The sequence below is a fragment of the Urocitellus parryii genome, chromosome 2 (assembly GCF_045843805.1).
Source record: "Urocitellus parryii isolate mUroPar1 chromosome 2, mUroPar1.hap1, whole genome shotgun sequence".
NCBI classification, from domain to species: Eukaryota; Metazoa; Chordata; class Mammalia; order Rodentia; family Sciuridae; genus Urocitellus; species Urocitellus parryii.
In genome coordinates this window covers 202,962,534-203,250,891 of record NC_135532.1, presented here as the reverse complement: position 1 = coordinate 203,250,891, position 288,358 = coordinate 202,962,534, and the positions used below count along the sequence as shown (strand labels likewise).

Here is a 288,358-nt window from a genome sequence, read left to right as displayed (position 1 = left end):
TCTGTGGAAATCACCACCAGATCAGAAACAACACCACCAGATCAGATTTATTGTATAAAAGTTATATGTTCATAGTGACTCTGAGGTAGCTGTATCCCATGTATGAGTTTATTTTGGACTCAATCTGATAGAGCAGCTTCTAGTTAGAACTTGCCACTCATCATGAATGAAGAGAAAGAAAAAAAAAGTATTAGACAATGCACTGTTCACAAAGCTTTTCTGCTGATGTGACCTATAGTACTCTTGCTCTCTACTCATTGCTCCAGAAAGTTCTAGAGCAAGTCTGATATCAGTGTACCTAAGGAGGGAAAATGCACTTCAGGATGGGGTAGCAGGAATTCTTAAATGTTAAAACAGTCTTCTATAGTTGACCCTTCTTGTAATAAATCCTTCTGAATTACTTCTTCTTCATGGAAGTACCCTCAAACAATGCTACGATTTGCATGTGGTATTAAGAGTGCCAGGTTTTCACATACTGGAATGATGATATGAAGAGTGATGGAAATTCTAAGTGGTAGGACTTAGTGTAAGATCATTGGGTCATGGAGAAACTGCCCTTGGAATGGATTAATGTAAGTTTTATGAGACCCTGCTTCATTCTCAAGAGAAATGTTTGTTTTAAAAGAGAGACTAATTATCCTGAATCCCTTTCTGACTCCTTGTCTATGAAATTCTGTACTGTATTTTTATTGGAGGACAATTTTCCATGGATCTTGATTTTCTTTTTTTTCCTTTTTGACACCTCTTGCAAGTAAAACACTGATTGTTTTTGACTTCTTACTTTTCAAGAATATTCATATAATTAATGTTTGCATGCTTACTTTCCATGAAAATGAAGATAAATTCCTCATCTAGAGCAAAGGGCAAATGTATTTACTCCCTTCTGTACAATATTAGCATTTCCTAAGCTTAGAGTTTCTCTATTGTAATGCAATGCAATGCATGCACAGATGCCATCTGGCCCTCTTCACTCTGATAATCATTGCAAAAAAGAATGGCACAAAATGCTGGCACTTTGGCTACTAATATTTCTATCACTGTGTCTCTGATCCAGAAGTCTCATGTGTTTTGCCAGTACCCACTCATGAAATTGTGTTGGGATAATTAGCTTGCAAGTAGTAAACAATCTCAGATCCATCAGAGTTTTCAGCATATGACTATTTCCGCAATGCAAAATGGCCATATCTTGAATGAATTTCTCTTTCATCAATGCTCTTCCATGATGGAGCTGAGAAAAACTTGGCACTTCACTAATTTTCATTTTTCAATTTCTTAGCCTAAAGATCACCCAGTATATTACTTTCCTTTTAAGTTATCGCTAATGTTCTGTCAAGTGAATCACATGGGATTATGTACGTTTTTTGTCAAATAAATTCCTCATTACATTCTGTCTGACCACATAAGGAATGTTACACTTATTTTTTTTTCTTTTTACATTAGAAGCTCATCCCCAGTACAGTTTGCCTGATCTACTGAGTTAATTTCCACTTCATCTTTCACTACTTCCTCCAGAAAATCTTAAAATATAATTCTAACAATCTATTATTGTGTTTATACCCTACTGAAATATTATTTTCATGGATTTTAATGGGGAATGTTAATTAACACCTATTTTTTGGTAAAGCTTTGTCTTGATTTATTAGTCTATTAAATATTTCTCTCTTTTTCTATTACAAAAAAATTCAAGTACAAGATCTTTGCCCTTGTTAGCACAGCTGAGTAGAAAATAGGATATATGTCTAATGTACACAAATTATTATATTTTGATGGTATTTTCCAGGAGAAGTTTGAAATTAAACTCTAATTATAGATAGAACCAAGCTTTTAAAAAAAAACTATGTCAAAAAATTTTAGTAGCAAATAATCTTTGGTGCTTCCATGGTACAATACTCACCTCTCATGGTTACTTGTATTTGTATGTTTATAATTGGTGCTTCATTTTTTTTTCATTTTCCATTTAGCTTTACTTATTTCATTTATTTAAAGTTTGCATTTCACAATTATTTATGAATTCCAACCTTATGCTGAATGAGGCAATTAAATAAAGGATGTATAATATTTCAACCACTTATAAATATAAATGCATGAAAAAAAGAACTAAGCAAAAGTTTTTATTAGTAAACGTGAAACTGTAAGAAACTTAGACTCCCTTATTCTGATTTATTGGAAACTCATTCCCAGGTTGTGTCAATCAGGATGAGTCTTACCAGCATCAACACCAGAAACAAAATGTTCTTCTTGTTGACTTTTTCAAATTTTGTGCAGGAAGCAGGTGGGGAAAAGTCTCTTTCAAATCTTAGGCTAGAGAAACACGAATTTCCTAAACTTCTGTGAACTTGGTATTGGCTTTTTCAATTCCATCAACCAAAAGATGACCGGACTGGGGTTAGAAGTTTTGACATCTGATCCTGACCTGGAAAGGAAGTTTACACTGAGGTAGAATAATACTGATAAATATAGCAATGAGGGATTGATAATCAATCATTAAGTACTATATATACCTGTGGATATATATACACATATATACACATATATATTTACTATTGTGTAAAACTGTGCTCATTTTGTAAACAACTAAATTATTATAATACATATATCTTATGTTGCTTAATTGTTTTAGTTCATCAATTGGATTCTTTCAAAATTAAGGAATGATCATTAGAAATTTCCATTCAACTTCAGTGGCAGAATATGGCCTGGTTAAATTGCATTATATTAATAATTATTAAAAATATAGAAATAGTATGTAAAATTCACATTCACTTTAAAATTAAAGTTGAAATACATATAAGATATATTTTAAACTAGCTGTCCTTGAATAATATATAATTTTCTAAAAATGGTATACTGATTTGCAAATTTTTCATTATGAGCTTGGTAATGAAAGAAGTATTTCCATGTTCTTTGTACATATATTATCTTCCATTGTTTGTTATCATCACCACTTAATGATTCCACTTTCACAAAAACTTCAAGCTGTTTTTCCTTACAAAGAAAAGCAGCTTTCTAAACATCTTTTGAATCTATGTCAAGCTTAGCATTGTATAATACATAATTTCCTTTTCATCACTATAAAATCTTAGATTCTTATAGCTAAAAGTAAACTTTTAATAATATCTGGGTAGCCCTCCCTTTATAATTCTTTCTAGTATGGCAAAATTATGAAAAATATTTCCCAATTAAAGTGATAGTGCTTTCCACACTCTTACAAGTTCTTCGTCAACTGACAAATTGGCTCTGGAATATTGTGCTTTTTTTTATTCATTATTTAAAACTAAGCATATCAGAGCAGCAACTTGCAGAGTGTAAAACACACGGCATCTCACAATCTGACTCTGGTAATTGCTCCTCATAAATAAGATTACTGTTCTCTACCAATTTTATCAAAGACTTCCTTTACTCAGGCTTCCTTCCAGGCCTACCTCTAAAACTGAGGAGCAGGAAAAAAAGGAGATAAAAAGTCCACTCAAAGGTCCACCTCTCAGAGATATTTCATTTCTGAGAATCCTGTGCACAGAGCACTGAGATAGAATCTGCCTTTTCTTACTCCAGAGCTCCCACTGTGTGTACAATTTGTAACAATTTGCACATCTATAACAAATATTTTTACATTTAACATTTATTAAATGTTCAAGGTAAAGGTTTTCACTGTGACATCTCTATATTGCACATATAGTACCTTGAGCATGTCCACCCTCCCTTTTTACCCTCTTTTGCCATCTCCTCTCTCTCCCATTCCCCCCAATCCCCTTCTCATGCCATAATAATGCCCTCTTCTACATTCAGATTATTATTTTTTTCAGTTTCCATATATGAGCTAAAATATATAACACTTGCTTATCTGTGTCTGGTTTATTTTGCTTAACATGATGTTCTCTAGTTCTATCCATTAACTGGAAATGATATGATTTTTTTTCTTTTTCATGGCTGAATAATATCACATTATATATATATATATATATCATATTTTCTTAATTCATTCATTTGTTGATTGGGACCTGTTTCCATATCTTAGGTGTAATAAACATGAGCCTGCACTATTTCTTTTGTATGCTGTCTTGAGATACATTTCTTTTAGATACATACCCAGGAGTGGGATAGCTGGATTATATTTATGTTATGTATATATACCCCAGACAGGATAGATGGAGTGTAATGAAATCTCAAAGAGGTTTTTACATTTTTCTTGATGGCTAAATATATGGGGAAATATTGATACATGTATTTGCCATTTGCATTTCTTCTTCTGAGAAGTGTCTTTGCAGATCATTTCCTCAGTTTTGCTTTTGGCGACATCATTTTTGTTTTTCCAATATATTCTGTATATTAAACTTGTCTCAGATGAACAACTAGCAAAGACTGTCTCCCATTTTGTAGGCTTATGCTTCATTCTGTTGATTGCTTCCTTTGCTGTGCAGAAGCTTTTTAATTGGCTGTAAAACCACTTGTCAGTTCCTGCTTTTGTTTCCATTGCTTTCAGAGCTTTATCCAGGAAACTGTTGTCTGTACCAATATCTTAGAGTGTTTCCCCTACGTTTTCTTCTTGTAGTTTCAATGTTTCAGATCCTGCATTCATATATTTCAATAATACTATACTACAAGTCTATTGTTTATTTGATTTTTTTTTGTCTGGGTAATGTACCTGTTGATGAGAGTGGGGTGTTGAAGTCACTCACTATTTTCATATTGGGCCCTATCACTCACTCTATATCTGCTACTGTTGCTCTTATATATTTGAGTACATTTGTAATTACTATAACTTCTTGATGAACTATTACCTTGAGCAATATGTATTGAAATTCTTTGTTTTTTTTTTCTAAATGATTTTGGCTTAAAATCTACTTGTCACATATAAGTATAGCTACTCTTCCTTATTTTAGATTCCATTTTCTGGGAATATCATTGTTCATCCTTTCAATTTCAGTCTGTACATGTCATTGTAGGTGAGGAGAGTTTCTTGCAAGAAGCACATTTTGGGGTCTTGTTTCTTAATTCAATCAGTCAGTAAGCACCTTTTAATTGGTGAATCAAGACCATTTACATTCAGGGTTATTATCAAAAAGTATGTAGTTGTTCCTGTCACTTTGCTGATTTTCTGTTGGTTGTTTTGAATAGTCTATGTTCATCTCTATTTGAAGAGAATATATGCTACTAGTAATTATAAAATTCAAGAAAAAGAAAAACATTCTACATAGGCAAATAAAAAGATATGCTTTTCCTAAATTGAACTGTAAATAATTATTAAGGAAAAAATAGCCTTTTGCCACCAGTTCAAATGAAAATTTCCCTAATTGGGTTATCTTATTTGAGTTTTTTATTTATTCCAAATGCCCAGGAACATTGTGAATTCCATGAACATCTCATTATCTTCATATCTCTTTTGACAGTATCAGGCACATATTTTATAAAGGCAACTGGCACATGTATTTATGCAGTCCTAGTGTTTCTTCTGATGATAGACTCAACCCTACATTTATTTGGAATAATTCATATTACCCAAAGTAAGAGAAATGACACAACCTAAAAACAAGTTTAAGTGAATTAAGTTGATATTCATAGAATCACAATGTAATTTAAATAGTTTTAAATGTTATTCATCCATTCAATAAATATCATTGTGCATACTATGTTCCAGATTCTGTGGTAGGTGCTAGGGATATGAAGAAAAATTAAATTAGTTTCATGGAGAATGGAGGGTCTAGTACACAAAATAAATCAGAAATATAATATGAACTGAGATGGTTAATGTTATAAAAAAGAGTTGTATAAGTGCATTTAAAGAACAATGACATGTGGAGAAATCATGGAAACAGATATGTTGAATTTGCCATTTCATTACACTTTTCTGCACAGGTTCTATAATATTCATATATTAATTTAATTCTTTATAAACATTATTATCATCTCCTAGGTGAAGAGGAGGCTACTGCATACAGCAGGAGCTTTATCTCAGTTTTGTTTAACTGAAATTGGTAAACTCCTGCACTTTTAACCATCTGAATTAATCACTTTCTAAAAGTAGAACACACAAATTCTGTTTTGATTCTTCTTGCCATGAAAATAAATATTAATAAGCTTTTATTTTGTTTCCTATGACCTTCATATTTCTAGTTTAGACTTACTTTTGCTCTTCTTATATATCATGTTTTCAGTCATTGCACACACACACACAAAAAAAAAAACCCTCCTTTGTGGATACAAGACCTTATTATATGCCATCATCATGAATAAGGTGTAGACCTTCTATCATTATTTTGAGTCTTCATTTCTACTAACCAGTGTCAAATTAAGTACTCAGACCAGAGATACTGAATGGATCTCATTTACAAGTTCACACTTGCACTATGCATGAGTATGTTTGCAACGTTTGTGAAATATTTAACTCCTTTGCCTGCAATCATTTAAGAATCCCAAGATCAGGGTCATGCATTTTCTCTGTACATTGTCCTTGATGCATTTCTACATTTCCTGTACCTAAAGTATTGCTAAGAACCATAAACACTGAGTGATACATATTCAATGATGGCTGTGACAGCAAAGTACCAAATGTCCTAAGTAGGCACTTGAACTTCCTAAAGTTACTCTCTTACTGAATCTGGACACATAGAAAGTGTTTTTAAATAGTTCTAAGTTTATGCATTAATATTAGGGTATCATAGAGCTTAGGATCAGGAAATTCTGTACATTTATGGGACTCTTTGTTTGTTTTGCTTATCACTCCAATAGTCACTGAATTTCATCTATCATATATATATTGATTCACAGGTAAATTTCTTGTAAACCATGTCATATGTTTTCAGGAATATAAGAAAAAGACATGCAGTAGATGAATCAAATTCCTCAAAAAGTTTGCTGCACTTTTAAAGAAATCCAAATCTACTTTGCCAGTTATAAATTGAGCATTAATATTGTTTGTTTCCTGAGCACATAATAATAAATTATTGGAGCAGGAGTATTTTTTTCAAGCATGTATAATAGTTGTGATAATAGTTGTGATAATTGTGGCTGCAGGAAGTAACCTGTATGATTATATATATACAATGTATATACACACTTAGACACACGATTCATAATAGTGTGCTTACCAAATTTTTACAAATACATATCTTCCAAGTAATATTTTTGTTTTTTCTCAGAAATTCTTTGAATTATTTCTAGAGGCAGCATCTCAGATTTCTAGTGATTAAAAAAGTGGAAACTAACAATAACTAGAGATAATTTGGTGGTTATCATTTGATTAGCAATTTTGTAAGAAATAAGTAACATAACAAAAAAATCTTCAATTCATTCAATTTGTTGAATTTCTCTCAGGATTTACTTTTCTGAGAAAATACTCAAAGAATAAATGTTGGAAATGAGGCTCTTTGTTACCTAATAAGTAATATAAATTTTTAAAAAGAAATAAAAATATTCTGGGAAAAAACTTGTTTAAAAGTATGAGCTAAAGTATAAGAATATTAAAATAGTAAAGTAAATGTATTTTGATATCATATATTTTAACTATTATTAATTTCCTCAGTATCTTCTTTATAATATCATAAGTTGTACACAGAATCCTAAACTCAGAATTTTATTTACATATCTGGAATCCATAAAGCAACAAAATACACAGTATTTAAGTATATTTGTTTCTAATATAATTAAGATTTTAAATACTTTCATTTTAATTTTATAAGAGATGAAATCTTAATTGGAAGACCCATGATTAGGGTGCCCACATGCATTGTTTCATGATGCAGTGGGTGTAGGTCTTAAAAACATTCAACCAACAGATGGCCAGCCCTCTGAATAACTATTCATGTTAAGCAAAATGACTTTCTGACAGTCATTATGTAGCACCCCCTTTGGTGTTGTTCTTCTAAGGGAAGAGGAAAAATGGGAATGGGTGAGTTTGTCAACTGCACTGTAAGGCTGACAGTCTTATAACAAAGGCAATTGCTGATAGTAGCAACTCTTCACTTTATAATGCTTATCATAAAAAATGAATAAAATTTAATTTGTCAAATTGTGCATATATGCTTGTTTATATCAATGAATACAAAGAATTTGTGTATATATTGGTAAATATAAGGGAATATTTTCCCCAGTGTACTAAACAGGCAAATAGAATAAATTACTAGTGATATTTTAAGTGGAAAAAATACGATGATGCATATTACTAATTACTAATTATATATTTATTATTAATTTTCCAATATTATTTCAAATATCTCTTATCATAATACTTTACAACCTACACTGGATGAGTTTTTTATACTGCCTGATTTTGAGTCAAAATTTCTCCAAAATATATTTTAGATTAAATTACTTTTCCATCTGCTTCTTAGATAACTCCATTTCTTACGCATCCTTTCAATTAACAATAAACTTCTCCAAAGAAGTATAAACCTGCTTCCTAAGAATTTATTATCAGGAGTCATGAAATATAGTTACTGTATCCATGGTTCACTTCTTGTCACTAATTGGTGCATATTCTACTATCATATTTTCACAGTTAAATTTCTCCAATTCTCTATTCATTGCCAGTCTGTTCTTTGGTCTGTTTCTGACCACTCCTTACTATTTCTCATATATATGGATGTATCATTATCACCAATAACACATATGAAAGAAGAATCAGACACAAGAATTTCTCCAACAAAGACTAACTCTAAAAAGTATTCAATTTGGTTTGACTATGAAGTGTGCCCCCCAAAGTCCTGTGTTAATGCAGGGGATGAAATAATCAGATTATGGGTGTTATAATGTGATTAGTGGATTACTCTATTTGATAAATTAATAATCTACATGGATTACTGTGTGGCTAGAGGAAGTGGGTCACCAAGATAATTCTTTGGGGATCATTTATTTTTTCCTTGGCTTCTTGAGATATGTCTGTTTTCTGGTTGCTATGAGCTAAGCAACTTTTCTCCACCATGCCCTTTTGTCATGATGCTCTGCCTCACCTCAGGCCTAGAACAATAAAGCCCCAGCAGATCATGGACTGAATTTTTGAAACCATGAGTCCAAAATAAACTTTTTCTCTTCTAACTTGTTTTTTTCATGTATCTCAGTCACAGCAATGAAAAGCTGACTGACACAGATGTTGAATTTGTATTTAATACTCCTGCTTACTTCATTAAACCAAAGGTCATCAATAGCACAAATAAATTATATATTTGCTATACTTGATAATTAATGCAAAGTTTACTTCCTGGTATCTTTCCAGACATAAATAAATTCACTGAGTTTAAAAAGGTATTTTATCATATGAACGCTTATAGTTTTTAGCTATAATTCATAGGAATATTTTTAACTAAATTTAATATTTCACATATATAATACTAAAATTATTTTAAAATAATTTTATGTATTAAATATGTACAATATTAAAAGGAGAAATGAACTTTCATAAAAGTAGAAATTGCCCACATCAATACTACTTAGACATTCTTTAAACTTAATGTCTAATTAAGCTAAACAAAGAAAAACCTTAATTATATATTGGGTTTACCATAGTGGACACACACTAGTTTACTCTCACATTCTGAAAACCTAAGAAAGTAGAGAGTGAGTCATCCATAACTGAGCCAAGCAGATGGTCGGCATGTATGTGATTGAATGAAAGATTTTTCTCATCAATCTTACTGCTTCTAAGTTTTTACTGTTTGGAAAGATTCTCAACCCATTTCCATACTCACTGGAATTGTTTCCACCTTTGCATTACTCATTAATGTGTTTTATTAGTAGCAGTGCTGCTAAATTAATCTTAACCTTTGCCTTCTCTCAGAGACCAAGCCTACTCATGTAAGTAAAGCTGCTGACTTTCCATATATCACTTGCCACTTTTCAAGTCGTTAAGCTCAGAGTTGAGAATATTCCAAGTTTGGGTTGGTTTATATCTCCTTTGATTTTTTTTTAATTATTAGCTTATTTGAGATGTCAAATAATCTCAGATCTAAAGCTACCAAAAATAATCTTTATCAGATAGAAGACTTGGACATTATCTTTATCTAAATTTATGGGCTGCATATTAATTTTTTTTCAAGCTTTGATTTTTTTTTTCAGTCAGCTTGATGCCAAAACAAAATAACATATAATGGGTAGTTTAAACGAAGGAGATTTATTTTCTCACATTTCTGGAAATTGGAAATCTGAGATTAGAGTGCCATTATGGTTGGGTTCTTGTGGGGACTGTCTTCCTGGCTTACAATTGCCTTCTCACTGTGTCCTTTTATTAAAGACAGCTGTGGTATCTCTTCTTCACTTTTATAAGGGCACTCATCCCTTATAACCATGGCCTCATCTAAATCTAATATTTTCCCAACATCATCATGTGCAAATACCATCCCATTGGGGATTAGAGCTTCAACATATGAATTTTAGGGGGAAAGAATTCATTCTACAGCAATAATCATGCAAAGAAAAATTTAGAAAAAAGTATAAAATACTTTCTCAATGTACAAATATGTGACAATTGCTTTATTTTTTTCCTTCAGTATTTTTTAAATACATAAACCTTCCAAATTAATCTGTAATGGTTATTTATTACATTGGTATTTATACTAATATGTTATTACTATTTGAACATTCATTTTAATATATGCATAATTTTCTAATAAGAGGAAGAACTTACACAAATATGTTTTTGCTATTATTTTCCCTAATCTATCTGTTTATAATTCTTTCACTATTTTGTCATTGATTCTTCATATCTCTGGAAGGGATTAAGATGGCTCATCTCTTAATTATTGGATTAGTCAGCTATCATATTTCAAATTTCAAATAATAAGAATTATTACTCCATTTGCTTAAAATCAAGAATGTTTAATGCTCAAAACTGAATTAAAATCAAATTTTAATATATCTATACAAGTTAGAATAAGGGTCTCCCACATATTCCCCCAACAAATTTTCTTTCCCATAGGTACTATATTCTTTTCAACTTTCTATATGTCTGCTGTTTCAGCCATAGTCCAGATCATGATCACATTTTCTTCCCCTAACACACAGAAGTTAATCCTGAGCAGTTAAAATTTTGTTACTTCTTTATTCCAATTATTTTTTTTCAAATAACATTCAAAATGAGCAAACAAAATAAAGCAAAAAGAAAAAACATGGGTTGAATCAGGTCAATGACCTGCTAAAACTGCTTTCATGATTTTCCTTTCACTCTATTAAGTACATCCCTGGGACCTCACCTTGAGCTACTCTTGCCCACCCCAGTTGTTACTGCACACCAGCTCTGTTCCAAGCAACTGTGATTATGCATGTTTTTTCTTCTTTTTGCAGGATACTGGACAGATTCTTAGTATTTTTTTGTGCCTTACTTACATGGTGTTGTCTGTAGTCAATTTGACCAGTGGTATACTATTGTGGTTGAAGTGTGAAGACTGAAGACAGACCACCTACACTCTAACCCCATCTGAAATTTTCAGTACCCAGGTGGTCTTAGGCAAGTTACCCCAGCTTTGAACTGCATTCTTTTCACCTATAAAATGAAACTTCCTTTTTCTACTTCAAAGAATTAAGTAAGTTAATATATGGAAGACATATAAACAAGTGTCTAATGTGTTTGAAATCCTCAATAAAGGCTTTTCTGTCTATGAAATGTCCTTGTTAATATATTAGTAATTATTATAATAAGAACACCATATAGCTAACACTTCAATAGCTCTTAATAAGTTTCAGGGATTATTCTAATTATATTTTTTTTTCTCTGAGAATGTATCATACAATTCTGATTGGTACCTTTTTTATCATATTAAGATCCTAGTTGCATATATATTTATCTATGTATATCTATAAAATCTATGGAATTTACTAATATATATTGTCCAGGCAAGTAAATACTACATCTCTTTTGTTGTTATAACATCTTAACTGACTAAAGAATAGATCCATGACTATTTTTAATGAATGAACATAATTGCTAGAAGTGAATTTCATTAAGCAACTCAGTGGAGCAAGGATAAAACTTAATAAATAATGTAGATATCTGATCATTTGAGTTCTTTGGTACTGTGTTAGGTTTATCACTCACAAGAGGGAATGAGGCACCAGGAAACAGTAGGAATAAGTATATGAGGTGAATATTTTGTCTTAAAAGGTGAAATAAAAGCCCACAGCCCTAAATATATTGTGATGGTGACTTAATGCTGACTAACACGATGAAAAGACTATGATTCCTTAAATAGGAAATTGGAAAAAATTACCTTTAATTTTCTTATATCCTCAATGAGAGATATTTAAATTTTTAAAAATAAACTATGCTAGACACACTGAAAAGCAAATTAGACAAACTTTCTTTTTGAAATGAGTGAAGTTACGTTAATGTGTATTTTGCATGATGATTTCACTGTGTTTCACTTTGTCTTTGATTTTCCCACTTCACTTAAATGATTGTAGCAATTTTTCTTTGCTCTGCCAAACAGCTGATCTTATTTGAATTAAAAATGCAGCTGCCTTCATCAATCTTTCATGTTATATATGGATTTAAAAAATAAATTTTCAAGTACAAAAACTCATGACATTATTCAGCTCATGAGCTAATTCAAGATGTTTGTCATGATGTAGCTGTTTCCATTACTATGCAAATTCTGCTTCCTTCTTAATATTGACATTTTCCTCTTTTTCACAGCTGGCAGAATTAAAAAATAAGACTAAACATTACAAGTAAACTCCCATTATATTAATGCAAAAGCTCAAATTATCCTAATTACAACCATTAATAAAATTAATCCACAAACAAATGCTAATGTCTTTGCTAGTTTATGTGGCATGTTGATCAATTCAATTTATATATCTTCCTTTTTATCTTAGATTGCAGATTTCTGAAATGAGAAAGGTAATGCATAAATATTCCAAAGCTTCTGTGAATAAAGTTCTAAAGATATGATTTAAAATAATTAAGCTAATACTTAACATTAATTCCTTGATGCATTAAACAGTGATTTAGGAAGATATTGGAAGAAGATTTTGGAACCTATCCTATGCTTTTGTTTAAAATAAAATGTTTATTCTGTTTCTACTATAGCTAGCTATATAGTGGGGGGAAATAAAAATTATTTTGTAGTGTCAGGTAATTATATTTTATATGACTGAAAAGCTGTCAAAATAATGCATTTCTAAGTGGAAAATAATTATAATACCCATTTTCAATTTGCCAGTGCTACTGGATCTGTGAAGAAAACCATTCTTGAGACATGTTCTTATTTTCAAACTTTTAAACAAATTAGAATATGTCACTTTATAATCTCACAGCTGTTTCATCTCTTGCACTCAATCATAGCATTAGTGCATATGAAATTAGTATTAACCTTGTCCCTACCATATATAATTTTTGAAGAATGATATTCCTACATATCAACTAATTATATCAATAGACTTCAGCAATGTAAAATAATTAATAGACTATTATATTTACAAAGGTGACACACTTCTCAATTGTTTTGAACTCTTGACTTAGAATTTGAAAAGGAGAATAAATTACTGATACCAGGATTTTAATCTAGAGTAGTATCTTGTTGACAGTTAACTGAAATAGCTTTTTTTTCCCCTCAACAGCAATAAAACAGAAAGGAATAATTGCCCCTTTTTATAGGTGCAATTGGAACTTAAAACTCCAGAGACAGTGTGAGCTGTAAACCACTGTTAGAGTCTATTACACCATCTGCACCTTAAAATTCCAAAAACCAAATCAACAAACACAAGAATCAGTCCTGCAAAGTATCTTGTTCTAAGATTTCTAATTATTTATTAATATTCTCTAGTGAGTCTGAGTAGTTGAAATAAATTTTTATTTAAAAATAATCAGAATTTCAAATAATTTGTACCTTTAGATAACTGGAGCTTTGTAAACTAAATGCCAAAGGAATTCATAAGTATGTTTTAGAATTTTAAAGAATATTTTTTTTTGTCTTTCATTGCCTATTCTAAGAATATTAACTTATATTTTCCAAAATCTGATGTCTAGAATATTTCTTAAGTAATTATGATGCAGGGCCCTCTTCAAAATATTGGCCAAACACAATGGTCAAAAGTGCACTTTGCTGGTGACATTCTCACTGTTTCAAAGATATTCATCCACACCAGAATAAATTTCAAGAAATGCATTTTTACATGAAACAATTGCTATAGAAAAAAGTGTAGAAACCATAGATTTGGGATAAAAAGACACATGTAATTGTGTTGTTTGAAATAAAAGTAAATATATGCATGCATGATATAGATTTTCAAAACTGGCAAATTGTACAATGCAATGTTCTATGTAATGATTACATATATTATATATAAAATCACATTCAATATGAAGTCCAACAGGTTTTCAAAATCTAACCTTTGAACACACTAAGTTGAGTTTAAGATACAGTTGTTGTTGTTTTCCTACTTAACAGAATCTAAAATCTAAGCATAAAGATAGGTTCTGGGAGACTAAACAAACATCTTAAATAGTTCATTTTAAATTTCAAATAAATGTGATATGCTTTTCAAATTTTTAATGAAAATGTCCTTTTAAATTCTGAAGCTACTATTCCCTAGAACCTTTTCATAATTTTGAAAATTACCATAACTTAACCATTTAAAAAGTTAACCATACTATAAAATTCCCAGAAAGTTCCTTTTCTGAATCCTGTTGAATACAAAAATTCATTCATTATTCAGAGGCAATACAATGACCTATATTTTACTCATGTGAAATTAGATGCAAGTCATTTATTGAAGGTAATATTATCAGTGTGCTATGCATATTATAATAATTACCACCTTGGAGGTTGGGGTTGTAGCTTAGTGGTAGAGAGCTTTCCTAGAACATGTAAGGCATTGGGTTCGATCCTCAGAACCACATAAAAATAAATAAAATAAAGTCATTGTGTCCATCTATAACTAAAAAACAATTTTTAAATTACCACCTTATGTAAGTGCTATATTCTCTCTGAGTGAATGTATGGCCTGTCTTTCTTCAAATCACACCATCCTATGAGCAAAGGACAAAGTCAAAATGTTACTTAAGGTGTCTCTGATATGCTGAGGACTTAATTAAGATAATCTGGGCTTCCCATTTGACCAAGTTTTCCATTAAGAATTGTTTTTTCTCATCTCACTGAAAAGAAATTAAATGCTCTATTTATGCTTTGGTGCCCATTAAATATTAGAGATATGATATGATGTAATGTTCAGAAGGTGTAGGAAATAGAAAAGAAGTAAAAAGAAGGATGAGGAGTCTAAAGAGAAGATGTAAGCCTTGACTCTATCTCAGAAATATAAACCAGATCACATTTTACACTGCATTGAAAGATAATATATGGACCTAAACTGAGGGTGCATTTGCATTAATCAGGAATGAAATTATTTTCAAAGAATATTATGAAAAGAGCACATAACCATTTGAAGTTTTGTTGGTTGGTTTGTTGCTTGGTTACCCTGTGGATTACTTTTTAAGAACATACTATTTTGAGAGCAGGTGAGGGTTTTTGCAACCTCCAACATATTTGAATGTCTTCAGATGTTTTTGTGCTTGCCTAGCAATCTCTAAAAACTGTCATAATAACTAAGCTTTTAAAAGTTTTTTTTTGCAAGCCATATTTTAATATTTGGAAGAAACATAGAAGTAAGTGTGCCAAAACATGAATCTAGAGTGTGTTTCCAATTTTTAAATGCAGAAACCAAAACCTCACTAATTACCTCATTTACTGGTCACTCATATTTGAACTCCAGAATACAACATGAATGTTTATTCAGGTACTCCAAAAAGGCTTTATTTGTGGTCCTACCACATATTTTCCTTTCTTGGTATAAAACATCTCAATAATTTGTAAAACATTTTATTGCATTAAAAAATTTTATGCCAAATTATATATATATAATCTATTGATTAAATTCCTTCTGTTAAAAATGTCTTGTGGCTTATAGTAATTTACTCTTTACCTGACTACTCAAAACTCAGTACCATGTAACCAGTATGAGTTTTTAAAGCAATGCTAGAAATTAGAAGAGAGTAAGATAATCGCTTTTAAACTAGTTTTGATCTAGAGAAGTTTAAACATCCAATATATTAAGTCAGAAATAGTCTGAATATTTTCAGACATATGAGTCCTGAAAATATTAACCTTCCAAGCAATCTTTTTCAAGAAGCTTCAGAAGGCTATACTCCAACAAGTAAAGGAGAAAAATCAAGAAAAATTAAATATATGATAGTCACTGGTGGTGATCCAACACAACAAAGATGCCAAAGAAATTTTCAAGTACGTAGTGAAGAAAATTTCCAGAGTAATAGCAGCAAGACCAACCTAGATTTTAGCCAGCTCAGTCTGGGACATGGTGCTGATCAATTTCAGAAGGAAAGTCCTCAAGGAGAGAAGACAATGGGAACCTTGAGACTTTATAGATGTATGTACTGTTTGAAGAGATTTAAAGTTCCATTTAAAAGTTTGAAGGTGATTTAGTGATAAGAAAATAAAATCAGTAAATGAGAATGAAAGAACCCTAGTGATTTGGTCACAGAAATTTTTAGGTAGTCAACATTATTAAACAATAAGCATTGGCCAACATAGTTTATGTATCAGCTGAAGATGTTAGAATCTTTCAGTTTCTCTTGGAAATCTTGAATGAATTCCCTTGTTGCCAGACTCAGATAAATAAGATTCATGTTTACCTTCTGTTGCTACCTTCTCCAGAGCTTGAGATACCTATTTTTTTAAATTAACAAACTATTTAATCATTTCATTTAAAAGAGCAGAGACTTTCAAATTAAGTTAAAAAATTATCATTTGTCTGAGAAAAGGCGGCTGGGAAGAGGCATGCACAATTTTTCTTTTATATAAACTTTACCCTAATTGAAATTCCCTTTCTCACATCCTGAGCTCATCCTCTGTTATAGAACAGCCAGACAGTTCTACTCACAAAGTCTCTAAGTGTTTGAGGAGTATATTCTGTGGGTCTCATAATAGTCCCTTCCTCAGATACTTAGATTTTAACTATTCCTTCTGTTAAATGTTTCATCTTACAAAACTACATTATTTTACCTCTCTTCTCCATTTTTCTTTTCTTTTTTTTTTTTGGATCAGATGTTTTTAAAAATGTATTTATAATCATTATTGTAGAGTCCAGTAAAGTATGTAGATAAACAGACAAGCAATTTAATAATACATTCTTACAAATTAACATATCCCCTTTGGAAAAGATTCATGGGACCATATTTTTGGCTTGACTCAACTTATAAAAATCATCTTCCTCCTGGATATATTTTACGTCTAGAAAATTGAATTAACATCAAGTGACTTTTTATAGAAATGAAACTACATAATTAAACCATATCAGCATTTGATATAGTGAAATTGATAGGTCTCACAATATTTGGGTCAAAGGATCTTAGAAATTATCTACTAAATTTCATGTTTAGGCCCTCCCTCTGTAACTTTCTTTCAGTACTTGTGCTAAGTTTTCTTTTATAAACTAAAGAATTTAAAACTTTTTTGCTATATCATATTTTGTTTTCATATACTCCAAATTCTGAGATATATCTTTTTCTTATGGGTTGGAATTTTCTTCTTTTCTGTTTGTTATTTAAATGTATCATTTTAGTCTTAATACAATTAAAATTTAACAAATGTTATTATAATTTCCCATGTTGTCTTTATTGTTTATTTTGGAATATGCCCATGAAGTTCATACTTTACCCCATAATTCTTCAAAATAACCAGCCTTAATTTCAACTGTTGGTACTAAACATGAAAGATTTCCTATGAATTCATGAATTAGCCTGTCGTTCTCTAGATGGGCTATAGTTTGGAGCCTACTGTTGAATTTATGTTCTGATTCTGACATTAGTCTAGGCATCAAACTTTTATTAATACTACTGAATACCAATTTAGAATTTCTAGTAGCATTATCATATTGCTGAACAAGGGGAGCTTAACTTTATTCAAAATAAATTAATACATTTTTACATATTCTGCTGTTTAGATGTATTTTCCCCTACTCATTACTTGTCTTTGGTATTTTTTAATCTTAATTAAAGTATTTGCAATTATTTTTGCTAGATTTTAATGAAATGTTCAGTATACTAACATTTTTTTTTCCAAATTACTTATTTTGCCAATTTATTTTTCTATTCTTCCCACCCATTCTTCTCACATTGTTGTTTTGTTTGATTTTAACAAGCATGTTACCAACACCTTCTTTTAAATTATTAATTTTAAAATGTTCAGAATAACAAAGTTGGGGTGAAACCTTATAATATGAGGTTGAAAACTATCAAAAGATTAAGATCATTAACTGGCTGTTTACTAATTGCTACAGAAACAGTGAGATATTGATATCTCTGATTTTAATCATCTCTTATTTTCCTCTTGCAATAAAAAAATGACAAATTTGATGAAATGCTTTTGTTGAGACACAATTTTATGCCATTCTATCAGTTTTGTACATCATATGCTTTATTGGCACCCAATAAACTGCCCCATAGTTAGTTTCATTTTTGGTTAAAACGAGAGAAACCTAACTAAAACTTAATTGAAACTAAATAGATTTATTAAGAGGGTAGTAGAACTTTTTTATGCAATACCACTAGGGACCTCAGGAATAAAACTGGAGACCTAGGTCTTGAAGGGAGACTAGGAGGAGGTCATTATCTTTCTCATTTTGGGGCGGGGGTGGTTACCAGGGATTAAACCTAGAGGTGCTTAACAGCTGAGCTACATCCCAGCCTGTTTTGTTTTGTTTTGAGATAAGTTCTCATTAAGTTAATGAGACTGGTTTGGAACTTGCAGTCCTTCTGCCTCAGCCTCCCAAGCTGTTGGAATTACAGGCATATGTCAGTCCACCAGGCAAAAGAGTTTATCTTTTTCCTTTGTTAACTTGTTTCTGCATATTGGTTCCATTCCTCTCAACCTGGACCTCTTTCTAGATGCTGAAAAGGGGCAGCCCAAAGCACAGAAAAGTATAGATGTTTCAGCTGTTATCTCCCTAAATAATTTTCTCTTACTAATTCCAAGTTTTAAATTAGCAGGAAAGTATCTCTAAGTTAGGATGGGAGCCAATCATTAAGATATCATCATTGATTAGAGGAATAGACTTTCCAAATGGAAAAATGATTAGCTAAAATTAATGCAGTCTCTCTCCCTAAATCAGTCAGAAAAAAAGTGTACAAGTACTACCTCTCACAGCATCAAACTCAAAATGGCAGAAACTCTAAAAATTAGGGACAGATACATTTTCCAAAAATGTAAGATAAGCAGTTGGGGGGGGGGAAAGGTTAAATAAAGTCAGTCATTTAGTGTTCATGTAGATACTTATTTCTGGTAGTAAAATAGCCAAATATTGTCATATGTTAAAATCCAACTATTCAGTATGTAACTGCAAATCCTGCAGAATCACAATTCTTGACTGGGTGTAGCAGCAAGAGACAATGTCATGTATCTGTCACTTCAGCTTGCTGAGAAAATGTCCATTTCTCCTGTATTTCACCTTTATATCTGTATTAGTCACAACTCCTTCTTCAGTAAGTGACAGAAACCTAACTCAAACTTGAAACCAGTTGGCACAAATAAATGAAAATTCTAGGAAGAATGACTTAGAAAGAGCTAAAACTAGTTTCTCAAACAATGTCCTCAGTAGTGTGTTTTTCATTACTCTTTAAGATTTACTGATTTGATTAGAAGATGATTTTTCACATGCAATAGTAAAATGTAGCCACCAGAAAACCCCCAGTTATATTCTACTACCTTGTCATCTTTAGAAGAAAAGTAGTCTTCTCTTTAGAAAATAACAGCCAAAATTATGATATTGATTTTTTTGGCCTGTCATAAATCATACAATTTCCTTTGATTGTGTCTCCAACTAGCACAACCCAGAAAATATGGGCTGACATCAAGGACTTGAAGAACACCAAAAGGAATAGTTGTTTTCAGTACCAGAAGAAATGACAGTTGAACTAAAAGTATAGATTCATCCCCCTCTAACCACAAAGTCTGTCATGCTTCTGTGGAAGAGAAAAACCATAGTTATATCCTTTTGATACATCTAGTAGTAATATCTGGGCCTCTAGGCCAAGTCTTTCTGGTTAATATTCAAACCTCTTTTAAATTGAGAGTAATGCATCATAGCATGCACTATATGATCAACTTAAATATGTCCAAAGAACCTAAAAGGGAAATCTCAAAGTAACATAAATTTCTCATCAGTCTATGACTAAACTTATTAGACCCAGTGTTAATAGTGGGAATCAATTGGTTACTTTCTTTCTTACAAGAAAGTTAATTTTAATTGGTTACTTTTTTTTCTCTTACTTAGAAAGAAGCATAAGTATTAGAATGTCCCATTGGGTATATATTTCCTTGGAAATGAAAATGGTGAGAAAGAGAGGTAGGTAGAAAGGAGGTAGAGGGGAGAAAGAAAGAATATGTTTCAAGGACACTGTCCATGAGAAAAATGGGGAAAAAAAAGGATTTAGTCTCAAATAGAGGAAGTGTTGATCTTATATAAGCTAAATTATTTTATCAGGGGGAATTCAGAGTATGGAAGAATATAATACAAAATAGTTGTTTGTTTGTTTGTTTGTTTTGAGTAGATGTGTTATAGTCAGCTTTTGTGGCACTAGGACCAAAAGAACTAACAAGAACAACAGAGAGAAGTAAAAGTTTACTTTGGCTCATGGTTTCAGAGGTAGACTGCAGTCAGCCAACTTCATTGCCTAAGTGAAGCAGAATATCATGGAAGAAGGGTGTGTTGGAGGAAAGTAGCTCAGAAAATCACAACACAGGCAAAATATGAACCCCAAAGGTATCTTCCAGTGGTCTCCTTCTTCCACTACATCCCACCTGCCTACAGTTACCACCCAATTAATACATATCAGTGGATGAATCTGGTGAACAACTCATGTATAAAAAATAACAATGTGGAGGTGGACATTTATGAAAGTAAGCCATATTTTTCTTACCTCAGTGTAAAAGGAAGCAATAGCACTAGACATGAGAAGTTTGAGTAGGGTTGTGAAGCCAGATTTAAAGATAGGTAGTTAGTGTATCTGGTCTAATGGAGAAAATGGAGTTGGATTTGAGTCCAGGATATTGGAAACAGCCCCTGGGAGAAAGGAATGCTCAGGTCCCCAAAGATCTTTCATATTCCTCCTCCTAAAAAGCTTGTTAATGAAGCAACTTCTAAGTAGACCAGAAGCTGCTTATCAAGGCCCCCTGGGCTGCCACTCCCTTCCTGTCTACCACTCCACCTAGGCCCTTCTAGCCCACCTGCTCACCCCCTGGCCATTCCCCACACATCCCCCAGTCACTATGAAGGATGGGGGGAAATGAACAAGATAAGGGAGAAGAATGCAGGAGAACAAGGGAAACTTTACGTATATAAAAGGGACAGGACTTCCTCATCCCATGGATCCTGCTTTGGGTCCCCTTCTTACACCTGTTTTACTATCCTTTAATAAAGCTTCTTACTTTCTACTCTTATGCTTTCCTCAGTGTGCTTCTCTGGTGTTATACTTCAACATTTGAGGAAGCAGGACTCATCAAGGTAACCAGTAACCAGTGGTATCCTTTGGAGGTTGGAAAATAATGAGCAAAAAAATGAAGAAGATGGTTAAGAGAACAAAGAATTACTGGGTCAATGAAATGCAGGACTGTAGCCAGGAGTCACTGTGTGCTTCTTGATGAAAGTAAACTAAGTCCAGACTGCTTTGCTTAGTGTTCTTCCCAGCCACACAGAAAAATGAAGTAGTTGATTTTTATGCAACAAGTGAAATAAAAGGAATAATAGGAATTCAGTAAAATGTTCCACTTAGGAAGTTGAAGAATAAACTATAGGGTTTAACATATGTGAGAGAACGTTGGGGTGGGAGAAGTCTCAATGAAAATATAGCAAGATCATTGAATTGTAGGTGCTAGTGATGTCTGCAAAACTGGATATTATAGAAAATTTCTGGAACACTAAAAGCTGGCATTCAGAGTATAAGTAAATAATTTATTCTGAAGTGGATAAAGAATTGTAGTTATTGTTGATAACAACACCTAGGTCAGTGCAAGAAATGAGGATAGATTGATAGACTGGTTCACTAAAGGTGAAAAAAAAGTCAATACACCTCCACTTGATTCGGAGGATCATGAATATTGATAATAAGACCAGTATTGTAAGAGCAGTGGTATTGACATGACAGTGATTTGGGAACAAAAATCTTCACAAAAGTCAAGGTTTATGTTTGTCAGTAAAGGAAAGGTAGTGACCAGGCAGTGGATAGTACCTGGAAAAAGGAGGGTATTATCTGGAATAGTCAGATGTCCTGAAATTCAAAGCAATCAGAAACAAGAAAGGTCAGAATATATAAGAAAGGACAATAAGAAATGCTTCTTCTGCAGGATCCATGGAATTAAGTATAAAATGCTGGGTGGACGAATTTAAAAAAGAGCTTAAAGAGAACCAGTATCCACTTAGAACAAAATAATCTAAGTGCATATAATGCAAGTACATTATATAACATATGTGCAATTATCATTTATTTCTTTTGAAACACTAAGCTTTGAAAATGATATTTTCATTTGAGCTGGCTTGGGTACATTTTATAAAGAAAGAAAAACTATTTTAACAGAGTAGATGCCAAGTTTATCAGAAAGGGAAATGTAGGCGCCTGTATCTAAGCTTAAAAAACATCTCTTTGCAATGATGTGTTTTGACATTTTTGAAATATAAATTGCTTATGAGTCATTAATCAACTATTCTTTAATTAAGAAATTTAAAAAGGAACTGAACAGCAAGAAAGAACGGAAATGAGACTCCACATAGATATATCCACAGTCACTTATGGGTAGTAAGGATAGAACTAAAATTCAAATGTTTATGATATGTTGCGTCTGGATGTGAACTTAGGATAAACTTTTATGCTGGGGGATTCAAAATTTACCTTAATTCTTCCATTGTTCCCTTTTGATTTCACCACTAAATGAAGCTTCCGGAAAATTTATGGTAATCACCATTATTTTCCTTTTTGTCTATTTTTAAATGTATACATTCACTTTCATAAAATGAGTGTCTCTATATCCTCTTCATCACATTGACAAATGGTGCTAAATGAAAAAATAATATAGTTAGTAAATACTAATGTTCAGTGAAATAGATTCTTTAATAAATTATTTTTAATAAAATCATTTTAGCTGTCTTAAATTTTTCTAAGAAAACAAAAATAAATAGTATTCAGTGATACATTTACATTTAATTCATTATTTTCCTGTTTTGATTGTTGAACCACACTTGTATTTGCTTCTTCTAAAACGAGATTTCTTTTTCAGGTTAAATAAGATAATGCTGCAGGACGTTGACACACAGTTCTTTTTCCTTTAGACTAAGCACTTAGTGACTCATATAACCATCTCAAAATTTCTTAAACAACTTGCTATAACAAATAGATAAATAATGAACTTGTGCATTAGCCTTGCAACAGGGTGATGTTAGAGATGAAGCAAATTAGAATTGGAGAAATACAGATCATAATAGCTTCTGCCTGCTGTAAATGGAGGGCAGTACCCACCTGTCTAGGAAGCTGAACCAATCAATCTGAGAGTCTTTGAAATTATGAATGTTATTTTTTTTCAGCATGCACCTCAGCACATTTTCAGCTTTTAGCACTGACATTTCTGCCTCAGAGTTTTTTACCTATAATTCTTATTCTCAGTAATAAATAAACCCCTGGGATAAAATGACTCCCTGGGCATTCAAATTAATTTGTAGTTATTCTAAATCATTGTGCAAGGGAGACTCTGTTAAATGTTTCTTGTGGATTTTTTTTTCAGAAAAATCCAACATGGGATCAATTCAGCAATTACACACCAAGTGTCAGTTTTGTTCAAGTCAGTGGATACAGCAGGGCAGCAAAAATTCTATAAAAACATATGCATACCTTAAAGGAACTGAAAATCTCTTTTTGGAGACAGGAAACACAGTTTCTGTCTCTGATTCCCCATGTTACTTATCTGTGTATGTGCTAATCAGTTGGTGTCTTTTATAAATATATTTAACTAATCTTTTACCTCAGATCCTTTATTAGTTATAATTTCTATTTCTTCTTCTGTTTTCCTTTTTTTCCCCAAACACATTTAAAACTATGCATTGCACATAAAGAAGTTAATATTTGCATTACAAATAGTTCCATACTTTAAAGAAAAAAATGAATGACAACACAGTTCATATTCCCCAAGAAGCCCATTAAAAGGTAAAGAAAACACATAGAGGATTTTTTTTAGGATTGACACCTGTGGAAGAAAGGGGAGGAAGGCTGGGGAAGATCTCTTCTGTGATATAGTTTCTTTGATGGACTGAGAAGCTGGTCTATGAAGATCTTTTAACCTCTGATGACTTTATTTGTCTTCATTTGAAGTAAACTGTTTGGGTGTTCATGTGTTCAAGTTGACCAGTCATGGGAACAGGCAGCCCCAAATGGGCCATGCCACTGAGCTAAGCTCCAGTTTCAAATGAAGCAATTCTTAAAGAGCCTTCTGGAGTCTCATTCCCAATAGCTAAAACCTTAAAAGAAAGAATCTGTTATTTATCCCTGACTGGGACTCCCATAGCATCTACATCAGTGAGTAAAATATGGTTCCTCTTTTCTTTGGCTTTCTCTTTGGGAAAGATCTCCTTCCAGTGTATGAGAACTGACTGCAAATTTGGAAGATATCACAAGACTGAACAAAGAGGGAGATAAATCCAGGACAGTACAAATTGCAAATTATTTGGGTTTATATACATAAACATGTCTTGGGCAGTAGTGGTAAAACCGTAGATTCCCACACCTGTAGCAGAAAAATGGTGCTAGTGTGCTAAGTTAGAAAAAGGATGGCCACGAGCAACCAGAATGTACCTATCATTTTCAAGAACTGTTCACTTGCTCAAGTTCAGATAAGAAATAGTCTAAATGTCAGTGGCAGGCACAACACATTTGACTGATTATCTGAAGGACTTTGGAATGCATGCCAGGGTCACTAGTCAGGTAAAATGACAATTATAACCAAGATGGCTATGGTCACATCAAATTGAATCCCTACACGTAATAACAGATATGCATACAGTTATGCAGAGTCAAATTAGAGAAAAAATATGTGGATGGAAAAAAGAAGAAATTTCAGGTAGCCATATTATGTTTCAGATGGCTATTGAATTATAGGAATGATTATAATGGGTGCATACCACAAAGAGAATTATGATTAAGTAAACAGCATGAGCCAAAGCACAAAAGTTAAAATAAGCAAGAAAATTGAGAAGATAAAAAGCAGTTTGCTTTAGCAGATGTAGGAAAAATGTTTTATGTGAAAAATTATTAATTATAGTTATTTTGTGTGATAACTGTGAATTACAAATCTATTCACTTTCTTTTCCTTTTTTATTATTTTAATGGATAATTGTTATATTATATCTTCACAAATGTTGAGATATAAGTAATAATTCAATAAATTCACTTTAATGAGAATGATGATAATTGGAATAAAAGGAAATAGAAGGGAAATGAGACATTGCAGGGGTGAAACATCTGTTTTAATTATATGTACATATACAAAGCAAGGGTGCATTCAAACAAAGTTTCTAATTTGGGAACTAGAGAACATTGTCATCATTAGGAAAACAGTAATATCAGAACCCAAGTCCCAGGCTCAATTTCCAGAGGTCACATTCTTACCTGAGGCTGTAACTGCTTCCAACTCTAATGGGAATCTTGGGAATTGATGGGTCAATTGGGACCCCTCTTGGACCAGAATTTCATTAGTAGCATAATTGCCTAGGTAAAGCCTGACTGCCAAGTGGGCTTGACTTCTAAACCTCAGAATTTAAAAAATTGCTAAGTCTCAGTGTGCCTCCCCTCCGTGTTCTGTTTTGTTCCTGTCCATGGCTAAAAGATTTTTCTCAGTTTTCATTTCCATTCTGTATTACCTTTGCAGATTTTTTATATCTTAAATCATTATTGTTTTAGAAGATTCATATGATTTGGTACTCTCTTCTCAGCTGTGATAGAACCTGATCTCAGTATCTAAAAATCTTCTTCAGCAACCCAGGAGGCTGAGTCAGGAGGATCACAATTTTGAGACTAGCCTCAGCAACTTAGGAATACCCTGCCTCAAAATTTTCAAAATTTTTTAAAAGGCCAAGGAAGAGGCTCAATGGTTAAGTGCCGCTGGGTTCAATTCCTGGTTAATAATAATAATAACAATAAAAATATAACTTCTTGTTAAAACAACAAGGTAAGCAGGGGAATCTATACCCAAAGGACTTGAAGACAGCATACTACAGGGACAAAGCCACATCAATGTTTACAGCACCACAATTCACAACAGCTAAACTATGGAACCAACCTAAATGCCCTTCAGTAGATGAATGGATAAAGAAAACATAGTATATATACACAGTGGAATATTATTCAGCATTAAAAGAGAATAAAATCATGACATTTGCAGGTAAATGGGTGGAGCTGGAGAATATAATGCTAAGTGAAATTAGCCAATCCCCAAAAAACAGATGCCAAATGATTTTTCTGATTTAAGGATGCTGATTCATAATATACTGCCTGGGAGTGGGGAGAGGTGATGGGAAGATAAATGAACTCTAGATAGGAAAAAGGGGAGTGAGGGGAAGGGGATGGGCATAAGGGTAGGAAAGATGATGGTCATCATTACCCAAAATACATGTATGAAGATACAAAGGCTATAACTCTACTTTGTGAACAACCAGAGATATAAAAACTTGTGCTGTCTATGTGTAATATGAACTGCGATGCATTCTGTTGTCATATATAACAAATTAAAATTTAAAAAAATACCCAAGGATCTTGCAGTTTAGGAAACCCCTTTTGAAGAGATTTCGTATAATTTTACTAGTATGACCTCATGATTTTCCAAATGCATCATGCTTTGTCTCATCTGGACTTTTTTTATGAGATATTTTCACCTCCAAAAACTATTCATATTTTCATATTCTGGCTTCTCCCATATCATTTAATTAACTCTTTCATTGCCTTATTCACATTTCAAATTTAATGAAAATTCCTTTTAAGTATTTTTCTTCTCTTACGATTAGGTTTCCTTTCTTTCTTATTTTTTTAAAGAGAGAGGGAGAGAGAGAGAAAAAGAGAGAGAGAGAGAATTTTTAAATATTTATTTTTCAGTTTTCGGCAGACACAACATCTTTGTTTGTATGTGGTGTTGAGGATTGAACCCGGGCTGCACCCATATCAGGTGAGCGCGCTACCACTTGAGCCACATCCCTAGCCCTAGGTTTCCTTTCTTTATGGTTGAGAACACTACTCAGAAAACCACTGTTCCTGTCTTTTCTGAGTTAATTTTTGCTAATAATGTTTAAAAGTACTTTGAAGGAGGAAGACAACCTCTAATAAACACATTTCTATACCAATATAAACAAAAGCATCTTGATTTTCTGAGGGTCACATACAATATGTGAATTATAAGTATTGTTCTGAATGGAATTCACATTTTAACTCTGGCTCGTACCATGGAATCCCAGCCAGCTATTCACCTAACCCTGCACCCCTATGCTAGAGGGGTGTCGAGGTTTCCATTGTTATAGGAGGCATATGGAGAAACCATACAGGAGGTTTGCATCCTCCTCAAGCTCTATTTTATGGCAAATTTGGCTTCTATGTTTGTGTCAAGGAACTTCCACAAAACTATCCAATGGCTATATCATGGTGTAGTTTTCCAAAGAACATTCATATGTGATGAGGTGATTGGTTATGAAGCACAGATTCATTGCTAACTGATGAGATGTTTTCTGCACCTCTAATTCCCTGAGCATAGTGGCAAAGGAAGGAAAAGCTGCCCCCAGAAGAGATCATTATTCAGTTTGTAATAAGGTCCTAGATGCCCTTCTGAGACAGAATGTGAAGGAAAGGCCTGTGTTCAGCTGATAGCCTAGAATTAAATTTGTTCAATCACCAGATCTGGCCTCCTGGCATGACTATCATATTCTAATCACACCTTTGCTCAGAGATCAAGTCTCCAGTGTTCTTTTTGGGGTCCAAACAGAACACACATGTAGAAATTTTAATTCTAGGAAGTTAGGAGGGATAGAAACTGGCCAGGACCAGACTGGGTAGGGTTATACAGCAGCTGACTATGTTGGCAAGGAATTAGGGGAAAGAGAGTTGTCTAACAAAGGCTTAAAGTTTAGATAAGTCCAGTTTGTAAGACCCAGATGAGTCAAGGATATCTCAAATCTTTCAGGGTAGATATTCGACCTTCTAAAACATGGCCCTATTAAGTCAGCCTCTCCTTGAGTGTTCTAGGCTACCTAGACCACTATCAAAGAGCAAAACTTGCATCTGGATTATGACTCACTAGATAGGCCTTGGAAACGACTTTTATAGACCCTGTAAAAGGATCATAGAGGGTTTAATGTAAAGAGAAAAATCTAAAAATAAACAAACAAAAGTTGCAAATTAAAGTTCAAGCTGGGTGTGGTGGCATGCACTTGTAATCCCAGTAGCTAAGGAGGCTGAGAGAGGAGGATCACAAGTTCAAAGCCAGCCTCAGCAACAGCAAGATGCCAAGCAACTCAGTGAGACCTTGTCTCTAAATAAAACACAAAATATGGCTGAGGATATAGTTCAGTGTTTGAGTGCCCCTGAGTTCAATCCCAGTACCAAAAAAAAAAAAAATAAATAAGTTCAAATAACTCCATTCTGCAAACAGCCACTTCTGCCTGTTTGGGCACTGACTACTTTACATGCTCCCAGCAGCACTCATGAGACCAGACCAAGAAATGGCTCAGAAATCCAGAACTCACAGGTTAATCCATTGGCCAACAAATAACATCAGTCTGTTTATGTAAACTCCAAATCTCATTTGAAACTAAAATGTGAAATTCTGACTCTGTTTTGGTTTTGAGCCAGCACATTTCTGACATGAATTAGAATTTTATGGATTCTCAAATCAAACATTTTGGTTTTTGAATTCTAGATGAGAAGCTTCCTGGCTATGAGACCACTGCAAAATTTTTTGTAGTGCCTATATTTCAATTTAATTGTCTACAAAATGGGACTAACAGGAAGATTTGAATGATGGCATGGGGTGAGCATGAGATGAAACCCTTAATAGCAAGCATTTAGAATAAGAATTGTCCAATTCTAAATGTTCAAGATATATTAGTAAATATTCGCTCTCAGAAAGCAGAAGGTTGCTCAGAAGCATTTTTTTTTTCTTTTCAAAAACACAACTCGGAGGAACTGGCTATGGCATGGTAGATGAGACCAGGAAAGGTTACATAAATCATGGGGCATAGTAAAAATGAGAATGTAGTATCCTGGCCAGAGATGGGAAAGTTAATCTCCACTTCCCACAGGTCCTCTTCACCAAAGGACAAAGTGGGGATAAATGACTAGTGAAACACAGTGAGAACACAGTAGGAGAGTCTAGGATCAACTGTATGTTCAGGCCTTTATCATGGGTTTAGTTTCAGGTAAATATCACTATATTTTTCTTTTTTCTTGCACTGCTCTCTTGACTTTTAAGGCATGATTCATTTCTTCTTGTTTAAATGGTTACCATCATAGGTATTTATATGTATTTACCATCAGATGTATTGATATTGTATTTATATTTATCAGTATCATTTCCTCTCATTCTAGAATGCTAAAACAAAAAGAGAAATGTCTTTAAACTGTATGACTGGAATTAGATCAAGAGAGGAAGAAGCAAGTTAAGAGAGAAAAAAAAAACAGAGTGGACAGATACCATGGGAACATCAGTGAATGGGTACTGAGAGGAGAGCATAGGACTTTAACTGAGGAGTCATTAGTAAGTAAGAGAGCAGCTTACTGCACTGGTTGGAGGTGGGTCACAGCAATGAGGCAGGGTTAAGCTATTCTTGGACGAAAGACTTGCAACAACTGTGCTTTTGTACTGACCATTCTGTCAACTGAATTAAGGTTTTCTAAATTTGTCCAGGCTCGAAGCATGTTTGATCCTGAACAGTGGGCAGAACTGAGCCTGTGGACAAGGGTCAAGCAACAAAAGCGGACGTACCAGGAGCTAAAGCCAAATCATTTAATTTACAGTCCTGATCTTCCTGGGATTCAGTTTTCCTTTCTATGCATAGAAAACTGACTGCTGCCTCCCCTCTAAGAGAGCTATCTTCATACACAATGTAAATGCGATAAATCCATTGAAAATATAACTCAAAGAACGGGTTCTCTTGATGTAGAGTTGGCTATGTGACCTCAAAGCCCTGTCAATATTCTTACAGAAAACCATATTATGGAAAGCTGATATTTCTGTATTCATTTAAAATGCTCGTCTTCCTTATTACGATTCCTATTTTTATCAGTTCATGACCTTAATGGTTTTACCTCTTTCATGAATCTGGCTTTGATGATCATTTTGTAGTCATGCATGAGTGTTTTTTTCTTCCTTTCTTTCTTTATTGAGTATTATCTTTAATTCTGGATTTTTTTTCTTATAGAGAATATAATTTATTCAACCAAACATATTTCTATTATTTGGACTCTGTTAGAAAACTAGTCCAGTAATAAATTATGAGATAACGGTGTCTTAAATAGTGTTCCCCCAAAAGGAGTTTCTAAAACAAATGATTTTTCTTTTTTCTTTTGCTAATAGTTCACTAGGAAGTAATCTGGAAGCATAGTAGGAGTAGAAAAGTGAGACAGTAATGGAGGATAAGCAATAAAGGGTACATTAAAGAGCCAGTGACCACTGCAGGTAACCAGGGTTCAATCCCAGTGAGTGATAACTGTGCTTAAAATATCTCAAAATTTTGTCCCTGAGGAATGAGTTGGTTATTCTCTAATATTCATCTCCATTGGTTGAGGGTCGCTACTACTGTCATTAACCCCTTGACACTTCTGAACTGTCCCGTGGGCACATTGATCTTGCTCATATATCCAGACAGAGCCATTACACTGAGAGATATAAGTGCATAGTGTAGAATACCATTGACATATAGGAAAATCCCAGCAAACTTTCAGTTATCTTCTGGAATGGGCTAAGGAGATTTTTATGGAACACTGACTACATCACCTTGCAGCATTGAGATCTCATGGATAGAATTAAATCAGCACTGCTCTTCACTGATTCTTCAAGGTAATGGATTCTTCATGGTAATGGATTCTTCATGGTAATGGATTCTTAATGGTAATGGATGCCTAAAATTAAAAAAAAGAAGAAGAAGAAGAATTATAGCATAACAATAATCAGGGATTGAACCTAGGAGCACTCAACCACTGAGCACACCCCAGCCCATTTTTGTTTTGTTTGTTTTTATTATTATTATTATTATTAGTAGTAGTAGTAGTAGTATTTTAGTTTGAGACAGAGTTTCACCAAGTTTCTTAGGTCTCACTAAGCTTCTAAGGCTGGTTTCAAATTGTGATCCCCCTGCCTCAGCCTCCCAAACCATTGGAATTAAAGTCATGTGACATCCTGTCTGGCTCAAAGAAATCAAATTTTAAGTGAATAATGATATTCATTTCCTCTTTCTTTTAGCACTACTTTCAGTGTCCCTTCACATTCACCCAATGGCTTGCACTGATCTAGATTAGTTCCCTAGAGAGCTGATTTTCAAAATAGGATGAAGTTGAAAGGCCTGAGTCCTACTCTATATAACCTCGCCTTTATTAGGCTGTGGTTCCAGTAATCTCCTGTCTATTGTTTCCCTTTGCATAGAAATATCACACAGTATCCTAGGGAAAGCCTTAAGTTGCAGACATACTATTTTGTATTCTCATTGCACCTCTAGTTCTCCATAATAATCAGCATGAAAATCCTATGCATGCTAGTAGTAGCTATCATGTAAACCATTTACATAAAACTCCAGTTTGTAAACATACAAAGTACAAAATGACCAGGTGGCAGGCATCAATTTTTATTTTAATGGAAATATTGCTGTATTCATTCATAGAAGCACCATGTTCTTTCAAGAAGCAGGGGCTCAAATGCAAATGTACCTCCAGTTGCAGACTGGCACATCCAAATTCATCAAGTGACTCTTTCAGAGGGATGGTGCAATGGGCTATTTTTTTTAAACTCAATATTTCCATAAGACTTCTATTCTAGATTTTGGAGACAAATAACCATATAATGACTATAGATTTTTTGTACATACTAAATTATGAGGGATAACACAAAAAGTCTCACAAGATCTCTTCTCTAAGCTCTGTCTTTGGGAAGTTTTTACAACTTTCTATTTGTCTAGTGGCTTCTGGGTGACAATTTATAATGACTCATCAACTTTATGAACAGGCACTCATTTTTACTTCCTTGGCCCTCAAATGTGTCCCTTGATCCAAGGCTATATAATGTAGGGCCTTTCAAGGGAAAATCAGACTCTCTGAGCCTGCAGAGTATGAACAAAAGCACAGAGGTTAGGAAAAAATATACATACCATTATCCATTCCAGTAAGAATGAGTTGCTTTCATGGTAGACATCCCTGCACAACACAGCTATTTGTTCTTGTTAAGGGAAGGTAAATTGTTGAAGTGTACATATCAGAAATTTTCTCAACTGCTGAAATTTTAATTATTATTTCCTGGAAAAAGTTAAATTAATCTGTAGAAGGAGCTTATCAAAAGCTTCCATTCATGCCACCATGACTGTTCACTAGTGGCTTCAGTATAAAAGTACTGGGATGAGCCCTTATAACTCTCTGGTTTGCAGTTTTTTTCCACAATTGAAGGTTAACGTGAATCACAAATATCTACACATTTTGTGACCTATCTCAATGTCCATCTATAGGCTTCTTGGCCCTAGTTCTAATTTTTTTTTCTTCCACCCCTCTAGATTTCCAGCCAAAAGAGACGTGTAACTTTCCATGCATCATCCATATTTCTATATCATTAAAAATGTGCTATTCCAATCACTTGCTGCTTGGAGAATTTTACCTCATCTCTTATTAATTTTGAACAATGAATAATTCTGATGCACACATCATGACTTCCCTACCAAATCCCGAAGCAAATTTTCCCATTGAGGATTGCCAGCGATTCTGTGTTGCATTTATATCTATAACAAACAAGAACACATGGAATTAAAGCCATAATTTTCCTGAATCTCCTGGAGTGCCTCTCCTGCTCGAAGTTCTTACTCAAAGGGTGGCCTTCCAAGTAAACCAATAAATGAGTTGTGGTCATTCAATAAACATATTATGAAATCTTTCAGAAACTTATTCCGAGAGTTTAATTTCTAGGGTTAGTACCAAATCTCCTAGCAGAGTTTTTCCCCAATTCACAAGAGTACTAGTGAATTAAATGGGAAATGATAATAACAACTATCCTGCACCCTTTAAATCTTTGAAATAGTTTTAGAGGTAATCCCAGGAAGAATATCAAACCAGTGGGGGTAATATGCTGCAGAAAGATATCCAGTAATTAATTAATTAAAAATTAATAGGAAATAGAGCTTAACCTCATCAGAGACCCTCTAAAAGACTATGTAGAACACATGTCAGATTTGTCACTCTGAAAGTTCAGCAGGTAAAATATAATTTGCCATAAACCTTCATTGGCACATTAACTTCTTACTTCTCCTCTGTACTGTGAACAATTAATAATGCTCTTGGCACAAGAGAAAGGGCAGGTAGATATATTTTCAGGAAGGAAGAAATCATTGACATGTATAGTAACTGTTCTCCCCAAGCTGCAGGGAACCTCTGTTGGGACCAAAGGTACACAGAAGATCACCAATTACAACAGATCTATAGCTTAACTATTAAGAGTAGACCTGACGTACAAGTTTTATGTTTCTCCTGAAGATAAAGTATCTTATGTTATTATGAGGGATCACTACAGCACTTTAAAAATGGTAATCAGCTATACAAGGAGAATAGTAAACCAAGCTGGGATGTCCAGTAACCAGAACTTTATGGATCTCAGGGTAGAGAGAAGGAGCACTAGGGAGGCAATCAATAGAGGTCTGAAAGGAGAGAGCATTGGTGCTAGGAGAGTATTCCTTTCTATCCCTGAGTCCAGACAAGCTGCAAGTTGTAAATTGCAGATTGCCTTGTGAGGCAAGGATGCTTGTGGAGAGGCTTTAGTGAAAGAAGTTTTTGTTACACCTTGAGGACATGATTAGAAAGAAGTCCTTCTTTAGGATTTGATTCTAGGTCAATGCTTTGGTGCAGGGAATTTAAACAGTTTCTAATGAACTTGACTCTTCATCACTTTCTCTTCTTCATCTCGCAAAGTGGCTAAAGTTCATTTGTAAATATTCTATGATCCTGGATAACAATATTCCTAACAATTTCCAACATTTGAATTCCCTTCATATGCCCAGACAAATTGCACTTTTAGAAAGAAAAAGAAATATTAAATTTTCTCTTGAGTAGCCTAGTAGAAACTTATTTCTCAATGTTAATTATCCAGTCTCTTTTACACTTGGGATGTGTGAAATTCTTTTTCTACATTTAACTTGAACATTATCATTATCAGATATTAAGCTTGATAAAGAAAACTAAATTCTAATTATTCAAATCCATTATTCATTGGAAACGTTTAACAAGAGGTGAAAGCAAAGTTTATATTTATGTGTAAGAATAGACTAAGGGATTACATTTTCATGATTGTCACTTTCTATAATATCTTTTCCCATATACATCCAGCAGAATCATGGTGCTTTTCCTCCTCTATTGCTTCTTGTCCTTTCCTCCCATCCCTTCTTACCACCTCCTTCTCCTCATCATCTTCCTCCTCCTCCTTTGCTCCTTCTGTTCCTCCTTCTTGGTGCTACGTAAGTATCCCACTCTGTCCCTGTGTTCAGACATGCTGCAACTGGTTACAGATTTCACTGTGAGGAATCCCATCTCCCTTTTCCTCCCTTTACATTCTTCTCTCTTCGTCTTTCTCCTCCTCCTCCCTCTCTCAGCTCTTTATTTGTGTCTTCAACTTTGGACCTATAACTTCCTACATTTCTTCTAATCCCATAATAGTAGTCTAGTTTAAATTCATGGTTTCAGGGTGACAGATAAAATTAGAGGGAAATATGCGTCTTTTAATACTTTAACTATTAGATGAAGACGTCTGTATTCAGTAGGTAGAAATATAACAACAAATTGTCCATCATCCTAACACATTTAAAAAATTCTTAGTAATAGACAGACACAATACTTTTATTTTGTTTATTAATTTTTATGTGGTGCTGAGGTTTGAACCCAGTGTCTCACATGTGCAAGGCAAGTGCTCTACCACTAAGCTACAACCCCAGCCCCCCATAAAGCATTATTTTAACCATTTGTTGTGAATTATAGTGATTTAGTCACACGGGGAGTAATTCATTCTAACATACATATTTTCTGAAGCTTTTGAATGTAATTACAAGAAATTAATTTTTTTAAATCTCTGGTGATTGCAATTATATTTTTATATTTGTAATTCTTACTTCATGTTATCTCTTTACTAGGAAATACATGATTTGAATTTTCCAGTAGTAGATTAAAAAAAATGTGCTCTTGAGGTTGCTATCAACACAACAATTAATAAACAATTCAATATTCTAAGAAAGTTATCTTTATTTATTTTATTACTCAGTGCAGTTTAATTATCATCTAATCTACATTTTGAGATATTACAGATGATATCTTTCTGTGCTCCTTCTTAAAATTCTGTCTATATATTTTTAAAAAACAATTATGCATTCATTCTCTCTCTAAATAATTATATTTGTTATTATTGCAATTATTTTATGATTTTTCAGATTGCTAACCTTATTGCATTGTGTGTATGGACATTTATTGCCTTATCTTAAATTTGCTTATAAAATTTGTAGTGTTTATAATGATCTGCACATTATCAGTCTAAGAAAATTCTCAACATTCCTTTGAGACCTATCTAGTTTAAATGGCAATGATTGAACTATCCATCCCTAATTATGAAGCAGAACTAAGACACTGAGATCCATAATATAAGGAAAGATTAACCATAAAAATTGAAGTCTAAAAATCTTGGTTCAACTCTTAGGTCTTCCATTAGCCTCATCATGGTGAAAATTTGATAAAATGAAAAAGAAAATGTAAAACGCCTGGCAGGATGCAATTTTACTTTAGCAATCCCATCAATGTACTTATACATATAATTTTATGTATCTGTTCATTTCATAAATACAATTGCCTACCTTTCTGTTAACAAAATTTTTCAAACCTTTAAGATTAACATTCAGGAAGGGTGGGAGGAAGGAGAGGATGATATACAGGAAGGAAAAAATGGTTAAAGACAGGAAAAAAGGAAGAAAGAAATGAAGGAAGGAAAGTAGGAAAAAACTTGTTAGGAAAAAAAAGGAAGAAACTATACAAGGAGATGGGAAGTGGCCATTTATTAAACTATTTTGTCTGGCTTCTCATCTGCTCTGCTTTGTGATGCTGACTGGAACCTGACAAAACTTACTTCCTACTCTGCCAAAAGGCAGAGGCACTTGGTGACTAGGAGGCTGTAGGAGGAAACGACACTCTCTTTCCTGTGTACCTCTTGTGGGCTTCCTTTCCCCCATAGCCTCCTTGAGTTTGGTCCTCACAGGGCTTCTTCACCACAGCAGCAGCAGTTCTTCCCTGGATAAATGCTGAATCCAGTTTGTGTTTTTTCTAGCATTTGCAGAACCAGCGTCCTCATGCATCTCTGCTACACTAGCCCTTTTCTTTTGTTCTTCTAGACATAGGATGGTGGTGGATTCCTGTAGTTGATGCCTCTTTGATACTCTTATAGTTTTACTTTAGACTTCTTGTAACCTGGTTATCAAGTTTGTACATGACTAACAATTGCTTACATTAAAGCATATGGTTAAAATAACCAGTGTGGGTTTCGTGTCCTGATTTGACTATGATACAGAGAGGAATAAAGAGAAGATGATATTTACCTAGGGCCTACTATATATCAAGCTTATTGAAAAATAGTTCAGATGTATATCTTATATCAAACCACCTATGACTTACATAAAAAAAATAATACATTAATAATAGCAGTAGAATAACTTGCCACTTCATACAGCCCGTGAGTAGGAAATCATCACTTCTTTTAAAATAAAATGTCCATTTTTTCACTCAATATAACTTTATTATCTTAAAATTGATGTGCAAATAATGCATGTTCAATAAACACTTGTTAATACTAGTATACCAGAAATTGAGTGTTTGAAATTGCTTGACATCCATTCTTAATGCTTTATACATATAAATTCATTTACTTCTCACAATAACTCCATTAGGTTACAACTTTAATGGATCTTGATTGATGACACATTTTTTTGTTTTCATTTATATTTATAGTTATTTCTTGCATAGTAAAGACTTTGATATCTGCAATGGGAAAGGTTCTAATGAAAAATGGTAAACAAATTTTTGACTTGGAAATGGTGGAAATGGTTTGAGATGTAGCTCGGTGGTAGAGTGCTTGCTTAGAGTGTGTATGATTCTGGGTTTGATTGCCAGCACCACTAAAAAATGTAGTCAAAAACTGGTAATTTATCAAATGTAAGTGATCATTTTATGAAGAAGTGTGAGGCTATACATTGGAGATATTTTGAAAAAGGTATGATCAAAAAATCTGAACAAGGTGATAGTTTAAAATGTATTTTATTTTTATGTTTTTGTTATTGCATTATAGTTATACATAATAGTGTGGTTCATTTTGACATAATCACAGATGAACATAATTTGGCTGATTTCAATCCCCAGTAAATTTCCTTTCCCTCTCCTCATCCCACCCCTGACCCTGAACTCTAATGATCTTGCTTGCATTTACTTATTATTTTTAATTGGTGCATTATAATTAGACATAAAATCCATTGTAATATATTCATATAAGCACATAGCATAGTTTGATCCATTTTGTTCTGAAGTTCCTCCCTTTTAACATAACACATTCCTCACCCTGAATCCCTTTAGTCTGCTCAACTGTTCTCCCCTCTGTTATCTTGAGGTCCTGCTTTAAAAATTTCCATTTCTCTCCAGCTTCTATATATGAAAGAAAACATTCTACCTTTGTCTTTCTGAGTCTGGTTTATTTCATTTAGAATGATGTTCTCCAGTTCCACCCATCTACCAGCAAATGCCATCATTTTTGCACACACACACACACACACACACACACACACATATAGATAGATAGATAGATAGATAGATATAGATATCACATTTTCTTTATCTATTCATCTGTTGATGGGCATCTAGGCTGTTGCCATAATTTGGCTATTGTGAATTGAGCTGCTATGAACATTGGTGTGCATGTATCTATAGTATACTGATTTTAGATTTTGTGGATAAATACCAATGAGTAGGATACATGGGTCATATGGTGGCTCCATTCCTAGACTTTTGAGAAATCTTCATGCTGCCTTTCAAAGTAGTTGCACCACTTTGCAATACTACCAATAATTTATAAGTACACATTTTTTTCCAACATCCTTACCAGCAATCATTGCTCTTTGTATTCTTGATGACTGCCATTCTAACAGGAGTGAGATGAAATCTCAGTGTAGTTTTCATTTGCATTTCCCCAATAAAGATGTTAAAATTCTTTTCATGTATTTTTGGTTGTTTTTTTTCTTTTGGGGACATTTTATATCATTTTCCCATTTATTAATTAGGTTGGCATTATGGTGCTAATTTTAATGAATTCTTTATATTAACTAGATATTAATCTCCTCTGAGAAGAATAGCTGGCAAAGATTTTTCTCTCATTCCAGTGGCTCTGTCTTTATACTCTTAATTGAAATGCATTTCATTCTTTGTTCATATTATTTCTGTTCAGTGGGGTCAGATGTGTCATGACCTAAAATCAGTCCTGAAGATTTGTTCTATGGTAGGTTGAATGACCAACCCCCGTTCTTCACCTTCCCTATAGCCTTGCTCTTTTCCATATGATTTTATAATTTCTCTTAGAAAGAAGTACATTCCCATGACTTTTGAGTTTGAACTTCGTAATTTAGTCTGTCTGGTGGAATGTTAATAGATAAGGAACAATCAAGACTTAGTGAATCAGGATTTTTTCCTTTGGACAAACACTTGATGAAAAATCAACTTGCAAAGCTTAGACTAGATCAGTCAACAGGTAGACGATTATGACAACCCAGATGAGGTCAGAAGAGCTGCCTTAGTCATTCGCAGATGTTTGAAGGGGAAAATGTGTATTTATATATGCCACTGAGATTTTGTAGCTTTTTGTCATATAACAACAGCTGACTTATGCAGATGCATAAAATACAGTTTATGCCCTCCAGTGAATAAAGTTGAAGTGGTTACAATTACATAAATATAATACTATTTGATTATGACACTAAGACAGATGTTTTAAAAGTACTGTTGGAGCACAATGTGGAAATGCAAACGGACTGACTCAAGCTTTGCAACTGCATACTTTCACATTTATAAATTTGAGGATGATTGATCCTAACTGATAATTTCCCATTTCAGTACAGAGATGTAATCTAAAAATTCAGTGTGAACTAATAGTCATGCAGAGCTTGCTAGTTGTTTTACCCAGAATTCATTTAATCTCCTCTCCTCATCTATAGGCTTTTATCTGGGAATTTGAGCTAATTGATATCATTCACTAATCTTGCCCTTTGATATGACCATATAACATAGCTTCTGAATAATAAAATGTAAAGTGGAAGGCCATATTTGATTTTCAAAAAGGCTACATAAATCCTCCTTAAGTTGAGTATATGGTTATTTTGCCTTTTCCTAACATGTGACTTTAAGCAGACATGACACCCTAGTACCCACCTTTGAGCATGACTTGATTCAATGGTATATATGGAAACTGAGGATGCTGGGGTAAAAATAGAATATTAAATCATTCCAGAGGCAAGGATCGCTATAACTTCTATCTCTGGATTTTCAACTTATGTGTGTTTAAATCATTATTCTTTTGATATTTTAAAAATATTTTCTGAGTAGTCATAGGGGTATAACCTATAAAAATAATAATACAAAAAATTATTCCTAAGAATAAGTGTAAAGAAGAAAAATAAGTTTTACTTCTTATTTTAACTCACAGGGCTTACAAACATTCTTTACTAATGTATAGTTAGAACAAGAAATTCCCCAGATTCCTTCCCTCTCTATACCTTCCATAGCACTTTCTATATGCTAAAATTAATCTTCCATTTCCATTCTTCTTGTTAATACTGTTTGCTAAGAGTAACCAAAAGTGTTCTTCAATACATGGCATACTTGTTATTAACCAAATATTTCAGTTCTATATTATCTGGACAAAATTAAAACCATGATGAATATTAAGCTTAAAACTTTCAAATGATCAGCTGGATGTTCAGACTATCATTCTATCTAAAACTTTGACATCTTCTGCCAAGATGTTTCATCTTTATTACTACTATTATCTACTTTTAAGAAATAACCATTTATTAAAGATAAAATCTATGTCATTGACTTGATAGGTAAAATTTGTTTTGATAAGGGTCAAGACTGGACAAAATCCCTCAACTCTATCACTTTTAAAGTCAATCCTATATATTTATGTGATCATCAAAACAGAATAACTATTATTTAGGTTTGGTTGAAAATCTATCCTCTTTAGGAACAAGTGGGGTGATCTTGGTCATTTACTAATACCTAATCTGTTTATCCATTGGCATTTTTGCTTACCTCATATTCTCCCTCATTGATTGTGAGCTGTGGGCCTCAGCTTAGAAATAAATCTTAGTTCTATTTAGTGCCTGCCTTACTTACTGTTGTTGAAGAGATGAACACATCTTATAATTTCATTCCATATAGAAAACTCACTCTCTCTCTGTCTCTCTGTCTCTCTGTCTCTCTCTCTCTCTCTCTCTCTCTCTCTATATATATATATATATATATGTGTGTGTGTGTGTGTGTGTGAGTGTGTGTGTGTATGTGTGTACACACACTTCTGGGTTTTCTATTATTTTACATTTATCTATTTGCTATTTTAACACAAAAGAGTCTTGATTATTGTGTCTTTATCATATGTCTTCAAATTAGGTAATTGTTACTCTTCTAACTTATTTATTTTTTTTCAATAGTACTCTGACTCCTGTTATTATTTTGCATTTTAATATTGATTTTAGAATCAATTTGTTAATAATACTAGATAAAATCTTGATGGAATTTTGATTGGGATTTCATTCGATCTATACAACAAATTAGGATAAATTAATATCTCACAAAATATTTACTGTTTTTACCCATCTATCCTCCCTCTAACCCTTGTCTTCTCCACTGATGTTTTGGTTTAGATGTGAGGTAGCCAAAAAAAAAAAAAAAAAAAAAAACTCATGCTTGAGACAATAAAAGAAAGTTGAGAAGTGGGATGATTGCATTATAAGACTCTTAACCTAATCAGTACAGCAATTCCCTGATAGGGATTAATTTGGTGTGACCGGAGGAGGTGATCATTGAGAATATGTTTTGGGGGTATATATTTTGTTCTTGGTAAGCAGAACCCCCTCTCTCTGCTTCCTGGTGCCATGTACCTAGCTGTTTCCCTCTACCACAAAATTCTGCCATGATGTTCAGCCTCACCTCAGGCCATGAAGAATGGAGTTGCTGTCTATGGAATAAGAATTCTAAAAACTTAAGCCCCCAATTTTTCTTCCCCTAATTTTTTTGTCAGGTGATTTTGTCATGACAATAAAAAGCTGACTAAAACAACTGATCTCCCATCCACTTTCATGGGATTCTCCAACCATTTTCTCCCACTATTTTGGTCTAACTTTCACATATGAGGGAAAACATTTGAACCTTGACTTCCTGAGTTTGACTTATTTCAATTAGCATGATGTTCTCCAGTTCCATTCATTTGTCTGCAAAAGCCATAATTTCATTCTTCTTTAAGGCTTCGTAAAAATTCATTGTGTATGTATGCCACATATTCTTTATGCAGTCATCTGTTGATGGACACCTAAGTTGGTTCCATAATCTGACTACTGCAAGTTTATACTGCTATGAACATTGATGTGCCTGTATTACTGAAGAGAAAAGTGGAATGAAATTGGCAAAACTATGTTATCCATATATATGAATATACCACAGTGAATTTCACCTTTATGTGTATCTATAAAGCATGAATTAAACTATAAATAAGTAGACCAGTTGAGTAAAGGAAGATAAACAATCGGAGAGAGATGGGGAGAGAAAGGGGGAGTAATGGGAACTGAAATAAGAGCAAATTATATCCCATGCTTGTATTAGTATGTCAAATATTATGAATAAATATAATGCATGAATAAAAGCATTTTAAAAAGAAAACATAAAAATTGATCCTCCAGAATCATGGACATGCTTTATGTTTTCATTTATTTTAGTCTTCTTTAATTTGTCTTGGCAATATTATGAAGTTCTCAGGATGCAAAATATAGACAGTTCACATGTTTTATGAGATTCCTAAACATTTCATAGCATTATACTTTTAGAAACAACATTTTTGAATTTCCAAAATATTGCTAGTATATAGACCTTTATTTACTAAACTCATTATTAGTTTTAGTAGTTTTTCTTTATGTCTGGTATTGGCTATAAACTTTTCAACGTGCTTTATCAGGTTGAGGAAATTACTTCTTCTTGCTTTGCTGAATTTTGCTTAGCAAAAAGGGATGTTGGTTTTTTTCAATTAAAAATAAGAAAATAATAATAATAACTTTACTAAAATATAAATGGAATTAGATTTTTAATTAATTATGTATTTTATAGTACAATGCATTTTGACATATAGTACACAAATGGAGGACAACTTCTCATTCTTCTGGCTGTTCATGTTTTAGAGTCACTCCAATAGTATAATCATACATATAGTATAATAATGTCTATCTCTTTCTACCATCTATCTGTCATATCTTCAGAATGGACAGAAATAAAGATCTGTTGCTAAAGTCACCCAGTGTATGGTAATGTGGTATAGCAGACCAAGATAGGTATAAACAATCATTCACAAATTCTATTAAAAATTATTTGCTTGTTATCTACATTTTTATGATTTATTTAAAGTTTGTCTTAAATAAACTGTCATTATTCTATATAATAAATATGACAATCCTTTAAGACCAATTCAAGTAATTGTGTGATTTATAATTTTTGAAATACATTTTAATATATAGTATTTATAACAACACTATAAAACATTATATACTGGTTTTAAAAGAATGGCAAATGAATATTAATCATGTGCTGGTAATTGAGAGTAGCATGAAGATATTTCTTATACTGTATAGTGTACTGTTCGGTTAGAAATATTTATTGTTCCTGTTAAAGCCAGCCTTACCCACCACCTTACCCACCACCCAGCAAGTGTGTTCCCCTCCAGACATATAGACAAGAAATATTTGTTGACCTTCTCATTTTTCTTTATTGAAAATTTACAAAATATTGTTTAAAACACCAGATAAAGCTATATCAAAATAGAAACTTGGTCAATAAACCTATGTCAGCTATAAGATATCTCATTATTAGTATCTGACGGTGTCACTCAACCTTTTTGTCCCTGTGACTAAAATACCTGTCAAGAACAACTTACAGGAGGAAATATTTACTTTGACTCATAGTTTCATAGGTTCAGTGTATGGTCATCTAATTCCATTGCTCTGGGCGTGAAATGAAGTAGAACATCATATTGGTAGGACATGGAAGAAGAAAGTTTCTCAGCTCATGGCAGCAGGAAGCAGAGAAGAAGAGGCTAAGGACAGATATAGCCTAAGGCCATACTCCAGTGACCCACTTCCTCTAGCCATACCCCACCTACTTGCAGTTAGCACCAAATTCAGGTAATAGATTGATGCAGCAAATAGATGAATTACCTAAAAGTTCTACCTCTGATCCTTGTTGAATTGGGGCTCATGCTTTCAACACATGAGTTTATGGGAGATCATATCCAAACCAAAACCCAGTAAAATATATATGTAGGTGGAAAATGTAGAGGATGCTACTGAGTTCATTTTGTTCATTTGGGAATATAATTGAGTTAATTAAACACATCAGAGACTTATTGTTGATCTCTAAATACAAAAAGGGAAATTATTTGGGGGGCTCCTGACTGCTCCAAACACATGCATCTGATTAAATGCACTTTCCTTTATGTTTTTCCTTAACTTCTATCTTAAAAGGGACTACAAATCAAAGGAGTGAAGTCTTTAAATATGGAGAAACAAATATGTAATGTGTTATGGTAACTTTGTATCAACTTGACTCACTGCTTGCTTAAACTTTGGATCATATAGTATTTTGGCTGTGTGGATTAGGATGTTTCTGGATAAAATTAAAATGTGAATTGATAAATTGTATAAAGTTATTGCCCTCCCCAATGTGGGTGAGACTCACATAATCAGTTGAATGTCAGAATAGAGCTAAAACTATGCTGTTGGCTCCTCTGGTTTTTAGGCCTTTGAACTTGGACTGAAACTACATCAGCTCTCTTGAGTTTCCAGGTTGCTAGCTGTAGATCTTGGCTCTTTTCAGCCTCTAAAACTGTATGAATCAATTTGTTATGATAAAATCTATTAATTCTGAGTGCTTTGCTATTGGTTCTTTTTCTTTGGAGAACCATGACTAATACAGAAGAACTAAGAGTTAACATTTTAAAAGTGTTTTTCTTGATTTTTTTTTCTGTTTTTTCCACCAATGTCTATGAACTTCAGGCAAGAACTACAAATTCTCAACAAGCAGAGATATCAATCAGGATCCAAAAGCTATCATACAAATATTTCAAAATATAGTGATTTCTAAACTATGGAAGTCTCATATACATCCTTGTGAATAATGTTAGTTAATTTTGCAAAGACAAGAAATTACTTCACCAGAAATGTGAATTGTGAAAGTGACTACTGGAATAAATCCTTCAAAGTATTTTTGGTCTCAGAAATCTTTAAGCCTCACAGGGATTTATTGAGCAGGAACCAAGGCCTTGCCAAGGTTTGTAAGTACAAATGTGTCAAGCTAGCCTCGTAGCAAGGCTGTCTCACATACAACTATTTCTTTTGTCCAGCCCCCGTTACTCTGTCCTTTTTCTGAATAATGCACAGTTACATTCAGTCTCTTTATTGTCCCGGTCCATGCATTAAGTAACTCCTAGAAAGAACTCATTTGGTCTAAGTGCTGCTGTGATTGGTATTATATAAGTACTTGTGGGAATGGAACATTATCTCTGATATTGTGAAGCTTTGCCATCCTTCACCCTATTAACTGTTGTAAAGGTCTGATAAAATTCTGAGCATATTATCACTAAAAAATGTCTCCTAGCTTTCAGATTCCTTTCTATGCATTTCCTAGGTGATGTATAGGTTTAAATGACTCTATTTCCTATTCATCACATTTTTTTTTAAGAACTGAAAATGTAACCCAGTTGACTGGGGGTGGAAATAAGAAAGAACAATTTTAAGAGGACATTTTTTTTCACTTTTACTTCAAATTATGTGATTATACTACAGTGCTTTAAAAAGGAAAGTAAAGCTGCAAGTATAAATTTGGTTAAAAGAAAAGTTTAAGCAGAAAATATATTCTCAATAAAGTGTTTCTTAAAGAAGCAAAGGTTTAAAAATCTGTTGCTTTCTTTTATACATTCCTTCATGACCAGGTCCACCAAGAATTTTAAAAAGGTGAAGTTTCATGTGAATATGATTTTTATATGTATATATGTGTTTTGGAAACCTTAAAGCATTAATAAAAATAGATGTTTTGAAACTACTTTTATAAATTCACTGAAATGTAGAGTGCTCAAATAAGCCTTATTTTAAGGTAATGCTATGATAAATCTTTGACAAAATCAGTTATCAATTATAGTTTGTTTAATACATTCCAGTTGACCTAGTATTTTTAATTTATATGATAAAATGTGTCAATGACCTTGCAATTATGTGAGGATATTGTTGTGTTTGTTTTCACTAGGTATTTCTCATCAGTCCCGATATGTTTAGAAGATAGGAACCATGTCATCCTGTTTGAAATATAGCACTAGATGTGACAATATATAGTGTCCTACTCTCAGCAATGCTATTTGGTGGTGGGAATTCAAATTATCACGACAATGAAAATTGTCATGCAAAAGTAGTAGGTGTTCCAAAAGCAGCTGATAAAGTACTGCCTGTCAGCACTTGCTAAAATCATATATGGTTAACTTTATTAATAGAACTTTTAAAAATCCTTTCAGAATTGACCTCTGGCAGTGACTGTCACTGTTTTTCATCTTTTTGTTGCAGAGTATATTCTGCACGAGGACAAACAGTGGTACAAATAGTTATGGATCAAAGCAGCTGAAGGCGAATAACATAGTGTTTTAAATTAGTTTGACCTTTCAAATATATTTTTAAATGCCCAGCTCAAAGAAGATTTGACCTTTGTCACTATCCAAGGACTTTGTGTTATTTGAAGATTGAACTCGTTAATAAAATTAATGGTAGGTTATGCAGTGAGGGAAAAGAATAATTTTATGTCGGGTTTGCATTGTGTGGATTAGGGCTAACTGTAAATTCTTTGAATATCATACTTACACAGATGTTTTAGAAAATGAATTGAAACTGCACACATAATTCCCAGACAATAAACCTGCACGTCTTTGTAGTAAGGTAATATTAATACAACAACTTCTTATTCCAAGGATGAGCAAAACGAAAATATAAGAAAGCAATAATTTCTAGAAAGGTAGTCGATTTTTGTTTACATTTATTCAATAATAATCTAAAATAGGATGCATTCAAGATCTATTTGTTGCTGGGATCATTGTATAACACTCTGTCTCTCAAGTAGAAGAGTATTCACAAAATATTCATCTTTCATAGTAGCTACACATAGGAATTTTGAGTGCCAAAACTGACTCAGATGAGGAATCCATTCATTGTCCCCAACAGCTTATGAAGGATGATAGAGTTCTAATTTTGACTTCTTTCAGACTGCAATTCTCTTTATAAAGAATCAGACATATGGGCTGGAGATGTGGCTCAATCGGTAGTGCACTCACCTGGCATGCGTGCGGCCCGGGTTCCATCCTCAGCACCACATACAAACAAAGATGTTGTGTCCTCCAAAAACTGAAAAATAAATATCAAAAAGCTCTCTCTCTCTCTCTCTCTCTCTCTCTCTCTCTCTCTCTCTCTCACACACACACACACACACACACACCTCTTTCTTAAAAAAAAAAAAAAGAATCAGACATATTATTTTTAATATAGTTTAGGTCCTCCCCAAATTCAAAATCTAACCTATATATCAACCAAGGATTTTTATTTTTGAAGCAAAAAAAAAAAGTTGTGCAGGTAGTGGAAAATATTTAAGTGTCTACCATTTTTGTAAACAAATTGTGGCATTAACACAAAGGTTAATCAGACAGAAGCTTTGAAATGGTGTATATTCACAATCATGATACAGGTTACAAATGATTGTTCTTTGGCTGCAATCATGTAGTGGAAAATTATGTGACTATTGTGAATAAATCTTAATTGTACTTTTAAGTTTAAAGGCTAAGAAAATGAAAATGTTCAGCCATATATACAGTCTTCTAAGGTGAACTCTACAAAATAGAAAACAAAAGAGAAGCAAAAGAATTTCCCCCTGAAGACATTCCTTCATTAAAGATTAAAGATTTTATGATATTAAAACACTTCATAGTGATACTCACTATTTTGTTTCAGTTTCTCCTAAGCACATATACTTTCCCCATATGCATATTTCAGTTTTCGACAAATATATGTGCTTTCCCAAAGATTTGTATATATATATGTGTGTGTGTATATAAAACTATACACATTTTCCTATGTGGTAAAGTATAATATTTATGGGCAATTATAGCTAAAATTTTAGATGTTGTGCATTTAAATATATTAACTACAGGTATATAGAAATAGTCTTACAAGTGAACATTTTAAATCATAATTGTTTGCAATGAAAATTGTGCCATCTCATACTTAAAAAGGTAATTAGCCTACTACTCCTACTACTGAGAACTCTCTGTATCTATTATTAAGATCCTGATAGAACAAATTTGGCACTGATAGTAGTAAAAGGATTCCTATTTTAGCTCATTCTAATTGACTGATTAGTGAGCCTTCTTGACTATCTACACCTCAGAATGCATGAAGTACTAATTTCCTTCAAGGGACATTATTTTATCTTTGTTTTTGTTTTTGCACATTGATATTTAATATCCCCATGATATTCCATTGCAGAAGCTTAAATTTAATAAATTTAAATTTTATTTTATTTTAATATATTTAAATTTTAAAAGGTTTAGAATTTAATTTAATTTCAATAGACTTTAAAAGTACATTGAATTAAATTTTATATTTACTTAATGAATTTAAATAAGCAATGCAATAACATCCACCTAAAATTATTTATAATTATTCAAAAGAAATAACTTTTAAAAAGATGAGTATCAATCTAAAAAACATGTAAACATTCAAGGGTTTCAGGGAAAAAAAAACATTATATGGCATAGAAACGTTCTCATATCTGCCAATGATTAGAAATTAAAATGCCAATATCAAAAAGTCTTGATTTAAGTATTGAAAAAAATAGAAATTTTCAACTTGGCAAAATCAAAACATAATATGCTATCTAGATCCACAGAGTAAAGAATAGGAACTCAACCAAATTGTTTAATTTTCACAAATAACATGAAGAAAAAATCCCATTTTCTTATTATTTTTTTAGCAAATATTCAACAAATTTTAATAACATGACTGTTTCATTGAACTGAAAATTTTAATACAGTTGACATGCTTTTCAGAATTTTACAAAATTGTCTTGCTCAATTTGAAAAAAAGTTCAAAGTTATTTGGAGAGTTCTGTTAGCATAATACTGGATACAGAAAAACAAAAATAATCTAAAAGTTATATCAAAGATAACTGTAATTTTATTTATTTATTTTTTTTTGAAAATTAATGACAACTTTATTAAATTGCCAGATACAAAATAAATTTACAAAACCAATAAATTTTCTTTATGCTAGCAATAAAAAGTGAAGTGAAAACCTTTGAATATCATTTATATGTGAAAAATAATGTTTTTAGAAATAAACTGATGAAAAAGATTCAACGCTTATGACTATAACTACCAAATACTATTAAATGTAAAACAAAGCATGAATAAATGGAGAAATAGTTTGTGTTCTTGTACGGGAAGATTTAATTTAAAAAAACTGCCAATAATTCTAAGTTATTTTAATGCAATTTCAATGGACTTCCATGTTTTGGAAATAAATATGATCCTTACATAGTTCTGTGGAAAAATAATTGTCTAAAAAAAATCAGTGGAAGAAAATGAAATCTGAAAATGGGTTAATGAAAACATGGGAAATTAATATAGTATACAAAGGTGGCATTTCAGGTCATGTCAGAAAGGACAACTTTTTTAATAAATATTAATGACTATGGGCTAATTATTTATTTATTTATTTATTTATTTTTATTTTTTTTTATTGGTCATTCATAACATTACATAGTTCTTAATACATCATATTACACGGTTTGAATCAAGTGGATTATGAACTCCCGCTTTTACCCCGTATACAAATTGATGTATCACATCAGTTACCCTTCCATTGATTGACATATTGCCTTTCTAGTGTCTGATGTATTCTGCTGTCTGTCCTATTGTCTACTATCCCCCCTCCCCTCCCCTCCCCTCTCCTCCCCTTTTCTCTCTCTACCCCTTCTACTGTAAATCATTTCTTCCATTTGTATTCTCTTGACTTACCCCTCCTTTCCTCTTATATGACATTTTGTATAACCCTGAGGATCGCCTTCCATTTCCATCCAATTTCCCTTCTCACTCCCTTTCCCTCCCACCTCTCATCCCTGTTTACTGTAAATATTCTTCTCAAGCTCTTCGTCCCTACCCTGTCCTTGTTTACACCCCTTATATCAAAGGAGTCATTTGGTATTTGTTTTTTAAAGATTGACTAGCTTCACTTAGCATAATCTGCTCTAATGCCATCCATTTCCCTCCAAATTCTATGATTTTGTCATTTTTAATGCAGAGTAATATTCCATAGTGTATAAATGCCACATTTTTTTTATCCATTCATCTATTGAAGGGCATCTAGGCTGGTTCCACAGTCTTGCTATCGTGAATTGAGCTGCTATGAACATCGATGTAGCAGTGTCCCTGTAGCATGCTCTTGTTAGGGCTTTAGGGAATAGACCGAGAAGGGGAATAGCTGGGTCAAATGGTGGTTCCATTCCCAGCTTTCCAAGAAATCTCCATACTGCTTTCCAAATTGGCTGCACCAATTTGCAGTCCCACCAGCAATGAACAAGAGTGCCCTTTTCCCCGCATCCTCTCCAGCACTTATTGTTGTTTGACTTCCTAATGGCTGCCAGTCTTACTGGAGTGAGATGGTATCTTAGGGTAGTTTTGATTTGCATTTCTCTGACTGCTAGCGATGGTGAGCATTTTTTCATGTACTTGTTGATTGATTGTATGTCCTCCTCTGAGAAGTGTCTGTTCAGGTCCTTGGCCCATTTATTGATTGGGTTATTTGTTATCTTATTGTCTAATTTTTTGAGTTCTTTGTATATTCTGGTTATTAGGGCTCTATCTGAAGTGTGTGGAGTAAAGATTTGTTCCCAGGATGTAGGCTCCCTGTTTATCTCTCTTATTGTTTCTTTTGCTGAGAAAAAACTTTTTAGTTTGAGTAAGTCCCATTTGTTGATTCTATTTGTTAACTCTAGCGCTATGGGTGTCCTATTGAGGAATTTGGAGCCCGATCCCACAGCGTGTAGATCATAACCAACTTTTTCTTCTATCAGATGCCGTGTCTCTGATTTAATATCAAGCTCCTTGATCCATTTTGAGTTAACTTTTGTGCACGGCGAGAGATAGGGATTCAGATTCATTTTGGTGCAAATGGATTTCCAGTTTTCCCAGCACCATTTGTTGAAGATGCTATCCTTCCTCCATTGCATGCTTTTAGCCCCTTTATCAAATATAAGATAGTTGTAGTTTTGTGGATTGGTTACTGTGTCCTCGATTCTGTACCATTGGTCCACCCGCCTGTTTTGGTACCAGTACCATGCTGTTTTTGTTACTATTGCTCTGTAGTATAGTTTGAAGTCTGGTATCGCTATACCGCCTGATTCACACTTCCTGCTTAGTATTGTTTTTGCTATTCTGGGTCTTTTATTATTCCATATGAATTTCATGATTCTTTTATCTATTTCTACAAGATATGCTGTTGGGATTTTGATTGGCATTGCATTGAACTTATAGAGAACTTTTGGTAATATCGCCATTTTGATGATGTTAGTTCTGCCTATCCATGAGCAGGGTATGTTTTTCCATCTTCTAAGGTCTTCTTCTATGTCTTTCTTTAGGGTTCTGTAATTTTCATTGTATAAATCTTTCACCTCTTTTGTTAGGTTGATTCCCAAGTATTTTATTTTTTGGGGGGATATTGTGAATGGAGTAGTTGTCCTCATTTCCGTTTCAGAGGATTTGTCGCTGATATACAGGAATGCCTTTGATTTATGCGTGTTGATCTTATATCCTGCCACTTTGCTGAATTCATTTATTAGCTCTAATAGCTTCTTTGTAGACCCTTTTGGGTCTGCTAGGTATAGAATCATATCATCTGCAAATAGTGATAATTTAAGTTCTTCTTTTCCTATTTTTATGCCTTTAATTTCTTTTGACTGTCTAATTGCTCTGGCCAGTGTTTCGAGGACTATGTTGAACAGAAGTGGTGAGAGAGGGCATCCCTGTCTTGTACCAGATCTTAGAGGGAATGCCTTCAATTTTTCTCCATTCAGAATGATGCTGGCCTGTGGCTTATCATAGATTGCTTTTACAATGTTGAGGTATGATCCTGTTATCCCTAATTTTTCTAGCGTTTTGAACATAAAGGGATGCTGTACTTTGTCGAATGCTTTTTCTGCATCTATTGAGATGATCATATGGTTCTTATTTTTAAGTCTATTGATGTGGTGAATAACATTTATTGATTTCCGTATATTAAACCAGCCTTGCATCCCAGGGATGAATCCTACTTGATCATGATGTATAATTTTTTTGATATGTATTTGAATCCGATTCGCCAGAATTTTATTGAGGATTTTTGCGTCAAGGTTCATTAGAGATATTGGTCTGTAGTTTTCCTTCTTTGATGTGTCTTTGTCTGGTTTCGGAATCAGGGTGATGTTGGCCTCGTAGAATGAATTTGGAAGTTCTCCCTCTTTTTCTATTTCCTGAAATAGCTTGAAAAGTATTGGTGTTAGTTCCTCTTTAAAGGTTTTGTAAAACTCTGCTGTATACCCATCCGGTCCTGGGCTTTTCTTAGTTGGTAGTCTTTTGATGGTTTCTTCTATTTCCTCTATTGTTATTGGTCTGTTTAGGTTGTCTATATCCTCCTGGCTCAATCTGGGCAGATCATAGGACTCAAGGAATTTATCTATGCCTTCACTATCTTCTATTTTATTGGAGTATAAGGATTCAAAGTAATTTCTGATTATCTTCTGTATTTCTGAAGTGTCTGTTGTGATATTGCCTTTTTCATCCCGTATGCTAGTAATTTGGGTTCTCTCTCTTCTTCTCTTCGTTAGCATGGCTAAGGGTCTGTCAATTTTATTTATTTTTTCAAAGAACCAGCTTTTAGTTTTGTCAATTTTTTCAATTGTTTCTTTTGTTTCAATTTCATTAATTTCAGCTCTGATTTTAATTATTTCTTGCCTTCTACTTCTTTTGCTGTTGTTTTGCTCTTCTTTTTCTAGGATTTTGAGATGAAGTATGAGATCATTTATTTGTTGGTTTTTTCTTTTTTTGAGGAATGAACTCCAAGCAATGAATTTTCCTCTTAGAACTGCTTTCAATGTGTCCCATAGATTCCGATATGTTGTGTCTGTGTTTTCATTTAACTCTAGGAATTTTTTAATTTCCTCCTTATTGTCTTCTAAAACCCATTGATCACTCAGCAACCTATTGTTCATTCTCCAGGTGATGCTTGCTTTTTCCTTTCTTCTTTTATCATTGATTTTCAGTTTCATTCCATTATGATCAGATAAGATGCATGGTATTATCTCTACCCCTTTGTATTGTCTAAGAGTTGCCCTGTGACATAACATATGGTCTATTTTTGAGAAGGCTCCATGTGCTGCTGAGAAAAAAGTGTAGCTACTTGATGTTGGGTGGTATAGTCTATATATGTCAATTAAGTCTAGGTTGTTAATTGTGTTACTGAGTTCTATAGTTTCCTTATTTAACTTTTGTTTGGAAGATCTGTCCAGTGGTGAGAGAGGTGTGTTGAAGTCTCCCATGATTATTGTATGTTGGTCTATTAGACTCTTGAACTTGAGAAGAGTTTGCTTGATGAACACAGCTGCACCATTATTTGGGGCATATATATTTATGATTGTTATGTCTTGTTGGTGTATGGTTCCCTTGAGCAGTATGAAGTGTCCTTCTATATCCCTTTTGATTAGCTTTGGCTTGAAATCTATTTTATTAGATATGAGTATGGACACTCCTACTTGTTTCCGTGGTCCATATGAGTGATATGATTTTTCCCAACCTTTCACCTTCAGTCTATGTATATCTTTTCCTATCAAATGCGTCTCCTGTAGACAGCATATTGTTGGGTCTTGTTTTTTGATCCATTCTACTAGCCTGTGTCTCTTAATTGGTGAGTTTAAGCCATTAACATTTAGGGTTATTATTGAGATATGGTTTGTTCTTCTATCCATATTTGTTTATTGATGTTACTAAACCTGATTTGTTATCCTCTTTGACTACTTTCCCCCCTTTACTGTCCTACCTCCCATTGTTGGTTTTCAATGTTATTTTCCATTTCCTCTTCCTGTAATGTTTTGCCAAGGATTTTTTGAAGAGATGGTTTTCTAGCTGCGAATTCTTTTAACTTTTGTTTATTGTGGAAGGTTTTAATTTCATCTTCTAACCTGAAGCTTAATTTCGCCGGATACACGATTCTTAGTTGGAGCCCATTGTCTTTCAGTGTTTGAAATATGTTATTCCAGGATCTTCTAGCTTTCAGAGTCTGTGTTGAGAGATCAGCTGTTATCCTGATTGGCTTACCCCTAAATGTAATCTGCTTTCTTTCTCTTGCAGCTTTTAAAATTCTCTCCTTATTCTGTATGTTGGACATCTTCATTATAATGTGTCTAGGTGTGGATCTCTTATGATTTTGCACATTCGGCGTCCTGTAGGCTTCTAGGATTTGGGATTCTGTCTCAATCTTCAATTCTGGGAAGTTTTCTCGTATTATTTCACTGAATAGACTGTTTATTCCTTTGGAATGGAGCTCTGTGCCTTCCTGTATCCCAATGACTCTTAAATTTGGTCTTTTGATATTGTCCCATAATTCTTGGATGTTCTGCTCATGGTTTCTTAGCAGACTTTCTGAGCTGTCTATGTTCTTTTCCAGTTGAAATACTTTGTCTTCATTGTCTGATGTTCTCTCTTCTAAGTGATCTACTCTGCTGGTAGTATTCTCAATTGAGTTTTTAAGTTGGTTTATTGTTTCCTGCATTTCTAGAATTTCAATTTGTTTGTTTTTTATTACCTCTATCTCCCTGTGAAATTGATCTTTTACTTCCTGGATTTGTTTGTCAATGTGATCTTTCATTGTCTGATTTTGCTGTCTCATGTCTTCCTTGAGACTCCAGATCATCTGAAGCATATATATCCTGAACTCTTTATCTGATATTCCATCTGTTGCAGCTATTACCTCTTCTAAAGTTGAGTTGACCTGCATTGCTTGTGGTCCTTTCTTTCCTTGTCTTTTCATACTGCTCGCATTTCTTTCTGCTTGGTGCAACTGTTGTGTTTTGAAATTTACCCCCTATTTATTTATGTTGCTCTTGTATACTTGAAAAGTCTCCCTTGCAGGTGCGGGCGGTGGCTGTGCCCCTACTCCAATTGGGGTGACGTGTCTACCACGCTGGCGGCTCTCTGGGCCTGTTCCGGGAGTGGATGGCGGCTCTGCTCTGTCCCTATTCCAATTGGGGTGTCGTGACTACAATGTTGGCAGGTCGCTGGGCCTGTTCCGGGCGTGGGCGGTGGGCTTGGCTGGCGGGATTCCACCTAATGGCAGTCCCTAACCTCCCTGCTTGCTAATTAATGGCTTCTCTGAGGCGCCATGCCTTCTGTAGCTGCGGGGCAGGCCGCGCGAATCAGTTGGCCTGGATCTCCGGGGTCCTGCTGCTGGCTGTTTTGATGTTGCAAGCTGTTGGAGAGTGGTGGTGTATTCTTCAGCTTTCCCGGATGGTGGCCGCTGACTGCCTTGGTGGAGTGTCCGCTGTGGGGGATGGGACTGTACCGCTTCCTTCCCCTTCTGAGATCCCGTGCTCGGCCCAAGGGTCCGTGTGGGCTTGGCTGGTGGGATTCCACCTAATGGCCTTCCCTAACCTCCCTGCTTGCCAATTAATGGCTTCACTGAGGCGCCACGCCTTCTGTAGCCGCAGGGCAGGCCACGCGAATCAGTTGGCCTGGATCTCCAGGGCCCTGCTGCAGGCTGCTGGGATCCCTGGCACTCTCGTAATTTTATAAAAAATATTTTTCTCAAAATATTTTTGTTAAATTAAAACCTCTTATGATCAAGGTGTGGCAAATGCCTCTAGTTCCAGCTACCTAGGAAACTGAGGTAGGAGAATCACAAGTTTAAAGACTAGCCTGACCAATTTAGTGAGACCCTGACTCAAATTAAAGGCTAATGATGTAGCCCAGTGCAGAGCCCTAGCATGCCGGAGGCCCCTGAGTTTAGCTGCAGTGCCAAGCTAAATAAATAAACAATTAAATAACATTTAAAAATAAATAAAAACCACCTGGGAGGTCACTGAATTTAGAAAGTTTGTGTATGCTTTCTCCTTGCACTGAACATGCTTATCTATGCTGCTGAAATTAAACAATAGCTTCAATTACTAGTTATAGGTGGTAACCAGTAGTAAATTTTTTTATTAAGTAAACTGGAATCTCCCATGTGCTAGAGGATTATTAATGATTTGTGAAACAAATTTATAGGAGGATATTATATGGCTCAGATTTTGATTAGTGAATCATCAGTGGAACATCCTGAATTACATGTGATCTAATTTTTTTAATGTACTTATGTTTTGAAAAAAGAGCTGTGATAGACAAAGCTGTGCAAATTATTAAAGAAGGTGAATGACTCTTCCAGAAGACAGTTGAGTAAAATCTCTAATGATCATAGTAATATTAATTATAATGTTTGTCCTTTCACGCATTAAAGACTCCAGAGAAACCTTCATGGTTGGGGTAATGTGATAGTATCCTCTAATAATAGCCATTATTTTCTGAATCACACACATGCTCCTCACAGGAGCAAGGGCACACAGTTGAAATTAAGGTCACAATAAAGTATAAGGAACTTCCAGTGAATTACAGCTTCTGTTGGTTCAACAAACTGCAGAATTGAATAAGGCTGGTTTTGAGAAAGGCCTGCTGTTAGATACAGAGATCAGATTCTGAACTTGGTTTTAGATATTTCTATAAAAAAATACAACATAATTTTATGGACTAACAGAAGGATCATTGCAGTGAAGTAATAGACAAGATCTTAGTGTGGTACATTCATAAATGAAAGCAGTTGTTTTTAATTCTGTACTATATTTTTTCTTTTAAAAAACCCCATCCAGACTGGCATATCTACTGGGAACCAATGAGGCATAGCTAGATTTTTAGATTCTCAGGGAGAGAGATGGTTTGGGTAATGAACTATAAAAGTATATATAATTGAGCTATTGGCAATATGTAATGTTTTAGCATAGGACAAAAATCCTCATTGTGCTACAGGTAAGTGGGAAAACCGTTTTCAGTATATATGCAATAAAAAAATTGGCTAGGTAAATTTGTAAAAAATAATACAGGAAGGTTTTATTCCTCTTATTTTTTTCCTTTCTTAGTCCAATATACCAGATGAAAGAATGAAAAAGAAATTTGTTGAAGACAAAAAGAACAAGAGTAGTAGAAATTACAAATAGCCACCCCTGCAAACACTCTCCTAATAGAGGGAAGTCAGTAGTGAACAATGAAAAACAAAAGGGAAAAAAAATTACTGTCTACTTAGTTCAGGAAAACTCCGTTATTCTGTAACTTGTGTCAGATTGGGGGTGAAGAATGGTTCAGCTAGTTGTACTGAGATTTAAGCATTGTATAAATAATTCTGAATAAAATGTTAGGCACCCTAAATTCAGATTAAATATCAGTCTGCAGATATGACATTTTATTTGAAGTTTACATTTATAATATGTAATCCATCTGCTATTGACATCTACATGTGAAGTAATTCATAACTACCTTCAAGAGAATATGGCATTTGGTTAAACTATACTTTATTTTTTCCTACCAAATTACCACAGCCTGTAGAAATGCAGATGTAGGTTGGCTTTAGTCAAGAAGTTTCAGTGCAATGTGAAAACTGTCTTCTAAAACACAACCATTTTTTCACTAGAGGAAAAAGCATGGGCATCATTACTTGCTTTGAAAATATTAGAGTAAATGCATTTAAAAACATTCTCCCACTTTAAATGGAAATATCAGCTTTCCCACAACTTCTCTGTATTTTGAAGACATTTTGACATGGCAAGGAAACAACTTTCTCATAGAATTGAATTGCTCCTGGAAGCAGTGCCCCTTTGCTCTCTTGTCTGTGGAGTGCTTCATAGGTCTATCTCTTTCTGAATACTTAATATTCAAGTATCCTTGTTTTCTTTCCTGCAGAGTTGGTTCTAATGTAACTTCTCCCCTCTATAGGATGCTTTTGAGAATGTCTGCAACTCAATATGAAAAAAAGTTCAAAATCCTTTTCTGCAATTTTCTAAGTCTCATTCAATTTGGGACACTGGCAGAATATGTGTTCAAGTGCTTCACATAATCATCACTAGTTAATGAGGACTATGGCTCCCAAGAGTTCACACAGAATATTTCAGAAGGTAGAGAAATGTGGGTTCAGGAGAAGTCAGAGTAAACACAGTACACCAATTCAAACAAAATATGCTTCTATTAGTGTTTATATTGATTCTTCCATTATGTTTATACCTTTAGTAAGTCTTAACTGAGAAAGTAAAGTTCGTCAACTACAAAATATTTCCAGAAGTATCCTTAAATAGATACAACTATATCTGGAAATTCTTTCTTTTTCTCACCTATTGCAGCTTCACCAATTCAGTTCTGGATGGTAACATTCAGATAAAATATTATTGGCAATATATGATACTTTCTTAGGATATGTTTTTTTCTGATTTACAAGAGATGTGGCTAGTAAAAATCTGGAAGTTCTTTGCACTGAAAGGATTTGTTTGGCGAGGGAATGAAGGCAGAATTCAATAAATCTGAGCTGTAATAAAGCTCAACATTTTTTTTTCAGCTTACTTCCCTGTTTTATGGCACTGACATTATGAACTATCTCCAATTATTTGGAACATTCTTTCTTGGTTTCCATGTCATAGTAGATCTTAATTTTTCTCCTTGTAAAGAGTTTCTTCTTCCATTGCTCATTCTTCTTTAACTGCTTTATAAAATTTTTATATGTTATTCAGTATTTTATCTTGCTCTTTTAATTAATCTTAATGCACAATTAATGTCAGCAGTCTCAACACAACATTCTACCAGCTCTTCATATTACATTTAGGGACAAACATTTATGTGGGATCATTTTCAATGGTTTCTGAAAAAAAAAATTCCATAGAATTCTTCACCTCTCATGGATGTCCAAAATCCTTCTCAAAACCTAACTATTCAAATAGACAATTCATTGTTTTTCTTCCGTATTTCATAACATATGCTTCAAATTTATAGGGACAGATCTAAGTTTAATTTTTGACTATTATTTATATATGTTTGATCATTAATTTTTCTGTGCTTTCCATTTTTATATACAATCCTAGGAAAATAATGCCAATATCATAGCATGTTTGACTATGAGATTATCTTTTGTATGAATCAAAATCAGGATTCAGTAAATGGTATTTATTATAGTAGCATTCATATTGCTATTTTCATTAATAGGCTTTGAAAGCCACCCAGATGTATTAGTAGAAATGTTATATACCCATGGACTTATTCAATATACTACCATAGCAAATCTCTCATGAAGTAGCATTGACCCTCTCCAATGACATAGTGCTTATTTAAAGATCAATAGAAATCAAAACATAGGTATGAATTTGGTTGTTATAAACATATTAATGATATTCAAAGCCATTTTTAAGGAGAAAACATAAATATAGAAGAAACTATTTAAAAAGAGATTCTATTACCTGATCTCAACACACTTAAACCTTCAGCTTTTCTTTCTATAAATGCCAAGATTTTTATTGATGAACAGTCAGAATACTTGGAATCTATTATTTGATATAAAGATAACTTATATGGCATTCAATACTCTAGCAAGAAATCCTTTCATAGCACTTAAAAAATGTCTTGAGGCTGGGTTTGTGGCTCAGTGGTACAGTGCTTGCCTAGAATGTGTGAAGAATTGAGTTAAATCCTCAGCACCACAAAAAAATAATTAATTAATTAATTAAAAGTATTGTGTCCATCTACAAATTTTAAAAAATGTCTCCTTTATAGCACTCAAAATTCTACATTACATGTTAGTTTATATGTGCTTAAATGTCAAAAAGTAAGCTCCATGCTTATTTGAACCATATATTTTTCACCAGTATGATTTCAAAGTTTTGATACAATTTCTAGCAAAAAGGACTCAACTAATGTCAATTGAATTGGTTTTTCTTGGCATCATAAATTCATGGTCATATATTTCTGTATGGGTTCAATAGATCAAGTTTCCAAAACAACTCACTAAATACGTAATGACTTAGATAATATATTTCAGAAAATAAAAGTCTGAGTTGTTTTTTAATATAACAGTTTTTCAAACTTTGATTTCTTTTCTCTTTCTTTTTCTTTTTCTATTTTTTTTTTTTTGGAGGGGGATGTTTGCTGGAGATTGAGTTTAGGGGCACTCACCCACTGAGCTACATCCTCAGCCCTATTTTGTATTTTATTTAGACACAGGTTCTCACTGAGTTGCTTAGTGCCTTGCTTTTGCTGAGGCTCCCTTTGAACTCAGGATCCTCATGCCTCAGGCTTCTGAGCCTCTGGGATTACAAGAGTGTGCAACCAATCTCAGCTGGTTCATGTTTTTGAGGTGAAAAGGAACATATTCTTTGGGATTTCATTGCAAAAAAAATATCAAAAATATGGAAGGTATATTAGTATAATCATCTAGTAAGTACTATGGAAAAATAGACAAATGAGGATAAAAAATAATAATTTATATAGGATTTTAAAGTGTAAGAATACAAAAATTTGAAAACTATAATAGGAGGTTGGTACACACAGGAGGCTGCGGCAGGAGGATTGCCATTTCAAAGCCAGCCTCAGCAAAAGCAATCCTAATGTGGAGTTGCAACTCAGCGAGACCCTATCTCTAAATAAAACATAAAGTATGGCTTGGGATGTAGCCCAGTGGTCTGAGTGCCACTGAGTTCAATCTTTAGTACCTGCCCTCCACACACAAACAGGTGATAAAAACCATAATATGAATGAAAATAGTACATGAATAACATTAAGTAAAATATTTTTTAAAATTACATATTTTTGTCTCAGAAGATTGCCCACTAAATGATATACCTTAAAAACTATGCAAAATCAATACTTAACACATTAATGAAAGAAAATTTATGTTAGTAGTAATTAAAATCAATAATAAGTTATGATGCCAAGATCAGTGACCAAGAAATAGATAGATATATTAGGTAAAGTCTTTCCTAATGCTGTGAATAATTCCAGTAAATGTTTCAATTGTCTAATTTTAAATTGTTAATGGATAATATAAATAAAATACACCCTAATCAGAACCAATCTATTACAGTATACTACTGTTCTTTCCATCTGTTAATTCTGTTTGAAAGAATGGTGTTTCTATTTTACTTTATTTAAAGGTATTTCATGTTTTAGGAAATTGTGTAATGAGACTGTGCAGAATTTCTGTTGCAAAAACCACCTGTCTTCTGTGAGAACTACAAAAGCTCAGTAAAAAGAAATAAGAAAGATAGGTTTTGAAAATCTGTTGCAAAGCATTGAAGAGTTTTCAAAGCCACGGGAGGATGGAAAGTAAGTTCCCTGATGTCAGCTCAATGTCTTTCCTAGTTCTCCACATTAGGATATTTGCCAATTCCAAAGCAATAGGTAATAGAATCAGAAGTTTACCTAGCATATTGGAAAATTACAGTGCTGGCATGATTAAAATTAATGAAACTCCCTAGTAGAATAGATTTCAATCATGCAAGATGGTATGAACACTGGGAGTAAATAAATATGGTATAGATCAGTAAGTATAAAAAGTAATGTCCAGATAACTATCTGGTCATCTATCCTCAGTCTAACTGGTATTCTAAAGTAAAACATCTTTTTAAGAAAGAAAATATTACATGGTACATAAAAGTATATGTATTTAATACATTGTCATTCAATTAAAGAATTATCAAGTAAAATAAATGGTAAGAATGAATGAAAACAAGAACAAAGTAAACAATATACTGAATCCTTTTTCATAGCTATTAAAATTAACTGCAGGTGTTTTGTGTAACATTTAACAGGAACATGGTGAATTTTGACAAATAAGTAGAAATTCCAAGGAAAATATATTAGAAGTTTCCTATTGAAAAACAAAATGAGTGAAATTAAAAACCTGTCGACAGTTTTAAAATTTTGAGAGGGTTAGAAATAATAATTTACTCCATACAGAGTGAATAAAAGTCTCTGCATAAAACAGTGAAACAGAAAAACAAAACCATAGGAGATATATCAAAATAATGAAGGGCTCTTATATGTGAGTAATTGAAATCACAAAAAGAGAGAAAAATTAAAAAATAAAAACAGCAGAAACAATAGTGAAAATAAAACAGGAAAGACATCAAGCCACAATTTTTTAAAGCAGTTAAAGTTCCAAGCAAATAAAATCTCAACTGGTGGTAATATAAAATCCACAGTAAAAGCTAAGTTATAGTTGAATTAACAGTAACAACAACGAAAACTAACTAAAGGGAAGAAAGACTGAAAAAAAGGGTTTTACAAGGAAAAGTGAAAATAAGAAAAAAAGCCAGAAACCATTGAAAAAGGTCTTCAAAATACTTAAATGAAAAAAATGACATTCTAAAGTTTTATATCTAGTTATAACAAACTTCCAAAAGCAGATCAAAATCAGGTATATTTGATGAGAAAAACTGAAATAAATGCTCAGCAGTAGAATCACACTAAAAGAAATAAGAAATGTAATTCTTGAGGCAGAAGGAGTAGTGTCCAATGAGGAACACCATAGGTCCACCTTATCTAAGGTCTTGGCTTGAACAGGAAGAGGCACACAATCTTGTTATAATCAGGAACATATGACTTAAGGATATAATTGGGAACCATATGCACACAGAAGAAAAGATTAAAGACTTAAATTTTGTACAACATAATGCTTGCTTATGTTTACAAAACACATAAAACATGTTCAAAACATTTTATCAATCTCAGTGAACCAATTTACTGCTCTATGCAAAGACATATGCAGATTTCACAAACAAGAGTATCCCTAAACAATGTAGATATAGATAATAGTATTGTTTCTTCTCATTTATATAAAGTTCACAAGAAACAAAATTAGCCTGTGGTAATAATTCAGGATGGCTACAGGGGTTGGAGTGTTGGTATGGAATTTTGGGGTTGAGGCATGATTACAAGACTGTTTTTTAAAAATGTACTTCAATGTAGACGTGTTTTATTTGTGAACATTTTTGCATGTATTTTATTATCTACAAAAAGACTGGATTCAACAATTGAAGCTTCTATAGAAGAAGCCCCAGGCACCAATTTCCCTATATGTGGATTGCTTTTAAAATAAAATAAATTTTCAATTCTCACTAATAAAATATATGACTTGAAAGTGTCCTCTATTTGTCATATATGTCTTCCAAAAGTATTTTATTTATATATAAATTAGGCGACTATTTATTTTTATTCTATAAAATTGAGTAGAAATGGCATAAAATTTCTACAATATTGATAGTTTACTATCAACAGCAGGATTTCAAAACCAATGGTGAGATTATTGGAATAATGATAATTTTTAAATTATATTTTCATGTACTACCACAATATATTGGACAGAAACTTAGGATTCAGCACAAAAGAATATTTCATATCTAAGAATAATTTATACAGATGCTTAATCCTGGGTAAATAGAAATCATAAGGATGTTTTCATTTGGAAATTATGATTCTTTCTCAAGTTATACAGAAGAAAAACCAAAAAGAAAGAATAACAATAGCCTTAAGGAGTCAATTTGCACACACATACACACACACAAAGGTTGGGGGAGGCGAGGGGAGGGGAGAGAAAGAGAGATAGATACCAGCTACTAATGGAAGATCTGTCCCATTCAACCAAGCATAAGAACATAAGGGTGCGCACATCATGATCACCAATCTCCAGTAAGCAAGTGCACCTGTGTGTATCAAGTCATGCAGCAGGAATTCAAGGATCCTCTAGAAGCCCAGAGGACATTGGGAACACAAGACAGGGATTGCTTAACTAAGTAAAGAAAATTCTTCTTTGTGAGTGTTTGCATTTTAGTTATATTTTTAAAGGTTGTTAGATATATAAGGAGGAGAAACTGTAGAGGGTTTACTATGTGAACCTGTGAGCAAATGACTAAAAGCCAGTAGAGAGCAAAGGGCAGAGCTTGGCAGAAACCCTCCTTGAAAAGTATGGTTAGTAAGAAACAAACTAGAAACAAACAACAACAACAAAAAGATATTGAATATAAGAGCCATTTAGTTGGCCTTTACTATTCAAATTTATAATCAGGACCTAGGGAGAAGAGTGGAAAGTTAAAGATTATTTCAAGCAAGTATTTGAGAAAATACTCCAAACATTTTTATTCTATATATTTCCATATATGCATATAAACATGTAATAAGGTCCAACTTGAATAATATTTCAGAAGTTTTTGAGAAAATTTAGAGAATTATTTTATTATAACAAAAGTGAATGCTTCTCTCTTAGAGATTCCACATAGTACTCAGAATGCTAAATATTGTAAGGACTGTGCAAATACTTACAAAGGTAAACTACCCATTATTTCAGAGAAATGTTGATTTCACCTGTTATTTTTTAATTCACGAAGATTATGCCAGAAATTAAGATTTTCAAATGAATTTATCTGATAATTTCTTTTGTTTGCAATCTTTATGTACCCAGATATGTGTATCTTTTCCTAGGTTTGAAAAGTTTTCTGTTATTATCTTTTGAACAGCTTACTACCATTAGGTATTCCAAAGTTTCTCTATAATCCTAAAAGGTAAACATTTGCTCTTTTAATACCATCCCAATTTTTCTAGAAGCTTTCTTCATTCATCTTTATTCTTTTCTACTTTTTGTCTTTTGACCACATATTCTAAAATTGCCTGTCTTTGAGCACACTGTCTTCCCTCTGTTTAATTCACTCTGCTATTGATTTAAATTACTCTGCTATTTCTATCATGTCTTTTTCTTTAATTTTTGAGTAATTTTCAGGTAGAGGATTTGTTTGTACTTTTGAATTTATTCAATCTCTCTAAAAATATTCTCCAATGAAATACTGAATTATTTCCCTTTTTTATTGAAGTGTATTCAACATTTTTTTTCTTAAAACAAATATTTTAATATCTCTGTCCAAGAGTTAGCACATATCTTTTTTTTTCTTAAAACAAATATTTTAATATCTCTGTCCAAGAGTTAGCACATATCTCTGCTATGTGGCCAATTTGGGACACCTTATTTTGCATGTTTCCCTGAAGGTTCTTGACTTTTCTTTGGGGAGACAGCTGCAAACTCTATTTTGCCACCATCTTGCACCACCCCCTTCTCAACATATTCTAATTTTCCACTTTGGAAGGAATTACTTCCACTCTAAAACATTTCCAATTATATTCTTAGTCTTACTTTATAGGAGACAATAATGCTCTTTCTTTATTACATATTTTCTACTTTATATTTAATTTGCAAAATTTGAAAACTACTAAATTGCTTTTATATTTTACCCATACAAATTGGCATGTCTGATAATGCTGTATTTTTTTAAACTTTCTACACAATCACTATTCCTTACTATTAACCAGAGTAATTATAAATTTTGTTAGAGCTATTAACATATTCATGTGTATGGAAATCTTTAATGTTTTTTTTAAACTCAGCATATTTTATATGTTCTATTTATTATTTTTTTCTAAAAACTGACAGTGTATTTCCTTTATATGAACTTTTCTAGTAGAGTATATTGGTTTGGTATTTTAATACATGTTTCTTAAAACTATGATTGTTTAAAATTTTTAAATATCTCTTAAACTATTTAATACATGAAATCAAGCTTATGTTTTTCTAGCATTTTCAAACTCTGTGCGTGTGTGTGTGTGTGTGTGTGTGTGTATTCAAAAGGACAAGTTCACCCTTATTTGATTCTAGGAAATTAACATTTACTTAATTTGAACTCACTATTGACTATCATGTCAATTTTATAGAAGAATAATTCAATCATTAAATATTCTTTGATGAATAATGTATATTCTAAACTTATTCATTCCCATTTTTAATACTAAAAATTATTTCAAACTATTGCAGAGATAATTTAAATGTTAGATATTTTTAAATGATACAGTACTTGAAGTGTGGAACATAGTAAATCTATTATATTCATTCTAATATTATGCACTTTTATGATTTATAAAATCATTATTTTTAAAATAACTACCATATGCATTTAAAGAATTTTCACATCCTAAAGATGAAAAAATATTGAAACAGATCAAATTTTTCTATGAAATGTAAGAAAATTTTATATAATAAGATATGTTTCTAGTCTTTCCTTGAATATAAAATTTTACTAAATAGAAAAAATGCCTGATGAACAAAAAAAATGTTTTTAAATATTCTCATTTCTAAATATTAAACTTACTATTCACATGACAACTATTTTTTGCTTATTCTCATATTTTTACATTATATTTTTCTGCATTTTGGGTATGTTTTGAATTTTGTTATCCTAATGGTACATGTATTGGAAGCTTGGTCCTCACTATGGTGATATTAAGAAGTGGTGGGAACCTCTAAAAATAAGCTCTTCATGGGAAGTCATTTTGTCACTGGGAGCATGATCTTGCAAATGATTAACATAATTCTTATGGGACCCCAGATTATTCCCATAAAAGGATTGTTATAAAGGAGCGTGACTGACTTTTCCCAGTCTCTCTCTCTTTCTGTCTTTGCTTGTGATTTCTTCCCTCTGACATTGCATTGCTACTATGAAGCCATTTATCAGATTGAGTACAGAGAACAATCCAATCTGGGACTTTCACCCTCTAAAACTGAGATAAATAATCCTTTTTGTCTTTATAAATACCTAAACTTAGGTATTTTGTTATAGCAATGGGAAACTCATTAATACAAAAAAAAAAAAAAAAAAAAAAAAACTTGTGCCAACAGTGGGGTTGTTGCTATAACTGCGTCTGAAAATGTGGAAATGGCATTGTGATTGGACAATGGGCAGAGATTGAAGTCGTGGGCGATTCTGATGACTGGTTGGAACACAAAGAGACTAGTGAAGTAATCTCAGATGGAAATGAGGATTCAGTTAGATATATAAATAGAGGACACACATTACAAGGAACTATGCCTAAGCCCTAGAGTTTTGTGAAAATTTACTATAAAAGTGATGACCAGGGGCTGGGGATATGGCTCAAGCGGTAGCGCGCTCGCCTGGTATGCGTGCGACCCGGGTTCGATCCTCAGCACCACATACCAACAAAGATGTTGTGTCCGCCGAGAACTAAAAAAAAATAAATATTAAAAATTCTCTCTCTCTCTCTCAAAAAAAATAAAATAAAATAAAATAAAAGTGATGACCAGGGTATTTGGCAAAATAAATTTCTAAACAAAATAAAGACAGGCTGCTGTGATATTGCCTGTTTTCAGCTTTGGGCTGCTTTCAGTTAAATTTGGGAACAAAAAGAAACAGAGTGAAAAGACTTGTAAAATCCACAGCCTAACCAGAAAGAGAGAAAAAAAAAATATGCGTGTTCGGGAGAACAAACTGGTGTGTGACAAACTGGAGAGATTAGCATGCATAAAAGAGAGCCAGTTATTTGACATGAGGACTATGAGAAAGAGGTCCAGAGGACATCTTAGAAATCTGCAAGGATGCCTCCCTCATTCACAAACCCAGAGGTTTAGAAAGACATATTTATTTCAGATACTGAGGCAAAGGCACTTTCCAAGGGCATGTTACCCAGGACCACTTGGGGCTCCACTGCCTGCTTATCTGCAAGTCACTCTTTGACCACTCCAGCTGTTGTGCCATCAGGTACAGCCTTTGTGCTGGTGGCATACCTTATGACATCCCTGAGGTGCTAATTCTGCAGGTCAGAGATTCTTCACTGGTTACATGTTTGATGCAATCATGGGAGTGGAAACACAGCTGGGACCCCAGAAAAGCAGAGTAACCAGCAGTCATTTAAGAAAACAGCAGACATCAGCATGAGCCTGAGAGAACAGCCACATAGCCTGGGATCAGCTAAGCCAAAAGGGCAGTGCTGTGTGAGACTTCAGAGTCCCACTGCCCAGGGTATATAAGGGTGTCAGACAGGAACTTTAAGGTGTAATGTCTGAATGGCTCTGTGTTTGCCTTTCTCTGTAACAATTACTCCTTCCTGCTTCCCTATTTCTTTCTTTTGGAATAGGAATATTTAACCTTTCCCTATACCCCAATATATCATGCAAGTGATAACTTATGTTTGATTTTTACAGGATCACAGCTAAAAGAATGTTCCCAAAGCCTAGATGACACTTTGGATTTGGACTTTTAAATGATGCTGGATGATTTAAGATTTTGAGACTACTAGGAATGGAATGAATGCATTTTACATTGTGAGATAGACATGGAGCTTGAGGACCAAGTCATAGTTTTGATATGATTTGAGTGTGATCTTCAAATGTTCATGTGTTGGAAACTTGGTCACCAGTGTAGGAATATTAAAAGGTGTCAGTATCTTCAAAAGGTGGGGCCTAATGCAGGATGACTGAATGGGCTATTAAGGGCATTGCCTATAGTAGCACTTAGAAGGAATTAAGTAGTTCTTAGAGGACCAGAGTCAGTTCTACAAGAGTGAGTAGTTATAAAAGAGCAAGATTTATCCCTCTCCCAACCTTCTGGCTTTCTGTCTCCCATGTGATGTCTACCTTTTGTATTTTCTCCTGCCACCATGCCCTCTACTATGAAATGACTCCGCCAGAAGGTTCCCTGCCAGAGCTGATGCTAACCTGTTCATACTTTTAGCCTCCAGAATTTTAAGCAAAATTAATCTCTTCTTGCTACAAAATAATCAACCTCAGGTATTTTGTTTCAGCAAGTTAGGTAATTCCTAAATTAATGGAATCAACCTTACAAATGGACACTAAAGAAAATATAAGTACACATCATAAGGATTATAATTCTGAAATAATCACAGGTGTATAGAAACGAATTATAAGAACATTATTAAAGAATAAAATTTACTCTCCAGTTTTGGTTTAACAATTTTCCCAGGATTAGTTGTAAAGGGTTTAAAAAGTTGACAATATTCCTTTGATTGGGAGTTTTGGTTTAAATAAAAATAGAAATGCATTAATGATTAAAGCTTTCCAAAGAAATGCTATTGTTAGCAATGTGTTTATCCTAGCCTAGAGGCGGATGACGTGAGTCATCGTGTGTAATGACTGATGTATTACTTTGGCAATCAGATATCATCTGGACTAAGAGTGGGAGCAGTAGTCCTTGACAGTGACAGCGACAATTCTGAGTAGAATATTTGAGGTTGTGAGAAATGATTCAGACAATACAAAACAGACCTGATCAATGTTAGTGTCCTTTTTCTTGATGACATAAGCTACAGATTTTGAAGAATGAAGCCTAACTCAGTAATACATTTTTGAAGAACTATAATCTGACTAGGTTAAACATGTATTCATCAAAACTAATCATAGACATATCGGTACCATACAAGACTTAACATAATGCCACTAATTATTTCCTTTGTAGAAATATAAAGCTCTTAAGAAGCCATTATATTTTTCTTTTGCAATTTTAAATGCCTAATATGAGAAATATAAACTAACAGGTAAAAGGACAAACTTGATGTTTTAGAATGTTAGTTTATCCACAAATATTTTTAAATTGCATTTTAACCTCTGTGGCAAGTCAAAAATAGCTTTTAAGGCTGGGGCAGGTGACACAAAAGTAAGATTTTTATCCGGATAGGGAAGTATAGTAAGTTTTTCCCTTTAAAATAATTATCATCATAAATTATTGCTGTCATATCTGTATTTTAATATTTTAAAATCTGAAATGAGATTATGAAGATATCAGTAAAATATTTTATATGAAATAATTATTAACTCAAAATGAAATATTACAAATAATTGAGGTAAATATTAGAAAAAAGTAATCTAAGAATATGTAAGACTATGTCTCACCTAATTTGGAATGCAAAATTTAATTCCAAGTTTGTATTCTCTCTCAAGACTTATTCCAAAACTGAATGCAACTCAATGTTTTCCTTGTGATATTAATTTTCTTTGGTGAGAAACCATACACACACACTTATACACACATACTTATAAAGCCACTAAGAAGTTTGGGATTAAGAAAGACAATTGTTTAATATTATTTTTTAGAGAATCTGTCTGGGCAATTTAGTTTCATTTACTGAATTGTTCCCATAAATAATTGTACAAACGATATATAAAACCCCACAATAAAAATATCTGAATGATTTTTAAGAGTGACAGAAAATAGAGTTCAGAATAGTTATATAGGATGATAGTCAAACTTGAGATAATTTAAAATTAACAGAAATTGACTTAAAAACTTTCTAAAAAATATTACATGATGATTAAATTAAAAGGGAGACAATCCTGCAAAGAGAAGAAGATTATTGATCATATAAATGAATTCAGACTAGAAATCAGCACATTTTATCCAGAATGTAACATTTGCTGAATGCCTCTGAATGAGTGATTTACTATTTTATTCTTCCATTATCTACTGTGGAATAGAGTAAATACATTCTTCTTTTTCTTATTATTACTATAGGACACCTGTGCTCATATTTTCCCATGCCTCAGAATGACCATCAGGGCTTATTAAAATATACATCACTGGGTATCACATCCAGAGATTCTAAATTCAGTAGGTAGGTCTGGGGCAGAGCACACATCCTAACAATTTTCCATATACCAGTGATGTCCTTAATCAAGGGATCAACAATATTTGAAGGTCAACATTCCAGAGCAGTGATTAAAACTCCAAGGGGGTATAAAGTAAGAAAGAGAAGAGTTAGGCAGGGGTAATCAAAGCAAAGCAGGAGTCAACCAAACCAGATGCCAGTTACCAAAGGTAGAATGATGTTATCCAAGCAACAAAGTAATATTGGATTTTAAGACAAAATACAAAATAGATACAGGTGGATCCTTACCAATATAAATGATTAAGTAAGCAAACAATTTAAATAGACAAATCTTCCCAGAATTCCAAATAATTTATATAAATAATTCTTTTGAAGTGAAGCATAACTATTAATTCCTTAATTGTGAGTTGCATATAGTAAGTTTACATTGGAAAAACCTCACAGTCATTACCTCTGTCAGATGATCAACTTTAACATCAAACATGGTATTGGGTTGACAGTGCACACCCTTGATATATGATAAAATAGCACTTTGCCTCTGTAATCTTCCCCCAAGTACCATTAACCCCAGGCTCATCATGAGAAAATAAAACCAGACAAGTGCCAATTGTTAGAAATTCTAAAATCATTTGATTCCTTAAAGTTGACAATCTCCCCTCCGCCCACCATGTCAAGACTAAGAAACTATCAGAGCCAAGAGTAACTTAAGGAAACATTAGTTACAAGTTAGTCTGGCATTCTGAAACTCTATAAGCACTATAGGTGTTAAACTAAAAAAATCAGAATAGAATGTGGACTTTAATTGCAATTAATATATTAATGATGGTTCCTTAATTGTGGCAAATGTCCCACAGTAATGTAACATATAAATAATATGGAAAACTGGATGGGGGATATATGGAAATAGTGATGTCTTCACACCTTCTCTGTAAAACAAAAAATCTTATTATTAACAAGCCCAGAAGAAGGAAGTAATTCAGCATATTTGGGATATTTGTTTCCCTTTACAAGAGAGTTTCTAGAAACACACATAGAGAAAGGAGAGTGAGTAAACTTCATTCATTCAGTAAGCTAATTTAGTATGGTGTTTTTTGTTATTGTTGTTGTTTCATTTTGGTTTTATTTTTGTTTGTTTGTTTTATTATTATTATTTATTTTTTTTTTTTGGCTGCTTCCCCCAAATTCAATTCATCCTGCTTTCACCAAGGAAATATCACAGTTTTCACTTAGGCATTGAAACCTTCCCAATTGAATCCATAGCTTTAAAAGAAACTGACTACATTTGTTCAAGGACTGTGGCTCATATATGAAACCCAAGACAATTAGCTAAATTTCATGATCAGAGTTATAGATATTGATGAATGTGGGATTTAGTTCATCCAAACAATCTGAACAAGACCAGCACTAGAAGTTTCTGGAGAAAAAGATTTACAGAATTGTATGTGACTCAGGCAAAAAATCTGGAGTTGATGATGCCAAACAAGATGGAGTACAGCCTTTGGTTAAAGCTAACACAACTGTAGAAGGAAAGAAAAAGGAGTCTGTGATTACCTAGATAAATAGATCTGCCTGATTTTTTTTGTAAGTAGAAGTTAGAATTTCTATTACTTGTAACTAGAATCACAAAATCTGATATATAATCTATAATATAATCATATATATCAACTTAAGATAAATATACTATATATATATATATATATATATATATATATATATATATGTATAAAATGTGTGTATACATACCATGATTTGAAAATGTATTTTTTTAAAAATAAATGATATATCATTCAACTAACTTTGGTAAAAAGCACATCAAATTTCAACTATACCAATATGTGGAAACAAGTTTGTTTTGACCATTTGATAACATTGTTAAATTATTGACAGAATTTATACAATAGTGACCAAATCAGTGACTAAATTAATTTCTAAGTATACCAACCAATATTCTAAGAAGAAAGGTTTTCCAATTAGATTCTGAATCAAGGAACTATAGAAAGGTGCATTATTGAAAAATGTCAGGGGAACACTAATGCACATTTGTTGTGTACAACCAAATATGTCTGTTGTAAAAAAAAACATATTCATTTGACAAGTATCATTAACTGAAGTCCTTTGAGGTACTATAATATGATCTGGGAACTTTGGGGAAAGGAACATGGATGCAAACTTGTCCCTGCTGACTGTGGATTTAATTGTGCTTCTCTTAAAAATGTCTCTCAATTAATGTGCAGGCAGCACTAAGTAAAAAGAAACTTAAAATGTTCCTGAGATAAAGACTCAGGTAAAATATTGCTAAATTTCTTTCTCTGAAAAAAATTAGGAAAATAGGAAAGTCCCTAAGATTGTCCAAAAATTGTTGTTTTGCATACACCTTCACTTGGAGAAAAACAGAACAGAGCAAAAGAACCAGATGCACCTGCCTCTTTGGGGCAGGCTTTGGCATTTGGAAAGGTGGCTCTGACTTTTTGTCTTTGTGTTTTGGAGAGACATATCTGTTACTTTCATCCTGAAAATGAGGCAGTTTATCAGTGGGTGGCACAGACATACTGCCATGATTTACAGGGTGCTCATGCACTAAAGAATTTTTTGTCTATCTATATTGAACTCATGTTTGGAACCGTAAGGAAGCAAAGCTTTTCATTCCATTTCCCTATGTGTATTCATATTCCAGCACCTTGATAAGTAAAGTCTGACAAGTATGAAAAGCATTTCTAGAAATATAGAAAATGGTGCAACGCTGTGTCCCATAAGAATAACATTCGCTTTTGATATCACCTTTTTAACTTAACTTAGACTGAGACACTAATGGTAGAAGATAAAGTCTTAACACATTATCCCATTGTACAATTCCATATAATTTTTAAAAAATCATAGCAAAACTGCTTATTGTTCTTTTTGTTATGACAACTTAAGCAACCAACACATTTAATGACTTGAGTTTAATATTCTCACCAAAAATATAACAAAAAACAATCACTTACCTTTTGACCTTGAAGTCTACTTTTTTCTAGGCAGTTAAATGTGTTTTTATCATGAAATAGAAAATACTAAGATTATTTAAAATACTCAATTTCATTTTCCATAAGTTTTGCCAGTTCTGTGTCTGCCAGCTTGCCAGGTAAACTGGGGGAGCCAGGTGGCCAGGTGTTCACTACCTGCGGAATCAGCAGTAGCACTTGTACTCATGGCCTGAGGGAGGGGACAGTAACAGAGCACTTCTTTGGAAGTGACCATTAATATTTGCTTTCTGTGTACTTCTGTTCTCTAAGATCAAAAAACCTAACTGCACAGTCTGGCTGGGCAAAATAACACGGGGCGGGGGGGGGGCGGGAGGGTGACAAGCCACTTGTGAAGGTTGATACAGCGGGAGCTGCTTTATTACAAGACAGAGAAGTATATATACCCAACTAATTCCACACAGCTTAACTTAATTAACATAAACTAGATGCAGCAGACAACCAATAAGGAATCATCATCATCTTAATAATTATACACAGCTTAACTTAATTGACATAATCTAGACACAGCAGTCAGTCATTAATGAATCTCCATCATCTTAATGGCTCACTGGCATTACTCAGAAACCACTCCTCCTAGCATACTGCCAGGTGCCATCTTAACTTGGTTGTGGCCCTCATCACCTAACTCCGTGATTTTATGTGCATGGTGATATTTACAAACATGGTCTTTTTTTAGATCAAAAAAAATGAAGGCAAATTAAACATAAACATCCATATGTTCCAGTGGTAAATCACATGAGTATACAAGTCAAAGCAATCAATTTACTTCCGTTAAATTATCAAATTTTACCATGAATTTTTCAACTTTCTCTTCTGAATCATGTATTAAGATCATGAAGGCATATCTCATTATTTGCAGATGGTTTCCACAAAAACATTATAATAATAAGGATAGGTGGAAAAAAAAAAGCTCCAAATTGCATCATCAAATCAGTATTCTATCCAATGTGTTTGGCATTTTGCAATTCCAAATATCTTAGTTGCCCACTCATAAGCATTATAGAAGCCAAAACAGCAAATAAGAGTATTTGCAAGGTGCCTGTATAATGACAATTCTACTGTGTTCATTTTACCTTTGAAGCCTTCATAGTTTAAGCAAAAATTATAAAAACATAATTAGTGGAGTCAAGAATAACATCACCCAAACAACAGCTATATATATGGTTAGACCCACCAATGATTCACATCACACCTTAATATCTGCAAAGGCAAAGTAAAATAGTTCCAGTCCAACTCTGAGTAGATGATAATTTTTCTTGGGGCTTCACAATACCATGACCAAGCTCCCCATGATCACAAGAAGGTAAGCCAATGTCCTCTTAGTTACAGATATCAGTAATGAACCTTGGATTGACAGTCCACTGCTGACTGCTGTTGATATTTAGATATTCTGTGTAACAACTGCCTTTTCAAGCATTCTTAATAAAATAATAGTTGCAATCCAGAAATGAACCTTTAATATACCTTTCCAGTAACCAGCAGACCACAAGGCCATATGTTTGTGTGTGTCTGTGTGTATGTGTGTGTGTATACAAAAAACCTAACTCCATGATTTTATGTACATGGTGATATTTACAAATATATATATATATATATATATATATATATATATAATTATATATATATATACATATATATGTATATATATGGTGTATATACACGCACACATACATCATCTTGCAAAAAGTCATAAAGGCCAATCTGATGCATGAGGCCCCATAATAGAAAGAGTTATCTGGAATTTGAATGCTTCTCTTTCTATTGATGAAGCAATAATGATATGAAACCCATCTCCCTGAATTCTGTCTACAACATCTATTGATACTTATTATTTCTTTATATTCAATGAGGGAAACACCTGTAAAACATTACATTATTACAATCCAGGATTTCGGGTTTTTTGTCATCTAACAATTAATGTTCTTGAAATAACAATAAAAGTCTTAATCAGCAAAAAGCTCATGTTTTGAGGACATCTCTTCCAGCTGAGGATATTCTTTGTGACAGGTATAATTCTTCAAATGTCACTTTGTGACTAACTTTACAGGCCTGGAAAAACTGAGCAACTTAACAGGAAAGTTGATCTCAGGAGCATGAAACACAGTTTTCCTAAATATCAAAGACACTGATTTGTGCCACAGCACATGGAGGAAGCAGAAGGAGCCCCTCAGCAGCCTGAACTTGAGGTCTTAATTATCAGCTTCTTCAGTGTCACTCTTTAAGAGTGGTGGGGTTTTCCCATGTATTTCTCAACAAATCACCATAATATTTTTAATAGAATAAATTTCATTTCAGATTATTGATTATTCTATTAATTCACACATCCTTTTATGTAAGTAGATTATATGCTATGTTTTGGGTATTAAACATGTCGTTCATAAATAACAAATACCTACAAGAGACTGGGCATAAGTAGTTACATTTATCACAGATAGCTTTAGACTCTTCTGGTTTGATAGAATCCCTATATGCACTTTATATTTATTTAAATAGCCTAAAATGATATTTAGTGTTTCACTTTAATACTAAAAGAGACTTATCGGCTCTTTAGGGGATAGATCTCCAACATTTCCAGAAAACTTCCTTGGTATCTCTACTATTTAATTATAAAAGTACTCAGATTTGGGGCTGGCTGTGATCATTTTGACCTGCGAGTTCTATTCAATTCTTCCTCATGGACAAGAGATGATCTTTCTGCCTTGGCCCTTGAGAGAAAGACGTGACAACTTACTGACCTTGCTAATTTTAGGGACAGGCTATCTTTGGCTGCTGTGATAGATACTGCATAGTCCTAAGCCCTTATTGTCTCTGTCACATGCAATATGACCCACGTTAAAATGTGGCCATTTTAATATTGACTTTCCCCTTGTTATTTACTTCTGCTCATGTCAAATTTAGATTAAAATCGTATGTATTGGATTTATCTAACAACTAAACCTGTGATGGGATTCTATGTAGAAAGAAGGGATTCTATGTAAAAAGAAGTGCTTCTACATAGAAAGAGTGGTTACCTCCATTATAGTCTTAGCTCTACCATTTGAGTCTTGTTTCATGAACACAGTGAACATATAGCAAGTAAATTGGAATTTGTCTTGGAAATGATACTGAGAGATCTGAATGTGAAACTCCCGGGCATGTGTTTGATGGACCATGAGTGCCCTCCACAGGGTGCACTGAAGAATTTTTAAAATTGTTGTCTCTTTTTAATTTTCTTGAGTGTTCTGTCTAGGATCATTTCTGTATTAGAGAAAATTCATAAAGGCTTGAAAAGAAATTAAATTCCTTGATCTAATTTAGCAAAGGTTTAATCATTTAAGTGAGGAAGCAAAACGTCAATGCCAGCCCAAGTCTCACCCCCACTGTACATCATCCTGATGCATCCAATTGCTCGATAAGGAGCTTCTGAAAAATGCTGTTTTAGTTCTTAAACAACAGGTAATGGATTTTTAATAGTTTATTTTTTTTCCTGCAGTTCTTTTTTTAAGGAAATTGAGTTAAGAGCACAAATGTTGGCAATTACTCTTGTACTCCATGGCATTTGTTTGGAACTTGTACTTAATAAATCCACAGTAACATTTATACTTTCAAGACCATTATTCTGAGCCCCTTGCTTAAATTCCTCATGAAATAGAGAGATCCTCTTCTGATTCTATGAACGGAATAATTGAGGTCAGAATTTCATCAAGAGATAGCAAAGATCCGACTATTCCCATATTTGTTCATTTTGGAAGTGAATAAGTTGAGATGAACAACAACAACCAAAACAATCATTACTAGACTCTATATCAAAGGAATAAACAACTTCCACATGAGAGGGAAATTCTTTAAGAACAAATAATTATTGCTCTATCAATTTCTTAGTGTCCACCTTGGAGAAAATGAGCTGAGACAGCAAGCAAACCAAAGTAAGGAGAACTCAAGGTTTTGATCAAAATGATTGTCAAAATAATCATCAAGACTACATTGTTGCTTTAAGACCACAAGCTGAGCAATAACAGTCAATTTTTCTAAACTTTAATGAAAGATTTACTGCAAAACAAGTACTGGGAAGACCTGGCATATTAAACATGAAGCAGCCAGTAGAGTTTCACTCTCCATCAAGCTTGATCAGACCTGAGGACTAACAATCCAGGAGCTCCTGAGGCCCAGGTTTGTTCCCTGAGCCCTTCATGAGGGCCACTTCTGCCACCACAAAACCACAAATGTTAACACCCAGAGGCCTGGAGTGAGAGGAGCACTAATCTCGCTTACCTTCCCTTGGTACAGTAGGTGTGTGTGCTTGTGATTGTAGCATGTTTAGATAGCCACAAATTCAGTTTTCTAAGCTGGAGAAGTACAAAGTCAAAACATGAAAATGATCAGTGGAAGAAACTTATCTCCATCATGGTTAATGAACCATTCATACTGACTTTAAAAATAACTTAAAAATTATGTTTTAGTTGATCTCACAATGACTGCTGGAATCAGCCTATAAATTATTTTTTAACAATTTGAGAATATTGGCTGTGTCTCCTAAGTATTAACAGTAGAAGAAACACTTCCTAAGGTATAGGGGATTGAATCTTGGAGCTATACTATCTCAGAGATGATTTTAAAGAAAAGGAGTGAAGGTGGTTTACAACACCTCTATCCACAAATTATTAACCCAAACTCAGTAATTAATACCCCATCCTGACTTCAGGGGTGTGCAGTGATCTGGTAATTACTTTGTGTATACCCAGAAGGAGGTCACAGTGCGGTGACTGTAACATTGTCACAACTTGCTGTATACTTTGGTAAGTACCAAAGTATAATAAAAACATGTTACTTTTCCTTTGGGCTAATTTTTCTACTGTTATATAAAAATCAGTATTATTTCCCTGGCCATACTTTTTAAAAATATTTTCAATATCTTATAATGCCAGGATTTAGATTTAACAAATTACTATTCACCTTTTTCCTCTTATTCCAACACCTTTATATAATGAATACTATATTTTGAGGTTATTTATAAAGAAATAGAGATTTGGGGTCATATATTACATTTCAGTTTTGAATACTTCACTTATTTAGGTAGGAGAGCTAAGAAGAAGCCCTGGGAGTACTAGTAGGGAATTAAACACTGAGACATTTACCCCAATTTTACAATAATGAGATAAAGCAAAAGAAATCCTTGTCAATTTAATAGAAGAATCATCACTATAGAGAATTCTGCTGGCTTTGAACTTTACAGCAAGTCATGTTTATTACTTGATTAAATATTAATATGATTAGAGGTCATGCTCTTTGGTAAAATCCCATTAGTAACAGAGCAGAATAAAAACATTCAACTTCAGTATTATTTTTTTTGCAATACATTTAGAACTATGTGACCAACAGTTAAAAAGTGAAGACTTGAACTTGCATAACGAATCCATAGTTCAGAATCAGCTATGATCATTATCACCAGAGAGAAAGAGACATTTGATGTGCAAGAAAAAAAAAAAATAAGGGTTTCATTCTCCTGACAATCCAGACTGTGAAAAACCTTATTTCAAACCTAAGTAGATCAAATTGCAGCTAAGTAAGTATATGTGTCTGTATTAACTAATCAACCATTATGATTATAAAGACTAATTAGGTAGAGTTGAATTGTGGCCTATCATAAACCAGTGATTAAATGATAAGATGGAATATTCCAAGATCTGACTCTATTAATAGCTCATCATGTGAATGTAGATGAATCACTGAGATTCTTGTTATGTCTTTTTTTTCTTTGTGTAACTTCTGGATAATACCTCCCTGGACCCAATAGTTTCCTGACGTTTTTAATAAAGACTGTGTCACTCAAAATGAGTGAAGATTCAAGTAGAAAATATGAAAAAGATTAATAAAAACTACAAAACAGTGTAAAGACTGCTTATATGTGGTGTCACTGACACTTTTTATAAATACCAAAATATTGACTTAGCAACATTGAATTATTAGACAAAACATGTGAAGCAATTAAAGACTAAGCTGTCACATAAACCAATTTCTAGCTCAGTGATGGTACTATGAGGCAGTAAGAGATCCGTTTAAATTGCTATTGTTAAAATTTCTCTATATTATGAGTAGGCAACTTATTTTTTATGAACTTTTCTACTTGAGCAATCATCCTTTGAATTTCTTTATGAGCAATGTTGTGGCATTGATTGAACACATTATCTGATGAAAGAGTTATTACCCAGAATATAAACTATCAACTCTTAAAACCTATATTTTACTTATTAGAATCTAAGTTTAGATATCCAAAATGTTAAAAACAAATATAAGGTAAAACAGGCATCTTTTAAAATAGGGTTATACATTTCTCCTTTCATATACAGATGTCCCAAATGGGGGATTGGTCCAGAACCACCTGTGAACCCCTAAATCTATAGATGCTCAAGTCTCTTATATGAATTGGTATAGTATTTGCATATAACCCATCCACATCCCACTGTATACTCTTAATCATCTGTGGATTATTTATAATATCTAATGTAATGTAAATGCCATGTGATAGTTGCTATACTTCACTGTTTAGGGAATAAGAAGACGTCTGTACATCTTTAATACAGATGTATTTTTTTCATCTGCAGTTGATTTCATCTGCAGATGCTGAGCCTATAGGTATGGAGAGCTGAAATGTGCAAATAAAAACCATTGTGAAAAAAAATACCTTCCTGTTCACTCATATTTTGAAACAAATGAATATAGATGAAATTTAACTATTAATAAGAAAAAACTCACTACTGGTCTTCTACAAGTTCAGAATCTGGGGATTTAAATTAATGAGATAGGCCTCTATGTTAAAACAACTTCTAATTCAATTAAAATTGATGCCTCTTTCTAAATTGCATAGGGGAATGTTATATTTCACATAGGAACTCTGTATCACACATACATCACATAGGAGTAATTTATGTCAGACCTTTTAACAAGCTGCTCTTTCAAAAGGAGGTTCAAGACTCCATAAAGCTGATTGACGGTCCTTAAGACTTCTTTCTTACATGTATCTATAACACAAGCATCCACTGTGCAAATTTCTCCACAAACCCGGCATTTATGTGTGAACTCTACGCATCCTGAACTGATGACAACAGGGTATTTGTTGCACTTGGTTTCCAGGGAAACGACACTTCACAGAATCCCCACTTATGCTGCTCCATGCGAAGCTGCCTCAGAATCGCCTTCAAAGAGCCCTTGTCTCCATCTGTGAGCTGAGGGTAAAGTGCTGTGATGGCAGCTGCTAATGAGCTGACTCGCCTCCACCAGGGCAGGTCTAAATTTACTTCAGCTGTCCCCCTAGGGAACTGTCAACCAGGAATATGAGTGAGAGGAGGAGAAATCATTGCCCCTTCCCAGGAGCATGGCACTCACACGAACATACTTGCTAATTTGATAGTTACAATAAAGGATGGATAGTTACAGGGGGAAAAAATCCATGTACATTTGCTGGTACTGCAATGTCAGCTAAGTGTTTGCCTCCTAACTTTTTCAGTGGCAGCTTCTCACTGACATGCTCACCGCATGAGCCTGTGACTCTCATTTTGTCAGCCATGCTTGCTCCTAATTGCAGATCTCACATAAGGTACCCTTTTCTGAGACCTATGTTGCCTTGCTCCTAAGCTGCAATTGACAATGAAGAATTTGAACACAAGATATTAGAAACATAAGACATATGTTCAAGATTAATTGTTGAAGACTTTTTTTTGTTTTGTTTTGGCAATACTCATCAGTCAGCCACTGTCATGAGAGTATTAATGCATATGAGCTTTACTGTGAAGCAGGACCATAACCACGTTAGCTGAGAAGTTCTGATTCTCAGAGACAACGTGATACACTCTGCTGAGATTGGAAAAAAATGAACAAATAGTATGCTTTGGGCCTCATATTTTGAGGATTGTTATACTCCACTTGGAGGTACATTTCAAAATGCTATGAGGGACATAGCAGGGATCATGAACTGAACAGAATTCTACGAATATAAGAGTTTGTTGGGATGAACCCAACTACTATGTATAACTATAAAGCTTTAATTTAAAAAGTAATAACAATGAAAAATATATAAAATAACAGGCAATATATACTCTAATAAGGGAGGTACTGTTCACCTCTGACCCAACCTACAGAAGGTGAGACCATTAGTGTTACTTCAATTGTACCCTCATTTATATCTCTGCTGTAACTCCTCTGACTTCTTGTCTCTTACTGAAAATGCACAATATAATTGGCTATGGTTTATGTTATTCAATTAGGAGAAAATGGTGGTGAGGTTCAGATTATTTAGGATCAACAGAATCAATTCAGTTCTTGAGGCAAACTTGAAGGAGACAACAGAGTACTTGGCATGATATAAGATCATGAAGAGTATGTGGAGATAATGTGGAGGTTGTACATTTCTATGTGAGTATGTGTATGTGCCCAGGTACAATCAAATTCAAAATTTTTAGTTTTGGAATTATGTTGTAGTAAAATCATAATAAAGGAAGTATATTTATTCACCATATAACTGGATAGTAATTCTGATAACTCCATAGTTAGCAACTGTAACAAGTAGAAATACAAGCTAGCCTTAGGATGTATCTGAAAGACAGGTTGAAAGGTGAATGAAATAAAAATTCCTAAAAGTCAATCAAAGTATTTACAAAGATGGAAAAGAAAGCCATTTATGGGAAGAAAGAGAAAAAAAAAAAACTTCCAACAAGTGATATCCCTCCCTTTTTACCTTTAAATTTTATGCTTTCTCCAGTACCCAACATTGCATTGAGAGAAGAAATTACAGGTTCCCAATAAAAAAGGATGTAAAGATGTTCAGTGAGGCTCACAACTGAGGACCTTCCAAAGTCGATCGAGTTATTGATAACTTCCAGTAGAATTAAAGTTAATGCTCTGAAGTGAGGTTCTTTCTGAGAAAGACCATATACAAACTCCTTGATCATTCTCCTAACTGAAAAAGATAAAGAATATACACAAAGGGAATTTTGAAGAAATGGAAAATGCTGACCTCCACAAAAACTGTCATAAAAGTATTTGTCATGCATATTTCATCAGCAGATATCATCTTTACCCTTCTTTACACATGCTCTTTCCTTCATTTATTCACCTAAAGTGCTTACTTTTCTATACCGAAAAAAAAAAAAAAAAAGACTTCTGCCCTTTCCACCCCTTTGGCAATTTATTCTTCTTTATTTGAATCCTTTCCTACTGTTTAGTTTCAATCTGCCCAACTGTACAATCCAGGAGGAAATCAATCATGTCCTATTGATCCAAATGTCTAAATGGAAAATAAACAAATAATGCATTTCTAATGCATGCTTTAATAGAATTAGAAATGATATTTCTTAGTCAAATCTCTCTAAGGAAGATCACTCAAAAATATTTTATTGCTTACCAACAGGAGGTGAATATGGTCAAATACATGCACAGATGTTACCTGAGTGCCCTGGGAAATGTAACTCCATATTAATTACTAAATGTTTACCATTATGAATACTTCTACTGAGATGATTTTAACATGAGAGTATCTGTCCCGTGTATCTATTATTCTATGAAATTCTAAGAGAATTGAATTGGACAATAGTAGAACATATGTCATTGAAAAAATTGTAGGAAATTTAGGAATGAAGTATCCTTGCTGTTACTTAAATGTTATTTATCTGAAATATAGATAAATATGTCAATGATAACTTTTGAACCGTGGTTGGCACCTGAAGAAATAGGAGCCAAACAAAGCTTGATAATCAGAGTCTACAGAAAAAATCAAGAGTAATATGTCATTAAATCAAGAATAATATGGCACCCGATAATTACATATATTTGCACAAATTCTGAAAGTGCCTACATTCAAGAATGTCTGAGTTTCCAAGCACTGGGGGAAGGTTTTGGATTGTTGAAGCCTTTTGGGATGAGTTCAGCAAAATAACTCACTGCCCTGTAGTAAAAATATCTTCTAAGACCAGGAGATTCTGACACTTGTGAATATCTTCTCTGCAGTCTTTCAGGCTGGTTAGCATGGCCATGTTTCTGTCTGGAAGCTGTTCCTTCCCTCTGGAGCTTAGGAGTCTCTTTCTGTTCCCCAAATCCAGGAACTTCAGTGTCTATGTCCCTCCCCACTTCAATTACTTCAACAGTTTCTGAGTGGTAGCTCCAAGGCCGAAACTAACCCACAGTCTCACTTTTGTGCTGTTGGATTCAGAAAACCAAATGTTTTTTAAAAATTGAGAAGTTTCATATAAAGGCCCAGATTCCAGTTATTTTTTAAAAAAATCTAAAGAAGATATAGCAACACTGAGACTATCTGCAGTTGAGAAAAGCAAGACTCTAGTCCAGACATTTATTTGCTTATTTAACAAAATCCCCATCACTATTGTGGTCCAATATCTGTCCCAATTTGTAATTTAGGTAATTTATTCTGACTGGCCTCTTGAGGAAGTTCAATTTTGTGCTTTCAACTTCTTAATCTTCTAGTTTTTCAAGCTTATAAAACAACTTATTTCTACTTCTTAATTTTTTTTTTTTTTGTATCTGGAAAAATTTGCTTCAATCTGCTTTTGTTCTGTATTACCAGGAAGTTTTTAAAACATTTACATTTCTCAGAGAAATAGGAAAAAACACTATTTTCCTAACTGGACTAAAATATACCTCGAAATGTGAAAGAGAAAGGTCAGATACTTGTAGATTTTGTTGTTACTTACTATAAGTTATCCATTTTATTATAGCTGAGATTGTTAGGTCTGGTATATCAAACAAATTGCAGAATGTTAAAATAACATTAGAAAATAGTGCACCATAGAGGACTGTGTAATAAAAGCTAAGATGGTTATACTTACAAGGTAAAGAATTTTGGTGCAGCAAAACATTTATGGTATAGTTATTGGAATAACAGTTATGTCATTTACTTACTAATAATTTCTGGAATTTAGATTCCAACATCACTACCTACTAAGTGCTGGTTATTGGATAGGTGGGTGAAAATGAAAAAAATGCATTATGATCTTGCTAAAAGCCCAGTGTAATATTGAACATCCTGGTATGCACAAAGATGATGAACTAAAAATACCTTAATATCCACAAATATATAATTACTTTTAGTGGCAGCAAAACATAAAGAAATTGAGATGCTTATAAATTGTTTCATTTTAACATATTTGGAGCTGAAAACTGATTAAGACCTAGTGGTAGATGGTTTTGTGTTTTAGGTTCTAAATCAACTAGTTTTCAGAACCATTTATGTCTAGATTACCCAAGCAAGTATAACCACATGACTTCCGCTTCTTGAACTGAATGATTTCTCTCATTTAAAGACCATTTATTTACCTGTTTAACATACCTCCATTAACAAAGATTCTACAACAGGAATAGCCAATATTTATTTTATCTTAATCAAAATTTAGGTCAAAATCTTAAATGAGCACGGGAGAATTTCTAGGATTTGTAGGATTTTTTGGACATATTATTAATATTAATGCAGGAAAATAGTAACTTTAAAACTCATCTGTGTTCATTGCTTCTTTCCATTATAACAATGTGCACTGAAGTAATAAGTACTAAAAGAGAACAATGCATATTCTTTCCATTCATCTGCTTAAGCTGTGTTTAGAATCTCTAAGGAATCTCAACATATAATAGTAATCTTTCTTGACCAGGTACTGAATAAATTCAAGAAATGAGCAAACAAACAAAACAGCAATGGAAGAAGTAAAAAACATTACCTCTGTAACTGACAATGACAGTTTGAAGTATTAACATTCTGTGACAGCCCAATGGAACACTGGACTGAATAAATGTAGCACCTCATTTTAGGAAGCGGTGGCTATCCCTAATAAATAAGCTGGACCGGCAGGAACAATTTGAGGATACCAGTTTCCTTTGATAAAGGACACATATTTTGAGCCGTGCCCAATGTTTTTTTCTGAGATTTTCTTACCTAAAAAGTCACTCCTTCTTCCAAAGACAGAATGAGGCTAGAAGTACTCTTGGACCTAAGAATTTGACTCTACCTGGATAAGGAATAGGAATTAACTGTCCCTTTAATAACCAGCTGCATTCTAGATTATGTGGCTGTGCTAAAACAGAATGGAACTTCCATAAGGACAGGCCCAAATTCATCTTCTTCACTGAAATCAGATACTATTGTTACACTGTGTTTGGCATAAAATAGGAGTTCCAAAATCACTTTTATTGAATTCAGATATAATTTTCCTGCAAATAATACTCCCTACTTCCATTAAAGGAATGCTAAAAGAGCAGAAGTCATGTTGAAATCTTCAGGTAGCTGGTAGTGGGCACTCTTAAATCCTAGGTTATTTTTCAGTGATACAGAGATTGGATAGAGATGTAAATAAGATTTGTGGTGATTCTCCTGGTCCAGGAGCTGGTCTATAGGTGAAAGAAGTAATGGTTGGAGTAATCGAATTAGAAATAGCAAGAGGAGAAATCTTTGGAAATATCAAGAGAGATGTTTCTCATTCTGAACCAGCTAGGTCTGGCAGGAGACATCAGCAATTCAACTCAAAGATGAGTCTATATTTTAACTAGGGAAAGTTTCTAAATAAAGTTGAAGCATGATTCTGAACTTTAAATGCTGCATTTGAGTAAATAATTTTTGTTTATCTTTTCATGTTTATAAATAATATTTACATAGTACATTTTATCAATGGTATCTAATATGAAAATAATCATAATTTTACTATACAACTGGTAAATTCCTACCAAATTCCACCTGATTCACAAGATTTTCTTTACTGCAGAAATTTTTATAAAATTTCAATAAAAGTTATGAGCCCTTTCCTGACACTACCAAAAATAAACAAAAGCAAACAAACAAACAAACAGGAAGTTGGCCTACTCTATCAAACAACAAATCAACAATAGATGACATTGGTGATTACTTGGATAGAGGGGCTTTTAGACCGCCAACTCTTTAAGACTTTCACAATTTGATTTGTTCTCTTAAGTAAAGGAGTTAATATACATTAATAACAAAAGATTTCATATAAACTCTTTTTAACATACAGCTATATTTCTGTAGTTTTGAGCTGGTTATTTCAAACCATAAACACCAATACTGGCCAAATAAATTAGAGAATTTCACTCACACATTGGTTTCTTTATAGGAATTGATATGCACTTTATGTACAGTTTTGATTAGCTCTTATTCAGCCAGTATCACATTATGTACATTACATTTGTTCACTGAAAGATTTTTCAGGAATATTCTCTCCTCTCAAAAACTATTAGTCTTTTTTTGATGCCTACACAGTATTTAGTTAGCCTTTCATTTCTGTGAAAAAAGACCTCACTAGGACAATTTTAGAGAAGGAAATGTTTATGTGGGGGTTAACAGTTTCAGAGGTCTCAGTCCACAGACCTTGGGCTCCATTGTTCCAGACCTGAGGTGAGGCACAACATCATGGTGGAAGAGAGTACTGGAGAAAAACAGTTCAGGACATGGCACCAGGAAGCAGAGAGAACTGACTCACCAGAGCCAAAATACAAACCCCGAAGACATATCCCTGATGACTCATCTCCTCCAGTGTCACCATACCTGCCTATAATTATCATGCAATTAATCCCTATCAGTGGATTAATACACTAATTAGATTAGGGCTCTCATAACCCAATCATTTTGCCTCTAAACTTTCTTGCATTGTATCACACATGAGCATTTGAGAGAACCTCACATCTAATCCATAATACAGGATCACAAACTGGATTAATACCAATCCCCTCTCCTAATTACTTGTTTTACTTTTGTTCTTGCTATATTTTGGTGTTCCTGTTAATGCAGAACCTGAAAAATATGAGAATAAATAAAAAAGCTTGGGTGCAGATAATTTGACAATGACACAAGCACTTGGAAAGAGAGAGAATGTGAAGTGTGACAGGAAAGGAAATAGTGGCAAGACTTCATGTATCATAGCGCTGGTTACTGTTTCAGCAACTGGAGAACCTGCTGTTGAGGACCCTCTGAGAAATGGTGCATGAAGAGCTTCAAATAGTTCATTAGAAGCATGTTCCCCTTTGGTGCATGCTTGCTCCCACTAGTGTTAACTCTCCTCCAATTCTGGGATGCCTCATTCATAGACTAAGCTAGTTACTGTAGATTTAGAAAAAAAAATTCTGGATTACAAAAGAAGAGGGATTAAGTGGGTCATTTAGGGTCACCATGATCAGCACACAAAGGAACTGTCAACCATGAATGCAGCTGAAATCAGAAAGATGAAGGCAAGAAACTGTAACACAGAGCACCAAAAGCATCTGCTTCTCATATCTATGGATTTTTTAAATTTCTACTACACAACATAATCCTCACTTTTTTTTTTTTTTAGAGAGAGAGTGAGAAAGGAGAGAGAGAGAGAGAATTGTTAATATTTATTTTTTAGTTATTGGCGGACACAACATCTTTGTTGGTATGTGGTGCTGAGGATCGAACCCGGGCCGCACGCATGCCAGGCGAGCGCGCTACCGCTGAGCCACATCTCCAGCCCCCATAATCCTCACTTTTAATCCTATATTCTTTCAACTTCTTAAAAAATATTAAGAATAAATAAATATGCAAGCATATCCGTGTTTAATAACACATCAGTTTGTCAGCACAATTCACATAGCCCAGTTATGGAACCAGCCCAGGTATCCATCAACAGAGGAATGATAAAAGAAAATATGATTTTATACACACACACACACACACACATACACACACAGAGTGAAGTTTTTACTGAGCCATAAAAAAGAATGAAATTATGACATTTGCTGGCAAATGGATGGAACTGAAGAACATCATTCCAAGTGAAATGAGTCAGACTCAGAATGTCAATTGTTGAATGTTTTCTGTCATTTGCAGAAGTTAGAGAGCAATAAGGAAAAGAGGAAAGGATCTCATGAAAATAGAAGGGAGATCACTGGAGTAAAGAATGGGGACAGAGGGAGATGGAGGAGGGACTCGAATAGGAAGGAAATGCAGAATGAAACTGACCAAATTATACTATTGCTATCTACATAAATGAATACACCACAGTAGATTCTTTTATATATATATCTGTAAAACACCAGTTTAAGAAAGCTATAAAGAAATAAAATTAAAAACAATAGAATATAGGAAAGGGAAAAGCATAAGGGAGGAGAGAAAGGAAATAGGAAGTACTAGGGACTGAAATTAAACAAATTACATCCATGAATGTATGATTATGTCAAAATGAACCCCACTACTATATAAAACTACTCTGCACTAATAAAAAACATATAAAATAGAAATAAAAAATAAATACATATATATATCGAGAAAAATGAAATATACAATACTGAGAAAAGAAGTCATTTTCACAAATTAAAAATATTGAAGTAGTACATAAAAATGATCCCACAAATAAAACCCAAGGACTGTCAAATTTTATACATTTTAACTATTTTTAATCTTATACAAATTTGTTAAAATAATTGAAAGTTGGGCAATAATCTCCAAATTCACCAGAAAGCCAACAAAACTCTGGTATGGGAAAAATCAACAACAGGATAGAAGTTATAAGAAAAGAAAAATGTTCCATTTTCACTCATAAACATAAAATCAAAATCTTAAATGAAAGATGAATATATAATCTGGGTTCTGTGGTGCACACCTATAATCCCAGCACTCAAGAGGCTGAGACAGGAGAATCATGAGTTCAAAGATAGCTTCAGCAAATTAGCCACACTGTAAGCAACTTAGCAAAACCCTGACCTTAAATAAAAAAGTATAAGAAGGGCCAGAGATATTGCTCAGTGGTTAAGCCTCCCTGGATTCAATCCCTGGTACAACAGAAAAGAAAAGAAGAAGAAAAATATATTAAGTCCAACATTGTGCCAAAAAAATCAAAAGATAATACACTGTTACTTTTATGACTAATGATATGGAAGGACCATAATTTTATTAATTTCTCACATATAGACTTTATTAAATTGTTTAAAAGTATGTGCTGTTAAAAGTAATGTTGTCAAGGAAACAGCTTAGTACATACATCCTCATGCATAAGTTCAAAGATCTTTTTAGTCAGAGTTCTGGGAATTTAGTTTTCTGGATGTGCTAATCAATTTGGGGTACTATTACTTTCAATGAGTCAAAGAATATTCACAATATATAGTATGATAATTAATGGCAAACTACCTCCTTAAATATTATTTCTTTTTCCTCATCCAACAACAAAAGTATATGGAATACATACCTACAATATTGCATCAATTAATGAGATGTCTACTCAGTTTTCATCTTAACCAAATCTAATACTTCTCATCAGTTATATCATCAGAGAAAAACATTATCTTCTCAGGACTTACCATAGTTGCAATTGCAAAATATTTCTGAGACCATTAGATACTGTGTTTCCTCATCTAGATCCTGTAGAGATATTTTTCCTTTGTTTTCCACTTCATTCTTAAATCTCCAGAATTCACTAGAGTACTTGGAACATGGTAGATCTTCAACAAGTACTTGCTCAATATTTTTTTGTTAGTGAACAATAAATGTGTAGTTCCATAATTGTTGTTGATGTTAGTACAGTTTTGATGTTAGTCAGCATTTGGGGTGTTCTCTCCTTTTTCTGCACTTTACCTGGTCTACAACTTATATTTGAAAAAAAAAAAAACAGCCAAGGTAGCTATCACAAATCATTTTGGAAAATACACAAGATATACATTAAGCACATAATGAATCAGTAATATAATTGACTTGGTGAATTCCAATACTCACACACCAGAGAGAAAATAATTATCTATCTGAACAGAGATAATATGGTATCACTAAAATCCCATATGTACAACATTTTTAGAAACTAAACTCAATGTTGATTAGTATTTGACTTAGAGTTAAAATTATTCTAAGTATTTTTTATACATTCTTTGATTTTGGGACTCAATTATACAGGGATTTCCATTTCTCAGAACTAAATTCTGTCTTATCAGATTCATTTTATGAATTCAACATTTTAAAATATTTTTCGAAACCTCATGGTAAACCCAAGATTTAGGTTCAGAATGTGCTGGTCTCAAGAGAGAAACCCATTCTGCATTAATTTTCCGACTTTGCCAATTAAAGTCAACAGGAAGTAAATTAAGTTACAAATATATCCCTGATCTCTATTGCACTACTTGTATCTATCCATACAATGTTCATCACGTTTTTCTTTGTGTAATACACACCCATTGCTGTATTATGCCCTCTCACATTGGACTCAGTAAAGGAAATGTATCATACTCATACCTGTATACAGTACATTGCTAGAGTCATGAAATATTTATGAAGCCTCTCCTATATTTTTATTACCATAACAAATAATAAAAATAAAAGTTTTATTTGTTCATAAAAGAAAATAAAGTAGGAAGACAAATTTATAAATTTATTTATTTGACAAGCATTTATTGAGTGCCTCATATATTAATCATCAAACTGAGTTCTGGAGAATCATTATTATATATTCTTTCTGCCACATTATTTCTGAATATAATGAAAGAAATGGTTCCAGAAGTCTGATTGTGACTCTGTGTTCACAATCAGGGACAGCAACATGTAAAAGTTTGTACAGAAAACATGTACAGGGCGTCTTTGCAGTGGTAAGTTAATGTGGGGATATAAATAATCAAGAAAATCTTCATCAGGTGATGCTTGAGCTATTTTTCTCAACTTGGAATCTCTAATCTGCTAGTTGTTGAAATAATTCTAGCAAAATATGTTACTGAACTAGAACAGGAGATAGTGGTACGAAATGGAAGGAAAATATTCAAAATACTTCTAGGTATTTTGGTTAAGAATGAGAGTGAGAAAGATGGAGAGAGGGAGGACAATTCCTAGCTAGGTACCATGTTCCGTGTCTGTAAACCCAGCAACTCAGAAGAATGAAGTAGGAGGATCTCAAGTTCGAAGCCAGCCTGGGCAACTTAGCAAGGGCTGTCTCAAAATGACAAATAAAAAATGAGATAGATATGCAACTCAATAGTAGAGCAGCCTGGGATCAACTCCCAATAACACAAAGGAAGGAAGGAAGAAAGGGGAAGAGTTTGTAGGGGAGTGGAGGGGAGAGTTGGGGAGGACCTGGAGGTAGGAAGGACAATTTCTATGTTTCCAGGTTGACTGACTGGAGGCTGGTAATTCCCCAGCAGAACTTTAATAAACCCATAATGGTAAAATATACATATTTATAGTGGCTAATAGTTTAGATTTTTAATGCCACACTATGTCTAAAATGATTTTGTCCTAAGAAAGATGCATTGCTTTACTACTAGAAAAGTCCATGATAGCATTCCACAATTGAGAATTAAAATTAAAAATACGTTATATTAGAAATATAGTAAAAATATATATAAATTTAAAATGTATTATATAAAATATGTTCTATTATTAAAATATACAAAATATATTATATCAAAAATATAATGTAGAATTTTCAGACATCTACATCTGGATAACATTTAATACATTATCATAAAATTAGGTGATCAAAATTTCTCCATGAATCGTGATATAATAGTAAATATGTTTCAACTGTTTTGAGTATTAAACTGTATAAAACAATACAGTCATAAGTCACACAATAAAATTTTGGTCAACAACAGCTCACATATAGGAAGGTGGTTGCATAAACATATATCATCCAGTGACAGAGCCATTTGTCATAACATATATGTCTTAGTACACTCTAATGATGTTCAAACAACAAAATCACCAACTGATACATTTCTCAGAACATATTCCCACCAGTGAATGACATGTGACTGTAAATATATAATAAATTACATAGGTCCACAATCAAGCTCACTATCTGCTTCATAGTTTCCTAAGCTTCTAATACCATCATTGAAAACCTAGGATTGAAAACCTTAGCACCATCATTAACAGCTGTTCTACTAGGACTTCAGAAAAAGATTTTCTTCTGAAGAACGGTGGTGAGTCAGGATTAGGAAAGCAGACATCGAAGAGAAAGATCAGGTACTAGCATTTCGACAGGCACTCTATACATGTTGACATGTCCCACGCCAAGTTAGAGGAGGCAATTCCGGGTGGCAATTCAACACAAAAGTGAGCAATATTTGATCAACAACCTTGTTGGTATAGGAGATCAGAGCATTGTAGTTAATCAGCTAGACAGGCGAGGGATTTAAACCACACAGGTAAGCAGTTACTAGAAGAGATGCTGGATGGCCGAGAGGCCAAGCGGGTAGCCAAGAATCAGAAAAGTGAAGGAGGTAAGCAGCAGAGCAAGGTCATACCTAAGCTCTGTATCTGGATCAGCACAAGATGAGAAAATTTGACAGGCAGCTCTTTGCCCAGTGGTGGTTAGACACAACCAGGCACTTTGCTGCTCTGTTATTTGTGAATTACAAAATATTCCAGAATTGTATTGTTTGGCTTTTGATGGTCGAACTATCTATTTAAAAATATGAAGAGATACCCATCAGACTAAAATGGCAACTCTGCATAGGTTTAGAGTACTGGGCAATATGCTTTAATATTCCTACTCATTTCTGAAGTCAAAAATGGCACAGTTCTTTTTCATTTGATATTTGACATAAAAAGGAACATCAACAAGAGTCTCGTGGAGAAAAGTGTCTCACTGTTTATTCAGCATAGCAATAGGGATTCTTATTTGGCAATAAATATCAGAACATATGTGAGGCAAGCAAGGTTACCCTCTGTACACTACATGTGTTGCTGTGTGTGTGTGTGTGTGTGTGTGTGTGTGCGCTCGCATGTATGTGTGTGAGATATCTCATCCCTACAACACAAAGGTGATTGAAGGCATCCTGGTTTTTATTGATTGACTTGTCCCATATATAATTTCAAAATAGATTTGAGATAGCTGAGAATATCCCCTTCTAAACCCACTGTCTAACATCTCTCTTCAGGCTTATCAGTGCTGTATTATCACAGCTTTCCACAGCTATTGCTTTGGCTGCATCCTCAGTCCCCTCTGTATCCTCTGACACTTTGTCCTTCAATTGTTCTCTCTTTATCATGGAGTTTTCATTTCTCTCTCTTCTTTCTTTCTTTCTCCTTTTTAGCTGCATGTATGCTATCTCCTTTCCTAAATATTAAAACATAACAGCTAAATACAATGGTTAACTCTTTGATCTTAATTTTCTATTTGATTTCACATCACTGTGAAAACATTTATTTACAATACCCCTAAACATTTATTTACACTAGCTTCTATTTCCCTTCCTCTTGGAAACTCACCAACACCTTATCTTACCTCTATCTCCAGCACATTGATAAAATGACAATTTCTTAAGTGGAACTGACCTCACAGCTACTTTAGTGCTGTAACGTTTTTACCACCCATCAAAATTTGTTTTTAGAGTTTCACTTGAATGCTTCCCTTATTCTTTTGCACTTATGAATGATCTCAGTTCTGTACACAGATACAGGAGATATTTCAATGGTAACTATTCTTTCCTGTAACAATAAAATGTGGATTAACCCACATTTTAGCTATTAATCCCCATTCCTTTCTTTTTCACTCAGAAATTTACCCTTCCTTCTGGTTTAATTAGCATTTCTAAATATAACTATTTAAATTTATACTGACAATCTAACTTCTTTTTGCAGCTCTGCCCCATATCTCTCAAGAGAATCATTATATTTAATCAAATGAAAGACATTTTACCATATCTAAAGCCGAACTGATTTCCATGTGTTTTTTTTCTTTTTTGGTACAAATCCAGTTCCTCTTCTTTTGGTTTCATGTCCTCTGGGTTTAAATTCTCATGACCCTTTCTATCTTCTTTCCCTTCTGATAACTGCACATGCAATCAATCAAAAGACATATAGTTTCACATTTCTAAATCACGTTTCTTTTAGTCCTCACTTTTCCATGTCCATCACCACTGTCCTAATTAAGGCTCATGTCAGCTCCTCTGCTCTATGAAACAGCTTGTCTCACTGCAGTTTCTCCTCACACACATCTACCTTGCAAACAGGTTGATCTTTCTAAATACTGCTTTGATCATGTCATGCATCTCCTTTAAATGTTTTAAATCAGTCAGGATTCAAAAGCAGCTTATCTCCTTAAATTCCTCCATCTAATTCTCTCTGATGCTACTCACCAAAACAGCCAGATCTATGTACTCTAATCAGATCTCTGGGTCTCTTCCTAGGCTGTAATGCCTTGTACACCCATCTGAATTTTTCTCACATTTCAAGACCAAGTTCAAATTCTATTTCCTCCATAAGCACTTTGGTTTACTTCAACCTACAGTCATCTCCTACATTCCATACCTACAACATACAGCATATTATTCACATTAGTTATGCAATGCAAGCTATTTAGGCATATGCATATATCTCTTTAGTTCTATTTCCATTGATTTGCACCAGAAAATATACCTTATATTGTAATAATAGTTATTTATTTTTAGGTTATAATAAACAGGGTAAGTTGTTTAACTTGATTTTCATTGAAGATCATAATACTTACAAACATGAAACATACCACAAACTTACATTTGTCCCTCTCCATAATGTGTATGGTGGTGTTTGTATATAATACAGTATTTCACTGTGAATAATTCATTCTATTAAATTTACAGAAAACATTTCTTCATTCTCAGTTTTGTTCTTATATGTGTATATGTAGACATGCATATTTACAGACTAACTCCTTTGTGATTTAGATAATGACATTTAGCAATGACATTCTACACCTCAATTATTTCCCTTTTAAAATTAGTCATTACAACACCTGTCTTTCCTGTCTCACTGTGAATGTGTAAGCATGAATGTTTACTGTGTTATGAATATAAACTCTAAATGCATAAACATATCATAGCCACTCAAAGGGAAGCTATCTATGTAGCTGAGTTATTATCACCATTAATATTTTACATTATGAGGATTAGAAACATTACAATTAATATATGACAGGATTCATCTGAGGAAAGTTACAGTGGGGTGCCATAAGTGTATTTCCTTTAGGTGCATTTTCTTTTTCCAAATATACATTTCAAAGATGAGTAAAATTTGTTTGATGGCAATGACAACTTAAGTGCTCAGAGTTTTTAAATTGTTTGATAAGTAGCATTAACTGTAATGAATTAATTTTCTTCTTTTATACCATTTCATTGCAAAATTCAAATTTACCAAACTGAACCCCCCAGTTTGAAATTGCTCAGTATTTATTATGACTGCAAGTTAGTTTTCCAAAGAGCAGCAGTGCCCTCTAGTGGCCACTCTCTTTTCAAGTGCTATATGCTCATTTCCTTAAATAGTTCAACCATTTTTTGACTCTTATTTATTTATTTGAACATTTTCAATAGAATTTCCCCAAATTATTGTTGTATGTAATTTTATTTTACATTTTCTTCTCCTAGTAAAATATATCAAAACCTATACAATCATTAATTTAATTATTTTCAGGCAATCAACAATTAGTTTTTTAAATGAAGAAATAGTCTCTAGAATATTTCTGATAATTTCAACCCAAACCAGCTTAATTTCCTTTCTAAATATTATCATAAATTCAAAATGCATAAGAATATGTGAGATAGTTTGTGGAAATCTTAACTCAATTTATTTTATCTGTGAAACACTTTAATAAAAATATAACTAAGGAGTCCATGAGAATAAAGAACAGACTGGTAATAAATCCAAATATTTACCACCAATTACTTCATTTCCCAGAATACATAAAGATGTTCAAATAGTAATTATCTTCTAGTGGTTTATTTATATACCTAGGAAAATGAGCCCATATCTATTTGCAGTTTAATCCAGTTAAATAAATATTTATCAAATATCAATTAGTGCTGGGTGGTAAAGATACAGTAAGAAATATACTACACTCACTAAAACCATTTCTTCAGCAATTGTTCTATTGAAATGATATCCCATAATTTCATTAAGTTTTGGATATGAATAATCTTTCTTTTTAACAAGACAATAAGAATATCAAATGTTTAAAATATGTTTAAGTGCATTTTCAATATCGGAAATACAACCTTGCTAAGAATTCAGCACTTAAATCCTAGAACACCTGTCAATATCTTTAAATTTCATACTGTTCATTAAGACATATGCATTTTAATTGTAAAATAATTCCATAAGAAGTAGGTTTTTAAAACTGCCACCAGCATGCTTATACTTTTGAGAATATGTTATACAAACTTGTATTAACTCCTCAATTATAATAAAAAAGTTAATAAATACTTTGTTATTCTAGTCCATTTTTGTTTGTTTGTTTGTAAATATTTTCTTTAGTTATAGATGGACAAAATGACTTCAATTTATTTATTTATTTTTATTTGGTGATGAGGATCAAACCCAGTGTTTCACAGGGGTTAGGTGAGCGCTCTTCCACTGAGCCACAACCCCAGCCCTCTAGTCCAATTTTGCAAATGCATTTAAGTTGCAGAATTGGCTACCAGTGACCACTGTTGAATCCAATATTCATTAGTTTGGGGTGTCTTCATGGGCCCCTGAAGAATCCCTTTGTATCCATTTCAAACTTGTTCTGTTCTCTAGAAGATCAATGTCCACAGACTGCAGAAGTGGTCTTTCCCCCTCTCCTATTCTTCCAGCAGTAGAACACAGGAAGAGAATTCACTCCTCAGTCCACTTCCTCTAGAGCTTCACTCCATCCCTCCAACAAGGCTCACAGTTCTCTTAGGCATCTCTGTTAACAAAGTCCTCTCTGGCTCTAGATTCTTGTCACTCTCAGTGCCCGTTCTTGCTAAGAGCACTATTAAGGAATGACTTGCATCCTCCTAAAATCCATATGTTGAATCCCTAGCCCCCACTAACTTAGACTTTGGCTATATTAAGAGGTAATCAATTTAAAATTGAGGATGTTAGTATGAGATCTCATGGAATCTGACTGGTGTCCTTATAAAAAGAGGTTAGGAGACACACTGGAGACCAGGGATGTGCACATAAAACTACAACACAAAGGCCACATGAGGACACAGGGAGAAGATGGCCATCCATAAACCCAGGAGAGTGGCCTCAAGAGAAGCCAGCTCTGCTGGCACCTTCATCTTGGACTTCTAGTCTTCAGGACTTTGAGAAAATCAGTTTCTGTTGCTTAAGTTACCCAATCTGCACTATTTGTTATATTCTTCTGAATGATTCAATTTGAGGGTGCACGTAGTCTCCGACTCATTCACCTTTCAATGTCTGTGCTAGTCCTGGGTTTATAAAGTGAATTGCATGATAGTGTAATAATCTCCTAGGGCCACAATGACAATTGCCATAAACTGGATAACTTACAACAACAATTCTCTCATACTCCTGCTGACCAGCAGTCTGAAATCTAAATGTCAGTGGTGCCTTACTCTTTCCGGGAGATGTAGAGTAGACTCTTTCCTTATCTCTTCCAATTTCTGTTTCAGACATTTGGGGGCTGCAGGGCTCTAGTCTCTCCTTCTGCAGTCACATGGCTTTCTCTGCATGTCTTCTGAATTTCTCTTGTATAAGAAAACTTGTCAATGGACTGAGGGCCCACCTCGATTAATTCAAGGTCGTCTTATCTCAATATGCTTATTTAATTCCATTGTAAATACCCTTTTTCCAGAAAAAAAAATTCTTTCACAATATCCAGATAGAAATAGCTTTTGGTGGACCACTCAACCCATGACAGAAAAATAAACCTTGAAAGGAACTTATTCGTCTTTCCTGACATAATCAGGTCAATGTAGTGCATCTCTCTCTCTCTCTCTCTCTCTCTCTCTCTCTCTCTCTCTCTCTCTTTCTAGATTCATACTAAAGGATAACTGTCATTATGAGAATGTACAGGATTCAATAAAATTAATTTAGAGATAGGGACCATGTCCCTCCAAAACCTGACTTTCTAACTCAACATGGGGCCTGTGGGCATGTAGGGTGAGGTACAAGGCACAGAAAAATGTTAACTGACAGAATCCAAATGCATAGAATCTTCATTTAGCACATGTTTTACAAGTTTATAAAAAAACATAGTTATCTGAGAAGGATGTTCTATTGACTCATTCACAGAATGGTTTATTTAAATACTATTTCCAAGGCTTTTTTTTTGGGGGGGGGTGTGGGTGGGGGGAAAGAAGAGTAATGTTCTTCAGAATCAATATTATGAATCATAAAGCAAAAAGAATTAAATTTTGAAGGTCATTTGTTGTAATCCTTTATTTTATACCTGAAAAAAAAACAAGTCTATATTCATCATGCTTTTTAATCTAAGCATGGGTTTCATACTCAATTTCACACCACACATTAACTCTTGCATAACCATATTCTTTCTTTTTTGACAGATAGGAAAAAGAGAATATTCCTACTCCCTTTCTATAATAATCAGCAATGTCTAAAGGTACAGACATATACACTCAAGAAATTGGTGTCCTAAAACTATGGCTGGTCAATTTTGGTCAGAGAAATATGTCCCTAGGTAGTTTTTATATTTTTTTCTTTTGAAAGAAACATTTCTTATGGGGCTAAAGGAATGATACCAAGTGTTTGAACAATATTGCAAAGAGAGTGTTTTAAAACCTGATTGTAGTATTTAATAAACCCATTGTGCACCAATTAGCATCTAATAAAGCTTCTGCAGCTACATTTCCCATGATGGGAAAATTATAACAGTATTGCATTCTTATTTCCTCTTTCTCTATTTTACTTTGCCCAACTTGACTATTTCCTCAAATAGGGAGTGAAAATCATGTTATTTTCTAACCTCTTAAGTGCTCAAATTACATAATATTTAATGATGTCTTAACAATGCATTTTAGCCAATTATTTTGAAAAGAGCAGTAGATATATAAGGGGAAAGTTTAATATTGCTTCATGAATTCCTGACTATGCAAAATTATAAGTCCTTCAAATAAAACTACACTTTATCAATTTTAAGACTTCTTTTGAAGATAGTAAACTTAATATTGGTCCTTCCAAAAATAACAGATTGAAGACATTTTTATTTTTATATTATTCTTATGTGTCCCTTGAACTTGTCCTTCCTCCCCAGGAGAATTTGACTCTGACTCTAAGCCTGTTTGATGTCTGATGCCTTAAGAAATGACCAGGCAGAAAGGGGGAAAAAAAGGTACAAAGAAATCAAAGTATTTTCTCCTGGGAGGCAGTTAATGTTTGGTTTATATTTGATTCAGACATTTCTACTACATTCATATTCATCAAAATGCCTGCTGAAAGCCAACAACAATATTGAATGCTTCTCGAGTATTTCAGCAGGAGGTTGCAATCCACATCGGAAACTATAGTGCAGTGATTTTTTATGCTTAGTGTGACTTGCTCACTAGGAAGATGCCATATGGTGCTAGAGTCATTAAATTCTTCCCAACTGGTCATGCAAGTTAACTTCTTGCCCAATGCTTTATTTACAAAGAAATATGTCTGTTTAAGGATTTATTCATAAAGATTTGAAAATGTAATCATCTATCTAGTAACAGTGATTGATGCCATCTTTCGTCTCGAAATCAAATAGGTGTGGACAGTTAAGGGATTCAATAATTTACTGACAAGCCAGGGGTGGACAGGCCTGAATCAGACAGCATGCCTTTCTTCTTTTGTTACTTAGTATGTGAAATTGGCCATAACAAGAGCATAGGACATATATATTTCTGGAGGTATGAATATAAGGTGTGTTTTAAAAAAGATTCCACTTTATAAAAGCGACCTATAATCTACCCCCACCCCATGATTTCATGAGGCAAATGTAAATCCAGCAGGAAAATTGTGGCTTTACGTATTTGTGAAACTTGTGGTATACGTACATTCACAAAATGCCACCAGGGACTCTGCAACAGACCTGCTTTTCCTCTCAGTACCTGTTCCTGATTTATGTGCTTCATTGTCCTCTCATTCTCAATCAAATTATTTTATTCCTCCTTGCTTCCATAAACACCATTTCTTTATGTCATGGATAAATAATATAAACCTTGAAATAATTTTTTTTTAGTTCCAGGTGATTGTTAATTAAATGAATCTTAACATTTTACCCCCACTCAGCTTTTATGACTAGCACAGAATAAGCACTTCATATATTTTTACTGAATTACTGATCAGTCTAACTGTGGTGAAATTCATTGTGTGCTTTTATTCAAGGAATGCCCATATACCATTTTTGGATCTTGGGCAATATATTCCTTCTCTCTAGACCAAGCTCCTAATTAGTCGAATATAATTTTTTCATCAGAATTATAATTGTGTAGTTTCAGGTTTGGGGTACTCAATTAAAAATATAAAGGGATAATCTTATAATTCCAAATTGACTAGAATGTTGATCTTTGGGAAAAAAAAAAGTGTTGAAGAGAAAAATATTTGTGTTCATACTGCCCCCAAAATCTGTATCTTTAACATGAGGGCATAAAATCAAAGGCCCGGGGATCATTCTAACCAGAAGTTGCATATGCACTAGTTACCACCACACTGATTGGTTTGGGAAAGCAACAGTTGGTCATCACTGCCATGTACAAATGACATATAATGACTGGTGAAACAAAGCTGGTGCATGCTTTCTTCCCACTGTTTAGCTGTAGTTATTAGTGGTTGCCTACCTCCCGCCTCCAGCAACATCTACGTCTCTAGAGCTCCTGAACCCATTTACTTTCCATTCACTGCTTGCCTTGCTGCCTGCAGCTGTATTAATATATCCCAGAAGAATTTGTTCCATCAATTATGGTAGAAGTTGTAGTCACAATTCTGTGACACATCAGCACTACTGCAAGCAGAAAAAAAAAAAAAAAAAAAACAGACTCAGCTCGTGAGTCACTGTAATTAAGATACTGAGCCATGAGAACAGGAAAAAAAATAAAAAGAACTTTTACTTCACAAAATGAATCATTCGATACCTGAGATATTGCTAGACACAAGGTACAGTCATGAATTTGGAATGTCAATGCATTCAGTATTAGTTAAACTTCCAGGGTAAGACTAAATGGCAAAAAGAAAAGGGGTACAACACTAAAGAACTAGACTAATTACTTCAAGTCTGTAATTGTGACTCCCTTGAGCTTTCGTCTTGGAAGGTTAGTTTTCCTCTTAGGAATCTCTTGTTAAATGTTTATTCCAGCTACTAGAAATTATTTGTAAAATAAGAAAGGCCAGGTGCTAATAAATATTATAGTGATGGTAATTTTGAGTAGTAGACTTAAAAATAAAATATAATACTCTTCTACATTTTTATTATGATAATTATTTATAATTTCTACAGATTCACAGAATTTTAAAGATGAACAAAACCTTGGAATTCATACAAACAAATCATTCCACTAATAAGATAACTGCAATTCCTTACAGGGGAACAAGGAATAAATTTGTTGAAAAGCAGGAATAGAATGTATAACTTCTAATTCCCAAGCAGATTCTCTTTCCATCATGCATTTGTGTAGATGGAGATCGTCCCATTGTAGGAGAATTTATACTCCAACAAATCCTTACTTAATAAACCTAATAAACTTATGAGAAAAAAAACAAAATTGTAAGTTTTCAATAGCTAAATTAAATTGTGTGTTAAGTGTAAAGACAGGAGAGATGTTGTAGAGAGTAAGATGCAAGAGGCCAGAGTAGCCAATAAAGGTATCAGTCAAATATCATTAGGTGAGGTCACTTTCTGCTTCATACTCTGTTGTGTTTTCTCTGCTCACTTATCTTAGAGTAGCTTCCTAGTCACTCTGCATACCATCATTCCATTTTAAGTTTTTAATAGCATAGAAACATCATATAATATTTTCTCATTATGTATTTAGAATATGAGCTGCGTGAGAGGAAGGCCCTTGCCTGGTTTACATAAAACTGTATATTCAGCACACAGTAGGTATCTATCACTGCTTAGTAGGAGACCAATAATATTCTACAATGAATAAATGATTAAAGATCAAAGTAAAAGAGGGGCTATTATAAATATATAACAAAAGGAGTAAAAGAGAACTATAAATTATATATATAGAATATGTAGTGAGGGAGTAGAATACAGTTAGTTTAGAAAGTGCTGTTAATACTAAAATAAAATCAATAAAGACATTGGAAAGATGGATTAAGTAAGTGATAAATGTGTTCCATGTTATCTTTTCTAAATTTGCTATAAATGGGAAATGGGCAGTGCAGATAAAGTATCTAACTTCAGACATGGAGCTGAACGTCCAATGATAATAGTTGATTTCATCCATTAGAATACATTGTTTTGGCTAGTCACTGATTATTTCTCATATATAAATATGATGACTAAGATTTTGAGTAATTCATAAGAAGAGAGATATACAAAGTAATGTATAAGATGAGCCTCAGACAAATTTTCAATGATTCAGCAGAACGATAAAGGAAATTTTCAGGTGGAAAATAATGTGATTACTGGAAGGCAACATACCCTGAGCACTGGAAAACACGAAATCCTTTGCTTATGATGGACACCAGTAGAGGACTGTCACTCAGATTTTTAAAAATTTTTCAAATTTTTTTTCTAATTAGTTACACATGACAGAAGAATGCATTTTGATTCATTGTGCACAAATGGAACACAACTTTTCATTTCTCCGGATGTACATGGTGTAGAACTGCACCATATATATAGTCATACATGTATGTAGGATAATGATGTCTGTCTCATTCCACCATCTTTCCTATCCCCCTGCCCCCTCACCTTCCCTCTCTCCCCTTGGCCCAAAGTTCCTCCATTCTCTCCACACACACCCTCATTATGGATCAGCATCCACTTACCATAGGAATCATTTGGCCTTTGGCTTTTGGGGATTGGCTTACTTCACTTAGCATGATATTCTCCAACTCCATCCACTTACTTGAAAATGCCATGATTTTATTCTCTTTTAATGCTGAGTAATATATATATATATGTGTATATATATATATATATATATATATATATATATCAGTTTATTTATCCATTCGTCTATTGAAGGACATCTAGTTTAGTTCAGATTTGTATTTGTTGCATTTATCATGAAAGAAGATGAAAGGAAGCAATTTGCAAAACTTGAGAGAATCACTATAAAGACATTGAAGTTCAGTGTAGCAGATATTTTTTACATACTTCCCCCCACAGGTTTCCAGAATATTAGTGGGAGCCTATGGGGAAGCAGCAACTGACAGAAAGCATTGCAGTAGGGGACAGAAGAACAAACAACTACATTTTTTGTACTCAGCTCTCTGGTGATTCTACTCTGGCCATCCTTGAGCCCACGGAGTCTCCAGTTCACTGATCCTTTGTTTTCCTGATTGTGCATTCCCACAAGGTCCTCTCTAGCATTAAATTCAATGTACAATCAGCAGAACTTTCCTTTGTATGCACCATTGGTTCTTTTAAGCTCTTGCTTCATTTTGCTCAACTGAGAAACAATAAACATTATTTAATCCAACACTATGCTAACTTGTATCTACTTCATGACTGTGCCTTTACAGCAAAATAAAGATTGGATTAGGATGTTGGACAAAAACAATAATTGCACTGACTGTTCTTTCTATAAATTAATATTAATGGACTTCAACTAAAACTAAACCCTTAATGATGGCAGTAAGACTTATGATAGATAGTCATTACTCTAAATTCTTAATACTCTTTCATGCTTTATCCAACAATGTCCCATGTCACTACCTCCATCTTTGTTCAGTTGCTGACTTTGCTTGATATTTCCTTGAAAAAAATCAAAACAATCTTAAAGGGTCTTCACTATCTCACTATTTATTCTCCTGTATTTACTTTCTTCCTCCTCCTCTTCTTCTTCTTCTTCTTCTTTTTTTTTTTTGAACCCTGAGATACTTTATCACTGAGTTATATCTCCAATCATTTTTACTTTTTATTTTGAGACAGGATTTCACTAAGTTGCTGAAGGTCTCATTAAGTTGCTGAGGTTGACCTCAAACTTGTGATCTTCCTGCCTCAAATTTATGAGTCACTGGGATTACAGACATGAGCCACATGCCCAAAGGCTGCCCCACTTCTTAGAGTAAGATCTCTTATTTTCTTGCCAAGTTAGAGATATGAAACCTATTTTTTTCCTTTTTTCCTACTTAATCAATATTTCACACTCTATTTTATGATTCATATACAGATATGCTGACTATATGGCTCTGATCTTAAACTTCCTAAATCCCAGCTGACTTTTTTGCTTTCCCTTTCAGCAAGATTCTGATAAAATGTCTATACTCACTGTTTATAGATCCCCTTTTAATTCTTTTTTTAAAATTTGAAGTCATTGTGCTAGTCAGATTTCTTTATCTAGGACAAAATACCTAACAAAAACCACTTAAACGGAGAAATGAGGAAGCCTCATGTTTTCAAGTTTTCCATTCATATGCGCTTGACCCTGATTCCTTTGGGCCTGTGGCAAAGCAGTACAGAATGGCAGAGCACAAGGTGGAGGAAATGGCTCACTTTGTGGTAGCAGGGAAACAGAGATAGAGGAGCTGAGATATTTACCAATATCACCTCCCAGAACACCCACCTAATCACCTACTTCTTTCCACTACATTCCATCTTCTAAAGATCCCACCACCTTCCAACATTGCCACAGATGGACAAACAAGTCTGTAACATGTGGTATTTTGGGGACATTTAAAATCCAAACCATAATGTTAATACATAAATGTAGAAAAGTGGTACATATTAGTGGAGTGCCCCATATGTTTCAATCTATGTGTATGTCTTGTAAGGTTTACATAAGAATAAACATACCCATTTCCTCTAATGTTGGTCATTTCTTCATTGTGAAAACTTTCCAAACCCGTTCTTCTAGCTTTGTAAAACAAAGTGCATAATTCATAATTGTTATCTATAGTCATGCTACCTTACAGTGGCACATCAAAACTTCTCACTCTTATTAATTGTAAGAGTATACATTGATTAAGTTTTCCCCATTCCTCCTACCCTCTAACTCTCCCCAGTCTTTGATAAATATCTTTCATATTTGAAATTAATGTTTTTATATTACATATGTGAGTGAGATTATGCAGGTCTTTCTGTACCTGAATTATTTAACCTAACATAATAATGTCCTGTTCCAACCATGCATCAAAAATGACAGTGTTTCTTTATTTTTCGTGGCTAAATAATACTCAATTGTACATATATGTCATATTTAGTCCATTCATTCATCAGTTGTTTGAGACTGAGGTTGCATCCATTTCTTGGTTATTGTAAATAGTGCTCAAATATATACGCAAATGTAGATGTCTCTTTGAAATATTGACTTTATTTCTTTTACATATGCATGCAGGAGCAGGATTGCTTTATTATATGGCAGTTTTATTTTTAATTATTAACAAAGCTCCATGTTGTTTTCATAATATTCTATACTGTCATTCCTATTATGCTGCTTTTGCCAGCCCACTCCATGATCTTCAGTTCTGTTGCTATTTCTTAAACCCTTTTGGTGTTTTCTTAACTTATTATTTTTTGTCTATTACTTCTCCAAGGATAAGGTAAATCCCTTATGCTTGTAATAATTTACATTACCACCAACAGTGTGCAAGCTTCCTTTTTGTTCCACATTCTCTTTTGATAATACTATTACTTTTGATAATACTATCATTTTCTATCTTAAATTCAATTCCCACTAAATTTGTCAATTCAATTTCCACCGAAACAGTTCTTGATAACATCGATAATGATTTTCATGTTGACAAAACCAATCCTTAATTCTTGTTTTCCTTTAACTTGACTAATCACTAGAATTTTACATAGTTGATCATTCCTGGGTACCGTTTCTTCTCTTGGCTTGTAACATGCCACATTCTTCTGGTTTTCTCCCTGTCTCACTGACTGCTGCTCAGTATAACTATGGTTTTTCCTCTTTGTCTCAGTCTATCAAGTTTGGATGTCTCCATTTCTTATAGTGGACTTTAAGATTGTATGTAATCTATCAAGCTAATACTCTCTGCCATCATGTCCTATTGTTCCCTCCTTCACCAGCCAACTTTAGCAACTCCAGTCCCCTTGCAATTTCTGAAACCCATCAAGCATGTGATAAATTTAGTCTTTTCTCCAGGTGTTACAACTGCCTTACATCAATTTGTAAATTTCTTATCAAATCCCCTCTTTGCTCAGATCTCTCTCAGTGGAGTCAGTCATAAGACTCGATTCACTTCTGTAGCTTGCTCATCCCTCCCCAAATACTTCTTATTTCCTTCGCTTTGATTTAGTCTTTCTTTTTTCCATGCTTACCAGTTTTTAATATTTTAATTGTACTTTATATAGTTCATTGTTTGTTTATTGTCTCCTCCAACCCATTATAATATATCTACCAAGAATTCAGTTTCTTGAATATATATAAAACATATAGTGACATGTTAATACATAGTAAGGGTGGAATAAAAATTGCCAAATCATAATAAAGAGAGAGAATAATGGTGCCAAAAGGAAATGAAGCAAGGGTAGAAATATTTTCTGGTATAAAAGTGGAGACAGATCTGTCAATAACAATGGAGGAATCCATGTAAGTATAATTATGGATACAGAGGGAAGTCTTCAAATTTTAATGTGAGAAATTGATAGGTCTTTTAAACCAAAAATTGTTTTATATAAATGAAGAGATTGGGCAAGAACATGGGTTTAAATTGAGAATTAAAACAATCATGTTCTATGACCTTTAAGTAGATGTGAAAAAATAAATAGTCACAGAGGAAATAGAAAAGAAAGTTCAGCAGGTAACAAATCCCTCCCATGTACCACTGAGAAAATTGCAGAAGATGAATCTAGAGTTGTAGCAGTTCACAAAACTCTAGCATTTTCCTCTCTGAGACACCATCCTGGTGTAGTAGTGGAAAAAGTGGTCAATCCAGCTCAACAGAAACTCGGAGCTCTATTTTTCTCCTGTTGTGGAATTGAAAGGAGGCACAAACTCTAATGAAAGTGGTGGATGTGGCCTTGAGCCTAAAAGTCACAGTGTTTTTGAAGGAAATCTGTAGTGGATTAAAAGACAAATGAGACCTGGAGAGGAAGGAAGTTGTATTCAAAGAGCAGGATGCTGAAATGTGAGATAAGAAATGTAGGAGACCTAGATAAAATAGCACAGCATAACCTGAGACCATCCTAAAATATGAGTGAAACTGAGGTGAAAATTGATAACATCAAAGAGTTGTGGTAATAAAAAATTGATAAGTCCTACTTCAGTGTATTGAAATAATCCAACATGAATTCAGGACAAAGGAAAAAGAAGCGGTAGGAGACTTTTACCCGACTATGGCAATCCTCACTGTCTTTGGAAAAATGACTACCATACCATAATTGCAAATACCAGCAGAGGTGGATTGCCGAAGTCCGGGCTGCAGCAAACTAACGGGGGGTGGTGACAAGGAACTTGTGTAGATTGATCCAGCAGGAGTGGGAGCCATTTATTGTAGGACAGGAAGGGTATATATACATTCCACACAGCTTATCTTAATTAACATAAAATAGATACAGCAGTCAACCAATAAGGAATCTCCACACTTAATGGCTCGCTGGCGTTACTTCACAAACCACTCCCTCTGGCAAAATGCCAGGCACCATCCAGACTTGTTTACAGACTCTAACATTTGCCAGGCGCCATCCTGACTTGTTTATAGACTCTAACAGTGGATATGTTGGTATATGTCAGTAGACTCAAATTCCAGAGCATGACATTCCAAGAAAACTTTTGAACTGTCCAGAAATGGTTTAAGGTGAAAGTGGGAAGCTAGAGGGAAAATGCAGATCCCAAGTCAACCTCTTCATGGAAGATTTGAAAAATGGGTGGTAGAATAGAAAGGTAAGGAAATGGCATTCTTAGGAGAAAATTTAGGTTCAATTAGCAAAAGAAACTAAAAAAAAAATTTACTTGGGAAAATGTGGAAGGCATATGAGTATTTAACTTTAAGCTGACATTTGTTTTGCTTTTATTAGAGAAAGTTTTTTCCAGTGGATATTCTACAATTGATGGGGGAGGATATTAGCACTGGGAAGATGAGAGTAGTAGAGAAAGGAATGTATTATGCAGTCTTGGGGTTTGGTGACTTGCTTGTGGTTTGTTTGTCAGCAGAGGGAAAGAAAAATGAGATGATATGGTTCTTTTAACAAATATCTGTGAAACTTTGGGCAAGTTCCTTGTCCTCTGTAAACTTCAATTCCCTATTTTTTAAAAATACCTCACAGATTTTTCTGTTTTTTTATAGGTAAAAAATAAATAAATACTCATTATATATTAGCCTATAACAATTACTATTAGAAGTAATAGTACTTTAAAACTTGGGCCCAAGCCCAGCAGTCAGTAGCTTTTCTGGGGGAAGGGGGGTTCTTTGAAGTATTTAAAGAGAAAATAACACAAATACACAACATACTCAAGTGGTTTTAAAAGAATGTTTAGAGGTTTGAATGATTAGGAAACTAGCATGATCTTTTTCTCAGTATCTGAAAAAGATGTAATAGACTACAAAGCTATAGAACTATCTTATAAACATAAATTCTAGACAAAATATTTTTAAATAAAGCAAAACAGACAAAATATGTCTTGTTCCGGAAATTCTAGGTAAGTAAATATTCATGTCAATTAACATTATTTACAATGTTAAGAAATTACATAAATAATTTGTTAAATGATGAAAAATCTTTTGGAATAATTTTGTACCAATTCATGACTAGAAAGAAATAACCCAAACAGTCACTTACCAAAGTACAGATTATGGAATTTCTTTAGTCTTATAGGACCTATAAAAGTCTGGTTTTTAATATTATACTTGATGTTAAGTATTAAGATTTTTTTACTGCCAACATCAAGAATGAAAAAAAAAATCCACTATCATCTCTTCAATCCTACATTTTGCTAAGGGTTTTTAGCCAGTATAGTGAGGTCAAATAATGCAAGAGGGAATAAAACTGTCACTATTCACCTATGAAATGATTTGCATGTATAGAAGATCCATTAATTTAGTAAACATACTGAATACAAGATGACAAGTGAAATAAAATTGTGCTGATTTTGTTTACTCACTATAAACACATGAAAATGAAATTTTAAAAGATAGTATTTATAATAGCAACAAAATACCAAAAAATTACAAATAGAATTAACTTTATATATAAAATCTCTATATTAAATCTTAAAAGTTCAAATATCAAAGTAAAGACCAAAGTAACTCAATGAGTTGAAACAATACTATTAAAATGTATGCTATTTAGGGAGAGCTAACTCTCCCCAAATTGATTAAAATATCTTATTCATAAAGAAAATAATAATTCTAAACTCTATGAATTAATACAAAAGGCTAAGAATAAGGAAATTCTGAAGAATAAAAACAGAAATACGTACACTCGAAGATATTTGATAAACCTATAGTGATTAAGACTGTGGTAATTATGCTGAGTAATAGTGGAAAGATAATTTAAAGTGCAGAAATGAATTCGTTCATATATGATCACTTTATAACAAAAGAACAAAATGATGCTAAGCTATTTGGAAATTTAATTGGAAAAACTATGTCTTGATCTCTACATCATATGATATATAAAATTTACATCTATTTACATATGATATATAAAATATATGCATATTTACATGATATATAAAATATACCCTATTTACATCTAAATATAGATGTATAAAAACTAATGAGTGAATGAATAAATGAATGAATAAATACAGCTTTCTGAGTAAGAAGACAAGCATTCTTCTCTGTAATGGGGAAAGTTCGGGAATTTAAAAATTTTTCTAATTAAATTCCTATCTCATTAAGGTATGAAAATAGTGTACTGGCAAATTCATTATTTAAATGTTTCTTGCTAATTTCAAATTGATATTTACTAATGCAACGGATGAAAATCATTTAGGGATTAACAACAACAGTCTTGAACCTTTCCAAATACTAGGAATTGTTTTACTATGCTCTCTCTGAATTTTTACTAAATTTGGTATAGGGTAATATTAAAAAAAAAAAAAGTTTACTGTAATTGATTCTTTATTTCTTGTGGACAGATTTCTTAGTGCACCAGATATCAAATCCCTTCTGAGAACAGGCTGAAATGATATCTAGGTATTTTCCTACTTTTCATTATGTATACACATAGATTTATACACACACAAACGTATTACCCCCAAAACAAAACTTACACAAATCTCTAAAGAAGGTTTTGATCTGCAACTCCCTAATAATTTTTATGGGTTTTCTAGCAAACACATAGACAGAAAAAAGAAGTTACATCTTCCAGGAATTGCCCTCAGTATAAAAAAATATCAAGATGTATAACAAGTGTTAAAACCAAAGCTCTAATGTTTAAACAAAAGTACTGAATCACAAGCAGTTGCTAAACATCAGAGAATAATCTATTTTATTTGAAAAATAGCCCAAGGTATAGAGAACCTAACTGCTGTTCAGGAAAAATAATAAATAACAAAGGCAAGGAAAGGCTGCCCAGTGTTTTTTCCCTGCTTGAAAACCACATTTTTTTTTCTGAAATCCAATGTGCTTTGATTGAAATTAAAAGAGTCAAAGAAAAAATTTATATAATATTGCTTTAAATAATTTCAAACTAAACTAAATATTATAGGTAAAATATTAGTTTATTTGGTAAGGAATGTAGAAATTATATTTTCGCTATAATGATATAAAATTCAGATTTCTATGGTTAAATCACATCTGGGACATATAGATGTTAATAATACTAATCACAGTATTTGAAAACAACTTGGCTTTCTGGAACTCAAGATTTTAGTATTACTCTGCAAGAATGGAAAAAAGAAAGAAGCAAAGTATTTTTAAGTCATATTGCTCTGACTCCCAGTTAAAAAAAATGGTATATATCAGTGGACTCAAAAGCACTAGAATAAAGTAAATTAAAAATGACAAAGAAGATATTTAAATGGAGTTTGGGGGGAAATGCCTTCCTAATAAATACTGAGTCATAACATACCAAACTGGAATTAAAGGGTAAACATTCATACTTCAAAAAAAGCCAAAAATAAACAATTACAACTCATAAAATTCCAGACCAAATTTCAGAAAAATTTTTACATTAAAGTAGATTGAAAAGTGCATATTTTGTTTAGATTTTTAGTTAGCTTTTGGACTTTATAGGTAAGGGGGAAAATGATAAACACATGGGAGACACAGAAAAGTAAAGTGATCTTTATTCTACATTTAAAAAAAGAAAAAAGAAAACTTCTCCACACAAAATAATTCAATTTGAATTATATAAGTATATCACCACTTGAAAATGGCAATCACACAAAAAAGAAAACGTAAAATGTGAAAAAATATCAGTTTCAGTGAAAATAATAGAATTGTTAGTTTTATTTTTTTATTTTTTATTGATTTAAAAAAAAATAAATGACAGTGGAATGCATCACAATTCTTATTGCATATACACAGCACACATTCTTTTTAAGATTGCATCGTTATTTGAGAACATGTTAAGATGTAGTATCTATAGAAGTATAAAAATATTATTCAAAAGCTATACTTTCTGGAAGTTTAAATTTATAGGATATCATCAAAAAAGATGTTGAGAATGGATAACTACCTTATGTTCAAGTCAAAGATATTCTGTTGTTATATAAATTTATTCAATAAAACTAAGAAAATATTAGTAAAATAAAGTGATGCAATATCACACTTGTCTAAATATAATTAGGAAAATTAGAAGTGTAAATAAGTATAGAACAATTGAAATGATAATTATCCTAGATATAATACAAATATAATTGCTGAAAAAGGAAACTAAAAGGAATTAATTGTATATATGACAAAAAATTTTTACTATTAGATTATATCCCAAGAAAATATGAAACTTGTATTTTTCTCAGAAGTTTCTTTCATGCTTTCTTTTTCTTCTCATAGCTTTTGACAATATACCTTGAGATTAATTCCTAACAGAAAACAAATCTACCTCCTGGCTATAATGCCTTGAAATAGACCCCTGATTAAAGGAAATTTGTATGGTTTTGCCTGCCTTTTATGTGTACATAAAGTTTAGGAAAGATCATTTTAAGTTATAATGGGAGAAAAGAATAAAATATAATAGATAACAAAAGCAGAACTTTACCAATGAAATGCATGTGGGAAGGAAAAATTTATATGTTTAAGACTTGCATTTTTGTTTATCTCAACATAAGAAATATTTATTTTCTAATCCATCTTCTGTAGGCTTCTCTTTTCCCTTTCTTTCTTCTCTGCTGGGGTTTTCCAGGGTCCCTTCTCATGAACTCAGGTATGGATCTCAGGACTGACAATTTGTGTGCAAATTTTAGCAGATAATGTTCCCTTCCCCTGACGTCAAACAAACATCAGCAAAAGAAAAATCAGATCATAATAAATTATTTTATAAATTAAAATTATGTGTAGAATAAAAAGCATATTTTACTCTTGGGAGCTAAATTATAAATAATACCTGTATAACTAGTAAATATTAATTATAGTTTTGGTAGAGATCTTTATATGCATCATTTTATTTTATCCTCACAACTAACTGAGGCAGTGAAAGCTGATATTTTAACAATGTGCAAAAGGAAGCTCAGACGGAAGCTCAGACGTGTTAAAACAGATGTAAGTCAGCCACCTAGTAATCAAATGAAGGAGAAAATATTAGCTATACTACTTCATAAATAAAGAAACAAAATCTCAGAAAGGTCAAGTAACATCCAAGAGGTCGTAGTTACAAAATAGTAGAGCCATGATAGGAATCATAGTAATCCAACCCCACATTTCTCTATATTAATCCTCACATCATAGATACCTGGCTTCAGGTTTGCTTCCAAGATCATAGCATTTCAGAAATCATTGAGTTTGATAAATAAGGCTACTGATGACTCATATTATCAATCGTAACAAAGTATATTTCCTTTTGTTTGTTCATTATGCTATCTTATTGATAAGTGTCAATCTCCTTTTACAAGTAATGCTCATGGACAACCTCTTCTTACCCTGAGCAATATAATAAGAGCACATGATAATGGGGCAAGAGTTAAAATCCTTTATCTTGTTCACTTGCTTAGCATGTAATATTAATGAAGTAGAGTCATAAATTTAAACCCCATTAGAGTCACAGAAATTTTCTGTATTTGATCTGTATTCTTGAATTCAAGTTAGCTATTTTCTCTGAAAAATGAATAATTTGAGTCACAAAGGAGGCAAGATGAAACCATATAGATGAGTCTGCATCATTACCATCACCCTGGTAAAACAACTCAAAGTCCACTGAGTTGTTGTCAGCCACTGATGAGTACTTTGATGATGTCACCCATTTAATCTTTACTTACAAACTAAGTCTAAAGAATTTTTTGTTTTGTTTTGTTGGTATAACTCATTTTTCTCAAAGGAAAGGAAAAAAAGCAACAAAATGCTGAAATAATAATGTTACTGCTTTTTTAGACAAATACGTTGACAGGTTGAAATTGGTAGCAGCTGGCAGGCCATGCTGCCACATGTGGAAAAATCAGTTTGTCCCCTTTTGATGGGTGTTATTTTTACATGAGCATAAAATTCTTTCCACTATTTAAGAGCAAAATGTCTTGACCTTACATATATTAATCATAGTAAAGCAGAGAGTTGAATTTAGAGTGACAATGTATCTACCCAAACCCAAATAATTATATCCATAGAGATGATTTCCACTACAAAAGAAGTTAAAGTGAGGCTACCAAAATGTAACTTTTTATTTTATTCAGTATAATTCCAATGACCTTAAATATTTCAGGTTTTGCTGTAATAACAAAATAAAAATTTCAAGCACCCAAATTACATAGTTTACATTCCATTTAACAGATGTTTATTCAGTAAGTAGCATATAATAGTTGGGCTCAAATTAATTCCCACTCTTCATCTTCAAAGAAATTTCAAAGCAGTGATAGATACAATGAAGTGCCAGAGTTATGTATGCTTAGCCACAGGAATAAATGGAGTGATTGCTCACAGAGTCTGGAATGAAAAGAGGCAAAGGTTTTCAGAGAGGCCTACTTATCAACTATATTTATTTAACTAATCTAAAATATTAAAATACCTTAAATCCACCTCTCAAAAATAGTATATGTGACTGACCATTTGCCCATATACTTTTATATTGACAGATAATTTTCTATTTGGAGAAAATTCCCAAGACATTAAATATATTTTGAGCACCCCTTAAAGGAATTGAAAATAAATTTGTGAAGACAAATAGGCCTGAGTATTTGCTCCCAAAGAACATTAGATTACATTAAGAAATAATAGATAATTAATACCAAATTAAGTAATTATACAAAAGTTAGGTGATACAACAAAAGAAATGACAAGATGTGTATCAGCTTATAGATGTCAAAATGTTGCAGAAAACACATCCCCCTATGTGCTAATAGATTGGACATTGAACTTCTAATTTCAAGGCCATTGATGCATGAAAGCATTATATACATACAAATAAATATATATTTATTTTATTCATTTTTTATATATATACATATATATGTTCCTTATGTTTTCAAAAATATAGTATCAAAATGGAAAATTAGTAATTTTATATCATATTACTGAGAACCTGACAAAACTACCATAATCACATGATGAATGTTATTATCATCAGTGATTTTATGTTTATATTAGATATTCCACAACATAATGTGATAGGATTACTGTTTCTCTGAGTTTTTTCCCAAGAACTCAAAACTGAGTTTAATCATGATGATAATGCAAGACAAATCCAAACCAGATGATGATACTCAGTGCAGTCTTTGGCCAATATTTCTTAAATCTGATAAGGAAACAAGGAAAGATAGAAACTCTCACAGACCAGAAGTGACTTGAGAGATATAACAGTCAAGTGTACTGTGGTATCCTGGGTTGGTTTCTGACACAGAGAGACCATGTTAGAGAAAAGGAGAAACCCAAGTGAAAACTTGATATTACATCAAGTAATCAAGAATGTTGATGTGTTAGGTTTGACAAACAAAGAATGTAACATAAGATAATAATAAAGGGAAAAACTGAGGTAGAGGTGCTCCAAAATTTTGTTTTTAGTGATCAGTGGTTTCATAATCATGATTAAGAGATTTCAACACCTTGTATCTGCTTAGTTGCATTTATAGACCCAAGATAGGATAAAATACCCTCACAAATTTCATTCCTCATGGGCAAAATTTATATTTATATGGATATTATTTACTTTTGGTAGTCAAATCTATTCACCCTTGTCCTGGAAATATAATCCCTTCCCAATTGTGGGTGGTAACCACATTCTTAAACATGGGATTGGAGGCTAAATCCATTCCCAAATCTAAAAATGGCCATATAAACTAGAATTGGGCTAAGCAATCTAAAATATTACCATGAAAAGAAAGGGTTAACTCGGGGTGAATAAATGGCATACACTCTTCAATCTTACTCTTACGAAAAGGAAAGGAAATTTATATTTTCCCTTGAATTCATTTTAATAAATGTAGTCTGAGAGCTCCTAGAAACCAAATGCTATGATTAAAGTCAGCCTGAAAGGGACCAAATCTAAGAGAGACCATCCACAACTCTCCCCTGGGTTTCTTAATCACACCCTACATGACCTGAATTACATGAGTACTTTGCCTGCTCCTTTCCTGTTCAAGCTGGTTTAAGTTAAATGTTCATATTTGTCACTTGCAACCAAAAGCCTTTAAGGATAAAGAATGTATACAATAATGGACTCTTATCATTTATGTACTTCATATCTGTGAAGTTGAGGCCTTTCATGACTATAGATCTTTAATTCAAATTTAAGAGAAAACCTAGAACAACATGAGGTTTAATGAAAATTTTGAAATATGTTATTAGAAACCTAAAACTATAATTCATAACCAGCCTCTGATGGTAGATTGTGATTGGTCTAAGGTACTGATTTCCAAATGTTAGAGGACGTTGGCATTATTTGAATAGTAGGTCAATCACCTCAACCACCTTTGGTAGCATTGGTTTGGACCCCAGAATTTGTATTTCTAACAAATTCTCAAAGATGGTACCTTGAGAACCACTGGTCTAGACATTGTGCTCATTGTTTGATCTCATTACTCTGGGTGACTCAAGGAAGAACTTTCCAACTCTATTTCTTTTAACCATTTGAAGAAAGGCAAAGTGTAAGATAGTTCTCTTGTTATTCTTTTCTTCCAGGATTGGACATTGTAATGAAAAAAAATAATGCACTGTTTGAAATTAACACAGATGTGTTTGAATCAAGAGAAAAATAGAGAATCAAAAAATTCAAGAATATCAATGCCTTGACCTGCCCCACTGGTGCTTCCTCAGAGTTCTTGATGTGAAGTGAGTCAACATTGTTACTATTATCTAACCATTATTCAGGCACTTGGCTACCTTTAGTTAAATATTCAGTTTTAAATACCTACATTGCATGCAACTGACTTGGGAAAGCATTCTTCAGGTTGTAATTTATTCAATGCAATATATTTTAATTTAAATAACACAACCCTAAAGTAAAGAGCTGTGGTGACATGGATATAAAAAGACTTATACTATGTTATACTATATGGAAATATACACATATATGAATATAAGAGTTTTCTTAAACACAATGAATGCTCAATATTTACTGATTGCATGATAAATGATAGCAGTTATTTTATAATGTTTTAATAGAAAATAGTTTGATTAATTTAAGCATGAAAATGATCTTCATTTTTTTCTCTTCCATTAACTAAACACATGGCAAAAAAAGAAATAAAAGCCTCTAATTCTGGTATTATACATTTCTTTTGAGAAAAATTTCTTTCCTACAAAGATTTGACATATTTTTCTTCCACACATCTAAAAATAGTTCAATAAGGAGAGAAATCTGAGGTTGCAGTTTGAAAACATGCTTTAATACAGCTAAAAATATGGAGTAAATGTGAGTTTTCTTGTCATGAATTATTTATTATTTCACATAGAAGGACATAATTCCAAAGCCCTGAGTCAGCTATATAACAAAGTAAAATTATAAGAAATGAGTCATAAAATAGTTTTATGATATTTAATTTATTTTTTCAATGATTTGATTCCATAATATTGTTTAGATAGTCCTATAATTTCGAGTTGCACGTGTTATATCAAACACTTTTTGGCTTCTTGGAATACAATAAAATACAATTCTCATTAATACTTAATTTACCATATTCTGTATCACCAAGCCCTTGGCAATTAATGTGGCATTTCTACATTTCTATCAATAAAAGTAAATCTTGCTGTTAAAAGATGAAGATAAGGAATATAATTTTATATGAGCAAATAAAATCTGTACATAGTCCAAAATTGATCTTGCAAGGAAGAAAAAAAGCCAAAGTTCAAACTTCTGTAAGCTTTAAGTTAGAGTAATTGCTGCTCCCTTGTTTGTTCTACATGAGCATTATCTCTAAATCACTTGCTACTAGTTACTAATAAAGTCAGTTTAAACAAGCAGCGTTCAGCCAAAGAATAACCATTTATTCAAGATTAACTGAAGAAAGTCATCATATTTTAATGAAATCTCCTTTTTACTTGCCTCATTTTGAAATGACTATTAGGAAAACATAGGTTTTAAACTGGAGAAAATACTGACTGCAATTCGTGTTTTTAGTCCTTTTTGCTTTACAACATCAACCATTCTTAAAAATTGACTTTTTTATAGTTCAAACCTTACATAATTTTTGAAAGTTTTTAACAATCGACTAAATAGAAAGAATAATTTAGAATTGGCATTCCTATTTGATTCCAGTGGAAAAAAATATCTACTTATCTTTCTATTGGATTATTACATGAGACCATAAAAATGTTGAGCCTCTATTAGAAAGCCAAGCAAAGAATACATTTAGGTTCTAGCTCTCTTAGAAATAATTACAATTATAAAGGTCAGGAGGAGAGTGAACGCTCACTTGGAGATACTTGTATCATTGTCCCACCTCTTCCTGGATAAGCAGGATGATCTCATCTAATTCATACCAACTAGGGGTCTACAGACAGACTGCTAAATTCATCATCATTCCAATTCTCTGAGATCAAGCGCTAGTCAGTACCTGTCACCAGGCTCCACAACTCTTGCCCCTGCCTCAGAAGATGAAGATTCACTTAAGGAGCCAGAGTGAAATTAGGCTAATCTGACCCCTACCCCCATGAAGTAGAATCTAAAGTGGGGAAAAGTACAAAAATTCAATGACATCTGTTGTTAATACCACAAAAAACAGTACATGAAAACTTAGTTTGGATACCTCTTAACCCAGAGCTTAACTGTTTAAATTTTCCAAGATTCTTCATAAAATTTCCTTTGTTGGTCATGACAGCCAGTTCACATATCATACATAACAGCCATACAAAAACAGCTAAATTTCTATGTATTTTTATATCTCTGCCTACTTACCTATCCATGTAATTTTCTGCATATTGACTATATAGATAGATATATGCATATACAATATATATCTAATTAATCATATATATTACATATAATCATATGTAATTATATATAGATATGAATTAGATATAGATTAATATGATTAATCAGATATATATTAGATATATATCTAGTTATATCCTTTATATATGTACATGCAATTATATATATTATAATATGTTTTTATATATAATAATTATATGTATAAAGAGAGAGTTGAATATATAAAACAGGAGAGATAGAAAGGCATAGATATCTAGATATCCATATACTCATGTCATATATATGGATTTACATGAAATTTTAAATATCTTACATAAAGGCTACAGTATTCTATAATTGCTCCAGTGAAAGTAAAAAGTCCCAGACCCCATTCCATAACTTAATGATCACTGTGATACCATCCATGTGCTTAATACGTCCTGTGTTCAATCACAACCAATGAGACCTTGACCAAGAAAGCACAAATCACTGGTGGCAACCTGTTAGGAGTAATTGAGACAGGATAGTAAATTATATCAATGAAGTCAGCTTTCCTATTCATTAATAAAAATAGTAAAAGTACATTTACAGGGAGGCTATCATAATTCCTAAAAATTGCTAAACTCAATAATTAATTAAAATACTCAGACACGAAGATGGGAAAGAAAAAATATGAATGGACAGTCTTAGGATGTGAGTACATAATATCATTTTTATTGCAACCAATTTCATTTTGTTTTTTAGAAAAAATCAGTTGTTGAGTCTAGTTCCCTGGAGCTGCTATAAGAATCCTTCTTAAAGATTGTATTATTCAAAATATTTTTGTAAAATATAGATAACTTGGAGAAGGATTAACATGCTCACATGCACATATGCACACATACATACACACAACATATAAATTAAAAATGAAGATAGCAAAAAGAATACAGGACTAGTGTTAATAATGACAAAGTTGGGCCACTTGACTACTTCTTCATATAATTATGAGGTCCTATTTTGATCTATGTAGCATGCTTTTTCCAATTATAATTAATAAAACTGACTGGCTTTGTCATGATTATGAATACAGCCTACAGAATTTATCAATAAATGTAAGGGCAAATTTCAGGGTCATAATCACAAAATATACATTTTATAAAATAATGTTCTACTAACTAACCTGAGCTGAATTTTAAAATAAACCATACTATTTTCCCCGTGGCTGGTGACCTCCCTTTTCTTTTATACAGGCAGTTACTCAAAGGCAAAGAGAAACTTGTGCTTTGATAAATCCACCCCAGCACAAAGAGCTTCTGATTTTTATGCTGGACCAGAATCTCAGCTTCAGATAAAGCTGCTTTGTTATTCTATTTAACTCACTTATTAACTCTTTCCCTTGGAACTTCAAAAATTGAGCTAGGTCTCCAGTTAGAACAGATTTCTTATTCTAGTCTTTTAAAATAATTGTTATAAAATTTTATTTGAATAAAAAAATAATATGCATCTTACAGTAGTTACCACTGTAATCACAGTCTTTATTAAATGAAACTTATCAATCTTACATGCTAAATGAGTACCTAGAGATCATATTGATATTTTAGGATAGTTATACTGTGATTTTTCTAGCCCCACCACATACATCACCACTTCCTAATTTTAACATTTATGCAATTCCTTTTCTCTTTCCCACTGTGTTACTGTGATTGAAATTTAAATGTATTTATTTCAACTGCACCACTGGCATTATGTGCTCTTCCTAATTTCACTTTCTCCCTCATGTACTACTTTATTACTGGACTCATTGCTTGCTTTCTATGTACTTGAGCCATTAGATTCATCCAACACTTTATTTACTGTGGCAATGTGTGAAAATATTTTAAGCTACTTTACTTGAAAATCATGAAGCTACAAAACTAACCAATTAAATTATTACATACATATAATTGTTTTGGTATTATTGATTGATTGATTGGTTGGTTGGTTTAGATGGGGTCTATGTTGTCCTTGCTGGCCTGGACCTTATGATCAGCCTCTAGATGAGCTCGGATTACAGGACACCACTATGTTTGGTCCATTTTGGCTTTTAAGTATTACCATTGTTATGTATTTATTCTAAGAAATATCACTCAATTAATTAGATACATAGTGAAAAAGGTAAGTTCCCACACATTAAAACAAGTAAGTTCATCCCTGTAAAACATTTGATTTAATTTTGGGCTAGTTTCTATTAGGGTATGATATACAAACTTTGAATCTTATTCATTACTTCTGTCTCCAGTCTCTCTTTTTATTGGCAGAAAATATGTGGTGATAAGCAAATAAAGTTGCAGATAATCACTCATAAAGAAATAAATTTTCTTGTGAAACAACTATTTTTTAATAGTTACATAGTCTCAACTTTCCATCTTGATTTTGTTATATATCAACTGAATGATTTCTACTTCCAGCACCACTTCTGACTGAAATAATTTTATTTTGAAGACAGATGGATGGTTCTGTTTCTCCTTAGCTTTTTTATTTTCCTTCTTGCATTATCAGTTCTGCGTCATTCCACTCTCACAAAACAGGACAATGTCCATACTGCCTTGCCCTTTGCTCTCAGCCCCACAAACATTCCACAGTAATTATGTTCACTTGCTGATTCTCTTCACTGTTCATTTGGCTGTGTTTAATTCCTGTTATCTTTTTATTTTCCACACACAACCAAGTTAGAATATGTTCCTCGGATTCCATCTTATAGAAAGACTCAGCAAAGATTTACTGCCGTAGACAAATTTGCATTGACATCTCCAGCATGCAAACATAGGAATTTTCACACTCCAGTTGATTTTGCCATTAGAATGAATGGTTGCAAAAGTCTTGGTAAAGAATATCATTAACTTTCAAATATGTGTAGTTTTGTACCATGTATTCAAGACACTGTACTTAGCCCATGTGCCTATTTATTGAAGTGTGGTTATTTCTGAATTATATGTTCAACAACTTAAAAAATCATAATGTAGCCCTAAAAAATCATGAAAACAAAACCACATTACACTGTTTTCCTTTCAAAATCTAAAGTCTGAGAAGACTGAAATCACTGCAGGTATTACAGTGATAAATAGTCAGAGGTTTAGATAACGTCCCTTGATTTAGTTTTTGCAAACAGCTAAAATAGCCAGGACAGTGGTGAACAACCTAACAGAATAGCAACATAGCACTTTGTAGAAAAACGAAACAAAAAAGCTACAACTAATTCATAGGCTTGAGATTACAAACACTCTTGTAAAACATACCCTGTTTTTCAAAATTGGCCTAATTTATTTTAGAAGACAGCTTGGAACCTTGATACAATTCTCTTTCACACCAATATTTCTGACTTTGAAAGCAAGAAAAGAGAGCTCTCTGCTAGTTCACTATGGAGTTTGTTTTCCTGTAGAAAATGACAGACAGTGTAATCTTTCATATTAATAATCATCCATGAGTAATATAAATGTAAGAGGCCGTAAGCAAAAGATCCAAAAGTTTACAAATATGTGTCATCTAATTCTAGCTTAATCTTATTAAAGATACAAAGATTGGTTTCTTTTTTTTTTCTTTCTTTCTTTTTCTTTTGTTAGTGAGTATTGCACCCAGGGGTAGACCACATCTTTAGTATCTCTGACACTGCTTTCTGTTAGGTTGGGTGTTCAAAATAAAATTACATGATTTCTCTATCTCCTGTTGTTTCATATTTCCTTTCTTCTCTTCCTAATATCAAAATACAATAAGGTTTACCACTATTGATAAGTGCATTCATAGGAAGAAGAGAGAGGAAAAAAAGCAACCTTTGCAACTCGTGTGAGATGAATCTGCAATTTTTTGGAAGACGTTGTTGATGTGATTTTGCATTAAAAACAAATTTTGAAACTTTACCGTATTCTTACACCACTTGTTTTATACACATTGATCATCTTTCGAAATATCAGAGTGGGGAGTAGTTTAGCGTCTGTGCCAAATGAATTTTCATTTCTATTGGAATACACATTCTTTGTGTACTTTAGATATAAGAAGATAGAGACAGTATCATATCAGAGAAATGTATAGTTCTCGGTCACTTTGTACAATATTCTTGGAATTTTTCAAGGACAAGGAAGCTCTTAGATAGCATCCTAATCTTTGCCTTGTATATTGGTGGGAATATAGCAGATTAAATATTGGGAAATGAAATTGTATACAAGGGGAAAAAAAAAAGCAAAGGATGACTTGAAGTCCCAGAAACAAGTTGGAGAGAGATGGAAGAAATGGAGATCAGCTTTAGTGTCACCCCAGTTGGGAGACATAGGCAATGGCTATTCCTCATCTTCTAACTTGCTCTGGAAAGTAGAACCAGGGCTCTAGTAGACATGCTTACCTAAAATTTCGCTAAAATATCAGGTAGACTTATATCATGTTTACTAAACAAACTCTAAAGTTTCCCCAAAGGTTTTACAGAAGCTAAATATAAAGTTAAATATTTTTATATCCTGATGTTATAGAGCAAGGGGCCCACCCTGGAGCCTGGGTGGCTGTGGAGATCCTTGGTAACCAGTTCTTTTAACTCTGCTGGAAGGATTTCAACAAGGCAGAGAGTAGCAAACAAAAGTTTAATACAATGAGTGAGACATGAGGATGGCACACAGCATAGGAACTGCATGGACCATCTTGAAGAGAGCAACATGGTGCTCAGAGTTGGCATGGTTAAGGACATTCAGTCCCCTTTTCCGTGCCACAATTGCTCATATCCCATTAATCAGTTTATTACCCTTTGGATACCTCTCAGAAAACTTTCTTTGCGAGGATCTTGATGTCCTGGTCCAAGGGTGGTTGAGCATTGTGACATAGTTTTGGTAATCAAAGAGTGTCCTAGAGACATGGTTACAAGAGATAGTGATGTCCTGGTTTGGAAATAGTAGTTTCCCTTTAGGAGTTATAATTAACTAGCACTGTGGGAAATTCTCACCTACTAAGCCCTACTGTTATTGTCTGCTTTGATAATATTCCCCATGATTTAAATAATAATTCCCACAAAGAATTATAGTTACCTACAGCTTGGGAAAGCCTGGGCATTCCAGCTCTCATTCTCCAGATGCTTGCCTGTTATATCAATAAGGTTCCCTGCAACTTCAGTTTTATTATTAATGGATTTTTTTCTTAATGCATATGCCCCATGTCTTCCATTCATTGTATATTCCCTACTCACCTATTCATAGCTAACTAGTCTACTACTATTGACAAACAATAAATAATAATACTGCTTTTATTATAAAAATGCTTCCTGAAGTTAAAGATGATAATTCCAAGGAATTCTGAATTCCAGAAACATATCAAAATGTAAGATATCAAATTGTATAATTAAATTTATATAAGAAAGTATCAACTCCAATTTCTAAAAATCTGAGTGTTGAATTTACTCATTCAAACACTTCAAAAGGAAGTGAATTTCTTCTTTCATTACAAACATTCATTTACATTCAGTGGAATTCTATAAACGTACATGCCCTCCCTCTTCCTCCAAAACTGTAATTGAAAAATAAAAGGAAACTGCTGGAAGTACAGCTGTAGATAGGACTGTGTTCATCAGCCAGGTGGACATAAGAGCCAAAGCATTTGGCAGTCAGCTGCAATTGCTTTTTTCTCTGGCATTTACATTAAAGCATGTGATTTTCAACTTTATATACATGCAAATTTTATTAGTACCAGAATGATTTATCTTTCACTTAGAGGAAGTCCTGACTTATGACCGTGCCTGAATATTCTACACTTTGTTTTGCTTATCCAAACTGAAAGTTATTACCAGGAAATATTTATTGAAAACTCACAGGGTGCAGCTTGGCCTCTGAAAGGTACAATTACATATGGTACTACCTGGAGGTCTTGCAGAAGGTAAATTAGAAAGCAGGGGACAAATTATACAGATGAAGTACAATTATTTTTTATTAAATGAAATAAAATGGAACATTAGGTGTAGGTAAAAGAAGTTATTAGTCTTTTTTGAAGCAACTTTTGTATTCTATATTTCTACTTTTGTCTCATTTCTCAATTTGTAAATCGAATATAAGATTTATAAATGTAGATAGCAGAAAAGTTCACAGAAACAATTGATAGAGTAGATTATAAAAAATAGACAAGACTGTCACTGATTACCGTTTTGCTTGAAGGACTAGCTATTTCCCAGGGTTGTTCTGTTTTGTATATGCACCAACAATTAGTTCCTAGAGAAGCTGAAGAAGACTAAGTCAGGAAGAAACGCCATAGATAATGAATGAACAAGAGAAATATCTTCTTTATTAACCAGCAATCGCATATCAATTGTCCACAAGCCTGAAGCTCCTGACATGTTTTCCTAATGAAATGAAGCGACTCTTAGCTTGCCAGTGTGATTCCCTGGCAGCAGCATAGAGGAAAAACTTGCAGAATGAGACTAAATCACTCCCAGAAGGAAGCCTCTGCTCTGTGTAGGAAAATGAGTGGGTTAGAAAAGGGGAGATGAATTGTCCACGTAAGCCATCTAAACCTCTAAGGAGATGAAAATGGAGCAAGACTTCAATGTGGTAACTCTTCTGAAATCAGAAATTTGTAGAAAATATTTAATCAAGTTTATATTATATAATTTTTAATTTGTATATAAATGTAATATCTGGTTAGTAATCTTTCTCTCTTCTCTATTTCTCACCCCTCAGTCTATCATTTCTTTCTCTTCAGTCTTCAAATAACAACAACAACAAAATATAAAGAAATTCTGAAATATTTTCAACTTTTCTTGAATCATCCAACCCCAATATCTCTTTCCTTTTTGTTTCATTATCTTCTGAGCTTCATTTCTTGGTTAAATCCACAGGGAAATATTGTAAAAATGATTTCATAATCTTGTTATTCTTGTTACAAAATCTTAGGTCCCTGGTTCCCATTCCTGATTGACCCTACTTTTTTATTCCAGGGACACACAAAAATCCATCATGGATTTTAGATTTTAGATCCCAAAGCTCACCAATTTCACTTCATTTAATCACTCTAAAATATTTTCAAGTAAAATAATTTTTAAGACCTTTATTTATTTTGTCTGAAAATAATAAAAAAGAATGCTCTATCTGGAATGTTCATCTTAATGTAAGATTCATTAAAACATATTACTCACAGAAAGTTTATAAGCAAAACAACCTTGATTTTTAAATATCAAATTCTCTCAGTGCCTTATAAACTGAGGTATCTTACTTTTTACTTGACTGAAAGCCACTTGTGCACATTGACTGTTTTCCTTGTTCATATTCCTTAATTTTATTTTCCAAATTCTAATTCTTAGTATATTAAATGATACATTTAGTATACTCTGCCTAAAGTTTCAAAATTTTGTTTTATTTATTTCAATCGTGTGATTTTATATTCCAACATTATTGTGTTTTTTATTCAGATATATTTATTTGCAAACAATAATTGCTTGATTGTGATTTTCCTCATTATGTAGATTCTTTTCCAGGTATACTATAGGCTCCTCAGGCAAGAGATCTGCATTTCAGATGGGACCCCCCCCAAAAAAAAAAGAAAAAAAGCACAAACTAAAACAATATATCACACTTTCTTATCTACAACAAAGGTTCTAGAAACAAATTCTTTTAATTTATTATAATTTACCACATTATGTTGTTTATTGCTATTGTACAGAATCATGAGTAATGTTTAAATGTAATTTTTAATCTTCTTTCAAGATTCCATTTCTCAAAATCCAATTCTCTGTCAACATTCTGGATCCTGAGGGCTAAGAGTCAGCTTCTTTTCTGAATGGAAACATATTTTCTTTGTGTTATCAGTGCTGTGTAATTATCTTATTTTTGACCTCATGTGCATACATTTATAGCCATTAAAAAAGTAGATAAATATCACATTATAATTGTCATCAAAACAAGAATATGATAAAATCACTCTGCTATATGTTGAAAAGCTTCACTTCTAAAATTTAATATAGGCTGATTAAAGAAGTATTGTATAGAAGACTCATAAATTTTGACAAATTAATAAATGAAAATAAAGAAAAAAATACTCCCCCTTTTAGAAAGAAAAACTCTATTGTTTTATCACATGTAATTGAATTCAGGACAATCACAATATCTAAAGATAATCTGTAACTTTAGAAGACCCTAAAAATAAATACTCTTTTAAGTCATGACTAAAATTATATATTGAATAGGTAAAGGAATAAGAGGGCATATTTAAATGAGGCATTGTTATGAAAAAATAAATTAAAATCTATGAGTGATTTTATTTAATATTTATGTTATAGATTTTGCTTACATTAAAAAATGTATTATTTTTCAGAATGGAAACTGCACTAATGCAATCTTGATTTCCCTCCTGGATAGAGGAAGTAGGAAGAGATTAGTTTCTCCTAATTTCTTGAAATTATTAATGATAATAATGCATAAAGCATATTAATTTTCTTTTCAAAAAATGTTTCAAGGTTTATTGACTAATAGAAACTGTATGTAATTACAGGGTGCCATGTGATAAGACACACTCAATAAAGTAAACAGGAATAGTGTGTGATGATGAATTTTTTATGCTACTTGCCTGGACCACAGTGCCTACCTGTATGATCAAAGTTGTACGGGTGTTTCTGTGAGCGTATTTTTGAATGAGATTAACATTTTTAAATGGTGGATTTTGAATAAATAGGCACAGGGGTGAATCTCATTCAACCAGCTGAAGCCCTAGCAGAACAACACTGAACTTACCTTGTAAGAGGGAAATCTAGAGCAGACCCTTCTGGCTTGAACTAGAGCATTGACTACCCTGTATCATCAGCCTTTTGTTCCACCTTGCAGAATTTGAACTTACCAACCTTCATAATCATGTAAGCCTATTTTTAAAAATAAATGTATCTCTTATATATTTACATCATATTGGTTCTTTTTTCCTAGCAACCCTGGCTATTGTACAATATAGATAATGGATAATTCAGGTAAAATATTATAGATGCTATCATTGAATTCATTATCTATCCAGAACAAAAGGAAAATTATGGTTCTCTCAATTGAAAAAAATGTCAAAATTCAATAATTCATGATAAAAACTCTTAGCAAAGTAAACATAAAGAACACTTCCTCAATTTGAGAAATAATATCTATGACAAACACACTGTTAATACTATATTTAATAGTAAAATATTGAACTTATTAGCACTGAGAACAAAGAATCTCATCTCTAACAACTCTTTTTAATATTGCCCTAAAATTCCAATCCAATGAGACAAGATAAAAGAACTACAAGCCAAAATTTCTAAAGAATAGAAAAATTATCTGTATTTCAAAAAACATGATTCTCTCTCTCTCTCTCTCTCTCTCTCCATACATTAGACATATATGTGCCTTTAATAACCAGTGAATTATACATACACACTATAAATATATGTGTGTATACATATACACATTCCAAACAACTACAGATTAAGTAATTTTTTAAAGTCAGAATGAAATTACAAAATATAAAAATTGTACTTTAAATATAATCATTAAATTGTAGAATTTTTAAAACCCCATATATAACATCAAACAAAATTCTTAGAAATGTGTTACTAATTATGTGTAGCATTTCTACATGTAAATTATAAAACATTTATGAGCTAATATAAGATAACTTAAATAAATGGAGAGTTACATCATGTTTATAGAAACATATCATGTTAGAAGAATGAATATTAGGATGTTTTCTGTAGATACTTAAATTTGTCACCACCAAAATTTTAGCATGCTTTTTCTATAGAAATTTGCAAGCTGATAATAAAATTTATACAGAAATTAGAATATGTATCATGAGAATGATATTTGTAAAAGGTCAACACATTTGCATAATTTAACTATTAGACATATGTATTTGATTTCAATATCTAACAACTAAGAGATGAAATCTTGGCTTAAAGCTAAACATATAGATAACTGAACAGATTGCTATGTCCAGAAACAGATGCACCCGTATATGATGAATTGCTTTTTGAACTGGAGAAAAATTCACTTCAACAAATCATGCTGGAACAAATGGGTATCTATATGAAATGAAAGTGAACCCAATTCTGCAGACACTATATATATCACACCATATGCATATACAAAAACATAATCAAACATATCATCAATTTAAATGTAATTATAACTATAAATTTACCAGAAGAAAACAATGTCAACAATCTCACTGAGTTAGACAAATAAATAAGATAAAGATTAAAGTAAACAAAAAATGATTAATTTGATTTTGTAAAAATGAAAATGTACAATTATTACATGTTTTGCATTCCAGACGGCTCATATGATCAAGAGAAATGAAAGCTTACTATATTTTCAGCACCTATGGTAGTCTGTGTATTCCTTAACTATGAAATTTATTTTGGGAAAAATGCCATGGGCCCATCAGGTTTTGGAACCCCTTCTACACTTTTATAGGGACAACATTCAGATTTCATCCTTCATTTCTCCTGTGGATATAAATGTATAGATTTTGTCTTTTATGTTAATTATGAGGTTTTCTATTCTTAGAAACAGGCCCACATATCCCTCACTTAGCTGCTACCCATGTCCAAAATATCCTGAATGGGGACACTTCATCCAATCACTTTGTCAAATCCAGCTTCTCTTCTGTGGAGTTCTATTTCAGCCCTTTATTAAAATAAGACAGAATTAATAAAAAATTTAAAACTACAAAAATAATACCCAGCAAACATTTCTCAATTTAATCTACTAAAAACCCACCTAAGGGTTTTTATATTGAGATCTCAAAGATTCAACAAAATTCTAGCATAATGTGCACTGGAAATTACTAAATTGACAGAATTGACTAATAGACTGAAATGACTAAAATTTTCCACATTGAGCATAGAAGCCCAAAGTGGGCTTTGTCCTGCTTTTCCTAATGTATCACTGTAATTTGTCAGAGAATGCTCAAAACATTAATGTCCCCCACACTCCCCCTCCCCCCACCCAAACACAAGATTTCAATCCCTAATTCCACAGGGTGTCAGATTTATCTACATGACAAAATAACAGTGGGAAAAAAAAAAAAACTTATTGCCAATTCTCTAATCTGGTCACCTTAGCTGAACCTCCTTAATATAAAGCCATTAAACTTATTTATCTCTGATTAGTGGGCAAAGAAAGAGATAGTGTCAATGCTCATAATTCTGCTAAAATTAATGGTCTTGATACCCACATAGAATACTTTCCTAGCCTGAATAGAATCCTTACTTAATAAAGTCTGTGACAGAAAAATTAAAGAGATAGTGGTCACTTCTTGAGAGTTATGCTTGATAGTCTCTGAGCTCCAAAATGAAGTTAATCCAAGTGCTGAGGCTACAGGATGTTAAACAAAAGAACAGATTATATCAATTATGGCCTCACACATCCATAGGGACTTAGATGTCATCACCTGCTCCTTAATTACCTATGTTCCCCAGGAAGAGAAGGTTTGGTCAGATTGCCTATACAGTCCGATGTTCTTATTAGAACTGGAAGCTCTTTTCTTATTTGCCCAACTGATATATCTTGCTTGCTGACATGAAGATTTCTTCAAGATTTCTAGTTTGTATTGCACACATTTTTTTGCATTATTAAAATCTAGTATAAAATTATTACTTTCAAAATTATAAAGAAAACCTTGTACATTATTTTGCATTCCTGAACCTTCGGGGTAAAATCATAACAGAAAAAAATTAAGCAATCTTCTGTATGGTGATACCACCCAGAGGTATTAAAATTCACATAAGTTCCCATTCCAATTTCAGTGAAGATATAATCCAGTTTTTAAGTGTGTATACTCTGGAGCACAGCTTTATTTCTCCTAAGAAAGTTGGGGTAGAAAATACAAATGTGGCTCCAATATTCTTTATGTCCTAATTAAATAAAAAATCCTCAAATATTCCAAGGTTCATATCATCTACATTCTCACTTTACTATTTTATGTCTAATACTGCATGAGGTATTATAACAGACCAAATATATTTTATTTTTAATTTTTTATCAGTACATGTTATACAGAATAGTGGTTTTCATTGTGGCATATTACTACATGCACATAATTTGATCAATTTCTACCCCAGTATCTTCCTTGTTCTCCTCCACTCCATCTCTTTGATCCCTTTCCTCTGCCCTAATGATATAACTTCTATTTCATGATATTTCTCTTTCCTTTTCTCTTCTCAATTCCACATGTAAGAAAAACATGGCCCTTGTCTTTCTGAGTCTGGTTTATTTCACTAAAGATGATGCTCTTCAGTTTCATCCATTTTCCTGAAAATTATATTTTGTTCCTTATGAATGATCCAAAGTCCATTGTGAATAATTACTACATTTTTTTTCTCTTCATCTGTTGACAGGCACCCAGGCTTGTTCCATAAGTTGTATATTTTCAGTTGTGTTCCTGTGAACATGAGAATACATATATCCCTAAGACATACTGGTTTTAAATCTTCAGGATAAATACTGAGGAATGGTATAGCTGGATCATGTGGCAATTTCATTATGAGTTTTTTGATGAACCAAATGGGATAGCATCAAATTAAAAAGCTGCACAACAAGGGAAACAATAGCAAGAAGAGAGCCTGCAGAATAAGAGAAAATCTTTGGCAGCTACTCTTCAAAAAGAGGATTAATGTCCACACCACATAAAAAAAGAAAAAAACTCAATACCAAAAAAATGAATAACCCATTTAAAAATAGGTAAACTAATCAGACACTTCTCAAAAGAAAAAAAATGCAAGTGATCAACAATTATATGACAAAATATTGAACGTCTTTAGCCATTCAGGAAAAAGCAAGTAAAAATTACACTAAGCTTCCATATCATTCCAGTCGGAATGACTATTATCAAGAACAAAAATAACAATAAATGCTGTCAAGGAGGTGGAAAAAAGGAACAATTATACATACACTGTTGGTGGGAATGTAAATTAGTATGGACTACATATGTAAAGACCATTAGCAAATTCTGTTCTCTGAAAGTCACATTGTAATGATCAAGGTGGTTGTAACACTGTACAAAATAGTTGAAATGATTTCTGATATTCACAATAATTAAACTGAGGCTTAACTAAGTCAAGCAATTTACCAAAGATCACACAGGAAGGGAAAAATGAAATTCACATCTATCTGATTCCAGAGTCCACTATTAAAAATTTATTTGTTTATTTATTTATTTATTGTACCAGATAGAATATTTAGATTGAACCTTAGAATATTTAGATTAAATCAGAGGTGCTTAGCCATTGATCCACACCCTCATGCCTTTTTTAAAATATTTTATTTAAAGACAAGGTCTTTCTGGATTGTTTAGGACCTTGCTATGTTGCTGAGTCTAGCTTTGAACTTGTGATCCTCCTGCCTCAGCCTCTTGAGCCACTGGGATTACAGGTATGCCCCACTATGCCCAGTCCAGAGCCCACTTTTTTAAAAATAACACTGTATTTTCTAAATTTAATAGGATCCAACATATAACATTTTAATTTGGTTATTAACAGCCTAATTTGGAATACCTGTATTTTGCATATGTAGAATATTTTATCTTGCCTTAAAGAGAGCTACCCTTCTTTGTAGATAATTACCACATTTTAATAGGGGAATATATAGATTTCTAAAAATTACTATTGATGTAAAGTGTGTGTATCACAGATAATTCATTTATTGCAATTATGCACTCTATTTTTATAAGCAGTTTTAGCATTACTTATGTATTAATTTATTCACCTGGGATTTAGGTTCATAAATAATATCCAGCTCTAATTAATGATTTTTTTACCAGCTCTATAGTAAGACTCTTGCTAAGCATTTGTACTGTTTCCCCATGTTATTTTTTAAAAGATTATTTCAATTTAATGATCTGAGTATTATACTGGAATTTGGGAAATTAGTTAGTTCTCCTCACCTCCATTATTAAATTCCCTCTTAAAAACTGAAGATCAGTTCAAATGTTCTGAACACTAAGAAATTTAAGTCACAAACTAAATGAGCTTCCTGCATGTGTATGTTAAAGGGAATTCTAAATAACAGGACATTGTTAATTTAGGAGCCTATATGAAACTACTAATTTCTAAGATAAAACTAAAATTGTGCAAGTAGTTGTTTAGTGAAACTCTGATGTTGACTAATCATTTTATTTTAGCATTTGCAAATGAATATCAAAATTCTAAGGAATCTCCTAGAAGGGAAGACTAATCCCTGAATGTCCTGTAAATATTTTACTCATTTGTTAAATTTCTTGCACTAGACACCTTAAAAATATATACTAAATAATTTTATACTCTCTATTCAAAAAGGTAATTGCAATTATTTCATTTCTTTGAAGAAAATAGTTATTTGGTTTTTATAATTAAAGTATTTATTTCCCATGTTAATTGCATTCATACTTTAAATAATTTGCAAGAACATTGGTTTATTCATTTTAGCAATCTACAAGTATCCAGAAGTTAATAATTCTGAGAAAACTAAAATGTTTTGGACTTGTTTGATCTGCTAGATTACTAAGATTGGTTACAGTTGTTTTATCTCTTTCTTTCTAACATATTTTTATAAAATTAAATAATTATACTTCTTTTTCTCTAAGCTCATTGATTGTCACCTTTGATATCTAACACAAAACTGCAATCCCTTGCTGAGAAATTTAAGGTATGCATTCCCTGAGCACAAGACTAAGTATTGAGCAAATGTTTTCCTTGCATAAAGAAATGCTTAGAACCTCTGCAAGGAACAAATATTCAAAAGTAAAATTAAATTTGATAAATAAACAATTCCACTCTCTTTTAAGCTTAATAGAAATTTAGAAAAGCAAATTCTGGTGTTTTCGGCAAGGAGAGATTATGACTACATCAATGAAGATATCTCCTAACTAACTACATATTTTCATGTATCTTTAATATTACTGAAGAAATACATAGAAGCTATCTGATAGCTTTCAGCAAAGGTCTATGGTTATATGATTCAATAGACAGAGCCTGTTCTAGCACATTAAAATTCATCCATCTCCCATGCCCCTGAGAACTATGGGTTTTTCCATATTATGATGTTTAATTATTATAGCCAAATTGACTAGACTAAGGAATGGCAGATAGGTGGTCATTATTTCTGAGTGTGTCTGTGAACAGATTTCTGGACTAGATTAGCATTTGAACCGATGGACTCACCTATGTGGATGGACACCATCCAATCCATAAGGGCCTAAATAGAGAAAAAGGCAAGGAAAGATGAATTCATTTTCTCTTCTTTAGCTGAAACATCCATCTTCTCTCTGGGATTTCAGATATTCAGTGTTTCAGGTCTTTGGACTCTGGGATTTAACCATCAGTCTCTTCAGTTATTAGGATTTCCTCTTGGGCCTGTGAGCTATATCATTAACCCCTCCATTTCTCAGGCCTTTGGTTTTGACCTGAATTATACCACTGATTATCCGGATTATCCGGTGTGCTGATGGCAGATCACAAGACTTCTTATCCTTCATAATTGCATGAGTCAATTTCAAAATAAATCCTTTATTATATACCTGTATATACTGTATTGGTTCTGATTCTGATTGATATCTGATAGATATTTGATATGTATCTATCTATTGAAATGGCTTGAGTACAAACGAAAATATTTAATCCTAATTGAAGAGCTTAATTAATTGGGATCCTCATGGAAGAAAAGATCACATAAGAGTACCAAAGTGTCACATTAATAAGGGAAAAGGTGATGCATTTAAGAACCAGGCTATTTTTCTAAAAACCATCTTCAGATTGTACAAATTTCAAATTAGGGGTAATATAACAATTATGCATATAGTTTTTCAAGTTCCACAAATTAAATTGAGTTTCGTACATTGTATTGTTTCCAAAGTTGAAAAACTGAGGTTTAAACATTTCAGTATTAATGCTCAAACCATGCATTTGATACTTAAGCTTCAAAAAGCTAAAGTCGAGAAAAGAATGAAAATACATTCTACCCACAGCCTGACTGTTACAGACATCTCATGTAAGTGGAACCAAGTTGTGTTTATCTTTCTATGATCCTAATGTTTCATTTATATAAAGCCCTCCAAATAATTCTATGTTGCCTCAACTGAGAGGAGTTCATTCTTTGTATTTTTTAATAATATTGCATTTTATATACATATATCATATTTTGAATTTTTTTTAATTGGTGCATAAAATAGGTACATATTAGTCGTTTTTGTGGGTTTTGTTTTTGTTTTTGGTATCAGGGATTGAACTCACAGGTACTCCGCCACTGAGCAACATCCTGAGTCCTAATTTGTATTTTATTTAGAGACAAGGTCTCATGAGGTGCACTTTTGCTGAGGCTGGCTTTCATGGTAATATAACTGGTTTTATTTTAAGGGGTTTTTGAGAGATCCAGATCTATAGATTAAAATTGAAGGCTGGCAGTTACTACCTTGGTAGGAGAAAGACAGTAAAAACTGACACATCAGCGCAAAGTTTTTTAAGTTGTTGATTGGCTCTTCATATAGCAAAATTTAAAGCAGAGCTGTTTACAAAGTTAGTGTGGGCATTTTCAGTTTGTGTAATGTTTTAGTTGGGTCAGATGAATAAATTCTAGAGATATGCTGTATTGTGCAGTTGCTATGATTAGCAACATGGTATTGTACACTTCAATATTAATGATGATGCACCTCATGTTGAGTTCCTAACACATACACACACACACACACACACACACACACAAACACACACCACAAAAAGCAAATGTAATGTAACATTAAGATATAGTAGGGTTGGGTTAGTTAATAATGCACCATAAAAATATGGGGAAAAAAGATTCAGTAAGATTGTTTTGGTTTTGAGTACTATATTATTGAACAAGAATATAGTAAGGAAAATAATTGATGTTAGTTTTAGTAAATTAATACTATGAACCAATAGAAAACACTTCATTTGCTTATCGATTTATTGAGGCATAAATGACATGCAAAAACAGACATTTTTAATGTGTTTTTAATTGGGTTTAGACAATTGCAAACACCCATAATACCATCACTACAATCAACGTAGTAGAATATCTGCCAAAGATTTTTGTGATCTTTTTATGTACCCTATTCTGTCCATTTGTGTATTAGTAGAGAATAAATTAAAAAATGTATTTCTACTCCTTGAATATGTGTATACAAATTTCTACAAACTATGCCTGTGAAACTATAAAACAAAAGAAATCCTGTGAATCTTGCATATGTCTTTTACCCATTCAACCTCTATATACTTCAAGGTTTTATCACACCAATATCGGCTCCCCTAATGCTAACTGTTTCTCTTCAAGAGCACAGTGTGTGTGGCAGTCCCTTGATCTGGCATTGGCTTCCAGAAAATTGAAGTACTGGCCTCTAAGAAAACCATAATAAATCATTTTTTAATTGAACTACATCAACTGGAAGCAAAATTGCAATGAGAGGATAAAATTATAACGTAAAGAATAGTTGTACTCTGCATGCCATGAATGTGAACTTTAGAATTGGATTGACAGCAATTATTGGCTCTAAGTTCACTTGAGTTAAAACATGTAGCCTATTACTCTGCTTTCATCTTGCAATGCCATATAAAAGTTGAATCTTTTTTCTTCAGGGAAGTACAGAAAACAAACTAGAACAGCAGAACAAGAATGAATTTATAACAAGTAAAACATGTTACCTGTCTCATGGAAGCAAAAGCTCTGTTCTAACCATTTTTTTATAATTACAGAAATCTGCAGGAAAAAAAGCAGAGGTCAGGTAAGCATCCAGGACTCAATGCAGCATATTCCAGAAACCAAGAATCATCCCTTCTAAAAAGAATGTTGGCTTTAGTTTTTAAGATTTCTACATTTTAAATACATCTATTTGCAGTTTTTTACAAAATAATAATTTTTAAAATTCTGGATTAACATATCTTACAAAATTAAATGGTATACAAATCTATAACCAATTTACTACAACAAAAATGGACATTTAATTCAGTAATTATATTGTGAATGGCTTGTAGTTAAAATAATTCCATGTCAGCTAAAATAAACTGAAAGTAGTATTTGAAACACTATTTTTGTGTTACCTTTTCTGTTGGCGATGGGTCTTTTATTAAGAAATGACTTTTTACATGGATATAAACTCCTAGGGAACTGAAGAACCATATCATCCTAAAATTCTTAACAAAACCACCATATCTGAAGTAAAAAGGGAACAGTCAGTATTAACAAAAAAAGTAGGTCAATCTTTTGCATAAATTTGATGGAACACTGCATTATAATTTTATGCAAGTGATTAATTGTGGACTATCTTGAAATGGGTAGGATAAAAATAATGAGTCTGACTGGGGGTAGACTCAAAGGTAAAGTGCCTAGTTTAACACACACAAACAAGTCTCTGGTCCTGTGGTCACCACATACACACATGCATACACACTCACTAGTCGATTTTTTATGGATGTAACACATAATCACAGAATTTGTAATACAGATCCAAATATTAAAAGGCATTTCTGGTTTTGTTATTGTTTACAGTGTACATGGATCAAATTATTATATTCCAGGCTCACATTTACCTCTGTTTCACCTGACAGATGTAATAACTTCCAGTTTTTTATTTGAAAAGGCTGGGATTTATATACACACATGGCGATTGAACCCCTGAGGCCCACACCAGAGGATTCCAGGACAACACTGACATTTAATGCTGCTGTGGATTTTTTCCCCAGCAGAAGTAGTGTTTAAGTGGGTCATGGCCCAAAGGTATTGAACTTCTTCCCTTGCTGACAGCTATTTACCAGAGCACAGTCAAGAAAAGGAAGAAGAGGATTAAGAAGCTCCAATTGATCAGAAAATAGCATTCAGAGTTGAAACCTGTCTCTACTCCCAGAACTCAGCTTTTGAAAATCTTTTAGCAAAACTATTGTCAAGGGATGGCATAATCACAGAATGAAATAAGAAGATTTAAAATTCTTAAGCAGACAAAAATGCATTGCACTTCGAAGTTTTCAAGGCTCATAGGAAATAGCCATGTGAAACTGAATCACAGAGAATTGTCATTGATCTTTTCAACCTATGAAAAACAATTTCAGAAGAAAATAGATCTTTTCATTATGCAACCTCAGATGGAATATGTATGTTACAAAAAGGGCAAAATAATGGAATGTGCATTCCATTTCATTTCAAGTGACGATTCCCACAAGCAACGAAAATATGAAGCTAAGATTATTTTCATTAACCTGAAAACTAAAGTACATTGTATATAAGAGAATGCAAAAATGTGTAGTGAATGAATTATATTCTATGGCCATTCTTTTTTTTTTTTTGACTTTCACTCAATCAATTGCTTCTTCAAGTTTAAAATGAGAATTGTTATAGTCAAGTGATAAAAACATGAGGAGTAAATCAAGGAAAAACAAGGCTGCATTTTATAAATGATATATTGTGTTTTCTACTTTCTAATTGAAAGATTATTTCTCTTTCATGGATTTGTGTTTTTGCACATTTTTGTTTGTTTTTGAGAAGCTCCTTGGGCTTACTGGATTGCCTCAGGGAGCAGAACTTTCCCATTAAATTGCACATGGAATGAGCTGAGATGGTTTCAAAGGTTACTATGGGGGACTCAAAATTTCTCACTGCTAAGATATGTACAGTTTGGGGAGTTTTTTTTTAAAGGAATGACAATATCAGGAAGTGATAGTATTGAGTGTTCAGAGTGCTGGGGTGGTTTGTAAACATTTTACACAACTTTACTCAATTCAATTTGCAAACACCTGTGGAAAATGTTTCAATTAGTATTCTCATTTTAAGGAAGAAAATTTCCCAAATAAAATTTAATAATTTCACCATAATCATATAATCAAGAAATGGCAATGTCACAAATTAAACTCAAGGATGTTAAGTCTTGATTTACACAGTAAAAAAGAGAATTGAAAGACAACTTCTTTCCCCTACCTGTAGGTTGTGCAGAGCAGTGACAGAGAATGGGAGAGCAGTGGCTGAGACCTGGTGCCTGGGAATGTTTCCTTGCCAGGGCACAGGATGCCTATCTGCTATAGTAATACCCTGTATGAGGAGGCTCTGTGCAAGTCTTATCAGCTTCTTCCTTGATCTAAAGCTTGTATCTCCCAAGCATAGAGGAATTCTCATGCTAGACAACCACATGTTTCACCAGCTCTGCTGCTCCTGAGCCTGTTTACTTAAAAGTAAACAGTGGACCTCTTTAAACTTACACAAAGCTCCTAACATTTCACATAGCAACTGTGGAAAAACTGCATAGATGTTTCTAATTCTGAAATTTTCTTGACTCACCCTTTTAGGGAACGTCCCCCATGACTCACCTCCCCTAGGCATTATTCTCCTGCCAATATGACAATCCAGTCAGTCCATTCAAACTAGGACAGACTGACTAGGTTAAAGACAAAGAATATTTTTTAACCTAATAATGAGGCATATATAGATAATGATTGATGGCATAACTCAATATCTGCTTCTCCATCAGAGAGAAGCACTCCACTTGATTCCAGATCTATGTTCATATCTGCATGTGTGAGTCTATTTTCTAATCTCCCATTGCCCCTCACTAGTAACGCAAGTTTGGCTGTACAGAAGTTGGTAGGCCACAGGGTGGTCAGAGGACACCCATACTGGCTTGACAAGGACCACAACTCTGGGCCACTCCCTCACTCTAAAATGGATTAACAGCCCCATCTCATAAAATTACTATATGCATTAAGTAGCAACTAATGGGTGGAAGATTGTTTTGTGAACTAATTAAACTCTGTACTTTATATTGAAATAGTTTTATATAAAATATATATTTTCATAACTTCCTAGAATAAAGACAGTATCCATTTGAGAAATATTAATCTCCTCTCTTTTTTTCCCAAGGGAAGAAAAAGAAAAACAAAAAGCATATTAGTTGGGTTTTCATTGCTATGACCAAAATATTCAACACAACCAACTTAGAGGGGGAAATGCTTATTTGGGTTCACAGGTTTAAAGTTCTTGGTCTGTAGACTCCATTGTTCTAGGCTCAAGGTGAGGCAGTACATCACAAAGGGAAAAGCCCAGCAAATCTGCTCAGCTCATGGCAGTTCTGAAAGCAGAGAAAGAGACAGAGAAAGAGAAAGAGGACAAAGGGAAGACTCACCCTTTTAGGGCATGTCCCCCATGACCCACCTTCCCCTAGGTATGCTTCTCCTGCCAATATGACAACTCAGTCAGTCCATTCAAACTAGGACAGACTGACTAGGTTACAGCTCTCACAGTTCATTTAATCTCTGAATATTCCTGCAAAATCACAGGATCTTTGGGTGGATACCTCATATCAACAAGCAATAGGTCTTCACAGTACAGCCTTTAAGAAAAGGAAATTATGTTTCTGTATTTTGATTAGTGAAACATTTGTTTCTCATTCATAGCTGGAATCATTTAACTCCCTAATTATGAACAGCAGAATTATCAGATTTGTTTTGAAAGCTAGTTTTTCTGTATTAAAAAAGAATAAGAAAGGTTAGACTATATCTTAAAACATCAGAAAACTTTCAAATCATTGAAAGAAATGTTTTATTTATTTTGATATATGGCTAGTTGATTATTATTACTTTGCACAGTAGCAGCAAAAATTGGATATAACGCTAATCAAAGCAAGGGTCTTAAAATGAAAGTGAGGATACAAATGTGAATATGATGGTTTCTGAAATATGAATATTATAAATGGACTCAGTACAATATGGTACTTAAAATTACACAAGTGTATCACAAGATTTCACTGTTGTTATTTTAAGTAATACATCATTAATTGAAGTTTGGTCATATTGTACCCTCATGATTTTTATATATTTTTTTCAAAATATAACCAAGCAAAAGAACCAAAACTTACTGATTCCTCAAAATGAGATATGTGTCTTCATGATGTTTTTCATCTATTACCTCATTTAATCATAACAGACAGGTGATGTAAGTGAAAATATTTCCACTTAAAAGTGATGGGAATATAATGCCATAGAGCTCTTGACTATTACATAAATAAGGCTAAGAAATGATGCAATCTGGCCCCAGAACCAGCATTTGTAGTCACTCACTTTTAGTATTTATTATAAGATCAATTAAATACAATGCCACAATCTGTTTTTTGATGCATAAGCCTATATTCTCAATGTGTCCTCAGGGAATAAGATTCATATGCATTACGTTTCATGTTTCTTGGATCACCCAAGGCCAATTAAATCAGAATCCCTGGTGAATTCATCCAGAAATGTGCATTCTTTAAAATTCTCTAAATAATGAAAAAAATTCACAGATGATTCACAAACACTCGAAATTTTAAAAGCACTATGTATGATTATGTCAGTGTTCTCAGTTCTTGAAACATACATACCAGACACATTCAGTAATAGTTCAAGTGAAATACAGTATATAAAAAAGTACTGCCTAGATGAAAGTTTTTCTCAATAATTAGTAACAAATAAAATAAAAAACAATGTCTCCAGTAGGTACTCTATTCATATGTTAAATTCAACCAAGCTGTCTGGATTCTTCCCTCTCCCACTTTGCTTTACCTGCTCTACCACAGTGACCATCACTTTGGCACAGGACCCCAGGATTTGTGCAGGTGTGAAGGTGTTTGGTGTTTTAAAAAATAGATTTAACTCCTTTGGAAAAAAATACAGTGAGGGCTTGTATCAAAAGCACCACACAGGCCTGGGGATGTGGCTCAAGCTGTAGCGCGCTCGCCCGGCATGCGTGCGGCCCGGGTTTGACTCTCAGCACCACATACCAACAAAGATGTTGTGTCCGCCGAGAACTAAAAAATAAATAAATATTTAAAAAATTCTCTCTCTCTCTCTCTCTCTAAAAAAGCACCACATAATATTTTAAGAATCACATGTAAAGAAGGAAAATTCTCTCTTTTTTTGGGGGGGGAGGGGTGAGTAGTATACACTCTACTACAAAGCCATACCCTGAATTCCTTCTCTTTTTTAAAGATAAAAATACTATAATTTTAACTGTTGACATTCTCAAGGAACAGTGTCTCTCATCTTTTTAATTTCTCCAATAATTCTCAAATTGTATTGAAATACACAACTGAAAATTCCAATTTGAAAGTGCCCAAATTTCAAGTGACCATGGGTGTTATCTCCTCTATGATAAAGCATTCCCAGCATTAGACATTATGTCTTATTTATATAAATGTTGAGTTTTTATATGAATGTTTTGTTGAAGTGATCATTGAGGAAGTTTATATATCTAAACTCACCTACAGTGTGCTCAAAAAGTAATTTGGGAATGGGTACTGGAGGCTCTGGCGGCTGAGGCAGGAAGATCACAAGTTCAAAGCCAGCCTCAGCAACTTAATGAAGCCCTAAGCAACTCAGCAAGACTCTGTCTCTAAATAAAATATTCAAATTGGCTGGAGATATGGCTCAGTGGTTAAATGCTTCTGGGTTCAATACCCTGTACCAAAAAAAAAAAAAAAAAAGGAATTTGATTAATCGTTACACATTGTGAGAGAACAGGGAATGCCTCCTAGTATAAGTCTAACCATAGACAAACAATTTCTCCAGATAGTGGGTTTGAAAATCAGAGATAATTTTGTTGTGCCCAGATGGTGTGCATTGATAGTTTCTTCTGATTAAAACAGACAAGAGACTGGACATAAAAGCATTTCTCTACTGGAATATAAACTAAAAATATTTTTTTTATAGTTTGTTTCTTTTTTTTAGTTATACATAAAAGTGGTATTCATTTTTTATATCATTGTACAAGCATGGAATATATTTTATTCTAGTTAGGACCCCATTCGGACGTATATGATGGTGGGACTCACTATGTTGTATTCATATAAGCACATAGAAAAATTATTTCATATTCCTCCCACCGTCTTTCTTTTCTTCCTTTCTTTTTTTAAATCCCCCTCCCTCTTCTCTTGCTTCCCTTTTTCTAATGTGTAGGCTCTTTAAACCAGATGTTTCTCTTCTGATATTTTGTTTATCTGCCCTCTGTTAGTGTCCACTCTCTGTTGACTGTTATGTAAATATTATAACCTTCAGTTGTAGAATACAGGGCTGAAGAGCAGCTCCTCTTACTGAGATTGGGGTGACCACAAGAGTAGCAATTAACGTTCTGGAGAAATTAGCCAGGAGAGAAAGAGACTCAGGACATGTTGAGATTCTTTCTCCATTTCCAACAGAATCTCCCAAGTTTATTTTAGAAAACCGGTAACAATTTCCTTACAGATCTGCTTTTGGTCTCCACACTCGAGCTGTATTTATCTTTTTGTTCAATCCCTTCATTTTTATTTCTCTACACATATAAAATTGGGGTAAGATTCCAAATTTTTTTATAATTTAAAAAATATACACAAAAATGGTTTATGGACAGGGTTGAGGGTAGGAATCCACAAAAAAAGCATATTTACATGCAATCACTCTTTTTCTAGTTTGTGTAACAAATTTTTTCTTAATGCCTTATGATAACTAACTGTATCTACAAGCTCTAGAGATTTTTTTTCTCAAAATAAACAGAATCTATAAATCAGCAGCATGTTAAACCATACTCTACTTTTGCACTAATTGTATTTATTTAAAACACTAATGGAATAAAAATAAAATAATCATGAGGTTTTTTTTTTGTTTGTTTTTTTTTTGTTTTTGTGGGGTTTTGTTGTTGTTGTTGTTGTTGTTTTAGAATAAATGCCCTGATTTTAATTTGGAAGGAATTAACATTGACTTCCGAATGAGAAAAAAAAATAAGTAAAAGTAATATTTTGAACTCTGACAAACCATCTGAATGGCTAAGGAAGCTAGGTAAACTGTCTTCATTCACTGTAGCAGGAATGATAGCACCTTTGCTATAGCTTTGGCCTTAGGCGATGAAAATGAGTTTTCTGTTCCAAGAACACCTAAGTTGTATATCATAATGAAAACCTTTTATTGATTATCTTACATAGTTTATTTAAAAATATAAGTAGCTGTTTTAAAACTTACTTTATATATGATATAAAAGTTTGAAAGAGTATACAAAATATACATAAATAGTGAGAAGAACAGAAAACACTTATTTGATTTATATAAGTAGCCAGGGGGTGCCAGAATATTCCATTGGTTATAGTAGACAATCTGTTAGCAAATACATCAGAGGCATTCAGGCCAAGAGCTAATGAGGGGCAAATTAGGAAACATATCCTTCTTGGGAAACAGCCATATTTGATGGAGAGAGCAGATAAAATATAGGAATAATGTATTTTAAATAAAATTGATCAAAATAAGAATTAAGAGAACTAAAAAAAAACCAGTTCATTAATATTAAAATTCAGGCTGGTTCACAGGAATGTGAAATTTTAAAGACAGAAATACCAATTACAGTGAAGTAAGAACATAGGAAGAAGAAGTGGAAATAAGTAGGTGATTGCATTAGTCTTGGAAAACTATACTTACCATAAAAGGAGCTTTGTGATATAAAGGTGTCCTAAAGTCAGTCATTTTTTAAATTGGTTCTAAGTAGTTATGACATCAGAATGCATTTGATTCATTGTACACAAATGGAGAACAACCATACACATAACATGTTCTTGATACGCAGAATTAATATTGTCAAAATGGCCATACTATCAATCATTTTTAAAATCCTACAGGAATACAGGAATTCTTTGACACTTCATTTGTCAAATAGAATTCATTTTAACTATTACTTATTCACAACCCTTCCCTTTGCAACTCTTACAAAATATTTTTATACCTCTTTTCTATTTTCAAGTGATTTCTTGCTTTGATAAGAGTCTCAGAACTGGATCATACTGCTATGGGCTCAGAATATTTTACATTCCAACAGGAGATTATATCTAATCTCCCCCTGTGCTATTATTCTCCCTCCTCTAAATTAAACTCATCTGTTCTTCTCCACCCAAAAATCCAGTTGAACCCTTCCTTAACGTGCCTTCCTGTTATTGATTGTTACTATTTTGGTCATGATATTTTTGTAAATTTGAGTATCTAAAAAATAACATCTCTTCTTTCAAAATCTTATTTCTCTATGAAAAAAAGGAAAACGATGGATGTTGTTTGAATTGAAAAATAATGGAGTAACTGGAAAAGTTCTGGGCTACATATTTTATACTCAGATGACAATAGCATTTTTAATGTTTTATACTAAAATAAAAAAAAAACCTCATTCACTAGTGTTATCTTGAAATTCCTCCAAATTTTCATTATACATACTTAGAAAAAAAAAGCAGCTCCAAGAGAAGAATGAAAGCTGCTTAAAAATAGATTATTCTGCATTGTTATCAACCAAACTGGTCCCTTGTTGACCACGTCTGGGTACATTTCAAAAATGTTCTGAACTAGCTTTTTTCATCAATAATAAGATCATAGAAAATATTGTTTTCTTTAAATGGAGGTATTAGCAGAATTAATTGAAATTTTTAAATGTAATGAACTATTTGAATCACAAAACATTGTAATGAAAAAGGCCACGTGCTATGGGTATTTTTGATAACGCAAATACAGAAGTGAACCTGTGTAAACCTCTAATGACCATCAGTATTTCCCGAGGATCATATAAGAGATTTTAATCTGGTACAGGATATAAAGGGAGAATGGACTTTTAGAGCAGATTGTTTTCAACATTGTTTAACCGTATGAAAGAAGATTTATAAGAAAGAATGCAGAGCATAGATTAATTAAAAGATTTCAAAGAAAAACCATATGGATTACCAGGCTTCGTGACTTTAAGAAAAAACTAAATGAATGCTTTATACCATTCAACATCAACACATTCCTTAACAATGATTTGAAGTCATTAATTAAATGTAGATCAATGTTCTCCTCGGTGAAGTTTCAACTTTCATTAAATGGAGGCTGCAAAAAAGAAACAAAAATTGATATGCAGTCATGTCTCCCACAAACCTTTTCTACTTCAGATTTATTTTCTAGACCAGCATCACAGGGTGTCAGTTTTCAACACCATTCCACCAAAGTTTTCAACAGTAAATAAATACATGTGTACAAGCCTATACTCTGCATGCAATCAAGTCAAGTGTGATTTGTTATTAGATGTTTGATTCTGCTGTTGCTTTTTCTACTCTAACCAGGTGCAGTGTACAGAGTTGGCAGTTATTTATAGTATAATGTGGTGTGAAGGTCTTTAAGGAAAAAAGAATAAAGCAACCCACAAATATGAAACAATATTATCCTTACTAAATCATGTTTATGTCTGTTTATTTTATAATTTGCTAATGTAAGGAATGACCTAGAGAAGAATTTAAGTATTTACCTATCTTCTGTATGTTTTTAAAATTTTTAATCTGAGGAATGTAAAATAAAATTATGGGTTATGAGGACAAAATAAAGGGTCTTGCTTCTTACAAAGAGTTCCTTCCTCAAGGAACACTGAGGATGCCATAAATTTAGAAGAGGGATTTTTTTGTTTGTTTGTTTAAATTCTCAGAAATGAATTCTACTAAATATCCATGAGAGATTTCATTAGCAAAGTCATATTATAATTTACATAATGTTTAATTTATAAACAATAGGTAAATGAGTTTTGTGATATTCCTTCTACCCAGCTATATTTTGGTATGTACTACTATCTTTCCTTTCACTACCCCTCACTCACCCTGGGTTGACCACTATTCTACTCTCTACCTCCCTGAGATCAAGGTTTTGAGCATAGATTCACATATTTGAAAAACACCATTTAAACTATTAATATAGAATGGTATAGAATCTAATAGAAAAACAAGACACTAACTGTAGCATATGGTCATATTCACTAGCATTGATACACATCTCACTATGGTTTCACTTGTGATATCAAATTTTAATGTCCCTTTTAAAATAAATTACCAAGACATGGAGCTTCCACAAAGACTGACACTAATGTTCTGAAAAGTTGTTGGGAACTACAACATGTCACTTTTGATAATAAGCATAGTGGGGTGTTTCTTGAACTGTATGTATGCAGGTACAAGAATATACATGTTTAATTACTTGACTGAATGCTCTGATGAACTAAAACTATGTTTGTATCAAAAAATTACATGATACAACATATACCTCTCTTTTAATTTTGATATTTATAATTCACTGTCCTATCAAAAGTGTTGAATAACAGTAAAACATGTATATTTTATCATTTGAGTAAGAAAATTAGGTAAAGATTAAAGTACAATACAAATGATCTCAAGTCACAGAAATGAAAGCTGAAGCGCAGTCCATCTAATAGGACCTCAATAGGGGGCATGCCAGACATTCAAATCCAAAACAAAAGATTGTTAGAGCTGAGGAAACACCACAAATTTCCCACTGTATAATAAAGAAAAAATAATCTAAATGGATAAAAAGAATAAAACACCCACTTTCTTTAATCGGTAGCGTTGATCATAGGTTCATATTGACAATAATAACCATGGAGTATGATTAATGTCACCAAGTACCAAGCCTACTTAACTATATAAAAAAAGAAAAAACATACAGAAGTAATTGCATAGCCTGTTCAGTAAGAGGTAACAGAGATCATCTGATCCCCAGGCAGAGAATATACCATCTCTACATCCCTAGTCATTTGGGACATGAGTGTGGAATAAGATAAAATACTTAAGAGTATTAGATTGAACAAGATTCTTTGTCAAGAACTGTACACTTTGACAATGTGACTGAAACTGAAATCCGTTAGCAAAGAAGAAAAATAGTGTGAATTTTTAATTATGTAACTAATACTGTTTGCCACAGATGGACAGAGATAAGTAAGAAGAGGGCAGAACAATAAATCTCTTTTCAGTAAGCTGCTGTCATATACAATTTGCCTATTAAGGTGATGCTGAGAAATTATCACTCCTCTATGAGAACTAGTGTATTAGTTCATTTTTTGTTATATAACAAAATATCTTCAGCAGGCGTTCATAGAAAGAAAAGAGGTTTCTTCTGGTTGAATGTTGAGAAACTTCATATGTCAGTGGCTTTCTTGTTGGCAGAATCCCTGAGAAAACACAAAGTATCATATGAGAAAGAAACATGGAGCATGTTTGTCCATGAGTGTGTGTGCATGTGACACACTTATGTGTGTTCTGTTCTCTTTCCTTATAAAGCTACCTCCTCCAATCTTAAACACCTCCCAAAGGCCCTGCCTCTAAACACCATGTTAGGATTAAGTTTCTAATCTCCTAATACCTCACAGTAAGTTTAAATTTCAACATACAAACCCTTAGAGACGAACTCAAAATATATACAAACCCTAGATAAACAACCTGCAACACTAGATTACAATGAAATGAAGTTCTGATAAAATCATATTTTATCACTAACACAAACACCAAGAGGCTAATTACAGTAAACCAGATATAGTGAAGGGTGGATTGAAAGAGGAGCATTTCTTTTTCCTTTTACTTGTTCTCTTGAATGGAAGATGAAGAAGGAGAATGAGAAAGAGAAAGAGGAAGAAGAAGATGACAGAATATGACCTGTGAGTGAACTAGGAAGAATGATAATGAAATACTTTGTCATTAAATTATTAATTGGTGAACCACTTGGCTATGAATTTTCTACCTTTTTATTTTTCGAATTTATCAATGAAAATATATGGTTTTGTAATGAAAGACATATTTGCCAATCCAGAAATAATGTAAGCTGAGATAAAATTTCACAGATTTTTATTGGGATTGCTCATTTATCAGTAAGGAGATTTTTAATAAAATCAAGACATACACAGTTTTGTAATCATAAGTAGGAAGTTATTGAGTTCAGCTCCTCAGGGATTTGCTGTGCACATAATAAAGCACATATTCTCCAACCAGATCATAAGCCTTACCTTGAATTCTGAATCCACCTCTTACTGGCTATGTGAAAGTGAACAACTGATATCTCTATCCTCTATCATATAAAGGCACAGTATTAATTCCACCTCATATAGTACATCTGAAAAATAAGTGAGGTAATATGTACAGGGTCACTAATTAGGGTTTTGTTTCTTGAGTGCAAATGTGTGCACATGTGCAGATTCTGAACAAGGTTGGCAAAATAATCATGTCCTTCAACTGAAAAGGAAAACAAAATATATCATACAGGGAAAGATACGCAAATTTAAAAAGGGTAAGAATAAATATATGGATAAAAAGAGAGATTTTGTTAAAATTAGTTAATATTCACAGCACAGAGCCTGGCACAAAGCCAGAAATAATGTCTTTCTCTTGTTTCACCAAATAATATATTTTTCTTATTATGTTTCATTGATATTATTAAATATTTTGACACCAAAGCTGCTTGTAGACCAGAGTACTGGTTCATGTGAACCATCAAAATATCTACAAGAAATAAGTCTATTATGTTTGGGAAATAATTTTTTAATGCTTCTGCATGAAATGTCAATAAGGCAAAAAAGTTTTTCATAAAAGTAATATTCACAACATCTGAAATTTTAATAAGTTCTTATTTCTACATATGGACTTAAAATTTTAAATTATTTTGAATTATCTATCTAGCAGTTGGAGTAAATTACTTAAGATTCCCATATCATGGAAGACAATCACAAAACTAGACTAAAACATGAGAAGACTAAAGTACTACTGCTTGTCCAGTAGTCGAAGTTTATTTAATCAAATCCTTTTCTTATTTATTTATTTATTTTCTCAATGGTGATTCACAGTGTGAGGTGTTTTTTTTTCTTCTTCCACAACTTTCTCATGTCTTAGTTTTTGTTTTAAAAAGTGGAAAGACACCACTAACCTTACATCCTTTCTTTAAGCAGCATTTGAAGGCAAGACAGCAGATAAGATTTGAACACCTGCTATCCATAATTTTAAATTCAGATTTTAGTGTGGAATCCTTGTAAGCAGGCAGGTTTGCTGATTGCAACAAAATATGAATGGCTAATCAATACAAGTGAAAATTTCAATAAGAATAAGTAGCATTCAGCCACTTCTGTTAGAGCTTTCTCTAGGAGTTTTTGGTGTTGACATTCTAAAAGATGCCTTCCTTTAAATTTTGGCTTCTTTGTGAACAGATACTATTCTGTATTACATTTTTCATCTGCTGATAGGGAATTTTTAAAAGCCTCTGACATCATATTTTTACATTCTTTTAAGGCTCATTTACTTAATTTCTTTGTTCTTTCTACTGCTGTATTTATATGGAGGAAGCTCAACAAATGGCATGTAACTTCATAGTCATTGCTTTTTTCTGCTTCCTGTGCCTGGCTCTTTTGGATCCCTAGCTCATTTTAAACCATCACCTTATAGCTTATAACTCTTCACAAAGCCTAATGCATTCATTTGCACAGTCATTTTTATTTTTTTTCCTTCTGCTCCTTTTGTCAGTTCTTTACATGAATCTGCAGAGTTGGCATTACTTTGCTCTGACTCTGAATTAAACCTATCAGGGACTTGCTTATTTTTTGCTTCTTATTTTAAGCAAAACAACATCATGAGTTTTATGAATCAAAAGACTAATGAGCCCATCTGTCATCTTTTGCAAGAATGCCACACTGAATCACTTTTTTTGACTTTAACTGGCACTGGGAAATTACTACATGTAAATAGACTCACTGAGATTTCAAAACAAGAGTGGTGCATAAAAGAATTGCTGTACAGTTTCTCCACAATGTTTGCCCGGGTTTAGAGCTTTATTAGACAATTGGGAACAGTCTGGGCACTGGAGTTTAAGCAAAATGTTCAGATTTGCAAAGAGTGTAAAGGAATATTAAACGAATGGAAAATAGAACCTTCAGCAGCAATTATAATGTTTGAGAATTATTGTCAAGGTAAATGAAAGCCTAAAGAATAAATACAAGACCTTTAATAAGACAAAGAATCTGTTGGTTAGAATGTTTAACATTGGCCCTTAAGCTGAAAATATAATAGCCTACCTTTTGAAAACTTGTGAAGAAATTCTCCTTCCATTGAAATAGTTAGGCAAGCCAGCATGCCAGTATGAAAATATTCCTTAACTAAAGTATACTTGAATATTTCGTCTTTGTTTTACTTTGTGGTAAGACTTTCATGAATTTTTCAAACAGGAAGTAGGTGAAGATGAAGATGGTCCCAAACATCATTAAGAAAGCACAATGTCCCTGGTATTATGCTAATCACATGGAACTACAATCTCTTAGTATCAGGATATTGTATTTTATAGAGAATCAATATCTTCTCTGATTTCTGGAGATATGTATCAGTGAATACTCTTTTAGAGAAGCAGAAATTCTAAGGAATATGGAAGATTGTTTATTCTGAAGATTAGACTTTTCGCCTGTATCAAAAAGATACAGGAGCAAAGATCAGTAAGGATAGAGGAAAGTCACTAAAGGAAGGAAAAATGTTAGCAAAATCTGTAGAAGGCTTTTGTCTCTACACATAGGGTGCATGGGCAGTCCCTAATGATCAGCAGAGCAAGCAACTGTAAATAAGATCTATACCCAAAGCGGGAGAAATAAAAAGATAAATAAAATCCACGAGGATAAAGATAAGCTCATGAGGATAAAGAGAAGCCATCTCTGTCATTCACTGTTTTTCTCATCGATTATAACTCCACATCTAGCCTTGAGTGTTCTTCCTTGTGTTGGCCCTACACATACACACTACCTACAAACTTGACCTGTATAGGGACCTAAAAGAACTCTGTGTTGGCTGCAGTCCTCTGTCCCTGCACCAGATAAGCAGCACATCTGAGACTAAAGTAATGTCTTCGGGCCCCAGCTTCCAGATTAAAATTTTATAGCCACCTTCCAAACTTCACAAATTTCTTTTGCATCCAGCTTACCCCAGAACCATATAGAGAAGAGCATTTGAAAACTAGAGTTTAACCAAATGAACATAGTACAATACTGTTACCGAAAGCTTGGTCCTTGTCCCCAGTGCCAATCCTATAACAAGGACACAGATTTGAGAAAAAGGGGGAAAAAAAAGTTTCATTGCAAAAGAGAAGCACAGGGGACTCTTGTCCCAGAGGCTATGATTCTGCTATTGGGTAAAAGAGAGGACTTTTAAAGAAGCTCTTCAAAAGCTACATTCCAGGTGTTCCCTGACAGTGGGTGCCAGGTGCATCCAGGGGGGTGTTGAAATTTACTTCTTAATCTGGGAGATAGTCACTTCCTAGATCTTCCAGTGACATCTCCTTCCTGTCGTGGGTGTTCACACGAGGACAGATAACTCAAGGGAATCTTGTTCCCTGTCCCCCATTAGAGAGAGAGAAAGGGAGAGGGAGAAAAGAAAAGGGAAAACATGTCCCTATAAAAATAAGCAGCAAGGACTATATTCAAAGGTGAAGTGGACCACTGTTACAGTACCATTGAAAAAAGTATTTAGTATCTAGTATCTAGACTACCTGAATGTTTCCTAAGTCAACACTGGGTTGGATACCTTAAGTCAGTTACTTGAACACTCTATGCCTCAGTTTCCACCTGTTTCAAGTGTGGATAACAATAGAACTCGCTTCATGGGTTTGTTGTGAGAAATAAATAAATGCATGCAATGTATTTATAGAACATTAATGTCATGTATGCTTTTCCTCATTTTATCCTATTTTTTTTAAAAAAGGGCTCGGTGGTAAAGCACTTGGCTAGTACGTGCAAAGCCCTGGGTTTGATCCCATTGTGGAAAAGAAAAAGAAATATATACAAAAAAAAAATATAAACATGTAATCTCAGGAAATGATGTTTTGAGATATTCTCCGAAGTTGCATGCTTCTTTACTCAGAGGTAGAGTATGTCATGATTTCTTTTTAAAATCATAATAAGGCAAAATATCAAGACAGCAAGAGTTTCACCTTCTGTTCTCTATTAAGGGCAATATGCTGCTTTCAGCTCTCTGCCTGAAGGCAGAAGCTCCAGTGTGAGCAGCCCCATGCCCAAAGCTGGCACTGCAATTCTGGACACAACTGAAGTGATATGTCTACAATCATTTTTCTCAGCAGAGTGAAGACTGAAGTTAAAAAAAGATAAAATCTACTTAGACTCTCCATGAGGTTTAATCCATTATCTTCCTGGGAAAAGTTTCATATCAGAAAAATTCTATTCAGACCTTAAACAAAGAAGCAAACTGTTCCATAAATAGATTAAGGAGAAAGGTATTCAAAGACTGAGAATACAGTCTCCAAACAAAGGCATGAAAATCACATATGTCATCTATTTTTCTTTAATGAAACTGTACTTATCTTTCAGAAACATACTGACCTCTAGCATGCCTAAATTAAAAACACTACTTATAATTTTAGTAGTGAAACTTAGAGTGGGAAACTTGTTAGCTGACCAGGAATAGGATTCTCTGGCTTCAAAGGAGAACTTTTCTAAGGATTTCCCTTAATGGTTAGGCAATTATTATCTCTGCTGTACTGATGAGGAAATTGAAGTTCAAGGAAATGAAGTAAAAAGGGGTTTTACAATCAGGAACAGAGGCCAAGATTTGCATTCAGGAATTAGTATTCAAAAGCCACTGCTTGCAAACATCTATGCAAACTGTCTTCCCTTTGCAATCAGAATGAAGACTGTGACCCACATCTTGACACACCAAATACCAGATTCTTGCATGATATTCAGACTGAGAGCACATTTGAAATATTTAATACACTGCATCTTTTTGTACCATTGCAAGTCATATTCACCCTATATTATTGCTGTAAATTTTCTCACTTTTAGTGGTGTAATGTTCAGAGATAGAATGCTCCCAAGTCAAATATTTAGAATAATAGCTACAAAAAAGAATTTCTGAGTTTCTCCTCAGACTCACTCCTTGCAAACTTCAATGAGCATGTAAGTCCTGTGGGATATTGCTAAAATGGCTCTTCTTATTTAATAATTCTGGGGTGAGTCTGCATTTCTAGCAAGCTTCCAGACAATGATCAGGGGCCATTTTTTAAGAGGAAAAGCCATAACCTCTTCACATCCTCTCTAGATCTTTTTCGGGGATGAAGTAGAGAAAACCCATGTACCAGGAAACTCTTTGATTACATATTGCTGGGGCTCACTGCAGTGATGTCTCTAATCTGAAAAAGACCTAATGTGACAATCTATATGGTGAACCCCACTGGCAATATCACCCTAACTACCAAAGCCTAACCCTGCTATTTGTACTACTCCCTTCAAGGAACTTGACAGAAAGTCAAAGATCAAAAGCTTATTTCATATAGCAGCAAGATCAAATGTTCCTGTCATCTGTTACACATCTCCATCTAGTATGATGGCATTAAAAATGACAGTATCATTAAATCAAATTACTAATTGTTTTAGGCAGCTTGTAGATTTTACTACATGCAAAGTACTATTAGTGATTAATGTGACCCACAACACAATTTGAAAATCTTTCTTATACCTTCCAATTTTGAAGGTCTATTTTTTTTTACATCACAAGCAAATAACAAGTTCAATTTTATGTGTATCCTGTTTATCCACAAAATACCTCCCAGTTAACTAATAAAGAAAAGAAGAAAGGAAGACGATTCCCACAAAATAGATAATACCGACTTCAGCAATGAAGTTTGGGGTTGCTCTTCTTATAGACTTAAGGGATGGTAAAGCTGGCTAACATTGTCTTGTGGACTTTTCCATATATAGATGCAAAAGTTAATGCTTGAGGAATTCAGTAAGTTGTTCGAGGTAATGAATGATATTAGCAAAATCAAAAAGATAACTGAAGATTTGTTTACTTCTAATCTAATGTGTAGGAGATACTATCCCTCCTTTGCATGTATATACATGTTTCCAGTATCACTAGATCAGTCAGGATGAGTTATGCCCCATTCAAAAACACCAGAATTTCAGGTCCCAGTGGCACACAATAAAAACCATCCATTCCTCACCCATGCTGTGTGTCCACTGTTGAATATCTGTGACTGTGCTTCACATTATTATTACTATGCAACCCAGGTTGACAGATGCCCTATCTGGGATATTGTTTTCCTCATGGCAGAAGGAAAAAAACCTTGATATCTGTGGAACAGATAATCATATCTTTAAGTTATTCTATCTTCTTTGATTACAAATGGTAGGACTTTCTTGCTTTTGCCTAGATCTAGCACTTACAGCACACCCTCAATTAAAAACATATTATCACAAATAGGTGCCCATTTTACTTCCCTGGTAAGTCCAATTTCAACAATATTTTGTAGCAAAGATTGGTCAAGATTATCTTGAAGTACTTAAATCACTTAAATTCTATTTCCTATGAATAGAATCAGCTATAAGCAGCAGCTATATCATTTTGAAGTGAATCGATTATGGATCAAAAAGATACATAAATGCATAGATCAAATCAAAGAAAAGCATAACCAGAATGTGAGAGTAATAAATATTTGGAGGGGTGACATATTCCCTCTATTAGCAGGATGCCATATTTTGAGCAATCCCCAAGGATAGGGAGATTGACATGTTTACCTCATCCAGCAAATAGATAGTTCTCATAAAATTGTGACCAGTGTCACTGCTACATATGTGACTATACAAGTATTAAGATTCTATAGCACAGGTTGCAGAGTATTGTTCTCAATCCAGTTTCTTATTTGCACAATAGATAAACATGATAAAAGTTACAGGAAAAACGAAGAGCTCCTTCACTCCTTAGCCATAATCTGCAGAAGCAGAGTATCTTAAAATCCTTATATAAATATCTTCTGGCTAGTATTAAAACAAATAATAAGTGAGATAAAGGCTGGGGGAAAAACATTTGGAGGAGAGATGAAAAGAAGATATTATTTATTATATGTTTATTTGTCATGACTGAAAGAACACACATGAAATACATTTGGTTATCTTGCAGTTGAAGAAAGAGACCAGGCAGCAAGCTCAACTTCTCCTTACCCAACTCTGTTTAGAGAAGTCAGGCTTCTTATATTTTTAAACAATTTTTTTTGTGAAATGGATATAGCATTTGGCAATTATATTTCAACTGTGTGTGTATGTATATGTGTATGTGTGTGTATGTGCATGAATGTTTATGTACATGATTATACTAGTGTGCACTTTTTTGTGGCTACATGTGAAAGTACATGTCTGTGTATTTGTTCTTACAGATATGTAGTCAGTCTGTATTTCTGATTGACACATAGCTATTGTCGATAGCTAAAGACAATAGCATTCTCTTAGTTATTTTCCTAATATGGATCAATTTTCACTGATTATTATTAATTTCTGGCCATATATTTGGATCTTTTCACTGAAGAGTTAATTTTATTTCCTAGATCATAAATAACTGGCAGGTACAAATATCTGAGATTTTTAGGCTCTATTTTTATCACAGGGTTATTGAGAGCTTGAATTTAATTAAATTGTGAACACACCAAATCTTGTTCAGCATGGATACTAGCTTATGTAGTAGGAATCTTAAAATGTCTCAAAAAATAGTTTTCTTTTTTGTAGTCTCCTGCCAAGGAAAGGAAATGCATTATCTGTTCTAATTACATATTTTAATTGCATAACTTGTGTTTTGGAATCTCTCCACAACATCTTTGTTTATTCTTTATCCAGAGATTTCAGTCTGTCACTGCACCTGTTTATTTGCTGTGGTGCAACTTCCTATACAAGGGAAGGAGACAATGGTTGGAATGGTAGATTGTTGCCTTCTTATCCTCACAAAATAAAGACTTTTGATGGACTTTTAAATAACATTTTTGGTGACAAAGAAGAAAATACAGTTTAAAAGTAGAATAGCTAAATAAATGGTGATTGGGCTTACATATGCTCCAAAATCTTAAAAACAAAATTTTGGGATTTTTTTTTTTTACGTAAAATCCGGCTGACTATTATAATTAACACAACTTTTCTCTATGGCACATTTTTTTTGGGGTATTCATTCTCAGTTAAAATTGCTACTTTATACATACATTAATCTAATAATTAGTCAAAATGCAAATTCATAGGTCTATTTACCATTACCTTTATAAAGTTGCAGAGTTGATTGGCACTTTTTTTCAAATTAATTTGATATGAATCAACTTTGCTTCTGAACTGATGACTTATAACCATATTGTAAGCAATATGTCATAGAAAATGTGTCCCCATCAGATAAGTGCAACTAAATTGTTAGCAGAATCTTAAATTCTTGTGTGTTCTTGAATGAATGCATTTATCATAATGAACAGCAAGAGATATAGAAAGTAAAAAACCATCTATCTGGCACCTTTAGCAGAAAACAGAGAAAGACAAATTTTCAAAATGCTTTAGAATATGCTACAAATAGTTTCAAATCTACAAAAGGGTTTCATATTTTCACTAAATAGTATAACTTCAAAAATTAAATAATATCATCTATACTTTGTTAAAAATAAATTTACTTCTTATAAATTTTCCTAAATATTTCATTATTTTTGATGCTATTGTAAATGGATATTTTTTCTTAATATGTTTTGGATGGTTTATTTTTATTGAAGGGAAACACGTTGATTATTGCATATTGATTTTGCATTCTGAAGCTTTATTGAATTTTTTGTTAATTTTAACAGGACTGTTTTGTTTTTATTTTGTTTTGTTTGCTTTTGTTCTGTTTAATATTTTGGTTTTGGGAGTTTTAAGTGTTCTCTGGGTATAGAATTATGTCATCTGCAAGCAGAGAAAATTTTGCTTTTTTAAAAAATTTGGATTCTTTTTATTTCCTTTCCCTGCCTAATTGTTCCAGCTAGATCTTCAGGTACTATACTGAAAAGAAGTAGAGAGTACTATAGAAATTTTGTTACCGGAGTAAAGACGGATATATTGATCATTGGATCAGAATAGTGTCCAGAAATATACCTACACATATATGATCAGCTGATCTTTAATGAGCATGCCAAGAATGAAAAATAGTAAATGAGTAGACTCTCTAATTAAATTGAAATAGGAGGACTGGATGAACACATACAAAATACTGGAAATGGACCTTCATCTTACATCAGACACAACATTCACCTCAAAATGGATTAAAGACTTATATACAAGACATAAAACTATAGCATTTCTAGAGAAAAAGATAGAGAAAAACTTTTTGACACTGATTTTGTCAATGACTTTTTGGCCATAATACCAATAATACAGGCATTAAAAGCAAAATAGAAAAATGGAACCACAACAAACTTGAAGGATTCTACACAGCAAAAGATGCAATCAATAGAGCAATAAGGCAATTCATAGAATGATAAAAAATATTTACAAATCTCAGATCTGAAAAGGATTAATTGGCAATGTATAAGAAAATAATCCTGATACCTCAATAGCAAAATCCGAAACACCTATGAGAACTGACATGACAAAGGAATGACATGACAACAGGTTTATAAAACAGTGCTGAATATCATTATTATAAAAATGCAAAGCAGGGGTTGGGGATGTGGCTCAAGTGGTAGCGTGCTCACCTAGCATGTGTGAGGCATTGGGTTCAATTCTCAGCACCACATAAAAATAAAGATATTGTGTCCAACTGAAAAAACTAAAAAAAAAATAAATATTTTTTTAAAAAATGCAAAGCAAAACTACTACATGAAGTTCCACATGTCAGGCTGGCCAATGTCAAGAAAACAAAAATAAATGTTGGTGAGTGCTGAGGGCCATTACCAAGTAGGTATGACACATCGTAATCCTTGCCAGTGTACCCCATGTTAAATGGACTTGCCTTGGAAATTTGCTGCGACCTTGCTTGTGTGCTTTAGTAAGATGACCCTGCTCAAGGTGATCGAGGATGGATCCAGGTTTGAGGAAGTATCCTGCAGGTTTGAGGAAGTATCCCGGTCCTTGGGTTTAAGGCGTTTCCCGGTTTAAGAATATGGGTTTTAGGGAAGTTGAGGTTGAAGATTATTGCTGCTGGGATTAGGGTGTGTCATACCTACTTGGTAATGGCCCTCAGCAGGTGAGAATGTGAAGAAACTGGAACCACTGAACACTGCTGTGGGATAGGTAAAATGGCGCAACAGGTATGCACAATCATTTGGTGGTTCTTCAAAAAAATAGAAATGAAGTGAACATGGGATACATACAGCATTCTTAATTTGGCATTCAAGTCAAAATAAATGAAATGAAATCAGGATCTTGAAGAGACATCTGTTCTCCTGTTTCTTTTAAAGTATTATTCACAGGAGCCAAGATATGGAAAAAATCCAGGTGTTCACAGAGAGATGAATAGATCCAAAAATGTGGTATCAACATGCAATATCATTCAGCTTTTCAAAAGAAGGAAATCCAAAATTTGAGACAATATGTAGAAACTTGAAGACATTGTATAAAGAAAATAATCCAGACACCAGCATCCAAATCCTGCATGATTCCACTGATACGACACATACATAAGAGTCAAATCTTAGAATTAGTAAATAATATAATGGTTGACAGGAGCTTGAGAACTGGAGAAATGGAAAGTTGTTGTTCAATTGATGCAAAATTTCAATTGGACAACATTAACAAATTCAAGAAATCTGCTGTATGAAATAGTACCTAGAGTTAATAATAAGGTAATGTGCATTTGAAAATTTTTAATAGAGTGAATCTTAAATGTTCTTACTATACATATAAACACACACATACACGTATACACACAAATGAGACACCAGAAGCTTTGGGAGGCTCAGGATATGTGTATTACCTCGATTTTGGTGATGGTATCACAGATCTGTTTATGTCCAAACTTAGCCACCTGTACACATGAAATCTATACCATTTTTTGTATGTTGATTATACCCCCAATAAAATTTTTAAAGAATGGAATATAAATACCTTAAAATTACGTTAGAGAGCTTTTGAAAGGAAAAAAGAAAAAGAATCCAAATAGAACTAACTAACTCAATAGCTCATATCTTAATTAACATTCTAGTGATAGTCTACTAAGTTCAGAACCAATAGATTCTTTTCCTGGAATATTTACTATTAGAAAAGTAAAATGCAAATGAAACATAATTGAGGAGTTACTTCTTATAAATAAAATAAGCACTTTCAAAGAAATGATTTGGAATTTTTTTAAAGTACATCCTGAATTATATGTAAATTTTTAATCCATGCTCAAAATTCACTGTATAAATACATATAAAAATAATAAGTGGATTGACTAAAAGAGATAGTTGCTTCACTATCACATAAAGTACAGCTAGGAAGGGCCAAGGGATTTAGCTTGGCTCTACCATTCTCATGTGGCTTCCAAAACTGCTACTTTCCCCATTTTGCAGCGTTTAGAAGGAAAGAAGAAAATTTCATCACGCTTCCTCAAGAGGATCCAAAAATTGCATGTATCACCTTCTCTCGCATCCTCTCATCCTTATCTTAACCTCATGGCCAAATCTAAAGTGAAGGAAAACTAAGAGTGACAGCTGGTTGCCCACAGCTAGAATTCAGGGAGTCCTCCCAAAAAGTAGGAAGGGGAGTATGAAGACAGATTGATTTCCATCACAATTAGGTGTACATAAAATGTTTTAGGTTAGGGGATCACTTGTAGAATACTTGCAGCCAGCACAAGGCCCTGGGCTCCATCCCCAACACCTACCTCCCTTTAGGGTCTAATGTAACGAATATAACTTAAATATGTTCTTTCTTTTATTTTTTTAATTAGTTCTGATTAGTTATAGTAGAATGCATTTTGACACACTATGTACAAATGGAGCATGACTTCTCCTTCTTTTGGCTGTATGTAGTGCAGAGCCACACTGGTAGTGTAATCATACATATATTTAGGGTAATAATGTCCATCTTATTCTGTTTAGTTCCTACACCTAAATAACTTCACCAAACTTATGTCTCTGCCATTGAAGTCACAGTCCTTAATAACTTAAACACAATACCCTCCTGGTTACCAGGAGGTATATTTTTTGGTGTTAATGCTCCTGTTAGCAGCATCAGTAAGATTACTGAAAATATTGTTGAAATTTATAATTCTGGGTATAGTACAACATTCTTTAAGTAAAACTACATTATATACTTAACTGCTCTGTTCTACAAACCAACACTCATTTAATAATAAAGGAAAGCAAATAATGTACATATATAGAATCTGTGTTTTTACACAGTACAAAATACAACTCAGGAGATTTGGGTAGTATCTAAACAGACATAGTCATAAAAATAAAGTGCAAATTTTGTATGGATGTTTTGAGGTCCAGGGCACACCAGGAACCAACTAAATGATCTCTTAATTGGGTCTTGTTTTTAGTGTTTCTGTTAGGAAACAAATATGAGCTTCCTGGACTTGTTTGAATGACAAGACAGAGAAAACTTATCAAGCTGATATGGAAAACTTATTCTATGGAAAAAAGTAAAGTATAGTGATGATAACAGGGTAATTAGATGAAAGAGCACTGAGAAAATTTGACAAGTGGGCTCACTCTTTTTCAATATCAAGAAATCTTTTGACCTCCAGGCACTAAGATGATTAAAGTTAAAAAGCAGCATGGTGAGAAGATAAATCCTGCCTGAGCTACAGATGTGGCTGGCACAACAATATAAAATCATGGGGTTGTGAATTGGTTAGGATTCTGTATACATAGGGGGTTTCTTTGAAAATGACCTAAACTAGCAGCCGATAGGAAAGAACATGCTGGTATTTTTTCAAAGCTCCCTACTAACCAACTAAGATGCTATAAAAAGTGTGGTAACCCCTACTAGGAAAAACCAATCTCCCCCAACCTAGTTCATTTTTCTTTCCTGAAATACAGGTCTATTTTTGAATACTGCCATGAATAGAGTTCTTTCCTTCCTGAACAGTTAAGTGCTATGCAGTTCAGCATGCTCTGGTATAATACCTTTTATTCAAAAGTTTCATAATCCATTTTACAGATAAAAGTAGATTAGGAAGATAGGCTTGGTGAGAGTGACTTTCATATGGCAAGGGAAGAAGCCACATGTGGAGCTGGGAACAAAGGATTGAAGAGCGAAAAAGCAGAATTTGCATTAGCAAAGGGAAAGTAAATATGGTTTCCCTGTAGTCAGACAAGAGATGGATAAAAGAAGCTGCAATGAGAATGAAAGGTCAGTGAGAGATAAGAAGGCAAAGATCTTAAGAAAATGTTTTAAAAGACATTGTCTCACTTAGATGATTTTTAGGTGGATATCTGAAACAAATTTCAGGAAGAAAGGCTTTTAAAATGTGAAGAGACATAAATCATATACTTCCCTTTGGAAGGAACTATAAAAATTATAAAGTCATAAAATTTCAGGAATGAAAGTGATTTTAAGATCAAGAACTTTGTTCTCCAGATGAGAAAACTGAAGCTCAGGATGAGTTTTAGTAAAATGTCCAAGTTTGCACAGTGAAAGTCAGTGTCAGTATATAAAGATGGGTCTTCTGTCAACAGGTCTAGAGCTTTTTATATTTCTCACCACCTTTTTAATGGCAAATGCATATTTTGCCAATTAAAGGTGTGTACTTTGGCAATTATAAAAATAATATTTCAGTCAGCATGCTTAAGGGCTTTGTTTGCTATTAAACTAATATCAATAGAGAAACCCAACTTCTGTTTAATGGGATTATAAACAAAATGAGAGATTACCACTTATGAATAGAATTTTACTGAATTTACTGAATTTTGTAGTATTTTCAATTGTGTAGATAAAAGAATTAAATAATATTGTCATTTCTATGTTTTCAGAGAACTTTGACATGACCTCTAAGTTCATTGTAAGGTATAGTTTTGATAGAATAAAATTAATAGTCTTTAGGTCTTTAGGTCAGAAACTATACTAGAAAGACCTTTAGGTAAACCTAAAGTGAAACTGAAGTTGAAAGCATTCTTATCTAGAATTTAAGGGTTATGTACCAGTTACAAGCCAATCAAAACCTCATTAGCAGCAAAAATAAAAACAAGGAAAACACCCTCCCACAATAATATAAACAAATAAACAGACAAAAACCAAATTTCATAGCACAAAAAGACAATCGCATAGAACAATAATACTAAGAGGCTAATGGCTCCTTTCATATTTTGTTAATCTATAAATTCTCTTCTCCTCAACAGAATTTCTGAAAATGAACTTGGAAAAGTTTTAATTTCCAATAATGCCTTGTAATTTGCAGGGGGAAAAAAAAAAGAGCAGGTAAAATTGGTGAGTAGGCACCCTGAGAAACAAGAAGGAAAAATAAGACTAGCAACCTGGAGGGACCCGGGACTACCTCAGAATGTCAGTGGGCATGGAGAAAATGACAGGAGCTTGTCACTTCTAAGTGTTTCTTATTAATTTTTAGGGAATAGTATGCAGCACAGTGGTGTTCCACATACTTTCACAAATAAAATAAGCCCCGCATTAGTTCAGGGGAGGCTTTGGGTAGCATGTTTAACAAAATTGCCGAAGAAATCAATAGGAAACATCACAGGAAGGCAGTGTGTGCTGTCAGGTAGTTATATGACTTTCTTAAAGCCTTCCCTCATCCCCTCGGGTTGCAGAAAACAGGAAGCATATAGTTATTTTCCTCAAACTTCAGTTCATACAAATGCAAGATTTCATTCACTCCATGGGAAAACAATGGGAAAGAAACTGACAGAAATAAGTAAAACATGTACCAGATGAAAAGAGATATTGCAGCAACCATGTAAATATACCTGGGAAGAAAGACAGAAAAGAGGAGGAGGGAGGGGACCCAAAGGAGAAAAGAGAAAGCCACTTGAGTTTTCTCACCTGGAGTTAGGCAATAAAATCACTTTTCACTGTTTACCAATCTAGAGGAGTAAATTATTATCAATCACCAACCCAAATATATACCATAGCTCTCTATTAACTGTGGGCTGACTTTTTGCAATCATACTTTCCTTTGTCTGAAAATACTAAATGGACAACTCCACAAATAGTATTTCCTAAGTTTTAATTTGCAAACCATTCAGCCCTGCATGATGAAATCTCATGCTTTTCTGCTTCTGTCTATATTTCTTTGTTAAGCATATTTGTATACCTAGTATATTACTATGTACCCAAGTATATCTAGAATGCTCAGTTTAATGTCACAATTGTTCTATTTTAATATTTGCTGCTGTTGTTAGTCTCTTATTGGGCTTAATATATAAATTAAACTTAATAATATTTATGTACCTAGAGGGAAAACATATGGTTCAGTACCATCCATGGTTTCAGTTATCCCAAGGTCTTGTAATGTATCTCACATAGATAAAAGAGGACAACTGTATATTTACTTTTTTGATTTTTCATTTTTATTAATTACTTCCTATTTTATTTTCTTAGTAGAAATCTTATATATTGTTTTCTACTGGTAAGCTGATTCAGACATTGTAAGAATTCTACACCCATATTCATGCTCCTTTATCTCCACACACTCAAATTAGCTTCCTAGGAAAGTTCTTGGTCTCCCCACACCAAGCACAAGCTCTAAGTGCCAGAGAGAAAACCCCAAAGTTATTCTGAGTCAATGAACATGGTTATTTGGCAAATAGCCCCTTCCTTGCCCCTTAACCTGGATACCTCTGGAATCTGTTCTCACTGTTTCATAGGCTTTTTCTCCAGCAGGATCGCATTCCAGATGCCTCATTATGGTGGTTATGGATAGCCTTCACTATGTGATCCACCGCACTCCCACCCCCCACCCCCGACCTTCTCATTTCCCTATTTCTCATGGAATTTCTATGTATTGCCTCATAGATAAATTTCAGATGTCACAAATATTATATTTGTCTCCTTAATATTTTTTTCAACAATACTGAAATATATCACCATGTATTGAATAGCCATTTTCTCCCACCTGCTAACACTGAAACTATTTAGTTAATATAGGATTTTCACTGGCGAAACAAGTTGTTTATGGATTCTTTATTCTCATTCATTGCACTAATACCACATTGTGTTTACTATTACAACTCTGTTAAGGGTTTTGTTATCTGATAAGGTAAGTTCTAGTTCATATTAATAGGTTTTTAAACTTTAAGACATAATATATTTTTTCACATTTAACTGTTTGCTTAAATTATAGTCTCTCCTTTACAGATTATTACCTTGATAAAAAAGATATTTTCCCATTCAATTATTTGAAAATATTAAGTCTAATTATTTACAACATACCAGTGGAGGAAAATTTATAATCTGGATATTGATTTTGTTTCTGAACAAAATAAGTTATTTTGGGTTTCTTATTGTACATTTTATCTATTTATATACCCTGTGCTTGGAACAGAACATATGAACTTTCTTCGCTGTCTTATCCTTTCCTTCTAAAAAATCAAAAGGAATGTAACTTGAAGTTCTACTTGATTTTCTGAAAAGTGTTTGCTTCTGCATCAGCAATATAAAGAAAACGCCCTTTGTGCATTCACTTTTCTGGCTTCCCAGATTTAAGGGCATCTTTTCCAGACCCACCTTTTATTAGAGTCTGGCTTACTATTAGAACTTTCCCCTATATTATAAATAAAATAATTTTTTACCATTCCTTCAATGGATTCTCTTATTTCATATATAGAACGTTTAACAATTAGTATTACTTCAATTAAATATAAATATAAATATTTTCCCATGACCTAGATTCATTTACCTTTATTCTAGTTTTGATCATAAAGGATTTGAATGCAACACGCTATTCTCTTTTAACCATGGTAAAGAAGAAAATGATATCATGTTAGCCAAGTATAATATTCAACAATTTGAGTTTATTAAGTGTTTCTAAAGAGTTTCCTTATTTCTCACCAATTTAATCTACCAGGAAAAAAAAAGACAAACTAGTTTACTTGTAAATACATTTTAATTTTAATCCTGACATAATTTTTAATATCCAAGGTGTGGATGTTTCAATGATATGCTGTACTTTAATTATCAGAAAATAACTTTATTTTTCCCATAAAGCATACATCCACAATTAAATGGTATTATCTTAATCTCTTGCTATAATTGGCATGTTTAAGGAAATAAAGTCCAGGGCAAGTGAGCAATGTCTTCCTCAAGGAGAATACTTACTTAAAATAGGAACAAATGCTTTGGTCATCTTATTGCAGCTGCTCCCATATATTGATAACTGCACAGCCATAAAGAACAACCATATGAGGCCTTAAGGATATTTTCTTTAAGTTAAATCAATACTGCCTTACATTGCATCACTTCAAATGAGGAACATAACAAAGTTTTCAGTTGTTTCAGTAAGAAAAAAAAATAAGAGTGAGAGAGACAAGGTATAAATTAAGTTTTATATACACTTGTGCATAAGTTATTTTTGATATGTCTACACCCCTGTACAAGAGGGGAAGTGCCTTTATAATGAGCTGAGTCAGAGGGTAAGAGGTTGATCTGTTAGAAACTCTCTGCAAATATCAAGTGTACATGCCTAATGACTAATCAGTCTATCATGAATTTCATATTTTCCCCAAGAGTTCTCAAAATGATAAAGTGTCCTTTTTGTTTACAACATGAATTTAATTTCATTTCTTCCACAAAAAGCCTGTTCAGGAGATTTCCATTTATAACTCTAATCATCTGTACTCATTTATATCTTCTTAAAGATTAACTACCCTTTTAAAGCTACTTAATGTATAGAGATATAATGTTGCCAAAGATACACACACAACACATTTATACTGACTAGTATGAGTGTGCACTTCAGTAGTTACTGCTCAACAAATCCTTAAAAATTTGAGGGTTTTACAGTTCAGTTGGTGCTGGAGTATCAGTTTTGCTGATGTGGAGAATATAAATATCTCTATTCTCTCACAGTTCTTAAATTAGCAGGTCTTCAAAAACCCGAAAATGGGGTCAAAAAGGAGTGCATCTTCAAGGCATGGTTCTCTCAGCTCCTATGAAGTCATGTTTGCAGTTCTATTTGCCACATTGGTGGTGCTGTGTGCTGGACTAATAGCAGTGTCCTGGTTGGCAATCAAGGAATCAGAAGGAGGTAAGTCCCAGACCTGGCTGCTGAAGGTCTTTACAAATGCATCCTGACACTTTAATCTCACTTTTCCTATCAGTGTATTTTATTCACTGCTGTCCTTTCATGAAAAGATATTTTTGTTGCCTTCTGATGCTTCTCTGTCATCCTCTTCATAGAATATTAGATGAAGTTACTTAGTGTATAATTTAAAACAATCCAGAATTCAAGATTGAGATTAAAGTTTGCTTTTTCTTTCTTTTCTTTTTAGTGAATAATGTTTCTCAGTAGCATAAGACAAAATAGATTTCACAGCCTGTAGATTCACTATGTAGAATTAAAATTCTAAACATGTTAAAATATCTTAGAAGATACAACTTGATAAATATAAAATTAATGAAAATTATTATTAATTTTTATAGAATAATATCTTCCTTCTCTTATTAAGCAAAAAAAAATCATTAACACAGTTTAAATCAATTTGAATGTAAGTGTAGATTTACAAGGCTTTCAAACTGAATGGAAACTTTGATAAAAGCTCATTATTTAGAACTCTCTTAGTGTGTATCAACAGCTTTCAAAAGATTTTAAATGGCATTAACTTAAAAAATAAATCTATGGGTTAGTGATGAATCTAAGAGAAAAAAAGTACTAATTTGCTTAAGTTTACATCATCAGTAAATAGCAAAAAGATTCCAAACTACATGATCAAAGTCTAAAAGTTGTGCTCAAATTTACCACTTATGTACTTAGATTATAAATTAAATTAGAAACATAGCAATAACTGGAGTATTGAGAGTATATACTTTCTGAAACATCTTCACCATTTTTAAATGATGAAATATATATGCAAACTAACACTTTCTGAAACCTCAACAGGTAGGAACTTTTGCATTGTAAGTAATATTATTTTCATTAAAATATTTTAGCTTTGGGGTTAGTTATTTTACTCTAGTAAATAATTGCTTTAATTAGAATGCAATAAAATTAAAGTTTGATAAAATAATTTAAACATAATACCTGGTTTATTTTGATACTTTTGCTATATGCAAGGAATATATTTTAAAGAGAAAGAAGAATGGCAAATACTTTTTACATTTATATAAACAATTATAGAGGGTCAATGATATTTTTGAAAGAGTGGCTGCTTTGGTATTATTTAAATGGTGTGAAAAACTTCAAGAATTTATAATCATTTAGGACTCTATTAGAATCTTTGGTGCTTAGTAAAGATATAAAGGTTTACTATTTTATAAGCAAAATGGGAAATAATTATTTATAAATGTTATCCCAATTTAAGAGGGAACAACTAAGTATAAAAAGGAATTTGAGTTAAATATTGATTAGAACATCAGAGAGCATAACAGACTTCAGTGATTTTAATTTTTTTTTACTTTTTTGAAAATCAACTTTAAAAAATTATCAAAATTTTACAGAAATATTATGCAAACTTCACCCAGTTTTCCTCACTGTAAGTGGTTTATTTATTTATAATAATTGTCAAAACTAAGAAATTCTATTGATAAAATATTAACTGAACCATACTTATTATTCATATTTCACCAATGTTCTGTTGTTCAGAATCCAATGTTATTTCCTGCATTGAATTTAGTTAACATATTTCCTTAGACTCCCCAATCTATGACAATTCATTCTTTGTCTTCTATATTTAAACATGAAATTTAAATGTAATTTTGAGTAAATGAAATAGCATAGGTTATATTCAAATAGGTTATATACAAATAATATTCCATTTTACATGTAGCACTTGAGCATACAGGGCTTTTGGTTTCCACAGAGGGTCCTAGAATTTCTTGTCCGACACACATATTAAGAATTAATTGTATATCTGCTAAATTAATGAATATAAATTTTAAAAATTCAAAATGATGTATTAAAAATAAAATATATCATTTATATAATGAAAACTATTTAAACTAAATTCAAATTCATTGTTTAATATATAAGTTTGAATGTTCTTCTGGACTAGAAAGTTTGGCACCCATGACAGATCTTGGGTTGTAGACTCAGCCATTGCTATATCCAAATTTCAGATCTATCACTTTCTATGTTTACAACCTTGGGACATTTTTAAATTATTCTAAGCCCTGATTTCCCCATTGTGGGAAGGAAAACCAACATCCTCTCATGCTATGTAACCATGAGCACTATGTGTCATTGTTATTTCATTTACTAATGATTTCATTATTGTATGATTCAACTGAAGTTGTTCATTTTAAATATAAATATATCAAAGAAAATATTCTCATAATGTGATTATTGAATTTATCATTTCTTTTATTTTTTTCCTGTTAACATGATACATTTTTATAGCATTTTCAATAACTTCTTCAATAAAGATAATCACATCTAATGTCAAAATGCCTTACGTGCCAAGTTTATAATTACCACAATGCAAGAAGTAGCTTTAAATCTGTGTTTCAAAGTAACCTATACACTGAAATTTTCACAGTAATCCACATGTAGAAAACCAGCAGTGTCCCTGGATTCTAGGGGTTGAAGAAGTATCTGAAAGCAACTACAAAACTTTCAATGGTCTATTTCTCACCATGTTTTCCTGAATCAGTTCCCATAACTGGTGGAAACTGATTAGTCCCTGTGTCTTTCAATGGGAACCTCAAAAAATAAAAAAAATAAATAAAAATTAAAAATCAGAAGCTGATAGTGTCTGTTAGAATTCAAAGAAAGAAAATGGAAGAAAGAAGTATATTTTTTTAATCTTTTGATATAACCAGATGGCCAAAAGGAGAAAAAAAAAGAAGGGAAGGAAGGAAGGAAGGAAGGTAGAAAAAGGCAATTGATTTTGAAACAGGAAGACTACAAAGAAAAGGCAAGAGCAATGGGACCAACATATCAAGCAAGAATTTTGCTTACTTCTGTGTCTTATGTACATATTCTCTTCTCTTCATAACTCAGTGTTGTTTTTATTATGAATTTATCTAGATGCAGTATTTGGTATGAATCATAAAGTCAGAGGAACATTTAAAATAACATCTGGAGCTACATATAATCCTAATTTGCAAGACAAACTCTCTGTGGATTTCAAAGTTCTTGCTTTTGACCTTCAGCAAATGGTAAGGGACTGTCTCTCTTCAGCTGGTTTAAAATTTTATAACACAGCTTCATTAACTTTTTTGACAAAATATGCATAGATCCCATTTTCTCTTTATGAAAAAATAAATAAATAAATGCGGACACTTGAGATTCCTAAATGTGTGAATCTCCCATCAACACGAAGAAAATTTTATAACCTATACTTCATATACATTCTCAAACAAAAGTTGAAATTCTAAATTTAATGTACTTTTTTCAATTTTTTTAGATAGATGAGATCTTTCAATCAAGTAATCTGAAGAACAAATATAAAAACTCAAGAATTTTACAATTTGAGTGAGTATACTCACAAAAGTTTAATTGACATCACTGATCACAAACTGCTGATCTTCTTGAATATATATATATATATATATATATATATATATATATACTATGTAAATATGATAAAATCACTATATATAGGGGAAAAAAGAAAAGTTTGGAATTTTTAACACTTGGTGTGGATTGAGAAGTAGTCCAGCATAAAATTTCATTTAGTAGCACATAATAATAATTTCTGACAATTAATCAAGTGTTAGCATGTTTCTCTCTCCTGAGAGTAAACTCTTTCAGGGATACATGGAAGGGTGGAGACTGAGTATCTTCACAATCAGATATAGCATTTAATTTGTTATGAACATGTAGAAGAAGGTTGTTCATTATTAATAAAATACTACTGCATCACAAGTCTTTATTTACATTATAAATCACAAGACAGGGGACTTTGAGTTCACTCTTGTACCCAGAGGGCATTAAGATTGTCCTCGGAGCAAATTAAGTAACCCATAAATGAATGATTTTTAGATTAATATGGTAATGATATGCTTGAAACTAGAACATACAGAGAAGTGTGTTTGTGTGTTTGTGTGTGTGTGTGTGTGTGTGTATGAGAGAGAGAGAGAGAGAGAGCGCTAGATCAATATAGAAACACTTAACATGACATCTACCTTTTTAACAACACACTTTACTCTTGAATCACTGTATCCATAGGGAAGAGTCCCCTGTTTCCTATTCTGATATCCTACAGACTGGACATCATGATGATTCTAGAATTAACTGAGATTATTAAAGGGTCTTTGAAACAGAGTTACAAATCAGCAGCCATGTTAGCAAAGAAAATTGTAATGCTGGTTGGAAAATTATGTTAAGACAGTGTTCCATTTTTTAAAAAATAGAAAATGAAAAAAAAAATATAACAGATCAAGACCTGATATATGTGTAAAAGAGGAAGAGAAAGCCTTCAAAATAACTCAGAATGAAAAAGTATTGCTAGAAAGAGAATGAGTGGTTCAGAGAGACTAGGTAATGTTTCCATTTCAGGATACTAATACTAATGTATGTCTTTCTAAAATGATCATGTGCTTTTTCTACGGCTAATTTTCATTTAAAACACTCAAAACAGAAAGAAAACAATAAGAGTTAAGCTTACAGAGTTACATATTCAGAAATTTGTCAGATTGGTGTTTTCTAGTATGTGAGTCCTGATGACGACAGTCCCCCTCTGGATAGCTCATTCTCTGAATTTCTTAAAATGTGTTAGGTCTTTGTGCACTACCTTTTCTTATTCTCCATCCCTATCTCTAACCTTGATCTAATCAAGCACTTTATAGGAAAATGTATGGCATAATATATATTCAAATTAGGGTAAGAAATATCATATGTGATGAACATCATTATCCAAAGTACATGTATGAAGACACAAATTGGTGTCAACATACATTATATACAACCAGAGATATGAAAAATTATGCTGTATATGTGTAATAAGAATTGTAATGCATTCCACTGTCATTTATTTTTTTAAAAATCAATAAAATACATCTTATTTTACAATATACTTTTTTCTTAAATCTTATCTTTTTAGTGGTTAGACATATGTTATTCTCTTCTGAATCATCAATGGTACTTGCTGGAATTAGCATATAGGAAAATAATCAATCAGAGTTGAATGAGTTAAATGAATAATGAAATAATCTTTGCAAGGATACATTATAGAATGTGAAGATGTGATAGTTCATGCAAAAATCTATAAGGGCTTTTTCTAACACTAGGATTGTGTACAATTTAAATTTGGTATGAATTAGTTATGTTTTAGCAATAACTTAGTTGGTGTTTTAGCAAAAGTTATGGGCCAACTGAAGATGAAGTAGGGAGTCTACGGTGACTGTACATTCTATGTTGTTTATAGATATATTAAAATATTAAAAGTTTATGTGTGTGTGTGTGTGTGTGTGTATTTAGGAGAATGCCATAGACAAAGAATTAAACATTAAAGAACTTATTTCCATTATAATGAAAATTATCATTATTTCTTTTTTCTTTTCTCCTAACAATGACACATTGTTGACATATTTGTCTCATCTGAAATATTTAAAAATCATATCAGAGTTTTTTCTGATGGGGACTGGTGGTGTATCAAAATCTCAGCATTTTCTTTGACAGTTAGTAAGTAATCTGTTTCTCTACACGGTAAGACCCCTGTATTTGAAACTACACCTTAATTAAGTTGAGAAAATACTTTGCTCTTCTCCTTCACGGCAACATAGGAGGCCACTAGAGTGCCTACACCTTGATAAATATTTTATGATGATTCTCAAATAAGGTACTTTATCAGTGTAGAGATAGTTTCCTCTGGTGGTCACTGAATCAAAAGTAAGTTTTTGAAACATGCAATGCAAAAAAAAAATTCATGAAAATGTCTGCATGATAAATTATAGGTTGGTACATTGAAAGACCAAGAAGAAGAGAGCAAAAGCAATTCAGAATTGGGAAAGAGAGTAACAAGGAAACTTTTAGGATGACTTTAAGTAATCATGTATGAATAGACATATTCCTAGAAAAATTGTCACACTCATAATTAGCTTTTTTAGTCACTTTCAGTTTAAAATTCAGTTTATAAAATCAGGGCACAGAAGTATCTGAAATCTCATCTAAAATAACACATCCACACCATTTGTAACAAAGTACATCTAAAAACCAATTTAAATACCTATTTTCTTTCTTGTTATTAATTTTAATTAAATGCACATTTTGTATATAGTTAGATTGTATACATAGTTAGATTGTATCAGTCAGAATAACTGAAATTATCCATTAATATATTTTTATTACTTTTTGTCACCAGCTAATATGTGTGTGTATGTGTATAGTATGTGTATAGAGTATATATATACACGTGTATGTGTGTGTGTGTTTGTGTGTGTGTGTTGTCCTGTTCACAATAAGCAAATGGTTGGTTCTCCTTTGGGAATACTTTCTGCTATCGTGCCTTGTGGAAAGTGCTTTGATTCTCTTAACAAAATACTGTTTACACTTTGTGGTCATATGCACTAATTTTGCCCTTTGAACACAGATAAATCACAAAGTTAGGAAAAGAATGACTTTTGTTTACTCAGCAAACCTAAAGTTTATCAATATCATTAATGAAAATATGAGATAAGAAACATTTTGATCTATTTCCCTCATGCTGTGAAATGACAGGATTTATCTGCATTTAAAAAAAGAAATACTCAGCTATTCTACTGAAACAAGTACTTTGAAATGAAATGGGCCATTTTCCACTATAGAAATAAGTCTCATTTACCTTAATAAATAAACTCAAACACACAGCAAGTGATAGAGATCTTTATTAAAATACTAAAACACACACACACACACACACACACACATAAACACATAAAAATCTATAGTCTTCTCATGAGGTGAAACAAAAATAAATGCCTAGTATGGCTTTCTTAATTTCAACTATACATCTTTCTTATCTCAACATGTACTGAATAAAAAAAAAAAAAACTTTAAAGAATCCAATTGTAAGTGGTTATAGAATATGTAACTTTTATCCTTGCAAAGCATACATTATTAAATGCAATGTATAATTCACAACCAAGAGAACACATCTTTCACACAAAAACCTTTTTTTGCCTGAGGATGAACTAATCCAATCACTTTCAACTCAGTGTAGGAAAATTACAGATTTGTACTTTCTCTACTCCATGTATTTTACTTTTCTACTCCCTAGCTCAAATAAAATAAAAGCAAGTGTTCCGTCAAGTTAAACATGTAGAAAATACATGAAGAACAAACAGACTTAATTATATTCTAAGTTATATACTGTGCAACCAAAGATAAAATGAAAATGTGCCATTGACAGCTAAGAAAATAACAGATACAGTTCACACTTACTTAAATCATATTTCATCCTGCCCTTTTTAAGCTCATGTATAATTACTCCTATCTTTGGAGGTTAGGTTGATTATGGAGATATAAAGAGAAGGGAGGAGGAAGAGAGGAAGGAGAAGAAGAAGGAAGAGAGGTAGAAATAGGAGGAAGAGTGTCTATATCTTGAAAATGTGTAGAGAATAAATATCTTTAGTGTCCTCACCAAATACCCAGATAGGTATTCTATCTTTTTAAATGTCAAATTCTTGTAACAATGCAAGATCATAAAACCCTGGAACTTTCTCCAAAGTAATGCATTGTAGTATCTTTCCTGGTTGGAAATAGCTCACAATAGTAGCTATAGAAGTGGCGTTCTGCCAGATATGGTGGTGTATGCCTGTAATTACAGCTACTTGAGAGGATACGACAGAAGGATCACAAATTGATACCAGCCTGGGCGACTTTGTGAGACCATGTCTCAAAATAAGAAAATGAAAATGGTTAGAGATATAGCTCATTGATAGAGTACCCCTGGATCCAATTCCCATTATTTATTAAAGATAAATAAATAAACATGTGAGTAAATATGGAAGGGAAGGTAGTAGGGAGGGAGGGAGGAGGGAGGGAGAGAGAGAAGAAAGAAGGAGGGAGGAAGGGAGGGAAGGAAGGGAGGAAGAAAGAGAGAGGAAGAGGGAAGAAGGAATGAAAAGAGTTGATGGTAAGAGATCAGGAATTATGTAAAAATACATCCAGGAGACAGAGGCATAAGTATTATTCCTATCTCTAACTTATAAGCTATACTACCCTGGGACAAGTCACCTACAATAACCTGAGTCTCAATAGCTTTCTTACTAAAATGAAAATATTAACCAAAATGAGCTGAAAAGACAGAGCAAAGCACATCTCCTTTTCAGGAGTTTCTGTTCCAACAAATGTGGAATGAAGCCTGCGAGATGTGTTCCGGTTAATTTTTTTTTAAATTTTCAATTAACATAACACATGACTACAAGCACCTTAAATAGTACATGTTTATTACCTGACATCATACGAAAGCAGGAGATTTCAGTGGAATCTAATTCAGTGGTATAATGGTCATAATATGATTGGGCATAGATATAGTTGCTTTTCTTTTTCTACTGTGCTCTATTTAGCTTGTCAACCATGATTCACCTCCTCGTCCCACAATGATGAGGAAATGTGGCAATCATATGTAGACACAGTTATGTTTAACAAAGAAAATGGTACTCTTCTATAACCCTTCTTGCATTAGAAAAAGTTTTCCAAAAGTTAGCCATAATTTTCTCCCCAGATTTCTTGAGCAGAGTACAGTCATCTGCCCCTGCATTCAAACCTTGATTGAAATGAGGAATTGTTCAAGATGGTATCCTTGAGAGAATGCAGAACTATTCTTCAACACGGGGATCAGCCGGCATGCAAAACTTAATAAGAGTGGAAGAATAGTTAGAAACAGTGTTCATGACAAAATACACACTTATGAAAGACAAGAAGTGATTCTGTGTCTATGTTTGGGAACACAGATAAAAGTAGTTACTAAGGAGCCTTGTCATTTACAAGATTTTATTACAATGATTTAAGCAAATAGTTGGACGTTTAAATCTTGTCACATTTTAAAAGTAATTAATGCAATAGAAATGAAATATGAAATCATTGTATTAGAGAAATCTGTTTCTTTCAAACATGAAAAAAATAACAGCTATATGAGTCATTCCTGCGAACCTGAATCATGGTACAGGCATTAAGAAGGGTGTCTTATCTCCTGAGGATCCTGAACAACTATAATCTTTCGGGAAGATTTTGGTCTTTCATACAGTAAAGAAGGAAAAAGTTAACATTTACTCTAGGTTGCAGTAGGATAGTGGATAGTAATAGATGGATATTGTGTTAGTCAACTTTTCATGGATGCATGGCATGAACAACTTAAACAAATTTACTTTGGCTCATGATTTCAGAGGTTTTAGCTCATGATCATCAGCTCCATTGTTTTGGGCCTAAGGTGATGCAAAGCATCACTGTGGAAGGGCATGGCAGAGGAAAGCTCAGAGCAACCCCAGAGGACCTATTCCCTTCATCTAAGTTCCACTTCCTATAGTTTCCACCACCTCCCAATCATCCAGCCACATGACTAATCTCTTAATGGATTAATTCACTGATGAGAGAGAATCAGAGCCTTCATGATCCAATTACTTCCTAGGGCTTCAAATCAGAACACTGTTGTGTTAGGGGCTAAGCCTCAAATACATGAGTCTCTGCAGAATACTACATACCCAAACCATAGAAACTATATAAATAAAGAACTATTTTGGAATTGATAAAATTCTTCCAGTGAGACCTCATTAACTTACAGATACCACAAGGATACATGGGTATGGTACCTATATTTTGAAACAGCAAACATATCATATAAAAATTGATACTCCCTAGTCTGTCTGTCCCTCTGGAATCAAGTACACTCTGAGTACCCACTGCTTACAAACAGGTACAGAATGAACATCAGAATTAGGAGTTTTCTCTCAAATGGTTATATCCTAAAAGACTATCAATCATGTTAGTATAAATATAGGAAAGAAAGCAAAAAAACAAAAACAAAAAAAACAAACCAACAAAAATCTCAAGTACCTCTACTACCAAAAAAAAAAAAGTATTTGTTTTTGTATTTCTATAAATGGTCAAGAAAAAAATCTTGACAAGAAAAAAATGCATATGGCACCTCAGGATTTAAAATAAAAGGGAAGCTGATTACAACCACCTGGTTGAATTTGAATTTCATGGTGGGAGATGATGTAAGCAAGACAATTCTGACTATTTGCAATTAAACTGAATAGCCCATAAATCCTAAATCATCTTAGGCATATTTTTTTTCTTTTTTTATACCTTGAAACCAGAGCATATTGACATTTTAAGACTAAAGAGAATAAAGAGGAAAATAGTAAATATAATCACTATCAGCTTAGAATATCAGGACTTCTTAAACTATATAGAAAAAAAATTATGCAAAACTAGGTTTCTGCTTAAAATTTAACTAAATATATTAAGTCTTTTGGGTATAAGCTGAGGAAATATTTGTCATGCTACACACTTAATGGTTGTATCTAACACTAAAGAAAAAAAGGAAGTACACTAAGCAGATGCATTGGTGCTTGGTATGGTTACTTCAAGGAGAATAAATAAATATTTCTCAAATAAAAAAATAATAACCAGAGAAATTACAAATCCACACTCTTCACTCCTTCAAACAGTAAAATCAGAATAAATGTCATGATACCATGTGATTTTGTTTAATTTCACACAAGTGACTCTGATGAATAGCCTGGCCTTGGGATCAGGGTTCTAATGTAGAACCCAGAAAATCTGAATTCCAGTGTCTGTTTTGGAGTTTGTTCACAGAAAATCACCTTGTGTTTTAATTCTTTTTCTTTCCACCTTAAAAGTAAAGAAAATATTTAACATGACTTATCTTATTCTTTTTATCTTACTTTAAATTGCAAAAAAAAAATCACCTTGTAAAATGCATATTACAGAGTTGCTACCTTATACTGGTGTAATGAGGATTAACAAGATGATAACAAGGGAATTTCAAAGACATTTTACATGAATTGAGCATAAATCACTTGAAGACAGCTGACATTTTCCTCTTATATCATCTTTTGCTTTGCAGAAATGGCAGCATTATAGTCCTATTTGACCTTTTTTTTGCTCAGTGGGTGTCAGATGAAAATGTAAAAGAAGAACTGATTCAAGGCATTGAAGCAAATAAATCCAGCCAACTGGTCACCTTCCATATTGATTTGAACAGCATTGATATCACAGGTATCTGTGAGCATTATTTGATTTCTTTGAATCATTAAGCTATGAAATTAAGATTCTAGCAATATACCATAGAAGCAGTGGGATCGTCCTTGACTTTAGGAGCCTGTCTTTTGCCTGAGGTAACACATTAACATGAGAAAAGTGAAATATGGAGAAACTATTTAAAGGAAAAATGTCAGTGATAAAAAGTTTGTGAAAATATCAAATATCATAAAGCTTCTAAAAATATTGGTATGAATAAATGTTTGCAAGTCTTGACACATTCTTTACATCAGTCAAATATAGCTGGACTTTTCAGGAACCTTCTATCAGAAAGCACCACTTAAGGTTTTATGATTGAGGGATAGATATTTTCAAGGGGCAAGGTTCAGTCTGTAATTGGAAAGTTAGGGGGAAAAAGGGAGGGCAATAGATTTGATCTATCCTGTCCCTTATTTATAAAAATTATATCTTATTTTTAAAAATGATAATATTTACAATAAGATTAAACCAAAAGAGAAGATATTTGGGTATCAAAAATAATAGAAAATGGACAACACACCTATCAATGCTTTGTTTTAATTTTTCCACTCTAGTTACTCTCTATTCAATTCAATTCAACAATATATACACTGTAATTATTTTGGTTGAGAACAGTAGAAATTTGCTAGGCTCACAATTCTTTGCTATAAATTTTGGGGCCATGTGTGTTTGGGAATTCACAGATTTTTGAAAGCTCACATACAAAATTATATATATATATATATATATATATATATACACACACACACACACACACACACACACACACACACACATATGCATACCAAGTAGAATGGAAACAAATTTAGAACAACCAAACCTCAGTTTAAATAGTTTTAATACAAAAAAAGGTCATTCAATATAGGTTTGCCTTTAAATTGAATATATGAAAACATGCAGAAGTACAGATTTTGTACTGTTCTTTGATTTTAGAATAGTAGATATAAAACTGCAATTCCAGTTGCTTCTCTTTCCAATGTTGGTTCCTCAAGTAGTTTCCTGTACCACAATGTCTCTTCCTGCATCCTACAACTCCTGCTCCCTGAGAAAGCTCATGTTCTTAGTACCTCCCCCATGATGGCTTGCTTCTCTTTAGCACAGTTAATGGGGCATAGATGGCCTACCTTTGTCTGATTCAGATTAGCTAAAAGTTACTATCAGCCATTATTAACTAGAACAGGTGGTTTACCTAACAACACATTTACTCCCCACATTGATCCTGCTATATGATGTCTGTACTAACCCCACTTTACAGAATAGAAGACCAAAGCACAGATAATATCAGAAAATTGCCTAAAAGCACATGCTATTTATAGTAAAATAAAGGATTCTAATCTAGGTGATCTGTTCCTAATGTGTGTACTCTTAACCCTCATTACTAGAGTTTATCTATAATGGTTTTATCTTTGAAAAATGTTCTTTGGTGGGTTTTCAGTAGTTGTTTTTCTCCTAAAAAGTTTTCTTTGTTATTTTCTTTTAGTTATTTCTTTTTTGTTTTGTTTTGTTTTTTGGGATTTTTTTTGTTTGGTTGATTTTTGTTATCTTTATTTAAATGTGTCTTGGTTTCTTGAGGCCTGTTTTGACAAATAATTTGAGAGTTATGCTGACATTTATTTTCATGATTTTTCACAGTTGGACAGTTTTAAGCAGGGAAGTTTATGATTTTAGAAAATATTGAGCCAAGGATATGGCTCAGTGATAAACTGCTTGCCTAACATGTGTGAGGTCCTGAGTTCACTCCCCAGTGTGGAGATATATATATATATATATATATATATATATATATATATATATATAATTTATCTTAAATATTTTTATATAAATATTATTTATTTTATATATATAAATAACCATGCCTTTTGTCTTGAGTTAACTTAGAATCTGTTTTACAAATGCCATAGACCTTATATCAACATCAATTCATAAATATCTACAACAAGTTGAAGTTAAAATTTATTTGATTTATTGAACTGCATTAAAAGAAACTTATAAACAAGACAAACTTAATTTTAGGTGTTTATTTTTAATATAATATGATTTTCAAGTTGATTTTTTGTAAATTGATTAAGAATTTCATGCACATCTTTAAATTTAGTGAATACTGTCATGTTGAAAAATTTAAAATATTATCTTTATAAAAAATTTTTATAAATCCTGTTATCTTTTCATCAATAATCTACCACTTGTCATTTAAAAGCTGTCTTAGATCTCATATGAACAATAAAAGTTGAAAATAAATAAATAGTGAAATGAGCAATTTAGCAGACAAGAACATTCTGCTTAGTCTATGTATCATCAATACAGTTAAGAATAAAATCAAATTTACTAGACCTACAGCTGATGACATATGCTTCAGTTTTCTTTGTAGCTTGTAAATTGATTCACTATACTTTTAAAACTTTTAAATATATTAACAATTGAAGAAAATGATATTTTTCTTCTTTTGTCATACATTGGAAATCTCATTGATATCTAGAGACTAGATATTATAAAATTAGTACTCCTTTGTCCAGTGTATATACAATATATACAGTGTAACAAAGTTAAATGAAATGCATGTTACAGGGCAATGGGTAAGCTGAAATTTTCTAGCACATTCTAGCAAAACACCTTTGAAACTTCTTCCTTCCCACCTCCTTCAACTCATGAACAAGTATAGATGGTATTCTGTTCAGAGGTGGTTTAACAATTCCAAAGTCAGTATTTCATCAGTTTTTAAAAGCTATTTACAAAAATTTTTAATTCTACTATTTCTACTTTAAAATACATCAAGCACTTCTAAATGTAGAGAAGGACTAGATATTACACATAAGATTCTGTCCACTATGCATACAGCACTGGTATATAAAATAGCACACATAGCAATGGTTATAATCTGAGGTATCTTCTAACATGACCATTTTGTCCTTGAACCTTTCCCTCCTCACTTCCTTCTCTCTACTTTCAGTCCAGTGGAAAAGTACAGGCATGTTTAATGCTTAGAGATGTTGAATAAATTCATATCCAAAAGTTATTTACAGAGGACAAGCTTTCCTATGAATTTCAACACAAAATGTACAAAATGTGCTAATTTTACTAACTACTTGGTCATACACTGGTAACCTCTTTAACATCTAGAGACTAGATATTGCAAAATTGTTATTCATTTTTCCATTACACACACCATATACAAAACAAAGCAAAATGCACCAAACATACAGAAGGCTGATGTCTGAAAATATACAAGTATGAATTACCTTTTACAATTGTTTCCTTCCCACCACCTCCACATCACCGAACAAGTACAAGCAGTGCTATACTGCTCACAGAGGTGGTTTAAGAGTTTGATTCTCAAAAGACAATATTTCATGTGAATTTTAGCAAAAAAAGATATTTAAAAAGTTATATTTCACTACCTCTACATGTAATATACATTGGACACTTCTAAACATCTAGACAGACTAGATATTCCAAATAAGGAATATTTGTTCACTATATACATGACAGTCTTGAATAAACTGCACACATATAACTATAGTCCTAATTTTAAAATATTTTCAAAATATCAGCATTCTGGCCCTTCACCAACCCAATGGGCTATAATGCTTAAATTTTCAGAAAAGAATCTTTCCTAGGAATTTTAACATAAAACATACAAAATTTGTTTACTAATTCTACTTTTGTCATGCACTGGCAACCTCTTTAGAAAGACTAGATGTATAACCAGACTCATTTGTCGTTTATGTACACTAGCTACACAGAAAGGTAAAGCATAATCCATAGGCATAGGTACAACTCTTAGTCATGGTAAGCACACTGGCATGGTGCTCCCGAGGACCAACATACAACTCTTTTCTGTGAAAAGCATTTTATACTCATACTGCACTTGGTTCGTAGTAGATATTGTTATAGGCACAATTACTTTGTGATTGAGGTCTTCTACATGTCTCAGTGTAAAACCACAAGAGACTAATGTCACATTATTATGTGATATAAATTTTAATTATTCAATATGACTACAGAACCAATGAATAGATACTTTTCTTAAAATGTAGCACATAAAGCAAACTGTTTGTATAAATAAATTGTATAGACAGAATGTGCAAATACTGTAAATTCATCAAATGTAACACAACCATATCATGAATAGGAACATTCAACATGAGAGAGGACAAACAGGAGCTCTAAAACATCAGATGCCCTTTGAACAAACATTCAAACTGTATTCGGTGATTTGTAATACATTTACATTGGAAGCACAATTGTCATATCAACTTTACTTTCTTCTAGCATCTTTGGAGAATTCCTCCACAACTACTTTTGTTCCTGCAACTATTTCAGGTCAGTACTTAAGACATTTTTAAGAACATATTTGTGGTCATCAACATCCATGGTATTTTATTCCTGTAACACTTGCTGATATATTTAGTCTTTGTATGAAAATGCAAGTAGCATACATCTGGTTAGGAACAATACATTCAGAATATCACAGAGTTCATAGTACTAGTTACTATGTCAGTGGTATACCTTCTCAATTTCAATGTTCTTGTCACATTTAGAACTTTCTCTGCATGTGCTTGTGTATTTGTGTGTGCTGTTTCAAAATATGACTCAGACATGTAGACTAGATGATGAAGCCATACTGTTTGTAAAATCACTGACTATGAAAGAAAATTTTAACAGCTTTCAAATGATGACTTTCAAAATTCATTTTACTCTTTGGAAAGGAGAATCCAAAGTTTGATGCTAACTGCCCTACTTTAGCATCTTCTTTACTCCATCTTAACTTCAATTGCTTATACAATTCAGAAATTCACTTTGTCTTATCAAGATCACACCACTATCAACAAAGTTTACTTTGGAAAACTTAAGAAATTTTAGAATTAACCTTAGTTATCTTAAACTATAAAAACTTTTCTGTTGTATAAAAATCATTGGAATTGAAACCAGAAAATTTGGCACTAATCCTGGTTCTACAAACTACCAGAATAATTGAGCACAACTATTTACCCCTCTGAAAACCTGTATCCAGAATATTGTGAATAATTAAATTGTTTTGCATATCTTATAAGTAATTCTAAATGGGTTAGTGTATAAATTATTTTAAAATATAAATGGTTGTGCAAATTATAAAGGTAAAACTTTCAGTATTCTCTATAATAATAGTCACCTTCATAATATTTGAAAGACCTATTTTTAATGTATTTACCTGCATCAGGTTTTATATTTGATAAATATTATATCACAATTTTCAAAATAATTCTTTAAGGAAGTAACATTTTTCTACTTAAAAAGAAATGAGTAAAGTTGCATTCTGAGAGTCACAGGTGATTGTTAATAATCAAAATCAATTCTTCCTAATTCCAGAGCCCACAATCTAAGCATACCTCATTCTTCTATTTAAAATGCTTCTATTTAACCTAGAATCTCTTAGGTACTTTGAAAATAAACATGAGGTGCAAATCTAAATACCTTCACTCTATAACTCTAAAAATTAATGAGAAGCAGTACACAACATGATGGATTTGTTAATTAGCCTAATTTAATCATTATACATTGTAAAATATATATATCAAAACATCACATTGTACCTCATAAATATATATAACAATTATTTATCACTTAAAATAAAATATAAAATATAAAAAGAACACATGAAAGATCTATTCTTCGATCCAGATACAAATGACATATTCTTAAATTAATAGATAATAATAATTCACAATGATATCATTTATCTTTACAGACATCCTAACAACCAGAAGTCCTCTGGCAACTACAGGTCAGTCTAAATAATAATTTCTATATGTTTTTAAAAGGTTTTATTCGTGTTCCAGTTTAGATCTGAAAACTCTGTGATGCCAAAGCAGTTTAACATTACCCTTATTGTAAAGATAAGAAAACGGAAACATAGGAGATTGTACTTTTAGATTCAGGTTTAAAGTGACAATATTTTGGGGAGCTAATGCTTGGGTTATCTTACCTCACTCTATCAGAACAAAGTTTATTATCTGTTGCTAAGGATCAATAGTATGAAAATATATTCCAGAAAGCATGATGGTTTCATCAGATATTAGGGATTTTTTTCTTTTGATTTCTCTCTCTACATACAAGTTCTACATGCCTCTTCCTATTACTAAAGTACTGGTTGCCAAACCATGACCAAGCTAGCCTTGAAGTCATTCACTCAATAATAATTTTTTTGAATCAGTGTCTACTTTATGCCAATTCCTACTATAAATATTTGATTAGCCAATTTATCTGGATTCCTAGTAATTTGTGCTCCCATCTTTGTGCCAAGCAACTAAAATGCTTTCCCTAGTTTTGATTTAGTCTTCATGCTAAATAGCCTATGTGCAGCCCTAATCCTTTTAATTAAACTAAATAAAGTAAAAGTTGTGTAGATCTTCCATCAACTCCCATAATATGGTAAGTACCCCATATCCATAGAGGGGACATTTCAAGATGCCCAGCAGATGCTTGAAACTGCTGATATCACTAAGCTCTATACAGATGGTCTCCAGCTTGCAATAATTCAGCTTATGATTTTTCAATTTTATGATGGTGTTGTACTATACAACTGTTCTGGTTTTACTTTCAACATAATATTTAATAAATTACATGACATTCAACACTTTATTATCAAAGAGACTTTGTGTGAGAAAATTTTTCCCAACTGTAGGCTAATATAAGAGTTCTGAGCCTGTTCAAGGTAGTCTGAGCTAAGCTATGATATTGGTACATTCAATGTATTAAAGATATTTTTACCTATTATAGTTTCAATTAATGACAGGTTTATTAGAATGTGAATCTATTGTAAGTGGAGAAGCATTTATATATATATATATATATATATATATATATATATATATATATATATATATTTAATTTTATTAAATATACACATCTGTGATAAACATCTGCCTTTCTATTTTATTTCTTTATTTATTTACTTCTGTATTTATTTATTTATTCATTTATTGGTGCTAGAGATTAAACCCAGGGCCTTGTGCATTTGAGGCACAAGCACTCTAACAACTGAGCTGTATCTCCAGCTCCTTTCTATTTTATATTTTTTTCTCATTTTACCTTTCTGTTTTAGAAAAGCTCTGTAAGATATCACTTTGGTTATGTCTAAATTGTCATCTGGCATCATTACTATTGTAGTTTGGGGCTATTTTTTAAAAATTAGAGTTATTTGCACTTAAGCTCTGCAAAATACAACAATCTGATCATTAGGACAGTTCCTAAGTAACTCATGAGTGGATAGTGTATAACATGTGGATACACTGAAAAAAGGGGCTTGACTCACACCCAATATGGGATTAGAGCAGCATAGTGCAAGTCTCTATCATGCTACTTAGAATGAAATTGAGTTTAAAACTTGTGAACTGTTAATTTATTGAATTTTCCATTAAATATGTTCAGAATATAGTTGACCTAAAGTAACTGAAAGCACAGAAAATGAAAGTATGGATAAAGGGGAATTACAGCACTACCATTTCATGTAACTAAAGTCTATATTATATGTTATATATTAAAAGAAAAGAACATTTGTAAAACCATAAATATCCATTCTTTGTAAGAGTTAATAATTCTTGCTTTAAATGGTTTGGTGTGATATTTGAAATGCAAGGTAATATATACATGAAACATGAATCAAAATAATTTAGAATACAAGCCATCAGAGCTCTAAAACCCATAGAGAAATCTATATGGCACCATAAGCAAGCCTGCTGTTGTGTTCTGGTACAGCCACACAGCAGCTCGACATACTTAAAAACTGTCATCATTAAGCCCACACTCCCTCTCTAAGTTGAAAAAAAATATTTACAGCATCCCAAACCAGCCTTTAACATATCTGAAGAAAAAATGCTTTTAGGATTGCTAATGACTAATTCTTTGAAGTTAAAAATAAACTAAAAAGGTAATTTACATATGTTTTAAGAAATTTCTTGCTAAAATTTTTAAAATCCAAATATCCAAATTAATGCCCATTTTTTAATTTTTATGTTTGTGGATTTATTGAATGATTCATGTCAACCAGTTACTGAGCTCCTCTTAGCTGGATAAAATGTCCTAAGAGAACTATGTGGAATGACTTAGGGGAAAAAGAATCAGTCCTAAATAAAGCAAGAAGTCCTTGAACTTCAAACAAATTTTTTCTCCCTTACTACTCTAAAGACAAATCTTCCAATAAATATAGAAAATTGGTTAAATCACATATTCAGTTTCCCATGGTTGGAGGAGATGGTGAATGAGGGGATAGAGAATAAGGGAGATCCATCACCTCTCCATTGTTTAAACTACAAGAATGGGGTCAGATATGTTTAGCATGTCTTTCACAATTTAATTGAGATTTCAAATAAAAGTCCAATACAATATAAAATTCTCAGTTGTTGAAAAGACATGTGTGAATCCACCCATTACCTAATATTGCCAGTTACTCCAGACTTGTTTAGCAAGATAACTAGCTTCTTTGATCTTTATTTTTATTATCTGAAAAATAAAGAGTAAAAAAAAAATTATGCCTTCAAGGGTGATTGAGAATTAAAAAGAGGTCATATAGATTCTACTACATCGTTGTCAACTCAGTGACTCATACATCAGAGGGTCACAATCAGTATTGGATCACTTCCCCCTTCCCCTACTGACTTGGACCCCAAAGAGAAAAATAATAATAGTTAAAATTGTAGACTTTTTTTAAAAGAAGATTTTTAAAAATCTGTTTAAATAAAATAACATGATTATATTTGGCAGTGCTCATTTTAATAGAGTCACTTTTAACCAAAAATATTTAATTTCAAAACATTTCCTGTTATTGAATGTTGTGTTGTTTTACTTTAATTTGTTTTCAAATTATTATTATTATTATTATTATTATTATTATTATTATTTATAATACCAGGGATTGAACTCAGGGACACTTGACCACTGAGCCACATCCCCAGGCCTATTTTGTATTTTATTAAGAAACAGGGTTCACTGAGTTGCTTAGCACCTCACTTTTGCTGAGAGTGGCTTTGAATTCTTGATCCTCCTGCCTTAGCCTCCCAAGTAGCTGGGATTATAGGTGAGCGCTACGGGTTGGAGGAGAGGGTGGCTCACTGGCTCAAAGAATTATTATAAGACAAATAGATGGCAAAATATCCCATTCCCTTTTTCACTAAATCCATGTATTGCATGTGTTCTGAAACATACTTCTCATTTATTCCTCTCACAAGGCAAGATGGTATAGATTTATAGAGGGGAATGAGGCAATTAAACTTGAGAACTGTGGTTTCCAAGCAGTAATTTATTATGGATATGCCTTTCAGGGATGTTAAGTTTATTCTCATTTTTATATGCCTGGAAGATAGAGTTTGAGAAAAATCAACAAATGCATGCATCATATACCTGGCATCAGTACTATTATAAATTCTGCAAGAGAATTTTTGTATGATAACAGGTACAAAGTCCATGAGGGTTAGGTTGTATTGTTCTACAGCCTTTGCTGCCAATTACTGTAAATTTTTACTAACCCATTTGGAACACTAGCAGAGAGAACTAGGAGCTAATGTGGCATTATACAGATTGATTTTTTGGCTGCTACAGAGTGCCTAGTGGGGCTGTTGGGCAATTACTCATATGCTTGAAGGGTTTCTAGACTGCAGCTTTTTCTAGTCCTTTGTTGCTGACTGTGCAGGCATTGATTGCAGAAAAACAAAAATGTCACTATCATGGGCTTTCTCAATCTCAAACAAAATGTAATCTTGGTATAACTTCAATATGTGGAAGAGTTTGGGGACTGAAAAAAAAGACAAGTTGGCTGATTTTGTGAAGAACTTGAAATTGAACCAAAAGAAGCTAAGATAGAATCATGCCCTTCAATTTTATTGTTCCAAGACTGAGGCACAGAGGCTTTATTCCTTTTATATTTTATATACACACATATATATGTATATATATATATATATATATATATATATATATATATATATATATATGTATATACACACACTCACACTCACATATAAATTTATACATTTGAAATATTTTTCTTCTGCATTTGAGAACATAATATTTATTTAGCACTAATCACTCTCCTCTAATTTAAAATGTTCGTATTCAATGATATCAGTACTTTAAAAGATTCATCCATAATAATTTCATTTGAATTGAAATGCCACAGTCTTGCTTAAAAGACTAGATTTGTTCTATCAAAGCAGATGAGAACTTATGTAAAGTGATGTCTATTTTCTAGTATAGCAGAGTGAAATGAAATTAGTTACCAATTCAGACATTCATAGATTCAGATACTATTTATTTATTTATTTATTTTCCTTTTTTTTTTTTTTTTTTTGTAACGGAGGTTGAACCCAGGGGTGCTTACCCACTAAGATACATCCTCTGATCCCTTTTTTAATTTTTTTTATTTAAAGATGAGGTCTAGCTAAGTTGCTTAAGGCCTTGCTAAGTTCCAGAGGCTGGCTTTGAACCAGTGATCCTGCCTCAGCCTCCCAAGCTGCTGGAATTACAGGCGTGCATCACCACACCTGACTAGTAGTATGTGAGCTATAGAAATCTTGGGCTAATTGGTCTTAAGTAAGTTCTGGCCACCTAGCATTATTATATAAATGAAAGGAAAGTAGAAATTCAAAATTTCCAAATTACAATTTTTAATTTTTGTCTTATTATAATATTTCTTGCACATGATTTAGAATAAAGGCAAGAATTTTACTCTTATTCTCCATGCTGCCTAGCACCAGCTTGCACAATGTACATACAGGAGTTCTCTGGTCCCACATCACTAAAAATTGTTTTGACTTTAGATCACTCTGAAGTAACCACATTTCATTTATGCATATACTGAATCCTCTATACAAATATAATTAGATAATTAAAATGATCTATGTGAATAATTTCAAAACAATGCAAATTTACTAATGTGTTTTCATACTATGTAAAAAAAAAACAGTATCGTGAAGAAAAATACTCTACAAATATGAAAATATGTGCAAATCTTCTTTCCACTCAAATAAACAGTAACTAATATTCAGGTAATGTGATCAGCTTCTAATGAACCACTTATTGTTTTCTTTGAGTACATTTATTTAAGTAGAATTCATTAACTCCTTCCAAACATTTTCTGTTAAGAAGTACAGCTTAGTACTTCTTAGAGAAGAAGAAATAATAGGGCAGAAATTAAGGAATGAGATGCAAACCAAGTTGTAAGTCAATGAACTCCCATTTTAAGAATAGAAGTCATTTACAAAAAGACTGCCCTATGATAGATTTCTGTAACAACTAATATCTTAGTCAATCATGTCGTCAGAAACTGAAATCATGACTGTATAAATAAGGGAAAATAGAAAGAAGACTGGGTAAAATTATGATTTGACAAAATCCTGAAACTCATTATCCTTATATAACAATTATACTTGTGTTTTCCACTTTAATTTCTAAATGAGAAACTTCTGTCTCTTCATGGATCAAATCAGCTGACGAGTACTTATGAAATAATCTGGAGAGAAATAATGGACAAAACCCAAACAAGAGTATCCAATATTTCTACCTTCCAGTGAAAATGCTTTAAAATAGACTCATTTTCTAGTCCCATCATATGTTTCTATTCTAGTCACTATTGTGACTAAACACCATTAGTAATTTAACTGCCCATCACTTACACTTGCTCCTTTTCCACCTCCTCTGGTCTTGGTCAGGAACTCATTTGATCATTGAAGCTCATCACTCTGTTAAATCGAAATTCATTCCAAGCCCCATCTCTCTGGCCCATAAGAAAATTCAGCCATTATGAAGGTCCACCTGGGGAACTGAAACAGCTTCTCCACTGCTCTCATCTTTCCAGTTGATTCTCCACATGACCCCAGAATTGCCTTTATGAAACATGGGCTGGTCACATCACACAAGTATAATAAAACTTTCTATGTCATTTCCTGTAGAAAAGCATTTCTAACATTTAACGAAGATTAAAAGGGCCCTTAAACCTGGCACCAAATCCCCTTCCTGTTATGGGTTCCATTCTTTTTTTCTAGAAAACTTAGATTCATCTGGTTTCCACATAGGGATCTGATTCTGTCACATCGTCACATACACCTATCCTCCTGGTTCCCTTCTAACCATCCTTCAAAATCTAGTTTAAACACAGCCTTTTCTGGGATGAGATCTTTAATCCCTCCTTCAGAAGAAAACTAACTCTTGCTGCTTCTACAACACTTTTTTTAAAACATCTTTTAAAAAATTAATGAACCAGTCTCCCACTAAATTCCAGGCTCTGTGAGAACAGAGGCTCTTCCTTACTCATCCTCTCTTCTTTGTCCCTTAAAGTTCCATGACACAAGTAGTAGACAATAACGAGTTGTGGAGCAAATGAATGGTCCATAGTGAGATCAAAGGGTCCCAAGAGCTATCTTTTGCCCAGGTTTGATCTATTGTTCAATAGAGAATGGGCTGAGATGTGAAACTTCTGGAAGTGACACTGTCATGAGAAGAATAAGGACAGCCAAAATTATGTATCTTCCTAGCTATATCCCCAAATCTAATCTAAGTTCTGAATACACAGGATCCTATTAACAACTGTTAAAATAATATAAAATTTCAAGTAAAGTTCTTTTTCCCCATCTATTTATTTATATTACTATAAATAAATAAAATTGATTTATCAAACATTTATTCAGTACTATCAACTAGTATGCCTTTTCCAGATTGGGACTCAATGATAATGACTCTTTGGATAAATAGCTTTTATATATGACAATTCTAATGAATTCTACTTTGGGAATTATTAAATAACATTTTATTATTCTTTTATTCTCTTAAATGGGATATTATGCCATTTTTGAATGACTCTGATATTTGGTCCTATTTTAGATATTAGGTGTTCCATAAATTTCCCAATGGTTTATGTCCATTTTAATTAGAGTCAGTTACAAAAAGCTAATTTAGTTGTGGGTGTATGTGTGTGTGTGTGTGTGTGTGTGTGTATAGTAACCCTGTCTATGAAAGTTTTTAATCAAGTTTTACCTCAGTAGATTAATTGACATAAAAATATTTTTTTATTTTCCTAGTTGCTTTTGGAGCATAACAAATTTCATAATTTCAAATTTTTATATTTTTAAAACCCAGCAGATGGCAGTACAGTTCTGGCTTTAAGACTAAGACCAATAACAAAAAAAATGCTATTGAGTTAAAGATTTCAAAATCTTTAGGCCATCATTGTTATTATAGTTAGAGAAAAAAATATTCAAATACCCACATTACTCTGAAAACTAAAACCATATTTTATTTTGTGGATATTTGAGAACATTTCTGATTTTTAGAGTTGCACTTAAAATTTTCCAAGACAATTTCTAGATGTGAAATGTGTTTCTTGGTTCCTCTCTATATCTACATGTGAGGAAGTGGGCAGGTGAAAGGGAAGACAGGCTGAGATCTGTAAGTTAATCAGATCCTGGTCAGATTATGGCAAAGAAACTTGCAGGAGTGTGTTTTTATCTTATCCTCTAGGATTCTCTGATTCAAGAAGCAAAGAGATATGAAACCAAAATAACCATGGGATTCTTTACTGCTGAATGTAGCAATGTACTGAGAATATTAAATTTGTTATCTTACTTTAAAATGTCTTTCATTGATGTATTTTTATTCTGCAGAATGTTTATCGCTAGAATCCACTGTATTTCCAAATAATAAGTTTAAGAACAAATGAAGTGGTTACTATATGCTGCTGCTGATAAATTCCCCATACAGTACAACAATGCCAGGATTTATAAATATTAAGGACTAAACTCTAATATTACTTTATCAAGCTTAAGATAAAATTTTCACTTTAACATTTACAAAGAAATTTTTTCAAAATTTAAAATCTTCTATATTTAAAAATACTTTATTCATGAAATGAAATAAATATTTCTATTGGAAAGTGAAGTATATACTCATTAACTAAGGAGGTAACTTACAAAAAAACAAATAACAAATGTTTGAACATTGTACATTTTTCACCAATTGGAAATTAATTCTACAGTACAAGCTTATAATTTAAATCTTTTTATGTTTTTAAGGAAATGCCTCAATAGAGTGTCCACCTGGCTTCAGGCCTTGTGCTGATTCTCTGAAGTGTATTTCAATTGATTTATTTTGTGATGGAGAAATAAACTGTCCAGATGGTTCCGATGAAGACAATAAAATTTGTGGTAAGGTCTCCCACCTGTTCTCTCTCCCCCTTCCCTGTGTCCTCTCTCATTCTACATACACACTCATCAGACATCTGAAAGTATTGAAGAATGAGCTTTTCCAATAGCCATGTGTATAATTTCATACAAACTCTAGAAATAATAGTACTAATATTTTCCTAAACTTTATTACATAATGTTAAAGATGTTATTAATTTTACAGAATTCTTCATAACTGTAAAAGAACTCTGTGATCAGCAATGTCTATAATTAATGAGGGATGAGAGTCATCGTTTTCATCCCTTTTCTATATTAAATTACTACTAATTCTAATAAAATTGAATTCTTATATTTGACGTTATATTTTTAAATAATTTTTTTCATTTTTTTTCACTATCATATTTTAATAAGCCTTTTCCCCTACAGTTTAACAGCATCTAATCCAGTAAGCACCACCCAATTTTGATTGTTGCTTTTGTTTGCCTCTTGTAGTTCTGGCAATAATGCAAACACTAATAATTAACAACTTATTGTCTTATGATAAAACATCTATGTTTTATTTGTATATTTAGCACTTATTTTAGTGTTATTATTTTAGTATTAGTATTAGTATTAAATGCTTCAGTAGCATATAGCAAACATAACTCTAAATGATCAGACATATTTTCTCTTTGGCTTATTACTTCATTTTATAATTCAGTTCCATTTATAAAAGTTTATTAGAAAACTATTTTGGTAAACTTTTTGCTGTTGTGACAAAAGACCTGAGAAGAACAACTTAAAGGAGGAAAAGTTTATTTGGGGTTCACAGTTTCAGAGATCTCAGTCTACTGACTGCCAAATCCATTTCTCTGACTGGAGATGAAGCAGAACATCATGGCAGATGGGTGTGGTGGAAGAAAGCAGCTCAGAACATGGCCACCAGTAAGCAGAGAGTTCCACTCAATAGGAATAAAATATAAACCCTAAGTGCAGGTCCCCAGTAGCCCATGTCCTCCAGCCACACCCCACCTACTTACAGTTATGACCCAGTTAATCCATATTAATGGATTAATGCACTAATTAGATTAGGACTCTAATAAACCAATCATTTCTCCTCTAAACTTTCTTACATTGTCCCACACATGAGTTTTTGAGGGGCACCTAATATCTAAACTATAACAAAAGTAATATCTAACTGGGTAATTTATCTTGATATGTGTCATACTAAGAAGATTACCACATAAATGTCAGCATGAATTAGTCAGCAATGTGAAGAACCATTTGGATAAACTAAGCAAGAATTTATTTTTAAAATATTAAACAAAAAACATGTACCTTTTCTCCTTTTTTTATTTTTCTTTCTTTCTTGCTTGCTTTTTTTTTTTTGATATGGTTTATAATTAGTTTTTAAATTGACTGTGAATACAGTTAGTTCCTGAAGTGTGTTAAGGGCACAGTTTCTATTTGCTGCACTTGCCTCTTCTATTATATTACACTTTTTTTCATTTTGCTTGATATCAATTGAAGATGAATGTTTCAATGAGGAGCCAAATGTTTTAAATTACCTCTTCACTGGGTACATATTTTATAAGATGGGCAGTTGGTCTGTTTCCCAGCACCAGCTCAACAAAAGGTAACTCTGCTAAAGAGACTTCCACTCAGCAACCCAATTCAAATGTTCTTGGATAAAATTCAAAGCTACAAAGTTTAACTATGTTCTGTGAAGTGCACTCAGAATATATTGGTAGAAAGTGCAGGCTACAGAATATTTTTTAATCTATTTTATATAACTAAGTTACTCAAAGAGGGAAAAAACATCTTTTTTGCTATAGTTTTCACAGATTTTCTGAAACCTTTTCAAGAGAATGATGCAAGTGTGCCATCAAGAGGTAGCAGAGGTGATGTTGATTTTTATTTCAAAAGTAAGAATGAATGTCAAAGACAGACACACAGCATTAAGCCTATGTAATGAGGATCAATAACTTAAAGTGAAAGAAAAAGCATAACTAATATATTAGATGAATCAAATAATCAGAACATATATCACACCTATAATTTTGTCTCTATTTTCATGGAATTTATAATTTTTATAAACTAGTATCAAAGTATATCAAAAAATAACAATGAAAGAGTGACAATTTGTCCCCCAAAAAGTTTTAAGGTAATGATTACTTTTCAAAGTCCTTATAAACTCATCAGGCGAGCTTCAGTTTTAGAATTAATTAGCTAAATTTTCTTTAAAGACATAATCAAACTGCACTATTATTTTTACTATCATAGAAGCTTTATGATTATTAACTTTAGTATTGATCAGCTTTCCATGTAACTGTCTTTAGCCTCTGTATCAATATTAATTCTCATTTTCCCAATTATCATATTTGCATTTTAAAGTTAGCCTTGTATATATTGGAAAATAAATTTGAATTATTTGTGAAATAAGGTAGTGGAAAATTCAATCAATTACTCTATCTTTATCTAGTGGGAATTCAAGATTCAAGTTGTATTCATTTTAATTATTGATGGTGTGCAAAAAAGCCCAGTGGACTATATTGCAGCACCAACTTAAACTTTAGTAGCATAATTTCCACCTCAAAGCCCTTGTCCATCAATCTACAGTCACAGAAAAATGCATAACATTAAGAGGTTTTCTCTATATGAAATTAACCTTTGCCCTGTCTCTTACTCATTTATTTTGCTCCAGCTGTGAGCCCTAATTTTAGTTTGTGTTATTAATAGAGTCACATTAATGTTGACTTCCTCACACAGCTTCTTTTTTTAGTCTTTGGTTATTTAGGTTTGCACAACTTATAGCTGACTATAGCTAAACCAAGATTTCTTTAAATTGTTTTTCACTTTTGATTAGAATTGCATCAGCAAGAAAGTTCACTTTTTAGCTGACCTGTGAGAAGAAAAGATGCTGACTCACAGTCTTTAAGAGAAGGTGCAGGCCTATTTAAAAGTTGTAGAGTGTCCTCAAAATTTGCATGCCTCGTATGTATGTGTATAATAGACCATTGTGGATGGGGATAGGTCATGATAGATTTATATACATCTTGGAGAATTCAGTGCCTGGACCAAATAAGCTCTTGGTAAACATAGAACCAGCAGGGGGAGCTCTCAGTACATACCCTTCGGAATCCCATCCCACTACAGGCAACATTTCTGATAACATAGAAGAATGGCTGGTATAATTTGACAGATTCTCACTCTCGAAAAATTTTTTTTCCTAATGATGCACTAGAAAGCATTGAGCAATGCACAGTCACAGTCCTGAACACCCAGGAATCCTATTCATCCATGGTTGAGTTACATCTGCTTAACCTGAAAGCCTATCTTGTTCCATTGTGAAAGCATATATACAAAAGCTCACAGCACAGTCCCACATCTTGAAATGATAGCATTTTTACATTTTGAAATTTTTGTTATAAATAGTTTAATATTGCTGCAATTTTAAGGTCCCTCAGGAATATTCTCCCTCTTTGATTCCATTCAGAAATTTGTAAGAGGCCCTTTTGAGTGAGATTTACCCTGGATTTATCCACTTGTAGTAAAGCTTTGCAATTCCAGGGACAGGCAAACCAATCATATTCTTTAACATAGAATTAATACCATGATAAAAAAAATCTTAGCAATTTGAGACAATAATAATTCACCTATATCACACCAGGAATTATGGGAAGGGATTGTACTCTTTGTAGGCATTCAGAGTTCCAGGTCTTCTTCCTTTACCTTCTCTGCCCCCAGAGTCCTCCAAAGAATTCTCTACAACCTGCTCACAGAGAACATAATAATGTTACAGAACATCTTTTTTCAAAACTTTTGGAAATAGACACAATTACTTCCACAATAGTTTAGTAACCAACTTAGTCACATGACTCCATCTGACTGCAAAGGATTTGGAGAAGTGTGATATAATCCTGCCTTGGGAAACAGAGTCCAGCAAACAGACAAATCTCTGACTCATGGCCATAATATTTTGGAAAACTATAAATCTTGTGCAGCACAAGTCTGTTTATACCTTTCTAAAACCATCTGTAAAGTTTGAAAAATTACTAAAGTTTCACCAGCTTTGCAAATTGATTTTGTAAATTGATGTTGTTTTGTTCCCTTTTTAATTCTGCACATGCTTTGCTTCCTCTTGTTTGTTGTGGAATGCTATTATAAGTGTGATCTATATTCCATTTTTCAGAAAATTGGAAAAGATGGAATTGTTGAAAATTTCCTTCTTCTTTCATGTACACTTTCACCTGCTCAGAATGGGTTTTGTTGTCTACAATAGCTCTATTATGGTATTAGAAAATAAGAGCACAGTAAGACTGCCCAGCTTTGAATTGTTGTTTATAAGCTGGGAAACCTGATAATAATGTAACCCCTCTAAATCTCAAGATTGTTCTTGTCTAACATTAATTGGCATTTTTTTGCAGCCACAGCTTGCGATGGAAGATTTTTATTGACTGGATCTTCTGGGTCTTTCCAGGCTATCCATTATCCAAAGCCATCTAAATCAAGTATTGCTTGCCGGTGGGTCATAAGGTAAGAGTCCATCTTCTATGTTCTGTTCTTTAGTTATAAAGTCTTTTTCTGATTCAATGTCTTATCACTTCCAGTAGTATTTTTTAACAATAATTGTTACCAGTAACTACAAAATTCTTTCAAACAACAAACTGTTCAAAAGTTTTTCATTCTCGTTTTTACCTTTATAAAATAGTCTGTCCTATGTATAACAGTTTTTAATAGATGAAGCCATATCACTGGACTCTGAAACAAGTTTGTTTCCTTCTCCATGACTGGCACAGATTACATGCTACTAAAGTAACTAGCACACATACACAGCTGTGTGTCACAAGAAATGGAATTTCTTGTCATCTGCATCTGTCCTCAGAATGCAGTTCTCTGCCCATATCCACAGGGAATTGGTTCCAACCCCCCACCTTTGTCAATACCAAAAGCAGTGGATGCTCAATTCCTTTATATAAAATGGCCTAGTATTTATATAGGACCTCCACACATATTTCCATATATGTTAAATCATCTCTAGATTACTTATAATAACTAGTTCAATGTAAATTCTATTTAAATAGTTTTGATGATTGTTTAGGGAATAATGACAAGAAATGAAGTCTTTCCATGTCAGCACAATTACTTCTAAGTATGTTTGATTCTGTTAGTCAGCTTTTCATTGTTGTGACCTGAGAAAAGCAATTTAAAGTAGGAAAAATTTATTTTTGGCTCATAGTTTCAAAGGTGTTAGCCCATGGCCAGCTGGCCCCATTGCTTTTGGGTTTAAGGTGAGGCAGTGCATCATGGAAGAAGAGCATGAAAAACAAAGTTGTTCACCTTATGGCTTTCAGAAGCACAGGGGGAAAAAAGAAAGAAAGAAAGAAAGAAAGAAAGAAAGAAAGAAAGAAAGAAAGAAAGAAAGAAAGAAAGAAAGAAAGGAAGGAAGGAAGGAAGGAAGGAAGGAAGGAAGGAAGGAAGGAAGGAAAGAAAGAAAGGAGCAGATACATGATATACCCTCCCAGGGCAACCTCCTCCTCATGACTTAATTTCTTCAGATAGGACATACCTCCCAGAAATCCCCTCCACCTCCCAATAGTCCTTTTTAATATATCAATCCATTAACCCATTGATGAGATCAGAGCCCTCAGGATCCAATCATTTCCCAAAACCTCATCTCTGAACATTGGAGACAAACTCTTCAACACAGGAGCCTTTGGTGGATATTTCACATCCAAACCATAAGAGATTCATACTTGGTTAAATCTGTGGATATAGAACCCATGGCTATGGAGGGCAACTGCAATTCCTTTATCATTATGCCAAAAATTGTTTGCAAATCTTCATCAGTGTTACACAGTTAGTCTCAAGCAAACTAGAAAAGACTTCTACAACTTCTACAACTTAGTACAACCCCTGGCCCCCTTTTGGCTATATCTTGAATGACATTTGGGTCCATTATTATATACTTCATCTCCAAGTTCTTATTTCAATTGACCGATTAAATTGCTCTTCATTAAAATAAGCAGACTGCTGACAAATTATATAACCTGAATGTTTACCTAGCATTCTTCATGAAGAAGGAAATACTCCAAGGGAAAAAGAATTCATACTAGATAAATATGAGGGGTACTGAAATAAACTCACTTAAACCCATGTATATAATAATTTCTTTTCAATCTTTACAATCTTAATACCCATTGAAAATAATTTAATGGTTAAATTTATATCATAATAAAGACAATTCAAATTTAAAGGGTTTATGTGCAGAGCAGATTAAAAACTTTTGCTGTAATAATAATGTCATTTATGTAATAATCATCCTATCAATTAAGAATTTGTGTTTCTTTTCTGTCTCCTTCATTTTTATTAAATAATTTTAAAACTCTTTTAAGAAATTCACTTTTGATATGGAATGATAATATAAACCTGAAAAATCTAAAATATTATCCTAAATCAAATATTGTACTTCATGATGAAATTAAAATTGAATTATTTACATAATTAATTAGTGATTTTTCTTCTCCATCCTAATTACTATATCAGTGATTCATTGTACCATATAGTTATTGTTTTTTTCAATGGTGATCAAAGTGAGTATAGAGACAATGACTTTTCTATATGCATAGAAGACCAATTAAGTGGAGAAATGTTTCATATGCAACTAAACTATATTTTGGGCTAGATCAACCCACCCTTGACATTGTGACTACATTTAGCATGAGTCAAATTATTAAAAATATGGAGGTTAGTGTTCGACAGTCTGTGTGGGTTCAAATCAAGTTTCTTCAGATTTGTCCCAGACAAATAATGCCAGAGTTGCTGAGACAAATCTGAGATGTGTCATTTTAGGCAAATTAATAAATCTCTGTGAACCCGAATTTTTACATCTGTAGAGCTCAGCAGTCCCAATCACTTGGATCAAAGTCATCATAAAAGATAAAAATTAATATAGACTACTTTGTATATGTAAGTGCTCAACAAAAGTAAATTATAAAAGATTATCTAATAATACAATTATTACAAATTGTATTATTACTAATTGTATTAGAGTGTATACATTAAATTTAGAAAATATTCATTCTCTTAAAATATAAGAAAGAAACCAAGATACCTAATATGATAAAAAAAAACATCAGATTATAGCCTTCTGGTAATCTTATTTTTATTGCAAGTGAGTTGGCTGTTTTGAATTAAAAAAAAAAAAAAAGAACTAAACACAGTATGCACTTTTTCTCTTCAATCTCCAGTTTGCTACTCTGAGAAGACAAAGGACCCTGAACAAAAAGGCTCCTAGATTGCTTCTCTTGCATTCCTTAGTATCATGGCTTAAAAGCAACACCTAATGAAGAACTGTCTTTTCTTGCCTACAGACACAAAAACTTTAATTAAAAGAGCAGAAGTCATCTCTGAAGTTTTCTTTATTTCTTCTGTCTCTGTCTTCTTCAGCTTTGACTCTGGATTCCCTACAGATCTCAGTAGCAGGCTAACTCTGCCTGAAACTTCTCTCCTTCATCTCGATCTCCTTGTTCCTGCCAACCTCCTGTGGTTACCAAGCACATCTGAGAGGAGCCTGTGAATGGTATCTTCTCACAATCACCACTGGAGCTTTTCAAAGCATGCAGACCAGAATCCACTCCAGAACTGTTGAACCCAATACCCAGGGACAAAGAGCATGTCAGGTTATTTTTGTATTTTGGGTTTTTCTTTCATTATTATTTTTTAAATTTTTATTTATTTATTTTTTTAACTTTTTAACCACATGCCATTGTTCTATCTCCCTGGCAGCAAACACCACTCAGATACATAAACGTGGGTTTCTTCTTAAATGGCTTTTAATTGTGCCCTGCTCCCAGCCACCATTTCATTTAATGTCACTCTACTCCTTGAAGACTAAACTCCAGCCATGAACTTCAGCCCCTGACCAGACTTAGAATGTAGCATTTGTTAAATCTTGGGTTTTATCACAAATAGTCATTTCTCAGTAAAGACCTTTAGACATTTAAAAATTAACTTCCTTTAGAGAGAAGGTCCTCATTTGTTTGCTAGGCCAAGTTAGTACTAAAATTATACCTAAAAATGAGCTTGTTGTGCCCTTAGCCAGAAGGCCTCATTCATCCAGGGCCAGCTTTTAGTACAGGTCAACTCACAAGGTTACTGCTTGGCTTTGGAGACTAAATCTCATTTTCAAATGTTTTATAATTCATCCCCACAAGACATCATCTCACACCTGTTAGGATGACAATTACAAAATCAAAACAAAGTAAGCATTGATAAGAATGTGGAGAAATTGGAATCCTTGTGCACTAACAGTAAGAAGGTAAAATAATACGGTTATATGTGGTTCTCAAAAAGAAAATTAAAAACAGAAAAACTATATGATCTAATAATCCCAGTTCTGGGTATTTATCCAAAATAACTAAAATCAGGATCTCACATGATGTATCTAGACTCCTTTGCATATGTTAGCATTGTTCACAATAGCCAAGGTGTGGAAAGAAACTGAGTTTCCATCAACGTATAAGGGGATAAAAGAAATATGACCTATACACACACACAGTGGAATGTTATTCAACAATAAAAAGGAGGAAGCCCTGTTGATGATATGATGTGGATGAACCTTGATAACATTGCGTTAAGTGAAATAAGTCAGGCACATAGAGTAAATACTGCATGATTTCCCTTATAAGAATTTCCTCAAACTCACAGAAATGAAAACAGAATGGTGGTTGCCAGGTGCAGGAGGTACAGAGCAATAGCAGTTGGTGTTCAGTTTGTAAAACTTCACTTGTGAGAGATAAGTTCTGGATATCTGCTATACAACATTGTGTTAATGATTAATGATATGGTACTATGCACTAAGAAAGTAGGTGTCATGTTATTTTTAACACCAAAGAAGAAAATATATGCACATTCTAGACAACATTAAGAATTATGATAATGGCTGAAAGCGTTGTAATCTCTTTATGCCTTTAATTTAGTGTAAACCAAGGACTTTCCATCAAACTGAGCTTCGATTCCTTTAAAACAGATTATAGAGATGTTTTATATATTTATGAAGGTATAGGATCAAGCAAGATTTTAAGAGGTAAGTTATAAGCATATAATATAATCCGTCATCAAAATGAAAATATGTGGGAAGCTTTTTGGAGTAAGGTGTTTTCCCTTTAATTTTAAACTAAATATGAACTGGAAATTTAGGTTACTAGAAGGAAAAAGCAAAACTAGTCCTCATTAAGAAAATTAGGAAACTAGTGTTCTATGTTAACTTTGTAACAAAATAGTGACTATTTCACATGGTCCTCTTCTAATTGATGTTTTTAAAAAATGTGAAAGAAATATTATATATTTGTTTATCATACATTCTTCAAACATTAGTCTCCATTAAACAGAATTCAGTCAAACCCTAAATCTTATTATTCTATTTTCTCTGACATTGCATAAGTTATAAACACACAGAAACTCTGTCAGTGTTCACTCTGTTGGGTAAAACAGTGTCTAGCATCTGAGATAAACGCAGTAAACAGTAGTGTAGATAATACTGCTACACATACAACTTATCATTAGTATATAGAAATTAATAGAATCTGAGGAGAAGGTAGAGATGCATGAGTAATATGTATTTTCCCAGCCCACTTGTTCTCTTTGGCCTCAGAGTTCACAGTTCTATTTATGGTATACAGTTTAAGAAGGGACAAAATTCTAGGAGGAATCTTATTAGTAAAGTTTTGTCATTTTAACATCCAGATTGTGGGTAGTGAAAAGTAAATCATATCTAAAATAACATGACTTTAATTGATTGAGTGATAAGGGAAATATTTAAATAAGTGTTAATAATATTTAGATTTTATGGATGCTATTGATCTGACACTACAGAATGATTTATGTAGATCTTCTTATTTAATATTTTCAACAAATCTGGAAAGTATGTATAGGAGTCAAATGAGATCCAAAAAGTCAAATAATCCCAAGTTCACAGAAATAGTTATGTTAGAGGCAGCAATCAAATCAAAACTCTTTGCATTTCAGTTATCTTAATCTATTGTTTTAAACAGATTATTTTAATTTTAATTAAGTTAAATTTTGATGAATTTATTTTTACATAACCTATTTAACTTTAATTGAATTAAAATTTGATTTATTAGCTAAATTAATTAATTAATTGACTAGAAAAGTTGAATACTTAATGAATAATGGATTTTTTCATTGTGCTTTGAAAGCCCAGATTCAAATAGAGTAATGAGAATGCATAAAACGTGAACTCATGGTAAATAACATTTGGCTTAAATAAATGGACCAATTATTTCATAATCATTTTTGTTATTGAAAAATGCTCTTCTTAAAAATTATAATCAACATAAATATTTACATAGATGGGTAAATATTCAAGTTTATATAAATATTTTCAAAGGCTAATGTGACATTAATAAATTTTAGCATACATTGATCTCTTATAATGCATGGAGTTATTCTGTCAGGACTTTTTCAGCTTAATAAATGCTCCCCTCACAACAATTATGATAGTTTCTCCGTTACAGATGATGAAATCTAAATTAAAGAAAGTTAAATGCTCTGTAAGTGGTAGGTACTCTCACAGTCCTTTACTCTTCAAACACCTTGATTCATCTAAATATTATTTTCAATGCTTAGACTATCAGTAATTTATGAATAAATTTTAAAATAGTTAAATGTAATGATGCAAAGAATGCACAAATAATTACCTTTAAAATGTAATATGAAAGAGAGTACAAAGAGGTCTATGAAAGTGTTTCAAATTAAAACAGGGTCCTTTGCTTAAGACCATCTAAAATTTTTATTTCAAAGTTTTGAAAAAAAATTTAATTGTAATCAGAAAAAAATAAAAACATTTGATTGTTAAAACAAATTTTATAATGAAAATAATAGTTTTTTAAAGAAAAGCAATAACATCATACCCCTAGCATCAAGCATAGTAAATGGTATAATGTAAAAAATCTCAGTATTTGTGGATTTAAATTTAGATTAATAGGTTTATATTTCTATTGTATAGGTATTAAGGTGAGTTTTCAATGGAGACAAGCAGTAATTTTTCATGACTTTAGAGTTATTTCATATTGAAATAATTTCAAAACTTTCATTTTCAGTTCACAAGCCCATCTAAAAGCTCTGCAAATCTTTTGTGTGAGAGATACTTATCAGATTTACTTTCATTCAATTCCAATTAGGAAATGTATCTCAAATGCTGTTGTAATTTTTATCACTTGGAAAATATTTAGATATTAGGAAATTAGGAAAAATGGATTATCTAGAGAAATTATAAAACTGTCTAACACCATGAAATACTTGCTGTATTCTTGATTAGGCTAATCAGGATAAACAAATCCCAACTCTCCAGCATCTTTATCATGTTTCCCTGCTCTCTTTCACAAAACCTATTCACCAGGGTCATTGCTGTTAGAAGAAAAATGAGGAGTTAGTTCACATTCAGGTGGGACTGCTTGACAACTCTATGTAAATTATTATTTATAGAATATTGAATTTTTGGAAAAAATACTGTATTTTCGTAAGGAATTAGTGTTGAAAATTTTATTCTATCATGTAATATAGGAAAAATTCACCTTTTATAAAATTATCAGGCAATTGGTTTCTTTTTTCTTTCAACAAAAGGCATTTTATGTAGGCAAACTGTATCACTCTGTGTACTCACATCTTAATACATGCGCTCAAATATTGACTAAACTTCTCCCAAACTCTGACATCATGGCAGAGGTACAGAAAGCATTAAGTCATAATCTGTGCCTTTTCAGGGCTTATAATAAATTGGTGTGAGAGATGTACCATCACTAGCATTCATTGAGCACTTACTATCAGCAGTCCCTCTTCCAAATGGAAATGATTTACTCCTTATAACAAATCTTTATGAAAAATTTCTTATCATGGAGAAAATTGAGGCACAGAGAAATCTACTCAGACATAAAGCAAGAACTGAATTGAATACTGACTCTGAAACCCCAGTTCTTAACCACCACCCTCTACTGTCTTTGTTTATACATAAGATACATGTCTTTCATTGGATCTGTGGTTCAAGGAAACCTTAAAAATCTGAGGAAAGTTTTAAAAAAATGTCTACAGACACATATTTTATACTCTTTATAAGGGGTTATTGTCTATTTTTGATGCAGGTTAATGGATCTGAGGACATACCCGCAGTCTACTTAGACCAGTGCAATAACATTGGAAAACGTAGGAATCCTAACACATTACAATCATCAAAGGTGCCATTGAGCTACCACCAGCCTCATTCACATCCATCCAAAAACAGTTGTGCCAGAGAATTCCAATGCTGTAGAAAGAAAGCAAGAATGAGAAAAGCAGACAGGTTTAAAGGAAGCTTTCTGGAATATTTACATACCTTAAGTGACTAGACACTTATGAACTACAAAGTTTTTCAATATGAGAGCAATTTTGGTTACACAATTACATATGCTGGTAGGAGGAGTCTAAATAATCAATATAATTCTTCATTAGGAAACACTGGATGACACACATTTTGGAGGAAAATATTAAGATGTGAATTTAAAACTCAAAAATAACAGTGATGTTTGTCTGCAAGTGTGGTCAATTTCACAGACCAGAATCTGATATCTAGGTCACATTATCTGATAAAATATTAAATCATTCTTTCCTAACTTGCTTTTTCATTACAACTACCAATACGAAACTCTTTTAGACATATTTTCTTCTGTATATTCAGGTAATTTAAATATTTTATGTATATCTGTTTATGTGTGTATATCTGGGGTTTGCAAATTTAAAAACTTGGGCTGGGGATATAGCTCAGTTGAAGTGCTTGCCTTGCATGCACAAAGCCCTGGGTTCAATCCCCAGCAGCACAAATAAATAAATAAATAAATAAATAAAATGGAAAAAATTAAAAGCTAAGGCTATTTCTCACTCCCTTAAGAATCAAAATTGAAAGATAACATTTATGTGGCTTAGAGTTAAGGCAGAAAGAACAAGGATAAAAATCAATATAAAGTGCTATGGATTCAATACTTAATCACCAAGTATTATATTGATGTCCTACAATTATATCAGAAAAAGAAACAAAGATATACTCTTTTTTCTAACATTGTGACTGCATTTTAGCTCCTTTGGTATGGCATAGGATATAACTGATGAGCCAAACTAACTTTTGGTTTAAGAACTGTTTAAATTTGTGTTTCTTACAGGAACATTTTCAGTAAAAGAATACATCTTTTCTTTTCATATGTGTACACAATGTATGTACCTACTAATTAAAAATGAAAAAGTTTTTTAAACCATAAATATGTGTAATAATTTGAGGTTTTCCAATACTTAGAAAACACACTTCAATTAAGTAAATCACAAATGAAATGCTTTTAGTTAACTGAGTAATATCAGAATGATGGATAAATGGATGTATTCCTATAACCGTAATTCATTTTCTTTTGTAGCTTCCCTTTGGGAAAGTAGTCCCGGCACAATTAGAATCTTTTCCAACCAAGTTACTCTCACCTTTCTCATAGAATCTGATGAAAATGATTATATTGGTTTTAGTGCAACATATACTGCATTTAATAGCAGTGAGCTTAATAGTAAGTATAATTTACTCTTAATCCTTTGCATTTTCAGGTTCCTAATATTTTAATAGAATTTTAAAAGTATCAAGACATAAAATGTTCATCATGGAATTTCATTATGAACATATTTTATGTACATCTCTTTTAATGTCAGAAAGAAATTATAAATTATAGTTCCCATTCTTCATAGAAATCTAATAACCAACTTGAGAAAAATTATAAATTGATATAAAAATTAAATTAAAAATGTTAAATAGTGCAATATTACAAGTAAAATATTATTGATTAAACTAATTCAGAGCTGTTTCCATGTAGACTTAATTTTGATCAAAGCACTAAATTTAATAATAAGGAGAGAAAAATTGGGGAATTAAAGTTTGTGTGGGTAAACCAATGGAGATAAGATGTAAAACTTAGATAACAAAAGCTTGTATTTGCTCACGTCATGATGAATATTAGAAACATTAATTTAACACAGTTGAAAAGAAAAGATTTTTCAGACTTAATGTAGTGAAATAAAGTGAAGATTAATAGAAAAGGATGCTTTTACTTATCCCACTCAATTATAAACTCTACAAAATTAGATTATTTTCAACATAACTTAATGTAACTACTTATACTACGAACTTAAGTTTAGGGCTCTTTATTTCATTTTTATTTCACAGATTATGAAAAAGTTAACTGTGATTTTGAGGATGGCTTTTGTTTCTGGATCCAGGATCTAAATGATGACAATGAATGGGAAAGGATTCAAGGATCCACCTACCCTCCTTTTACTGGACCAAATTTTGACCATACTTTTGGCAATATTTCAGGTATAATTTATATTTAATTCATAATTTAAAACAAAAAGGGTATGTCAAAGGAATATTAAATCAACAAGAATTTTCAGAACTTTTTCTTAAAATCATGTGCTACTAAATTTATTTAAATGAAAAATGATAATCAAATAACAAGTAAAATTTAATGTTTCAAGAAATATACTTTTACCATATATATTTATTTGCAATATGTTCAAGCATACACAAAAAGGCATACACAAAAAGGACAGGTTGTCGTCCTACATTTACCATTTATTATTAACTAAATGATTTATGTAAGGTAGTTTCCTTTTCAGAGTGTTGCTTTAGTTTTATTTTCTGATTATTCATTGCTAGTGCACAGAAAAAAAATTCATTTTGTATATTGATCTTATACCCTGATGTCTTGATGAACTTGTTAGCTCAGTTTATTTTTAAATAATTCCTTAGAATTTTTATTTATAATATCATATCACATTGCAGGACAGATAGATGAACTTTTTCTGGAGACCCTGTGGAAGGCTGATGGTAGATCACTGTCTTAAGGGAAGGCTGTGATGTGTTTAATGCATTTTCATGAGAATGTGATATTAGAATTGGATTCCTGGTGGACACATTAACATCAGAGATGATAGTATTTGACTAAGAAAACCAGAATCATAGAGAAAAATCAGGAGATAAGAATCTTCTGTTGAGAAGATCACTCCTGAGAGCCTCAGAAGCATATAACCAGAATACAAATATAATTACTGAACAAAGGTTTGTGAATTTAGAAGAAATGGAATATTAAAAAACTAATGAAAACTACAAAAAGAACAAAATAGAATTTGTGCATTTATACAACTTTAGTAGACAAAATCCATCCTACAATGTGATTAGTTGAAAAGTTGCTGGTGAAAATACAATTCAGTTTTAAAATACATATTAAAAGCCTCCTGGCCAGCCATGGTGGCACACCCTTCTAATCCCAGTGGCTCTGGAGACTGAGGCAGCAGGATCACAAGTTCAAAGGCAGCCTCAGCAATTTAGTGAGTTCCTAAGTAACTCTGTGAGACTCTATATCCAAATAAAATATAAAAACAAGGGCTAGTGTTGTGGCTCAGTGATTAAGCAACCTGGGTTCAATCTCTGGTACCAAAACAAAACAAAAAGTCTCCTTTAACAATGTGCAATTCCAGACATTAATAACACAGATCACATATCACCAATTCTACACTCTGAGAAATTTCGAGTTGAAACCTTTCTTTCCTTTCAACAAATATGATAAGCCCTTTTTTTTTTATCCCCCATATCAAAGAACACTGCATCTTCTAACCCAGTGGTTTATTTTCATTATAGTATTCTTAGTATCAGGAACAAGAATCTGATATTTTTTATATTTGAATTTCTACAGTATTAACAATGCCTAAATTTAATCAGAATGTAACATTAATTTTAATAGATGAGCGAATGTCTAAAATTTTGACTCAATAAGTAATTCTGAATATTTTTTGGATAAATCAAATATCTTATAGCAAAAAAACTAAGTACATGTTCTTTGTAATTTGTTATTAATAGTCACTTCTGTTATGAAGATCAGTATCTTCATTTTTATCCCATGAAAAGTAAATGGTTAATTTAATGCTAATTATGAGTGACAAAGAGTTAAGTAACATTATAGGGTTAATTTATTCAGAATAGTAATGTTTCTAATAAATACTGACTCTTTAGATAATGACATCTCTAAAATATTAAAATATGGTTCATCATTCTGCATCTGGATCTAAATCTTTCTCTAAAAAAATGAATTATCTTAACCAATGTTCATAATCATCACCAAGAGCTCTTTTCCATTTATGATTTCGCTCCTTTATTTGAGAAGCTTTTTGTGAGTCCCGGCCCTATTCAAAATACTCAGAATACATCCATGAACAAAATAAATCATATTTCCTGCTTTCACAGATCACATATTCTGCAACGGAAAAGTAGAAAATAAACAGAACATATAGGAAGTTCTGCTAGGTTAATTGTAGATGAATAGTCTGAAAAACCGTGAACCTTGGCAAAGGAAAAAGGAAAGTCAGGCGTTAAAATGCCATTATATTTAAAATAAGGTAATCAGATTAGGCATCATTGAAAAGTGACATATAAATCAAAACCCCAAACAACTATGGAATTAAACACATAGATAATTCTAGACAGAGGGAACAAGCAGGGCTAAGATTCTAAAGGGGAGCATGCCCAACCGGTTTGAAGATGAGAGGAGAGGCCAGGGTGGCTGGAGTGCAGTGAGTAGGGCGTAGGGTTCAGATGATGATGCCTTTTCTATGGTTCTGACTGTTTAATTGAAATGAAGAGCTAGTTAAGGTGAGCACTGGAGTGGCAGGCTTCATTCACTCTGACTGGTAGTTGCAGAATAGTGAGTGGAAGGGCAAGAGTGTTGCCTGATTTGTTAGTCGTCTTTTTGTTGCTGTCACCAACATAACTGACATGAACAAATTTAAAAGAGGAAAATGTATTTTGACTCATGGTTACAGAGCTTTTCAGATCATGGTCCACTCTTTCCATATCTTTCTATTTGAGGTGAGGAAGAATATCATAGTTAAAGGGCATAGCAAAGGGAAACTGCTCAGATCATGGAAGTCATGAAGCAAGGGGGTGGAGAGAGCCTGGAAAAATATATAGTCCCCAATTGAATTCTCTTAGTGACTTTCATCCTCCAACCATGCCCATCTGCCTACAGTTTTCATGAACTCCCAGTAGTTCATTCAGTTATTAATGGATTTATCCCCAGATGACGTCAGAGCCCTCATGATCCTGACTTTTCCAAAGCCCCACCTCAGAACCTGTCTGCATTGAGGATCACATCTTCAAATTATGAGATTGTGGGGAACTTTCAAGATCCAAACCATAACACAGGGAGACTTATGCAAGGCTTTCCCTTGACCTAGATGTTTTAGTCAGCTTTTTCACTGCTGTGACTAAAAGACCTAACCGGAACAATTGGAGAGGAGAAAAGTTTATTTGGAAAGGTTTATGGTTTCAGAGATATCAATCCATAGACTGCCAGATGCATTCTCAGGGCTCAAGGTGAGGCTGAACATCATGGTGAAAGAGTATAGCAGAGGGAAGCAGCTCACATGGGGATCAGTAAGAAGAAAGAGAGACTCCACTAACTAGATACAGATACATAACCCCAAAGCTACAACCCTAATTCTCACCTCCTCCAGCCACACCCCACCACTTCCATTACCAGTTAATACCTATCAGGGGATTAATTCACAGATTGGGTTAAGATCCTCACAATCCAATCATTTCTCCTCTGAACCTTCTTGCATTGTCTCACATGTGCGCATCTGGGGGACACCTCACATCCAAACCATAACACTAGAGAGGAAGTCAAGGGACTCAGATCAAGGATTATATATGCTAAGAAGAGGTTAGATTCTAGACATAGTCTGAAAGGAGTCATAATAGGATATTGCAATTTAGTCACTAGTGTGGACCTAAACATAAAAAACATTGTTATATATAGATGGTCAGTCCCATAAGGCCAAAAGCATTTAGTACCCAGAATGGTGACATGCATATTCTTCTATATAATTAATCTTTCTTGAATAAATATATCTCAGAGCCAATCCTCCATGGATAAAGTAGTAACCTACAAGAGGAAGACTAACTCCTATACAATAGTCACCCTAGCCCTCTATAGAAGGCCCAAGAGTCAAACAATCTGATCAGTTGTTCCCATAGTGTAATCAAAAAATATCTGTACCACAGTTGGACAAGAGCAGTTACAGCAAAGTGAAGAAAGCATTTATATCTATTGACTATGACAGAAACCTTTTATGTAGTTGAAATCCTTGACATTTGAATTATCATTTTTCTACTTTTATGTCATCATAATAAGAGAGAAAATAATTTCACTGATATTTGAAGAGTGTTAGTGCATCACAGGAGAGAAAAGGCTTCGGGTTGCCCACAGATTACATAACTAAAGAACGTAGATGAAATTGACAAAAGGGAAGCAGGTGGAATGTCAGATGGAGATTTTAAATAGTTGGGTGGGAAATGAAGTCTCAGGAGAAAGTCATGTAGCAGGAGTTATTTAAAATTAGTCAAGGTAGAGCAGGTCAGAGCACACCAGAGGCAGCGAGGTAATGAGGACCACGGTAGGTCTTCATAGGTTCTCTCTAACTCTCATATGTGTGATTTCATAATCTACCAGTCATTCACCCCCAGGGACATTTTTCTTCCAACTGGCTTTTTCATGTGTCAGAACATCCTAGGAAATGGAAGAGAATTAAGTCTCTCCTGCTGTTCCTCTTATCTATGCAGGGTTTTTTTTTTTTTTTTCTTTACCTCCACTTTAAATGACAGGAAGGCCTAAATGAAACAGATGAACTTTGAATTAGCATGGCTTTAGGGAAGAACATCTAAGCCCCTTCAGTTTTCCAGACCTTCTAAAGAACTCTTTCTTGGTGGAGCCACAGCTCCTAAATCTGTGTGCTGTCAATGTGCAGCTTTCTCTTTACTTCTTAGAAGCAAAGAAATTGGGGGAAAATGGAAGCTTTGATGCAGGGCACCATCTCGGGGTGTTCCTAAGTGGCTGATTTGTTCAGAACACACAGGGAAAAGCGAGGTCAGCAATATGTAAGACTTTAGAAGTGGAAGGGTCACCCAAGGGCTAGATAGCCCAAAGAAAGTGTTTCTTTCCTCGCCTTTTCCAAGAAAACTGTAATTGTTTCTAATGCTTTTGGAACCAGTGTATGTAGAACTGAAGATGATGTAAATGTGGACCTGCGAATGTTAGCAAGGTTTAAATCTCAGACCTTCCATTTAGGCAAATTATCTATTCTCTTTCTCTCTCTCTCTCTCTCTCTCTCTCTCTCTCTCTCTCTCTCTCTCTCTCTCTCTCTTTCTCTCTCTCTCTCTCTCCCCCTCAGTTTTCTATTCCAGAAAGTAAAGTTGATGATAATAGGACCCCAGTTTAATAGGCATAAGTATTCAATTGATTGCTATGTTTAAAAAAAAATTAGAAAAATGCCTGACACATAGGAAATGCTATATAAATGTTTTTTGTTATAATTATTTTCTCTTCATGCCACAAAAGTATTCAGAGGCAAAAATTGTCTGTAGTACCGTAGCATACTATGGAGTAAAACAGTTATTTGGCTCAATTTTCAAAAGTGTGCTAGGCTTTTAGATGTCTCTTAGCATACAAAATTTTTCCAAGTGTCACTTTAGTGTTTTCAAAGTAATATTCTTGTTTTCTTATCTTCTTTGTGATATTAAATTTTTTTAAATAAAAATAATGGTTAAAATTCTATTGTTTATAGAATCTGACTGAATTTTAACCATTTCCCAACCTAAAACTTTCAATACCATTCATTTATAATTTCCAGTTAATTTCATGTACACATTTACCTCTCACAAACCTCCTTCTATCAGCCTCTTCTTGAGCAAGAGCATCAGGTTTCCAGAATGCAGGGCTTTCTCCAGGTTCTGTTCTCTGCATCATCATCATCACACATACACACACACACACACACACACACACACCCCAAACAATTTTTTCTCTTGAACTGATTTGTTGGATAGAAAGAGGTTAAGTTTTGTTTATGGAGAAATAGGCAGAAAAAGTTACACAGGAAGCTGTAAGAAAAGCCTAATAGCTCAAGAAAGGGGTAGACTATGTGCTCAAATTAAAAAAAAACATATTTCTGGGTTTAAACCAACTTAAAAGTCAATTCTGAAAACTCTAGAAGACATTTCAAGAAAGTTGGGAGATATTATCATTTGACCATATGAGTTCCATGTGTTTATGGAAAATATCTGTTTAATCATTCCTTTTTGTATAGAACTTTAATAAACATAAAAGTAAATCAAATCAGCATAAAAATGTACTAAACAAACTAATCCACATAGAAAATACAAATATGAACAAGTTATCTTTCTTTCTCCCAAACTTCTAACAAGTTTTAAAAGTTAAATGTTAGGACTGGGCGTTTCAGTGATAGAACATTTACCAAGCATGTGTAGGGCCCTGGGTTTTATCCCCAGCATCACACACACACACACACACACAATTGCATATTTGTAAATAAAATGCATAACATTTATATTAACAAACATCAGAGAAGTACAACATGCCATTAAGAATTCACATGAAAAAATGGATGCTTCTAACTGGAAGAATTTCTGAAGGAGATGATAATTTGACTAAAATTATCTCAAAAAATAGGATTTTAACAAGACATAATCAGAAGAGAAAATATAAGAACAGAAAAATATGAGGGGAAAGACACAAAAGGTAATAAAACTTCTAAATATTTGGAAATATTAAAATAAATTTATGGAAGTTCTATATAAAATTAGAAGAATAAGAAGAACTATGTCTGGAAGATACTAAGGTTTAGGACAGAGCCCTCAAATCTCAGAGTGAATTTATACTTAATTTAGTTACTAGGCAAGAGAGAGAGTGAGTAAGAGAGAGAGAGAGAAAGAGAGAGAGAGAGAGAGAGAGAGAGAGAGAGAGAGAGAGAGAAAGTAAGTTTGTGATTTTGAATAAAGGATCAACTAGATTGCCCACAAGGAAGCATTATCAAGCAATGGTGTAGGTGATGAAGAACTTCCAAGGAGGGGTAGAGAATTTGGACGAAAACACATTTGGAAATAAAGAAAAGTGATGATTGTGACTTAATTCAGCATTTCTAGTGTTGTCATATTCTCCTCCACCTGATGAGATCTCCAGAAATAATACTATGTAAATATCTGGTATCTGGTTTCTTACTTTGAGTGGAATCAACTGGATATACAATTAATTGAGAACATATCAAATGAAGATGAGTGTGAGCTTTTCATTACTATGACCCAAATACCTAACAAAAACAACTTAGAGAAGGAAAAGTTTGTTTTGGCTCATGGTTTCAGAGGTTAAGTCTATGGTTAGCCAACTCCATAGCTCTGGACTCAAAGTGAGGCAGAACATCATGGTAGACCAAAGTGGCATAGGAGCACTACTCCATTCTTGGCACCCAGGAAACAGAAAGGGAGGGAAAGAGAGCCAAAGGAAAAATGAACCTCCAGTGACCCAATCTTCTAGCCACACCCCACCTGACTATTGTTATTACCCAATTAATTAGTCCATTCAAACTAGAATGGACTGTTTAGGTTACAGTTTTCACAATCAAATGATTTCACCTCTGAAGATTCCTGCATTCACATGAGCTTTTGGAGAGTACCTCATACCCAAACCTTAACAAGATCCAAACATAAATTTTATCACATTCAAGTTATTAAAGGCAAAAAGGATGTAAAATCTTGAGAAGACAGAAATGACAAAATAGAGGCCTTTAAGCATTGTTTATCACATTTTTTTTCAGTGCTGGGGATTGAACCCAGAGCCTTGCAGATGCTAGGCAAGTACTCTACCATTAAGGCACACCCCCAGCCCTCCTTAAACATTTTCATATCTAACAAATCATCTATCATTTTTGCTTCCAAAGGACAAAATTAGAAAGGACACTTAGGTGGTTGGACTGACTGTATTTTTAGGTAAACTACAATCCTCAGCTTTTAGAATTTATAATTTTCTTTCATTTTCTACTTTGTTAACTAAAGAGTTAAGTGATATCACAAAAATAGTAATTTAATGCTCTATATTATTTTACTATATTCCAGAATGTATAAATATATATAATATTTGCTAAGTTGTGCTTATTTGTTTATTTATTTTCTTATTTAAGCAAAGTTCATAAAGTACTAGAGTTGATATGATTAATCTATTTTATGTGTAAATGAAGTCATATCTTGATGACTAAAAATCCTATGTATATTATAGTTTAGTGAGTAAATAACAGACTCAAAATGTTTCAAATCATAACCAATTGACTATGAATGTGACCAAACATAAATAGAAGCATAACGTGTGTTAGTGTTATATAATTTCAAATAATTACAAGTATTTTTGAAGTGTTTAAACATTTCATTACTTATCTATGGCATTCAAGTTTATTTTAGTTATTTCTTCCCTTACTGTCCTAAGCAACTAAAAGTAAAGTCACCTCAATATGGATTTAGAGTTGGGCATTTAAAGAGTAGATTTGGGTACTTCTCCTCTATATCTATACTGCTCTTTTTCATTGGGTTGTATAACTGAGCACTAAATAGCTAAAATGATTATTCATGAAATATCATAGCATATATAAAATACACATAATGTGCTAGTAATATAAAATGTTAAATACACTTATATTTATTTTATACTTTATGGTCAAAAATCTCCTTGTTCTAAATGTGCGGTTATGTATCTAAAGAAAGTATTACTAGTATTTCTTTTCTTCATGTCTTGTTCTTACTCTGCATGTTATAACTGTATGAATTTGAAATTTATATGCAACATTGCCTATATTTTTCTGTTGTAAAACACAGGAGAGAAGATGCTTGATTTCAAGAAAACTCTAAATTTTACCATTTTATAAAAACTGCATTGCAATCGAATTAGACTAATCTAATATTTTACTTGCTTCATATCATATCTCATGTTCCCTGCCTCCTCTCATAATATATGAGTAGTAAATGAAGAATAAAATAAATTCCCCTAAGAAAATGTTCAAAATGTTCTTATCCAACAACACTTTGTACACATCCAATGACGCAAATCGTTGGTTGGGATAATGAATTCTAGACCAGACAGCACTTTATGCAGTAGCCTGTGCTATTTTAAAAGCTTTTATATGGATTAGCATGCCTCCTGTTCTTTTATGACCTGATTAGTTATCATTCAAAGGAGCACAGGAAGATGAAAACATTATAAAATTAGGTGAATTTTTATTTACAGATATGTAATATAGTAAATGTAATATGAAACTGACAGTCTTTGAAATGCTTAATCTTGCCTTCACATGTGAATTTAAATACTTGAGTATATCATGAGTTAGCCCACCAGCATATCTTCACACTGCAAAGTACTGACTGTCTCTAAACATGTAGAACATTGGAATTAAATTAGAAGCCTGTCAGTTGTGACATGATTTTCCTAAATAGCAGTTTGTTATGACAGAGGTGCTGCTTTCTGAACTCAAGTCCAGGGTCCTATGTATGTTTTCTAATGTTTTCATCTGTTAGTCTTGTTTATGAATAATATATCTCACAAAATTAAAATGTTAATATTTAAGCATATAAAAACGTTTTCTTTGGTTTTATAGGATTTTACATCTCTACACCAACTGGACCAGGAGGGAGAAGAGAAAGAGTCAGACTCTTGAGCCTCCTGTTGGAGCCTACTTTGGAGCCAGCCTGCCTTGGTTTCTGGTATGTTTCTGCTAACTTGTTTCTTAGTTTCTGGTAAGGCACATATTAAATGCCGTCTTATTTAATGAGTGGTATTGTCTTTTTTAGGGTACCAGTCTCAGATTCCACTGACATGGTGGTCAAATTTTAAGGCATGAAGTATTACTTTTCCAATTTATGGAAAAGCAAAACACTGGAACACTCCAGTGTTTTGCTTTTCCACTCCCAAGGGAAAAGAGGATGTTGAAAAGACAGTAAAGAATTTAGAAGAACCTAAAATGCATTTACTTTAATGTGGTAGGAATCCAAACATTTCTGCTTATTTCCAAACTAGGTATTATATGTATGGTGAAAATGTCTATAAATTAAGTATTAATATCAGCAATGACAAAAACATGGAGAAAACAATTTTCCAAAAGGAAGGAAATTATGGAGAAAATTGGAACTATGGACAAGTAACATTAAATGAAACAGAGGAATTTAAGGTTTGCAAAACACATTGTGATTTGTATTTGTATTCTTTTTTATGGTATTAATGCAATTATAGTTTACAGTGATACGGTGAAAAGCTAATAATTTATTTTCTAAAGATTTCCAAGTCATTTTCTCTATTTTCTAATCTACCCTAGTTTTTCTTTGGTTACATTTATTTTTATTTATTCGTTGACATTAAAACATTATTTATTATTTTATTATTACTGAGGACGATTTTGCTACATGAAAGTTTAGCTTGTCCATAAAGTCTGTAGAAACCTCATAGAAGATTTTAACATGTTTCTTTAGCAAATTTCTATACTAGACCAACTAAGTCCCCTATTTTCCCAGGACTTTCAAATTTTCAACACAAACCCCGCCAGTGTCAGCCCTGCACTTTTTCTAGGGAATAGCCATTTCTTTTTAGGACATCCATGCCCATTGGTGTCTACCCACTTGCCCTACTCTGACTTAATGTCCTTTAGAAACAAATTCTTTAAGCTGTATTATTGGGAGTTCTTTGATCATTTATTTCACATTAAGGTGGATTAATTTTTCAAATAAAAGTTCTATTCCTAAGGGTTTTTGCAATTAAAATATAGGATCATATCCTATTAGTTTGATCAAATTAACAATGTTCTTATGGGTGATTTTTAAATAAGATTAAAACACTTCCAGGAGATGTATGTTTAGACAGACACTGATCATCAAAGGCTTCAGTTCTCCCCTGTGACATGATGTAAAACAAGTGATAATCAATGACCCTTATCATATTCCTCTCACTCTCTTTCTTTCCTTCCCTTTTTTCCCCTTTTTTCCAGAAATAAACAATTCATGAGTTTTTGGTATTTTTATTTAGTATTTTACTGTAATTGTTTTATTTTATTATTTCATTGTGCTATAATTGTTAATCTCTTAATATGCCTGATTTATACATTGCACTTTATCATTAGTAATAAATATAGTATAGGAATGTATATTAATATATTCATATATATTTAACATAATTTATAGATATAGTTAAATATGTTAATATGTATTTTTATATATTATATGTGAGTGCATGTGTGTGTGTGTATGTACATCTAATAAGAAAGGCGGTCTCATCAGAAGAACTTGAAAATCATGATTCATCAACATTTCACTATGTAGTAACTCGTCATTATTTGTTTGGAAATGGATATTGTTTCTCTAGAAGATTTTGGGTCACAAGAAGACTTAAGTCAGAAAATATTTGAGTGGAATCACTTTATATACCTCTCTGAATTTCAGGTTGTTTTTAGTGCTATTAAAAATCAGATCTTGAGTGACATAGCATTGGATGACATTAGCCTAACACAAGGGATTTGTAATCAGAGTCTTTATCCAGAGCCAACTTTGGTCCCAACTTCTCCACCAGAACTTCCTAGTAAGTAACATTAATGTCTATTTTCCCTAAGTCATTAACATTCTCAGGTAGATCTTAATGTGGCTTATTTTTTGTTGTTTCAGCTTTATATCATTTTTTTCACTGAAAATCAAATATTAAAGTAAAGTGAGTAAACTGGAGTCCATAATTAAATTTAGACTAGCAAACTATTGCATGTTACACACACACAAAAAAGACACTCATTGCTTTGTTCTGGATCATATTTATGATCATTTTAATTCTCTCTCTCTCTCTCTCTCTCTCTCTCTCTCTCTCTCTCTCTCTCTCTCTCTCGTAGTGAAGGTGTTGATTATCATTTTGTTTTCACTAAAATAAAATCATACTGTATTGCCCACATGGACTGGTCTACAGATTTGGGGACAGGAACCTCAAGGTTTTCATGGCCTTTTGAAGGAGTGATTTTAAGATGTCAAGAGGAGTTCAGTTTAGCCTAAAGCCCATCAAGCCTTTTTAATAAAAAAAAAAGTGTTGAATTAGACTTTAAAGATACAGACCAAGCTCACATAACCTATTTTTGACCTATAAATGGTACTTTTATAAGCCTTTGCAACCCTTCATAGAGCCACTGATTTGTTGCACCTGAGTATTGACCATGATTTCTAGCCCTACAGGACGTTTTAACTCAAAATAACAAAATGTTCTATGCCTACTTGTGCTCTTAAGTCAAACTAGAAACATGACATTTCAGAGAAAAACTCATTACCATTCATCTTATTCTTTCATGTCAAAGGAGACAAAATCATTTTACTATTTTCAGACTATGGGATTTGACAGATTAAAAAAAAAAGACTCAGTTAATGATAAGTAATATCAAGCACCCACTGTCCTTCTATTAGAATATTTTTACCACACCGTTATTTTTATGCAAAAGCATTCCTTTTTTCTTTCAATAGTACTGGTTGGAGCTTATATAGTTTGTAGCTTTGTTTGAATTGAACCTCATGGATATTTTATTCTGTCATGAATCTGAGCCCCAAAACATGGCATTTATTCCATTTCACAATTACTTCTAAATATCCTTGAAATATCACATTCATTTTCAAAACTTTATTTATTTATTTATTTGCTTACGACTTCAAGTTAAAAAAATAAATAAATAAGGCTTTTACAACAGTACTTTCAACAAGTCAAAGACTATAAAGTTTAATGACTGGAGTTTGAGAACATGTAATAAATAAGCTTCCATTAAATTGGTGATATAACTATACTGTCCTACTGGACTCAAGCCACCATATTGAATATGTACTCACATTCCATCAAAAAGCTCTTTTCCGCTTGCCGTTTTGTGTAATAACAATTTTAAATGTGTTATTACACAATTGTAAAACATTCATTCAAATTATAAATATCCATAACATAAAAAACACTGCATAAGAAATGTAAGATGTATCAATAAGCATCGATATTCAAAAATTAGTATAAAAATAAATACTTAAATCTTAGATTAGCACATCTGCCTAATACATGAAAAAAGTGGTAGAGGGTAGAGAGTGTGACCTAAGAGAATATATTAAAGAAACATCCATATAAAAACAGAATGACCCTTATGAGCTGAAAGAAAAAGAGAAAATACCATGTATTTTCATGTGATAATATTAGCCATAAAATTGTGATGAGAAGTGCGTTTCTTTACACTAAACTCTACATCTAATTCACCTTTACTTCACGAGTGTCCAAATGTTTCCTAATACAACATAAATTGGTGATCAATATATAAACGTGGACTAAACCTTCTTCTCTTCTTCTCATTATTTTGGCTATAATCTTCTTTTGGTGACACAAACACTTTTATCAAACAAAAATTTAATAGCAAAATTAAAGTTTGGAAATGATGGCAGAGTAGATGTAGAGAAAATACCAACAATAATTTGAGTTTTGTGGCACTAAGCATTCAGAATCTTTAAAATCATTGTTGGCTTCACAAGTAATTCCTATAGACTAAATATTACAATATTTTGCTGAACACAGTGGTGCATTCCTGTAATCCCAGCGGTTCAGTAGATTGAGGCAGAAGGACTTCAAGTTCAAAGCCAGACTCAGCAAAATCAAGGCACTAAGCAATTCAGTGAGATCCCATCTCTAAATAAAATACAAAATAGGGCTGGAGGTATGACTCAGAGGTCAAGTGCTCCAAATTTAATCCCTTGTACCAAAAAAAAAAAAAAGTTACAACATTTTGTTATTTCAATGTTGCCAATGATGCAATCACTCTAAACAATAGATTTTCCCCTTAATCCTGTCAGTCTGTCCCTCTATTCATTGATCAATGGTTAAGAAAACTTTTGTGGAAGTAAATAACAGTTTCATATGCTCAATATCTAAGACATAGCAAAATATCATTAACAAAAATATAAATTTGAGAGAACTTTTGTTGAAAATATCACACATGTAGCTAAAACTTTAAAAATGGGTTCCCATGTTAAATATTTATCTATGTGTACTTTACTATCTTCATGTCTATTCTAGTCAGAAAGAAAATAGATAACACCCAGATGTCGTGGCAGTTTGGTATCATTTACACATTTTAATATTAGAAAATTATAATGGTAGAATAACCCACCTGACTTTAACATACAAACTAAGAATCCATCCAGAGTACTTGTTTCAATTTCCAAATAGTTCACTTTAAGACAATGTTTAGCACAGCAGAAAATGTTAATTACCATTCAGTGCCTTCTGAACAATTTCATTCTAATGCTATTTGCAGTTGGTTCAGTGAAATTCTTATTTGAACAGAGCTTTTCTGGTTCCAGATCACTGATTTGTTTAAGCAAAAATAAAAGGAAACCATGGTTGCTGGCTAATAGACTTTTTTTTTGTCATCTCTTTTAGAACATTTAAATAAAAAAAAATAATCCCAGACAAATAAGGGAATAATAAAACTCAGCTTCTTCCCTGAATCCTAGGGTTCCACATTGTAACTAGTTCAGGGAAATGTGAGTTTATTTTTCCTAACTGCAGGGATTCTTCCACTTTGTGACTTTACTTACTTGGTGTTACATCAACTCCACAATTGTGCCTATGACTTTGGCACAAATTAAATGTTTATGAAAGCAAACTTTCTACTGCACAACCATCATACCAACTTGGTAAGGTACTCTGATGATACACAACAAAATACCTACTAAATATAATAAGTGTATTCAACAAGAAATCCATGTTTTATTCTCTGACTTATTCATAAAGCTAATTTAAGAAAAATATCAAGCAATATTTTTCACTACTTATTCATTATTTATTTCAGTATTTTCCTTTATTTGCTCAATATTTAACCATTTTTAATCTCCAAATACACACAAAAAGTAAGTTTGGGAAGTTGACTGACATGCCACAATATTTAGATTTAAATAATTTACCTTGAGTTTTTCATCTAGAAATAACTTATTACCTCTCGCTCTTGTAGTTGATGGCCTATTCAGCACATGATTATCATTTCACCACATTGGTTTTACTTAAGAATCAAACCTCCATCAAATTCCACATTAACTTCACTTAAAGACCCTGTATCAAGGATTTTAACTAATCTATTTTGTTTTATTCATCTTATTTTTAAAACAAGTGTACTAACTTTTAGAGCTATCATTGGTTGGATATCTATTAATAACAAATAAAATGTTGACCATTTGGAATGAAAACCTAAACTTGATCATCACAAAATTAATAAAAGGATTTATGACTGATCACAATAACTTAATGGAAATACAAATTTTGATAAATTAAAGCAAAATATTAAATGAGATTTCATTTTGGATTGCAACTTAGACTTACAAGAAGCTATTTATGATATTAAAGGATTTGTTACCTATTATTATAATAATAAAAAACAACTCCTGACTTTGAAAACGAACCTATTGTAACATAACCATCAATCTTAGGTATTATATTTCAAGCAACATCTACTATGACCCTCACATAATAAGACAAATTGAAAACCTTTGATTGAAACCATTTTCTTATTTCTTTTTTTCCCCTGGATATCTTCAGTTTGGACCCTCTTATTATAAAGATCCTCTTATTATTATAAAGAAGAAAGCTAGGCTCTCTTCCTTCTCACCCTATAACACATGCTTCCATGTTGACACATTTCTCAAGAATGACAAAGCTTAAACATGGATTTAAAATGCCACGCCCCAAGGAGATTATTTGTCCCGACAATTACTTTGCAAAATGCTGCGTGTTATTTACATAGTATATGTAGTGAAAATCCTTATTGGCATAGTAAGAAACTAATCAGAGTACAAATATTTGAGACAAAAACTCTAGAAAAGGAAAAATTGAAGAGTTAAACACTGGGAATGAATAGAATTTCCTTCAGCAGACAGGCTACTTTGCTTTCATTGCCTCGGTGGGCCTGGTTTAGCGAATAACACAGCAGGACTGTGATATCTGGAATTATGATTTATGAATCTTTTGTTCCTCTGCTAAGGAGCACATGCCCCGTCTCCACTATAGCATCACTACCATGAAATTAAATTGTATCATGTTATTTAGAATGCCTTAAAGTACTGAAGTCAATACTAACACTCATTTATATGCAAAGAGTAACTGAAATAGCTTATCAGGACAAGGACCAGAGATATCTTACTGGTCAGTTATTTGATGTGAATTTATAATTCAAATGTATTTCAAAGTATATTTCTTAAGTATTCTAAAGGAATGAATTTTTACAAAACTTAGGTTTAGAGGAGAAATGCTAAGTAAGTGAACTTCCTGCCTTTTCAGACTTTATAATTCCACATGTCCATCTTTTAGCTCTGTTTGTGAGTTTATTAAAGTCCTCCTTACTCATCTTTCTTCAAATGTAATTTACTCTCTATGTAAATTCAATACATTTTCAAAATGTCAACTATGCACTATATAAGCAATATAATATTTTGAAATGTTCCTATTCCTTTAATAGAAAATTGGATAATGGTCACACACACACACACACACACACACACACACACACACTGCTCTGATTACCCTGCTCATGGCTACATTTTTGAAAGAATAAAATTTGTCTTTTTCCAGTATTCAAACTGCATTCTAATTTTTGTCCCATTGGTTATACTTTACCTCCTCACTGATCTCACTGAAGATTGGTGGAAATGTTTAATGGAAGTTGAAAATTATTAAAATTAAATGAGATGTGGGTATTCAGGGGTTATGGAATTGTAACAGATCTCTCTTCAGAAATCTTTGCCAAACAATGAGCCACATAATCAAGGATATTTCATTTCTAGTGGAGAACCTGCCCTCATTCATTGTTATGAGTCTGATTCAAAAGTATTTTCAGAGCCACATGTACACTACTTTCTTCCTTTTAGATCTACTCCTCATTAACTTTACTATTCAGTTTCTTCATCATATTCCTTGCCATCCTCCTTGTTTTTGTCACATACTTACCAAGTCATATACTTAATGAGACTCAGTCTGTTGGATCATATGGTTAAATGATTCAAAGTTTAATCAAACCATCCAGAGATAGTATTGTATTGTGAGATACGCATGAGATTAACTGGGTTGAATTATTGGCTTTGACATTGGGAGAGTGTGTATGACATTAATAAATAACTGAATATCTCAAAATTTAAGATTGCCATAATGCTGAAATAATAATAGCAATTACCTAATACCCAAGGATATTTTGAAAATGAGTAGCGAGTATGCCAGGTAATATGTAAGTGCTTTAAATGAATTCTATCTGATTTTTTACAAACACTTAATATCTATTTTATGTATGAGAAAACCACATCTTACAAAAACAAACACTTCAGAGCACAATTTTAATCCAGTAACTCCAACACATGTTCCCTTTATTCACCATACTTCCCCCAAATGAATGAGACAAGGTACCTGGAAGCATTCTACAAACAATAAAGTTTTGTGAGTTTCTAATAATTTTTATTAGAAATAAAAATTATTTATAAGCTATAAATAATTATTTAAAAAATTTTATAAGTTAATCAGTGTGGGAAAACCTGGTCCTGAAGGCATAAGATAACACCACGTCCTATTCCCTTACAAAACTAAAGAGTCTGGCAGTGATACTATTATTGAATCAGAGTAGTGACCCAGGGACAAAGTATAAAGCCAAAATCATACCACCCGTGATGTACTTCCTCCAACCACAACCTACCTGCCTACATTACCACCTAGCTAATCCATTTAAGTGGATCAGTTCACTGATTAGGTTACGATTCTCATAACCTAATCATTTCACCACTGAACATTCTTGCATTGTCTCACTCATGAGATTGTGGGGAACACCTCATATGTAAACCATAATAAGGCAGATGAATTTCAAATGACCTAAGTAAAGCTGATGATATATTTTTAAAAGATCAAAGAAGAGGTGCTTCACTAGGATTAAGAGACAATTACCCTTCCCATAATCTGATTTCTAATTTTTTAGGAGTAAATAATTCTAATATCATCTCCCTTTAGTAATATAAAAAATGTATTAACACTAGTTTTTTATATTTTTAAATTTGGTTCCATTTTGTATTTTTTACATATAATAATGATAACAAAATTAGTAGAATTGGGATATTTAAAGAAGTTAATTTTTTATATTACATTAGAATGTGTTTCCAATAAATAAGAAGATAATACAAAATATATTAAGAACACCATAAAGCTAATCTATCTAAAGTGTCATACTCTGGGCTAGAAAATCTATGATCTATTTTTCCAATTAATTTACATCAACTTCCAAATTAAATCCCAGAAAATGTTGGATGCTAGATCAACCCATGAAAATTATGAACAAGTAGAGTGTCAGTTGGTTTTCCTTTTCCGAATATAAAATGCTTCAATATACAGGATAGTGAGGCTTTCTTTCAACTCTTCTGAAAAGGCAAAAACAAAAGAAGAAAAAAAAGGAAAGGAAAGAAACACAGGATTCATGATTTTCTGCCCCTTCTCATAAGATAGGGGCAGGTATAGGATTTGTTCTATTATAAATATTCATTTTTTTCTATAGCAAAGATTCCATGTCTTATTTCATGAAGAATATTTATAAAAGATGTTTAACAAAAAGGTTTTCCTCTTAGGAAATAAATTTTAGGAAATAAAATTATGTTCAATCTTGCAGATTAACAAAGACAATAAGAATATAAAGATTTTGAGGAGGTCTTCAGTTAAGAGATGAATTTACTTTTATTTTTGCCTAATTTAAGTTGCAAAGTTTTTTTCACACAAAGACTACCACGTATCTGTCATAATTAGTACTAAAAGAAATGTAACTGGAAATTTCCTGACATATACTGTTATCTCTCTGAAATAAACTCTATGTTCCTAATGAATTTGTATTGCTTTCCTTTCCAGCGGACTGCGGAGGGCCTTTTGAACTGTGGGAACCAAATACAACCTTCAGCTCTCCGAACTTCCCAAACAACTACCCTAATCAGGCTTTCTGTGAGTCCATTTTTTTCTAGACCATAGTAAAGAGTTTATATATCAAGTTTGGGTCACTTCTTCAAACAATAAAATAGGTTATAAATTTATCAAACATGGGCACATCCATCATTTCTGCCTATGTGATTGCTTAATATAAAAATAAGCATCAAAATAACCACTGAATTTTATATATTTCATGCCAGGCAAAGTGCTAATGTCTAATACTATTTCAGTCAATTCTCACAATTATTCTTTAGAAAAAGTTGCTATTATTATAATTCTAAATTAGAAAGTTGGATAAAACCAACAAATGAGGGAACTGTCTTACTCCTAGTACTTCTCTCTTATTCACTGTCTTTGCTTCTGCACATAATGTCTTAGCATGCATAACAAGTTTTCAAGTTCATCATACAAAGTCAATGAGAAAAATATCAAAAGTAAAGAGCCATTTGTTCAATCAAGCAGACACCCAACGTAATGTGATTAGACTCACAGTATTAAAGAGTAAATAAAAGGGAGAACAGCTGCAACACCCAAATTCTAAAGAAAATAATTTGCAAAAACTGCACAAAGGCTATCTTCGGGTCAATATTTTTACCTTGAAAAACTCATTGTTGCACTGAAGATGTGGATTCCCCAGCCCACCCTACAAAGATCCTACTTCAGTATATCTGAGCTGAAAAACAGACATTTTTGTCCCATGATCATGCCTAATGAGGAATGCTAATCTAGTTATAGAATTATAACTAGAATGAAAAAATGTCCCAAAGGCAGTAGAAAATGCATTGTTAGAAAATATCAACCTTTCTTCCTTCAGATGATCAAGAGATAAGAACGTATCACTTTCAAAGTCAAATATATTTATCTGATCCAATAAATGAATAAATAAACAGCTATTAATCTAATGTAACTTGTATAGGGAAACAGATTATTATCTCTACTTCACACTGCAGGCAACTTTTAAAGATCATTTGAAGAAAGTAATGATCTTAAAAATATCCAAAAACAGTGGGACATTGAAACAACATTAGTCAAAATAAATTAAAGTATGTATTTATTCACCTAAATATTTACTAAGTGCTTTATTTGTTAGACATTGAAATAAGTAAAACAGGGAACATATATCATAATCTAGTAGGAAATCAGATAATGATTCAAGCATAAAATGTTAAAATAAGGGTGAACACAGGACATTATGCAGGAGAAACATAGAAGGGTATTTACATACAAATACAAAGGGCCATTACTATTTCTGACTCTCTAAGGAAAATTAAATAACAATGACAGCTAAAATGGAAAGTGTGAATTAATTTTGCACTATGTTATAGAATTTGAATTTCTTTTTCTGGATGCAGAAGGGAAATTTCAAACAGTTTACAGGAAAACTGTGTTAAAATCAAGTTTGCCTTTTAGAAAGATCTATCTGGCTACAGTGCCAAAAAAGAATAGTAAGGGAGAGGAGTCATCAGCATCACTGATTGGGGAGTGAGAGATGGAAGTGCTTTAACCTTCGACAGTAGCAATGGATATTGAAAAATAAATGGAATTCAAGGGATATATGAAGTTGTATTGACAGGCATTATCAAATGATTAGATAAAATGAGAGAGACCACATTCAGGAAAATGTGAACTTCCTGGCTTGTATATCTGTGAATCTGTGGCAGCATTCACTAAGATAGGAAGAAGAAAAATGAGTCTGCAAAATAAACAATGCTCTATTCTCCTTGGATCTAATTGGACACAAGATATGTACATCCATGTACAGTAATTGGATAAATTTGTCTTTGTCTACTCTCCAGTGAAAATGCAGAAAATAAAAACTTAGAAGTCATTACCAATACATGAAGTTTTATTCCTTAATTTGAATTAAAGCACTCCTACACAGGGAGAAAATGGCTTAGAACAGAATCTGAGGGTTACAACACTTTATAAATCATTCTATAAACCAATATTTATAGATACTGACAATTTGGGTATCTTTCTTAAAATTGGATCACCACCATACATAATAAACACAAAAAATTTAAAATAAATGTTAAAATTTACTTGTCCTGTGTATCAATCATATCACACTTCAACATTTAATTTTCTTATAAATTTAGACATGGAAAACTAAGTGAAATGAATCACAATCTTAATACCTTTAGATATCCATAAATTTCATACTATAGTAGGTAAATGACTATTTGCTATATTTTATTAAAGTATTTTCATAAGAATAAAACAAATACAATTGTGGTAAATTAACTAAATTTAACTGAAGGTTTACATAAATATTATTTACCAGAGCAATATATTTCCTAGTCAAAATTCAAGAAAAGGACAAGGGGAAGGGAGGAAGAAAGTAAGGGATGGGGGAAAGGTAAGGGAAGGAAGGAAAGAGACAAAGAAGGAAGTTTGGAGTGTTGGTTTTCCTGGAATTAAAATATATATATATATATATTTTAAGCAATTTGAAATTTTCAAGACTGAAATTTTTAATGGAAATCAAAATAAGTGTATTATAAATTAAATGTTATTATTTATAATTTTTAAGGTGTTTGGAATTTAAATGCACCAGAGGGAAAGAATATACAACTTCATTTTCAAGAATTTGACTTAGAAAATATTGCAGATGTAGTTGAAATCAGAGATGGTGGAGAAGATGATTCCTTGTTCCTGGGTATGTATGCAATATGAAGACTGCAAAAGTCATACATCTCAGACATTGCACTGACTCGGTACTTCTAAATAGCTGTGATCATTTTACAACTAACAAAATGAAAATATAGAAGTAGGGTAACTTGTTGAGTTTTAAGTGAAACTTTCAGTATGGGGCATGTTTTCAATGGTGACAAAATAACATTTATTATGAATATTCTTAGCCAACAAGGATTAATATTTTTGAGTCATTGGTTCCCACTAGCTAGCATTAATTTTCTACAACAATCCCTATAATTCAGAGACTAAGCACTAAAGGTACCTATCATGTAGTTTTCTATGTATTCTGTATATATCAGATATGCATAAAAATAACTCCTAAACCCAGGGTTTATTTCATGTCAAAATAGCCAAACAAATTGAATTTGTTACATAAAAATTTTAATTATTTTTGGTTTACATTCATTATTATTTTTTCCTGCCATTGTCTCTATTACTAGCTCCTTCTATATAGGTATCTAGGAATGTCTCAAAAACTGATCTAAGTTGATTTTTTCCTATTATCTATTATTTTTTAAAATATGGGAGGAGTATGCTCTTCTAGAGAAAATTTTTGTAGCTTTATCACAAAATACACGTGGAAAAATTAAAAGTCAAACATAGTTGTTACTAATACCAATTTTTGAGAAAGGAATTTCTTATGCCAAGTCACATATAAAATTATGAAGATATTGAAGCATGTCAGTCAGCTTGAATGCATGAGACAACACAATTTGGGACTTAAAAGTGTTTTGTCTGAGTGTGCTTTGGACCCATTTTCATCATTTACTTTAAAATCCAGTCTGATATCCTTGCAATCAGAATACAGTTTTGTAAACACTGCAATCAATGGGTGAAGGCTGCACAGGAAACTTTCCCAAGCCCATGAAAGATTCTTCAGAAAGATCTCACACAGTTCTAGAATGTAAGCCTCCTGTTAAAGGAATTTGAGAGTAACAGAGAGAATAAATAACAAAAGCCTTGGGGGAGAATAGATACTCAAGAACTGGAGAACTTGAAATTTGCTTTTCACATTCCTATTTATGAACATATTTTGAGAATTTTTCCCTTTTTACATCAAATTGTCTTTTTAATTACTTGGGTGTTCTCATGACCAAGAAAAATAAAAATTCAAAATTTTTTCTTTTACTCTTTACACAAATAATTGAAAAGAAAATAAGAATTCCAGAGAGAGCTCATTGTTTTCATATTTGTAGGTAGGATTTCTCTGAATCATTTTTAGTACTTCTAGCATATAAAACAATATAAAAATGAATGTATCTTTTTAATTAGCTAAAGTATCATTTAGTAAAGAGTGTTTATAAAATCTGTAAAGTCCAGAGATTAGTGGGATATAGTTTTTAAAAACCACCATTGAAGTTTATTGTATGTAATCCATCCTTCAGATTACATTTATAATTCAACTTACAAAAAAATATGAAATAAATGTGAACAAAAATTTACTAAGGGAGACTATACTGTCGATTGTTTTATAAAAGTGTTTTTAAAAAGCCAAATGATGATTTTTCTTGGCTAACAAGTTATTTAAACAGTGGTGGTGTTAAGCCAGATAATATTTTGAGTAATGTATTATGGAATCATAGAGCTTCAGAACTTCAAGTAATATTTTAAAAGATGGAGAAAGATGCTGGCTTCATGAAAGCAATGTCTAAAATATAAAGAAATGCACACATTTGTTCATATATGGCTGCTTCATGAGTGAGCTGTGGTGCATGTAGTCCTATGACCAGCCCTTGAATGTGAAATAAACGGTCTGTTTCTTTCTAGAGTCAAAGGTTTCACTAATTATCTCATTTTCCTTTGGAGCAGCTGTGTACACAGGGGCTGGTCCAGTGAAGGACGTGTTTTCTACCACCAACAGAATGACTGTGCTTTTCATCACTGATCTATTGTTGGCCAAAGGGGGATTTAAAGCTAATTTCACCACTGGTTATCACTTGGGAATTCCAGGTAAGCAAAACTGCACAAGGTCCATCACTTTTGAAGCATAAAAAATGAAAATATACAAGATTTCAAGGCCTAAATCACAACTTAGATGTTTGTATTCTGAGATATGTATCCTTCCTCATCTGTATGATCATTATCTACATGTTCAAAACAGGAATCTGAATTGTTTTTCTTCAGATCCACTTGCATTTCTTTGGTTTGCTGAGAGTATTGAACTTTGCTCAATAAAAAGGGTCATGTTAAGCATTGAAAGTGTAGCAACTGCCCCTGTAAGGAAGGACTTTGTCATGTTCCCTTGCCAGGATCATATTCAGAAGCATCAGGGAGACAGACAAGTGAGCTGCTGAAATGCCAGCAACATCCAATTAAAAAATTTAAACTCATCAACTTATTAGAGACAACCAGTATAAGGTGGCTGCAATAAAGGAATTAATACTAATATTTCTGATATGTGCAACTTTCTTATCTTGAACTTTTTTTATATACATAACACAATCAGCAGGAACAAACAAAATTGTGATCTACATGTGTGTGTATAGACAGAGATGCATAGATTTATTTAAGTTGACATTTACACACACACACACACACACACACACACACACACACAGGATATAGACATACATATACAGAATGATGTAACTCTTTGCATTCAGTAATCTCCAGGGAAATTTTTTACAACTTTTGCCAATCAACTCAGGCTGTCATTTATCTTACACAGCTACTGCTCCACAATGCAGTGGCTCTTTCCAGGTAGAAATATATCAGAAATACAAAATACACATTACTTCCTACATCTCTCTTTTCCTCTGTAGGAGGCTGGTCTATTTGTCTTTCATTGGAATGTCTTTAAAAAAAAATAGACATGTTTGCATGCTTGATCCTCATCTTGCCTATTGTCTAATCCTAAATCTTGTTGTGCAACTATATTTGTTTTCATCTGTTCCTCTACTCATAATGGCCTAGATTTTTCATCACATCCCTAGAACTTCTCTGCTTTTAGTTTTATTGCAGCTCAGAAAGTTCATCTTCACCTGGACTACCCTCTGGCCCTGAAAATAAACCACAATGTTGGTTATTACCAGTTATTTACTTAGGGATGAGTAGTTTGCCCAATCAACTAGTCTTCCTTTCTGGATTTTGTAATTGGTTTTAGAACAGTTGCTTTTGACTAACAAACAACAGTGGCACAAATAATCAAAGTAATCAATTAGTGAAATAAATGAACATAATGAAGCCAATGGAAAAACATATAGCACAAAAGAAATGAACACAAGGTCTTTAGAAAATTAGAATTTATCTAAAAATTAAAAACAATGAAAAGTAGAAAATGAAAAAAAAGTTCATATAAAGCAAAGAATGTACAAGATGATGTGTTTTGTTAAATAGTAAAGAATAAAATGCATTGACAAAAATATCAGTAACAATTTGTCTATATATATATATAAGCGGAATAAAATTCAGAAGAAAATTAAATTACTGCTTTGGAAATATTAATAAAGATAATTTGGTGAATGTCATTTTGAATTTAGTCATTAATCCTGTCCCTTGATAGTTTTGTTACTGCTGATTATACTATGATAATCATGTTTATCTGTCAAGAGTTTATCTACACTTGCAGTTTCTTTCTTTTTAAGATGTACCCTTTATTTTAATTTGATTCAACAGTTGATCCAACTTATGATAATCATTTGATTTTTTGATGATATTTTTAAAGTATACACAGGTAATGGAAAGATGAGAAAATTTTAGTAGTTAATTTTTAAACTACTTTAAAATAAAAGATACTTTGGATGTTGTTTAAGTCAGCTTTTTGGTTGCTGTGACTAAAAGACCTAAACTGAACAATTACAGAGGAGGAAAAGGTTATTTATGGGCTCATGGTTTCAGATGTCTTAGGCCTGTTCCATTTCTTGGGCTTGGGAACTCTAGGTGAGGCTGAACATCATGGTGGGAGAGTGTGGCAAAGGGAAGCAGCTCACTTGATGATCATAAAGCAGAAAAAATCAGCTCACCAGATACAAATATATACACCAAAGCCATGCCCCAATTCCCACATCCTCCAGCTATACCCTGCCACTTCATTTAATTCCAACAGGGATTAATCCACTGATTAGGCCAAGGCTATAACTCAATCATTTCTCCTCTAAACCCTCTTGCATTATCTCACACATGAACTTTCTGGGGACACCACATCCAAACCATTACATTGTTTGATAAAAACCAATTTGTTTTTATTGTTTAATAGAAAAATAAATTTTAAAGAAAAGAAAAAGCAAAACATTTGAACCATTATTTTTACACCTCAAATAGTGAATCTGATTTTTAAAAATTAGTATATAATTTTTAGTACCTGTTAGAATAGTTCTCGATTAGCATCTATTTCCAATGTCAATTGCAACACAGCCTCCCTTCAGAAATTTGGAAAACAATGGTTGTCTTTAGCCAAAACAATTACCTGGGAAACTTCCACTACCAGATTATTCTCTGGCATAATAGAAGTCTTTGTTAGTAATATGAACCACATAATCTTCAGGTTAATGGTATAATTCAAAGACTCAGGTTAAAAATTACCTATATTTCCACAAAAATTGCTACATAAAAATATAATGATGAATCCAAAAACAATAAAATATGGGAAAATAAGAATATTTGCAATAGGCATGCAGGAGATAACCCCAAACCACAATCTGAAAATGATGAATATTCCCAAAGGAAAAGAATAGGTTAAAACTGACAGTGAAAGATACAATGGGGAAAAATAATACACTTTCTGGATCTGACTAAAATTACCTGAAAAATTGTGAAGTCTTACAGTGTTTCATTTTTAAAAAAGTAATAGGCACAAATTAATGTTATAACATTTCCTACTTAAAGTTTTACATTTTTAAGGAAATTTTTGTGAATTCTTAAGCAAAATAAAAGTAATTATTATCCCCAGGTATTGAAAAGGAAACAGCTTCACATTTAATGATGAACATGTGAAAACAGTGATAGTTCTAAATTTTTAAGATACTGCTACAAATTATAAACAGTACAGGTATCAGTAATGTATCAGTAGAATTATGTGCTCTGGTCTGCAAAGTATCATAAAATGGTGCAAACAAATATCTAGTACTTGTTCCACTAGAGAAGGGATATCCCCACATTTTTCAAGGACTTTTATCCTGAAACCAAATTTTAAAAGAGATATTCTGGTTTTTAAATGGAACTGAGTAATGAAACTGAAATAACTGAAATTAAAATACTATGCTCTAAAAAATAGGTAAGTGGATTTATTCATAAATCCAAGCACTTGTATGAATTATAGGGCATTTCTCCATCTGCAAAATTGAAGGCACCTTGAAACACAATTTTAGAAAAATAGTAGATCTGTAAATTTGTATTTTAATTTGCCAATGAGAAGAGAGGACATAAATTAAAAGAGAAGAGAAATTCACCTGGAAAAATAATCAACAAATATATTTTAAAAATGCTCATCATCTCTAGCAATCAGAGAAAAGCAAATGAAAACTACTCTAAGATTTCATCTCGCTCCATTCAGAACGCAGCTATTATGAAGACAAACAGCAGTAACTGTTGGTGAGGATGTGGGGGAAAAGGTACACTCATACATTCCTCGTGGGACTGCAAATTGGGGCAGCCAATATAAAAAGCAGTATGGAGATTCCTTGGAAATCTGGGAATGGAACCACCATTTGATCCACCTATCCCTCTCAGACTGTACCCAAAGGACTTAAAAACAGCATACAATAGGGACACAGCCACATCAATGTTGATAGCAGCACAATTCACAATAGCTAAACTGTGGAGCCAACCTAAATGTCTTCAGTGGATGAATGGATTAAAAAATGTGGCATATATACACAATGGAACTTTTCTCAGCAGTAAAAGAGAATAAAATCATGGCATTTTCAGGTAAATGGATGGCATTGGAGAAGATAATGCTAAGTGAAGTTAGCCAATCCCCAAAAAACAAATTTCAAATATTTTCTCAGATATAAGGAGGCTGACTCATAGTAGGATAGGGAGGGGGAGCATGGGAGGATTAGATGAAGTCTAGATAGGGAAGAGGGGAGGGAGGGAAAGGGAGGAAGCAAGGGATTAGCAAGATGGTGGAATGTGATGGACATCATTATCCAAAGTATATGTATGAAGACATGAATTGGGTATCAACCTAGTTTGTATACAAACAGAGATATAAAAAATTGTGGTATATATGTGTAATAAGAATTGTAATGCAAAAAAAAGTACATGTATAAAGACATGAATTGGTGTGAACATACTTTATATACAAGATATGAGAAATTGTGCTCTATATGTGTAATAAGAATTGTAATATATTCCACTGTCATGCATTAAAAAAATTAAATCAATTAAATAAAAAATCAATTAATTAATTAATTAATTAACTAAAAGAGAAGAATGACTTGAGAAAAGGAAGCTGAGAACAAGTGTCTTGAGTAAAAAGTAATACAGTTGTTGATTTTTATTCATTTTTTATTATAAAATAAAAACAGTAGCAAATATTTTGAAAAAATATTACAAACAATTGTTATTCAAAGTATAATCCCAAATTATATCATCTATTGCTCTTAACATAAAAGAGATACCAGGTTTATAGTATTAAGGGTTCTTTGAATTTTTTTTCCGTACAGTGAGATTTCAGTGATTTCTGTTTTGTAATTTATGAAATAAATTATGCAAAAAAATTTCTTGATTGAGGCTAGAATGGAATCATTCATGTTCATAACTTGGTGATCTATATGTGATAGCTTCATATCAAAGAAAACATTCAGCCTTTGTTTTTTGAGATTGGCTTATTTCACTTAGCATTTTGTTCTCCAACTCCATCTATTTTCCTGCAAATGCTATGATTTTATTCTCTTTTAATGCAGAGTAAGGTTCCATTGTGTATATATGCCAAAGTTTCCCTATCCATTCATCTACTGAAGGGCATCTGGGTTGGTTCCACAATTTAGCTATTGTGAATTGTGCTGCTATAAAAATTTATATGGCTGTGTTCCTGTAGTATGCTGTTTTAGATATAAACTGAGGATGGGATAGCTGGGTCAAATGGAGGTTCCATTCCAAGTTTTCCATGGAATCTCCATACTGTTTTCCAGATTGGCTGCACCAATTTGCAGTCCCACCAGCAAATGTATGAGTGTGCCTTTTTTCCCACATCCTCACCAACACTTATTGATGTTTGTATTCTTGATAGCTTCTATTCTGACTGGAGTAAGATGAAATCTTAAGAGTAGTTTTGATTTACATTTCTCTAATTGCTAGCAATATTGAACATTTTTTTTCATATATTTGTTGATTGATTCTATAACCTTTTCTGAGAAGTATCTGTAATGTCGATGGGGTTGGGGAGCATGGGAGAAATGGAGGAACTTTAGATAGGGCAAAGGGGAGGGAAGGGAAAGAAGGAGACAAGGGGGTAGAAATGAGTTAGACATCATTACCCTACATATATGTATGAAGACGCGAATGGTGTGAAAATACTTTGTGTGCAACCAGTAACTTGAAAAATTGTGCTCTATATGTGTAATATGAAATGAAACGCATTCTGCCATCATGTATAACAAATTAGAATATAAACATATAATTTAATAAAATAGGTTATAGCTTCAAATTCCTCCTGGAGCTGAGATAGACGCTGTTAGAAAAAGAGGTCATCAAGCTGTCATCAGTATAGTCTTTTTCCATCAGAATTTTTGACACCAAAAGACTGTAAACCAATTACAAAAAAATGGACTTGGTGATGAAAGATAATCAAGCTGGTGATAGAAAGAGATTAGCACACATATCTATGTATACAGATGCTCTACCCTGGTGGTCATTTTTAAAAAGTAGATATAAAGGGTATTGTGAATTCTTTTGAGTATTTATGTTCTTGATTTACCATCTGAGACATTTTAGAAATCCTTTCAAGGCATTCAATGGAAATATAATATAATCATGTAATGTATTTTATATCTTTTACTTATCCTATTTTAAACATTTCTACTTATATTGAACAAGAAAAATATTTATAACAGGTACTTTATTGAGATAACTGTCCTATAATAGTAGACTCATTGCTCTTTCCTAATAATCAGAATCTGTCTAAGGAATTGAGTACTGCCTATCAGGCAACTTGGAAGTGGCAAATGATTACTTTTAGGGATTTGAAGTCCTCCCTGGATTGTGTGGCATGTGCCTTAGAGACCAGTTTAAAGCCATTTAAAGTCAAGCATATGTTGACTAAATGAGGCAGGGGTACGAGAGACTTCATAAAGAGAAGATGGGGAAATTTGATTCTTAGCAACATTTCTTTTTCCCCTCTCTCACTATGAACATAAAACTATCAGAAATAAGATTTCGGAGTCCAGAGAGAGTTAAACTGTTGGATTAAAGACTTCTTAATGAAGCTGAACTGCTGTATGTTGCAGAGAATCAAAATCAAGCTTATGCATGTAAGGAAAATTTTAAAATAGCTTATTTATACCTCTCCTCAGATTTTATACTTTCTGTTCACTTCAGCAACAATATATTATTTTGTCGCATTCAGCATTTTTTAAAATCAATTCATTCAGCCTGCAGAAACAAGTTATTTTTTCTCTGTGTTCATAAGGTATAATACTAATAGCTTTGGCTAACACACAAAAATGAGTTATAATATGTATTTTCATTTAAAATTGTATTCAATATTTAAATTTATTTCTACTTAGCTCATTTTTTTTCAATTACATATATCATGACTACTCTAGTCAAAGAGTAAATTACACATAAATTTATCAATGATTAAATTATTGCATTGAGTCATTTTTTACATAATTATTTTAATAAACAATGAAAAATATGATGAGATAATTTAAAATAACTAATGATGACAAACATTCTACAAGCATATTAAGGTATTTGATTATGGACATGGCATTAGTACTGTCAACTTCTTAAAATAAATATAATATACATCAAAATATGGATTTAAGAAGGAATATATACATATTTGAACATGTGTACCCAGTTTTAAACCTCCCTGTTTTCTGAATAAAAATTAATACTAAAAAATAAAATATAGTTTCAATTAAAGTATTAATATCTACCTGTAGAATATGTAATAATCTTTGTCCATTTGTCATCTCACTAATCTGGTTAAAAATATGTGTTTATGAAACAAATTGGTAATTACATTTACAAGAACATCCCTAATAGTATTATTTTTGAGAGATGAAATCCACTTTCCTCATGGTATAAATGCTTGTAAAAACAACCAGTCATGGCTTCCTAAAAACATTTTTTATTAAGATAAATTAGATTTGGTCTGAAAAAGTACAGAATTTTTCAAAATCTAAAGAATACAGATAGCTTCAATTATTATTGTAAGATACCAGTAGGGAAGGAGTAGGCATATTTTCTTGTTTATATGGTTATTTGGAGGGGAAAGTAATGCAACCAGCACATAGAATGAGAATGTTAACTTTAAAATATCATCAAAAGGAGAATCTCTTTTAAAATATTACTGTTTTGCTATTAATATTATCTATTGAGGACTCACTGTATTTGTAAGCAAAAATAGTTTTAAAATTAACTTTCATGGTATATTTAAGACAAAATTAATAATTATTCCTATTTGACATTCTAGGAAACTGAGTCTCAAAAAGATTATTTTATTTGCCCAAGGCCAAAAAATACAAAAGAAAATGGCTAAACTGCAGCTCAGAAAAAGGTCATATGATTCCAGAGCCAGTATTTTAAACACTATTAAAATTTAAATGAACAAATTTTGCCTTATGAATTTATAAAAATCAATTTTTTCAAATCACTAAAATTACCATCAATCAGTTGCCTTAAATGTAAAACTATATAGTTTTGTAATAGCAGTTTAAAAAGTACCTTATACTTTATCAACCATGCTGATTTCTAGCCTATCAATCATTTAACATATATTAGTCTCTTTAATGTTCAACAAATATCTACTAGTTTACTATTGCATGTCATTTTGCCAAGTCTTGAGCTTACAATGAGGAAACATGGCAAATTGGATTTTTATCTCTTACATTGTATATTCGGCTTTTAGAATGACTGGACCCAATGAAAGTATAGACAAAGAGATCTTTATTTGTTCCCATCTACTTTATTTAAAATCTCCCATTTTTTCCCCCTTGATATTTCAGGCAGATCTCTTCACTTTTCTGCTTACTTCAGGCATTAAATTATCTTAACTGAATACCTAAGAAAACTTTAATAAAATGTATTATCAAGGATAGCATCAAGTGTCCATATCATCTAATTCAAACATTCTTTAATCTTCCAACTCAGGCGTTGTGGAATACAGTCGTTGTCTTTGGAGTTTTCCCTCTTTGCCCCAGACTACAACATAAAGAGTTCACTTCCAAGATCATTTCTTATAATGCTGCACAATTCTGAATCGCGACGGCTCCCCACCTCCACCCCTGTCCAGGATCCAGTCCTGGACATCTTTGTGTTACAGTCTGGTTGCCCCAACAGGCTGCTATTGCCCTGGGATGTGTACATCTTTCCCAGTTTTTAGATGACCAACTTTCTGACTTCTAAATTCTTTACATGGGAATTGATCATCAATATTTACACAGCTTTCTTCTCACAAACCTAGGGAACTAAAGTCATCATCTTCTGTGAAATTTTGTAGTTAACCTAAGTTTAGTATGGGAATTTTCAGAAGTTGGTCATGAAATCAGTTTATCTGGTTTTCACCAGCTTTCCCTGTTTTGGTATGGAATGGATAGAATGGGATAGAATAGAGTGGAATAGAATAGAACAGAATGGGATAGGATAGAAGAGGATAGAATAGGATAGGATAGGATAGGATAGGATAGGATAGGATAGGATAGGATAGGATAGGATAGGATAGGATAGAATAGAAAATTTATTCAGTCACACAAACACACATTGATGCATGTCCTGGAGTTATGATCGAAATGTATTCAAACTAAAGTTAGCATTTAAAAAAATCTGAAAGCTTTTGTACTTGTCCCACAGGTTCTGTAGTATTATAAACTTATCTGGGGAGTGGGATTCTGACTTCCTTTTTCTGGGCAACCCAATATGAATTGGTTCCCTTAGGGAACTCCACACATGGTTTGCTGTATGGCACTTTTCTTTCCTCCCCCACAGGAGGGCACTCTTTCAAGATCTAAGGCTAGTCAGTCTTTAGTTTGTTTGTTAGTTTTTCAGAAAAAAACATAAACAAAGAACAGTGATCCACTTTGGGGTTATTTTTAAATTTTTAATATCTATAAATAGGTGATTAATATCGATAGTTGAGCAATCCATTTGTGATATTCTGTTATTGTTGTTTTGTGTATTATGTAGATTTACTACATCACTTTATAGTATAAAATATTAATTAATGCTCTCAGATATAGGTTTGCAAGCTATATTCTAAACAGAAACAGTTCCTTTCAAGTACTATCATAATTTGCCATCATAAATTGAGAGTCTAACAGAAATGATGAAGAAACATGTATCCAAAACCTCTTAGACAACATTTAGAACTGTCCCACAAACTCAGAAAAGGAGATGCCTGTTGTTTCATGAACACTTCCTTGAAATCAGATGTATTAGTTTGACACTATTTGTGAAGCAATTTGTGTTAACTAAGCGTATGGCATTTTTAATGTCAAAGCTGGTTCTGCCATGTGTGTGACAACGGGCTGATGTTTGAGGGGCCTACATGCAGTGGGTATACCAAAATCATTTACTTGCAATATCCTTGCCCTGTACAATAAACATTCTTTCTACACAGAGCCCTGCAAGGAAGACAATTTTCAGTGTGAAAATGGAGAATGCATTCCCCTGAATAATCTCTGTGACAGTCACCCACACTGTACAGATGGCTCAGATGAAACACACTGTGGTAGGTCTTGTTTTTATGAAAATACTCATATGACTTTTGCTTCTGTATTTGGATCCACAAATGTGAAAGGGAGATCATGACTGTACTTATCACATTGTGTTTTGATGTTTTTGAGTTGTGAACACCTCCCAGTGATTTTAGCACTTCTGTACCATTCTGGTTTAGGAGAAAGTTAATATGCTGGCCTCTGTTTTTTTGTTTGTCTATTTAAACTAGGCTAAATTTAATAGTAATAAGTCTGGGACAATCAATCCTCATAGATAAGCAAAACGCCACAGATTCAAGATACCAAACAGACGCTTACTCCCACTTACAGTAACCGTGTGTTCTGTCCATTGCATACAAAGAAGAGAGGCCTTGCTTTGTACATATAGCCCAGTCCCCTTGGAGATCACTGTAGCAATATAAATAGCAGATTATTTTCTATGTATTATTTTTATTTCTAAGAAAATATTTAATGCATATCATATTTATATATACACACACATACACACACACACACACACACACATACCATTTTCTACAGACTAACTAAGCCCAGTAAAAACACTCCAATAATAAAGACTGACTCTACTTTAGCTATGATGAAATTGAGTTTTAGGGAAATTATATGGCTGCCAAAAGGTCACACCCTTAAGAGGGCTAAAACTATATTTTCACCTAAGTCTAATTCTAAAGTCAACACCTTATGCTTTTCAGAAGAATAAAATATAAACAACAAATACAATGTTGAATATGTAGTTAAAAACCATGGCTGATGTTTGTCTTGTTTGATAAACTAGCATAGTTTTCTCTAGTCCCTACCTAGGCATGAACACCCTTAATATTCTACCAAAATGTTGATGAGACATTGGGGAAGATTACAGCACTAAACAGCAAACCTGCAAATGCAAATAAAATAAAGGTTTTAGGAAAAGAAATAAGAATGAAAAGTGTCTAAAATTTTTCCTGAACTTGGGTTTTCTTTGTATAAGAGACAAGTTTCCAAGGTATGCTCTCTATAAATAACTTTATTTTATGTTTACTGATATGCAATAGACTTGCATATCTCTACTGCCTCCATTTTTTTTAGTTATATAAAAGAACAAAATTAAGTCAATTAAATTCATGTTTCCAACTTAACACCCTTCAACATACTCTTAAGGAAAACTACAATCAAACTCTAAAGTCCAAATCTTAAGAATATTGCACATTTTATTTAAATGTTATCATTTATTCTTAGTAACCTAGGTCAAAATAACCCTATCTGTAATGTAATCTCTTTAATACATCTGAGTGTCATGTTTGTGTGTTATTTTTTTTAAAAAAATTATAAATTAGATTATAATTTTATATATTTATGGGGTACAAAGTGATGTTATGATATATGTATACAAGGTGGAATGATTAGATCAAGCCAATGGACCTATCCCCATCACCTCAAATAACTATTATTTTTTATGGCAAGAAAAATTTCAATTTCCTTTTTAGAATTTTGAAAATATCCAGGGCATTATTGCAGCCTCCATGCTGTGCAATAGGTGTTAAAAACCTTCCTCCTATCTGAATGAAATTTTGTATATTTTTGACCATTTTCCCATTCTGTCCATCCTCCACTCTCTGGTAACCACCTTTCTATCTTTTGAATCTTTAGTGCGTCTTTTCAATGGCACAATGAACAACAATGGTTTGGTGCAGTTCAGAATCCAGAGCATATGGCATGTAGCTTGTGCTGACAACTGGACCACCCAGATTTCAAATGATGTTTGTCAGATGCTGGGACTAGGGTAAGTAAGTCTACTCAGCTATTTTTTAGAAATTCTCAATCTCTTTGGCCTGGCTCAGTGATGCACGCTTATAATCCCAGCAGCTCAAGAGGCTGAGACAGAAGGATTGCTAGTTCAAAGCCAGCCTAAGCAATGGCAAGAAACTAAGCAAATCAGTGAGACCCTATCTCTAAATACAAAATAAAGGCTGGGGGTGTGGCTCAGTAGTTGAATGAGTTTGATACCAGATACCATCCCCCCAAAAAGAAAAAGAAATTCTCAAATTTTTGCTGATATCAAGTTGGATTTATTTGAAACTAATTAAAGTTGTAAATTTTAAAATATGCATGAAAGGAAGAAATAAAAATATTAACTAAGCCCTATCCTCAAATAATAACTACTGCTAATAGTCTTTTATGTTACATAAATAAGTATACATAAATATATTATTCACAATGTGTTGTGTTCTATAGCCTACTTTCAAATGAGCATTGTTCATTTTTCTAGATTATAATTTTAACAAAATGAAATACAGTTAATTTTTGGTATCTTTAGATATCCCATGGATAGCAAACTCTAAAAATGTTCAAGTCCCTTGTATAAAATAATGTAGTATCTGCATGTAACCTTTACAGTTCCTTCCATATACTTCTGATACCTAATACAATATAAGCAATGTGTGAATAGTTGTTATAATATATTGCTTAGGGAGTAATAACAAAACTATGAGGTCTGTAAAGGTAAGAACCAAGCTGTGATAACTTTCATCTCTATTACATATACCTGAGACAACCACTTTATAAAGAGATAAGGTTTATTTTGACATACACAAAGGTTGTTATCATAATTAATCAGTTCCATCACTTTTGGCCTCTGGGGAGACAGGATATAATGAAAGGAACACTTAGCATAATAAAATTGCTTTACTCATAACCTAGAATGCAAAGAAGGACAAAGTCCCCTTCTAGGGTGCTCCTCAATGACCTGAAGAACTCCCAGTAGGTTCTACCACTTAGTAGTAGAGCCATCTCTGAACAGCACCTCCCTGGGGACTAACCCTCCAATACACAGAGCTTTGGAAAACATTTAAGACCCAAACTATATCACATATCTATTTTTGTTGCTGTGGGTCACTGGCTACCTCAGTCACAGCAGGTGTGGGGGACATGGAGTCAAAACACATACAATGGGAGCTGGCAGGTGGCAACCTCAGCAAGCTAGTTTAATGCGGAAGTGATTACAATTGATGTAGGGCATGGGTAGGGCGCATCCTCCAATCATACACAAGCAAAGCAGGTTATACAACATCTAGAAAACAATTGTCTTATGATTAATGTCACCACACTATGAAGAAGCTCTAAATATTGCTACATGGTGGAAGGCAGTCTGGAAGGATCGTTGTTGCTATGAAAGGGGGGCTTTATGAGTTAGGGGAATCATGCCCTGAGGCCCTTGCCTCTCGGTTCCCTGGCAATACTGACCTCAAACACTAAGGATATGTTTTCTCAGATGGCTCCCTAGGGCAGAGCGCCCCATCCTACAGGTGTTCCTGTCAGGCCTCTATGAGCCTAGGTTTTTCAAGCACTCTGAGCTGCTCATAGCTGCTAGCTGCAAACCGAAAGTTACTCCTACATATTTTATCCATTATTGTTTACATCAGGATTAATCCTTGCCTCAAAAAAATAGGTGCAAAGTAAATGTTCTTTAAGACAATAAATTATTCATAATGTGTCCATGTATGCACACATAAATATATATACATCTACCTAGCAAAATGCACACAAAATATTGTCCAATTATAAATTGTTTTTTTCTTCCTGTTCTAAATTGTTGATTTTTTAACATATTCTAAAAGATATAAAGAAAAAAAGGAAATAATCCATGAGTGTATATGTGTATACACACATAAGCATTTAATAGATATCCCCAATATCTCTAGTTCTTCCAATCAAATGCAATTGATTGCCTTGTGTATAAGGGACTTTTCTTTCTAATTGACTAGTTTATATAGCAGAATCTTAATGTGGCACACAAGTTTCCAAATTTTGTTTCAAATTAGTATTGTAACTTTAGCTTTGTTTGAATCTCAAAACACATTTTCACTAGAAATAGCTTTACATGTAATAGTTAAGTCTCTAGGCTAACACACAAAGCCTGGTTAATTCTAGTATACTGAGAAAATTGTATTCTATACCAGTGCCAAGATAATACACAGCCACTACATGTAAGCAGTTTTTATCATTGGAAACTATGCTGAGATCTTACTTAGAACGTTAGGAGTGATCCATAACTTCTTGCACATGGACTTGAAGTTTCCAGATTTCCTTGCCTCTCCAAATTCTGTGCATTTAAAATGGGAACTCCTCCATTGAAGGCCTCATATGAGTGATAATAGCCTTATCCAGAAGGCAATTTTTGTCAAGAACAGAGTTCCGTTATGTAAATAATTATTGATTTAGTTTATGTTTATTAGTACTAGTCAGAAACTCCCTGTACTTTAGATGAGCATGTGTGTTTGCGTAATATTTTTTCTATTATATGTTTCACATTGTATTCTCACAAAAACCCTTTCAACTTGAGGAAGAGGATCAGGCAAGAGTCTGGGAAGAGGGTGGGTTGTAGGAGGAATACTGAGTCGACAAAGCACTGAAACTGATAGTCTATTCTCACTTCAAGTGGAACACTGGGTAAGTGGCATTGATTGCAGTTTCTGCCTTTAACATTGACTTTAGTTCAACAGTGAAGTCAGAGAGGGGAGACCCTAGGAAGTACTTTGCTTCTGCTGCTCAAGTTGTCTGTAATGCTAAGGAGCTCTGTGTTGCCCACCTTGTAAAGATTAAGCTAAGGAGATTGGTAACTTGACCTCTCTCCAGATGGCTGCATTAGAATGTTCTGGATGGTTGAACTTTCATTGCCCAAGAGCCTTGTGTCTCAATTCACCAGCTTCCTAAGCATCATCAGTTAATTATATATACAGTGGCTCTTTTCAATGTGGCTTGTGAATCAGAGCTAAACTGCTTCTTAGACCACGTTTGGCATTAAGATTAGTCACTTCTTTGCAAAGGTCAAACTTACTTTGAAAAAGAGTGTTTTCAATAAATTTAAATGAAATATGTTAAATGGTAGGGCATAATGCTAAATCCTACATTCATATGATAGAATGCAGAATAAAGAATGTATCTTCACTACATTTCAACAGTACATAAAATAAATATAGTATTCTTATTACTCCTGGATTAGAACTAGTATTAGCAATGAAATTGTGTCATGTTCGTGAATGAATAAGACATGATTTTTGTTGTAAATTCTTATGTGCCGGGGGCGCGGGTAGAAACATAAATAGAGAATCACAAGGTAATGTGAAAAACACAATGTGATATAAGACAACCTAACTCACTTTGGTCATATTAGGGAAGTCTTTCCAGAAAATGACCTGACCTCAGTGGATGAAAGTCAGTTCCGTACAACCGTGTACTATTTATTTAAGTTTCTCTTTTCCCCAGTCGGAGTCTACTTTCTAGTTCACTGACCTTATTTCCTGTGGAAAATACCTTCCAGCTGGAGACAGGGACAAAGAGCTAGGTTTGTCAGCATAAGAAACAAGTGGTGTTTTCTACTGTCTTAGACACAGTATTTTTGATGAAGGCCAGGCACTCGCTTTCTTCTGAAATGAGTCAGGTAATTTCTGCAAAGACTTTAATCTTTGGCCCTGTGCTTGCTCATTAAATAATCTCCATAGTGCTCTAATAATTGAAAGTAAGTTATAGCCTTAATGAGAATTTGTCTAGACTGGTGCATGGTAACTAAAAGAAAACTTAGTGAGTTTAAATGATGTGTGTTTGGTACAGTGGAAAGTAATTTAGGAGTCAACTTATTAAAAAGGCACTGCAGTCTCTCAAGATTATTTATGCAGATAGGTTTTGAAATGCAATTCCCCACAGATTCTAGTAAATCACATGAGGCAGATTTCATCAGCCTTTACTTTTTTATATTAAACATTTTAATTCCCTTCCATTTATAGCATGCATAAGTAAAAAGTACTTTAAATAACGTTTTTATGTCCTTTATCAGAATATGAAAGAAAACATTTTATACTGAGGCAAGAATAAATGATAGTAATTTTTTTGCAATGGTATTTTCTAGGAAAGAACACTACCCTGTTGCTGAACCAATTAATGAATGATGCAGTTGACTTGCCTTGCTCAGCTTTTAAAACTAGAATAAGCCATCAGCTCCGTAAAACTTCAGAATCTAGAAAATACTCATGGATTAAAAAGAGTGAATTACTTGTATCCTAATAATTCTATAAGGACGTGATGTGATATTTTTGAATCCCACAATAGTCCTGTGCAAGATAGCTTCATGTGACATATCATAAAGGTCCATTAGATTCTCAACCCTGACTAAGAAATGGACCTACTTCAGTGTTCTTTCATTGTAGACATGTTTGTGAAATATCGGAGGAAAGGATGAAATGGTTCTTTTTAAAAACTTTCAAATACACAGAAAATAATTAGAGTTCTTTTTAAACATCACAATAAATTTGTTTCCATAATTTAGCACTGGGTCCTGGGAAAATAAAAGTAAAACTGCTATTCTATGCTACTTAAGAAATCAGTGGGTAAATAGCCCTCCTGTTCCTGCCTATGTTTTTTGTCAGTGTCTCCTGAGTTTTCCACTAGGCCTTAACATATGACAACTCAGAACACAAAACAAGGGCAAAAAATGGAAAATATTAGAAAAATCGCAACTATTCTCTTTGATATTAAACAACTCATTTTGGCTTTTTTGCTTATTTTATATGGGAACAGATAATTGAATTTATTTTTACTTTTAATTCATAACTTCAGCACCAAAAACACTTTTTATTTTTTACCAACGTACTTTGGTGCGGTGGGGTGGGAGAAGCTGTGAGCAAGTTCTGTGGTGGAACAGAACATATGTATTTACTGGATTTAAGTGACTAATGAAAAGCCCCTCATTTCTGTAAATAACAAATTATAACTCTGATTTACTTTCCTATCTTAAAATTAGAAATGTACCAATTAAAACTAACTAAGGAACAAATAGTAGTAAACTACAGTAGTTTTACAACTCTCTAAGATAATCTTTGATAGGTTTTTTTTATCTAACAAGACTGGTAAAAGCACACTGGTTCCGTAATTATATCTGCCATGGCCAAGATAATGATAGCAAGTGTACCCTGACTTGTAATCCAAATGCTACATCAGCTCCTGGATGTAGCACCTAGTTATAAATTAGAATTCTCTGATTTGGTTTGCAGACACTGGTATACGAGGTGATCAAAATCAGTGGTTCTCACCAGCAACATTGAATCTGCTGGGAATCAGTTATTCAGATTATGGAACCCCATTTCACACCTAGAGTACAGTACAAAAAAAAAAACATGATTTAATAAACCCTTCAGGTGATTTTGATGCATGTCAAATTTTGAGAACCATTACCTATGGTAGGAGTTCTTAACCTTCCCTTTGTGTCATGGACACTTTTATAAGTCTGGAGAAACTCTCCAACCTCTTCAGTGATTCATATATTTAATTGTATAAAGCAAAACACAACTAGTCACAAAAGAAATTAATTGTATTGAAAAATAATTATCAGAATATTAAAATATGATATGGTAACATACATTTTAATGAAAGTATTAAATAAGATACACTGGTTGTTTGAATAAATAATATCAAAGATAAACATAAATTATACATAATTTACATATATATGTATAGATATACATATACACACACACACACATATATTGAATAACTGCAATATGATACAAAGATATCTTAAGTTCGTTTTGGTGACAATTTCATAGGTGCTGCTAATAACATTGTGATTAGGCACCGTGTACTAGAAGAAAAAAATCTAAATTTCAGTTATAAATTTGTAAAAATAAAGATGTAACTATTTATTACCCAATTACAAACCCCCATAATGTTATCATGAACTACCAGGGGTCCTATGGGAACCAGGCTAAGAGGATAAGGACCTTGGTTTCAGTGAGACCCAGGGCTCTTACTTTCTTTTTTTTTTTTTTTTAATTGATACACACTGTTCACACCTATATTTTAAGTTTGGAAATGCATATTTTGCAAGCAGCAATACAAAAGTGTTAATGAAGAATGCATAAACTATGAAAATATCCCTTCTACCAGTACATTTCTAAATGCAAAACTGACTACCATATTTGTTATTTCTGGGAGGCTAGAAGGCTCTCGCTTTCTAAGAAACCCAGGTGACTCTAACACAGTAGTTTTCTCTTATCTAAGGAATCATGATCTTTGTGCACTTGATTTGATATAAAACGTAGTACATTGTAGTTTGAGTTCATCTGAATAAAACAAAGCAACACAATACAAACCTCAAAAAACTCTTTTTATACTGCCACTAGGTCTAAGAACCCTATTGCGAATAATAGTGGACTTAATCCAGGGGGTCCCTTATCTTGTAAACTCTGACATTAACTTTAATTTTCTGGAAATGTTACTCCTACCCTCATAATAGATCAAGAGAAATGGAGAGTTTAGGAAGATCCATATAAGAAAGATATCGTTAAAGAGTAAAACTGTCCATAGCTAGAATTTTACCAAAGCCTATATTGCTGTTATATATTGTTTGGAAAAACTCATTCTTGATTTCACCAACTAAATATATAAGAAAATATACTACTATGACTTAGGAGTTTCTTTTCTATGAAAGTTGCTTATTTGTACTAATACAATTCAGGGAAAATTTTCTTTGTCTTGAATTTCTATTTGAGATTACACTTTTTAATGGGTATGTTGACACCTCAAACAGATTGATGCAGCCAGGGAATTACTGAGAATGTAAATGATACATACAAAAAAAGAATAAGAAAAGCTTTTATGTTTTGGTATAATTATGAATTATATACCATTAATTTTCTGCAACATATAGTTATTTAGTCTGCTACATTGACACAAGGAAAGAGTTTGTTTTTGCCTAAGGACAACTCCATTGAGCATTTCCTATAAGCCTGTTCTAAGGGAGAGAGAGGTTTCTACACTATAAAACAGAAACAGGTAAGAGGAAAAAACTTCAGTCTTGTGAAATTTATAACAAAACCTTCTTTATTCATCCTACTTCTCTTCTAAAAAGTACTTTTAAGGCACCACCTATTATTAATGCTGTATGTTTCCTGAGACAAAGGATAGTTTTAAATAAAATTGATGAAATCCAAAGGAAAACAGCTCTTTCCTCTCTTGTCTTTAATTTTCCTTTACTTTCTTATTTTTTCTTTCTTCTTCACATCTTTATTGGTCACCTTCTCTTCTCCATCATTTCCTCCCATGCCCTCTTCTTTTCTTCATACCCACTTCCTTTAAAAAATACACAGATATACATGATGACAGCATATGCAGTAGAATTAACAGAATAATACATGGAATTAAAGTCCAAAGAAATAAGGATACAAATCTAGGAAACATAACAAGATTATTACAATGGTACCATTCATGTCTGAGATTCCTGGAAACCCACTCATTAAGGAAAACATTGCCACATCTAGTGAGGCCAAATTTGAAGTTCTGGTGAGGGGCAATGGTGATTAGAAAAATAAAAACTCACACAGGCTGATTTTGAAGACAAATAGCTGAGATAAGGTGGAGTGCTGCTCTCTGTTGGAGCTATCTTTATTTACATATGTTTTATTATCAGGTTAAAGACTATGCAAGCATAATTCTTTGTACTCAGAAAGTTACAGAACTGGAAACATCTATGCAGCTTTTCAGCAGTTGCAATCCACAGTTGCAATGTTCAATGTTAGGAGCTTTGTGTAGCACTCAAAAAGGTCCATTGTTTAAAGTTGCTGTTGAGCGGGCAAGTTCAGGGGTAGCAGAGCTGGTGAAACACTGTATTGTCTAGCATGAGAATTCCTCTATCCCCAGGAGCTATGTGCCTGAGATCAAGGTTGAAGCTGATAAGACTCTTCTTCAGAGCCTCCTCATGTGGGGCATTACCAAAGGAGCTAGACATCCTATGCCATTGTAGAGACACATTCTTAGGTACCAGGCATGCCATAGCCATGTAGATTATCAGAGTCCCCCAATCTCAGTCATTACTCTCCCATATTCTGCCACAGCTCTCCACGTCACATAGCTTTCATGATGAGATAAGAAATGGTACTAATTCCACCCAGTGTGGTGGCATATGCCTGTAATACCAGTTGCTCTACAGTCTGTGGCAGGAGGACTGCAAGTTCAGAGCCAGCCTCAGAAACTTAGCGAGGCACTAAGTTACTTCTTACTGAGACTGTGTATCAAAAAAAAAAAAATTAATAAGGGCTGTGGATGTGATTTAGTGGTTAAGGGCTATTGGGTTCATTCTCTGGTACACACACACACACACACACACACACACACACACACACAAAGCTACTAATTCTAAGGGGAATGCAGATTTCACCTAATGGTAAATGCTAAAGGAATTTCACACATATGTGTTTGTAAAGTAATAATCCACTAAGAAAATATAGGTACTGAGGAAAACATCAGAGCAAATGTGGGTGTGTGTGCCACATGACCCTGCTCAAAAAATAAACAATAGCAGCTTCAAGCTCCAGTAGCAGCTAAGAAATCATATTCAAGTAGATGATGGTGCCCAAAGTGTCCAAGATGTTGTCCACAGAGAACCTGTCTCCCTGACAATCTTGTAGAAGTATCACTTCTCTCAGCCATATTTTTCATAGACGGTAAGAGGAATTTGTTTTCTTCCTAGTACCATTACATCTGTAAGCAAATGAAGAGAAGCTACCAAACTAACCCATCTATTTTTCTCTTACTCATAATGCAGTAGATTTCACAAAAGAGAAAAGGGATTATATTAAGTAAATTTTGCATTGATGTGATTCAATGTAAATGTCACAACTTTAAGTGTCAAGGTCAGAAATTTTTAAATTAATTAAACTTAACTGTTTCTAAAAGCTGTCATAGGCTAGGTGAGTGCTAAATATATTGCTTTAAATGTAGTAAATGAGCAAGCAATTGTAATCATAACTTGTACAGTACAGATGTGGTGTTTACCTAAATGCTTGCATGCCATGACTGTCCTAATGGAGTGATTTGCCATCAAATCCCTTCCACCCACTATTCCCCTCCTTGCCTATAGAATGCTCTGCCTTCCCTTCTGTCCTGTCAAATCCATCCTCTTCTTTCCCTCCAATCTGAAAAGAAAGGACCATCTTCCTCTGAAAGCCTTTCTAGGCTAATCCCACCTGGCTCTATTCATTACTTAAGCTTTTGGGGATATGAAATGAGCTTCAGTGCCTGGCTGCAGTATTTGCAGCTTGCCTTATTATTCTTTTTAGCTTTAGTGTGTCCAAAGGCTTAAAACATCCTTACCTAAGCTCCTGCTTCAGGGAAGAATTCTTATCACAGCAAAGACAGTCTTAGGAGCAAGAAAAAAGAAGAAACCTAAGCAGAGCCCGAGAAAAGAGGCAGAAGATTTAATACCATGCAAGTAGCCTTGGGATATTCCTTTTTCTCTCCCTAGAATTCATCTATGAATGTATTTTTATACTCCACCCATGACCTCAAAAATGATAATGGTTGCATGTGTATGCTCCCTTTCTCACATAAAATAAAGTTTTTCTGAAGTCAGAACAGCCCTTTGAGGGTACATAACCTATAAAAATGGTAATAAATGTTTAGAAATAGGAGGCACTAGTATGTCAACAAGGTAATGCTATATGGTGTTTCTATGTGATATTAAATTTCTATTGATTTCAGAGATCAGTGTAAATAGGTAATGGAGTTATCTAATCTGCAGATCTGGAATTTGGGAAATTTTAAAAGCTCACACTCTAGTTGTAGTCTTCACAGTGTGTCTCTATAAAAATTTCAAGGAAAGAAAACAGAGGCTGGAGGAGCCTCAAGTACATTCTTCAGATACAGAATTTAATATAACCTATTAATCTCTGTCTGGTCTTTCATAGTTCTGAGACATTTGTCTTTGAACATAGGATTTTAAATCTCATTTATAAAAGCTCAAAAAGCCAGATTCTAGCATACTAGATAGTGGCTCCATTGTCCCCACTCTCTCTTCAGCAGAGGGGAGATACCAAACATCCTTCATTTATTAAAGGTATGGGAAGTAAAAGGAATAACCCTCTACCCAGTTCTTTGTTAAAAATATAAAAGTGTTGAGTGCTCCTTGGAAATTCCTGTACACAAAGAGCAAAGCATCAGTGATAGTTGCAGTCTTAAGTAACACTGGGCCTTCTCGTGGAGAGGCAAGGGCAAGTTCATCATGCCACTTCAAGAGAGAGGAATTGTACCATCGCCCTGCTGGCCAGTGGAAGAGAGCAGAATCAGGATGTTTCCAGCTTAACAGCATATTTGCATGTAAAAATTAAATCTGGAATAAAAGAAAAAAGATTATAAATTGAAAGCTTAAGTATATAGTTGAACTTTCAGAAAAGATTTGGGATATGTAAGAGAAATCATTAATTAAATATCACAGTGGAGAGCAGGGGTTTAACAGGCTTTCTGGGGAAAGAGAACCTAGGGGACTGGATGTCTTTTGTCTCATGGAGGGAGGTGCCTCCACCTAGCACTGGCTCATCCATTGATATTTGAAGATTCAGGCTACATACTCCCTGTTTTATAGTAACAGTGGCTTCTGGTTTTAAATTAAGGCTTGTTAGCCTTTGAATTGAACAAAATGTCAAGAACAAAGCAACATTATGAAAGTTAGGAAACCTGAAGATCTTATTTTTCTATGTTGTCCTTAGGCAACATGCATTTTTAAAAGAGATGAATTGTGCTCAGTAAGGAAAAAAAGCTTAAATGATAGTGCAATAATTCTGTGAAATAGTCAAATCAACCATCAGAAAAACTGCTGAACATAAGAAACCCTAGTAAAAATAAGATATCTAAGGTATATATACAATGATTTCAACTTTGTAAAATAATATGAGAATATAAACTCACACTAGAAGTATTAAGTAAAAATTAAAATTATATTTCCTGTTATTATGGCCATTCTTCTCTTGATCTATGCTATTTTTGTAGGTAGCAAAACATTTGAAGTTTTGTATCACAATGGTTTCCTCTTCTACAGAATCCAATAATTTGTCTCAGTCTTCACAATATAAAGAACTAAAATTGTAGCTTATGTTTTTTGCTTGTGTTTTTCTTTTATATATATATATTTTTTTCCATAGGAGTGGAAATTCATCAATGCCAATATTCTCTACTGGAGGTGGACCATTTGTAAAACTAAGTGCAGCACCAAACGGAAGCTTAATACTAACACCCAGGTGGGTCTTAAATTTGGTCTTGCACATGGACTGGAAAGAAGATCAATTTTTGAAGCCAGTCAAATTTTAATGCTTTCATAGCCTGGGCATGTAATCCACAACAGTGATCTCAAGCAGTATCTATTCACACTTTTTATAACACTGATTCTCTCATATATATATGGTAAGAGAGCTAAATGAGATATTGACTACACAATCATTGTGTACACAGAGAGGGGTTTGATAAGGTCTAATAACATACACTTGCTTCTTCATTCTAATTCTTAGATTTGTAAACAATTAAATCCTACAGGCAGAAATTGTGAGATCTGGGATATAGGTTTAGTGTGACTCAAACTAAAGAAAACAACACAAATTACAAAAATTAGCTACCATTAAAACAAGAGAAATGGGGGAAGGCATCATAGTATATTTTTTTTCTCTTACTTAGCAAATAGAAGATGAGTATTAAATGACATCTAAACCTCTAGTTGGGCCTATGCAGTCTCTTCTCTTTTTAAAAGTAAGGCTCATTTTTAAAGCCTCTCCAAAGGTATTGAAAAGCAACAACTTTCCTGTATTCAAGAATTTGTCTTAGCTTAGATGTTATCATTTCTCCTGTTCTGCCTTAATGCTCTTGCTGGTATATTTTGTTCAACTATTCTTAATGTTGGAAAATAATGTTATGTAATTATTGGGCTATTCAAGAAAGGTAACACTTCTGTGAGCTCAACGTATAAACCAAATTGAAAAAGGAGTATTTTTAATGCTAATAAAAGGACCTTTGAGTTGAATGTTTTGTATTGGTATTTGTAGGACCTTGACTGATATTATGAGTCTCATTGAGGATGAAGTAAACCATCTGCAAGTGACAAAGCAGCCTTCCAGATTCCTTTCTCTAAGACATGCCAGAATTTATATTACCATTATAGATCTTGAAGCAGTTTTTATATTGAGAATTTCATCTATTCATGTCATAGACACTTCACTTAATAAGAAAAAGCAAAGGATAAAGAATTTTAAAACCATTCAAGTTAATCATATGCATATTTCAGACCAGTGCTAGGTTATTCCATACTTATCAACAAAATGCCAAGATCAGCTTACATTGACATCATTACTTTAAGTATGTTCGTGATATTCAAAAGAGACACCATTTATAGACATTCTTTAAACTCATCAAAACAAATAAGCCAGTTAGTTTAATGTCCTTAATCCCTTCCTATTAATTAGCTACATTATGCTGTCTTGGCAAACATTCAAAAATATTCATTTATCCATTTGATTAGTTATTTTGTGCATTTATTTATTTATTTATTGCAGAGACAATTATGTTTATTGGCCTATGAAAATTGGTGCTTTTGAAAATACCCTTGCAATAGTGGTTACAATAAAAATAAGTGAAGGGGAAGGATGTCAGAGAAAATTAGTCTCTCAACTCTCAAAATCTGCTAGCCTGTACTCTCATTTTTTCTTGTTATGAGGCATGCACAAGACTTAAACTACCATTTGCTACCACTAGGAAAAGGCTACCTAAAATATACTCAGCAATCTGAATAGTGACCTACTTCTGTTATGGTAAGAGATGTCAATGGATATGTGATGATATGTACTGATCAATATTATGCTCAAAACATAGTATTAGACACAGAATGCAAAATGCTTATCAAATAATTTGCTGAATGTCTATCATGTGACAATCACTGTGATACAAATATTCTACAGGTTACCTCCAATCCCTGTGAAAGCTTTATGACTTAGATAATACTGCTTCCCTATAAGGATGAGGATAGGAAAGCTGGTGTTGAGCCACTAAAAGTTCACAGAGCTAATAGGCAATGTGAAGATTCTAACCCAAGTGGACTTGACTACAAAGCATTCTACTTCTCTACTCTAACACACTATCTTCAAAATTTTCCAAGTCTCACTTTAAGTAGTATTTTGCAAGAGAAAAAAATAAAGAAAAAAATGCAAAAAATTAAATGAAAGCCATGGTTTTTCAATAAGAAAAAAGGAAATATTAGCCATAAAAGCAAATAGAAATTAGTTCTTTATAGTCAAGAGGGTAGATTAAAACCCATCATTTCATATCACAGTATTACCCCACTGGGTCAAGGAAAAGAGGCGGGATCATGACATTGCTATTCTTGCACTAGAGAGAGCTAACCTAGCTTGACTCCAAGACAATGGCCAGAACAGTAATTATAATTCTTTCCAACTTTGTAAATTCACCTTGATAAAGTAGGATTAGCTGCTCATTCTGCCTAGAGAATATGCAATGTTCTCTACCCTGAGATAATGCATGCATGTGTGTGATTTTGTAACAACAGTTTGATTATCCAAAATACTTGGAGAAGGAGGTGCTAAGTGCGGTTGAATTTTATGGTTAATTACTAAGTTAACCAGAAACTTTTCTGTGCTTGATAAAAAGAAATTAAGCATTGCTTAATCTTTCTAAGACAATTGAACACGTCTTAGAAAAACTAATCATTTTGAATATGGATTTTTATTGGTAAGTGCTATAGATGTAGAAGGAGTTTTTTATTTATGTTTTTAAGGATAGACACAATAACTTTATGTATTTTATTTACTTTTATGTGGTGTTGAGGACCAGGATCGAGCCCAGTGCCTCACATGTGCAAGGCAAGCTCTCTACCTCAGAGCTACAACCCAAGTGCCTAGAAAGAGTTTTGATGAGACTTGAGATATATACTAGGAAGCATTTTAGAAGTAATTTCTTTTTCCAACTCAAGTGGATCCCTGGACAGGAATTCGTTTATACTCACCATGGATACATAATTATATATATATATATATATATATATATATATATATATATATATATATATAGTGAGAAATGCATACTCACATTATTGGTTATTAATAAAATTTACATCTATTTACTTATATTTCTATAAAAATTATTCTCTATCATAGAGGATATGTCAATCAGGCAATGGAGAATTTCGTAATTTCAAGTAAATTTTATTATGCATGTTCGAGAAACACTAAATTAATTTGAGCATATGGCATTGCTTTGCATTTTGTTTCATTTTATTTATCTCCAAAGTTTAAACACCTAAAAAAATGAACAGATTCAGTTAAGTATATATGTGTGTATGTGAGCATGTGTCTATTAATGTGACCGATATCTAAGGAAGCTGTATTAGGTCCATGTATTACAATTTATTGTGTTATACTGATCTCTAGTGGTTGTACTGTATAACACATTGCAAAACAATTTTCATTTAAAATTCAAAATAGGAGTCTTGGCTTTGAGTAAAAATTGGTATCCACATTTTTAAATGAGTTTCTTCAATAATTTATGCATACACTTTACTTAGTATTTACTATTTACATGCCTGCCTCCCTGGAAAGCAGTTCCTATGACTCATTCATCATTCAACTCCCTGAACCAAGCACACAGCCTCACACCTTGTCTGGCCCTGAATAGTTGTGGGATTGTCCATACTGGGGCATACTCTGCAGAGTAGTCTCTCCTGATCCACAGTTTTGCTTTCTGTGATTTCAATTGACCATAATTACTCACAGTCTAAAAATATTAAATAGAACATTCCAAAAATGCACAATTCTTAAGTTTTAAATTAGCTTTCAATATGAGTAGCATAATGAAATCTCAAGTTGTCCTACTCAGTTTGGCATAGAGAGTGAATCATCCCTTTGTCCAACATATCCACACTGTCTAAATTACCCACCCATTAGTCACTTAGCAGCTATTTTCCTTATCAGATTGACTCACAGTATTTCAGTGCTCATATTCAAGTTACCCTCATTCTATTTAATAATGGCCTCCAGACACAATGCAATGATACTGGCTATTATACTGAAGGGAAGCCATAAAGTATTACCTTTAAGTAAACAGTTGAAGTTTCTCAACTTAGTATGAAAAAAAGTCATAAGGGAGATTTCTAAGATCTCTGATCTGTAATAAGAATGAATCTTCTATACATGAAATTATGAAGAAAGAAAAAGAAATTTGTGCTAGTTTGACTGTCACACCTCAAGCTGCAAAAAAATATATATTATGTAATTATTGGGCTATTCAAGAAAGTTAACATTTCTGTGAGCTATAACTCCTGGGTTTTAGTTATAGTGAAAAAGACACTAAAGATAAGATTTGGTACTACCTGTGATTTTAAGCATTTACTGGGGATCTTGGAATCTATTCCCCATGAATAAGAGTGGAGGGACTACTATATTAAAGAAGATGAAATCCAAAGTTGATTCAAACAAAATAGGAGTATTTATCATTGATTGAGTATTCATTATGTATAAGGCATAATAATAACTCATTGCAAATATTTTTTAATCATCATAAGTCTAATACAGGAAGTACTACTACTCCCATTTTAAGGTTAGGAAATTGAGGCTCAATGATATTAAGCAACTGACCCAAAGTCACTCGAAGAGTAAATGGTAGTTAGGATATAAATTTATGTGTACTTGGCATTAAACTGGGGCATTTTCTGATGTTCATTTGTGCCTACTTGCATTTCATGTAAGATATGTAGAATAAAAAGCTCATTTAAATAAAAAAACAGTAAGATAACCTACATTATGTTTTACTGTAAAACGTTAAGTGCACAATTTTTGAAATATAATTATTCTTCTGTTACAGTCAACAGTGCTTGCAGGATTCCCTGATTCTGTTACAATGTAACCATAAATGTAAGTCAATATGTTGTCACCTTCCCCTTCAAGCCTTCAATTTAAAATTCTGAAAAGAGCTTTAGGTCACCTGAAGCTATTATGTCCCTGTTAAATTTTCATGGTCAAAAGAAATACCCTCCCCCAAAATAAAATGTATGTTCTTTCTTCAATTATTTTAACAGCATGTGGGAAAAAACTGGTGGCTCAAACAGTGAGTCCAAAGATTGTTGGAGGAAGTGATTCCAAAGAAGGGGCCTGGCCCTGGATGGTTGCTCTGTATTATCAAGGCCGTATGGTCTGTGGTGCATCTCTTGTCAGTAATGACTGGCTTGTGTCTGCTGCACACTGCGTATATGCGTGAGTATAGTATCACATGTCCCTTCCCGAATAGGCTCGCCACAATCTTGCAAAACCCCAGCCACATTTCCTACAGCCTTGCAAAACCACACTGCTCGGACAATGTTTCTATAGTTCCTGACATTGCAAACTTTTCAGATATTTCCCATTGAAATCATGTATAATAGAGAAAGTTCAATTAAAATTATCCATGAAGTATTTATATCAAGTATTATATTTCCTACATATATTAAAATTGAAATTTTTACCTAGCCACAAGATAAGCATTTTTAAGAATGTGGAGTTAGTATTTAATGTATAAACTGTGTTATATTACTTTTCAATTAGGCCAGTACTTATTGTTAGCAAATTGTGAACATCAAAAAGCATGCATAGGAGTCTTCAAATTCATGTTTAAGCATTTTGTTGTAAATTAAAATGTTTACTTAGTTCTCAGTTTACATACATTTAATGTTATGTGTAACTAAAATTTAGAATAATGACTCCATTTTTGTTTTTGTAACAAAATAAGGCAAAATGAATGCTGAATCCTAAGGCTTATTTTCACTCTCTAAAAGCAGTGCCTCAGGAGGAAGTAGATCGAATAGGAAGGAACAAGGAAGAAGGAGAAAATAATGGATCCTGTGCCCAAGCACATGTTAATTCTCTGCTTCCATATGAGATAAGGAATTTGTTTAGATAGTTACACTCCAACAGTTCTGAATTACTTCAGGGGAAAAAAAAAAAAAGATACCTTTCTCCTAGGACTTGATTTCCTGCCTCTAACTGAGTAAGCAGGGCCTTCAGCCAGTAACCTTATCTGTGAGGATTGGGATATATCTCTGTAGCCAGCATCTAGAATCTCTGTGTGACCTATGTAGGTACAGGAAGAGGCAGCTGCAGTTAATCACTGAAAAGACTTAAACTCTTCCAACCAACACAGACAAGGAAAGTTACTGAGTAAATAAAGACAAATTGTCAGATGCAGAGAGTTATGAGAGTTTTAGGGGAGATAAGAAGAGGCAAGGAGAATAAGAATTAAAAGAGCGAGTCTCTGCCTAAATTCTCATGGTAACAGAATAATAATAAACTCAAAAGTATAATCTTAGGAATCTGGAGAGAAAGAATCCTTGGCTAGATCTCAGGTGGGCCACCCAGTTGACCTTCAGATAAGACATCCAAGGTTATGTTCCACTAACACTCTGATACCAGGCACCGGGTACTATTCTAAGTGCCTAAATTGAAGTCTCTGTCTGTCTCTGCAGTGCCTCGTCATGACTTTGCAGCCTTCTTGTAGTTAAATTTTATTTATATTTTATATTTGTTCAATCATACTATAAAAAGTATCTACAGTAGGTAAATTTTCCCTACCCTGTTATGATTCAGTTATGAGGTATCCCCTGAATAGCTCCTGTGCTCAACAATTCAGACAAATCTTGAGGTGAAATTATTGGATCATGAGACCCTCTTCAATGAATTAATACAATTCATAGGTTAATAATTTGATTGAGTGGTAACTGTAGGCAGATGAGGCATGGCAGAAGAAAGTTCATCACTGGGGTCAAGGCCTAGACTATATCTATTCATGTGTTTATGGCCTTTGTCTATTTCTCTCTCTCTGTGTCTCTCTCTGTCTCTCTGTCTCTCTCTCTCTCTCTCTCTCTCTCTCTCTCTCACCTCCCCCCTTGCCTGCCTGCCATTAGCTCATGAGCTGGGAAGCTTTGTTTGGCTACATACTTCTACCATGATGCATAGGCTAATCTTGGGTACAGAACAATGGAGTTGGCTGACTATGGTCTGAACCTCTGAAACTACAAGCCCAAAATAAGCTTTTCCCCCTTTAAACTGTTTTTGACGAGTATTTTGATCAAAGTGATACAAAGCTAACACTCCTACTAAATATAGCTTCAATATTTACTTATACATATACTCTGCACTGGACAATCCCAGATGGGTAACATCTATATCATTAGTTTGTTGTAAATATGAGACATTTTTAGCTAAACATTTAATCTTTTCTATTGCACATAGGTAGGTCTTTGCAGGTTAGTAACCTTGCTATATTAACCTGGGATTTGGTAATTCCTCTGTTTGATGTTCTTGTAGAACATATTCTTTCTAAATGTCAGGGTTACAGTATGTTTAGTGACATCTTTCAACTATCTAACTTAATCTTTCAACTATCTAACTTATGGATGTTTTTTAAAGGTCAGTGATACCACTATCATATCTTTTCAAACCTCAGATATGTATATGTGTGTGTGTGAGTGTGTGTATATACGTGTGTGTGTGTGTATATATGAAATATAAAGCAGTTTCTTCTTAATGTAAACACAATTTCAATCATATAGAACATAAAATGTCTTTTTACATAGTTTCAGTTTGAACATGTGAACAAAGGCAAATGTGCTAGAATTATGAATTCAACTTTGCATTTGACAATCCTTAGCCACCAGTAGAATTCATTTTTTTACCCAATTGCCAAGATTTTGTTTTGTTTTGATTTTTTGCCTTCTACTTCATTTCTCTAGAAAATCAAGAAAATTTCTGATATTATTTTAGATTTTGTCATTAAAACATATTTGTACCAGAATTCCAATACTGCCCATTATTTGACTTCTTTAAACTCCTAATTGGTGCTGTGAAAAGTTTAATTTCCTAATATTAAGAATAACTCCCATCAAGCAGTTCATAGAACACACACTAAACAAGTGGCTTTTCTTCAATGCATACCTGTTCTGGGGTTTGACTTGCAGGTAGTCAAATGGCTTAATTGAGCAGTCCTTCTCCTATCCTGTCTTTTTGTCAACATTTCCATTTGCACCCCTCAGGCTTTATTCTCCCTGGATGATCTTAAATATCCTTTTGCCCATTCTGTTCCTCTATCAAAGATTTGTCTCCCTTTACAATCTTAAAAGGAAAAAGTGTGGGCCAACTTTACTAGGACCTAAAGTGCAACCAGAGGAGATGATTTTGATCCCATATATGACTCCATGAGGATTATAAATAATCAGCTTAGTATCTCTGCACCTCACCTTCTTCATTTGTAGGGTGACCATAAGAATATATATCCCATGATGTGCTTGTCAGGATGCAATTAAAATGCTACAATACTTTTGCATACCATGAATCATATAAATGTGCAATAATGATTTTATTTTATTGCACTTCTTGTATAAGAAAGTACAGCAAAAGAAGAGTGCAAGTCTTGCATAACATTCAGCAGATTTATTTTCCAATTTTTTTGTGTTGATCCAATTTCACACAGGCACACTAATTGCAAGGATAGTATAGGGAACTCTTTTAGACCTTTACCCAGATTCACCATTGCTTACATTTCATTGTGCAAATTTCATTTGCTCTATTATTCTTTCTCTCCAAATCAAAAACATTTTATTTTTCTGAACTATTTAGTAGTATCTAGTTTTTGTGCTTCTATATTGTAAAACACTTCAGTGTTTAATTACCGAAAATAAAGATATTTCCCTACATAATCATAACTAATCATGGAATTTAATGTTGATGCAATTTAATCATTTAATTCTCTCAGGTATGCTCTTTATTTTATTTGTGTGTTTATTATGTAAGAATCAATCCAGGGTAAGTGCACTGCATTTGGTTGCTACACATTTTGTATCTTTATTTGGAAATAATCCTTCCACCTTCCTTTTTACCTTTGATGTATTTGAACACAAGCCACGTATTTTGTAGAAAGTCCCTCTATTTTGGAAAAACTTTCATGCTTGCTTCATGATCAGTTTTGGTATATCCTCAGTCTCTGAGAACTTTTCTTTCTGGCAAAATAAGAGTTTCAGGTTGATCTTATACTCTCATTGCCCTACCCCTCAAGTCAGCTTTTCTATAAGAGACTCCAGTTCCCTTTAACTAATTTTAGTCCTATCTACATTGTAGTAAATAAGGTCTTGTGTGCTCATCGCTACTGCTGGTATATGTCTTTTATCTCTTAATAGACATAGTTGCATAGTTATAAATGTGAACTCAAAATAAGAAACCTAATTCAAATAAAATACCACAGGGTATATTCTAATCTTGTCTCTTCTGCATTAGTTATTTTTGTCTTCAACAATGAAAAACATTGCTTCTACTATCTATACACTATTTGCATATATGCTTGTGTTCAAGCTCAAAACACAAAAAGACTTGCTACCTCACACTGCATGTAAAACAAACTTATTAGAGTTTGATATTGGCTTTCCATTCTTTTTTCCCACTACATATAACAAAATGCACAATCTGAAGTGTACAATTTGAAGCATTTTAAAAATTTATGAACCTGTGAAACTAGCAGTCTCATAAAGATATAAAACAGTTTCATCACCCATCCTGGGCTTAGATTGCTTCATTTCTAGTATATTCATTAGTACAAAGGTATTTGTTGAGCACTTGTCCTGTGCTAAATATCATCCTTCATGCCCCTTCTCAATTAATCTCCATCTTTGTTTCTAGAAGCTACCACTATTGAGTCATTTGGGTGGGCAGTCATATATAGAGTTAGAGTCTGGATCACAGTCCTTGAATAGACATATATAAAATTAACCAAAAGAACTCTTGCTGATCTTCCATTATTTAATTTAGCTCTTCAGAGCAGACTAAGTACATCACATGGGTTATTTCATTCCTTATTAAAACAGTTTCTTGGAACAGGTGTTAACATTCCTGAAATGGATGATTTCATATAGGAGGTATTTAGGGTATGGTGAGAAAGACATACACTGTTTACATTTTATTTGTTACTAAATTTATAAAACTGATCTAGCTAATAAAACTTTGAAAGTAAACATTTCCAACAGTGAATAACTGATTACAAAGTAACATTTCTTAGTGAATACTACAGTCACTAAGGTTTTCAAGTCTGATATTCTTTGATTCTTAGTGAACACTAAAATAATAGTTTAAAACAGATTCTTTTGAATGCCTCCTACATTTTAAAAAGAACACAGTCATACACAAAGAAAATACTTGAAAAACTATTTGCTACTTCTATCTACTCTAAAATATAAATATCATGGGTTTAATTTCATTTTTCTGTCTACTTAACTTACTATTAAATCTTTAAGGAGGTAAGCTAATAATGATTATCTCTTCCAGGCTGCAGGAATACTAAAATACCATTTGAAGATTATAGTAATTTTTGCAGATCAAAAAGAAAAACAGCTGGGGATGTAACTTAGTGGTACAGCATTTGTCCAGCAAGACCCTAGGTTTAATCCCAGCACCAGGAAAAAAAGGGGGGGTGATTTTCTTAAGGTTAAGTTATGTTTGATTTTAGTTAGAGTGGAAGTCTTGATTTCTTTTGTACTGCATTTAAAATTTGAGCCAATAGTCATCTTTTGTAGAAGTTAAAATTATCTTACTATTTCATTAGGACTTTTAAATTTATGACCTTCTCTTTACCAATGTCAAACCTGTGTCTCCTACTTCAAATTATGTATTATTTAAATATACCTTGATCCATATTTTATAATCCACTTTTAATACTATTATTTTAGCACTATTTTAAGAAAGTATCTTATATTTATTAGTCCACACAGAAATTTTATGTTTAAGAACTTTTAGTGTCCGATCTCTGAAGCCATCTATCTCTACTTTGTGAACTAAGTCAACATCTTAAAACACATTACAGAACTCTTTTTTTCCTTTTTATTTTGTAAGCACTCATGCTAATGTAGCCTGATGTCTTAATCAACCTTTTTGCTTCTGTGACTAAAAGACCAAAGACAGACCAATTGGAAGAGGAAAAGTATTTTGACTCATGGTTTCAAAGGTCTCAATCCGTAGATGGCAGGCTCCATTCTTTGGGGCCTAAAGTGAGGAAGAACAACATAGTGGAAGAGTGAGGCAGAGAAAAGCCGTTGGAAACATGACATCAGGAAGCAGAGAGAAAAAAAAAAAAACTGTCCTGAACACAACAAAATATAAACCCTAAAGGTGCATTTCCAATGACCACCTCCTCCTGCTTGACCCTACCCACTGTCAGTTACCCATCATAGATAATTCACTGATTGGGTTAAGGCTCTCTTAACCCAAGCAATTCACCTCTAATCCTTCTTGCATTTTCTCACTTAGAATCTTTTGGGGGACACCACATGTCTTAACCCATAACATTATGCCCCAGCTCCCCAAAAGCTCATGCCCATCTCAGAACACATGATACATTTAGTCCATTTTTCAGGAGTCCCCATAGTCAACAGTTCCAAGATTGCCGAGAAGTCCAAGTACAGTGTCTCCTCTGAAACTAAGGGCACCTTCTCAGCATGAACTCCTATAAAAGTCAAAAGCAAGTTACGTGCATCCTATATAAAGGCACATAAGTAAATATTTCCATGTGAAGCAATAGGGGCATAGAAAGAAGGGATGGGACCAAAGCAAGACCACAATCCAGCTGGACAAACAAGTTCCCTAGCTCCGTGTCTGGCATCTGGAGCACTTGGCATCCTGGCATTCTTTGCAAAGGATTTGTATAACTCTGTCCCCATGGCCTTGCTGGTTCAGACCACATCTTCTCTCTCTTGGCTGGTCTATGCCCAGTTCCTGCAGCTTTCCTAGGCAAACATTGCACGTTACTGGCATTTCTTCATCTCAGGAGTCTCCATTCCAGCATCAGCTTCCTTCACACATCATGTATGGTCCTCTCAGGGGATGTCCACAGGAACTGTGATCCTACTGCACTTTGCCTGGCCTCTCAGGCCTTCCTTTGAAATCTCAGTGGAAGCCTCTATGTCCCTCTAACTCCAGCATCTTGCATTCCTGCAGAACCAGAACCTGGTGGTTGCCACCAAGCTCTAGGCCATCTTACCACAGTAGCCACATCTCCAGGACCCCTGGTGGAATAGCTGCTAGGTGCCTAGGTGACTGAACACACTGAAAAAAACTTCCTAGGCACCACTGGGCAAGCAGAGTGCCCCACTGTCTCTTCTCAAGGGAATGGTTACTTTTACACCCTTGAGCCTCAGATGGGTGTGGTCTTGCCAATTCCTGAGCCGCCCTCGAGAGATCTTTCCTATTGACACTGGACAAAGTCTTCAGTGCTTCTTTAAAGGCTGTGATATCTTTAAGAAATGCAACTTCCTTGGCCCCAGTTATATCCCTGCTTTCAAGTCCAAGTTTTTCAGAGCAGAATGATCCACTAAGGCAGATCTGCTATATGCTAAGGCAGAAAGCCATTCAATATAATATTTTAGGGAGTGATATGTACAATAAAGAAATATAAAATAGTATAAACTGAAAGAGTAAAGTGGTCTTTTTGGATCCGGTGATTACAGGAAATTTCACTGAACCAATAGATGTGAAGAACAAAATGAAGGAGAAGTTCCACAAATTTCTGTAGAGGTAACAAAGTACTAGTGCTCTTGGGTAAGAGGATTTAGGCCTATTCCAAAACACCTTGAGAAGCCCTGCTGCTGTGGCCAGGAAGTGACTGGCTGTAACAGGAACAAGATTGAAGGTGCAGAGAAGGCCCTGATAAGGACTCAGTAGACCCTGGTAAATGGACTGAGAGACCAGTTAGAGAACTAAATAACAACTTTATTTAATCAAGCTTCTGTGTGGAGATGATACTACTGGGAGGTGTCATGACGAAATTGTAGAAACCAGTTAGAGAAAATGGTGCCCTAGGATCACCAGTAAGGGTGCTGGACATGTGGCTAGATGTCATTTATAAGTTCTTATGTCAGATTCATCTGAATTTACTAATAAACAGAGATAAGAAGTAAGGAGTAGAGAAGAATTACTCGTGTAAATATGTGTTATGGTGTAGACATGTGTCCCCCAAAAGCTCAGGTGCAAGACAATGCAAGAAAGTTCAAAGGTAAAATGATCAGATTATTACAGTTATAAACTAATCCATGCATTACTCCACTTGCATGGATTAACTGGGGGTAACTATAGGCAGGTAGGGTATGACTGGAGGAGGTAGGTCACTGGAGTCTTGGCTTTGGAGTATGTATCTTGTCCCTGGTGAGCAGATCTCTCTCTGCTTTGTGATTGCCATGTGCTGAGCTGCTTTCCTCCACACCCTTTTTATCATGATGGTCTACCTCACCTTGGCCCAAGCAATGGAGTACACCATCCATGAACTAAGACCTCTGAAGCAAAGACCTCGGGGCACCATATGAATTTTTCCTCCTCTAAAATTGTTCTTGTCAGGTCTTTTGTTCACAGCAACAACAACAAAAAGTTTGATTGAAACAGTAAGCAGCAGGGTGAGTTTGATATATTCCCAATGAATGAAATGAGGAAAATTGGAAGAAATAGAATTAGCAAGGAAATAACTGTTCTCATTTTATACATGTAAGTTGGACATTTCTACTCATACAGATTAATTAGTATGCTAACCTAAATTTCAGAAATGCAATAATTGCGATAAAAGTTTGTAAGTTTCAAGTATATTTCAGGTATTTAAAGTGATGGTAGCACTGGATAAGATCATGTATGGACTGAGTATAGATGGAGAATAGAAGACAAAGGTGAAATCCAGGAGTATTCTAATATAGAGAGTTTGAAAACAGAAAGGCAACTGGGGGAAAAAGTGGAGAAAACAATAAGGAATGAAACAAAAGGAAAATTACAAGTGCGTGGAGAGTCTTGGAAGTCAAGTGAAGATGGAATTCAAAGATGGTTCCTTAAGTTTCTGTGAATAGCACAAAGTCAAAAACTGCTGAGGTTTATATACCTTACTCCCAGTTATCTGTACTTACCATTCCTGGTGCCTTAAATAATTACATGTGTACCTACATCTTAAGAACAGAATTCTACTTAATAGATGAAATAAAAGCACATATAATAAAAGTATTTTCCTTATTTGGGAAAGAATTAAAAATTGAACATATCCAATTTTCCCACCCCCGTTTCACTCACAACTACCTTTTGAACATGCATTCCAGATCCATGTCCTTTCATAAACAGCTTACTTTGTTAACTAGGATAATTATGCTGATGATCAGATTGATGAACGTGGCTGGTGTTATCCCATTTACTCTTTGTTCTTTCAGATTTCCTCTAAAGCTTTCTTATTCTCTGGCACCAAACCTATATTTTGGAAACATCCTAATTTTTATTTGTCTTATAAATTAGAAGTTGGCTATCTTCCGAGAATTTTTATTATCTTTTGCAAAAGATGATAAAAATAGAGAACAAAAACACTCCTCTGGGAGTACACATTAGTGCTGGCTGTGGACAAACTTGCTGAGGTGCTGTTTTGCACCATTTTTAGTACACACACACACACACAAAAAATTTCAATTTACATTTATGAACCCCCATTGATTTTTTTTTCTCGTTTAACATATTGTGTTTCTCTAGCACAGTTATTTTACTATATTTACTTTCTAAAATATTGACTCTCAGGGCAATAAAGTTATTTACACAGTAACACATAGCAGCATAGTTCAGGGATAGCATTGGTTCACCCATCCAGTGCACCGCTGTGTGCTAGGAAATGTGCTAGTTTTGAGGTTCCAGAAGTCAGGAGGGCATTCCTGTCTATTCCCTCCCAACCTACTCTCCCTGACATTGGGATAAACATTTGTTTACAGTAAAAATGGAGGTGAAATATGGTGGAACCAGCCAACGTTCTTGTCCAATGCCGCCTTGTATCTCCCATTGTTAACCTCTGTGGGTTGAGGTTTGTCTGTCCAGTAGGATCATCTCTTTTCCCCATGCCCTTCTATCTTCCATCCTGTAGCTCTTCCTCTCTTAATTAGACTGTAAACTATTTGAGACCAGAATAATTTTAAAACATACTAATTCTCTTCTTTTCACCTGAATAAGAATTTATATCTCTAATGGGTTTCTTCTCTCATCCCTCAGCTTTGGGTTAATGAAAAAGCTAAGAAAGCTTTTGCATTGTCCAGTATCCCAGTGATTAAAAAGCACCAATTCTTGAAACCCACTTAGACCCTCCAGATTAGTCTCTGAAGATGAAAACCAGGAATCTAAGTTTGGGAAAATTTCTCAAGTGATTTATAAAAGTTTGAAAGCACTGGCTGTCACATCTGGTTTCTCCAGTCACTCTCCACTGAGGAAAGGCTCTGGGATTGCCACAGGATGGAGTGTTAGCAGTGCTGGTTGTGCTGGTCATGGACTTGTTGTGAGAAAGTTAAGTTCATAGGCACAGAAGGGTTTCTGAGCAGGACTTGAGAGATAAATGTAAATAACATGTATTGAAGGGATTTTTTCCTAACCATGGAACTACTTACAGGTGCTGAAAGAAGTAACATGAAAAAGGAGGCTATTTTCCATGCAGCACAATAACAATTTTATAAATGATCAAGAATATGTCAGATTAATCTTGTCATAAATTGCATTTAATTAGACACTAGCTTGAAGCATGTATATTTAACCTTCACAGCTCATGGTTCATATATCAGTTTTCTACTCAGGACTTCAAAATAATGAGAGGAAATAGTAATTGCTAAAATCTACGTTACTTACACTCTCATCAGTAACACATTTATTAGTTCTCAAATATAGTTCTTACAAAAGAGATATGAATTTAGGAGTTCAGCTATCCTTTTTCTAAATTGCTTTAATTTAATACTAGTTTAAATCTGTAACAAATTAACTTAATATGCTTTTATGCACTTCCATATGATATATTCTGAAGATATAATATATAGAAAACACTTGAGAAAATATCTTATAATTTAATGATAATATATACTCTGTTAACTTCAAAAATATATATATATGTGTGTTTCATATACTCTAAGCAAATATTGTGATGATTTAAATGTTAGAGTGTTGATACAATAAATATTATTTATAGAGATAATTTATGTGCATACACTATAAATATAAAATATTAATTCCATATGTAAGTCATGTAAATAATTGTAATATAAAATATATAAGAAATATTGAAGTATAAAGTAAGAAATTTATAATGTAGTAATTTTAAGATTAATTTATTATAAATACTGGGTGTATACATAAATTAAATATTGAGGAAAAACATACAATTCCTAAAACTGCATAATTATCAGCTTCCTCTCAGTGTTAACAGATAGGCAAATCAGGGGAAAGCTTTGCAGTTGAACTTGAGGAAATCTAGTTTAGATATGATAGATAGAGGAGAAATTTCAGAAACAAGACAAGAGGAAAGAGATTTCTCTCTAGGTAGGCCAAAGTACACAGGGGAGTCCCAGTGTTCAGTGACAATAGAATGTATTCAGCATGTTAGAAATTATGTGTGCCAAGCATGAATCCTCTAGCTTGAAGAAGAAAAACAGAAAGGCTTCATGACAAGCAGACAGGGCCTTCTTCTTCTTCCCTATAGCACTAGAAGATGTTCCTAGCTCAGCATCTGGGCCACTTCAGGAGCTGCCTGCAACTACTGGGAGCAGAAGTACCTCCCCTGCTTGAGCATGTAATCCAATGGCAGAGCATGCCTCTCCTTCCTGCTTGCCAAACCTTCAATCCTACCTGCCAGTTTCTAGTCCCTCCTGCAGAACCCATGGCTGTACTAGGTGTTTGCTGGTGCATGCACAGGCTCTAAAGTCTAACCTAGTTCACATCCACCCACTACTCCTTAAATCACCAGTTTTAATACAGTGTGCTGTCAGTAGGTGTTCTTTGGAAACTTTAGTTATCTATTGCTTTTAGTGATAACTGTTACTTGATCAACCATGATAATTTGGGGAATAAAATAAAAACTTTTAGACATGTAAATGGAATCTCTTTTAGTATTTTGATCTTCTTGATGAATAGGTAGATGAAAAAGTAGATGGATAGATGTAAAATAGTTTTATTGCCCTTTTTGTATTTGCAGATGATTTGAATTTTAACGCTCTAAATACCACACTAAACTAGGCATTTGCAATTGCTAAGAATTGAATCGATTTCTCTATAGTTTCAGTCACTGGATTTTGACTTCGTTGTGAACATAGCTTAATTGGCTTTAATTCCATCTATTCACTGGAAATTTCTTGGCATAAAGATATTGCAGACCAATAGCATATTTAGGAGTCCTTAAACACTTTCAGATTATAATTTACTATCTAATTTCATCTGTCCTATAACACAATTATTATCCTTTACCAATACATTATTGAAAGCCAACCTTGTATGTGGAAATTATTTGAGTAAGTATCATTATAAGTTTTACTGCTTACCTTAACTCTATGTAAATTCAGTGACTCCCTAAATTGGAGAATGTCTCTGAACTTCCTTCTATTACTACATCAGCTGCTGTGGTTTCTGAAGGATCCCATGGTAGAATTCAATCCAATTCAGAGGCCCTCAAATGTGGTTATATATTACTCTAAATGTGGAGTTTTTATTTTTAAATTATTTTAAAAATTGCCTGCTGGTCTATACCATACTCATTAAATTAGAAGAGACAAGGGGGAAACCACTGTTTACATTATTTAAAGGCATTCCAGGTGATTCTAATGTACATCTAGATTGGAGAATCACAATCTATAACTAAAGATCAAGAGATACTTTGAGAGAAGTGACACAGAGATTAGTCCTAATTAAGGCTTTTTCTGTCATCTTATCAAAATATAAAAATTTAACCCTTTTTACAATCTAAAAATTTGATCTCAAAGAAACCTGGAGTATTCAAGGGGGAGTAGAAGGGAGGGAGAAAAGAGAAAGATGTGTCCAGGGTGCTAAAGTAGGAGAAATGAGTTTGGGTGTGCTATTGCACAGTAGGGTGACTATGGATAACAGTTATGTATTATATATTTCACAAGAACTAGAATAAAGGATTGTGAATGTTTTGACCACAAAGAAATAATAAATGTTTGAGGAGATAATGATACATTTATCCTGATGTGAATATTATTTAATGTATGCATGTATTGAAATATCACATGGTACCCCACAAATATGTTCAATTTTATGTGAATTAAGAATGATAGAAACAAATATGAAATATTGTAAAGAAAAATCCTACAGAGAAATATAGGAATATTGCAGAACGGAAATTCATAATTCCTACTGTTTGCAGTTAGATAGCTTTTTCAGAGTAACTGCTTTGAAAAGCAAAGCTTATACTTATTTTTTACAACTTTAGGCAAAATATGGACCCATCCAAATGGACAGCACTCCTAGGCCTGAACATGAGATCAAATTTGACTTCTCCTCAGATAGTAACTCGCTTGATAGATCAAATTGTCATAAACCCTCATTACAATAAACGGGAAAAGGACAGTGATATTGCCATGATGCATCTTGAAGTTAAAGTTAATTATACAGGTAAAAGGAATCACTTTTATTTATTTATTTTATCTTCTCAAATCAACCCAAAATATGATTTGAAATATCATCAGTATCAACATATTAGTAGCCTATAAAAATTGGAAAATCTGACACAAAGTCATTATAACTTAAGTTGAATTGAGAAATAGAGAAAAAAATATTAAATTTCCTTTGTCAAGGTGTTTAAATTCAACCTTATATAAAGGATCAGTAGAATGAAACTCTTAGAGATTTCTATATCAGTAAACTCAAAGGAACAGCACTAAGAAATAGGTCATAATATTACTCATGCCTTCTCTATTTCTTCTGTAATTGACAGGTGGGTTCATCTATCAAAAGGACAGACTAAGATGTAAACTTTTTTTAAAAAGGATGTGTTCTCAGAGTAAAGAATTGCATTATCCATGTAATGAAGATTTTAAAAGACATTAAATAATATTACTAGACTAGCAAATGAAGGACTTCTTCCAAATGCACAGATGATATTACAAAAGTCACCTGAGAAAGTGGAGTGAAATTCCATCTGTACAGGCATCACAGCATTAACCAAAGGCAGATGATTACTGTGGTTAGTTGCATGGTCATGTCCTTGAGGGTAATCACCACACCCTCTTCCTTTTTGTGTCTGACTTGGATCTTACAGGTACTAGGTGCTAAGTGAACACCAAGGAGTTAGATGCAGAAGAACTTTCAGAGTCAGTGACTAATATTAGTTCTTTCATAAGTGCCCTCTCAAACAATTATCTAAAAACTTTATAATGTTAACCCAAGTTTCTTGTAACTGATCCTGAAAATCAGCCTTACCTAGATTTCACAGATCTGGCTCTATATTCACTGAGTACTATCATTATTTAAAAAGCAGATAAAAATAATTTACTCCCTAAATATGACATTATTTGCCATATAAAGGAGTAAATATGAGACTATGTAGAGAATCCCACAAAGACCAACAGTAGCACCTAGTCCATTGTCACAGAAGTATTATTCTCAAATTCCTTTTTCTTCTATGATTGACATTTGAAAGTTTTTCAGGCAGGAAGAACTAAAATACAAGTGTTTGAAACTAAACGGTGAACATATTGATTTTTTTAAATTTGTTAGAAGAAAATGTGTATCTGTTTTTATTTTTTGTTTAATTTTTTTTTCAGATTACATACAACCCATTTGTTTACCAGAAGAAAATCAAGTTTTTCTTCCAGGAAGAAATTGTTCTATAGCTGGATGGGGAATGATTGAGAATGAAGGTAACTGAGCAGATTTTTTAAAACAGACATGCCCTTTAATGACAAGAATGCAACTGTACTATCCTGTGAATATTTTCAACATTTTTAAAAACACTCATACTATGATTTTTTTATATTTCTTAAAAGCATTGTCAGGATTATATTAACATATTGTGTATTCATATAGTATTTTAAATTTTTATAGATTGTGTAGAGCATATTATAAGACTATAATGCTCTTGAGAAAGATCACAAATATTTCACAAAACTTAATATTTCATATTTTGTATAATAAACACTCTGGCAAATAGAGAAGATGCAACATTTAAATGAATATAATCCCAGATTATAGATAATTATTTTTGTAAAGTATATTGATAATGTCTTATCAAAAGCCATTTCTCTAATCAATAGAAGTATCTTCATTTATAATGTAAAGACCTCCTACTCAAATTCCTTAAAATGAGAATGAAATTTTTTCTAGCTTCAACACACTGACACTGCCTAGTGGCAAGAGGACTCAGAAACAGCATGAATCTTACATTAAGGACTATCTATTGAAATATGCCCATTATTATTTACTCACATGTTTTATAAATGCAAAACATATTAAATATATCCAAACAACATCACCAGTCATCAGGGAAATTCAAATCAAACCCAGGATGAGACATCACCTTACCCAGTAAGGATGGCAATTATAAAAAAGATGCATGATAAGAAGTACTGGATGTGGAGAAAAAAGACCCCCTGCACACTGTTTGTGGAAAGATAAATTAGTACAGACATTATTGGAAAAAAAAAGATGGAGGATTGCCCCCAAATTAAAAATAAAACCACAATATAGTTCCAAAAATCTCACTCATGAGTATGTTAAAAAGACCTTCTGGTCTACATAGTAGCATGAAAACAGCCAACAATAATGTATTGCACACTCAAAAAACTAGAAGAAAGGATTTTGAAAGTTTTTACTGTAAAGTAGTGATAAATGAGAATATAGATAAGTTTAACCTGATTTCAACATTACCTGATGTACATTATTACATGGCTCTCCATTAATATGTATGATTTTGATGTTTTCATGTATGAGTTAAAAATAAAGCAGAATTTATAACTCAAAATATACATACAAACTTGAATTTTTAAAAAGTTTTCCAGTACTCCATACTCTTTAAATATGACTATGAGATTGATTGACAACATTATTTCTAACAGGAATATCCCACCAAAGACATACTTGAACATTTAATAATGGTAAATCAAAAGGAAAGACTCTTTAGTCGATAGAAGTGCCTCAGTGGTCACAAGAAATTATAGCTATAATTTTTAAAAGTTTCAATTTATTTAATATAATTTAAAAAATCTTGTGGAGAGGTGCAGAATTAAAGAACTCATGTTGAAAATTTCCCTTCTCCTTAGAAAAAGCATGAAGTTCTGAGTCAGATGCTTGCTTACAGATACCAGTAAATGCTGTCCCCAGCAATCACATTATATTGTTGAAAATGCCTCATGTCCATAAAGTAAATCAAAGTCAAAGATTATATATTCTTATATTTCCTTCATTTGAAAATGGCATGATTTATTAAATTTAGAATTTAAATAGTAAAAATGGTTTCTAAATGGATATTTTTCTTTCAGACTTCAAACTAAAATGCATTTTATGGCCACATATAGACTCTACAAAACCAAATTGTCCACTAGCAAAATTTAAGACTCTTTATTCCATAAGAAATATTTTTGTGCTGAGAAAACTAGGTTCACATTTATTTATTATAACTAAAATATATGCTTAATTGACACCAGGAAGTCTGTAAGAATGGTATGAAACAAGGAAAAAACATATCTGAGATCAACTTCATTTTGGAATAAACATCCAGGTCATGTTTAATATTTCCCAGATGATTTCAAATTTAATGAATTTTATGAACTTTGCCTTATGAGTCCCACCTAATTAATTTCATAAAATCCTAGGTTCCCATCTTGTGAGTATATTGCACTAATTAATTAGCCAAGAAAACCATGACCATATTGTCCATTAGGAAGAAAAGAGGTGATATTCTTTAAAATGATCAGTAAGCTTAAAATAATTTTACTGAAATGTTTATGGGGGGGGCACATATGTACTTAACTATCCTCATGGCACCTCATATGAACAAATAAATATTAAATATAAGAACACCGTTCAAATTTTCCTTTATTAAATAATTTTATTCTCAACTCAAATATATTTTCTATTCATTGGTTAGGAGAAAAAAAAATGCCTTTTGTTTTTATTGTAAAATTTAATCAACCGGCCCATTCCTTGATTTTCATAGGATAGATGACAGTGATGTGCTTAATTTGCTCCTCCATCTTTCCTTCACTTAAAATCTCCTGTCAAACCGTAAAACTTATCCCATTCCATCATGTGCTGTTGGATATTGAGGCACTGGCTGCTAGTAGCCATTTTTGTGTGACTCCTCCCAATTCTATTTTCACTGTCATGTTGTTCTTTAAAGTCAGTTATGGTGGAAGGTTTATAGCAGCAAACTGGTACATTTTGATTTTTCCTGGAGAAATTCTTGCTACATATTTGCCAACACACCATTGAGTCACACAAACTGCATTGCACCTAAGTCACACATGCACACGTATGCACTTGTCTGTTTCTTCAACCTTTTTAGTGCATGAATTAAACTTAGCTAGGAGTGAGTTCATGTTCATTTTTGCAACAACACTGTCAAATGTACTAACTTATCCTCAACGTTTTGCCTGTCTTCAAGAACCAAATAGAATTGCAAATTATTAGAAAGTGCTTATTGGGTACCTTTTCTAAGTCACTAACACCTGCTTGTTTCCATTCCTCTTTGGATTAGTATTTCAGTAAACAGAAACTCATACTCCCAGTGAATGAATCCTTTTATAAAAAGAATGGAAATGCACTCTGCTACAGTGTGTCTCCTTTCTATTCACCTGCATGTGGATGACAAGCTGATTGCCCCTAGACCAGGGCACAGTTCAACTGAGCTTTGTCCTCTGCTTGGTTTGCACCTGCTCACTCACAGAGCACCACAAAGAAGCTGAATGCCATTATACAGGAGGGAGCACCTCCTCAGGTGCCAAATGAAAAGCACTTCTGAATTTCCATGTTGTTGCTAATTTCCCTGAGTGGATCTCTTTGTTTTGGCAGGCTTTATTTCCATGAGCAATACTGTAACTGTTTTAAATTACTGAAAATGCCTAAAGCTCACCCTAGTCCAATCTACCCTTCCAAGTATCCCTTGGGAAACGGAAAAAAAATGAACTACTGTTAACCCATTTGTCAAAATCCACAGATGGGCTTTATTATATGCTCTAAAGTTCAAGGTTAGTAGTTAGTTCCATTATATATACGCACATTACACAATAATGAGAGCAAAATGCAGGAATAAATAAGACTGATGGTGCTTCATTCAGGGGTGCATGCTGATCACTTTTGACTGGCTGCCTGCATTATCCATTCCGAACAGGGCCTACTGCAAACATATTACAAGAAGCTGATGTTCCTCTTCTATCAAATGAGAAATGTCAGCAACAGATGCCAGCATATAACATTACTGAAAATATGATATGTGCAGGCTATGAAGAAGGAGGAATAGATACCTGCAAGGTAAATATGTAAAACTGTTCACCTTACACTTTCAGAAAATATTGCTACCTAATTATTTTATTGCTTAACAAGAATTTGGGAGTAAAGAAATCATCAAGACCCCTAACTTCACCTCTTCTTTTACAAAATTGTGACTTTTTGCCTGTTTGCATGCTACTACTCAGTAGCCCTGAGCATTAGAAACAAAACTAATGTTTAGGAACAAGGATTACAAACCATATGTCTTTAGGTATAGTACTTGAATGTGCAAGGTGGCAAGATAAAAATGGGGAGTAGTGGACCTGGAATATTTCAGAGAATTTGTACCTTATCTAAAAGCATCTATTTTTAAATTTTCAATCATTTTAAACCAGAGGCAAAATGCAAAACAAATAAATCAAGGCTGAGGGCAAATTTTAGTCTGTGGCTCTCTAATATTCAATCCTGTTTTTAAAATATAGTCCAGGTGTTTGGTGACCAAAAATAACTTCTAGATGAAAAAACAAAACAAACATGAGTTGCCTGGTAAAAGCCAGTTACAGCTAATCAAGTGGAAAATGAACAAAGAAATTAATAACCTAGGATAATTTTGGCTCTAGAAGTATTACACTAGAGTATTTCTTTTATCTTTTACATTCCATTTTAGAGATGTCATAACATGTACTCAATGCAGTGGGAATGCCATTATTGCAATTAATTTGAAGTGTTGATTTTGACCCATATGACCATCAGAAGAAATCTCTTACCTACCTACTACCTCAGTGAAACATCTTACCACCTAGAAATAATGTAGACATTGTTTAGCTCCATGAAATCCACATACAGTTAAGAAATAAGAAGTTCTACTAAATTCTAAAAGCATAATCAATTTATAGGTGTAACAATAGGTTAGTTATTACACTTATGATTCTTGTGATAATTTCTTTCTTTACTCACAAATTTTTTGATTCTATGTTTGGACTTCCCTGTTGGACCCTGGCTTTACCACTTATTGGTGAGACTTTGGGCAAATCACTTGAGATTTATTGAGAAGTTTAAGTGATATCTCATTTATAAGGCACAAAGCAAGCACTCAAAGATATTAACAGCTTTTAGTTTTGGACTTAGTAAATACATTTTCTGGCAAGTTTTCTGTATCTAAAAATTAATAAAATATTAATGCATTAACATCTGCTGAATTAGATTAAACCTGAAAGCATTACTGACCAAGTGAATTATTTATACATGTGGAAGTAGAAACCTGTATTGTGGAAAGTGATTTCACTGTGTTAAAATATAACAACTTGATTCATTTATTAACACATATATATTATAATTTGACAAGACTGTAGATACTTATGCAGATATATATATATATATATATATATATATAATCACATAAATCAATGTCTCAAGTTATGTTAAACTTTCAACTGAGTTTTCCATTTATTCTGCTTTGATGAACACACAATTTTAAGTAAAATTGAATAGCTTTCTTGTATAAAAATTAGCTCTGAATCTTATACTTTCCATTTAAAATGAAAGATGTACTAAAGGTAAGATATATTGCCACTTAAGGGGAGATTTATAGAATTATTGTGCAGGAGGGAAATCAGCTGTACGACCTCAATTATAGTTAATGGGGATTGTGTGGCAGACACCTCACTCACTAAGCAGAAAATACAATGGCTAATGCTATTGATGTTAAGATCACATTAAGCTGATAACTCATGCCAGATCTTTTAGATCTTATGGTTGGCTCTGATTTCAGAGTGTAAGTATGCTATTCATCAACAAGTAAGAAATCTCTCATATACAAGGAAATACCTTATGTAACAAAATGTTATCATAATTGAGTAATCATTACTTCAGATTGTCACATGATTTTCTTGGTTCAACTTTAATGCTCTGTTTTATAAGAGGATTAACTGATTAATACACTATTTAAAATTGTTATTGATATATTGTTTGAATAACTTTGAAGCATAAGATTTTAACCTCAGAATTTGCCTCATGATGCATTCACAAGTTCTTAAACATCTGGATTACCAAAGGTTTGCATTTTGTCTGGATTTAAAAGTAAGAACAATAACTAGAGAATGACTTCTCTCTGTAAAACTAAGGGGATGGCATTCTGTTCACCATTCCATACTAGCAATTTTCAAACCCTTCCTCAATCCAGCAGATAGATCTTCATCACCTCAGAACTTTTTAGAAGTGCAGATCCTCTGGTCTCATCACACACCTGCTAAATCAGAACCTCTGAGATAGGAGTCTGGCATTGTGAGCTCCACATTTATCACCTTTGGTGATTCTGATAGTTAAGTTTCAGAACCATGATTCAAAACAAAAATGGTTACCAGCCCTTATACTCAGAAAAGGTAGTAATTTTTAGGTTTATTTATAAATATAACATGTGAGTGGAAAAATATATTTCAAGTTAATACTTTGTCTTCTTGATATTAATTCATATTTTTGAAGTAACATATTTCAGAGTGGAAGAAGAAAGTACCATCATTGAGCATATTAGATATTTAAGACAAGAAGGTACATAACTAAACTGAAATGCTTAGTGAGATGATGGTACATGATGGATACATACCTCAGGCTCCCAGCCAGATAGACCACACACCAGAAAGGCAGCAAGCCTGTTGCCTGGTCTTGAATAACAGCAACTGACCTAGTATGGGCTGGGTAAGCTAAAATCCTTGTTTGTATAATCAATGTCTGGGTCCCTCTTAAAATAAAAATTAAATTATTTTAGAAAACATGAAGCAAATCAAATAACTCCTCTTGAAAACATTCAAGCAGTTGAAATGTACTTTTAATGACATAAACTATATGTGAAATTTAAATCTTGGATAAATATTGTTTCATAAATATTCCTGAAAAAAATATATATATGGTAAGGGCTTAGGATGCAGAAATAAAAATCATAGTCCCTACCTTCAAACAATGTGAATATATTTTTCACATCTAGAATATAGGTAACCTGTGATTGCCAATGTAATTTATGTTCCTGTGCACCCAAGATTAGAATAAAAGTGCTTTGATAGACCCCATTTTTTCCTTTAAATAGAGGGATCAGAGATGATAAAGATTCAGACAAAAAGTCTCTCTAATTTTTTCTAACATAAATCTAAGAATGAAATATTCTTCTACACCAGTCTATTTAAACAAAGTGTATAAGACTTTAAATTATTTCATAAAAAGGCAATAAATTAATCTAAAATGTTCACATAATTAACATAGGAGAAATACTTGTCACTTTTACATCATTAAATATGATACATGTTCCATTATCATTATCATTACTCAGGAATCATTGTGCACAAATAAAAGTTGTGTAATTTACTAGGATCAATTATAATTAGCATTTGTTCAAATTAAAACCTTTCTACATCAGTTGAAATCTCTGATGAAAACTTGTTCTTATTAATAGAATTATATCAAAGATTTGCCTCTTTCATTTGAAATGTTGAGGTTTTCAAATTTGATTGTGTTTTTTTCAGTGCCAAAAATTTAATCCCACTCAAGAGTACAAAGATCAACACCATGTATAAGTTATTGTTTAAATCACAATATGGAATCAGTTATATTTTTTTCTGGAGTCCTTCATAAGGTGTTTTTTTACATAGCATCTATTTTAAAAAATTACCAACTTATATTTTGCTAGTAATTACATTCCTATTCATTATTGTGCTTTAGAGTGTAACACCATAATTAAAGAAAGTTTTAGGGTATTGTAAAATATTACAAATTATGTTTGAGTTGTCATAATTTGCTCTTTCTTCCTATTGAGGAGCAATGGGTTCTCATTTGTGGCCTGGAGTGATGGTAAGAACATCTACAGAGGGCTTGCAATAAATCATATTTATAAATATTCATTTTTGATTGATTTGCTTAACACAATCTCTTCTGTTTACATTCATTAACCACACACACCCACAACTTTTTATGTGACTCACTTTTTAGGGAGATTCAGGAGGACCATTAATGTGCGAAGAAAACAACAGGTGGCTCCTTGCTGGTGTGACATCATTTGGAGACAAGTGTGCCCTTCCTAACCACCCAGGGGTGTATGCCCGAGTTACAAGGTTCACAGAATGGATTCAGAGTTTCCTACATTAAGCCTTTCCGAAAACAAACACGAAAGTGGGCAGTTTTCCTATCCCACTCTAAGAAACATACAAACTGAGAGTTTTGTGGGTAAAAAAGAAAAGTTACCACAAGCCTTATTTATTCTAGTATAGGCCACTTAAAGTGCTGGAATGAGAGGAAGGGACAAAATACAAAAATCTTAAAATCAATCTTTGTGACACAGAGTAACTTCTCAATTTTGATTTCATTCTGAACAGATTTTCTTTCACAGATATCATTCCTTGTTTTTTAATTATTATTTTTGCCATTGTCTGTTATTTACATTGATTTAATTTTAAAACACATGCCACACATTTTTAAAAGTTTGATAAAAATTTTAAAAAGAAGCGAAATAAATTGTATTGCCCAAAGTATGTCATTGTTTGAAATAAACTACTCTAAATTGTCTGGTTTCAGTTTAGCTTGTTATTTCCAGAATGTCAACACTTTTCTTGCTTTTCCACCCAATGAATTTCCATTTCAACTTGAGCATAAACTTAATATTTTACCTGATCATATAAAATATTTATTGTAAGTTCATGTCACAGACCTAATTGTGACATGATTAGTTGCCTGTTTTCCTCATATAAAACTGAGCAGCAAATACACACAGGTATCTATATCACCTTAGCATTAAAACAAAAATAAATTAACAAATATGGTTAGTCTATACAGATCATTTTTACCTGGATAAATCATACCATCCACTTATTTTAAGCTAGTCTTTTTAAGTCTCAGAATATAAACAGGCATAATAAAGAAACAGAACTGTTAGAAATGTTTTTCTGTTCTTGGTTTTTGTGTATTATACTTGATATTTCTAGCATGTGAAAAACTTGTTAAGACACAGCTGAATTGCCCATTAGAAGGCCAAAAATGTGTAATAAATGAATTTTCTTTGCTTCTTTAATGTCTTGGATCATTTCCAGAGGAACTGCAAACTTCAATTTAGCTGACCACGCAGAATCTGTTGATTTGGGGTACACAAAATTTATACTTACTTAATGCAAAACACATATGTACACACATTCTTGCATACGCATATGATAGAAAAGAGAGTGATATTTAGAGGAGTTTGAAGAAGGGATTAGTCCGTATGGATTGGCCTTATGAAAGAAAGGAAGTTTGAGTTATGCCCAGAAGGAATGATTATTACAGATTCATTTAATAGGGTAGCAGGGCCACTGCAAAGGTGGTCCCTGAAATCTTGTAAGTTTGGGAAGAGTGGTCAGTAGTATGTATTCTGGTACCAAAAGCATCACATTGGTAACAGTCATACCAAGGAGAAAATGTCATATAAAAATGTGTAGCATGATGGAGGACTACAGATGCTCATAAAGAACTGTGTACTTTATTCTTAGGACAAAATTCAGGAGCCCCTGAACACACTCTTCAAGAACTTTTTTTAATTCTTGGTCAACAGGAATGATGAAGCAGCAGGCATAGGTTGTGTTGTTTGTGTTTAGTACTTGAACATTATTCCGAATTTCTTCTGTATTTTCCAGCACATATTAAAGCTGTGCTCTGAAAACATGAACACAACAGATATACCATCTTCTCCTTTTCATTTTCGAAAGTCGGATAAACTTTTAGAAAACTCTTAGGACAATCAGTATCATCTTCTAATAAGAGAGGAGTTTGCTTTTTCCACCTTTAGTCATTTATGGGTTTAGTCATTAATACCAGAAGAGTTATTCAGACCTGGATAAAGATAAAGGAGAAAGCAAAGCTGGTCTCCATCATTCGCCTGCTTCTGCTGTGCAGCTGTTACAGTCCTGGGTGGCAAAACACAGGAGAAACCTAGTCTCCCTTTCATCAAGTCCTGAATAAGGGAAGAAGTGTGTGATGGTAGTTTGGATGGAACAGGGAGGTGCTAGCAGCTGGTCTCCAGTTCCTCCTATGGGGATGAGTAGCCATGGAAAGAAGAAATGCAAAATGAGGCCAGATCTAAGCTCAGCTTGCAGATGGCCATTCTCTCAGTCTTAAAGCACCTGAAAAAGGGTCAGTAACTACTGTTTTCTATTCCACACCTCAATTTTGCCAATGAACCCCAGGAAATGCTTAATTACAGCATTTTATTATCCAACTGAAAAGAATTAACAAAGAAAAGTTTTTCTGTTAGCTCTGTGCCCACAACTTTCATTCTTACCACACTTGAACAGTTTTCATCTTCATGTAGTGATGCCACATATCGACTTTGTGTTCACGTAAGAAATTTAGACAACACCAAGGACCATTCTTCAGAAACAAGGACTCTTTATTTGGTTAAAAGGAGCACAGGGACATCTGAAGACCAAATAGTTACAACTCTATCTTGAGAAGAACAAGTTATAAGCATCGAAGAAATTAGAAGACAGAAAGGAGCCACTGTTTACTAGCGCAAACAAACCCTCTTCAATGAATATTCAGACACTAATAACTTCCTACCAATGTGACACTCATTCACCTAATTTGTAGTACTTTTCCCATCCTGAAAACTTGATGTGCTGTGCTTAGCTCCATATTGATGGCGACCATTCACCTGGTCCCAACTCTAAGACCTCTATATACTTAGGCTAAATTCAGCCAGGGCAAATGCTGCAGCTATCTGCCTCCAGAGTCAATCCCAAACCCCAAACAACCACCTTTGTTTGGTGGGGAAGGGAAGGACCATATTGATTCCAGAACCCTCAGAGAGCTACTTGTAATTATATAGGCAACATGTGAAGACATATGATTTATACTGTGTATGTCGCTTCTTTTGTTCACTACTGACTGCATTACTGTTTATATAGCTATTAGTAAAGTTATTCTATTACAAAATCTGTTGAATTTTAAACTAAAAATTATTGTAAGGCACATGTCTTACACAATTGAAATAGACAATGCTTGCCTCTAGGTAAAGTGTTTCAGGAGATTTATACCACAGTTAATGAAACAGCTTCTTTCTGAAGATATTTCCTAAACATTGTCCAACCAAAAGCAGAAAAACCAAATGAAGATGATTAATTTCTAGAAAAGAATTTTTTACCCCCATGGTAGTATATTTGTGTGTGTGAGTATGTGTGAATTTAGTTAACAACAGTGATAGACTTCTTTAATCAAAACAGCATGTATTGAAAAATGAAATGCCATAAAAATAAATATTAGAACAGTCCATTTTTATCAAACACTTATGCAAAGGTAAAATATTTTTGCACACTGTAAATTTCAATACAATTTACTTTACTCTAACTAGATTACAACCTATGAAAGGTGAAAGAAAATAAAAATAACTGCTTCCAACACACATACTCTTGATGTGTTGATAGCAATTTTATCTGCATGGTCCATTCCATTTACTTGAAGTTTGGGTGCATCCTTTAGCAAAATAAGCATGTCTCACTCCATTATTAGCACAGCATATTTTATAAATGAAATAATAAACATATAAAAGTTCTTTGAATATTTGCCTCAAGGGGGAGCTTACAGTTCATCTTGCAGATCCTTTGAGATTTCAAGCCATTCCAAGCTAATGTTCTGATGCCATTCCTTATGCTGATCCAGAATTATAAAACAATTTTGTTTTCTGGAGGCAAGTCAAGATATTATTATACTTCCATGCCACTTTCCTTTCTGGTACTCTTTGAAATCCACAAAGTAGACTGATTAGGGCTAGTTTTTGTTCTTCCTTTACTGAAAAACATAAAAAGAAATAAGTTCAGCACCTAAAACTTCTTATCAAACTAATCAAGTCTTGGTCCAAATGGAGATCTCTCAGACACTTATTTATAAATGAGTCTTTCTTCTCTCATCAGCATATTTTTTCCAGTCCTACAAAAAATACTGGATTATTCCAATGTGTAAAGAAGGCAAACAATTCTTATGATGGCAAACACCAAAAGTGTCTTTCTCTGAATCTTCATAATTCAAGGTGATAGAAAAATGTGTCTGACACAAAAATTTTCCATTTTTCCCCAGTAAACATGTGTGTGTTTGTGTTTGTTCTTGGTCATTGATTTTTTTTCTTTTTTTATAATCTTGCTTTTTAAGTATGCTTCCATGGATGTATGTCACATTTAATATTAAATCATCAGAAAACTTGTTCTGGTACTAAGTGTAAGAGCCACCTAGGCCTTCCTCCCATCAGTTTTTCAGTTCTATACTTATGTCACTTGGTCCCTAAAAACTTAACTATGCCTCAGCCTCTGAAACCAATGAAGTTCATTGGCAGAGCCACGCTTTGGTAATTTGGGAAGATCTGAGTTTCTTCACCAGATCTGAGTTATAATTTACTCTTGTCAGAGCTAACACTAGCCCACATTTCCAACCTGTGCTTGTGGTTTAACTTCTCTCTGTAATAGGTCTTTCCAGGGACCTACAGAAGTGTATATTCATGTTTTCTTAAGTCCTCTACCAGATTACTTGTCAAAACCTGGACTCCTTTGGTCTAGTTTTCCGAGGTTAATCTCTCACCTGAATCACTGTTCTTAACCTGTCCTTGTTTACTATGTTCTGCACTAATTTCTTCCCGTGAGCATCAACTCTGAAAACTGCAGTATCTTCCCTAGCCCCCACTGGCATGCCTCTCCCATCCCATCCTCACCATCCACAGACATTGCTGAACTCCATCAAAGAGAAGAACTATTTCTAACCACATCTTACTATTGTATTTTAAATATTATTTAATTCTCTTCAATTTAACTGTTTCATGACAAAAATATTATATTCAAATTTTATATTTTGTAGATTTTCCTCCCAATAAATAAAAACATAACTGTATTCTACAAAGTCATCTAACATAAATACAAAATGTCAGGCAAAGTTTATTAGAACCATATTTTTAAATGGTTAAAAAACTGGTTAAGTTATTAATGTGACTTTTGTGTAAAATTAGTATTTAAGAATCACTGCTGGTTAAGGGAATGAGAGTTATTTTGAACATGACATGGAATGACAGAAACCATCATGTGTACCAGATTGGAATTTAAACTTTCTGCAAGGCATTCAGATGATAATGGAGTTGAGTCTTTGATGAAGTTTCTCCTGGCTTTCCTGGAAGAAAGGAAAAGGGGAGGATCTAAGAATGAATGAATGAAGTACTGTAGTTAATTCCGGCATCGGGAAATGCTGAGTTTTCATTTATTCTCTCATTATGAGAATTTCAAACATGGTAAAGCCCACAGATCTTTGTGCTTCCTTGTAAACCTACAAGATTTTGAATGAATAGAGTTGCCATAACAATGCACTATTTGAGAGAAAAACAAAACAAATTTTTGAGAAAATGCAGTTACTTGGCACTTTTAGCCCTTTTCACTTTACAGGTGAGAATGTCTAATTCATATTTTCAAATCATTTTCTCAAGCTGATCTGCCACTCACTGGTCTTCCTTAACAGTATGCCAGGTTAGAAGGGGACTTATATCCAATCCTTCTGCTTCACAGATTTTCACAATGAGAAATCATCTTTCCATCTATTGTTTTAGGAATTAGGACAAGCAACTACATATGTACTATTGTCCTTATTCTGTACACAATATTGAAAAATAAACCTCCATTGTGTCCCACATACATTTTAGAAAGCCAGGAAGACACAGGTATGATACTGATTTGCCAGGCTCTATTTGTCATTATTCAGAATGATTTTACATCTAGGGAATTACAGATTATATCCTTCTAAAAATGTATGTGAATTACATTAACCTACACTATTTTTGGGGTCTTTGGTTACTTAGTGGAGTCTTTGGGGTTTATCTAAGGAATGATTTCATTAGATCCTCCTTCTCTGTTTGAGGCATTCTTTAAGATCAGTATCATCTAAAATACTCCAACAAAGATGTTTAGGCTTTTCTAACAAAAATGCTTTTAGTTTGAAATCCAATATCTTTTGCTCTTTTCTTTTACTTATTTATATTTCATTTTTAGATCTGATTGACAAATTGACACAAGAAAAACTTCTCTAACGAAAGGGTATGGATAAATAGATAGAAAAGGTAGAATATTCCTCAGAAATCTGTTTCTAAGGTTGATTTTGTTTCAAAGACCTGCCAAAGAATGAGATATTTTTACCACTGTACTTTCTTTCCTATCCTTAGAATATCCCTTTGGAAAAAAATCAGAATCCTATGACTTGAATTTGGAAAAGGTACTATAAGTACATCTACAAAAATCAAGTTTTACATACAAATTGATGTCAGTATTGGAAGGCTTAGCATTAATTCTTATATTTAATAATTAGTGGAGAGTATAGCATAGTGCATCTATTATTAAGTTCATAAGCATTCAAATTTTAGATCCCTTCTCTATGCTACTTGTGGGACCCAAGACAGATTAAGTTAACCACCTAAGGCACCGTCTTTCCAATTGAAAACTAGAAACAGAGAACACCTACTTCATAAGGTTGTGAGGATTAAACTGTGCACTGTGTGACTTCTGTAATCAAGGTATATTGTGTAAGATTGAATGTACTGGATTTGTATTGGCAGATATGAACATCAGAAGCCAAATTTAAAACATAACTAATATTACAGTAATATTTTTTAAAGATTTCTGAATACTCGTATTATGGTTTTGATATGAGGTATCATATCATGTGTGAAACAATGCAAGAAAGAATAGAGGTGAAATGATTGGATTATGAGTGTCTTTGGGTTTTTGTTGTTGTTGTTGTTTTTGGTCTTTGATACCAGGGATTGAACTTAAGGCACTCTACCACTGAGTCACATCGCCAGCCTTATTTTGTATTTTATTTAGAGATAAGAGTCTCACTGAGTTGCTTAGCACCTTTCTTTTGCTGAGGCTGGCTTTAAACTACAGATTCTCCTGTCTCAATCTCCCCAATCGCTGGGATAATAGGTGATTGCCACCATACCTGGTGGATTATGAGTGTTTTAACCTAATCAGTGCATTAATCCACTGATAAATTAACTGGGTGGTAAATGTAGGCAGGTAGGCCTGTGGCTTGAAGAGGTAAGTCATAAGGCACATGCCTTTGTCCCTGAAGGGTGCAGCTCTCTCTTCTTCTTGACTGCCATACCTTGAGCTGCTTTCCTTTGCCATGATTTTCTGCATCATCTTGGGCCCAGAGCTGTGGAGTGGGCCATCTATGTACTGAGACCTCTGAAACCCTAAGTCCCAAATAAACTCTTCTGACTCTACAGTGTTTCTATCAGGTCTTTTGGTCACAGTGATGAGGAAGCTGTCTAAAAAAAGGCATTTAAAGTTTTTCAAGTTGTCTCTCCATAAATGAATTATTTACCTTTTATGTAGCATCTGGAAACAGCAGGTTCCAAAAGCAACCAATATCAGTAAAAGCAGTGGTATCGTTGGTATAATAACATAAATTAGATTAGGAATTATGCCTACAAAAGTAAAACAGACAGTGTACAAAGATAGTGAGGAAGGATTCTAATACCAATCACATAAGAATTTCCCCCCAAAAATCAAGGTCAAATAGAACTATTACCAGTAAATAGATTCCAGACAAGTTTCATCCCAAACTATTATAAATCTAATCAAATAAAATATCCATATTTTAGTAAAAATTAAAAAACTAAATTTTACTCCACCAATTGTCATACTCCAATTCAATATCTGTACTTTTAAAACTTTTATTAAATCTGCAATTCAGACATGGACTAATTTTTATAATCTATTCGTAATCTTGGTTTCTTTATTTCATGAATCCTCAGTCATTACTTAGAGAAACAAGCACTGATTATTAAGGAATAATTATTAAGATTGTTGTTGACTTATTGGATAATTATCCTAGCCAATAAACAGTGCCATGATATTATGCAAGTCTCTGGGATTAAGTCAAAATATGTAAATATTAACTAATGATACAATCATAACCCAGAGACATAAGACTCCACAGGCACAAAGACATGATCTTAATTAAATTCTAAAATGAATCATTTTAATCCTTTCCCATCACACTTGATAATGTTAGGTATTCTTAGTAAAATTTAAAACAAAAAATCTGCAGCACTCAAGTCTTACACAGCATGAAATGACTTTATTAGATATCTTTTCAATGTTATACAAGATGAAATATTCCTAACATAATTATTTACTGATATCTTTAATTAGGTTTAGATATTCTGAGCAGTTTTTAGATCATACACCTGGAAACTGAAAAGTACTGTCTTACTATCACGCCTGTACAAGGAGTGGAAATTGAACAACCCGTGAATTTAGCTTGCAAGCTCTCAGCTGTCATTATGACTCATCTAAATAACTGGTCAAAGTGAACCAGATGAAGATCAAGCTAGTCTTTTAACTGCATATCCCTTTCTTTCTTAACAGAAGAAATATTAGTGAGATTTAGTGAAAGGGTAATTTGGGGATATTTCATCTCCTCTTTTGAGCCTCCAATAGTGATAGAAAGCATTTTAACAATTAATGAAATATTTTATTTTTAAAATACCATTATCATATTTAATATATAATGATAAAGGTAAAGTGTAAATATTTCTTATTATTTTAGGGATTTTGAATTACTTGCAGAAAGATTTTGAGACTTTGGGTCTTGGGCTCAATCTTTGCAAAGCAACTAATAAAAAGAAATCTTCTATCCAATTGGCATAGGGTTATGCTAAAAAGAGCCCCTAACTGGTATTGAGAGCAGTTTCTGATTAAAATGCAGTTTGCATTGGGTATTGCATTTCATTTTCTTAGTAGGCAATGGTATTCGGGAGGCAGGCAGTGGAGAGCTCATAGGACTCATCTCTTCCCAAAGTGCTATGTGGTGATGTCACTTTGGTAGTCTGAAACTAGCCAGGTAACGATATTTACATTACAGAAATTGGAAAAGCCTACAAATATGGCTTTTAATTTTACATCTCACTCAGACAATCTCCATTTACCAGCACATCATTGTTTGGAGGCATTGCATGAAATTTTCCCCTGTATTGGAGAAATTCTTTGTAGATCCAGGGTTTCACATGGATCACTTAGTTTAGTACCAGATATATTCCCTAGAAGTGTAAATCTTAAGAAACAAAAGCAGGTTCTTCTACTAAAAGAGTAGCATAGCATAATTTGTTGTAAATTAGTTCAAAATTAAACTCCCATTGGCCCGTATTTAGTGTACCTCTTCCCGAAGCAACAAGAACCATTTCACGGGGGTCAAACAAACCGATATTGGAAAGTGAAGTTCTGTACTCCACAGAGTCAATACATGTAAACCAATTACCTGCTTCAGTAACAACCACATTTTGATGGGTGTCTCCTGGTTGGTTTGTAAGATAAGGCTTTTCTACAGGTTCTGTTGGATTAATCTCTGTAAATAATTAGTGCAGAAATCATAAGTAATAATTAAAAGAAATGCAAACAGATAAAAATATTTTTTATAAAACAGTGAAAACATACTGACTTTGATTTCTGAATTGTTTACAACTAAGAATGTGTTCTGAATTTAAA

The 288,358-nt window shown here is 33.1% G+C and overlaps 2 protein-coding genes across 5 annotated transcripts in view; one reads left to right on the top strand and one right to left on the bottom strand.

Moving 5' to 3' along the window:
* Nucleotides 1-165,929: 165,929 nt before the first annotated feature.
* Tmprss15 (transmembrane serine protease 15) lies at nucleotides 165,930-278,969 on the top strand. Of its 2 annotated transcripts, XM_026411947.2 has the most exons (26): nucleotides 165,930-166,074; nucleotides 169,012-169,142; nucleotides 169,391-169,458; nucleotides 176,999-177,150; nucleotides 181,441-181,491; nucleotides 182,897-182,932; nucleotides 191,208-191,339; nucleotides 195,725-195,833; nucleotides 200,279-200,385; nucleotides 204,755-204,895; nucleotides 205,546-205,695; nucleotides 214,869-214,974; nucleotides 215,288-215,438; nucleotides 216,700-216,835; nucleotides 224,168-224,257; nucleotides 226,776-226,901; nucleotides 228,749-228,889; nucleotides 238,665-238,775; nucleotides 240,409-240,541; nucleotides 251,724-251,819; nucleotides 256,438-256,487; nucleotides 256,652-256,826; nucleotides 269,845-270,026; nucleotides 271,178-271,273; nucleotides 274,741-274,880; nucleotides 278,814-278,969. In XM_026411947.2, the coding sequence occupies exons 1-26, from the start codon at nucleotides 165,930-165,932 to the stop codon at nucleotides 278,967-278,969; spliced, it is 3,111 nt and encodes a 1,036-aa protein (XP_026267732.2). The 2 variants fall into 2 exon arrangements, with proteins under 2 accessions (XP_026267732.2, XP_026267738.2); XM_026411953.2 differs by lacking the exon at nucleotides 181,441-181,491.
* Nucleotides 278,970-282,489: 3,520 nt separating this feature from the next.
* The window catches only part of Chodl (chondrolectin), a 19,559-nt gene continuing 13,690 nt past the window's right edge, over nucleotides 282,490-288,358 (bottom strand). The window contains exons 4-6 of one of the 3 annotated variants that reach the window (XM_026411827.2): nucleotides 288,132-288,218; nucleotides 286,194-286,296; nucleotides 282,528-282,632 (exon numbers count right to left, since the gene is read on the bottom strand). In XM_026411827.2, coding sequence (XP_026267612.2) covers nucleotides 282,548-282,632; nucleotides 286,194-286,296; nucleotides 288,132-288,218 — 275 coding nt within the window. In that variant the 3' untranslated portion in view covers nucleotides 282,528-282,547. Of the gene's footprint in view, nucleotides 282,633-286,193; nucleotides 286,297-288,131; nucleotides 288,219-288,358 lie in introns of all 3 variants that reach the window. The other 2 variants (XM_026411834.2, XM_026411843.2) reach the window with 2 other exon arrangements.

Bases quoted from the DNA above. Each gene is read 5' to 3' on its own strand.
- Tmprss15 (XM_026411947.2), top strand. From the start codon at position 165,930: ATGGGGTCAAAAAGGAGTGCATCTTCAAGGCATGGTTCTCTCAGCTCC. The intron at 181,492-182,896 runs GTCAGTACTTAA...TTATCTTTACAG, and splicing joins TGTTCCTGCAACTATTTCAG to ACATCCTAACAACCAGAAGT. The intron at 191,340-195,724 runs GTAAGGTCTCCC...ATTTTTTTGCAG, and splicing joins TGAAGACAATAAAATTTGTG to CCACAGCTTGCGATGGAAGA.